Here is a 288,358-nt window from a genome sequence, read left to right as displayed (position 1 = left end):
TCACCCTTGCCGACAAAATACTGATGCGAAAATTTCATCCACCATTAGGATTCGAACCAGCTTACTTCCGAGTCGAGCCCCACTGCACAGGCGTGCTTCAATCCGTCCACACATGAGACGAATTACCTAACTTTGGCGTGGAACTGTATGACTTTTGCTACATCACTTCCAGTTATTTCACGTTGAGGAGCTTTTTTTTGGTAAAGTGCTACGAAAGGCCTAACCAGTAAGAAATAGGAACCCTCTTTCGGCGAGACGCCATACTGCATTATTCGCTTTTAGCTGAAGCCCATATTTGATATGTTTTATACTGTAACTTACATCCTATGAATACATGCTGTTTTAAGTATCAGCACGTTGAGGGTCTCTCAATCGCGTCGTTATTGGAACCATTTATTGTGATAAAATTACGGTAAACGTCATATTCGTGGTTAACGAATTTTCGTATTTAATTATTTTCGTGTTATAATTCGTGTGTTACAGACATGTGCTGTTTTGAGGCAACACCACATTGAAGTTCATAAAAAACTCTTCGTTCTTGGTATGATTTGTTATCTACTTCTACATCTACATGGTTACTCTGCAATCCACACTTAAGTGCCTGGCAGAGGGTTCATCGAACCATTTTCATACTACTTCTCTACCATTCCACTCTCGAATGGCACGTGGGTAAAAGGAACACCAAAATCTTTCCGTTCGAGCTCTGATTTCTCTTATTTTATTATGATGATCATTTCTCCCTACCTAGGTGGGTGTCAACAAGATATTTTCACATTCGGAAGAAAAAGTTGGTGATTGAAATTTCGCAAATAGTTCTCGCCGCAAAGAAAACCGCCTTTGTTTCAGCGACTGCCAAACCAACTCGCGTATCATATCAGTGACACACTCACCCCTATTGCGCAATAACACGAAACGAGCTGCCCTTCTTTGCACTTTTTCGATGTCCTCCGTCAATCCTACCTGGTAAGGATCCCACAGCGCGCAGCAGTATTCCAACAGAGGACGGACAAGTGTCATGTAGGCTGTCTCTTTAGTGGGTTTGTCGCATCTTCTAAGTGTTATGCCAACAAAGCGCAGTCTTTGTTTCGCCTTCACCACAATATTATCTATGTAGTCTTTCCAATTTAAGTTGCTCCTATTTGTAATTCCTAGGTATTTAGTCGAATTCACAGCCCTTAGACTTGTGCGATTTATCGTATACCCAAAATTTATCGGATTTCTTTTAGTACCCATGTGGATGACCTCGCACTTTTCTTTGTTTAGTGCCAATTTCCACTTTTTGCAGCATACAGAAATTCTCTCTAGATCATTTTGTAATTGGAATTGATCTTCTGATGATATTACTAGACGGTAAATTACAGCGTCATCTGCTAACAATCTAAGGGGGCCGCTCAGATTATCACCTAGATCATTTATGTAAATCAGGAACAGCAGAGGACCTATGAAACTACCTTGCGAAACGCCAGATATAACTTCTGTCCTACTCGATAATTTACCGTCTATCACTACGAACTGTGACCTCTCTGATAGGAAATCACGAATCCAGTCACACAACTGATACGATAGTACATATACACACAATATGATTAATAGTCGCTTGTGAGGAACGGTATCAAAAGCCTCCTGGAAATCAGAATATGTCGGTTAATAACATATCGGTAGTTGAACCTATGAGAAGACAGCAACTTAAAATACAATGTTATTTGACGAAGAAGTCCATCCTAGTGTAGTTAGTATGCGTTCTGAGCTACGAAACAATGTGTAGCGGATTCGTGTCTTAGCCTCTATATTTTCTAGAAGGCTATTTTCTATGATATTCGAATTAGAATTTGATATAATATAAGAGAGCACTCTCTCAGGAACGAGTTTTTCAGATTTTGCAAAATCTTATAAGTTGATATACATAATCACTGGAGATGGAACTTTTCTTTTTGTCTCATAACATGCTCATGGATACACTACAGACAAAACTACATGACTAGCATATGTACGACAACGAATGTGAGATTTAACCCTCTATTGCGTCATCTCATTTTGTTTTAAAAAACTAATTACGCTGAAAAATTGTCTGGAGGTAGAGTCTAACATACAAAATACTATCTAACATGTTGAACACACAAATTTCGATTTAATTTTTATTTACTCACGGAAACATATGTTTGGTTGGTTGATTTGGAGGAGGGGACCGAACAGCAGTATCATCGGTCCCATCAGTGTAGCGAAGAATGGGGAAGGAAGTCGGCCGTGCGCTTTCAAAGGAACCATCCCGGCATTTGCCTGAAGTGATTTAGGGAAATCACAGAAAACCTAAATCAGGATGGCCGAACGCGGGCTTGAACTGTCGTCCTTCCGAACGCGAGTCCAGTGTGTTAACCATTGTGCCACCTCGCTCGGTAACAACAAATAGAAAATAGTGATTAATTACCAACCGTTTAGTTGCAGAGACATAGGAACGTAATCTGTGTTATAGATGTCATTTAAGTGGCAGAAATAATTCACTCTTTCAGCTGGTATCACGTATGTTTACATACACTCGACCTTCAGCAAATGTGACCTATTTTGAATTTCCCCTGTCAACAAAATGACGCTAAATGCTGTCTAACTCGATGCAGCCAAACTGTTTGCTGCCAGACGGCAACATCATGTATATACGAGTGGTTTTGTTTAACATTTTACGTAAATTTATCGTTTTTTTGTATATGGCAACTCAATGCAATAGAAGGTTAAGAGAGCTACCGTAGGAATTTCACTCAGCGCAGTTTTTTAAGCAAACTGTGTAGTTTGAGAGCCAGACAGAGCCAACAGCTCCCTCTGGAGAGCGCTACAGTCACTAGTCACGTCAACTACAGTCGAGACGCCAAAAGAATATCCCTGACAGCTCGTAACACTGCTGCCAGCTTTCGACTGTGCAGCACTACCGGCTATGGGTAACTACAGTAGCCACCTATAGAGCTGTGACAGCACGAAGGCGTTGCCATATAGACGTTCACAAAATCGCGTTCACTATTGATTGAGGTTGGCTCGCAAAACTGTCGCGCCCGTCACACTGCAACTGTCGGGAATGCCGACTCAACTATAGCACGTCCCGTGAGACACAGGAGCTACGTCTGCGGCCACGTCAGAGTTTGCTGCCTCGTCCCGTTTGTGGACAGTTCCAGCAGTTTCGGCTACGGAGGACGTTCAGTCTTTCCGTAATGCAGGCGGACTTAAGAATAGTACTTCCTAACGAAACCATTTGTCAATGAAGCGTTATTCACTAAAATCAGGTTAAGGTGGTAACATCAATTTTCTCCTTGATGGCACACACCTATTTACCAAGCCGAGAGGTCTGAAACATTTGTTGGCGTAGTTTCCTTTGGCTCTGCTTTGCTCTGGCTGTTAAGCAACGGTCGAGCATACTGAATGGGTACCCAGATATGTGAGTGAGTCGCAGACTTCTTAAATAATAGAACCCAGTGTGTTGTACTCGGCGACGTGTGTTCATCGGAGACAAGGATATCGAAAGGAGTGCCCCAGGGCAGGGTGATAGGACCGCTACTATATTATGTAAGTATAAATAATCTAGTGGACAGGGTGGGCAGCAATCTGCGGTAGTTTCCTGATGCTGTGGTGTACAGGAAGTTGTCGAAAATCTTGAAATGTGTGTGAATTCCTAAGGAACCAAACTGCTGAGGTCATCGGTCCCTAGACTTACACACTACTTAAACTAACTTAGACAAACTTACGATAAGGACAACTTACGATATGGGGGAGGACTCCAACCTCCGGCGAGAGGGGCCGCGCGATTCGTGACATGGCGCCTCTAACCGTGCGGCCACTCCGCGCGGCCGAAGTTGTCGAAGATGAGTGACTGCAGGATGTGATAGGGTGACATAGACAGAATTTCTAGTGGGTGTGATGAATGGCAGCTGACTCTAAATGCAGAAAAATGCAAGGTACGCGGATGAGTAGGGAAAACAAACTCTTAATATTCGGATACAGCATTAGTAGTGTCTTTGTTAACCCAGTCACTTCTTTTAAACATCTAGGCGCAAATTTGCAAAACGATATAAAATCCAACGAGCATGCGAGGATTGCGGGACGGATGTTCAGCTTCGATTTATCATCTGTAAAGGGGACCGCACATAGGGCGCTACGGCAAAGTATTTTACATCTACATTTATACGCCGCAAGCCACCCAACGGTATCTGGCGGAGGGCACTTTACGTGCCACTATCATTACCTCCCTTTCCTGTTCCAGTCGCGTATGGTTCGCGGAAAGAACGACTGCCGGAAAGCCTCCGTGCGCGCTCGTATCTCTCAAAGTTACATTCGTGATCTCCTCGGGAGGTATAAGTAGGAGGAAGCAATATACTCGATACCTCATCCAGAAACGCACCCTCTCGAAACCTGGACAACAAGTTACACCGCGATGCAGAGCGCTTCTCTTGCAGAGTCTGCCACTTGAGTTCGTTAAACATCTCCGTAACGCTATCACACTTACCAGATAACCCTGTGACGAAACGCGCCGCTCTTCTTTGGACCTTCTCTATCTCCTCTGTCAACCGGACCTGGTACGCATCCCACACTGATGAGCAATACTCAAGTATAGGTCGAACGAGTGTTTTGTAAGCCACCTCCTTTGTTGATGGACTACATTTTCTAAGGACTCTCCCAAAGAGTCTCAACCTGACACCCGCCTTACCAACAAGTAATTTTATATGATCATTCCACTTCAAATCGTTCCGCACGCATACTCCCAGATATTTTACAGAAGTAACTGCTACCAGTGTTTGTTCCGCTATCATATAATCATACAGTAAAGGATCCTTCTTTCTATGTACTCGCAATACATTACATTTGTCGATGTTAAGGGTCAGTTGCCACTCTCTGCACCAAGTGCCTATCCACTGCAGATCTTCCTGCATTTCGCTGCAATTTTCTAATGCTGCAACTTCTCTGTATACTACAGCATCATCCGCTAAAAGCCGCATGGAAATTCCAACACTATCTACTAGGTCATTTATATATATTGTGTAAAGAAATGGTCCCATAACACTCCCCTGTGTCACGCCAGAGGTTACTTTAACGGTTCTAGGCGCTTCAATCTGGAGCTGCGCGACCGATACGGTCGCAGGTTCGAATCTTGCCTCGGGCATGGATGTGTGTGATGTCCATAGGTTAGTTAGCTTCAAGTAGTTCTAAGTTCTAGGGGACTGATGACGCAGAAGTTAAGTCCCACAGTGCTCAGAGCCATTTGAACCATTTTTTTTTTTTTTTTTTTTTGCTTTAATGTCTGCAGAGGTATCTCCATTGAGAACAACATGCTGTGTTCTGTTTGCTAAAAACTCTTCAATCCAGCCATCAGCTGGCCTGATATTCCCTAGGCTCTTACTTTGTTTATCAGGCGACAGTTCGGAACTGCATCTTGAGTATTGCTCGAGTGTTTAGGATCCGCGCCAAGTCGAATTAAATTGAGTATCGAAGCAATTAATAGGTTAGCTGCTAGACGTGTTACCCGTAACTTTGATCAACAACCGTGTATTGCGCAGATGGTTCGGGATCTCAGATAGGAATCACCGGAGGGAAGGCAAGTTTTTTTTTCAGGTTATTGAGAAAATTTAGAAATCCGGCAGCTGATTGCAGAACGTTCCTACTGTTGTGGGTTGGCAGGAGAGCCAACACCGTATTATTAGAGGAAGCCGAAAGGCACGCGTCTTAGCTCACGCAGGCTGGCGTGAGGTCTGGAACAGGACAAGGATATTAGACTTTAGAAAAACGGACGTATCTGGTGGAATACTTAACCTTAATCCATTAATGATGAGCGTCGCTCTTGACGGTACATGATTACAGTATCAATAGTAACTGGTAATGGCACCTTGCTAGGTCGTAGCAAATGACGTAGCTGAAGGCTATGCTAACTATCGTCTCGGCAAATGAGAGCGTATTTTGTCAGTGAACCATCGCTAGCAAAGTCGGTTGTACAACTGGGGCGAGTGCTAGGAAGTCTCTCTAGACCTGCCGTGTGGCGGCGCTCGGTCTGCAATCACTGATAGTGGCGACACGTGGGTCCGACGTATACTAACGGACCGCGGCCGATTTAAAGGCTACCACCTAGCAAGTGTGGTGTCTGGCGGTGACACCACACCTACAGCCCCCAACATACATTTCACTTAAGATATGAAGATAAGATACTAGAAATTAGGGCTCATGCGAAGGCTGTAGACAGCCGTTTCTCCTTCGCTCTGTCTACGAGTGCAACAGGAAGGAAAACGATTAGTGGCCGTACAGGGCACTCTCAGCCGTGCACCGGACGGTGGCTTGCGGATGCAGAGAACTGTGCCCTGTCGGTTCCTCGCCGATGTGGGAGCTTCGTTCTCGTGCACTGACGCAGTCAGCGTCTGGAAGCCGGTGTGGAGGCGGCGGAGAGGCGGCGTTGTGTGCGCAGGAGCGCCCGGTGGGCGTTTCCCGGCCCGGTGGGCGTGTGGTCTCCCCGCCAGACCACGCCCCCCGCGGCACTTGTTGCCCGCGGTCCTGCCCGTCTAGACCCAGCCCTGCGCGGCTCGGCGTATCCTCCTATTACACTTTCTCTATTTGCACACTTACCGTCCTCTTCCCCCTTTCCGCTGCGTCGTTTTACTTTCAAATGGAAACGCTTTCCCATAAATCGCGCGCGCCGTCGGATGTTCTCATCTGCCGCCGCCGTCCGCTGCGCAGTATTGGAGTGCAAATGTGGGTCGTATTTCACGAAGAAAAGCGAAACATTTCGTGCCGCAGGAAACGGAACCGTTTAGCCGGGCAGGTCTCTTTCTCGGGAGCGGCGGCCGAGAACGCAGCGTAAACCTGCAGCCAAGCTCCGGACCCCTTACATGTCCGGTCACTAGCAACGGATTTTTGTTCACCCACATATGAGAATATTTGTTGGAGTACCTTGAATTTTATGCTAACTCCTTTAAGAAATTCAACATATCGATTCGGTTATCTCTAGAAAACGTGTGTCTCATTGACTTTCTACAACTTTATATTATTACAGATCAGGTGATTTTCTTATTGCTAACTATTATATAACATGACTGAAGACACTGTATAGCTTGTAAAATACAGCTTTAATTCCCAGCATCTGTGACAGCGCCACACACACACGTGCAGCAGAGGGCAGCACAACTCTTAACTACAAAATGGCAACAGATGGCATGAGTGTCTGTCCTACTTCCCCAACATCTTCTCTACCCTGCTGTATCTCAGGGGGATGACCAACTGGACTAGTCAGCTGATCTCCGTTCAATCCTTCTGCCATAGAATTACGTACCCCATTTTGTTGTCTCTGCCAAGTCATACCCCCTCCACCGCGGTTGTTTTCCAAAAGTGTTGGGATCTGTCGTCCTCCAGGAGTAGAACAACTTGTCCAATTCTAGATATCCTTTCAACTCGAGATTGAGTGTAGCAACGAAAGATACTCATTTTCTGATTCACTCCAAGTTCCTCGTTGACTTTAGTCTCTGCCGGAATTGCTTGGCAAGATCGATCCTATTTTCTGGTTCTGGCCCACATGGAATAGTTAACAGGTTACCTCCATTTAGGAAGTAGGCTTAGTCGTCAGACTAGTAGTGACTTCACTCACGTCCATAACTTACTTTCATCAATGGTGATAGATGGCTGTGAAATGCATAACGAAGGTGGAAACCATACAAACCATCACAGACCGCCAGAATCATTACAGTTCTATAAGTACAGACGTCGTCGAAAGACGCAGGAAGTGTTACTGAACTATAACCAGTCATTTATTTGAGTCATAGCCGAGCGGTCTCAGGCGCTACAGTCGTTGACTGTGCGGCTGGTCCCGGCGGAGGTTCGAGTCCTCCCTCGGGCATGGGTGTGTGTGTTCGTCCTTAGGATAATTTAGGTTAAGTAGCTTGTAAGCTTAGGGACTGATGACCTTAGCAGTTAAGTCCCATAAGATTTCACACACACACACACACACACACACACACACACACATGTATCAGGTCATATTTGTCACCCTAAACGGCTACGTTGACTAAAAGACTTCTTGGCGATGGGTGTGACATTACCGTGCAACTAGTCACTGTATCAAATTTCTCGACCTAACTGAAAGAAGGTACGTCAGATATGGACGCTTCAGGTATATTCACTAATTCGTACTAGACAAAGATGGAAATAGAAATGACACATCCGCGCGTTGAATGAATTAACCTGTCAATCGTAATAATTCATTTATTTAAAGTAAGAAGACCGAGGTTATATGATTAGTTCTATTGGTGTTGTGGCCAGGACGTATGACAAAGCGCTCACTCATTAATGTCAATAAATTCGATGAAAAAATAGTAAAATTTACTAATCAAAACCACGTAATAAAATATTTTTAAAAATGTTAATTGCACATCACTCATTAATGTCAATAAATTCGATGAAAAAATAGTAAAATTTACTAATCAAAACCACGTAATAAAAATATTTTTTAAAAATGTTAATTGCACATCAATTTGTTCACTAATTAGTCACTTCTGTTACTGACTCTACTAATTAAACGGAACTCTACTGGTCACATACTATCAGCTATTTCGGCAACACTTCAAGAGATTCTACAAATAGAGGAAAAAGAAGGTATTTCCAAAACCGTATCATTTACGTTACATGGCATGATTCTGAAATATACAGTGATTTCCACCTATTCCGATCACTATTCCGAAATCAGTGGATCATATATGAGGCGTAGACTTCCGTCTGATTAGTACAGCCGATGAGGGAACAATGTTTTCAATTAATATGCTTTGTACAGGATGAGTACCTGAATTGGAAAAAAGTATTCAAAGATATACAAAAGCTACAAAATGAAGAATTTCACAATGTAGCTTTATCAGTCTGCCTGAAGAGCATACCGTACTACTCGGGCGTCGCACACTGGTGGGTGCAGCCGCTGGAACACAGAACCTTTCCTTCAAAAGGCTTTGCCCATTCTGGAGCAAATCAAGAGGACGTCAGCCGTCGTCAGAGGCAGTTGGCTTGACCAGACACTCTTTCTAGTCAGGCGCTCTTCCCCTAAATGATGCATGGCCACTGTTTCCAAAGCAAGCTGAACGTCGGATAGTGATGTTGTTGTAGCCCGCCGTTTGAAGACTCGTTCGATGCACCTCATCATGCTAGTCTGCCCTGCGAAAGTCTCTCCGTTTCTACAAAACTTCATCCTACATCCATCTGAATCTGCTTACTATAGTCGGATTTTGACTTAGTTCTACATTTTTTACAGCCTTTCCTCTCGACCCACCTCCTCGAATTGCCAAGTCGACTGCTGCTTGGTGCTTCAGGATGTACTCTTCAACCAACCCATTCTTTAGCCAAGTTGAGCGTTGAAGCTTTTTGTTCCTTCTCAAGACTTGATTCGGTACTGCTTCATTGGTTACAGCATCTTCCCATCCCATCTACAGCATTCAACGCCACATTTCAAAAGCTTGCATACTCTTCCTGTTTGTACCGTTTATAGATCATATTTCCCTTCAATACAAGGCTGCTCTCCAGAAAATACTTTCAGAAAAGACTCCTATCAGTTAAATTTATACGAAATGTTTATTTCTCTTATGCGGGAGATCGTTTCTTACTATTGCCAGCCACAATTTAAGCCTTCTTTACCTCTATCATCATCAGTTATTTCACTGGCCAAATAGAAAATCACATCTAGAGCCTCAATTTCTAATCTAATTCCCTCAGCAACAACTGATTTAATTCGTCTACACTTCATCACCTTTGTTTTACTTGCGTTAGTATTCAGTTTATAAGCTGATTTCAGAACAATATCCTTGCCATTCAGCTTGTCTCTCAAGTTCTTTGCCATCTGTGCAAGAATTAGAAAGTTATTAGCAAACCTTAATATTCTTGATTTAGTTCCTTGAACTTTATTTCAATTTTATAATCTCTCCCTGGTTTCCTTTAGTGCTTCCTCAATGCACAGGATGTGAGAGATAAGCTAAAATCCATTATCGGTTACTATCTCTCTCTCATCTCCTGCCATTCCAATGACTGCAGTGTGGTTTCTATACAAGTTGTAAATACCATATCCGTCCAAGTATTTCATCCCCTATAGTTTCGAATTCCAAAGAGTGTGTTTCAGTCAACAGTGACAAACACTTTTTCTGCTCTGCAAATGCTGTAAGGTCTTCAATCTGCTTGGTGAAATAGGCTAATACCTCAGTTATTCAGCATTTCCCTAGAACCCAAACTGGTTGTCTCCAGGTCGACTTCTACTAGTCGTTCCATTATTTTATAGATAACAATAATGCTATTTTGTAACCACGGTGCATTAAACTGCTAGCGATAATGTTCACGCCTGTCAGCATCTTCCTTCTTTGGTACTGACTTTATAATATTCTTCTTTCAGTCTGAGAGTATTTCGCTTGTCTCGTATATCCTGCATACCAGGTTGGTTTTCTCACGGTTAGTTCTCACATGGATATCAACAGTTCTGAAGGAATGTGGAGTACTCCTGGTGCCTTGTGACAATTTATGTCTTTCATTGCTCTGTCAAAGTCTCCTCGCTGTACTTCAATGCCCCCTTGAATTGTGTAAACGGCCCGGTTGACATTATATTACCTTTTTATAGACTGAACTTCATTTAGGAGAGTGGAATGTTTATTTTGTGACCATGACTTATGCCACCTACGTGAAACTTCAGGCAACTCCTTTCTCTGTCGCTCGGTCGTTTCCATAAATACTGAAATGATCAACTACAGCATGAAACTTGATGCGGTGGGAATGGGCACTATTATAACGATTAAGGTAGCATAGATCTGATGAAATCAGCTCTATCTTCAGATTTGTTTTCTTCTCATTGCTGCTCTGTGCAAGCTATTAACGCACATAAATCTGATTCACAGTCAAACCAGACAAGAGTACTGATCGGATTTCTCGTGAGCGTTATCATGATATTACTGGGTCAGTTAATGCTTTGCCGCAAATATGTGCGCGTCTAAGTTTATAACACATACTATGATGATGAAGTCCCACACTCCTTGACAGAGCGTGGAGGACGATGCTGGAGACCCGCATCGCTGTACTAGGCAAGGTCCTAGCGGAGGTGGTTTGCCATTGCCTTCCACAACCGTAATGGGGATGAATGATGATGATAAAGACGACACAACATTCAGTCATCTCGAGGCAGGTGAAAATCCCTGACCCCTTTGGAAATCGAACCCGGGACCCCGTGCTCGGGAAGCGAGAACGCTACCGCGAGACCACGAGCTGCGGACTTCAACACATACGAATAGGCGTAAATTCTTCACTGGACGGTTCTTTGCTCTATTACGCGACGCATCGCCAAATAATAAGTTCAGTTAAACCTTCTGATTTCAAGTCACACTCCGACCTCCAAGGAGGGAGGCAAGCTTCTTTTATTCTTCATCGGGCGAATCCTAACACTCTCTCTTCTCGCTTTAACCACCAGCGGTCGCCCGCCAAAGAAACAAATTCGACTATAACGGTGGTCGATCGCACTGCGAATGCAGCTCCGAGAGGTAAAGTTGTCACTGCAATTCGTGAGTAATTAATTAACTGCAACATTTTTAAATGTTTACTCAGTAGCATATGAACTGTCTGTTGATGTTTATGATCCTGCAAATGTCATTTTTTTAACAACGGTTTACTTTTGTATCATTTAGTGTGACTGCAAAGGAAAATGTAAGCGAAAGAATATGTGAAATGCGGTATATGGTCTTTAGCTCTGAACCTCATATCCTTCTGCTGAAACGCGCCACCATCCGTCCCCCATGCTGAAGCGATAGTTTCTGGAGCCTGCTAATAATGCGCACTGTTTTAAATGCATCACGGCGTCGAACAGTGGTTGAATGCATCTCTCCTTTCATGGTGATATCACTACAGATTTTCGTTCTACATCTACATCCACATCCATACTCCGCAAGCCACCTGACAGTGTGTGGCGGAGGGTACCTTGAGTACCTATAACGGTTCTCCCTTCTGTTCCAGTCTCGTATTGTTCGTGGAACGAAAGACTGTCGGTATGCCTCTGTGTGGGCTCTGATTTCTCTGATTTTATCCTCATGGTCTCTTCGCGAGATATACGTAGGAGGGATCAATATACTGCTTGACACCTTGGTGAAGGTATGTTCTCGAAACTTTAACAAAAGCCCGTACCGAGCTACTGAGCGTCTCTCTTGCCGAGTCTTCCACTGGAGTTTATCTATCATCTCCGTAACGCTTCCGCGATTACTAAATGATCCTGTAACGAAGCGCACTGCTCTCCATTGGATCTCCTCTATCTCTTCTAACAACCCTATCTGGTACGGATCCCACACCAGCGAGCATTGTTCAAGCAGTGGGCGAACAAGTGTACTGTAACCTACTTCCTTTGTTTTAGGACTGCATTTCCTTAGGATTCTTCCAATGAATCTCAGTCTGGCATCTGCTTTACCGACGATTAATTTTATATCGTCATTCCATTTTAAATCGCTCCTAATGCCTACTCCCAGATTTATGGAATTAACTGCTTCCAGTTGCTGACCTGCTATATTGTAGCTAAATCATAAAGGATTTTTCTTTCTATGTATTCGCAGCACATTACACTTGTCTACGTTGAGATTCAATTGCTCTTCCCTGCACCATGCGTCAATTCGTTGCAGATCCTCCTGCATTTCAGTACAATTCTCCATGGTTACAACCCCTCCATATACTACAGCATCATCCGCAAAAAGCCTCAGTGAACTTTCGATGTTATCCACAAGGTCATTTATATATATCGTGAACAGCAACGGTCCTACTACACTCCCCTGCGGCACACCTGAAATCACTCTTACTTCGGAAGACTTCTCTCCATTGAGAATGACATGCTGCGTTCTGTTATCTAGGAACTCTTCAATTCGTAATTTTTGTGGGAAGATGATCGAATAAAGAATAAACCCACATTTAGCCGTTATTTTGAGTTGTAAATTATTATTGCTCACTTTGCTTTTCAGCACCAAATGTTAACGTACAAAACTACTTCTGACTGCACGACCTTGATCAGTCACGTTACACTTTGTCCAAAATTGAAATATCCTCTGTCCTTTTTTCATTATTTTACTTGTAATAGTCACCTCTATTTTGCACCATCAACATCCTGTCCTAACTACTAATTCTGTCGTTTCGTCGCACGCTCTCTCACGACATCCATATCCTCTCAGTGCTGGCGTCCAACTCACACTTCAGTCGAATGTCCCACCTGCTTTCCACGCTGTAATCACGTTAATGGTATGGGAAGAATGATTATCGCTAAACGTCTGTATTACGTCTAATTTCTCGAATATTATCGTTGTGGTCAATTCGCGAGACTTACCTCGGAGGAAGTAGTATGGTGTCCGACTCTTACGAGAACGTACTCTCTCAGAATTCAGTATTAAACCACTCCATTATAAACAACGCTTCTCTTGTAGTATCTGGCAATAGAGTTTGTTGAGCATGTAAATCGAAATGCCGTGTGGCTAGTGTCTCCCGTCGGGTCGACCGTTCGCCGGGTGCAAGTCTTTCGAGTTGACGCCACTTCGGCGACTTGCGCGTCGATGGGGATGAAATTATGATAAGGACAACACAACAGCCAGTCCCTGAGCGGTGAAAATCTCCGACTCAGCCGGGAATCGAACCGGTTAGGTTCGACATTCCGTCGCGCTGACCTCTCAGCTACCACGGGCGGACGTTGAGCATGTCTGTAACGCTCGCTTGCCGACTAAACTGACCTATGACGAAACGCACTGCTCTTCTACCGGGTAAGGCTCCCAGACTGCTTAACAATACTTAAGAATCGGTATAACAAGTGTTTCGTAACCCAATTCATTCGTGGATGAGCTACATTCCCTTGAGGTTCTTCCTATGAACCTCAGTGCACCATCTGCTTTTCCTAGTGTTTACTTTAGGTGGTCGTTCCTCTTAAGGTCGCTTCGGATGGTTATTCATAGATATTTTACGGAAGATACTCTTTCCAGCAGTTTGTCATGAATGCTGTAGTTGTACAGTAATGGGTAGAGCAATATGTTACAAATTGGAATTTTTTTCACTAATCAGCAGTTCAGGACGGTGTCAGACGCCTTCCTGAAATCTAGGAACGCCGCATCAAGCTGTGCGCCGTTGTCTGCAGCACTGTGGGTCTCACTGTGAAATGACTGGGTGTTGTGTGATGTCCTTAGGTTAGTTAGGTTTCAGTAGTTCTAAGTTCTAGGGGACTAATGACCATAGCTGTTAAGTCCCATAGTGCTCAGAGCCATTTGAACCATTTTTTTTTTTCACTGTGAAAGCCGATCTTCGTAAGAACTCTGTTTTCGGAATGCATGCTGATTTTTATGGAACATTTTTGGTCTCCATAATCATCATAATAAGGGATCATTAAACATAGTCCAGAATTCTACAACGGACTGACGTCAGCAGTATAGGCCTACAATTATGTGCATCTCTCTCATTATCTTTCTTGAAAACGGGTATGGATTTGATTGATTTGGGGGAAGAGACCAAACAGCGAGGTCATCGGTCTCATCGGATTAGGTAAGGATAGGGAAGGAAGTCGGCCGTGTTCTGTCAAAGGAACCATCCAGGCATTTGCCTGAAGCCATTTAGGGAAATCACGGAAAACCTAAATCAGGATGGCCGAACGAGGGATTGAACCGTCGTCCTCGCGAATGCGAGTCCAGTGTGCTAACCACTGCGCAACCTCGCTCGGTCAAACGGGAATGACCTGCTTTTTCATCCAGTCGCTAGGTACCCCTCGGTGCTCCAGCGAACTAGTTAGTGTGCTGCTAGTAGGGAAGCAAGTTATTTCGCTTGATTTCTGCAGAACCATACAGTTCTCGTCTGGTATTGACACCTTTCTACTAATAAGCGACTGTGCTTCCTTTTCTGTTCAATGGTCACTTATTTCAATATTCTGTGCATTCAGAATAATGTGAGGTGACATCTGAGGCGTTCGAGGATATGGTCACCTTGCACTATCGATACATATAACGATATGTAGCTTGCAACTCGGGGTTTGGGCTATCTCCTTCTGTTTGCCAGCCCGGAGTTTTTAATCGCTACAGCATGGCACTCGGTTCTTTTTCTCTAGTTATACGAATGTAATCGAGAGCACCATTTTCTCCCGCCTGCCGGCTCCTGGTGCCTGTGGGGAGGCTGCAAGCTGCGTGCAGCCCCGAGGCCGCCTTGAGGCCGGCCGTGTTTTGACAGCAGCGCCCCCGCCCCGCACCCCCGCACCCAGCAGCCGGCACCCTCGCGACGAGTCGCTACGTATTAGCATTGCAGATGGCGTGAGTCACGCGGATCTGCCCGCTAATGCAGTCCGCGCCTGCAGATACTCCTCCCAGCCGGTATCCGGCGTACCCGTGACGTCAGCGGCAACTCTGCACGATGTTTACAGCGATAAGCTCCGAGGTGCTGCTGATCTGTAATTGAGGGGGTGGGGATGGGTTCTCAGACGTATCTCTGAAGATAAAATCTGCAACTTGTAAGGTTCCTATAAAGTTCAGAAATTGAATTTGTGAAAGTCAATTGAGACGTGCCCTGAACTGAAAAATTAGCCCTCTCGTACAGAGTTTCGATCCAAGAATCAAACTTAAGGGGAGTAGGCCGACTTGGAGCAGGAGGGGCACCATACGACATTTTCATTTGCACTTTCTACACTTTTACAAATAAATTCATAAAATTTTGTCAGAATGACCAGGAAGAATTCGGGATTCACACTCATAGCAGTGGAAGTTCAAAAACATAACAAAATAATTTTTTTTTACGTGTGAAATTTCTTCATTTTTTCGCTCACTATTGGCTGCATTTGTTGCTATAGGTACACTTTTTTTCATGAATAAGAGAGAGTCTTCGATAAATTTTGAAATTCCACTGCTATGAGTGTGAATCGTTAATCCTTCCTGGCCATGCTGACAAAGTTTTATGGACTTATTTGTAAAAGTATAGACTGTGAAATTTAACATGTCCTGTGGTGCCTCTCCTGCTCCACGTAGGCCCCTTTGACGACCTGGCCCCCTTAATAACGCGATCTGACTGAAAAAAAGTCATAGAAATTTAAAGTAACAGAGAACACTTACGTTAGGAGCACAATCGTTCACAGTGGCCACAACAAGAAGGAACTGAATGGGAACTAAATTTAAGCGCATGTGAGATGTCATATCTAGTATCTCACTTAACATGAAAATGTGTATGCGATGTGGCCTGTAGCCAGCTGCAGTGCAAATGGGGATGTGAGCCCCGGAATTGGATAATAACATTCAAACACAAGGGCCGCTTAAAAAAAAAGTCCGATGAAGCTTGATGCAGATGTGTTGCGCAGTGTCGCTAGTATGTTCGTCGGTTACGCCACGTCCTACTTTTTCGTTCTAAGCTCATACTGAGCAAATAAAGATAAATAAAGATGCCTAAAACAAAAGTCACCTCCAAATGTGTGAAGCGTATACTGTCATTCGCCTAGAATTTCCGCCTGTCATGCAGATCACACAATAAACCTGCCATGCATTACAGTAAAGTGTAGCATTGTTGTAGGAACTCTTCACAGCTGCAACAAAGACCTTCATGTAAAGTTTTCGATGGGAAGAGTTCGATCAACCACCAAACAGCCCGTACATGGCTCCATCTGATTTTCATCTGTTTGCTCACATTAATTGTTGGCTATGACCACAGAATTTTGGCACAGACAGCGAGCTGTAGACCAGTGTGGAGAATTGGTGGAAAGGAAGGGCTCTTAATTTCAGTCACGAGAGTATTGCAAAGGTCCCACAACGGCAAACGTCTAAGTCGGAGCAGTCGTTATGTAGAGATGTAGCAGGAACGTGTAGCTAGGTTTTGCAAATAAAACAGTTTTTCACGGAGGCTCACATTTCGAGATAAATCGAACGTTGAAAAGGAAATAGTACTGATTTCTCAGGACCTATGCACCCAAATTGCGTGAAAATGTAATCACATGTCAGTTCTAGTATAATATATTTGTCCAATGAATACTCGTTTATCATCTGCATTTCTTCTTGGTGTAGCAATTTTAATAGCCAGTAGTGTAGATATGGCAGAGAACAAAAGTACAGTCAATTTTGCGCAACAAGGTCACGCGAACCTGTCTGATCTACCGCGTGCTGGCCGGGAGCACACAGCCGTGACTCCAGCAATGCTGGAACGTGCGGACACTCTCCTTCGAGCTGATCAACGCCTCACAATTAAGCACCTGGCTGCTCAGCCAGACGTCTCTGCTCGAAATGCTGCGCACTCGATAGAAGATAAGAGAACTTCATTACACCACTCTTCCTCCCCCCCCCACCCCCCACCCCCTTTAGCCTGGATCTCACATCTTCCGACTTCCATCTGTTTGGCAAATGAATGATGCACACCGCGGGAAGCAGTACGTGGGTGATGGGGAGGTTATTGGCGCTGCAAGACGTTGGCTCCGATGTCGACTAGTAGACGAACCATACGGGTATACAGGCCCTCCCAGTAAAGTCACACAAAGAGCTCACGTTGAAACGTAGGATTTTGTATCCAAAGGAATGGGGAATAATCTGGTGTATTGGACTCTTGAATAAAACCAAATTTACTAAATGCCCCTCATAATATGGACCAGAGTATTTGTACTCATGCTGGACAAATTCTTTTTCGTTTTACCTAAGAATGTGTTACAGATATTTCGGCGACTTCTACTTCTCTTAGGTTTCACGATGTTCATTTTATGTATATTACCAATGTGTTATCACTGAGTGCCTATTTCTTCAGTTTTTAATTAACGTTTTATGTAATTGTACCAATGTTTCTTTCACTGCTACCCTCTCATGTTCTCTCATGTAGAGCCTTTGAGAATGACCTCAGGACGAAGTAGGGGAGTAAAGACTAATATCTGAGTTCGAGTATTATAAATTTCCTAGATGATGGAAATGAGCGATTGGCGTCATTGGCCGGGAGGCGCCTTGTGGGGCAGGTCCGGCCGTCTTGGTGCAGGTCTTATTACATTCGACGCCACATTGAACGACCCGCGCGCCGGATGAGAATGAAATGATAATGAAGACAGCACAACACCCAGTCCCTGAACGGAGAAAATCTCCGACGTAACCGGGAATGGAACCCGGGCCCGTAGGACGGCAATACGTCACGCTGACTGCTCATGTATCGGGGCGGACAATGTCCTAGAGACCCAAAAGCTTATGTCCACGTATCCAGAACCGGTTTGGAAAACATCGCTCAGGTTGCCCTTTTCTCGCACGATGTACCGCGAACTATGGATGAAAGGCAACAGGTAGATCCAATATTTCTAAATTTGCGAAAAGTATGTGATATGGTACCCAACTGCAGACTGTTAAGGCAGGTTCACGCATACGGAATACGTTCACAGATACACACGTTCACAGAGCCAAAGAAACTGGTATAGGCACGCGTATTCAAATACAGAGATATAAAAACACGCAAAATACGGCGCTGCCGTCTGCAACGCCTTTACAAGACAACAAGTGTCTGGATCATTTGATAGATTGGTTACTGCTGCTACAATGGTAGGTTATCAGGATTTAAGTTAGTCTGAACGTGGTGTTATAGTCTGCGCACGAGCGATAGGACACAGTATCTCCGAGGTAGCTATGAAGTGGGGATAGGACCTACGTGATATTAGGCAGGTGTACCAGTTTCTTTGGGTCTTCAATATATATGAGTAGTATGAAGACTTCTTAATAATAGAACCCAGTATGTTGTCCTCGACGGCCAGTGTTCATCAGAGCCAAAGCATCATCAGGAGTGCCCCAGGGAAGTGTGGTACGACCGCTATTATTTTCTGTATACATAAATGATCTTGCGAATAGGATTGCAGCTATCTGCATTTGTTTCCTGACGACGCTATGGTGTATGGATAGGTGTCGAAGATGTGTGACTCTAGGATGATACGAGACGACTTACACATAATTTGTAGTTGGTGTGATGAATGGGCAGCTGGCTCTAAATGTAGGAAAATGTAAATTAATGCGGTTGAGAAGGATACAGCATTGGTAGCGTCCTGCTTGACACCGTGCCGTCGTTTAAATATCTGGACGTAAAGTTGCAAAGCGATGTGAAATTGAATGAGCATGTGATAATTGTGGTAGGGAAGGCGAAAGGTCAACTTCGGTTTATTGGGAGTATTTTAGGAAGTGTGGTTCATCTCTAAAGCAGACGGCGTATAGTGCGACCTATTCTGGAGTACGCCTCGAGTGTTTGGGATCTGCTCGAGGTCGGAAGCAATTCCGAGGCGGACTGCTAGATTTGTTACTGGTATTTTTCAAAAAAATGATTCAAATGGCTCTGAGCACTATGGGACTTAACATCTGTGGTCATTTGTCGCCTAGAACTTAGAACTACTTAAACCTAACTAACCTAAGGACATCACACACATCCATGCCCGAGGCAGGATTCGAACCTGCGATCGTAGCAGTCGCGCGGTTCCGGACTGAGCGCCTAGAACCGCTAGACCACTGCGGCCGGCCTACTGGTATTTTTCAACAACACGCAAGTGTTACGGAAATGCTCCGTGAATTCAAAAAAAAAAAAATTCCTGGGAGGGATGGGGTGGTTGTCGGGGGTGGGAGCGCAGGGTGAGGGGGGGGGGGGAGGAGACGTTCTTCTCAAGAAAATAGAACTGGCGTTTGAAGATGATGCAGAACGATCTTAATGGCACCAACATATGTTCCGCGTAGGGATGACGAGGAGAAGATACGAAAAATAGGGCTCTTACGGAGGCCTGCGGACAGTCGTTTTCCCCTCCCTCTGTCTACCAGTGGAACAGAAAAGAAAACGACTAGTTGTGATACAGAATACCCTCCGCCACGCTCCTTACGGTGGCGTGCAGAGTATATATGTAGATGTAGTTGCACCAGGTTTGAGTGTTAGTGCACGGATTCTGTGAGTAGGTACCTATGACATGAAATTTGGAGACGTTTCTGTGTAGACAGTGAGCCGATGAGGCGATGCCCTTGTGGTAACAAAGCTCACAGCAGGAGTGCGTTGGCGGCGGAGTCTCCCGATAGCCTACCCCCGCGCCCCACGCACAGTGTGTGTCCACCCCGCCCCCTGCCGGCCCGGTGGCACCTGTGGGCCGCGTGTGGGCCACGCCGTAGCGAGCCACAAATGAAGCCAAATTGGCAGAAAATTGCGGTCCCCGCGCCGCGTCGGCTGGCCCGTCCTCGCGGCCGCTTATTAAAATGTAAATACGGCCTGCGCATGGGCGTCAGCTGCGGCGACAATCGCCGCGTCCGCGCATTGTGCGGGGGTGGCAGGCGGCAGGGGATGAGGTGGAAGCGGGGGCGGCCGCACGGCCCCAGGCCGGGCAGGGATGGCCGTGTCTGCTCTGGCCGTTCCCCCCCACTTAGCCGGCACCAACACTGCGGCCGGCGGCAGCTAACACAGAGCAAAAACTGCGTAACCTGTCTTACTGAGACAGCACAGCGTGCCAAATAACCACTGACTCTCTCTGCCCCGTGAATCAGGTCACTGTGTTATTCGAATGTTAATAAACTACATTTTAGCGCGGAATAAACGTTGGATTATCATGTCGAATACACTACCTGAGAACAAGTATCCGGATTCATACAAGCCGTTATAAAGGCGAAGGTTCCACAAAGGCCGTATTAACGAAGTGTTGTATGTGTGCGGAGCTACTGCAGCCGGTTCTTTCTCCAGAGTCGAAACCAGACAATGTAGTGATGAACGCCGTTGAGGTCTGGAGCGAAGTCGGCGTTCTAACTCACACCAAAGGTCTTCCACTATGTTCAGGTCCGGACTCTGGACAGACCAGAAAATTTCGTGATCGTTATTGTCACAGGCCGTTCCCTCGAAAACACTGCTCTACAGTGATGTGACAAAAGTCATGGGATAGCGATATGTATGCAAATGGCGATAGTATGGCGTGCCCAAGGTATAAAAGGTCAGTCATTTGTAGTCGTGTGATTCATATGAAAAGGTTTCCGATGCGAATACGGTCGCACGACGGGAAACGGGAATTGGTTCAAATGGCTCTGAGCACTATGGGACTTAACATTTCAAGTCATCAGTCCCTTTGAACTTAGAACTACTTAAACCTAACTAACCTAAGGACATCACACACAACCATGCCCGAGGCACGATTCGAACCTGCGACCGTAGCTGTCGCGCAGTTCCAGACTGAAGCGCCTAGAACCGCTCGGCCACACCGGCTGGCGAAACGGGAATTAACAGACTTTGAAAGCGGAATGGTAGTTGTAGCTAGTCGCATGGGACTTCCATTTCAGAAGTTGTTACAGAATTCAATAATCAGGGGTCCAAAGTGTCGAGAGTGTACCGAGAGTTTTAGGCATTTCTTCTCACCACGGACAAGGCAGTTCCCGACGGTCTTCAGTTAACGACCAAGAGAAGCGGCGTTTATGTAGCGCTCTCAATGCTAACAGACAAGCAACACTGTGTGAAATAACCAGAGAAATCGGTGTTGGACGTACGACGAACGTATCCGTTTGGACAGTATGGTGAAATTTGGAGTTAATCGGCTATAGCAAGAGACGACCGATACGAGTGCCTTTACCAACAGCACGACATCCCACCTGCAGAGCATCTCCTGGGCTCGTGACCATAAATGTTGGATCCTATACGACTGGAAAACTGTCGTCTCGATTTCAGTTGGTGAGAGCTGATGGTTGGTTTCGAGTGTGGCGCAAACCCCACGAAGCCATGGACCCAGGTTTTCAACAAGGTACAGTGCACGCTGGTCGTGGAACCATAATGGTGTGGGCTGCGTCCTCTGGTCCAACTGAACCGATCATTTATTGAAAATGGTCATGATCGGATACTTGGAGACAATTTGCAGCCACTCACCGATTCATGTTCCCAAATAACGACGGAATTTGTATGGATGAGAATTTGCCATGTCACCGGGTCAGTGTTGTTCGTGATTGGTTTGAGGAACATTCTGGACAGTTCGAGCTAATGATTTGGGCACCCATATCGCCTGACACGAATGCCATCGAACATTTATGAGACATAATCGAGACATCAGGTCGTGTACAAAACCCTGTACCGGCAACACTTTGGCTATTACGTACGATTATAGAGGCAGCATGGTTTATTATTTCTGCATGTGTCATGCTGATACAACCGGCCATTGTCTACGATCTCTTCCCCTGCTGCTCACAGTACACAATGTTGAAAATGTGTTCATATCCTTCATCAGTTGGCGTTTTGTTAAGGGCAGTAAAGGTACCTCACCGTAACCATAACACCATCATCTCCACAGTTCACTGATGAAGCTACACATGACAGCAAGTAACGTACCTCAGGCATTCGCCAACTCAAACCCGTCCATCGGATTGCCACAGGTTATAACATGATTCATCCATTCAGATCACTCGTTTCCAGTCATCCATTGTCCAGTGGCAGCGTCACAACAGAAACGTTAAACGTTTGGCTGTTCGACTGTTGTGCGCCACTAACTGCCTGCGCACAGTCATTGTACTAGCTGGACTGCAAAAACGTTCAAATGTGTGTGAATTCCCAAGGGACAAAACTGCTGAGGTCATCGGTCCCTAGACTTACACACTACTTAAACTAACTTAAATCAATTTATGCTAAGAACAACACACACACCCATGCCCGAGGGAGGACTCGAACTTCCGGCGGTAGGGGCCGCGCAATCCGTGACATGGCGCCTCAAACCGCGCGGCCACTCCGCGCGGCGCTGGACTGCAGGCAGCACTCAGGAACTCAGGTGCGATTTCTTCCGCTAATACACACTTTGAAATTTTGAAGGCAGGAGGCATAATAATATACAGTGCGCAAAAGGTTACCTAAAACCTGTGCGCCGGCCGCGGTGTTCTAGCGGTTCTGGCGCTGCAGTCCGGAACCGCGGGATTGCTACGATCGCAGGTTCGAATCCTGCCTCGGGCATGGGTGTGTGTGATGTCCTTAGGTTAGTTAGATTTAAGTAGTTCTAAGTTCTAGGGGACTTATGACCTAAGATGTTGAGTCCCGTAGTGCTCAGAGCCATTTGAACCATTTTTTTTTACAACCTGTGCGGAAACCATACTACAGTTAGAAAATTTGAACATGAGAAGAAAGCAATGGTGAGAGAGATATGTAGCCTATCCTAAATGTTATTCAGTCCGTGCATTGAACAATGAGTAAAGGAAAGAAAGCAGAAATTGGGAAAGGGTACTAAAGTTATGGAAAATTAAATAAAGAAATAAGAAAGCTGTAAAATCCGCCGACTCTGTACAGAACTTTGTCTTCATTAACTATGATTAGTTTCAGATATTTTCAGTCCATTTTCCAATCATTCACATCAGTCATACAACATCCATTACGTGTGAACGCTTGCCACATAATGTGTGTGTGTGTGTGTGTGTGTGTGTGTGTGTGTGTGTGTGTGTGTGTGTGTGTGTGTGTATGTGTGATGGCTGAGTGCAGCCTATTATTCACTAAACATCCATACTCTGCTGCCTAGATTATTTCGTAGACATCCAATTTGATCTGAAATTTGACTGGAAATCTAGAAATATGGAATTAATTTCAGATTCCCTATCGATAGCACTCATGAAGAGCCTTTTTTATTTCACAACTGCAACAATTTCTGAATCTGTGCTGACTGAAATCCATTACACAGTTTTATTTGAGCTATGTCTTGGTGTTGGAAGATTTCATACTCTCCTAAATCCAACGATAGTAAACCGTCTTGGGCAGATGGACCGTGTGCCTCAGACCTGCGGGGGGTAATTTGCAAGAAAAGTTCGTGGGTCTACATACACGCATCACATGGCAAGTGTTCACACGTAATGGATGTTGTATGACTGACGTAGAGGTTAGACCGCACCCCACGCTGATGCCGTACAGCATCTCCAACGTCGCTAAACTGCGCTGGTGGACGGCGTGCTAAACAACATTCCTCAAGATAGGAACACAATTCCGTATGTTCTGAATGTACTTCACCCAAAGTGCTTAGTTACACGAAAGGACAAACAGGTATGCTTTCTAGATGTGCTAGTCACAAGGATTGGTGAAAACCTAGGACACAGCGTGTATCGAAAACCGACACACACGGGGCGATACCTGCACAAACTGTTAAATCACCACCCAAGCCAGAAAAGAGACATGATTAATTCGCTCGTAACGCGAACAGGACGAATATGTAATCGGCAGATCCCGACACGGGATGCAACACCTGGAAAGCGTTCGGAGGAGCAATGGGTACTCCGCCAATTATATAAGAAGCGTAACGGAGTAATACACTCGACGAAGAGAGACAACAGAAAAAGTATTGTCGGCTACGACCTTTCTGCTATACATTCCCAGAGTAACGGACTCGGCCTCATATTGCGCAAACGTGGAGAAAAAACTATTTATATGCCGACAAAGGAGATCAAAGAGTGTCCCAGATCGGCAGAGGATAAAAGGGACCCATTTGTAATGTCGGGAATATTCCGCATACCACGTATATGCGGAATTATCAATGATCAATCAGCACCATAATAGCAGAATATAAGTGACATTGCAGGTTCGGAAAGATGGAGAAATCGGCCGTGGTAAAGCACGTGCTGTGTGAAGCTGAACACACAGTAAAATCCGCCGGCACGGAAGTTTTTCCTTTAGGGAAGAGCTATAACACGCGCTCGTTCAGAGAAGCTACAGAAATACACAAACATGAGAATACCTTCAACAAGTAAGAAGAAAGCCTCAACGTGAACGGATCCTGGATTCTCGTGCTGGGGCGAAAGACCGTAGCAGGTAGCAAAAGGAGAACCGCACTGCAAATGACCACGGAAAAGCCCCTGGACATTGACGCCCCAGCTACGTATAATCTGCGACCCCGAGCTCGACTGCAGTCCACCAACAGCGATGGAGCGTGAAACAATACCAGCCACTCGTGCTGGTGAAATGTCAGAAAAATCTTCAAACAAACAGGCCACTAGGCAGTCTCTCTACATCTGGCCACGAAAGCCTTAACAATTTTATACGCAGTTACACATTACACACCTCTATACATATTGATTTGCGATTGCCCATGACAGACTATCGGCAGATCATCATTGCAATAATAACATACACTCCTGGAAATTGAAATATGAACACCGTGAATTCATTGTCCCAGGAAGGGGAAACTTTATTGACACATTCCTGGGGTCAGATACATCACATGATCACACTGACAGAACCACAGGCACATAGACACAGGCAACAGAGCATGCATAATGTCGGCACTAGTACAGTGTATATCCACCTTTCGCAGCAATGCAGGCTGCTATTCTCCCATGGAGACGATCGTAGAGATGCTGGATGTAGTCCTGTGGAACGGCTTGCCATGCCATTTCCACCTGGCGCCTCAGTTGGACCAGCGTTCGTGCTGGACGTGCATACCGCGTGAGACGACGCTTCATCCAGTCCCAAACATGCTCAATGGGGGACAGATCCGGAGATCTTGCCGGCCAGGGTAGTTGACGTACACCTTCTAGAGCACGTTGGCTGGCACGGGATACATGCGGACGTGCATTGTCCTGTTGGAACAGCAAGTTCCCTTGCCGGTCTAGGAATGGTAGAACGATGGGTTCGATGACGGTTTGGATGTACCGTGCACTATTCAGTGTCCCCTCGACGATCACCAGTGGTGTACGGCCAGTGTAAGAGATCGCTCCCCACACCATGATGCCGGGTGTTGGCCCTGTGTGCCTCGGTCGTATGCAGTCCTGATTGTGACGCTCACCTGCACGGCGCCAAACACGCATACGACCATCATTGGCACCAAGGCAGAAGCGACTCTCATCGCTGAAGACGACACGTCTCCATTCGTCCCTCCATTCACGCCTGTCGCGACACCACTGGAGGCGGGCTGCACGATGTTGGGGCGTGAGCGGAAGACGGCCTAACGGTGTGCGGGACCGTAGCCCAGCTTCATGGAGACGGTTGCGAATGGTCCTCGCCGATACCCCAGGAGCAACAGTGTCCCTAATTTGCTGGGAAGTGGCGGTGCGGTCCCCTACGGCACTGCGTAGGATCCTACGGTCTTGGCGTGCATCCGTGCGTCGCTGCGGTCCGGTCCCAGGTCGACGGGCACGTGCACCTTCCGCCGACCACTGGCGACAACATCGATGTACTGTGGAGACCTCACGCCCCACGTGTTGAGCAATTCGGCGGTACGTCCACCCGGCCTCCCGCATGCCCACTATACGCCCTCGCTCAAAGTCCGTCAACTGCACATACGGTTCACGTCCACGCTGTTGCGGCATGCTACCAGTGTTAAAGACTGCGATGGAGCTCCGTATGCCACGGCAAACTGGCTGACACTGACGGCGGCGGTGCACAAATGCTGCGCAGCTAGCGCCATTCGACGGCCAACACCGCGGTTCCTGGTGTGTCCGCCGTGCCGTGCGTGTGATCATTGCTTGTACAGCCCTCTCGCAGTGTCTGGAGCAAGTATGGTGGGTCTGACACACCGGTGTCAATGTGTTCTTTTTTCCATTTCCAGGAGTGTAGTTTAGACAAGAGGAGATTTAGAAGCTTTCGATATGTGGTGCTACAGAAGAATGCTGAAGATTAGATGGGTAGGTCACACAACTAATGAGGAGGTATTGAATAGAATTGGGGAGAAGAGAAGCTTGTGGCACAACTTGACTATAAGAAGGGATCGCTTGGTAGCACATGTTCTGAGACATCGAGGGATCACTAATTTAGTATTGGAGGGCAGCGTGGAGGGTAAAAATCGTAGAGGGAGAGCAAGAGATGAATACACTAAGCAGATTCAGAAGGATGTAGGCTGCAGTAAGTACTGGGAGATGAAGAATCTTGCACATGATAGAGTAGCGTCCATCAAACCAGTCTCAGGACTGAAGTCCACAACAACAACATGCACCCAAATTGCGTGAACATGCAATCACATGTCAGTTCTAGTATAAAACATTTGTCCAATGAATACCCATTTATCATCTACATTTCTTCTTGGTATAGCAATTTTAATGGCCAGTAGTGTATTATGTAAACTGAAGGTGGATAGGGGAGAAAGGGAAGGAACTGATGAAATCGGCTGCGTCGGGACTTTATCCAGAATCGGCTTCGATGAGTGAAAATGTATGCCGGACCGGGCGTCGAAGCCAGAATCTTCTGCTTATTAGAGAGTTGCATGAGTCTCTGCGCCGTCCGGGCACTTGATCATCTTGTGTATCGTATATGTACAGGCTATCTCGGGACACGTCCCAGTCGACCCACATTCGCACCTAGCGCCACGGATCCTCAGTCTCGCCCATGTCCTCCATGATCGGTAATTCTTAGATTCCCGCAGTAGCTCGAATGATATTGTCCATCGACACGGAAGGCTGTGGATTAATTGCACATCGAAGTGAATCAGTTATATGAATGTGTGGTGTCTGTTCTTTCGGATGTTCGAAAGGACATACACCACGCACTCGTATACCTACATAATTACACAGATGTTACAGTTATTAGACAGTAGCTCTGTGGCTCTTATCCGAAACACTTCCTGTAGAGGGGTGTGGCCTGTGCTCTCTTCCAACTATTGGCCACAGCTCCTTTTTGTTCAAGGGACGGTTTCAAAGGGTTGTTAGTCCTGTGTAGAATTTGATTGTGAGTCCCCATCGACTCAATTTTATACACTCACACTTAAATGCTTGACGGAGGTTTCTTCAGACTACTTTCAGACCATTTCTCTATCGTTTTACTCTCGAACAGCATACGGGATAAACTGTCACTGAAATCTTTCCGAGAGAGCTCTTATTTTTCTAATTCCGGTACTATGACCTTGTAGGTGGGAGTACACCAAGGAGTGAATTATGCTGCTACAAAAATCTTTGGTCATTTACTAAATAGCATTACAGGTCTGATAGACAGCCAACTAGCATTTAAAAACAAATTAAAAAATTTTCTGAATGACAACTCCTTCTACTCATATTCAATAGAATTTTTAGATATAAACGAGTAATTAATTGTAAAAAATAAGAAACAGATCTTATTGGGTAAGGAAAACGTATGTCAAACGGGAGAAGTTCCACATCATTACGAAATGTCGTATTTATGATCTGTGGAACCAGTAGACAGAACTGGGCTTCCTTGCAGCAAAACAAGTGCGCACACGAACAGTGCGGTGACGTCTGTAAGACAACAGACTGTCAGGGAGCAATCAATACTGTGGCTTCCCTTGCTTTGACAGCAGAGACAGCCGCCCCTACAGTGTTTCCGACAATCGTAACACTGGACGCTGCAGTGGCATCATTTCGCTTTCTCATACGTGTCCCTGTTCCGCGAGGACCATCACGATGGCATGTTCGCGTGTAGAGCCTCAGAGGAGAACGAACGTTGCTAGATTACATTCGTCATGGCCACATAGGCCCAGAAACTAGCGTGATGGCACGGGATACCACTGAGTGCAGAACACAATCACCTCTGGTTCCCACAGTCAGTAATTTGGACTGCAGGCGTTATATTTCTGACATGTCAAGAGCGCTAATTGTGCCCTATGTTCCAGATATCCGTGATATAACCATGGTTGCATGTTTCCTGTGCTATCCGACTTACATCGATATAAAGGGTGTTCTTTTATTGTCCTGGCCAGGACGTTTGCACATTCCTCGTGTCTTTCACCCATTGGAAACATCTGGTTCTTGATTGCTGAGAGCCTCTTTACTGGAGATTAGCTCCCCATTTTGTTGTGTTCTGCCCACTTGTCTAACATAGGGCGCCTAGGAAACCTGCTTTCTCGGATCGCTAGACAATAATTGAAGCAAATCGTATTAATGAAATTTTATTACAGTAAGATAACTGACAATACTTAACTTCGTGAAATACAGAAGTGTCGCAAGTAATGGGCTACAGACAAACAAGAAGTCTCTTCAGTATATACAATTCGTAATACAAGCGAAACAATACAGTTCCTAAGTCATTGCTGTAGTGTTCGTAGAACGGCTCGAGTAGATGGCGCTACTGTCTCGTTGTCGTCCTAGACGGGGTCGGTCAGCGTACTGTTGATTGAATTCATCACACAGCCCTCTCTGCTCTAAGTTCTTGCCCGTCGTGCCGGCACTTGACTTTATGCCGGAACGCATTTCCCTGCAGTTTTAACCTCACAGCGCTACGGTATCTCAACGAGGGCATGACTTTGTGCTTCATCTGCAGCGATAGGGACGTTTTCAGAAAATACAAGGTACGAGTCCTCTATAAAAAATTCTTGAGGTGTGAGGTGTGAGCACATCTACAACACAAACCTCATGTGTATGGTCTGTCTGTTAAAGCCTGGCACCCGAGTACATAAATTGTTAATCACAAGGGGAGTGTTGTAAATTATGGCACATGCGTTCTCCGTATAAGGAAAGACTACGCAACAGATTTCTCATACATAAATCGCATTTGAATGTTTATTATATGTGACAGATAACATTCTATCGGAATTTCTAATATAATTGGGAGAAGTGGCAACCAAGCTGTTATTCAAGTTGGTGTTTAGAATCTACGAGACTGGTCACGTACGATCAGACTTTCGGAGAAACATCATTCACACAATTCTGAAGACAGCAAGGTCGTATAATGCGAGAACTATCACACAATAGCCTACCTGTTCATGATTCCAAGTTGCTGATAAGAATAATTTACAGAAGAAGGGAAAAGAAAATTACGGTAGATAATTAAAGCAAGACTGAAGAAAAATGAAGGCACGTTCATAGCATTTGTCGACCAAGAAAATGCGTTCGATAATGTAACACGGGGCAAAATCGTCTAAATTCTGAGAAAAATAGGAGTAGGCTGTAGGGAAAGACGGATAATATGCAGTACGTACGAGAACAAAGAAGGAAATATTAGACCGGATGACCAAGAACGAAGTACTCCGATTAAAAAGGATATAAGATAGGTATGTAGTCTTTCGCCCCATACATCGAAGAAGCAATGACGGAAATAAAAGAAAGTTGCAAAGGTGGTATTAAAATCAAGGGTGAGAGGATATCACTGATAAGATCAGCTTATGATATTGTTATTCTCAGTGGAAGTGAAGAAGAGTAACAGGATGTGCGAATAGAACGAACAGTATAATGAGTACACACTATGGGTCGAGGTAAACCGGAAAATAAAGAAAGTAATGACAAAACAGCAGAAATAAGACTTAACGTCAAAACTGGTGACTACGAAGAAGACGAAGTTAAAGAACCTACCTAGGAAGCAAAATAATCCATGACGGACGACAACATAAAAAAGCAGACTAGCACAGGCGAAGACGTCATTACTGGCCGGAAGGATCCCACTGGTATTAAACGTTGGCCTTAATTAGAGAATGAAATTTCCGTGAGTGGAGGCACCACTTCGGCTTTTTCTACACGTTCCACTTCTTCAGGCAGCTTCACGGTACTGTATCGATGTGTAGAGGCTCCGGAGAGTTCCTAGATTACATTCCTCATCACTATACAGGCCCAGGAACTAGCGTGATGGTACACGGTGCCACTGAGTACAGATCACAATTACCTTTAGTTCCTATAGTCAGTAAATTGGACAGCAGGTGTTTATTTTTCTGCCATGTTAAGGTCGTTAGTAGCGCCATATGATCCAGGAGTTCATGACGTAATCTTTCAACGAGGTAACCAACTTTGTATGTTGCCTGTGCTGTACTGATCTACGTCGATATAAACGATGTTGCATTGTCCCGCGAGCCGGATTTATAATCCGTCATCGGTAGCATTTGATGCACACGAACAAGCATCTGTATACGCATCGATTTATACAAAATGACAACTCTACCGGACAGCAGTAATGTAAGTCTATTTATATTATGTGCCTCTATAGCAGCGACATGTGTGTCAGTTAATATAAGAGGCTCTGAAATCTATCCTATCACCTAGTACACAGGTTGTCATCAATGTTACTGCTGTCGAGCCTTAGACAATGACAATTCTTGATAATATTTGAAATAACTGTAAAATAATCCATCATACTACGTCAAATTAGACAACGTTACATGCGAGACATAGACTCCAAACAAACACTATTAGGTTAAAACTCTGTTGAAATTTTGTACATATATCTTATTCCGTAACACTACTTGTTTATGAAGTATGTTGTGCGTTTGTTTCCCACATGGGCGTACATTTCAATTTCTTCTAGAATATTTAATAGTCTGCCTTTTTATGCTTTCTGGAGAACAGTGACTTTTTTTTAAATGTCATTATAAGAATGTTCGTATTCTCCTGAATTCAGAGACATTCGCTTCACCAACATCAATATGTTCTCTAAATTGACAGGTTGACTAAATACCCTGTTAACGGGGCAAATATTAATGCTGCATTACATACGCAGGAGAAAGTAGCATCTCACAATGGCTCTGACACAAAACTGCTTGTGAAATTACACACAAAAAACAGAAAGTGTATAACAAGAATAGAAATCAGATCACGTCAGAAAACAGAGAGCAACTAGAAAAAGCTATGTTTATAGCCTTATCACACTGGGATCATATTTCCGGCATAATAAATCGTTTGTTTCGAATTGCGTCAGGACAGAGAACAATGTGCAGATCACATCATACACTAAATATAGATAGGAGTTAAACAGATAGCATGACAGGGGTCTATAAAATAACATGTAGTCATTGTGATACATTTCATATTGGAAAAACAGGGATAAACATCAAAACGAGATTTAGAGAACGTATTAATATTGACAGTGTCGAGTGGAACACTGTCTTGGAAATTCTTAAGGTAGTGGGGGTAAAATACAGTGAGCGAAAGACCATTTACAACTTGTACAGAACCAGACGGTTGTTATCAGAGTCGAGGGCACGATAGGGAAGCAACGGTTGAGAGGGGAGTGAGACAGGGTTGTACCCTATCCTCAATGTTATTCAGTCTGTGCACTGAGCAAGTAGTGAAGGGAATCAAAGAAAGATTTGGAGTAGGAATTAAACTTCAGCGAGAAGAAATAAAATTCTTGAGGTTTGCCGTTGACATTATAATTCTGTCAGACAGCAAAAGACTTGGAAAAGCTGTTCAGCGGAATTGACAGGAGGATGTAAGACGAATAGCAACAAAAGCAAAACAAGATAATGGATCGTAGTCGAATTAAATCAAGTCATGCTGAGGGAATTTGATTAGCAAGAGAGACACTTAAAGTAGTAGATAGGTTTTTCTATTTGGGCAGCAAAATAAGTTGTGATTCCCGAAGTAGAGAAGATATAAAATGTAGACTCGCTATGGCAAGAACAGCGATTCTGAGGAAGAGAATTCTGTTAACATCGAATGTAAACCGAAGTGTTAAGAAGTCTTTTCTGAAGGTACTTGTCTAGAGTGTAGCCGTGTATGGAAATGAAACATCGACGATAACCAGTTTGGACAAGGAAACAGACGTTTTTGAAATGTAGTGCTACAGACGAATGCTGAAGATTAGATCAGTTGATGACGTAACTAATGAGGAGGCGCTGAACAGAACTGGGGAGAGAATAAACTTGTCGCTCAACTTGACTAAAAGAAGGGATCGATTAATAGGAAACATTTTCAAACGTCAAGAGACCACCAATTTAGTTTTGAAGGGATGTGTGTGGGGTAAAAATTATAAAGGGAGAGCAAGAGATGAATGTAGTAATAAGGTTCAGAACGATGGAGGTTGTAGTAGTTATTCGGAGATGAAGAAGCTTGCACAGGACAGATTAGCATGGAGAGCTGCATTAAAACCAGTCACTTCCCTGAACATCACAACATCAATATTAATACTGGTGAGGCACATTCCTCAGCATTCAGCGCTCATTTAAGGGAATACAATCATTCTGCCATTAACATTAACAAAAAAATCACCATTCTCAATAATCCAGAAAAAGGCAGATTATTAAACATTCTAGAAGAAATTGAAATGTACACCCACGTGACAAAACCACCGGATAACATAATTGATGAGGAAACAGAATTAGAGAATGAGTTTTAACCAAATAATTTTGTTTTGGAGTCTATGACCTGTATGTAAAATTGTCTAATTTGACGTGGTATGGGGGATTAGTATGCAACTTTATACCTTTTGTATGTCCTACCTTCTTATACCAGTTGTCGAAAAATTGTAATTACGTACAAGAGTATATGTTACAGATATATGTAAGTATATTCTTAGAAATAATAAAATACAAGTAACACAGACTCTTTGACCTATCAGTTCCATGTTTAGACTACATGACAATTGTGTCAACCGTTATCAGGAATAATTCTCATTGTCTAAGGTCCGACAGCAGTAAAATGCACGACAACCTATATACTGTGTTATCGGACCGATTTATGGTCCCATAGTTTTAACTGATCTGCATGTCACTGCTATAGAAGTACCTCCTCTAACACAGGATGGGGCAAATAAATTTGGCGCGGACCAGGGGATACGACTGGACGGGAATGTATGCATATAACCACATCCGTGACGCACACACCAAGTGTACGCCGATCATATGACCCACACCGGTTCCTTGGAGCACATTTACACAATCTTCACACCTGGGGGTTGTTAGCAGAAGTCAGTCTGGTCGCGACGCTAGCTGGACACCCAAGTTACGTGATCGCTCAGTGTGCGATTATTTTGTGTGGGGAGCTCTCAAATCTAAGACGTATCGCAACAACCATCATAGTCTTCAAGAACTGCGGCATTCGGATGAGACTGCTGCAATTCCAGCAGTCCAGCTTCGATCCGCCTTCAGCAATTTGCTGACCTTGACCCAAAAGTGCCAAGAGATGAATGGTTGTCAACATCTACTATAGTCAGGTTGGTACTGTATTTCCTACCCTCTGCCGTGTTTCTTTGTACCCTGTAACTCCGTTCTCTTAGCCACTTTTATTTGTAGCACCCTGTATTACTGCTACCATTATTCGTTTGCCGTTTTGTATAAATCGATGTACATACAGTCGTTCTTTCCTCTGTATCAGATGCAGCTGATAGGGGGTTATATACTCGAAAATCGATTCTGGCAAATAAACGTCTCTAGAGCAGTTCATAGTGTATGGAACATGTTCTTCAGTACCTACAATTTAATTCTTCGTACAACAATCACAGAAGCCCCAAAGAAAACGGTACAGCCATGCGTATTCAAATACAGAGATATGTAAACAGGCAGAATACGGCGGTGCGGTCGACAACGGCTATATAAGACCGCAAGTGTTTGGCTCAATTGTTAGGTCGATTTCTGCTGCTACAATAGCAGGTTATCAAGATTTAAGTGAGTTTGAAGGTGGCGTTATAGTCGGCGCACGAGCGATGGGGCACAGCATCTCGGAGGTAGCGATGAAGTGAGGACTTTACCGTACTACCATTTCACGAGTGTACCGTGTATATCTGGAATCCGGTAAAACGCCAAATCTCCGACATCGCTGCAGCCGGAAAAAAATCCTGCAAGAACAGGACCAAACGACGACTGAAGAGAATCGTTCAACGTGACAGACGTGCAACCCTTCCGCAAACTGCTGCACATTTCAATGCTGGGTTATCAATAAGTGTCAGCGTGTGAACCACTGAACGAAACATCATCGATGTGGGCTTTCGGAGCCGAAGGCCCGCTCGTGTACCCTTGATGACTGCACGACACAAAGCTTTACGCCTCGCCTGGACCCGTTAACACAGAACATTGGGTTGTTGATGACTGGAAACATGTTGTCTGGTCGGACGAGTCTCGTTTCAAATTGTATCGAGCGGATGGACGTGTACGGGTATAGAGGCAGCCTCATGAATCCATGGACTCTTCACATGTCAGCAGGGAACTAGTGAAGCTGGTGGAGGCTCTGTAATGATGTGGGGCGTGTGGAGATGGAGTGATATGGGACCCCTGATACGTCTAGTTACGACTTTGGTGGGTGACATATCCTGCTGCCGGCCAGGGTGACCTAGCGGTTCTAGGCGCTACAGTCGGGAACCGCGCGACGGCTACGGTCGCAGTTTCGAATCCTGCCTGGGGCATGGATGTGTGTGATGTCTTTAGGTCATTTAGGTTTAAGTAGTTCTAAGTTCTAGGGGACTGATGACCTTAGAAGTTAAGTCCCATAGTGCTCAGAGCCATTTGAACATATCCTGCTTGATCACTTGCATCCATTCATATCCATTGTGCATTCCGACTGACTTAGGCGATTCCAGCAGGACACTGCGACACCCCACACGTCCAGAATAGCTACAGAGTCTCTCCAGGAACACTCTTCATAGTTTAAACACTTCCGCTGGCCACCAAACTCCTGCCAGACATTAACATTATTGAGCATAACTGGGATGCCTTGCAACGTGCTTTTTAGTAGAGATCTCCACCCACTGTCCGCCCCCGGTAGCTGAGGGGTCAGCGTGACAGAATGTCAATCCTAAGGGCCTGGGTTCGATTCCCGGCCGGGTCGGAGTTTTTCCCCTTTCAGGGACTGGGTGTTGTGCTGTCGTAATCATCATCATTTCATCCCCACCGACGCGTAAGTCGCCGAAGTGGCGTCAAATCGAAAGACTTGCACCCGGAGAACGGTCTACCCGACGGGAGGCCCTAGTCACACGACTGCTCTGCTGGTCCACCCCCTCGTTCTCTTACGGATTTATGGACAGCCCAGCACTACCTCAGACATTTGTCGAGTTCATGCCACGTCGTGTTGCGGCACTTCTCATGATCGCGAGGCCCTACACGATATTAGGCAGGTGTACTAGATTCTTTGGCTCATCAGTGTATATACGTGTAGTAAGTAAAATTTCGTAATTTGCTATCCTTCCTGGTGCTGCAATTTCTATGGTAACAGTAAGAATTCAGTTCGTGCACGATGCCAAGATGTTAGCGAGGGTAAAACGAGTGAAGGCAAAATAGACTCATTCTAGTCTGTAAAGCTTTAATTCACGGGCGCAAAAGTGAGTCTCAACACGAGGCTGAAGGAAACAGTTCGTACAAGGTAGGCCTAACGAAGGACAGCGCTTTAGTCGTCTCAGCCGCCGAGGAAACAACAGCGGGAGAGGGTGACTGGGCCGCGCGGCTAGAAATAAAGCTTAATCCACGGAGGCCGAGGGGGTAGGGGTGGAGGGTGGAGACGTTGAAGGGGAGGGACGGATGGCACAGCGGAGGGAAAGGGACGGACAGAGGGCGCAGAACGCTCCTGAATATTCATCGGCCGGTGCGGCCCCAGTATTTTGCTAATGGCTCCTTCCTTCCTCGCCGGCGATCACCGGCAGGCCGAGTCGTCCGCGGCCCAGTCGAGTGGCTGGCCGCGCCCTCCCCTTTGTCCCGCGCCGACAACACACCCACGCAGGCCGCTCTGCTCCCGCAATCACTGTGCCGCGCCGCTACTCCAATTACCACCGGGGGCCGCCCGACCCGGACTCTGTGCTAAAACTGCTACTCCACGACTCTCACGACGACTGCTCTCGAGCTGACAAGTCGAGGCGCTCCCCCTTCTAAGGCTCTCCACCACGTGACGACGCGCTGAGCCACGCGTGACGCAACTGGGTCCCATGGTCAACATCGAACTGCTGCATTCTTCTCATTCTTCTGCTTCTTTTGTATCCTATTTTTTTCGTAGCGTTACACGTAGTTCTGAGAGTCAAAGGACATGAAAAGGGAACAGTAGAAGAGAATGGGGTGAGTATTGTGGCATATCCCTGGTGCCATTCAATCTGGTTTAATTCCGTCACGTCACCGACCCGCTTGTACAGCTGTGGGGCGACCCCGGCGCTATATTCCATCCCATCATTTCACCAAACTTCTTTTTTACCTGAATTGCGCCAGGCGTGGTGAATTTTATCCGTGGGGCGGAACTTATATTGACCTTAGTTGTGTTAATCATCGTATCAACGGCTTGCTGAAAGTCAATGAAATAACTGCCTTTGATCTGAACAACCTTAAATGGTTGCTTATAGCAGGCTGTTACTGTGGTAACAACACAGTGTTTCCTAATCTTTGCTGATGCTCTCTTTTAGAGTTACCAATTTTTCTGTCACTTTCCTTTGATGAATTATTCATAATGTCTTCACTGTCCGTTGTATAACCAATGAAGACACCCAAGTGACGCCGGCCGGAGTGGCCGAGCGGTTCTAGGCGCTACGGTCTGGAACCGCGCGACCGCTACGATAGCGGGTTCGACTCCTGCCCCGGGCATGGATGTGTGTGATGTCCTTAGGTCAGTTAGGTTTAAGTAGTTCTAAGTTATAGGGGACTGATGACCTCAGAAGTTAAGTCCCATAGTGCTCAGAGCCATTTGAACCATTTGAAGCCATCCAAGTGACGCACTGCAAAAAGGCAGGAGCAAACCGAAGTGTATAATCTCTATGTCCAGTGCAGCCAACTCGTCTAAAACATTCTGCACTTAGCCCAAAATATGAACAAGTCACAGGAATTATATCTCTTGCCATACACTAACATTTGTAATCCAGCATCAGTAAACCTACATCAGTTATCATTGGAGATAGCCCTTTTACTGTGTAAAAACTCCATTTACACACCACCTACCGAAGTGGAAAACACAATTTATCCAAAACTGGCTCTTAGGTCCTTCATCTTCAATTGGTAGCTGCCTTTATTGCTAATGTTTTGGCTGTTGTGTGACTTGTGTGGCCCCACTTACATTAAACAATGTTTCCTTTAACCTCTGCCGATTACAGTTTCGGTTTGATGTTTTGAAAACGACCAATCTGGAGTTTTAAAATCGTAATTGACTGAGTGCTTGTGCAGACTGTTAACCCCTACAAGTACGTTGCTAATGTGCTCTCATGAATGCGTGTTCTTTGTTTTAAAGGAAATTTAAATAGCATCATAGACTTGAGATCTTCAGGGCATTCCTTTTGTTTCTATAAATGGCAGTCTTTTTTATGTTTGTGTTTGGTTTTTTATAAGTTGCTTTACTGGATTTTAAAAGCAAACTGGGCGTTCACCTCTTGATTTTGATGTGTCAGTTAACATTTTTAAGTTGTTGTTGCACACCTCTCAGCCCGGCATCGCCACACCTGTCTTCACCCACTGACTAATCATTGGGAGAAATCAAGGAGAAATTTGTAGAGAAAATTAAAGAACGGCTGAACAGAATGGATAATGTCTTGAAAAGAGATTATGAGACAAATATCGGTGAAAGTAAGAGAAGGGTAATGGAACGCCGGCCGATGTGGCCGAGCGGTTCTAGGCGCTTCAGTCTGGAACCGCGCGACCGCTACGTTCGCAGGTTCGAATCCTGCCTCGGGCATGGATGTGTGTGATGTCCTTAGGTTATCTAGGTTTAAGTAGTTCTAAGTTCTAGGGGACTGATGACCTCAGATGTTAAGTCCCATAGTGCTCAGAGCCATTTTTGGTAATGGAACTTAGGCAGACTAATCAGGTGATGCTGAGGAAACGAGGTTAGGAAATAAAACATTGAAGATAGGAGATAAGCTTTATTTTAGCAGCAAAATAACTGAGAATCACGGAAATAGAGGGGAAATAAATTTCAGACCCTGTAACGGTAATAAAAGTGAATTCTGTAAACAGGAACGTGCTAACTTCGAATACAAATTTAAAAGTGAGTTTTCTATGAAGGGATCTGTCTGAGGTATAGTCTTGTACAGTTGATCTGAAAGATAAACAGTACAGACAAGAACGCAATTGTAGGTTCTGATATGTGATGCTTCAGGAGAATGGTAAAGATTACTAGAGTAGATCGGAAGCACAGATTCAAACTGGGGGAAAATAAATTGATGGCTAATTGATTACTAGACGGGGTCATTGGGTAGGAGACATCCTGAGGCGATAAGAAATCATAAATTTGGCAGTGAAGCGAAGCGTGTGGGGGAGAGGTAAGGTGGAAGGCAGTGGATAGCGAAGTGTGACCTAGGCTTGATTACTGTAAAAACTTTCAAATGGATGGAGATTGCAGCAGTTATTTAGAGATAATGTACAGGCTCTCACGGAGAGATGCATCAGACCAGTCTTCCGACTTAGGAACACAGCGACATCTGGCGTCACTGGATGTTCAGCAGTCGATATGACACTTGTTTCTAGGGGCACCAAGAAATACTGTCAACACTCAATCCAAGCAATGTCACTGGGCGATGGTATTCACCCAGAGCCAAACCTCTACATTTGTAAAATCTAAGGCCCCCTGCTGTTTCTGGCGGGGCGTATTTTGTTTACCACTCTCTGTTCCACAAATTTCTGGCCCAGTCACGAATGGTAAGAAGGAAGAACAATTGTTGGTAAGCCTCCGTGTGAGTTCGAATCTTTCGAAACATACCTTCATAGTACTTTTGGGAGACGTACGTAAATGGGCTGGTTGGTTAAATCTTCTTGAAACACTCGCTTTCAGAATTTTAACAATAAATAACACAACGATGCACAACGCTTCCTTGTGGTGCCTGCCACTGGCCTTGCATGAGCATCACAGTGATGATTTCGCGCTTGCTAAACTCACCTTTGGCTAAACGCGCTGCTGATGTTTGGATCTTCTCAATTTCCTCTACGAATTCTATATGGTAAGGGTCAAAGACGGACGAGTAGTACTCAAGTATCGAACAAGAAAGTATTTTGTAAGCTGCTTCCTTCGTAAATAGACTGCACTCCCTGAAGATTTTTTCAGTTAATACCAGAATGGCATTTATAATTTCAGCGACTAGTTGTTTGTGGTTGTTCCACTTCGCGTCATTCCGTGTGCATGCTCGCAGATATTTAATGTATACGACTGCTCTTAGTGGTGGTTTGGCAGTCATATTCATACACAACAGGGATTTCCGCCTATTGATGCGCCTAATGTTACATTTGTTTTCGGTAGGAGTCAACTGTGTTCCGCACCTAGCGTCGAACCTCTGCAGATCTTCCTAAGCTTCCCTACTACTTCCTCTACACACAACAGGATCATCCGTGAAGAGCCTCATGAACTTTCCGAAGTTATTCACAAGGACATTTATACACCGAGTGTCCCTCCTAAGAGTGTGTGTGTGTGTGTGCTTATGGGACTTAACTGCTAAGGTCATCAGTCTCTAAGCTTACACACTACTTAACCTAAATTACCCTAAGGACGAACACACATACCCATGCCCGAAGGAGGACTCGAACCTCCACCGGGACCAGCCACACAGTCCATGACTGCAGCGCCTTAGACCGCTCCGCTAATCCCGCGCGACCCTAAGAGTCGTCAATCGCATTTTCTCTTACGTTTAGTAAGATATTTCCAACTTCGTTTTTGCAGTGTGTAGTTGGAGTCAGCCCAAACGTACGCTGCTCATCACATCTTTCATGTGGTGCCCAGTGTCGACGAAAAGAGTCGGTTTGTTTCCCGTTAAAATGCAGAATCAAATGTAATATGTTTTATGTTATTTTTTAGAATTTGTAAATGGCAGCAAGAACATAAATATACATGATCTAATGCTATATGTAAACTTGCATTCTATCATACTTACCATGTTGTTGTTGTGGTCTTCAGTCCAGAGACTGGTTTGATGCAGCTCTCCATACTACTCTATCCTGTGCAAGCTTCTTCATCTCCCAGTACCTACTGCACCCTACATCCTTCTGAATCTGTTTAGTGTATTCCTCTCTTGGTCTCCCTCTTCGATTTTTACCCTCCACGCTGCCCTCCAATACTAAACTGGTGATCCCTTGATGCCTCAGAATATGCCCTACCAGCCGATCCCTTCTTCTAGTCAAGTTGCGCCACAAGATCCTCTTCTCCCTAATTCTATTCAAACCTCCTCATTAGTTATGTGATCTACCCATCTAATCTTCAGCATCTGCTGTAGCACCACATTTCGAAAGCTTCTATTCTCTTCTCGTCCAAACTATTTATCGTCCACGTTTCACTTCCATACATGGCTACACTCCACACAAATACTTTCAAAAACGACTTCTTCACACTTAAATCTATACTCGATGTTAACAAATTTCTCTTCTTCAGAAACGCTTTCCTTGCCATTGTCAGTCTCCATTTTATATCCTCTCTACTTCGACAATCATCAGTTATTTTGCTCCCCAAATAGCAAAACTCATTTACTACTTTAAGCGTCTCATTTCCTAATCTAATTCCCTCAGCATCACACCATTTAATTCGACTACATTGCATTATTCTCGTTTTGCTTTTGTTGATGTTCATCTTATATTCTCCTTTCAAGGCACGGTCCATTCCGTTCGGCTGCTCTTCCAAGTCCTTTGCTGTCTCAGACAGAATTACAGTGTCATCGGCGAACCTCAAAATTTTTATTACTCCTTCATGGATTTTAGTTCCAACTCCGAATTTTTCTTTTGTTTCCTTTACTGCTTGCTCAATATACGGATTGAATAACATCGGGGATAGGCTAAAACCCTGTCTCACTCCCTTCCCAACCACTGCTTCCCTTTCGTGCCCCTCGACTCTTATAACTGCCATCTGGCTTCCGTACAAATTATAAATAGCCTTTCGCTCCCTGTATTTTACCCCTGCCACCTTCAGAATTTGAAAGAGAGTATTCCAGTCAACATTGTCAAAAGCTTTCTCTGAGTCTACAAATGCTAGAAACGTAGGTTTGCCTTTCCTTAATCTTTCTTCTAAGATAAGTCGTAAGGTCAGTATTGCCTTACGTGTTCCAATATTTCTACGGAATCCAAACTGATCTTCCCCGAGGTCGGCTTCTACCAGTTTTTCCATTCGACTGTAAAGAATTCGTGTTAGTATTTTGCAGCCATAGCTTATTAAACTGATAGTTCGGTAATTTTCACATCTGTCAATACCTGCTTTCTTTGGGATTGGAATTACCATATTATGTCATCTTAGTGTGCGCCCGGAAGATACAGTGCAGCAACACTGACAGTAGGCGAGCATGGGATGTGTCACTGTAATAATTCGACAAGGCCGACGCAGTGTTGTGAGACAACTGCTGCGTCAGAATCGTAGGACTTCACGGATTCGTGACAGTGCCTGCGGTGTTTTAGGATAAGTGATTGTTACTTGTTGCGGCGTAACATCAAGCGCAGGCACATCGGCCTGGATCGAAGAGCCTAGAAAGACGTGAGACGACGTCAGCCAATAGTACGCTGACTAGGACCGCACCACGACTGGAGCGGTTCCTATACGAAGAGAATATAAGCACCGCTCCAGCTTGTCGCGGCCGCACTAGAAGACGAACCGTGATCCAAAAGATTTAACCGTGTCTTGTGATCTATATTAACTGCTTGCATGGAAATTTTATCTATCGATGGACATTGTTTATTTGCACGTCGCCAATTGCTTGCGACACCTCTTTGTAAAAAGGCAAAATTAAGCATTGTCAATTTAATTTAAACTTCATTAATAAGATTTGCTTAATTATATTCTAGCTATCCAAGAAAACAGCTTCCTAGGTACCCTATATTAAACGAGTGGGCAGGATCCCACATTAGTGACGCATATGCACAACAAGCACGTCACCGCTGACTGTAAGTACTGGATACCATGAAACGAAATTATTCTCAGTCCCTGACAGGGCCGTGCCACATGAGGTCACCACGTGGACCTGCCAGAATGAGTCATTGTTTCGATGCCATGGCATGTCAACAGCTCTAACGCTGAGTTCCTCTCAGACCTCATGTCACGGCGCAGCAAGCCGCCCCAGGTCTACTTCAGGAGCACGACCGACTCCCGCCAAGGTGGCGGTGGATCACTGCCCATGCTCACCAGCCACCTTCAGCGTCGCAGGGCGGGTGCCTCATCGTGGTGGACCCAGTCGTTCGCCGCCTGATCCCGCAGCGGATTCGCCATTGTCGGATCCACACAACATTGGTGCGGGGCCAACAAGGCAAACTTACATAATGAGGCCACTGGCACACCGCGGAGACTCCACGTCAGCATCACAGGGTGTGCAGACAGCCAGCCCAGCAGAATTCAGTGACCAGCTGGTAACAGACCTGGTGAACTGTGCAGCGCAGATGCTACACTGAAGTAATTATTACCTTTGCAGCTGGCTTTTTCTGGAGCTAGATGCGCTCCCAACTTGCCTCCACCACCCTCTCGCGCCATCCTGGCTTATAATTTCCCCTCCGCAATGGGGGTACTACACACAGAGGTAATAAAGGTCATGCAATACCTCCTAATATCCTGTCGGACCTTATTTTTCCCGCTTAGTGCAGCAACTTGACGTGTCGTGGAATCAGGTCGTTGGAAGTCCCCTGTAGAAATATTGAGACAATCTGCGTCTGTAATCGTCCTCAGCTGGGAAATTATTGCCAGCGCAGGATTTTGTGAACGATCTGACCTCTCGATTACGTCCCATAAACTTCTAATGAGATTCATGACGGTCGATATGGGTGGCCAAATCATTCGCTGTAATGGTCCAGAATGTTCTTCAAACCAATTGCGAACATTTGCGGCCCAGTGGGATGACGTATCAAAAAATGTTCAAATGTGTGTGAAATGTTATGGGACTTAACTGCTAAGGTCATCAGTCCCAAAGCTTACACACTACTTAACCTAAAGTATCCTAAGGACAAACACACGCACCCATGTCCGAGGGAGGGCTCGAACCTCCGCCGTGACCAGCCGCACAGTCCATGACTGCAGCGCCCTAGACCGCTCGGCTAATCAAAAATGGTTCAAATGGCTTTGAGCCATGGGACTTAACTTCTCAGGTCATCTGTCCCCTAGAACTTAGAACTACTTAAACCTAACTAACCTAAGGACATCACACACATCCATGCCCGAAGCAGGATTCGAACCTGCGACCGTAGTGGTGGTGCTGTTCCAGACAGTAGCGCCTAGAACCGCTCGGCCACTCCGGCCAGCGCTCGGCTAATCCCACGCGGCCATAACGCATCATCACCCATAAAAAGTCCATCGTTGGTTGCTGCAAACTGTCTCCAAGTAGTCGAACAAAATCATTTCCAGTCAATGATCGGTTTTAGTTTAACCAGAAGGCCAATACCCTTCAATGTAAACACAGCCCACGCCATTATGGAGCCACAACCAGCTTACACAGTTCCTTGTTGACAACCTGAGGCCATGGCTTCGTGGGTTCTGCTTGACACTCGAATCCTACCGCCAGCTCTTACCAACTGCAGTCGGGACTTATTGACCAAACCACGGTATTCCAGTTGTCTAGGGTCCAACCGATATGGCATTGAGCCCAGCAGAGGCACTGCAGGCGATGTCGTGCTGTTAGCAAAGCCACTCGGGTCGGTCATCTGCTCCCATAGACCATTAACGCCAAATTTCGCCGCACTGTCCTAAAGGATTTCTGCAGTTATTTCACTCAGTGATGGTTGTCTGTTAACACTGACAAACACTACGCAAACGCCACTGCTCTCGGTCATCAAGTGAAGCCGTCGGCCATTGCGTTGTCCGTGGTGAGAGATAATGCCTGAAATTTGGTATTCTCGGCACCCTCTTGACGCTGTGGACCTCGGAATACTGAATTCCCTGAAGATTTCTGGAATGACATGTCTCATGTGTCTAGTTCCAACTACCATTCCGCGTTCAAAGTCTGCTACTTCCAGTAATCACGTCGGAAAGCTTTTCACATGAATTCATGATGATGAGGACCGTAGGCGATGGTGCGGGAGACCCGCACCGCCGAACAGTCAAGGTCGTAGCGGAGGTGGTTTGCCATTGCGTTCCTCTGACCGTAATGCGGATGAATGCAACACCCAGTCATCTCGAGGCAGGGAAAATCCCGGATCCCGCCGGGAATCGAAACCGGGACCCCGTGCGCGGGAAGCGAGAACCCTACCGCAAGACCACGACCTGCGGACTCACATGAATTACCAATACACTGCCCTTTTATGCCTTGTGTAGGCGACACAGCCGCCATTTGTATATCTGCATATTACTATCCCAGGACCGTAGTCATCTCAGGGTAACATACGTGTTTGTGCATATAAGATCGTAAGAAAACTTCTATATCATGCCAACTGCAAGTAGAAAGTGCTATGATCTGAAAGGTTAAAAATCATCGCTGTAATTTTATCGAGAAGGAAGAGACAGATGTGATGTGAGTGGGTAGCTGATAGACGGACAATGAGGGCATATCAGTTTTGTCAGCGGAGAAATTAGTGTACTTTGCCTCAGTGGAGTTGTTTCTTTTGTGGTAAAGACCGGATGGTAAAGCGTGGAGAAGACACTAAGTATTGAGAGTGTAGGAATCCGTTTTGGAAGTTAAGCTGCTAACAGAATGAATATCTTGCTAGAGATATGTGAAAGCGTTATTCTGGTAATGAGTACGATGAAACACCGAGATTTTAAATTTTGGACGGAGAAGAGGATCAGACGAGAGGGGAAACACAGAAGAGAACCGAAGACCACAGAATGGAAGATGTTATTTATCAAGAAATTTGAAACAGAAGAATAACAAGACGAAGAATTCAAGACATCAAAAGAGCACGAGCTGTACTAGTTTCCTCCAAGACAGCTGGAGTATTTAAAATATTAGCAGAACGGCTATGTGGAAAGTTTAACAGCTGTCTGTTTTGACTGAGAGAAGGAAACAGCCAGAGAACAATGATCACACTGACGGTAAATAGAAAAGTGACTGTACTGTACTGTACTTTGGGGTTATGAAAACTGACTTCTAACTCTGTATGTATTATCTTAAAAATTTATTGTGAGGGACAAGCACATTTATACTTTGAAAGTACATAGACTAAATAAATTGACACAGGGCTGCGCAAATAAATTATGCATTACTGCATTTAAAAAATTGTGTTCTCTTATAAAATAAGCCAGCTAATACCATATCTCCACCCCCAGACCCACGCTCCGAGACCTGACGTCTTCGTTGCTGGTTGAAAACTCAGGAACGGACCAATCCAGAACAGGCACACAGGACGGCGCGCCCACCGTCCACTCTGTGCCGCACTTTATACACTGAAGATCCAAAGAAACTGGTACACCTGACTAATATCGAACAGGGCCCTCGCGAGCACGCGAAGTGCCGCAGCACGACGTGTTATGGACTCGACTAATGTCTGAAGTAGTGCTGTTGGGAATTGACACCATGAATCCTGCAAGGCTGTCCATAATTCCGTAAAAGTGGAGACCTCTCACGAACAGCACGTTGCAAGGCATTCCAGAATACTCAATAATGTTCAAGTCTGGAGAGTCTGGTGGCCAGCGGAAATGTTTAAACCAACAAGAGGGTTCCTGGAGACTGTACCAATTCTGGACGTGTGAAGTGTCACATTGTCCTGCTGGAACTGCCCAAGTCCGTCGCAATGCCCAATGGACATAAAGGCTGCAAGTGATCAGGCAGGATGCTTATGTACCTGTCACCTGTCAAAGTCGTATCAGGGGTCCCATATCACAGCAACTGCGAACATCCCACACTATTACAGAGCCTCCACCAGCTTCAACAGTCCCCTGCTGACATGCAGTTTCCATGGATTCACGAAGTTGTCTCCATAGCCGTACACGTCCATCCACTCGATAGAATTCGAAAAGTGACTCGTCCGACCAGGCAACATTTTTCCAGTCATCAACCGTCCAACGTCGTTTTTGACGAGCCCAGGCGAGGGGTAAAGCTTTGTATCATGCACTCATAAAGGGTACACGAGTGGGCCTTCAGCTGCGGAAGCCCATATCGGTGATGTTTCGTTGAATGGTCCGTCGACTGATACTTTTTGATCGCTCAGCACTGAAATCTGCAGCAATTTGCGGATGGGTTGCACTTCTGTCACGTCGAACGATTCTCTTCAGTCGTCGATGGTCCCGTTCTTGCAGTCTCTTTTTCAGGCCTCAGCGTTGTCGGAGATTTGATGTTTTACCGGATTCCTGATATTCACAGTACACTAGTGAAATAGTCGTACGGTAAAACCCTCACTTCATCGCTATCTCGAGATGCTGTATCCAATCGCGCGTGCGCCGACCATAACACCACGTTCAGACTCACTTAAATCTTGTTAACCTGCCACTGTAGCAGCTGTTGTAGTATTTTGAAAAACATTCCAGCTCCATGATATTGTCGATTCTGAGTGTCCTTTTCATCTTCTTTAGTTTTCTTTCTTTTCTTTGCTATTCTTGCCTCCTTTGTCATGCTTTGAGCAGTTTTCTCAGCTCAAGCAGCACGTTGTCTGTCCATTCGTAGCTGCCCATTTTTCATATTCTCCCCAGTTTTGATGCCTAGTTTGCTCATTGTTTTTTAATCTGCTTGTTATTCCATCATTAAAACATATTATGGCCTCCATCACAGCAATCTGGAAAGCTGACATGCCAACAAAGACAGTTTCTGGCAATCGCAAATTCAAGTAAATTGTGTCGACACAATGATCGATTGTCATAAATGCCTGCTCATAGTACATCCATGAGTTCTTCAAGGACATTACACAAACGACTTGCTACGGAAATAGCAACGCCAAAATTAAATAATGGTACCTTGTGGGCAAACTTGGTGTTTGACAATAGTGTGACAGCTTTTTATTCAAGCGCCGCATCTGTTTTCGAAAGGCATTTAAACACGAAAATGATGAGATACTATACATAAAGTACTTATTTTTAGACTAAGGAAGTATCACAGGATTATATTAAATGGAAATGTCGTGTGGCTAGGGCCTCCTGTCGGGTAGACCGTTCGCCTGGTGCAGGTCTTTCGATTTGACGCCACTTCGGCGACCTGCGCGTCGATGGGAATGAAATGATGATGATTAGGACAACACAACATCCAGTCCCTGAGCGGAGAAAATTTCCGACCCAGCCGGGAATGACAGTCTGTCACGCTGACCACTCAGCTACAGGGGCGGACATTATATTAAATAAAAAAACTCCATTGGTTTGGTACTCATGACGTTGAGGTCCCGTTAATAGTATTATTTTCTGAATACTTATTGATTTTGTATTTTCTACAAAAAAGTTTTTCATTTTGTTTTCAAAACATTCTATATGAGTAATTGGCCAAGAGCGAGTAGGACTCGCGCACTAAGGTTCAAATGGTTCAGATGGCTCTGAGCGCTATGGGAGTTAACATCTGAGGTCATCAGTCCCCTAGACTTAGAACTACTTAAACCTGACTAACGTAAGGACATCATACACATCCGTGCCTGAGGCAGGATTCGAACCTGCGACCGCAGCAGTCGCGTGGTTCCGGACTGAAGCACTTAGAACCGCTCGGCCACAGCGTCCGGCGCCCACTAAGGTTCCGTGCAAACTAAATTATGTATGTACATAATAGATATCTCTGGAATCGAGAATCTCAACTATTTTTGCCTGTTATAGATATCGATACTGGTGAGCTATCGGTCCCATTAATTACAAGACAGTACAAAAACTTTAGTTCCTGAGACTAGACCAGACCAACGAAAAGGAACGAGGAAGGGACTCCAGTTCATACATGTAGAGAGAGAGGATTTAATAAAATATTTTTATTCACATACTAAAACATGACTATCAGTTACATTTCATGTTTCCATGCAGTAATAATTTTCTGTTATGCTTTTGTCGGATGATTGATACAATGTAAACTCTAATGGGAAAAACATATTTTTATTTGATATACGTACAATTTAAATTTTTCTGTTTTTTTTTCCTTTACTTGTTCTGTGGTACCTTGCTCCCTGACAAATTTAATGACTACAAATCGACGGAAATACTCTACAGGTTTGAATGAGTGAGTTTGTGGGTATCAAAATATGTGACATAAATTGCCGTATCTTTTGATGGCATTGGTGTAAAAGCTTAGGTTTTTGACACCGTCAAGGGACCATAGACTTTTGTATATGACATAAATTGCTTTTTGATAAGTACAACCGTTCCTGAGAAAAAACCTGAACAGTCCTACAGATAGACAAACAAACAAAAATATACGGAAGCCAGCTGAAATTAGTGGTTCTTATAACATCATAGATATTTACATGACGTGTATAGGAACCTGAAGAAGGTGCCAATGCGCACCGAAATTGGTAACAAATAAAATAATTAATAAAGTTACGGTTGTCGGTATTTATTTTCTTCAAGTCTCTGTCCAGCCGAAAACCCATTCAGTTGACAGAAGACGGAAATAAACTAGGCCACAAAATAATAGTATAAGGGTTCCGTTTTTTAGTGATTGAGGTAAGAAACCCATGATTGGGGACCTTAAAACTTTCTATCAGTCACAGTGGGTAAATAAGAAAAACCAGTTGGCAATACCACCTGAGTATCCAGTTACGACAACTGTCAGCCAGTAATTCGTACTGTTCCTGAAAGTTGTCAACGCAAAAAGAACAAGAAAGACAGATGTTTTGTAGGTGCCGAGGGTGTTCCTCAGGGTGTAAAGCAATGATTTGTGGAGTACAAAAGGACACGCAGGTACTACGCGCTCAATGCTGAGAGTGTAAATGCCGCCGAGGAAGCAACACGCTTTCGCGGTGCCGTGTGGCCCGTGATTTACGAGGAAGACGCGGCGTAATTCACGCGGCTGTCCCGCAGTGTGAGCGGACGGCGCTAAGGAGAGGCCCACCCTGGTGGAAGCGCCCCCCACCACGCACCTCGCGGCAGGCAAACGAGCAGCGGCCGCTTCCGGCGGGCAGCCTGAGTTACGGCGTTCGCTGCTCGCTCCACGCCACACGTCCGCACAGCGATCAACAGGTAAAACGCTCTCCCCGCCTTCTCCGTGAGCAGTGCCGCACGTCTGTACACAGCGTGCAGATTCCAACTCACATGAATCCTCAAGGCAATCACAGGTGCTTCGCGAACGGAAAGAACTACTGAGTTTTACTACTCACGTTTGAGGAATTTCTAGAATCCCATTTGGGACATACGGAAGAGACCATTCTCAGCCCCATGAGTCTCCATCATTCCGCAAAAAGGCATCTCAAGTGTGACCGTATTTCTGGTCGGCGCTCTTGGCTAAGGCTGATACACAATCTGTTTTGCTGTCACAGCAACCTGTCCGAGCGTCATGCGGTGATCGAAGGTTCGTTTCCGTACTGGTTCAAAAAAAAAAAAAAAAAAAATGTTCAAATGTGTGTGAAATCTAAGGTCACAGTCCCTAAGCTTACACACTACTTAACCTAAATTATCCTAAGGACAAATACACACACCCATGCCCGATGGAGGACTCGAACCTAGCCGGCCGGAGTGGCCGTGCGGTTCTAGGCGCTTCAGTTTGGAACTGCGTGACCGCTACTGTCGCAGGTTCGAATCCTGCCTCGGGCATGAATGTGTGTGATGTCCTTAGGTTAGTTAGGTTTAAGTAGTTCTAAGTTCTAGGGGACTGATGACCTCAGATGTTAAGTCCCATAGTGCTCAGAGCCATTTGAACCAATTCGAACCTCTGCCGGGACTAGCCGCACAGTCCATGACTGCAGCGCCTTAGACCGCTCGGCTAATCCTGCGCGGCACTGGTTCCTCTGCACATGCATTATTCGTGCAACGATCTTTTTAACAGACTCTGGTCTCAGAGTATAAAGCGCGAAACGCCACTGAAAAATTACAAAGCTTAATTTCGCCGTTTGTAACTGGTATGTATCTTAAAATAAGATCACTTTTTGTGCATGAATGCAAGTCGGAAGCTAATGATTTCACCCTGAAATTCTGCCCAAAACTCCATGCATATTATAAAAATATACGTATCTTTTGTGTGTGTGTGTGTGTGTGTGTGTGTGTGTTCCACATGTCCTCCTAAGCCACTGCAGCGTTTCCCACCAAACTTGGTGAACATATCCCTTATTGTTTGGCAAAAATCGCTGACGGGGTGAGAACAATCTACCTATCATAGTTCCGGAGATGTGACGTCTAAAAGATTAGATAGTGAAAAACTGCCGCTTCATGTATGACGTTTAAATTTATTGCTCCTGTGCTACTAACTGCACTCGCAATAAATTTCGGACTCAGTATCCACATATGCCGCAAAATGCACCTACAAAATTATATTATGGTATCACACATACTTCAAGAGATATGACGTGATAAATACTGCGAAGCATAAAAAAATTGCCGCATCATGCATGAAGTTTTAATACATTTATTTTTTACTACTAAGACACTCCCACAGTCGGATCAACTTAACGAAATCTGTGATAATTGGCAGCGCTTTTGACAGTTGTCCAATGCGAAGCGCAAAGCTCTGTTGCCGAATCCAGTTGCCACCTATAGAGCTATGAAGAGGCGATGCCATGGAGACGTTTACAAACTCGCGTTGTACACACGCGAAACAGCTGCGCTCAGCGTACTGAAGCTGTCCGGGATATTAAACAACAAATGCAGTTTATTTTTTGTTTTCCTTTGCAATAGAAAACTAGCATACTAATACCCGGATAATGTCTCGTGTGTCAGCAAGTAATAATGATAATATCACGCCAATAGTAACGGCAACATAGATTGATGAGACAAGCTACACATGACACCAAGTTATAAAGGAAACATTAAATAATTTACGAAGAGCAACATACAGATTGAGGCAATGCGCAATGTGCTACAGTTTAATTACATCTTCAAACAAGAGATAGTTAATGGCTTTAGAAGGGAAGAATCCAGGCAGATCGAAATTAATAAATTTTAGAACAAGTATCTCACTTCAGTTATCTTGGACGTGATATCAGTATCAACTAAAACAAAGATATTTACTAGAAATGTTAATAAATTTCAAGCGATCTGCGGAACAGTTGCAAGAACATTGGGAAGGAAAACAAAAAAGAAAAAACACAAACGAAATTCTATGATCTCACGGCAGTACATACTCCTGTACACTGCCCAAAACAATTAAAGGGTTATTTTTTGAAACTCCGCAATCGTCTCACATGTCAACGTAAAAGTTTGAAATTTGGCTCCAAGCTGCCTACAGCCTTCCTCTGGAAAAATGGAAATGAGCGTACGGCATTGTGGGCGAGGAGTCCCACATTCGGGGCAGTTCGGCCTCCGAGGACAAGTACTTATTGCATTCGACGCCACATTGGGCAAATTACGCGTCGGAGATGGGGATGAAATGATGAGGAGGACAACACAACACCCAGTCCCTGAGCGGAGAAAATCTCCTGCCCCGCCGGGAATAGAACCCGGGCCCCTTGGCGTGGCATTCCGCCGCGCTGACCACCCTTTGTTTTTTTTTTCATTTTGTTCGGTATTGTTCGTTACGTTTATTCTGGGTGGACGTCACAAGCCATCCGTTCAAGTTGATCGTTGATTCCTTTACTCAGTTTTTTATTACAGAAGGGGAGCAGCCCTCTGACCGAACACGCTGAGCTACCGTGCCGGCGAACTCAGCTAACGGGGCCGGACACAGCCCTCCTCTGTAATGCGCTCTGTGACTTAACCCTGTGGTTCGGTGAAGTTTCAAACAGCAAAGTGTCGACACATGCTGCGAAAATAAGGCCAGAGCTCAGAATTTCATGTGAGGAGTTTGATGGGTTACTGATGTCACACTGGCACCAAATTTCACCACAAATCTGCCGAAATGGACGTGTCAAACGTTGAGCAGAGCGTTACACTCCCTCTTACCCACATGTCACCCCTTCTTTCACGCCTATGTGGTAGAGGTCAGAACCGTGCTGCCCAGAGTTGAAATTGGCTGTTTTCGTGTAGACGGCCGAGTAAAACATGTCAGACTTACTGCCACTCAAAATCGACACGAAAATGTCTCGGGAAGTGGTAAAAATGGCGTTAACAAAACCATCCATTTCCTTGGGGCGTTGATTCCTAGATATTTCGCGATCGAAAACGACAGTTGTCATGTGTTGCGCCGAAAATCCCTACAACGTTAGACACTGTTGACAACCCACCCTCCCCCCACCCCCAAACAGCTCAACCCCTGTCTAAGGACATCGTGGTGCTGCAGTGGAACCTATAGGGGTCCCTCAAAACCATTTGACGAAATTTGAACGTGCCTCGAAAGTTGAACGTGATCCGAAACAGCAAAGAGTATTTATGCTTTTTCTACCCTCCTGTGGCGTATCGCAGTCGGGGGGGGGGGGGGGGGGATGGGTTGAAACATTGATAAGTGCATGAAAAGAACAGCAATGAGTCCCTGTTCGGCAACGTCTGCGATGCAACCTGTACACATTTGCTGAGCGCCTTAAAAATGTACCTGTTCAGGGACTTTGACACCATTCAGCAAGGTAGCGCTCCGCTCCTGCTCTAGCACCTGCTTGCAGGCTTGCGGAATCTAAAGGGTGTCGAAGGGGCTGTTCTACAGCGGCAGCTGTAGTGTCACTCAGCTGGATGAGTGTCAAAATCTCTGGACATGTACATTTTTGAAATTCTCAACAAAGGTGCAATAGTGACGGCAAGGCTGTTGCCAAGGGGAAGGAATCTTAGAGGGTCAGTTTGGCACTTTATTCACGCATGAGTCAATATTTCATTTGTAATATGTCATTATATATAACACATTTGTTTTTACGTTGTATCAATATAAGAAATGTTATTTGACTGTATAATGATTGTCTCGATACATTCAACACAATTCATACATTCAGGACAATCGTAAAACAGTCAAGTAAAATTTGTTTTAACGGTCTGATGAAAAAAACAAATGTATCACGTACAGTGATACATTACAAATATAGATAATGGTTTGAGAATGAGCGAAAATGTTCGAAACTACTCACTAATAAATACACTGTCTGCAACTATGACGGAAACCTTAATTAATAATTTAAAGGATGTATATTTATTTTCCCAAAATTAATCATATACAACTGCCGAGAAATTAAAGTAAATATCGAACTTTGATAACGGTTGTACTTCAGCACAAAGTGACAACTTGAAAAATGAGAATCTAAATCCTCCTGATGTACCCATCAAATTAGCAACTGGACTGTGTTTTTACGCTGAGTTACCTATATTATGTCAAATTCCCTACCATTTAAGATGGACCACGACATTCCCTCGTAAATGATGATGTTTGGTTTGTGGAGTGCTCAACTGGGCGGTCATCAGTGCCCATAGAAAGTCCCAATTTTTTCACAGTCCAATCGAGCCAATGTCACGAATGATGATGAAGATGATGAAATGATGAGAACAACACAAATACCCAGTCCTCGAGCAGAGAAAATCCTCACTCTGGCCGGGAATCGAACCCGGCACCCTGTGATCGAGGGGCAGCAACGCTAGCCTCTAGACCACGAGCTGCGGAAGTCCCTCGTAAACTGAGAAATCAACCCTGTTGAAGCAATGCGTGAGTGAGTAGATCAGAGTCACTACAAAGAACTCACGAAAATATCTACAAAAAGCGTTACGAATAACTACAATCTCACTCGAATCAGAAGAATCACTAGGCGCTGGTAGCTTGTGGCGGCGGTTCATAATCTCCGACATCAACCAGACCTAGCGAAGCGGACAGTGACTTATTCTCGTTACAGAGACGAGCACATCTGTGCAAGTATCGACGTTAACCTGGTGGTCACATCTTTACCAGAACGCACTCCGTTCAAGTTGTCAATTCGCTTTCAAACAGTGGAGGGTCTTTCAAGAACCACATAAACAAGAGACGACCATAAACGTTTCCCAACAGTTCACCGGAATACTTGGCAGAATGCCTGTCTACTGCAGCGAGAACTACAAACAGCAAGAGAATGCAGAATATCTGTCCAGACAGCCCAGAATCATATTCGTGAAAAAGTACCCTAAACATAATGAAAAAGTATTTGGGTAGTACTAGAGGGAAATCAACTATGAATGTTTCGCCTTCTTGAGATACGCAGGTAAAGCAATATCTATCCTGTCTTGCTTTAAGTTGTGCAGTGTCGCACGGACAATAATTACAAAATAAGAACAGGTAGAAAAAAATCAGCCAACCAGTTGCAAACCAAAGATTTAGTTAGGCCTTGACCTAGGTTTCAATATTTCTAAAAATATCTTTTCAGAAGGAGTGGGCCAGTCTTTAAAATTTTAAAACTAATGTCCATATACTTGGTGACAGTCTTTGATACCTGGGTAGGCAAATATTTAAAAATCATAAACATGTATGCGAATCAGAAACTCTATAAATCAAGATCTCTGACGAAGATATTTTCAGAAACATCGAAACCTCGGTTAAGGGCTAAACAAACCTTTGGTTTCCAACTGATTTTTTCAACCTCTTGAGATTTATACAGTTGCTGATTCGCAGCCACGTTTAAGATTTTGTATTACAAATTACATTAGACAGTACTTGAAAGGATAGACATTCATATAATACAAGAGTGAACGAAAGATTATCTTCAGACAATATCTACTGAACAGCATAGCACCTCCAGGAACCACAGAACAAGATATCGGACTTGTGTTTCACAGGCTGAGTATGGATTGAGACTGAAAATAGCCAAAGTTTATCAGAAACCTACGGATCATTGTGTGATAACAAGGAATGTCATTGGAGGTTCAGAAGACAATTACTGTGTATTAATGGCCGATCTAAAAAAAACTCCTTTTTACTACGATTCGATGGCTTCTTCTAGTCAAATTTTATCATTAGTTTCTTTCCTCCCAAGTCCAGTTCATTACCGTTTCACGAGTTGACAGATCCGTCCATCTAATTTTCAGCATTCTCTTGTAGTATGGTACTACACTTCAAAATCTTCTGTTCTCTTCTGATCTGAACTGAATTATTCTATTGTCTCGAATGGAAAGCAGCTCAGAGTTGCACTAAGTTATTTTTATTTTAAACTTTGACCATGGTTTCTGCTATAATAATATAGCCTTCTTCAGAAGTCATACACACTAATAAGTGATAAATGTCTTAGCCCAGTGGCTGCGTCAAGACCAATAAAATAACTTCAACAGACATAAGCCTGTTTCGAACATAAGTAAAATTACAAATGGCACCGTATTTCCTCCGTCACTATCTCTGTTATAACAGAGGTAGCATTCGCTGGACACTGTGTCTAAGACGTTCAGCCCGACCAGGTTGCCTCCAAACACGTCTCCGACGATTGTCTGGTTGAAGGCATGTACGAAACTCATCGGTGAAGAGAACATGATGCCAATTCTGAGCGGTCCATTCGCAATGTTGTTGGGCTCATCTGCATCGCGCTACATGGTGTCGTGGTTGCAAAGATGGATCTCGCCAAGGACGTCGGAAGTGAAGTTTCGCATCATGCAGCCTGTTGTGCATAGTTTGAGTCGTAATACGACGTTCTGTGGCAGCAAGGAAAGCATTATTCAACATGGTGGTGATGGTGTCAGGGTTCCTCCGAGCCATAATCCGTTGGTAGCGGTCATCCACTGTTGTAGTAGCCCTTGGGCGGCCTGAGAGAGGCATGTCATCGACAGTTCCTGTCTCTCTGTTCTCCTCCACGTCCGAACAACATCGCTTTGGTTCACTCGGAGACGCCTGGACTTCCCTTGTTGAGAGCCCTTCCTAGCACAAATTAACAATGTGGACGCGATCGATCCGCGGTATTGGCATCTAGGCATGGTTGAACTACAGACGACACGAGCCGTGTACCTCCTTCCTGGTGGAACGACTCGAATTGATTGGCTATCGGCCGCCTCCGGCTAATAGACGCTGCTCAATCATGGTTGTTTCCATCTTTGGCTGGTTTAGTGACATCCCTGAACAGTCAAAGGGACTGTGTCTGTGGTACAATATCCACAGTCAACGTGTACCTTCAGGAGTTCTGGGAGCCGGGGTGATGAAAAACTTTTTTTGATGTGTGTATTTCAGGCGGTAGTAGTAACAGTTTTACACCGCATTGCTTATACGTTTTTATGCACGGGCAAAAATGCAAATCAAATATAATTTAAAATATGCTAAACGCTGAACAATTGAAAATATCATATGGAAAAAAATGAAACTGAAATTAATCATGAGCTGTAATTGATTCCTATAGATATGTGAATTTTTAATCGAAAGTGATTAGTGGTCAAAAATATAAAAATGCATTAGAAATTAGCATTGCTTAAGTTCAACTAGAACTGAAAAATGGGCCATTACTGGTGCACGTTTTATGTTACAAAATATAGACAGCAAACACATATAACGGGCAAGATGGCGCAGTGGTAAGGCACTGGACTCGGTGTCGGTTCAAATGCAGGCTCAGTCTTCCAGATTTAGTTTTTCCGTGATTTCCATAAAATCACCTGAGGTGAATGCTATTTCGATTCGTTTGAAAGGACACGATCGATTTCCTTCCTCATCCTTCACCAACCCGTGCTTATGCTCTGTTTCTGATGATCGCATCGTCAACGAGAAGTAAAAGTATAATCTTCCATCTTTCCTAACAAATATGGGGTGCTTCAAAACGAATATACATATTTCGAACGCATATCGTGTATATTATTTCTCAATGTTAGTTTTCTGTCAGTACGGCATATCTCCCGTATTTCTTAACCAAAATTAATCATTGACATATCATTTTAAGATTTCATTAAGCCTTAGTGATGAAAAATACATAATTGGTTTAAAGTTATTGTTCCCATTAGAAAACTTAAGTCTGAAGACATCTTTATAACGCCATTGTAGATTCATTGACAATCTGCTTTACTAACATCCAGAACAGCAGTTGCAGTTGCTTAGATTCTTTATCCAAGCGTAGTCTCTACACAATTTCTATCATACACCTCAATGTAAAGAATTTAGAAGACCCCATTATTGACTATCTAATTTTACCATTATGCACAGCAACCGTTGGAGTAGTTTATTTTCTTTAAGCAAGCATTGTGAACTGCACAAATAAAATGAATTACATCAACATGCATGGCCACAGGTAAGTACCGTTTACTTCCATAGCTTAATTTACAACTTACTTTATTTAAATTATAATTCGCCATTACCTTACAGCGTTTGCAACGTTAGGTTACACTTCTCCTACACTCAGTACCATTAATATACACATTTTATTTTATAGCTTAATTTTCCATTGCTTTACTGAGTTCACAACGTTTCGTTACACTTCTTCTTACCTCAGTATCATTAATCTGCTTCAAAATTCCTAAACCGTTACTGTAATTATGATAGTTTTATTACCACCATATTCAATGCCACAGAAGTCAATGAACAAAATGTTTCGCAGTTCTCTTCAACGGCGATTCTGTGTCAAAAAAATGATGATTGTACAACAGTTAACAAATTTCTTTTGCAGTTTGTTACCTGGAGAGGCAGTGTTTTGCGAAAATCCGTAGGGTCGTTTCCTTTTCTCTGTTTCTGTACGACTACAACGATATTTCGGGTAGTAGGAGATGTTTTGATTTTTGTTTTGATCCAAGATATTCGGCACCATCTTTTGTCAGATTCTAGGCACGAGGTAAATCATTTAGTTCGTTTTGACTAAATACTTTCGTTGCTTAATGTTCGTCGAACTTGTAACCATCAGCATTGACGCATTCCTTTTCTGATCTGCTCTTATGTTGCAAATCTTCTAGAACGGTAGTAGAATTGGAATAAAAAGAGATTCACTGTGCATAAGTGGTAGTAAGCCTGAAGCAATGTTAGGATATTTTATATCCTTCTTACGTTTTGCATTATGAACTTCAGCGTTAACCATACAATAATAACAATCATCCACATGATTTTGCGCCTTCCTCCAAATCATGGAAAATGTCAAAGGAATTATTGATCGTCTCTTCCCATTTTTTCACCGTCTCATTCCTTCAACACCTTTACGCCATACCTTGTACGGTGCTCAGCATTTGCTATGATCACCAAGCCTTATACCAAAGTAAGCGTAATAGACATTTTTCCCGAAAATGAGTTAATGCGGAACCTATTTACACTACACACACACACACACACACACACACACATATATATATATATATATATATATATATATATATATATATATATATATATATATATATATATATATATATATATATATATTCCAATTTTGCCCACCAGGTGTAAATCTGGCACTGTGTCTGCTACAAAAAGGAGGTACAGAAATGTATCCATCTGTAATGGAGTGTGAAGAGAACGTGGGCAGAAAATGAAATACCAAACAAGTGAGAAAGGCTTCATTTTCATTTTATTGTTAACTGCCGCATAGGAGGCGTCGGCGAGATGCTTACCCGTAAAACGACGTGATCAATAAACCGAGAACCGGCCGAACCGGAGCAAAGTGTTTATATGCACTGCCTTTCATATCGGTTAGAGACCGAGGGTGTCCCTGGTAAACGCGCTCTTTCAGATATTCCTAGAGCCAAAAGTCACATGGATTCAGATCAGGTGACCCTGCACGCCATGCATCTGGAAAACCTCTGGAGATGGCACGTTCGTGGAAGGCTGCATTCAGAAAATTTTTCACTCTGTGAGCGATTTGAGGTGGTGCCACATCTTCCATGAAAACAATGGTTTCCATATAGGTGTGCTCTGCAAAAGCAATAATCGCATCTTGTACAATGAGATCTCGTTAACGTGCACACGTGCACTGTGGTACACTTGGCTGGCCCTCTGTATATTCTCTGGAAATAAAAACGGACCGGGAATAAAGTTGCTTGTGAATTCACATCACCCAATCATATACGGCGAGTGGATTGGTTCTTTGTGCACAACACGCAGCTTAACAGTTCCCCGAATTTAGCAGTTCTGTGCATCCACTACACCCTGTAGTGTAAAATGTGCCTCGTCACTCTAAAGGATATTGCCCGGCCACATTTCGTCAACTGAGATCTGAGCTAGAAATCAAAGAGCAAATTTAGAACGTCGATCATGAGCTTTCAGTTGCTGTAAACAGACAGAATACGGCGCTGCGATCGGCAGGTGTACCAGTTTCTTTGGCTCTTGTGTATATACCACACCAAGCTAACGAGTTTTTTATAATTTTATTATCGTCTTATTTAAACCATTTAATGAAATCCAGTCTCTCCTCAGACCTTTCAGTCAGCGATACTCTCTTATTGCAGCACTGTAAATGCTGCCGTTCACATACTAAGAGCGCACGGTCTCTCTTCTTGACAATCATACTGAAAAGAGTGTACAGCGCCAGATTTGCACCTGTTGGCCACACCTGGAACTAATTTGTTTCCCAGCGTAGATCGGTTTCACATTAATGAATTATGATACATTCCAAGTTTGGCTGCCAAATGATAATCACAGCTGACACTTCACCTATGTGAGTAGTAGCACTTTATTTATAGCCACCCCGTGTAGCCCCACAACACTATAGCATGTTAAAATGAAATTAAGTTTCCCAATTGGTGTAGATCTTACTAAAATAATATATCCCGTACATGCAGTAAAATTTCTCTACGTGGAACTTAAATTTAAATGAAAAATGAGTTTGCTGTACTTAATAGAGAAAGACTAATAATAAATGTGAAATCAGCGCATAAAATACTTCAGGAACAAAGAAAATTACACAAATATCAAAAAATAATGTTGCATCGTCAGAAATGCCTCTTGATGCCTTTTCCTTCCCGAAAGCTATGATCGTCATCTAATAGTTCCTCACTAATATTTTCCATTTATCTGCATGTTATTCTCAACAGCAACGTAAACGCATAAGCTGTTAAGCAGATAGTGCGATAATTCTCGCGATTACTTTTCTTTGCTATCTTCGGTATTTTGTGGATGAGACGCTTACAGGCATCATTATCTCCCCCCACAGTTTATCGTTCCCGAGTGAGGAATCACTTCGTCACTAATGAGCGCAGCGGACGGCATGCAAAATCGCGCGACTACAACGTCGCTGGCAATCTGTCTGTGGAGGTGCGGGACAACGTGCGGCGGCCCCCTGCGCCGCGCGCCTGGCGTGTAGGCAGCCGCGCGACACAATCTGCCGGCCCCGGCTGGAGGTCTCAACAGGTGCGGCAATTAGCGGCGGCGACAGCGGCGCGGCCCTGTTGGGACGCCGCCTAACTCCCGACACGGCGTCGCGACGCCACGCAACGCCGCGCCACGTGGTGGCGGCCCGGCAGGGGTGCCGACGCGCACCGCGAGCCGCCGCGGCGTGATTAGACTTTACAACGACGCGGCCGCTGGGGAGGCTAGACTGCGGTTCGCACTACACCGTGACGGGGGCGGCGGGCAAACGGAGCTATTGCCTCCCACTGGGGCTCTCCGATCTCATTACTTCACGTTTTAACACGAGTCATTAACAATTCGCTATTTTCAGTGATCGCCGCCTGAGGGTACGTAAGGGGCAAGACGGACAACGAGGTAACTACGAGAGGCGTTCAATAAGTAATGCAACATATTTTTTCTGAAAGTGGATTGGTTTTATTCAGGATTCCAATACATCATATTGTTCCACACTCTTTTTGGCTACAAAACTCTGTTTTTCAATACAATCTACGTTCAATGCGATGGCCTTAGGCCACTTTACTGGGAGGGCATGTATGCCCGCATTGTACCATCTCGCTCATCAATAACCTCCCCCATCACCCACGTGCTCCTTCCCACGGAGTGCACCCATCATTGGTCAACCAGATGAAAGCCAACAGGTGCGAGATCAGGGCTGTAGGACGGATGAGAAAGGACAGTCCAATGAAGTTTTTTGAGCTCCTCTCTGGTGTGCCGACTTGTGCGAGGCCTCGCGTTGTCATGGAAAACGTGAAGTTCATTTTCATTTTCATGGTGACGACACTCTTGAGCCGTGGCTGGCTCATGCTATGCGCTGGATTAAACCTTCATTGCGATTCTGTCTTTAATCTCTGGCGGTTATTGCGATTATGCTGTTATACTCTCCTTCCGCGGGTGTGAGCAGCAGTGTGTATCGATATTCGCACCTTGGACTATCTTTGACCTGGCGCTTTTAGTTTCCGGCTGGGCGGTGTGTGAGGAGTCGGTCAGTTGGCGTGGAGCAGTGAGGAATTCTCGGCGGGACGTTGTTTGGCCGGGGCCCGCTGGCGGTCCCTACACGGTGTCGGAGAGTGTGGCGCTGTTCCCATTGCTACGAGGTCCGTGGCTCACCGACACTAGACACGAAAGTTGAGTTTTGATTTAACCTATCAGCAAGTCAAGACTGTTCACATTGTGTCGTTTCGAGTTCGTTGTCGGCTGTTGGGATATTCTCGCGAGCAACAACGTGGTTTTCAAGTTGGAGACTTCTAGCCACCCTCCGCTAGAGTTTCACTGTAATTGGTGATTTGAATTGAAGTGCACCAGAGGAATCTTAATACCTTGTTGCCGTTAACGTTCCAGACACCTGCCCTGGGCGTTGACGTAAATTTCAGGCAGTGTAGTTTCCTCATCGTGTTGTTGCTGTCCAGCACGGTGTGTAATTTGACAGCTCCATGTATGATTGGTTGTGGGTGCCAATATCTTCTACGTTGTTCCGTTGAACTCCCTGTTGTGCCCTGGTCTGGTAAAGTGGAAGTTAACTTGCCGGTGGATCTGCTGACCGTCGGTCGGCTGGGTTGTCGTCGAATCGTGTATGGTTGGCCCGACTGCCTGTCTCACCTTAGCGAGCGTTAGTGTTTGAATTACAGGCCGACACTTGAACATCTGGGCGTCCTTGTGTGTATTGCCTTATTTTTTAAATTTGTTCTTGTTGTTTGTTCTTGTATGGCTTACAGCCGGTTTTGTGTTTCAAATTAGTGTTGTGTTACTTTTAAGGCCTTCAGCCTAATTTAAGCTACGGTTTCACGAAAGCCCTTTGGCATTTAAAATTATTTTTTTTAATTTTTAAGTTTTCGGCTTTCATCTGATTTGAATTTAACTTCTTTACTTCAGCCTAACTAAAGAACTGTTTTGAGATAAAGCTTGCCTTTTAAATTTCTGACTATGCTTGTGTTTTAAGTTATTGGCCTTAAGCCATTTTTAAATTAAAAGTGGCCTTCAGCCCGTAATTAAGTCCCAAAGATTAAAGCTGCGTGTTTATAAATTTTTTGGATTCTTGTAATGTTTGATCAAACAAAAAAGTTGTATGTTCGAGTGTAACTGACAGCCCCTTATTCTGGCCCCTTTCCACAATTTATTCTATCTGTTCTGCCCTGCGGGTTAAGCAGGGCGTATCAACTCTGAAGTAGTTTCTTCAATTTCTTGAGGGTGGCACAGTTGTTTCAGACTCCATCGCTCCACCTTGAGGGGGAAACAAACACTATAACCGCTATAGTGTCTGAGAATCCCATCTACATGATTTTACCCGCTGAGGATCCGGCATTGAACTTTTTCTTCGAAGGAGAGGTGGTGTGGCGTCACTCCATGGATTGCCGTTTTGTTCCCGGTTCAAAGAGAGCAACACATGTTTCGTCGCCTGTGATGATTTTAGACAAAATTTTTGCGATCAGCCTCGCAATGCGCAAGCAATTCCACACAGATGGTCCTTCGTTGCTGTTTATGGTCTTCTGTTACGAGGCGAGGAAGCCACCGGCACACACCTTCGAGCTGGTAGGCGAGTGTCTCAACACTACCAATTGAGACGTCCATTTGAGCAACGAGTTGCTTAATTGTGATCGATCGATCACCTCGAATGAGAGTGTCTGGAGTCACTACGTGTACGGTCGGCTGGGAAATGGGTGATCGGCGAGGTTTGCGAGACCTTGTTGCGGTGTTGTCAGAAGCCTTGCCCAACGATTGACCGTGCTTTTGTTCAGTGTCAGGTTTCCGTAGATATTTTAAAAGTTCCTATGAATTTCTGCTACGCTCTCGTTTTGCACCAAAAGAAACTCAGTAACAGCTCTCTGTTTGGAACATACATCAGTTACAGACGTCACTTTAAAGGCTACCTATAGCGCCGCCACCTAACTACCTGGCCGTCCGCAGTGGCCGAGCGGTTCTAGGCGCTTCAGTCTGGAACCGCGCGACCGCTACGGTCGCAGGTTCGAATCCTGCCTCGGGCATGGATGTGTCTGATGTCCTTAGGTTAGTTAGGTTTAATTGGTTCTAAGTTCTAGGGGACTGATGACCTCAGATGTTAAGTCCCATAGTGCTTAGAGCCAGCCAGCCTAACTACCTTTATGAAACCATAAGGGTTCAAGCGGGAATATTCAACGATGTCCCAAAACAAATTCCGCATTTTTCCAACCGAAACTGGTCGAGAATAAAACTTTTGCGTTACTTATGGAACGCTTGTCGTACTTGTTACGGCAGTACTTGCATGAACAGGGATACTTTTAGTTCATTTGTGCTTAACTTCGCACCTGTTCACTAAAATTGCAACATCTTGAAGGCATTTTGTACGTGAATTAATTCTCACCGTTTGTTGAATAGAAAACACAAGTCTATATTAATAGAATGGTATTAGTAATTTGTTGGCGTCCGGCAGCTACAACCTTTTCCCACTTTCCTGGTAACAAGTGACTACAGGGAAGAAAGAATTCAGGTGGTCCACTCATGGACCCAATTATCGAGATCGTTAAAGCATGTGAAGAGTTCTTCCGAAACATCATGCTGCATGAACCGAAAGAAATGGTAATCGGAAGGGGTGATGTCTGGCAAATATGGCGGGTGGAATAAGACATCCCATGGAAATCTCTTCAAAGTTACCTTCTCTGTCATGAAGCAGAATGAATTTGAGATGTCTGTGAGCATATTGGGTCGTCTTTCTTTGAGTAACTGTGCCCTGGAGCGTTCTGCATTTATCACTTGATCTGGCTTCAGCAGCCCATTATACACCACACCAACCATGACGCATCTTGCCACGCACCTCAAAATGTAGTCTCTGAACCGTCGAAACCAATCTCAGAACGTTGTTTCCGACAGAGCGTGTAGTCCATACGCCTCCACTAGCGAACTATGACTTTCCGCAGCAGATTTCTTGACATGAAAGCAGAAGAGAAACACATCTCGCAATTGCTCTTTAGTAGGTACAAAACCAGACATGTTCAAGGCACCAAATAGGTGTGTCTTTTCGCTCCACCTGAAAGTCACACACAGACCACAGAGCCTAATGTTTCGACTGTGAAATAGAGCTCTTGTTCCTGTCCGCTAAGCTGCGCTAACACAACTACTGCTACTCTCCATCGAAAGCGAGAATTAATTCAAGCTCCCAGTATAGTGCAAACATGATGTGTACTACGTATTTTCATATGTGAATGACCAGAATTTCAGCACACCCGCAAGAAGTAGGTGCCACGTCAGCAGTATTATGTATACAGGATGCTCTAAAATTCTCCTTACAAACTTTTAAGTTTGTAGAGGAGACTAAGTTCGCAATGTTCTGAAATGGAACCCATGTCTGGAAACGTCATCCAACGATGCTAAAGAGCGTCGAAGTTACAGCCGCTAGCGCCTGTAACATCAACACGAAATCACCCTGTGTACACATACCTTTACAGGCGCCGGCGCCTATGACTTTGACTCACTGTAGCGTCATTGGATGACGTTCCAATTCAAAACATTGTCTACTTAGTCCTCTCTACAAGTCCTAGAAGTTTGTAATGGGAATTTTAGAGTATCCTGTATACAGAATGCTGCTGACATGAGTCCTGCTTCGTGCAGGTGTGTTGAAATTTGAGTCATTTACATATCAAAACACGTAGTACGCTCCATGTCTATTTTACGTCACATTGCTTCACTAAATCGATGTAACTCAGCATTGATGCCCCTGCAGTGATCATCGCGTCCATCTGGGGTCGTAGTACGCTTTAGAAACTGCTTGGACAGAGCTGTCCATTGTCGAAACCGATTCTCTCTGAGTTACCAAAATTTAGCCCAGTTACACCCAAGTTCCTCCGAAATCTTAGATGCAGGACTATAAATATATTACCACTCGTATTGGTGTAACTTTTCGCACCATGCTGGACGAGTGCCAGCCGAAGGCAATTGCACATTACCTCTAATGCACATTTGTATTGCCTGAGATCTACTGTTACGCTAGGATGGGGATGGAGTAGTTTCAGACCGTTTTAATGTAACCATTGTGCGGCCTGCCAAGGGCTTGTGCACAGTATCATAAAGGGAACTGAGATACTATTTGAGACATAGAAAATGGAGGATCTCGGAGTGAAAGGGCTAGAACAATAAAATAGTAATGGCAAGGACACAGCTTATTTATTTTCCAAGACAATTGCTGTAAGGCTTAACAACAAATATAAGAGCTTAATCACTTGCCAAGGTCATAACGTATAACAAAATGCAGACAATTTACAAATGGAAGCCAGCCTCTGTGTTCCAAAGTGGACGTGTACTCCGGCTGGCAATGTGGAAATGTCATGTAATAAATTGGCTGTACATGTTAACTACGACTTAACAAAGGTAGTTCTCATTAAACACGATAATGAACCAATGATACACAATAATAATAATATTAAAAGCAACAACTTCAAGTCTCACATAGATAATGTAAATGCCAAAAATGACAGAGGTCTGAATAAGTACTTGTATAAACAAAATCTGAGAATATTAATTAGAAGATCTATAGGCTAATCATTCAAAATAGGACAGACAGTAATTAATGCCAGTCCCAAATATTATGATGACACATAAATTAGGTTGGCTGTACTTATATCAGAGAGACAGACTGTGATTTGTGACTTAAAAACATGTAGTGGTAGCACTGCCCCGACACAAGTAACCCGATGTAGCTTGACCATTTAAATGAATTCAGCTGATGCCCATGGAACACTGTACGGCTGAAATACCCGTCTTTTAAGAGCCATCCCACCAAATTAAGTCCTCAGCGTTCTGCTATCGGTGCATGGGAAAAAGTCCCCAACAGCTAATTTCTTAGACCTAATCGACCGCCGTCTGACATTAGCTCTAGCCCTCACACTAAAACACATGTCCATAAATGGAGTACAGCGAATGCTTCACCTCCAACTGGCTTGAGTGAACAGCACATGGGCTTTTGTGCCCAGCAGGTGCCCTCTCAACTGATCAGTTGCACCAGAAGAACTTTAAAACAGATTCCGCCCACGTGGACAGCACGAACACTCAAAATTGAGGCAGATAGGGCAGGTCAAGCACTCATGTGGGACGACGTCATACTCGCTGCTGGGTTACACAGATTATCACAGAGAGCAAACCTCTGTCGATATGAGTCGCTACACGGCTCACTGGTGGCTACCACGTGTGGCCCGACAGCGCAGACGATAATCCACATTGACTGTCTGACGTCCTCTGGAGCACCACGGAATGCCAGCCTGGCCACCAAAGTTGCAGCTTCCCTTAAGGTGCCAGCAGAGATAATCACCCTGAAAGTGGTCTCCTCAGCCACAACAGACACAGGGCGTCCCAGTTGTACGTACAGCGTCACGATGGTCATAAAAGCATGTGGGGCCTCGGTGGAGGACAAATGTTACCAGATTGCTTTCGCCATCCTCATGCGTGCCCAGCAACAGTAGCGATTATCTTGGATGAAATTGCCGGCCGCGGTGGTCGTGCGGTTCTAAGCGCTCCAGTCCGGAGCCGCGCTGCTGCTACGGTCGCAGGTTCGAATCCTGCCTCGGGCATGGATGTGTGTGATGTCCTTAGGTTAGTTAGGTTTAATTAGTTCTAAGTTCTAGGGGACTGATGACCACAGTAGTTGAGTCCCATAGTGCTCAGAGCCATTTGAACCATTTTTTGGATGAAATTTTGTGCACAACATCATTACATCTGCTGGTAGGACCCACCAACCCACCCCCTATAACCTCCCACCGTGCCATTGCGCAATAAATCCTGCAGTTGCTAAATAGTAATCATGGCACTCAGTATAAAATTTTTTTATCCATTTGTTGCATCCTTGAGCCCCTGGTTCTCGATGTACATCTAGCGGTTGATGACGTCAGCGGTCGGAGATTAAGGGAGCAAAGTTAAAGTTCTTATACATTGGATGCCGTATGGAACTTAGTCTCTGAAATATTAAATTGTTAATAAGTTCGTTATTTGTTAGTATAGCTGGCTGATACTCAGACAGCTGATTATTAGTAACTGTATCTCTCATTTGAGTGCTAAAAAGTTAAATTATAAGGACTTTCATTTTTCGGCAAAAAATCGTTATCCCGTACGCGCGCTGTAGTCTCACTGGGCGCGCGTCTGTTGATAGGAGTTGGTGTGAGTTGGGAATAATCCGGCATTATTATTATTATATAATCATCACATCATTATCGATGTGTCTGCCATCCCCTACCGAACAACTACTTCTTCCAGACTTCTGCACGCAATGTTGTCTTCAGGAATAGGCACCCATGTTAATCCTACATAAATTCTACTGACATCATCCAACCTTAAATTAAGCTATCGTCATGGTCATTCTTCATCTGCACGCACTTAAACTCATCAACTGGTGCTACGATTTCACTATAAACCTGTACTATTTTCTTTTTGATGCGTCGATACATAATAGACGATCGAAAGGTTTTCGTTCGAAAGTCACATTAACCCGTTGCTCATATGTCGGTGATTATATACCTGTATCGAAGCTACCCTGGGTTTCATATACATTGCAACAATGCCTTCAAACGGAATTTTCTTAATCGCTCCTTATAAGTCACTTCAGTCATTACAATTGTTCTTCAGGTCTTCTCTGAATCCTAATATACTATAAAGCGGACACGATCACGCTTTTGAGCTAATACCTGTGCCATCTACGATTTCGTGACGCCTGCGAAGAAGCCTCAAGATGGAGAATAGCGACTCTGAATTCGATCGAGTTGAATATATGACAATCAATAATACAGCTGTTGGATGGAAATAAATTTTGCGAATGAAGAGAATTGAAAAATATTATAGCTCAGCAGCTTCAATGGAGTCTTGATATACAGGTTGTAAAGTTGCTGGAGAAGACAGAAATCCAATTCTTGAAGGGGTTACCTAAGTTGTACACAGACCCTAATGGAACAAGAATACGGTAATAAAGAAGAATAAAAAATTAGTACTGACTGATTGTAACGCTCGAATAACCATTGACTGTCGCACACACTCATTACTAGAATAAAGTTTTGAAATCATTTGTTATTGTAATAACTGAGGTACATTCCGACGATCAGGAACTGAACGTCATGAACGGTCTCCATAAATATATAATTAAGTGAAACTGCTCAAGTTACTTCTGTTACCTTATTCGATTAATGGGAATAAAATAATACAAAAGTCATTAATGTAATGCCGTCTATGAACACTTGCACGCTCTAATTTTTACAACAGAAACTGAAAATATCAAAGTATGATTTTAAAAAGAGTGCATGTAATTTTTTACTTACGTATAGTGCGTCAGTATTTATGCAACATTCTTGGATTACCGCACTGATATCCCTTCGTGAAATATCTGGTGATGTGGACTAAAAAAGAAAATGTTTAAGGAGTAAATGAAAATCACAATTAAACTCAATGACAACATCACCAAAAGAAGCAGGGTCGACTGTAATAATGAGATGATTAACGATAGAGGTGCAAGATACTATATCGTTCAGTCATCATCTGAAGCACGAAACAAAATAAAACTTCGTAACGCCTGTTTAGAAGAAAAGAATCATTGTGAAGATGATGAGTGTAGGCAGAACTGTTGATTTTTCAGATAACAAGTAACATCTAACTATTTCCACTATCGGGTAGCGTATTTATTACTTAAAACAATAAATTTTTAAAATGACCCGAGTATGGGGTTATCTCATATACACCTATTCAGCTAAAGACATCGGAAATGGATGTGGTCGATAAAGACCATTCCAGAGTTTGTAGTACATAAAAAAATTGAAAAATTGTGCAGATATAAATGTGGCTCTAAGAAAGTCATTGGATTGTGATTAATTATTGCAAAGTATAATAATACGGAAAAGCACATTTTTACAGTCGTATATATAAGCACTACAGCCATCACCTACATTTCTGTTCAAGAAATGATAATTACCCGAACCGAATATCTCTGAGTCGACAATCGTCGCACTAGCGTGCGCTAATGATACCAGTTGTGAACGAGAATTCGGGCGTCTCCCAAGGAAGTGTTTTAAGGCCATTCCTATACACAATATACACTCAAGTTCAGAAAAAAAACAGAACACCTTGAAACGTCCCCTTAGAAAAATTATACATGACTGTGCTTAAACTGACACACAATATTTTTTAGCGCAACGCAATCTGACTTTCAATAATCCCTCTACAAAAGAATGGCCCTGACTAACATTAACCTATACCTTTCACAAATCACTTACCTCACAAAAATCTTCGTTACTCGAACTACTGCAATACAGCGAGCGCCAATACTGCCAGCTAAATAAAAGATTCAAACTACTGAAGGCACTAACTACTGATAGGCCTAGTTAGCAAATGAAAGATTTTAATAGAGAACAAACAATGTATTTACCTTAATAGTGTTCAAAAATCATAATATATATAGCAGTTCATGACATCCATTCTTACAAATGTACTGTTTGTGATGGACACACGTCCAGATCATCCGCTCTCAAAAATCCGCCATCTCACTTCCCCACATCCACCACTGCTGGCGACTCACCTCCAACTGCGCAACGATACGCGCTGTTAACAGCCAACAGCCCAACACTACAATGGCGAATATTGCAACAATGCCACCCAGCCACAGTCTGCACACAGCACAGCCAGTGATTTTCATACAGAGCGCTACGTGGCGTTACCAATATAAAAACCTGAACAGCCTACTTACATAGCCCCCATGATCCCCACAAAACATTTTACAAATTGTTTTGGGCAGTGGCCAATACATATTTGTCAAAATTTTTTTACAGTTACAATAACAAAGAAGTCAAATGCACACACTTATTGATACAATGTTGGTCAAAAGCTAAAATTTTCTCACCGTCCATAAAGACAGTCCTGATCGTTCATCAAAGTAAAATAGTAGTGTTTTTCTCAAAGACTGAGCAGTAAAAGAAAATGCACGCAGAAGTAGTGGATTTCCATGCAGTCTTGAAGAAGTAGTGTTGTCCTTCCAACGGAAAGACAGTGCTGACTCTCGACATGCAGACAGGTAATCAGCCACAACAGAGCAAACCCACCGCACAGTCAGTCGAAGTTTTGAAGAATATTGGTAGGTAGATCATCACAGAGCAGACCCATTGTAGTCCTGGTAGAGATTATGGTATTGGTGGGCTACCAGAGGTGCAGACCCATTAGAGTCCTTGTAGAGACGGCCAGCAGCCACCTATTGCGACTGTGCAGGTGCACAATCACCATCAAAGAGTCTTGCGGAGAATATAGCAAGTCCATAAACCACCACTTGTGCATGCAGAAAGATTTTGGAATTGTCCTTAGAAGTCTTGCAGACAATATAGCAAGTCCATAAACAACCACTTGTGTACTCACAAAGTTTTTGTAATTGTCCTTAGAACCAGCAGTGCTGTTAAACAGTCCCTTGCTGAATTATCAACAAATGTGCAAACACTAACAGTCCCTACTTCTCACATATTGTCCATTACTATGACCAACAGAAACTTGTGCAGTGAAATGTAACTTAATTTGAAGAACTGGTGTCTATACTATTATAAATTTTATAACATAAGAATACAATAACAACGGTACAAAATACATCATTAAAAACATAACAATACAGATAACATTTGTAGTAAAACAGGCTTTACAAAAGAATAGAAATAAACATGCACATCAGTGTTACAAGAATTATGACATAAGTACATACATAAAGATCAGAATAACTTTTGAAACATCAACTTCACATATGAGCAACAAAACAGAACAGATAAATAATGTCTAAACATCTTTACAAAGTAAATAACATAGTATTAGAAAAAGTCTACAACATAACTCTCATCAGCTAAACACATAAAGACAGGAAAAACCAAATACACAAGGGTACACAAACACATAGCGGATTATCACAAGAAGAAAGGGCAGGGTTTGTTTTCAGTGTAACATTAGGTACTGCAGTCCAACCCAAAACTTCATTCCATAGATCATTCATCTTATTTCAACATTTGTTTCCACCAAAAAAATCCAATCCAAGCATGCTTTCTGTATTTATATGTTTACATATTTCTTACCTCATTATTTATTTTCCATTATCTTACCTCATCATTTATTTCCAAGAAAATCCTACCTAAACCTGTTGTCCCTAAACCCTACTTTTTTGTTCATATCCTCTTCCAAAAATACTTTTTTTGGCCAAACTATTTTCTTATAGCTTCTCAATGCATTTCTTCTAATTCATCGTAGTTAGTTTCTTATATAGTCTACCCCCTCTTAAGCTAACTTAAATCTACTGAGCTCAGATATATATATACTAAGGGACGAGGCAATGCAACAACACACAACAAATTAACACAATCATCAATGACAAAAAAATGCAAATTGGCAAAGGAAGCAGCAATATATATCAGTTAGAAAAGCAATTGCAACATTATCACTAATATGAGCCAATGTGCAGCAAACAAGAAAAATAAATCAGGAGTAAAACTGGCTTAACGGAGTAATACAAAGTGAAATTCAGTAGCACTATGCCTGGCAAACAGCAGCAGCAAATGCAATGACTAATCACTAAACATGACAAAGCTCAAGCAGAAAGTACACTAAAGACAACAACGCAGATAAGGGAAATGTCTATTTGCATCTTAATGTCTATGTAATTAAATGGTGCACCATAACTTATTCTATGAAATAAATTACCAAGTACTTGAAAAGAAAATTATGTATGCAGTTCCTGTGAAGGGAAATGTCTTTTTTGTGCTCCCTCATTTTTTTGGAAGTATATCACAAAATTATTATTTACTGGATCTGTAGACAGAAAATATTTACATTAGTACATCTATTAAATTTTATTTTAACCAATGCTGCAGTGCAGCTAGAAACTAGATATTAAACAAAATGAGCTATCTCTCAACTAGAAATACAATAGGTGTAAAATGTTACTCATCATTTCATTAGGCATTTTAGTAAATATCATAAATTACGAGCTCCACAGTGTAATCATATGTTTTCAAGTTTAAGCGTGTCATATTTGCGATGCTTTCTACAAATAAATGTCTACAGCGAGGATAATGGCCTCTTTTTTTTCTCCACCTGTGCCTCTGAAAGGCACACACTAATGGCTTTTTTCCAGGCGACTGTCCCACAGCTGGGTGCTTACAGTGACCTACCTTCCTTACCAAAATATTTACGACATCAGTTTCCACTACAGTGACAGTTTGATACAAATAAAATTTCACAGGTCGAAATATCTGCGTTACAAATCTGTAGAAACAAAATCCTATAAATATAACAGCGCCCAAAAAATTTTCGCCGGCGCTGTGATACATTCACGCATTTACACACATTTCATAACTCTTAAAGTACGATTCTTGGTTTCCAACATTCTTTTTCACAAACTAGAGTCCCTAACCACTACTCATTGTTCATATACATATAAACACGTAATCACATTCCTCATATACGGTAGCATCAGCTTATTGATCATAAACATACCTCAACAGCATAATACACATTGTCATCATAATAATAACATCACAAAAACTCAGCCAAATCTCAAAAACGTCATAGCTTTCTGAAATAATTTCAAACCCTAAACAATTCTCTGCTCATTTCAATAGTGTCATCTACCTCAATTGTACTTTAAAAATCATGATTTCATACCAAATACATCATTCAAAGCTCTCATAGTATCACAATGGTTCCAAAAATATATGAAGATTTCACAAAGCACATACAAAATACAGTTTCATAAGTGTGAAGTTATCCAACAAGGGCGTGTGTCCATCAGAAAGAGTAAATTTGTAATATTGGATATCATGGACTGATATATATATATATTATGAGTTTTAAACACTACTGAGGTTAATACATTGTTTGTACTGTATCAAAATCTTTCTTTTGCTAACTATGCCCATCAGTAGTTAGTGCCATCAGTAGTTTGAATCTTTTATTTAGCTGGCATTAGTGGCGCTCGCTATATTGAGTAGTTCGATTAATGAAGATTTTTGTGAGGTAAGTGATTTGTGAAACGTATAGGTTAATTTAGTCAGGGCCATTCTCTTGTAGGGCTTATTGAAAGTCAGATTGCGTTGCGCTAAAAATTATTGTGTGTCAGTTTAAGCACAGTCTTGTATAATTTTTCTAAGGGGACGTTTCAACCTTAAATTACTAGAGGTAGGACTTTCATATTCACAGGAAATGTATTGTACATTAGTGTGCTCTACAGAAATGATTAGAATTTCAGTCACCTTGGATCAGCAGGTGTCCTGCTGCTTAGTAGGCACAGCGTCCGCCATGGGCCCTGATAATTTGTTCCAGGAGTGATGGCGTCGAAGCGTATAAGGCGCGAATGGCGTCCTGTGTTATAACCATCTGCACTGCATTCACCTGGTCCCAAAGTGCATCTCCAGTGGTTGACACTGGATCACAGCGCTGCACCTGTCGTTTCACCACAGCCCACACACTTTCGCTGGCGATAAGTGTGGTGATCCGGTGGACCAGGGTAAAAGGCTGACATCCTGTGACACCAAGAAGGAATGTGTTCGAGCAGCAACATGTGGTCGTGTATTGTCTTGCTGAAAAATGGCTTTGTACAGTATGGGCATGGTTACGGGTGGCAGAATGTCGTTCACGTAGGTCAGACTGGTCACAGTGCCATTGACACGGATCAGTTGTTATTTGTTGTTGTACTCACTAGCACTCCACACCATAAGGCCTTGAGTTGGCGCTGTGATTCTTTTGCAAATGCAGTCACTGTGATGCCGCTCCCCTTGTCTGCGGCGGACCAAAATGCGGCCACCATTTTCAAACAAACATAACTTGGATTCGTCAGTAAACACTACCTGATGCCATTTCTGTCCCCAGTGACGTCATTCCAACACCATTTCTTTTTAGTACGTTTCTGCACATTCGTCAAAGGTGGGCGGAAAAACGGACGACGCTCACGTAACCCATGCCGCAATAAACGACGTCGGACTGTCACTCCCGATAGTGTATGATGTGTTACACTGTTCCACTGTTGCGCCAGAGCCGAGGAAGATGCGGATCTGTCCTGCAATGCCATTCGGATGAGGTGTCGATCTTCTCCGGGGTTGGTCTGTGTGGTGTGACCTCACCCATCTTGTCGTGTTCTACAGCCTAACGTGAACCGTTCTGCACATACCCGTTGCACTGCCGAAACACTTCGTCCCACACGAATAGTAGTTTCCCGTCTAGATGCACTACATTCTCTCTTGCCAATAATGCGCACTCTTTCAAACTCATTGACTTGACAACACTGGTCTCGCACACGTCTGCGAGGCATCCTGCACGTCTGCTCAAGTCACACTGATTGCCTTCAGTTTATAGCGACAACGAGAGCCGCAGGCACGTTTTACCGGTAGGTGGTGTTGCACCTTAATGTCGATATTTTCTTCAACCCATCGGCCGACATAATTCAAATGCTAATCATTTCTGCAGAACATACTAACGTACATGTCCTGTGAATATGAACATCCTATGTCTAGTCGTTCAATGTGTGTTGTTTCTGAACATAACCGAACGAGGGGACAAATTCGAAAGATCCATGAAGCTAGTCGTGGAAGTAAAAATGCCATAATGCTGTAAATAGCAGTGAAATGTAGAAAGCCTGCAGGGGACCGATGCTTGATGCAGAGATTTGCAATTGACCCTCAACACAAATAATGGTAATGTATCGCACATAAACAGACGGAAACACCCGTTAATGAGACAGTAGTAGCCATTAAATATAAGGGAGAATACGTATTGCGCGATATAAAGTGGAATGACTACCTAGACCTAAAAGGAGGAACTGTACTTGCCAGGCTGAGTTTCAGTGGAGGAGTCCTTAGGAGAAGTAGTCCACCCGTTCACCCACAGAGGAGGGTGCCGTGCGGGACTAGCCGAGCGGGTTAAGGAGCTGCTGTCATGGACTGTGCAGCTGGTCTCGGCGGAGGTTCGAGTCCTCCCTCGGGCATGGGTGTGTGTGTTTGTCCTTAGGATAATTTAGGTTAAGTAGTGTGTAAGCTTCGGGACTGATGACCTTAGCAGTTAAGTCCCATAAGATTTCACACACATTCCTTTCATTTCTTACAAAACCTTCGTTCGACCGAATACGTATCGCTCCCCCGCATGGGACCATAACCAGGCCCGACTGATACAAGACATAGCAAATATCTACGGAAGAGCAACGAATTTCGTTACTGGATCTTTTGGTAACAGCGAAATCGTTATGGAGATGTTCATCGAAACTGTGCATCACGGTATGGTTTCCCGTTAAAATTCCTAGAATGTCAATCCTAGAAGAGCCAACCAACATACAGTTTTTTCTCTACTCGTACCTTGCGAAAAGACCAAGAAGGTAATGTTATAGAGTTTCGGACGCACACGGAGGCTTACCGTCAGACTTCCTTCCCAAGCACGTTTCGCGACTGGAAGAGGAAAGAGCGGATATAACAGAAGTACATGAAGTGTTCACCGCCACACACGGCGAGATGGCCTGCAGCATATACTCTAAGACGTCGAAATTGTTCCCCACTATTTTGCACGCATTCACGGCCGGGATTTACATCCTGGGTAATCTTATTTATTTGGGTATTAGGCCGTGATCTACAGCGTGTTTCATCTCTTAGTGGTACAAGCATCTTCAGGTGCTAGTTGATTAGTTTGTTAGGTGATTTACGAACTCAAACGAGCTTAGCAGGCCGAACTGTTGATACGTAACCACGCACTCGTCTAGTCATGTAAAGGTCCGGCATGCTGAGTTTGAAACTTCCTGGCAGATTAAAACTGTGTGCCCGAACGAGACTTGAACTCGGGACCTTTGCCTTTCGCGGGCAAGTGCTCTACCAACTGAGCTACCGAAGCACGACTCACGCCCGGTACCCACAGCTTTACTTCTGCCAGTACCTCGTCTCCTACCTTCCAAATTTTACAGAAGCTCTCCTGCGAACCTTGCAGAACTAACACTCCTGAAAGAAACGATATTGCGGAGACATGGCTTAGCCACAGCCTGGGGGATGTTTCCAGAATGAGATTTTCACTCTGCAGTGGAGTGTGCGCTGATATGAAACTTCCTGGCAGATTAAAATTGTGTGCCCGACCGAGACTCGAACTCGGGACCTTTGCCTTTCGCGGGCAAGTGCTCTACCAACTGAGCTACCGAAGCACGACTCACGCCCGGTACCCACAGCTTTACTTCTGCCAGTACCTCGTCTCCTACCTTCCAAACTTTACAGAAGCTCTCCTGCGAAACTTGCAGAACTAGCACTCCTGAAAGAAACGATATTGCGGAGACATGGCTTAGCCACAGCCTCGGGGATGTTTCCAGAATGAGATTTTCACTCTGCAGCGGAGTGTGCGCTGATATGAAACTTCCTGGCACATTAAAACTGTGTGCCCGACCGAGACTCGAACTCGGGACCTTTACCTTTCGCAGGCAAGTGCTCTACCAACTGAGCTACCGAAGCACGACTCACGCCCGGTACCCACAGCTTTACTTCTGCCAGTACCTCGTCTCCTACCTTCCAAACTTTACAGATGCTCTCCCGCGAACCTTGCAGAACTAGCACTCCTGAAAGAAACGATATTGCGGAGACATGGCTTAGCCACAGCCTGGGGGATGTTTCCAGAATGAGATTTTCACTCTGCAGCGGAGTGTGCGCTGATATGAAACTTCCTAGCACATTAAAACTGTGTGCCCGACCGAGACTCGAACTCGGGACCTTTGCCTTTCGCGGGCAAGTGCTCTACCAACTGAGCTACCGAAGCACGACTCACGCCCGGTACCCACAGCTTTACTTCTGCCAGTACCTCGTCTCCTACCTTCCAAACTTTACAGAAGCTCTCCTGCGAACCTTGCAGAACTAGCACTCCTGAAAGAAAAGATATTGCGGAGACATGGCTTAGCCACAGCCTGGGGGATGCTTCCAGAATGAGATTTTCACTCTGCAGCGGAGTGTGCGCTGATATGAAATTTCCTGGCAGATTAAAACTGTGTGCCCGACCGAGACTCGAACTCGGGACCTTTGCCTTTCGCCGGCAAGTGCTCTACCAACTGAGGTACCGAAGCACGGCTCACGCCCGGTACCCACAGCTTTACTTCTGCCAGTACCTCGTCTCCTACCTTCCAAACTTTACAGAAGCTCTCCTGCGAACTTCGCAGAACTAGCACTCCTGAAAGAAAGGATATTGCGGAGACATGGCTTAGCCACAGCCTGGGGGATGTTTTCAGAAAGTTTGGAAGGTAGGAGACGAGGTACTCGCAGAAGTTGTGGGTACCGGGCGTGAATCGTGCTTCGGTAGCACAGTTGGTAGAGCACTTGCCCGCGAAAGGGAAAGGTCCCGAGTTCGAGTCTCGGTCGGGCACACAGTTTTAATCTGCCAGGAAGTTTCATATCAGCGCACACTCCGCTGCAGAGTGAAAATCTCATTCTTGATGCTGAGTTTGTTTTTATTTCTAAAATCAAGCAACAAATTAATCATCTAGCTTCCGAGGATGTCTCCATCACTATGAGAAACAACGTCAGGCACAGAAACATGTCTCGGACCGTGGTCTAATGCCCATCTAACGGAGATCAGTAAGGATGTCCTCTACTATTTATCATATAAATAGTTTCGGTCCGTCACTTTTGGGTGCAGAAAGGCAGTAGGCTATTATCTCGCTCCAGCAGTCACGCAGTAAAGAACACTGCAGAGGGGAGGGAAGTGTCCCCTGTAGCGAATCCAGATGCTAACCGCATTACCCGACTAGCGCCAACTGTTCGCGTGCGGTGCAGCCGTGCAGACATAATGACCTAGCCGCCTAGCTGCGGCTGGTAACACACATCTGGCTGCGCCTACATTCAGAGATCCGTACACGTCGTTGTGGTGCACCAACGTTTGGCACTGCTTGTGCATTTGACGCTCATGTCCTACATCTGGATCTGCAAACCGGAAATAACCTGCGGAGGGCAGCTGAGTGGATCGAGCGTTGTTGCGTAGCAAGAAGACAATGAACTCGCACTCGGAAGGACTGAATTACATATCCCCCTTTCGAACCTCGAGATTTATATTTCCTTTGATTTCCCTAAAATGTGTAAGTCGAATGCCGGGATGGTTCCTCTGAAATGGGCACAGGCTATATCCTTCGTTTCCGTCCCAAATACGAGCATCTTCTACGTCTCCAATGACGCTGTCGTTGACGAGACGTAAGGGGAGATATTATTGAATTCGGCTCAGAAATCTCAAAATTTTTGTTTTCGCCCTTAAAATGCACTGCAATTTTTTTCGTAAAATGCAGTTGTATATCACACAATACGATGAATTATTCCGAGACAGTGACACAGTTCCAATACGTTGTGCTTCAAGTGCCATGCCAACTTCGCGTCACAGTAAGTTTTCGGGCGTATTACTTTGTGTACGCCGTAAGAGATGTGGGAGTCTTTGGTTCATATTTCAACTCTTACCTAGTCTGGTTCCTATTTGATACGTCAACGATGTTTCTCGCTGTGAAATGCAGGTACCTTTCTTTTCTTTCTTTGCCCTATTTAATCGCTACAGTAGATTCCATTTTTTTGTGAAAAAATGTCAACAGTGAAGAAATTTTGTCATCATGCAAAATTCTTTGCATATCAAAGTGCAAATATTAACAATAACAGTCAATCTAAGAAGGGAAAACGATCTGTATGTATATCTCAATATAAAAACAAACGGTCCTAAATGTTAATGTAAAATTAAAGGTATCTATGTTCTAGCAAAGACGCCGATCATCAACAGTTTTTAGCACTCATAATTAAGAACGCCAAAAAACCCGTGCTTAAGAAGCTTGCTGGTAAAGACCTTATAAAAAATACTGACATGGAAAAAGACGAAAACTCAGTGGAAGTTTAAACTCCGTAATTTCGAATAGTATACCAAGAAAACTGTTTGCATGCTATAAATCTTGAAAATGTACTATGTTAGAAGTTGTTTCATGTCTTGAGATTGGAGAAACTTGAAATCAGTCCAGGTACAAATACTACAAGTCGAATACAAATAAATAACAGTTTTTCAAAAATTCGTAATGGAAATGTTGGTGCAATCAAACTGCAAAAATGAAGTCAGAAGGCACAAACCAGTAAACAACAAAAGAAGAAAAGACGCCTAGAATTCAAAGGGTCCTGGATATGGAAGAGAAAAATATTAACTGTAATAATTCTGATTAAAATTGTAATTTGGAAACAAATTAAACTTTGAACTCAATTTTAAAAACTATATTCTTTGTTCTATAGGTATTTTATTTCTGGAATTATGCATTGAAGTACTTCATATTTTCTGCAGTTGTTCCTTGACTGTTGCCGAACAGATGGACGCACATTTGCCTTTGAGATTACCGCTTTTGATTCAGGAATAAAAGCATCATACAATTTTTCAAATATAATCAACACGTTTGCACAACCGATTAGTTTAAAGCAATGGTTGCAGACAAGCGTCTCTCCAGGCTTCGAAAACCCACTACATATCTTGAATATTAGCATTTCCAGCGTATACCGAGCGAGGTGGCGCAGTGGGTATCACAATGAAGTCGCGTTCGGGAGGAAGATGGTTCAAACCAGCGTCCGGCCATCCTGATGCTGGTTTTCCGTGATTTCCCTAAATCGCTTCAGGCAAATGCCGGAATGGTTCCTTTGAAAGGTCACGGCCGACTTCCTTTCCCATCCTTCCCTAATCCGATAGGACGCCGAGCTCGCTGTTTGGTTTCCTCCCCCAAATAAACCAACTAAACAGTTCCTGCATAGGGGATTCGGCAGTTTACGCCTCCCCATTCCTCAATCTATGTTCCTTCCCTGAAATGAGCGATGAGGTACAGTGTAACTGCATTCGCAAAGAGGTGCGATAAGACCCTATGGTAAATTAAGATTCCACTTCAAGTGAATTCTGGGATGATTCCTTCAAGTAGGCCACGGCTACTACCCTCCCTTAGTGTATTTATTGGTTCAAATGGCTCTGAGCACTATGCGACTTAACTTCTGAGGTCATCAGTCACCTATAACTTAGAACTAATTAAACCTAATTAACCTAAGGACATCACACACATCCATGCCCGAGGCAGGATTCGAACCTGCGACTGTAGCGCCTAGAACCGCACGGCCACTCTGGCCGGCTAGTGTATTTATTCCGACGTTGTTTTAACCTCTATGTCGAACAGAAAAGTGCCTCTTATCATTTCGATTTCTGCATATTCAAAACACAAAACGGACTTGCCGAGATAACACAAATCCCAAAATGCAGTTTAAACTCTTCATCATGCCTCAGTCTTATTGATATATTTACCACACTTTTAAGTTCGTCCTTTTTGTACAGAAACTTGATGATACACGAATTGCAAGACTGAACTGGTTGTTAAATAAAAGTTCGCTACACAGCTGAATGGTTCAGCTTCATGCAATTCAGAAGAGATCGTGGTTTAGGTTGCCTGCAGAGCTGAAAACATTGCAATTCAGAAGAGATCGTGGTTTAGGTTGCCTGCAGAGCTGAAAACAGTAGTAGAAATTATTGCAGTGAGTTAGGCATCGCGTCTATTAGTCTGTTAGTATTGCCATGCTCCATAGGTCATATTTGTTATAAACGCTATGAAATGGAACTTGTCAATTGAACGAAAGACTGCATACACAATAAAAAAAAACTACGTGCTGTTTACTCTGCATTAGAAAACGCTTCCGCTGCCTGTCGGTCGTTGTATGTCTAGAACACCAGTGTTAAAGAATTTTATGACTGTGTATTTCACTCTTTTCTGTGTCACATGTGGATTCACTAGACGGAAGTTTAGTTTTAGTATTGTACTTAAAGACTTCAGAAAACAAGTTACACATGTTAAAACCACAGCGCAATGACAGTGGCGCATTGTCATCAGAGAAAGCATGACTGGAATGACGCGGCAACTAAAAATGTACTTCACAGACAAACTGCGCAGGACAGTACGATTCTAGTTGGTAAAACGTCTTAATTTCATACGGATTGATCGAGAAATTCTGGTGATATATTGACCGAATCCTCTGGTGCGTCCAATTGGAGTGAAGTTTTGCCAACACAAATGTGCTTGATGTTGACCGGGAAGTTCAGCCCATGCATGATGCGATACAGTTAAGGCTGTTGAAACCGGTTGTATTGAATAAAAAAATATTTTGTGCGATCTTCGCTTTTTAATGATTTTTAACCATGATAGAACCCTGCAGAAAGCTCAGTCTGATTTCTTTCCAAAAAGGTCCCTATCAGCGTTACTCGAAGATCCCAGAGAAACTAACTACTTACTACATCATTAAAAAAGGGGGTGGGCCTAAAACCATGTCTGGGATGAAGTATGTATGTCATGAAAAAGTAACATCTCTAACAGTTTATCGAAATGAAACAAAGAAATTTTATCTGTTAATTGCAAAGGATGCAAACTTGTGATATTTTAGCATCTAAAATTTTTATTATATGCTCAATAAATGTATAAATAGCTGCTCCAGTCGAGTGAGTAACTCTATTGAAATTAAAACTGTAATTGACAGCAGGTAAATTTCATTGCCACATATCCAGTTTGGTACTGAGGCGACTCGCTTTTCAGGGAAAATAAGGACTGCACAACCGGAGTGTAACTCTCTTTGTTTCATACTTGGTAACTAGTGTACATGTAGTTAACTTTTAACTCGAGAGTGTATTATCAGCAGCACTCTGTAGAGTGTACTGTGTTACTCAGCACGTGTAATGTTCTTGAGTAAAGTGTTATAAATGGTTAAAGGCCACAATTGACAACATCTTCACCACGTTACTTAGGTACGCAGTGCTTTATGGCAGTCAGCCTGTCGATTACAATCAGCTGTTCACCTAATTCATATCATGGCGTGTCCAAATTTTTGATTGATGTAAGTTCTTCTGAGATTTTTATTCTTCTTCTAATAATTTCTGTCACTTATATCATCGTTTCTACGACGTACAAATAAATAACCGTGGCGTTAAACTGCAGCTTTGTGTTAAAAGTCCTCGCGCCACTAACATGTAATCATTTGCATTTCGTCTTTACTACACTCCCTTGATATTTGTAATTACTTTATATTACTGTATATTTATTATCAGATGTTATAATGTAACACTGAAACAGCTGCACACCAGTATTTTTATTGAAATTACAAAACCCAATCGTACAACAGACCGTCACCCATATACAATGAAAATATCTCATTTAAGGAAACTGTATTACAAAACTGTATTCATCACTGTACAAACCACAAATATGTATCTACCAACCGGATGTAAAGCGTACACAAGCGATTTTGTTAACAGTCAAGTTGTTGGAAGTCTGCAAGTGATGTAAGAACATAGAGGAGCTGATATGCAAGCTGTAAATGAAGAATGTGGCTTTGTACTGAATTACAGTGAGGAGTGATTAGTTACCAAAAAATACTTTGATGAGGGACATTGCATTGCACATGTAACTATTTTATATGTCTTTTGTCCTCGATAAATGACATGCTCCTACAATTACATAAATCAGGCGTTACGATCAAATATGACTGAAAATCGGCGTCTGTGAGTAAATTGAAAATACTATCCCCACCTGGATATTCCATAACTTATTTGAAGTCGTACTTTTCAGAAAAGCTGTTGGATTCAAGCCAAATTTTCGCACAAGAGCGTCAATAACCACTTTGGTGATGTTTTGCATAACATCAGGAAAGATGTCAAGCCATCTGTGCAAAATCAGCAATGGCAGAGATTGCTATTCATCTGCCTGCTACGTACATCGTGAGGTTGGAGGGACTTAATTGCATATATCTTCGGGCTTCGAAAAATATTGATAGCAATATAAATGGCATCACGTGTTCGTAGCACATAGGTGATGTCAATCATCTCGTGTTATTTATATTAGATCGCGTAGCCATAAAAAGGGGCAGATTTGGGCAACTGGTCAATCATATTAGTTATGAAATCCATTAGTACCTCTTTATGTCCATTGGACATTGATATATAAATATTTGTAATATATAATGGGGTTTTAATCCACAATAAATGTATAAGCAGAAACAGCGTTTATCGTTCGTAGTTACTAGTTCCCTTAATTATTCATTTATGTTGATGTTTTAATTTACATGTTAAACAGCAAGAAGAAGGAGATAATATCACCATCAAGAGATCCTGAGATCTGCTTCAGGGGGTTGTCAGACAGGGTCAAATCTTCATTTTCGCGTTCAGTATTTTCCGTCGCGCACATTCATTTTACACCCGCCTGGAGTAGCATCTTGGAAGCGAATGGACAATAGTAAGGAAGTAAAACAAAGCAAAGTAAAAGACCGACACACATATACACCACCACTCTAAAGCAATAGCGTATCTCTAATAATCTGTATAAGCATGGAACATGACACTGCAAAAGTGAAACAAAAGCAAGTTTGTTTGCGTGGCCATCCTCCACGGCAAGCACAGAAATACTTGTTTTGTAAATAAAACCGCCTTTTCTTAGTGCAATTCAATTTACTTTTGCCAGATGCGTTTCGCGTTTTGCTTGCTCTAAAGTGGGATCTATAATGATACTGTTTTGTTATTTTTAGATTATCAAAGTTCACTTCGCGTTTTTTTACGTAAATAAGTAATTACTTACAGTTTGCTATGATCTGCCTCTCCTCTCAGCTGGTCTGGAGGTCCCACAACCACTTTTATTTCCGACACAATTTTGTATTCCAAACTTTTTTGCACTGTTCACCATGTTTCTGCTTCTTTTTTGTGGTGTGTTATTATTTTTTTATGGGACAAACCACTCAACTTTTGCAGAACACATAAGAGAACATAACCACAAACCAATCACTAGAGAAGAAAGCATAAAAATAATTAGAATCAACAATAAAAAAAATCTGCTAACCCTGCAAGAAAATTCTTTCATTTGTTATCAGTGCGAACCCGCCACAAAACGACGAAATGCAAAATGGGCCTGAAGCGCCTAGAACCGCTCGGCCACCGCGGCCGGTTCCATGTAGCTGTTTGAACGTTTTGTACATTGTACTCAAGTGATGGGAGACTGAAACATTAAATTCATCTCCTTAATTTTTATCTATTACTAATCCACTCTCGTAACTTTTTGTACTGGAGGGATATTGTGCTGTTGGTAGCAGATTCCTCGTGAATGCAAGGGTTCAAGGTTTGAACCGTTGTTTGATACAGGAATTTAACTTCACACAATTCTTCAAAATAAAAGAATAAAATTCTTACCCTCGTGTCACCTCGCCCAAAATATTTCTTCTTTTTTTATCAGCAATTTCAAGTATCCCCATGGATGAATTAAAGATTTCTGATTTTCTTTGCTCTTTCTTCTTCTTCTCAGATTATGACCAAAAGTCTAATCTGGTACGTTACCTATTTCCGAAATCGATTTTTGGTCTTCTCCGTGTAGCTCTTCAATTTTTCTTTCGTTTCATTTTTAAATTATTACATACAGATACTTACAGCGTGTTCTAGGATGAGGAGTCAATATTCAGTGATGTGATAGAAATATTCGTTAGATCTATAATGTGGGTTTATGCACCATCCCGAATGGTTTCCAAGATACAAGTTTAACGTACATTTGTTTTTGGGATAGTGGCACGCACGTGTGTGACTTACCCAAGAAAGCTTTTTGGCTCTTATCCTAGCCAAACTACCTCGTTTCTTTCAATTTCTTTGCTCGGGATGTCTTTCTGCCACTAAACTAGCCCCTAGTACTTATTTCACCTTGTACTTATTTCACATAGAGCGTATTCACAATCTGCAATTAGCGACATTGGCCCAAGGCGTCAATTTTATCACTGATTAAACGACAGTCTCCATTTGCTTCTATTACTGCTATTCACTGATGAAGCCACGTTTACACGGAATGGGATCAACAACACACATCGATGGTCGCAGGACAATTCACACGCTACAATGGAAGCCACTTACTAGGTTCGTTTTTCCACCAATGTTTGGTGCGGCATGATCCGTAACATGTTGATAGGTCCAGTCGTTTTAGAAGAGCTAATGATGGGACAGAATTACTTGCATTTTTTGGAAAAATTGGTTTGTTGAATACCGCGAGGACGTTTCTTTCGCCAAGTGGACTGCAATATATTTCCAGCTTGACGGAGCTCCTCCACATTTTACCACACATGTGAGGGAATATCTCTGCCCACTTACCCTAATCGCTGCATCGGTCGTGATAATACAATTATCTGGCCACCTAGATCGACACACCCTACGCCATTAGAATTTCATTATGGGGTTAAATGAACTCTGAGGCGTACAAACGAAAGGTGAATACGTGACACGAAATTCTCCCCCCTCATTACGGAATGTGCAGGAGCACCTGCACAAGCAATTCAAGAGCGCACAAATGCACAGAATTTGACGCGGGGATCTTAGAACATTTATTGCGGAGTGTACAATAGCCGTAACGTGACGTGTACTACATTGAGGTACCAAGTCATAGTATAGCTATATGCACATACACATATGGCAGTAGTATCTCGTAAACAAGATATAAAAGAGTAGTGCATTGACGGAGATATCATTTATACTCAGCCGGTTCAAGTGAAAAGGTTTCCGACTTGACTATGGCCGCACGATGGGAATTAACAGACTTTGAATGCGTAATGGTAATTGGAGCTAAACGCATAGGACATTCCATTTTAGAAATCGTTAGGGAGTTCAATATTCCGAGATTCAGCGTCAACACTGAGCAGAGAATACCAAATTTCAGGCATTACCTCTCACCACGGACAGCGCAGTGGCCTAGGGTCTTCACTTAACGACCGAGATCAGTGGCGCTTGCGTAGCGTTGTCAGTGCTAACAGACAAACAACACTACGTGAAATAACCGCAGGAATCAATGTGGGACGTATGACGAACGTATCTGTTAGGACACTGCGGCGAAATTTGGCGCTAATGCGCTATGGAAGCAGACGACCGACGCGAGTGCCTTAGCTAAGAGAGAACATCGCCTTCAGCGCCTCTCCTGGGATCATGACCACATTGGTTGGACCCTGGGAGACTGGCAAACAGTAGCATGGTCAGATGAGTCCCGATTCCAGTTGGTAAGAGCTGACAGTGTGGTTCGAATGTGTTGCAGGTCCCTCGAAGCCATGGACCCAGGTTGCCAACAAGGCACTGTGCAAGCTGGTGGTGGCTCCATAATAGTGTAGAATGTGTTTACATGGAATGAACTGGGTCCTCTGGTCCAACTAAATCGATCATTGACTGTAAATGGTTATTTTCGGCTACTTGGGGACCATCTGCAGCCATTCGTGGACTTCATGTTCCCAAACAACGATGGAATTTTTATGGATGACAATACACCCTGTGATTGAGGCATGATTGTTCGCAATTGTTTACAATCCGAGAGAATAATTTGGCCACCCAGATCCCCTGACATCAAACCGAACGAAAATTTTTGGGACATAATCGAGAGGTCCGTTCGTCTACAAAATCCTGCAGTGGCAATACTTTCGCACTCACGTACGGCTATAGAGACATCGTTGCTCAAAATTTCTACAAGACACTTCCAACGACTTGTTCACGACATGCTACATCGAGTTACTGCAGTACACAGTTTAAAAAGGGGTCCGACACGATATTATCAGATTTCCTGTGGCTTTTGCCACTTCAGTATATAATCCGCAGAGGTGAATGTATTAAAAATACATATTTTTCAATTGATATTATGTATACTGCATGTTTTAGTGTTTATTAACTGTTGTACAAATGCACATGTGTAATCCTATGAATGTATTCAATAATACATAAATAAATAACAATCTACATTTAATGTGTTCTATCTCGGAAACCAGTCTGAATAGCTCATATGTCCTTGCGACGCTCTTCCTTCAAATGATCGTTCCTGTCATAACCCTGAATATTGACTTTCCCTCCTGGGACACCTTACCTTTAAAACTCGAGTCATCAAGCTGACTGCCCAACATTTCTCAAATTATTCAAAATAAATTAAAGCCAAGTGGGTGTTTGCAGTTGTAGCACAGTTGATCTCGAGATGAAAGATGACGGCTCAAGGGATGACCGTGTCCGAGCAGGAGGCTACGAGCGTCCAGCGGCCCCTGCCGCCTCTTTTCCTCCCTTTAATACCCCGTCCCCATGCTCCCCATGCTCCCATCACTCCCCCCCCCTCCACCCCCACCCGTGGCCCAAGTCACGTGGTGGTTTGCGGGCGGCCCGGCTTAACGGCCTAGAACGCAGAAGAGAAGAGAGCAGAGCCGACTTAATCCAATTTCTGCGGTTCTGCCGTGCCCTTCCCCAAACTGCCCCCGCTGCATCGCTACTATATACGCTACTTTTTTTATTCTTCTTTTTCTCAGTGGCCGAGGAAGGGGGCGGTAACCCCTGCGCGGTCAGCCAGCGCTGCCACCCGTATCCAATTATGAATAATACTGGCGCGGGAGGGTGGCGAGGGAGGTTCGGCGCCGTGCGCAGAGGAAGGAATCATCCCTCATCCCTGGGGCCCGACAAAAACCTTCCGGCGTGCCGGCCGACCGCGGAGCCGTCACACAGCGCGAGCCTCAAAACAAACTCCCCAGCTTCCGCCCCCCACCTCTTACACTGGCTGCTCCTCTTGTGCTGCCACTGTGACGTCTTTATCCCACCACGGCGACCGTGCTAATGTCGAGGCTGCGTACACTCACACTATAAAGCCTCCCATCAGAAGCATCACAGACGCAAACGTCCTCCGAAATACCCCGTTGCTCAACAATATTTCGCAAAGAAATAAAATTAGCTAATTGACCATTTGGAGTTAATATACAAAAAAACTTAAAGTCAAAATTGGAGATCAGGTGGTATATGAACTGAAGACATTCTGCTAACTTGGAAACAAAATAACGTGTGATGGACGAAGCAAGGAATGTAAACACACCACATAAAACATTATTCACCCCAAGGAGACAGCACGACAATATTGCTTCGTGCCTAGGTAATGGCATCAATTCGGCTAGGAGGAATGTCAACAACTTTTTCAGATACACCATCCGATCAACAGCATCCGAACACCTGTAAGTATCGAGTGAGGTGGCGCAGTGGTTAGCACACTGGAAACGCATTTGGGAGGACGACGGTTCAAAGCCACGTCCGGCCATTCTGATTAGGTTCCCCATGATTTCCCTAAGTCGCTTCAGGCAAATGCCGGGATAGTTCCTTCTAAAGGGTACGGCCTACTTCCTTCCCCATCCTTCCCTAGGCCGCTTGGACCGATGACCTCACTGTTTGGTCCCCTCCCCCAAATCAACCTGCGAATACTTATTAGTGGACGTTACTACGTGAAGAGTCCGACTTTGGCCTTTATAACTGCTTGAACTCTGCTGGAGACTCTTTGAATGAGGTGTCTCAATGTCTGTGGAGGAATGGCAGCTCAGTCTTCCTCAAGAGCCGGAACCGTGTCGGGCACTTGGATCTGGAGCGGAGACGACTTTTTAACTCATCCCAAAAGTGTCCTGCCGGGTTGAAGGTGGGACTTTGGGTCGATTTCAGGAAGGTTATTTTTCATAAAAAGTGATTCATAGATGATGTTATATGGCAGGGTGCATTGTCTTGCTGATACAATCATCGTCTCCAAACTGTTCCTCCACTGTTCGTAGTTCACAGTACTGCAAAATCTGTTCATATCCTTTACCATTTTCTTGAGCGCAATAATAGGACCACACCCTAACCACGAAAAATACTGTCATACCATCACAATTCCATATCGTAACACGACCTCCTCCGTACTTAAGGGTGCCACAACACATGACGTCAGATAACGTTTTCGAGGCATTCGCCAAACCCAGGTCCATCCATCGGACTGACACAGGCGACAGAGTAATTCATCACACCAAATCACTCTTTTTCAGTCATCCATTGTCCACTGGCGTCTCTCTTTCCACCACCCTAAGCGTTGCTAAGCACTGACTACAGAGATATGTGGCTTATGAGAATATCCTCTATTCTTCTTAACTTCCTACTGACAGTCGTTGTGCTAGCTGGATCGGTGGCAGCACTTTAGAGCTCACGAGTGATTCCTTCCGCCGATTTCAAGTGATTTTTAGAGCTCCATAAGACGGAACTGTTATACGATCACCATCTTCCTGTCCGATCGTTGAAACCCGATTTTTTCAAGAATGGGAAGACGTAGCAAGTTGAAATTTACGTCACTTTCTAAAGTCTACGGTCCCTTGACGCTGTAAAAAATTTAAGCTCCTAAGTCAATGCAGTCATTATCTACGGTCAGTTATATCACATATTTTGATACTCATAAACTCAACCATGTCCGCAGCTCGTGGTCGTGCGGTAGCGTTCTCGCTTCCCACGCCCGGGTTCCCGGATTCGATTCCCGGCGGGGTCAGGCATTTTCTCTGCCTCGTGATGACTGGGTGTTGTGTGATATCCTTAGGTTAGTTAGGTTTAAGTAGTTCTAAGTTCTAGGGGACTGATGACCACAGATGTTAAGTCCCATAGTGCTCAGAGCCAAACTCAACCATCAAAACATGTAGGTTACTTCTCGCTGACCTAGAATCATAAAATTTTGAAGAATCAAGGTTTCACAGTAGAAGCCAAATAAAAACACTAAAACTGTTAATTTGTAACCAATCACATGAAAAAAATATTCCTTTTTTCATTTGTTATCCAACTTCAAACTGAAAATTTTCTCAGGAATACGAAGAAGTTGAAATTTATGTCACTTACTGAAGTCTACGGTCCGTTGGCGCTGTAAAAAATTGTCTTGGACATCCCGGGACCGATATCTTGCCAGTATCAGTGACGATAACAAGCAAAAATCGTCGAGGCTCTCGGTTCCCTGAATGGATGAAAAGTCTATATACTTAATTAAGTTAATACGAAACGCTCAGAGTGCGAATTCTATTCGACTTGGTCAATTTTGTTACAATCTCCTTCTCCAATGCTCTATGGTCCTCTGCATTTTCAACTCCTAGCGGCGTAATGAATAGTCCATTAAATTTCGGGCATGCAGCCGCGCCAATAAAATTTCCTCCACTTATATTTCGGATGCGTATCGTCCGGCCATCCTCAGAGTGAGTCACAAGTCTGACGACAAGTTGCCAAGCGCGGCCTTATATGCTCCACCGCGGCGGTACTGCGCATGCGGGTCACAGATGCTGGTCGGCGGCAAAGAAATACGCTTACACATGCGCCGCCTGTGGCGAAGGCATACAGACATCCGATTCGCTTATCGATGTATGGTCCGCCTCAGTGACACCATGACGGCTTCTCTGCAGCTTAATTACCCCAAGAGCCGGATTCCATGATTTGTCCAAATTAAAACCACTACCTCTATTTATTAAATTATTAGCTAATCTAATCTTTATAGCTTCCTTGAAGACACATTCCCAAAAGAAAGAAGTGGATGTTAAAATCTTCACATCACTGTAATTCATGGAATGCCCTGTATCAATACAATGTTCGGTAGCTCAATGATCCTGTCCGTTAGTACATCAAATCTACCTAGCCCTGCTTATGTATGGTTGTTCATTCCCATTTCCATTGCAGAATCACATTACCAACAGTCGACTTGCGCAACCTTAGAAGGATTGATATATCCCTGATGTATTTGTTATTCAGGCGACATCCAACGACTAGTCCACGTACCCGCAATCATTGAGCTCTCCTGGGCGACCAGTCCCGCTATTACTGCCTGTACTAACGACAACACGATACTCCCCGCCTCCTACTATAATTGCGGGTTCGCCTCTCGTGATGTCTAGTCGCCAATTCCGCTTTACAACAGAACGTACGGATACTATTTGGTCGCATGTCAATATCATACCTGGCCGAAGCAACTCGTTCGTGATTAGATCCCGTAAGCTGTGGAACTGTGGGGAAGTCGGCTGTTACGTTTTGCCCACTGTTACAAACTGTTGCCGACATTTGATAAAACCGGTAAGTTGGGTACTTTGCCAGTCATTCAAGGTGTTTGAGTATCTCTGGGAGTTCGTCAAACTAGGAATGTGTACCTAGAGCCTTCTGAACATCGCTGTTGTCATGTTGCAAGGCGTGAATGTGCACAATAGGCTCATAATAAAGGTAAAGAAAGGCGTAGCCATCGATAGTGTTGAGCTAAGCTACCGGTTATATGTCCGCGGTAACTAGAATGAGTGCGTTAAAGTCGTGATACGAAAAACACAGCCAAAACATCAAGGAAACATCCCCAAGCTGAACTGCATCCTGAATACACCTGGGGTTAAATGTGTCATTTGGCCGTCGGTGCTCTCTTAATTAAGGATGTCTACGATACCACTTAGGTTTCATCCACATTTACATCTGTTTTCCACTGCAAAGTACCTCTATATATTTTAATTTACTAAGTTAATTGGCTCTTTGTGGAAGCTTTGGTTTTCTTATATATTTTCACCTATTACAAATCGATAGTTTCATACGCTACCGTAAACGGGGTATACTTTGACCACCGTGGTTAGATTGACCATTCATACGCCAAAGGTTTACAGCTTTCTGATTGCTTTCATTTGGGTGTTTAGTATACACTATTTGGTTGTAAAGTTCCATCAGTATACACTGCGCTCTGTTTTAGCTGATAACTGCGTACAAAAAAGTGTGTTAAAACCAGGTTGTGCAAAATCCACCGATATCATTTAACTGCAAAACAATCGGTGTTTTCAAGTATATCATAAATCTTACTCGATTAATTCTCAAAGCAGACCACTGATTAGTTTTTTGTTCACATGTATTCGTCTGCCACTATCTTTTGATTTCTGATGTCATTTGCATGATTTCTCTGTTTCGGGGATACTTTGATCAATGGTCATTGTTAGAGAGACACACTTTAATAAACAGTGTTGACGCCAGTGACAGTGTGGAACTAAGGCATATATACATTAATCATCGGGGTACACACGAAGACTAATTTGTCATTGTCAGTGTGTCTACAACTATGACAGTGTGGAACTAAGGCATATATACATTAATCATCGGGGTACAGACGAAGACTAATTTGTTATTGTTAGTGTGTCTACAACTAAGAGAAAACAATGTCCGTCATATATTGCTCAAAATGTGGTTCAGGCAGTGATTCATATACATCACATAACGTCAAATATCTTCGGAAAAAGGAATCAAATTCTTTTGCCTACAAGTACCAGATATTGTCTTGATAAGTGCAGAAGACATAACATTACATCTAACTGCAGCAGATATTTTGAAACGTGGATTTAGGTCTAAGATGGATGAAACTGAAAATGTTACGCTCAGCTACATTTGGATCTATGTTTGTAGTACTCCATCTTAGCATCTGTCATTATAATACTGATGATGGATACACTGATTTGTGTATCGTACTGGTTTTTCTTTTCTTTTATGAGGCTTTATAAAGCAGTTAGGGAAACTGTATTTACTAGTGGGTGGTCGAAGTTTTATTGTGCTTTTGAAATATTGTCCGTAAATGGAATGGTAGCTGGTTGTTGTGGTGGAAGTGTAGGCCGGTTAATGTATCTCCAACTCAGTGGATACTAAATATAAAATATACGAATTATATGGATTTTTGTTAAAAGTAAAATATTATTCTGATACTAGAAACAGTGGAGAACTGTAATTATGTGCATTTAGTAAATATTTCGTTTATGATTGCCAAAGACTATGACATGAATGTGTGTAGAAAAAGCTAACATGTAATCGCTTCATACTGTGATTTTATATATATATTGCTCTCTCTTGCTACTGTCTTGTTCTGTTCGCTGGCTATCGATCTGATATACTCGATGGAAGTAAAAGAGAATTGCTGTACTCAGGTCTGTTGTTCTGTAAAATTTGATTTATTCTGAAATAGAGATTTAGCAGTAAATTTAGTTACATGTTTTTATTTTGTTGTTGTTGTCTTCAGTCCAGAGACAGCTCTCCATGTTACTCTATCCTGTGCAAGCTTCTTCATCTCCCAGTTCCCACTGCAACCTACATCCTTCTGAATCTGTTTATTGTATTCATCTCTTGGTCTCCCTCTACGATTTTTACTCTCCACGCTGCCCTCCAGTACTAAATTGGTGATCCCTTGATGCTTCAGACTATGTCCTACCAAGCGATCCCTTCTTCTAGTCAGATTGTGCCACAAATTTTTCTTCTCCCCAATTCTATTCAATACCTCCTCATTAGTTATATGATCTATCCATCTAATCTTGCGCATTCTTCTGTAGCACCACATTTAGAAAGCTTCTATTCTCTTCTTGTCTAAACTATTTATCATCCACGTTTCACTTCCATACATGGCTATACTCAATACAAATACTTCCAGAAACGACTTCCTGACACTTAAATCTATACTCGATGTTAACAAATTTCTCTTATTCAGAAACGCTTTCCTTGCCGTTGCCAGTCTACATTTTATATCCTTTCAACTTCGACCATCATCAGTTATTTTGCTCCCCAAATAGCAAAACTCATTTACTACTTTAAGTGTCTCATTTCCTACTCTAATTCCCTCAGCATCACCCGATTTAATTCGACTACATTCCATTATCCTCGTTTTTCTTTTGTTGATGGTCATCTTATATCCTCCTTTCAAGACACAGTCCATTCCATTCAGCTGCTCTTCTAGGTCCTTTGCTGTCTCTGACAGAATTACAATGTCATCGGCACACCTCAAAGGTTTTATTTCTTGTCCATGGATTCTAATTCCTACTCCGAATTTTTCTTTTGTTTCCTTTACTGCTTGCTCAATATACAGATTGAATAACATTGGGGATAGGTTGCAACCCTGTCTCACTCCCTTCCCAACCACTGCTTCCCTTTCATATCCCTCTAGTCTTATAACTGCCATGTGGTTTCTGTACAAATGGTAAATAGCCTTTTGCTCCCTGTATTTTACCCCTGCCACCTTTAGAATTTGAAAGAGAGTATTCCAGTCAACATTGTCAAAAGCTTTCTCTCAAGTCTACAAATGCTAGAAATGTAGGTTTGCCTTTCCTTAATCTATTTTCTAAGGTAAGTCGTAGGGTCAGTATTGCATCACGCGTTCCAACTGATCTTCCCCGGGATCGGCTTCTACCAGTTTTTCCATTCGTCCGTAAAGAATGCGTGTTAGTATTTTGCAGCCGTGGCTTATTAAACTGATAGTTTGGTAATTTTTTCACATGTGTGTTTTATTTAAAGAAATATAATTTCCATTTGCCACATTCTTGAGTTTTCACCATTTTTAGCTCAGCTGCTGCGGAGCCGAGCGTAACGTCGTGGTCTCCTTTTTATCCACCATTACGTGGAAATTTTAATTTTCAGTAATTATTTATAAAACAGAGCAACCTAAAGCTCACAGGCAGATATATCATCATTCCACAGAAGTTCTGAGATATGGTTATCACAAATATTTTTCTACAAAAGGTGTAGAACTGATGTAAATAAAAAGTCGAGAATCGATAACGGTTTGGTTCAGGGCTTAACGTAGAATAATAAATTCTCAGTTTATACTGTTGCAAAATTGGAAGTTATTGAACCTTAACAACATTACTGATTTGCGGGGGATATTTTTCAGTACTGAAACGTTGTTTTAGTGGTGTCTAATTCATACTTCATGCGCGAGATGGTTTCTTCTTACGCAGACAGACGAATTACTTTTCAGTTGTACCGGAATACTTTTAAGGACTAAAGCTCCAATTACTTTCAGTATAAAAAGTTCTGAGTTAACAGGTGGATAGCTATTATTTCTGGGGTCTACGAGTAATGCAAAGTGTACTAACAAGAACCCACACAATTACTTTGATGTTTATAGAGGAAGTATAAACTTTCTGATCTTAAAGAGAGTACAGCCTTTAGACATCTATGACGTACACCACTTCTGTACGGTGTACAGTTTTTAAACATTTTTATCTGACGTATTCGATACCTGCACAGATCAAGACCGTTTTCTGATGAGCTGATGCAAAAGATGTACTCGTTACTAAAAATCTTTAATTCTGGATTAACGAATATTAACATGCTCGAGGCTCAGGCCAGTTAGTTGACGTCACTGCAAGCGTTCATAATAAAGATGGCATAATGAATAGCTTTCTGATAGTTGATGTGGTGGGAATCTCAACTGAGTGCATACACAACTATCTTCTATTTTTAAAAAATGGTCTTGAAGCAATCCTTCGTGCACAGTTGCTGACTTTTGACAAAAAAGGATACGAAAGACCTAGTATGTGAGTAATAATTCTGGAGATATTAGTTCCACAACTGAATTTTAATTTTTTATTCTTCGTTCGCTACTAATTTCCTAGTCACAGGTGCATTCCCAAGCCATTCTGTATCCAAATAATACTTGGAGTAACTCTCAGCATAAAATTCAAATTTTGGTGACTTACTTTCATACAGCTTTATACTAGCTCTTACCTTGCAGCTGCGCTCGCATATGAATACTTTCGATATGATGACTGAAGGTGAATAAGTGAACTATTATACGTCCAATAATGTCAGCTCTCCTCAAGCGTCTCCATTATCTTCGGTAAGCATTGCTCTCGCTAACACACTCCCCTGCACCACCTTCCCCCCCCCCCCCCCCACCTCCCACCGTACTTAACAGCAGAGCGAGCGGGCAGGAGTGAGCATCTATGAAACGTGCTATCGAAACAGCTATACAACGTGCACATTAGCGTTAAATTTAACAACTTTTTACCATGGTTAATGCACACTTATGTAAAATTAGATGTTTTGTGCCTTACTTCATCCTATTAGGGTCAATTTCTTTTTGTAGTTTATTAAATAGCCTATCTTCCTGCTCAGGGTTCAGACTATGTCCATATTAAATTCCACTGGGATCGGTATAGGTTCAAACTATTTTCAAATAAAAATTTACGGAAATCGATTAAGCGGTTTCAGAAATGTGTGTGAAATCTTATGGGACTTAACTGCTAAGGCCATCAGTCCCTAAGCTTACACACTACTTAACCTAAATTGTCCTAAGGACAAACACACACACCCATGCCCGAGGGAGGACTCGAACCTCCGCCAGGGACCAGCCGCACAGTCCATGACTGCAGCTCCTGAGACCGCTCGGCTAATCCCGCACGGCTAAGCGGTTTAGTTGTGAAAACTTAAAAAGAAAAGAATTACTTTCGCATTGAAAATACAGGGTCCAGTCACATTAACGCGACCACTGCCTTTCTGCACCGTCAAAGTGCAGTAACCGCTCACGGACGACAGGTGGTAGTACTAGCAATGGAGCGCCTATGAACCGTATCGGGAGGACACGGGAAACAGTGCAGTCGTTGTCGTAATGCGGAAAACGAGCGATTTATCATATGTCCAAAATGACATGATCATTGGCTTTCGGGACAAGGATGGAAGCATTTCAAAAGATGTTAATTTTCCGTCATGGTTAAAGTATACAGTGTTTGGCAAAACAGCGCTGTCCAAAACTGGTGCCGAGACGACATTGGTGCACCATGGGCCATAGATAACAGGGGTGAACGACGGCTGCGGAGATGTGTACGCGCGAATAGATGTACAACTTTTGAGCAACTGACTGCCCAGATGAACCAAGGAGCTACCAGCAGTGTCTCGTCAGCGAACGTTGTGTGCATATTGACCTCCGCAACAGGTGCCTTGTTCACTTAACCATCCTCACTGCTATTTCTCGACGGCGAAGCCTGGAATTTGCACGCCAATACCGCAACTGGTCGTCCACTGAGAGACGACAGGCGGTCTTCCCAGATGAATCACGTTTGATGCTCCATTGACAGATGGCCACTTGCGGGTAAGACTTGAAAAGTCTGAAAGCAAACACCCTACAACAGTCTTGGGAAGGATCCAGGCAGGAGGCCTTCCCCTGGATCACCTAGTCATTCTATAATGCACAATGGATCACCACAAGTATGAATCTGTCAGTGGAGACCATGTCCATCCCTACACACAGTATGTTTTTCCTCGGTTAAATGGCATCTACCAGCAGAACAATGCAACTTGTCACACAGCTGGCAGTGTACATGCGTGATTAGATGATCACCAGGATGACTTTACCGTATCCCCCTGGCCACCAAACTCCCCGAATTTAAACCCAGTCGAGAATCTACGGGACGATGTCGATCAGGCTTTCTGCGCCATGGAGCCACAATCGAAAAACTTATAGCACTTGGCCACGGCGCTGAAGTCAGCTTGGCCCCAAATCCCTATCAATACCTTCCAAACTCTCATGGATGCCTTCCTGCACATCACTTAGCGGTCCACATTGCAAAAAGACGTTTATTCAGGCTTTTGATAGGTAGTCACATTGACATGACTGTACAGTGTATTGATAAGGATAACAGGACATTGTAATGGACCACATACAATTGTTTTTGTTTGTTTTATTTCCCTTTAAAATATTGATTTTAAAAGTAATACAGACAATAACGAATTTGAAATTGTTTCTGACGGACGGGAGAAGGGCCAAAAGCGGAAAAATCCAGTTATTAATACACTACTCGCCATTAAAATTTCTACACCACGGAGACGACGTGCTACAGACGCGAAATTTAACCGACAGGAAGAAGATGCTGTGATATGCAAATGATTAGCTTTTCAGAGCATTCACACAAGGTTGGCGCCGGTGGCGATATCTACAACGTTCTGACATGAGGAAAGTCTCCAACCGATTTCTCATACACAAACAGCAGTTGACCGGCGTTGCCTGGTGAAACGTTGTTGTGATGCCTAATGTAAGGAGGAGAAATGCGTACCATCACGTTTCCGACTTTGATAAAGGTCGGATTGTAGCCTATCGCGATTGCGATTGATCGTATCGCGACATTGCTGCTCGCGTTGGTCGAAATCCAATGACTGTTACCAGAACATGGAATCAGTGGGTTCAGGAAGGTAATACGGAACGCCGTGCTGGATCCCAACGGCCTAGTATCACTAGCAGTCGAGATGACAGGCATCTTATCCGCGTGGCTGTAACGGATGGTGCAGCCACATCTCGATCCCTGTGTCAACAGATGGGGACGTTTGCAAGACGACAACCATCTGCACAAACAGTTCGACGACGTTTGCAGCAGCATGGACTATCAGCTCGGAGACCATGGTTGCGGTTACCCTTGACGCTGCATCACAGACAGGAGCCCCTGCGATGGTGAACTCATCGACGAACCTGGGTGCACGAATGGCAAAACGTCATTTTTTCGGAAGAATCCAGGTCCTGTTTACAGCATCATGATGGTCGCATCAGTGGTTGGCGACATCGCGGTGAACGCACATTGGAAGCGTGTATTCGTCATCGCCATACTGGCGTATCACCCGGCGTGATGGTATGGGGTGCCATTGGTTACACGTCTCGGTCCCCTTTTGCTCGCATTGACGGCACTTTGAACAGTGTACGTTACATTTCTGATGTGTTACGACCCGTGGCTCTACCCTTCATTCGATCCGTGCCAAACCCTACATTTCAGCAGGACAATGCACGACCGCATTCGCAGGTCCTGTACGGGCCTTTCTGGATACAGAAAATGTTCGACTGCTGCCCTAGCCAGCACATTCTCCAGATCTCTCACAAACTGAAAACGTTTGGCCAGTGGTGGCCGAGCAACTGGCTCGTCACAATACGCCAGTCACTACTCTTGATAACAGTGGTATCGTGTTGAAGCTGCATGGGCAGTTGTACCTGTACACGCTATCCAAGCTCTGTTTGACTCAATGCCCAGGCGTATCAAGGCCGTTATTACGGCCAGAGGTGGTTGTTCTGGGAACTGATTTCTCAGCATCTATGCACCCAAATTGCGTGAAAATATGTCAGTTCTAGTATAATATATTTGTCCAATGAATAATCGTTTATCATCAGCATTTCTTCTTGGTGTAGCAATTTTAATGGCCAGTAGTGTAGCTTTTAAAAAATCAGTAACAATTGTACTATACTGCAAAGAACATTCTTTTGGCCACCCTGCATCGGGTTTCTGTGGGTGGAGTACACGCAGGATACTAGTGGGAATGCGGTGGAACGATCGCCGTTCAATATGAGGCATTACGTAACCCACTGGCAGAGGATCTTTTTAAAAAAGAAGTACTTCAGATATGAAAGCGAAAGAGGCTTTTTTCGTATTGCGTCTATTCTACACTGTCCTGTTTATGACTCTGCTAGGAGGACGATTGAATTAATCATTGACTGTCATTCATGCTCTTAGCAAAATTAGTTCTACGAGGCACAGTGCATGTAATTTTATTGGTAGGCTATATTGTGTTTTTAACTCCGTGATCGACGCTTTATTTTTCAGAGTGTACTGAGATGAAAGTGTGCTCATTTTATTTTCAGTATGTATGTGTATCATGCAGTTTTTAAATAGCTGCGGAAATAACTTACTCCTCGGATTCACAGTTTCTGTTCGGTTGTTTAATTCATGAAAGTAAAAATAACGGGAGTTGTCATGACGTCACAAACTTGTAGCCGACGTACGCTATCTTATTTAAATGAAAACATTAGTTTCAGGTACTTTGGTTATGTGGAGCAGTAGTTGCTTCATTAGAAATGACAGCTTACGTACTTTGCAAGTGTAGTAATCGTTCTAATCGTACTCTAAAGTTCAAAGGAATCACATTTCATTCATAACTGAGCTCATTTAAGTGATTTTTTTTTCTTTTGTATACGTGAATTATAGTCGCGCAGTTTATTTTTACTGTAGTGACTTTATTTTAGCATTTTTAACTTCAGATTTGCTATGGTAACGCTTGCTTTGTGAACGTTGTGAGAAGCAAAGTATGGAAACTAATCAAACGTACCAAAATATGTTCTCAATATTGTGTCGTCAGTAAGCACAGGGTATTCACATCACATACTTCTCTTCTTGATTATTGGAAACGTATAACAAGAAGAAAGTTACATTATCGTAACGAAATACGGTGGATGAAATTTGCATTTAAGACCAGATAAACGTCTGCTAATGCCTTCATGAAACCACTGTAATTCTAATTAAAACAACTGTTGCGTGCCTACAACAGAAATTAAGAACAAGAAACAATCGTAGTCTGCTGATGTTTTGGGACACGTAACGTGGGGGCGCCGGATAAAAAACAATGCACAGCGTAAGACTGTGGCGTAATCTCCCCTTATTTTTACTTCTGTGATTTAATTAGCACCACGAGAGTGACGAAACATTTTTGATACAGTCAGGTGCTAATTTAGAACCGCAATTATGATTTTCTACTTATAAAAGTAAATTTCTCAATGCTTTTTTTTCATTCAGGCTCGTTAACGCGGCGTTCACTCGAGCCAAATGACAAAGGTGTGCTGAAAAGTAACGCCTCCGAATTTTTTATGTGAAGACTCTTAAAGCTTTTTAAATACATCTTTATTCTTCATATCTACATATTTATTTCCCATCATAATTATCCTGGTGACGAACAGATTTCTCCCAACGAGAGACCTGTTGGTCGATATTGTCATTGTAGAACATCTGACATTGTTGACGGAGCCACAAACTCACCTCCACTTGCACCGCATCATCACTATCGAAGTGAAGTCTTCGAAGACGTTCTTTAAGATTTGGAAACACTCCGAGCTCTGTCACATATGCTGAGGGTTAGCATCACCGTTTCCTTCACTAAGAGCAAAGACGACACAACGTCGCGCATTACTAATGTCCATACAATCATCAACGTATACAGCTCTTATTCTACTATGGCTTTCAATTGAAGGCAACTCGTTTACAGCACGCTGTTTCTCATGCACGATATAGCTACTTTACACACTGCCCGGTTACGCGCTACAATGCGGATAACGGCAGAGAGTTGGAACTTGCGTCAGCGAAGTGCGAGAGTCAACGATGTTATATGTATGACATGTAACATGCCGATATTGAGAACATAATAAAACATTCGGAGGCATTACTTCTCAGCAGGCCCTCGTACAAAACAAGCTTACGTTTAGGCTGAACTGCAGCGCTTGGGAATGCAGGGAATCTAAATACTTCGAAAAAAATTCCTTCTCGTTTTAAGAAACGGAGCCACCACAACATGAACCCCTACAAACTATAAGATACAGTGTAGGTTACTGATAGCTACGTAATCTGCTCAGCAAAGAGTTATACTTCGTCAAAGGAATAGAATAGACGTAATGCCCTTGATGGCAATGAAACTGTCAAGAAGAAATAGTGATAATAAATAATAAACCAAACACTCTAAACAAAATGTGTAATTAACATACGTTGGCCAGAGCAGAGCGTATCTTATTGGTATCTATTTGATGTAACTGCAAAAATCATAAAATGAATCTTATATCTACGCTTAAGATAAAGTATAAGACAGCTGTAATATCTTGGTGTATACGGCACTGAAATGATATGGTAATGCGAAACAACGTTACCAAACATTGAAAAGTTCCGTGCAAAGTTGCGTCGTTCGTGTGGAATGAAATAAGAGCATACTTTAAATACGCGTTATAAAACGGGATCCAGAGACACTTTCACTGACAGAACCAAACGAAGGCAGTCGCCCAGCATAACCAAACGATAATGCAGCTGCGACCCCTAAACTGGTAGTGAACTAAGGAATAAAAAGATAAAGAAGTGCAAAATTGAAATTGTTATTTCAAGAAAGAATACTTTTGCAGTTACAGAGCCACACAAAAATTTCTCCTCATAAAATAGTGGAAAAGATGACGGGAAATAATTTGGTAATGTTCAGGAGGAGGGGTCTCCTAATAATCAGTCTCTACATATGATCGCTCAAGAAGAGTGAACTGTGCAGTGTGGATCCTATTCGGAGAAACAACTTCGGACCACTAAAAGGAAGTGCCACAAATAACCATAAAAAACAGACACCCGTTAATTTTTAACTAAATCCGCCAGAAGATGGACGTATAATTCTCCATGAAGTGTAAATGTATGCAAGAATAAAGTGATTTGGTTGCTGTGTTTATGCGTCTCAACTGTTAAATATGTATTTGTACTTTTCTCTAAAGCGCGTAGTTTGTCACTTCTCTCTCTCTCTCTCTCTCTCTCTCTCTCTCTTACCTTCTTTCAGCCGAATACAAGCAGCTCTACAGAACATGAAGAGAACTATGGTACTGTTTATTTCTTTTCTTATCTTCCTGTCACAATTTTATAAATTCTTGTTGCACGCAGTAACACCTATATGTGTACTGTTATTATCTTCTAACTGTATCTTATTGAATTTCCTCTGTAATTGAGTCTTTGTTTGTAATTAATCTCTGTGTAAATGTTATTAATGCTCTTCCAGTATTGTAATAATTCCATGCCATGGTTTAATATATTATTATTGCTTAGTTAGTTACAATTATTCTTTGTTTATTTATTATTATAAATAAATATTCTTTATGTGTGCTTTTAATTTAATTATTGGTTTAGTTATTGGTTTTAGTTGGTTTAGCTTAGTTCCTAATTTCCTTTTATCTTTACTTTCCTCAAACCCTGGAAAACAGAAATATTTCGTTTTAAATACCACAGGAGAGTAAAAGATGTATTCCGCAGCGGCGATCTAGCGGAAGTTTCTCGTCGTTATCTGCTCCACTTGAAATCTCTAAAACCTTTACTCGCTACGCAGATCGTTCGGCACAAGTGTGTGCTGTGTTGTTTGATGAGTTTGTATGATATGTCTAACAACGTAGCAAGTTAAAGTTTATTAATTCGGAGATAATCTCTCGACGGATTATACCTTGGAAAATGCAGGTTCGCACTATTGTTCCAAACTTCGCCTGCGAGCGATCTGTGTCTCGTAATATCTGTACCGTGGTAGTTAACTAATACTTGATGCTAGTTATTAGATTTTATTTCGTGCAGAAACCTATTTGAACATTTACTCTATAGCGTAATGGCGTCTCACAACAATACAATCTCTTTCCTCCTCTCACTCCTACGACCTCTCCATTTCCTTCGCAGAGAGTCCTTAAAATAAATCTTTGGTTTGGTAAGACAAGAGATGCGTTCGTAGCACTGAACGATCGATTCTCGCAGTCCGTATATACCGTTCACCACAATATCAATTCGTAGCACAATTGTGCTTGTAAATGCCAGTATGTTTAGTGAGTTATTCATGTGTTGCACCGTATTATAGATTTTCACGAATTAACTATATCTTATGAGATACGTGACTGTTTTCTTGCGATTAAAGCACCCGTTTCCACTGTTCCTGTTTAATAACTATATTAAATACGGATTTAATGGAATTGATTTTTGTTAGCAAGATACTTCAATACACACTCTGCAAGCGAATTTTACTTTCCATGTCAGATATCCAATCAGAAATAACAAGTGACATCAGTATCACAAAAGATTTTCAGTAGGAATTTTCGATGTTATCAATCACGTCTTCACCTTCACTCTCCTCAAGGTTTTCTTTCTATACTGCTGTTACTACGGCAGTTTTGAGTAATCATTGTTCGATCCTAAGCACTAAGTAATTTAGAACCTCTCTTCCATGAATCAATTCTTTTTTCATCCGTTTCTCCTGTGCACTTTGTTCCATTGAAGGAAATGTAACATTGCCCTTTCTTTATCAAATTATTTTCGAACATTTTACTATCTAGTAAGCAGCACTCATTTTATAACTGGTCATTTCCCGACATTTTTGTATCCTTTACCTTTATTGCTCTTTAATTTAGCTCACTGTTTTATATTATAATTATTCATAAAAATAGGCACCAATATTCAGTAACTGACAGTAATTTTAAATTTAATTAGCTGTTAAATATTAAAAATATCGTTGAATCTAATTTCAAGTCGCATCAGGAATTCCCTCACATATTTTTCTCTGCAATTTATTGACATCATTTATATGTGTGTACGTAATTTTATTCGCAAGACTCGTTTTATAAACTCGGAGCGCTTACCATAATTACATGCCTGAAGAATAGTCTACCCTGTGTTCCAAATGTACGTTAATTTGGCGACTTTCAAGTGTTCTTCACCCCGTTTCGTTAATTAAATTTTCTTTTCCCACCAGGCACGTTATAACAACGCAATTAATTTAAATCGTAGTGACAAACTGAGGCTTCATATCGTATATATTACCACAGAACTGTACGAAATCTAATCGCTGGACTCTCCAATCTTAGAGCAATTCAGTAATTTATTTGCTGCCCTTTGCATTTGGTGCGCTTCAAACAAAAATTTCCAGGCACGTTTTAATAATACTTGGAAAACGCATGTAACTGACGGGAAATTTAAAAGTTTCCTGACGTGTACATTGTTCCAAGAGATTCCGGGCGGACTTCAGGATGTCAGTAACGTTCTGGCCGCTATCTTTCACCGCAAAGTGTATACGGTTGAAGACAGTCAAAAGATTCTGCGCCAAAATATCATGACAGCAAAATACTGACATTAGGCAACTCGCCCGATATTTCATGGAACAAACAGGTAATTCGTGTGCATCATAAAAGAGCTGGACTTCATGTCTTCAATTAACAAGAATTTACTTTATAACTTTCTCGAACGATTGGCCAATTTCGGCCTACAGCAGTTAACAATGGCCTAAAAAGCCGAAATTGGCTAATCACGCGAAATGTAAGAAAGAAAATATTAATTAAGCAACAATCGAAGTGGAACCATACCGTAACAACTGTCCTTTAACGTCGTATCTTTGGTTAAGTTCAGATTGATTATAAAAATAAACTCAGCAACAACTCCAAAGTTTTTTTTTTCAGGAATTAGACTTCATGCAGTGTGATGTGATAGAATTTTTTATTGTAATACAAATTTCAACGTCTCCTTGTCACACCGACCCGTCTTCGATGGAATGCAAATCATTGTCTGAAACGTTACGTCTAGTTATAGATCAATAATGCCTATAAATATATCTTAGAAAATATACTGTAGGATGACCTCGGAACAAAGTTCTATTTTTTCGGAGGTTGCAGATATGTACAACTGAAGTAAAGAAGTTGGTGAAGACTGATGATTAATTCAAACGGTGCCAGAGATAATTTTTTTAAACTGTTAAACATTGTTATCCAACAGACACACTTAGTTGTTTATCATATTTAGCGCAGATACTAATAAATAATAAACAGATGTTGAGAAACCCAGTCATATATTCAGTTTATGTCAATATACTGAAGAATAAATTCTTCAATGTTACAGCTTCAGTTAGATTTCATCAGGATGGAAGGGAATTCAGAATTGGCGGAGGAGTCAGGCAAGGAGTTTCCATATCACCAAAACTGTTCTTATCGGTTCTAGACTAAGCTTACACATCCTTGAACTGGGAGGAAGAAGAAAGTATATATGTAAGTGGAACACGCCTGAATCATCACCGTTTTATTGATTGGCTATTTACTTCTATTGCAGATATACACAAAAAACAATACAACTTTCAAAGCAGACTAAAATATTGATTATAATAACACTAAAAATGTATAATCAACATATAGAAAATAAAATTAACAACGAAGTATTTGAACCAGCGAAGGGTTTTTAATGTTTAGCGGAGTTTAAGAAAATGACTAGATAGACAGGAAAATAAATAAACTGAATATTTAAATTAGCCTGGAGTGCGTATGTTAAATGGGGTGAACAGGGATTTCAAAACTAAGGTTCTGATATGTCTGAAAACGGAAGTTTATCAAGTTTGACCTGTGACAATGAGCCACCCTCAATTAACACGAAAACCATTCAAAACCTGATGGTCGCTCAGTGACATAAACCAGCGTGGCTTGGGTATGCCTAGACGAAATGGTCGCACAAGTATGCAGTATCCCAGGGTATGTACAAGTAAGTTATTAGGGTTGCAAATCATCTCTGTGATAGGTAGAACAACCACCAGAGCACATTAGTGCAGTTCTCGTTTATTATTGTAACCTGTCCTGATAAAGAAACACACAGAGTGGTCTGAACCAGTGTGAAAATCTCGTAAAGGTATCACAGGGCAGATTGTGGTGAATATTAATTGTAAAGAAAAAAATTCTATACGTTGCGCCGTTCCTGAGTTAACTGGTGTCGAAGTTAGCGGATCGGACCGTTGCGGGCCCATTCCAAGCGGCCCGGCTGAGACGTGCCGCCAGATATGTACTTCGTTTGGTTTCCTAAAACCGAACAAGAGAGCGATACAAAAATTAGGCACGGGTCGGCAGCTACTATCGACCCTGAGACGAAGACTGAGCAGTCTCGTGCGATATCACCTACGCTATGTCGTGTGACTAGGGCCTACCGTCGGGTAGGCCGTTCGTCAGGTGCAAGTCTTTAGATTTGACGCCACTTCGGCGACTTGCGCGTCGATGGGGATGAAATGATGATGATTAGGACAACACAACACCCAGTCCCTGAGCGGAGAAAATCTCCGACTCAGCCGGGAATCGAACCCGGGGCCTTGGGATTGACATTCTGTCGCGCTGACTACTCAGCTACCGGAGACGGACACCTACGCTATGAGAACAACTGACACTAACTGTATCTGATGGGCCGCTTGAGTTAGAGCTAACTTCAAAGCTAATTGACTCGGAAACTGTGCAGCGCGTCGAATTCTTTTTCTTAACAGTTAATTCCCAGCGCAACCTATCCTGCAGTACCCTGACGAGATTTTCAGTCTGTTTCTCACCACCCCATATCGGGGATGTGAACAGCGTCAGACGCTGAGTGATCATTGTGAAGGATACAATGATGGCACGTGCCGATGTGAGGCAGTGTTCTCAGCATCTGACAGAGTTGGAAAGGCACCTCATTGTGGATCTCGATTAGGCACCTCGCCTAATCATGTAATAACCACATTGCAGCGAAACCAGTGGTTCGCTTCATTGCCTAAACTCTCTCTTGAGAGATATTTATTCAACACCCCAACTATTGAACTTAGAAATGGGACAAGACAGGTGGTTTATTTGAAAAATTGCACATTGTGTCACACTTCCTCGTCCTTACTGTCCTCCTTGTGTGTATGTATGTATGAGAATGGATGAATTGGTTCAAAGACAGTACGAATCAGCGTAGGCTTTTCACAGAAGAAACTAGCAAGGTTCAGAGCATGGATCGCTGTAAAGACCCGGAAAAGATGTAAGCGAATGGGGGTGGGGTTATAGTTCCGTCTGAGTTTGCTGATTGTACCCACTCACCTCGTAAATCCAATCGTCATTCGCTTCTTCCCTTGCAGTCTAGGAACAGCAGCTTGAGTATTGCTGTAATAAACGATAACTAACAAGGGGAACAAAGGAGCGCCAATTACCAAAATTCAAGTTTTAGCCTAGCATAATCCATTGATGTATTTTTTAACACTTGCGCTACACAGGACTGCACAGTTACACTCTTCACAAAATAACAATACGTTGATACACTGATACATACAGTAACACTACACCACAATACATCATCCCACACTGCAATCCAGATGCGGCGTTCGTGGCAATATAGCTAATCCAATTTTCATTTACCGGCGCGGATGAGATTCTCGCGGGCATCTAATCATGTTCTCGCGATTGTTTCGTGGTTTTTGACTTCGCCAACCGTGGATTACGTCTAGTAAGGTACACGAATGATTACACAGCATCAAACACCTTTATAGTCACAAAATTTACTTGTTCTCTTAGCCTGATTACTTAACATCTTCTCACCACGCACACGGTTAAACACCACCACTTGACTCCCTCGCTCGTTCTGGCGCGAAAAACAAAGAAGCGACCATAGCGATGTTATCATAATCGATATCAGCGGTATTCGATACATGCTTCCAAAGATCAGATCGGTGGAGTGTAGAGGGCGCAGGCTGATCGATCAGTCAATAAGTGCAAACGATTTGAAACAAGGGACGTTGAGTTCGGCCAGGAGCCATGTTGGAGAGGACATCTGGCTGGGAAGCACTGAAGGGCGGTCGCGGACGTCTTGATGGTCCTCGGTGAATACGGTAAGAAGCAGCAGAGCTGGTAGATACTAGTATAAAACGTTTGTGAATATGGCAGGACAGGTGCAGGAGTATTCTGCGTTGTTTAATAATTTTTTAGGGAATTTTCTTGTGTGATCTATTGGCCAGCCCTTTTTTTGCGCGCCTTTTTTCACGTGGCACCATCAGTACATCCTGTAAATTTTTTTGGTGATAAAAGGAGTAAAGAGAGTGGGCCAATACCACGATTCATAGGCTTTTGTAGTAATGTTCATGTAGCTATTTGCTTGATTCAGATGTTTTCTGTGTTTAATGTTGTGCAAACTTGGATAACCTATAAACATGTATAAACAGATCAACTATTGAAAGAGCAAATACCTTAATTTGGCATTTCTTAGAGGGATCCGTTAGTCAGTGTAGCCAAAGGGCGTCGTCGAATATATCAGGCTAACATCGCTCTTCGTTAAACTCACTAAAACTAGAAATATAAAATAGTAAAATTATTACCTTTTCCAGATGAACGCAAGAGGCACCAAGATCTGCATAACACGTTCACGTTCACAGGAGTGAGTAACAGAGTAAGATGGTGGCTGATATATTCGACGGTGCCCTTTGGCTACACCGACTAACGGATTCTTCTAAGAAATACCAAATTAAGGTATTTGTTCTTTCAATATTTGATCTGTTTATACATGCTTATAGGTTATCCAAGTCTGCACAACGCGATCGCGATTCTTAAATAGATGTATTTGTTCTCTGTTTTCTGTGTAGATAACCTGAAGATGCCGAGAGTACCAAATTTTAGGAATTATCTCTCACCACTGTGGTCTACAGCTTTCGCTTAATGACCGAGAACAGCGGCCTTTGCATAGAGTAGTCAGTGCTAACAGACAAGCAACACTGCGTGAAATAACACCAGAAAACAATGTGGGAAGCAAGACGAATGTATCCGTTAGGACAGTGTGGCGAAATTTGGTGTTAATGGGCAATGGCAGCAGGCGACCGAAGCGACTGCCTTTGCTAACAGTACGACATCGCCTACGGCGTCTCTCCTGGGCTCGTGATCATATTGGTTGGACCCTAGTAGACCAGAAAACAGTGGCGTGGTCAGATGAGCCCTGATTTCAATTGCCTAAAAGGTGATGGTAGGGTTCAAGTGTGGCGCAGACCACACGAAACCATCGACCCGAACTGTCAACAAGGCACTATGCAAGCTGATGGTAAATAGTGACGTGGTCAAATGGCTCTGAGCCCTATGGGACTTAACGTCTGAGGTCATCAGTCCCTAGACTTAGAACCACTTAAACCTAACTAACCTAAGGACATCACACACATCCATGCCCGAGGCAGGATTCGAACCTGCGACCGTAGCGGTCACGTGGTTCCAGACTGTAGCGCCTAGAACCGCTCGGCCACTCCGGCCGCCTGACGTGGTCACATGAGCCCTGATGGTAGGGTTCCAATGTGGCGCGGACCGCACGAACCATGGACTCAACAAGGCACTGTGCAAGGTGATGGTAGCTGTGAAATGAGCTGGGTCCTCTCGTCGAGAAGAATCGATCATTGGCTGAAAATTGTTATATTCGGCTACCTGGAGTCCATTTGCATCCATTAGTGGACTTCATGTTTCCAAACAACGAAGGAATTTTTATGGATGACAATACGCCATTTCACGGGACCGCAACTGTTCGCGATTAGTTTGAAGAACATCTTCGACAATTAGGGCGACAAATTTGGCCACCCAGAACGCCCGACATGAATCGCATCAAATATTTATGGCACGTACCGAGAGGTCACTTGGTGAACAAAATCATGCACCGGCAACACTTTCGCATTTCTGAACGGCTACAGAGGCAGCATGGATCAATATTTGTGCAGGGAACTTCCGAAAAGCTGTTGAGTCCATATTAAGTCAAGTTACTGCACTACGCCGAGCAAAATGAGGTCCGAAACGGTACAAGCTATCCCATGACTTCTGTCATCTCGGTGTTCATACACTCCTGGAAATTGAAATAAGAACACCGTGAATTCATTGTCCCAGGAAGGGGAAACTTTATCGACACATTCCTGGGGTCAGATACATCACATGATCACACTGACAGAACCACAGGCACATAGACACAGGCAACAGAGCATGCACAATGTCGGCACTAGTACAGTGTATATCCACCTTTCGCAGCAATGCAGGCTGCTATTCTCCCATGGAGACGATCGTAGAGATGCTGGATGTAGTCCTGTGGAACGGCTTGAAATGCCATTTCCACCTGGCGCCTCAGTTGGACCAGCGTTCGTGCTGGACGTGCAGACCGCGTGAGACGACGCTTCATCCAGTCCCAAACATGCTCAATGGGGGACAGATCCGGAGATCTTGCTGGCCAGGGTAGTTGACTTACACCTTCTAGAGCACGTTGGGTGGCACGGGATACATGCGAACGTGCATTGTCCTGTTGGAACAGCAAGTTCCCTTGCCGGTCTAGGAATGGTAGAACGATGGGTTCGATGACGGTTTGGATGTACCGTGCACTATTCAGTGTCCCCTCGACGATCACCAGTGGTGTACGGCCAGTGTAGGAGATCGCTCCGCACACCATAATGCCGGGTGTTGGCCCTGTGTGCCTCGGTCGTATGCAGTCCTGATTGTGGCGCTCACCTGCACGGCGCCAAACACGCATACGACCATCATTGGCACCAAGGCAGAAGCGACTCTCATCGCTGAAGACGACACGTCTCCATTCGTCCCTCCATTCACGCCTGTCGCGACACCACTGGAGGCGGGCTGCACGATGTTGGGGCGTGAGCGGAAGACGGCCTAACGGTGTGCGGGACCGTAGCCCAGCTTCATGGAGACGGTTGCGAATGGTCCTCGCCGATACCCCAGGAGCAACAGTGTCCCTAATTTGCTGGGAAGTGGCGGTGCGGTCCCCTACGGCACTGCGTAGGATCCTACGGTCTTGGCGTGCATCCGTGCGTCGCTGCGGTCCGGTCCCAGGTCGACGGGCACGTGCACCTTCCGCCGACCACTGGCGACAACATCGATGTACTGTGGAGACCTCACGCCCCACGTGTTGAGCAATTCGGCGGTACGTCCACCCGGCCTCCCGCATGCCCTCTATACGCCCTCGCTCAAAGTCCGTCAACTGCACATACGGTTCACGTCCACGCTGTCGCGTCATGCTACCAGTGTTAAAGACTGCGATGGAGCTCCGTACGCCACGGCAAACTGGCTGACACTGACGGCGGCGGTGCACAAATGCTGCGCAGCTAGCGCCATTCGACGGCCAACACCGCGGTTCCTGGTGTGTCCGCTGTGCCGTGCGTGTGATCATTGCTTGTACAGCCCTCTCGCAGTGTCCGGAGCAAGTATGGTGGGTCTGACACACCGGTGTCAATGTGTTCTTTTTTCCATTTCCAGGAGTGTATATTCTCTGATCAGATAGTCTATACAAATCGTAAACAAAACGGGGGAGAAGCTACAATCCCCCTTACACCTTTGTTTATATGCATCCTTTCTTCTATAGATTCCGTTTCTGACATTTTAGGTGCCTTTTGATCTTTATATAAAATATGTGATCAAAAGTATCCGCACACCTGGCTGAAAATGATTTACAAGTTCGCGGCGTCCTCCATCGGTGACGATGGAATTCCGTATGGTGTTGGCCCACCCTTAGCCTTGATGACAACTTCTACTCTCGCAGGCGTACGTTCAGTCAGGTGCTGGAAGCTTTCTTGGAGAATGGTAGCCCATTCTTCACGGGGTGCTGCTCTCTGGAGAGGTATCGATGTCGTTAGGTGAGGCCTGGCACGAAGTCGGCATTCCAAAACATCCCAAAGCTGTTATTGTCGTGTAGCCACCCCGCCACAGGCGGTGAATTATGAACAAGCGCTGGGTCGTGTTGAAAGATGCAATCGCCATCTCCTGATTGCTCTTCAACAGTGGGAAGCAAGAAGATGCTTAAAATATCAATGTAGGCCTGTGCTTGGATAGTGCCACGCAAAATAACAAAGGGTGCAAGACCCCCTCCATGAAAAACACGACCACACCATAACAATACCGCCTCTGAATTTTACTGTTGGCACTACACACGCTGGCAGATGACGTTCACGGGCATTCGCCATACCCACACCCTGCCATCGGATCGCCTCATTACGTACCGTGATTCGTCACTCCACACAACGTTTTTCCATTGTTCAGTCGTATAATGTCTACGCTGCTTATACCAAGCGAAGCATCGTTTGGCATTTATCAGCGTAATGTGTGGCTTAAGAGCAGCCGCTCGACAATGAAATCCAAGTTTTCTCGCCTCCCGCCTAACTGTCGTAGTACTTGCAGTGGATCCAAATGCACTTTGGAATTCCTGTGTGATGGTCTGGATAGATGTCTGCCTATTACACATTACGACCCTCTTTAACTGTCGGCGGTCTCTGTCAGTCAACAGACGAGGTCGGCCTGTACGCTTTTGTGATGTACGTGTCCCTTCATGTTTCCTTCATCGGAAACAGTGGACCTAGGGATGTTAAAGACTGTGGAAATCTCGCGTACAGACGTATGACACAAGTGACACCCTGTCACTTGACCAGGTTCGAAATCCATGAGTTCCACGGAGAGCCCCATTCTGTTCTCTCACGATGTCTAATGACTACTGAGGTCTCTGATACGGAGTACCTGGCAGTAGGTGACGGCACAATGCACCTAATATGAAAAACGTATGTTTTTGGCGGGTGTCCGAATAATTTTGATCATATAGCATATATAGCCGGCCTGAGTGGTCGAGCGGTTCTAGGCGCTACAGTCTGAAACCATGCGACAGCTACGGTCGCAGGTTCGAATCCTGCGTCGGGCATGGGTGTGTGTGATGTCGTTAGGTTAGTTAGGTTTAAGTAGTTCTAAGTTCTAGGGGACTGATGACCTCAGAAGTTAAGTCCCGTAGTGCTCAGAGCCATTTGAACCATATATACATTTTAAAACTTCAGTCAGCTGATTCAGATATCCTGTTTAAGTCAAGATCAGTTCCTAGACTAATATTACTCGAATATCGTCCGCGAACAGTTCTCAGTCTACGTGAGTAATGGGTGAGAGGAGCGAGTTTAGCGAGCCGTATCAGAGACGACTGGACCGCCCCCCGGCTGCTGGTCAGCGGCTGCGTGCGACCACCCGGTAGGCGGCTAGCGGCCAGCCCCCAGCGCCCAGCTCCCAGCCCACCGCCGCTGTTGCGTGTTCGGCCCAGGAAGGAAGCGGATCCGGCGGCGGCGGCCGCTCCATATGCAGCAGGAAGCCGCATACATCACATATTTCACGCGCGCCGGCTGCCGCCCGCACTCTCCGCCCACCCGCCCTGTAAATCTACGTGCGCGGCACCTGCAGTAGCTCTCGCTGCTGCGCTGCTGTTGCTACCGTTGCTGCTGCTGCTGCTCCAGGGCTCCAGGGGGTGGGACGCCCGGCACCGCATCACCGACAGAGGACGGGCCAGGAGGCGACGTCACCTGCGGCGGCGAATTACGGCCAACCGCAGTATTTGTACCCGGTACGGTGCTGCCTGGAAGTGTTTTGTACGCTACTGATTCACGTTTTAAAAAATCGTCCTTTTATGGTCATGAGTCGAAGCATTATCACCATTGCCCACTCTGAGATTTGCTGTGTACCACATCGTAACCAACGCTAAGGAGAAGTAGGCTGTCGTTGTAAACTGGACAGGAGTAAAAATGGTTAGCGAACACGTAAATACAGTAAACAGAAGTTCTACTTGTTGCATTGTGAGACGCGGCCAGAGTGGTGTTCTACTCATCATTCGGGGGCTCGATCGCGGTTAACGCATTGTGTACGGTACTGGGAGTTTTCCCTACAGATATTACAATTTGCCACAAAGCAGGGGCCTACTGGCTGAGAAAGGGAACACGCGAAAAAAATAAGAGGAATAACTGGAAAAGAGAAAAAAATGGTTCAAATGGCTCTAAGCAGTATGGCACTTAACATCTGAGGTCATCAGTCCCCTAAACTTAGAACTACTTAAACCTAAGGACATCACACACATCCATGCCCGAAGAAGGATTCGAACCTGCGACCTTACCATCGGCGGGGTTCCGGATTGTAGCGCCTACAACCGCTCGGTCACACCGGCCGGCTGGACAAGACGTAACCGACGAATTAAACAAGTGGAGAATCGACGCATGGCAGACAGAATGGGACTGACGAGGAAAGATGGGTCTATTCTTTCCTCCCCAGTATCCGAGAGCGGACGAATAAGAAGTATGTAAACCTAACACGCTGCATCGTGCGCTTTCTTATGGGCCACGGCCCGTACCCTACGCACCTCCACAGATATTACCTAAAACAGGCTCTCACTTGTTCCTGTGGTGAGAAGGTTCACCTGAACATACAGTGCTACTCTGCAATGCCCTAGGACATATAAGACCGAGGTTAGACGACCAAATATAGGACAGTTAATACGCATACAGGATGACTGGAACTTTATTAACAATATCACATGCGAAGTATCGCGAGCACTACAAACGTCATATAAACAGGATATAAACTAGAATAATATAATCTACACCTCTGAGATTCAAATGGCTCTGAGCACTATGGGACTTAACATCTATGGTCATCAGTCCCCTAGAACTTAGAACTACTTAAACCTAACTAACCTAAGGACATCACGAGGCAGAGAAAATCCCTGACCCCGCCGGGAATCGAACCCGGGAACCCGTGCGCGGGAAGCGAAAACGCTACCGCACGACCACGAGCTGCGGGCACACCTCTGAGAGATCAGCAGTACACAGAAAACGACACAGAAACAAACACAGACACTGATCTGGGTGCTATATCACACACAAGAACTGAAGACGAGATACACACTCAAACATAGTAAAAGTAATGATTATAAAGAATCCGTCTCGATTGCAAATAGAAACCGAATGTTGACCTAGGTTTCGGCGCGGATAATCACGCCTTCTTCGGAACACACTAAAACTACAAACTGCCTAAAGAGGCATGGTCTTTAGGCAGTTTGTAGTTTTAGTGTGTTCCGAAAAAGGCGTGGTTATCCGCTCCGAAACTAGGTCAACATCCGGTTTCTAATTGCAATCCAGGCGGATTTTTTATAATCATTAAATTATTCACGATTGCTGACGAGTTGCAATGTTAAAAGTTGTCATACTAAAAGTAAGCTAAGGTTTCCTGACACTAAATCAAATCAAATTGAAAATGTAACTTTCTGTGTAGTGGGTTGTTATGCCATTTAATAGCTTGTAACACTATATGAAGATGACATTTTTTTTTCTTGTTTCAATGCAGCAGGTGTGACTGGTTTGAAGTTTTACCGAGCCCTCGCACCTGATGCAGCTGACTATGACATATTAAATCAACTCCCAACCTCCATTGTTACATTAGGCTCAGAAATACATTGTAACCTAATTAATCAATACATTATTAATTAAATATTACCACCTTCAAGACAGCATTTGCAAGAGGTATATATTAAACACACAAAAGGTATACATGTAAGAAAATCACATCATATCTCAGTCAAATTAATTGTCATCTCTTATTTCTTCACCGAGCCAGGTGGCGCAGCGGTTAGCACACTGGACTCGCATTCGGGAGGATGACTGTTGAAACCTGCCTCCAGCCATCCTGGTTCAGTTTTTTCCGTGATATTCCTAAATCGCTTCAGGCAACTGCCGGGATGGTTCCTTTGAGAGGACACGGTCGACTCCCTTCCCCATCCTTCCCTAATGCGACGGGACCGACGACGTCGTTGTCTGTTCCCCTCCCCCAAGTCACTCACCCACCCCACCCTTTCTAGGGGCGACCTTCATTCTTTTTTCATCCATTAAATAGAATTTTCATTTTAACTTAAAAACACTCACAGAGTATTATGTATCTTATTTACTATCATTATCTATGGTATCAACAAATTTAAACAAAATGGTATATATACATTTGTATCTTTTTTTAGTTTTCGTTTCTTTCTTTTACTCTTTTCTAAAATTCTCAAAAAAAAGTACTAGTAATAACACTGACTTTGTATGATATGACATGTAAAATTGTAAAATGTATGAACTGCTGTATAACAACAGGCAGCAAGTCTGTACTTGAGAAATATATAACAATAATAGTTTCTCCAAGTATTACGAAGAAGAAAGAACAAACAACAATGAAGTCTAGCTATTATATGAAGCAAACTAAAGACCGTCGAGCAGTGTGAGGCTCTCGCTACTAATGCGTGAGCGAAATATCGAAGGCTCACTGAAACTGAAGACTGAAACTGCGCCTGAGGATGGGCCGTTCGCTGCCACCAGTCAACCCACATCGCGGCGGCAGAGGGCGTTCGAGTCGCAGCCACAGAAGGCGTGGCTCAGCAGGCGCGCATCATTGGATCTGTCGGGTTCTCGCGCGACTCGTACGGGCGTCTGTCGCAAACACGCGTTTCTGTTGCCAACTGTGAGATGCCAGTGAGGGTGGTATCGATCTATGATACCACAAGACTGAACGCCACCTGATGGGATTGCGGGCACCTGACATGCTAAGCACATTATTCACTATGATTTATGTAAATGGGGACAATCTACACGAAACGAACTCCGAAAGCATAAGAAAGAAAAATGGTCATATTGAGATATGGCCGGAAACACATTCCAAGTGATGACAGCCCCGCGGGGGAGCTGCGCGGTCTAGGGAACGTTGCCACGGTTCTCGTGGCTCCCCCCCACCCCCCCCCACCCCACCCCCGCCCTCGGGCATGGGTGTGTGTGTTGTCCTTAGCGTAATTAGTTTAAGTTAGATTAAGTAGTGTGCAACCCTAGGGACTGATGACCTCTGCAGTTTGGTCCCATAGGAAATTACCACAAATTTCCAAGGGATGACATCTACTTGAATGTGGAGATAAAAGATCCTTTATAGCCACCCCAGTGCGAAACAACGAACAGGTGGCTTACCAGTATGGCATAAAGGAGGTAACCATGTGGAACATTTTCCATGACAACTGCCACTAACCGTATCAATTACAGCGTGTGCAGGCCTTATTGCACAAATTTTGTTGCAGGTTTGTCGCACAGGCGATCTCGATGCTGTCATCCATACTATTCACAAATGAGCCTACCTGTACGAGGGGTGGTATTGTCAACCTTCACAACACCCAGTTGTGCGCTGTGAAGAATCCTTATAGTATGCTGGCAACGAATCATGAACATCAGTTCTGCCCATTGTGCTGGCGGGGCTCATTGGCGACCGCCTCTTGCGCCAGTCAGCCTTCAAAAAAATGGTTGAAATGGCTCTGAGCACTATAGGACTTAACTTCTGAGGTCATCAGTCCCGTAGAACTTATAATTAATTAAACCTAACTAACCTAAGGAAATCACACACATCCATGCCCGAGGTAGGATTCGAACCTGCGACCGTAGCGTCGCGCGGTTCCAGACTGTAGCGCCTAGAACCGCTCGGCCACTCAGGCCGACATTCAGCCTTCCACAATGCCCCAAGGGCGAGGCATATCTGCATTTTTCGTGGGTGATCCTACCTCCAGTACAGCAAGACGTGGCCTTGCTGCTACAAAAAGTAATGTTCCTACTACCTGATGGAGCTCCAGTTCACTGGTTCGAGTCCCGGTCCTGCAGACACTTTTAATTTACCGGGATGATTCAGATCAGCGCACACTCTGCGGCAGAGTGAAAAGTGAATCGCCGGCCGGGGTGGCCGAGGGGTTCTAGGCGCTACAGTCTGGAACCGCTCGTCCGCTACGATCGCGGTTTCGAATCCTGCCTCGGGCACGGATGTGTGTGATGTCCTTAGGTTAGTTAGGTTTAAGAAGTTCTAAGTTCTAGGGTACTGATGACCTCAGAAGTTAAGTCCCATAGTGCTCAGAGCCATTTGAACCATTTTTTGAAAAGTCAATCAGGAAACCTAACTACTAGTTGATTACGTCCGTTCTACGAACAATGCTCTCCAATTAGTTGCGTCAGTTATAAACGACTGGGGCCCACGGGAGATATCAATCCCACAATGAATTTGAGACGTCACGCTAGTTGCCTTGCCCGAAGACATCGCGAAAGTTCGGCTACGACCGAGATCAGGCAGGAAATCACTATGTCAATAAAAAGGTACCCTGTAAAGTCTGTACCTTGTCACAAGTTATCGACAGCGTGAGTCTATTCAAATGCGCAGCTACGACGCGTTAGAGTTGTGTCACATAGTAACTCCCTCCCCGCTGGAGACAGTCTGCAACTCGTAAAACCTGCACGGTCACGTGCTGTGACGTACGGCACAGGGCACTTATACTGAGATGACAAAACTCATGGAATATTTCCTCATATCGTGTCGGACCTTCTTTCGCCCGGCGTATCTCAGCAACTCGATGTGGCAGGGACTCACCAAGTCGTTGGAAATCCCCTGCAGAAATAATGAGCCATGCTGCCTCTCTAACTGGCCATAATTGCGAAAGTATTACCGGTGCAACATTTTGTGCACGAACTGACTTCTCGATTATGTCCCATAAGAGTACGATGGGATCTGGTTTGCCAAATCATTCACTCTAACTGTCGAGAGTGTTCTTCAGTTTATCGAGAACAGTTGTGATTTGGTGACATGGTGCATTGTCATACATAAAAATTCCAATGTTGTTTCGGAACAAGGAGTCCATGAAAGGCTGCAAGTGGACTCCAAGTAGCCGAACAAAACCTTTTTCAGTCAATGATCGGTTCAGTTGGTCCAGAGGACCCAGGTCATTCCATGTAAACAAAGCCCACACCATTATGGAGCGACCACCAGCTTTCAAAAAAATAGTTCAAATGGCTCTGAGCACTATGGGACTTAACTGCTGAGGTCACCAGTCCCCTAGAACTTAGAACTACTTAAACCTAACTACCCTAACGACATCACACACATCCATGCCTAAGGCAGGAATCGAACCTGCGACCGTAGCGGTCACGCGGCTCCAGACTGTAGCGCCTAGAACCGCTCGGACACTCCGGCCGGCCCATCAGCTTGCACTGTACCTTTTTAACAACTTGGGTCCATAGATTCTTGGCATTTGCGCAGCACTCGAACCATACTATCAGCTTTTACCAAGTGAAATCGGGACTTACCTGTCGAGGCAACGGTTTTTTAGTCGTTTAGGATCGAACCGACATGGTCAAGATACCAGGAAAGGCGCTGCAGACGAAGTCGACCAGTTAGCAAAGGAACTCGTGTCGGTCGTCTGCAGCCGTAGCCCATTAACGCCAGATTTCGCCAAACTGTCGTAACGGACACGTTCGTCGTACATCCCACATTGACTCCTGCTGTATTGCAGCGTTGTTTGTCTGTTAGCACTGACGCCACTGTAAACACTGCTGCTCTCGGTGGATGTGTCAAGACAATCGGCCACTGCACTCTCCATGGTGAGAGGTACTGCCTGATATGTGGTATTGTCGAAAAAAAAATCGTAATACTGTGGTTCTCGGAATACAGAATTCCTTAACAATTTGGAATGTCCCATGCGTCTAGTTCCAACTACCATTCTGCGTTCAAAGTCTCTTAGTTCCCATTCACATGTCTCACATGAGTACACATGACAGCTTCGTCAATGCACTGCCATTGCCGGCTGTGTGGCCGTGCAGTTCTAGGCGCTTCAGTCTGGAACCGCGTGACCGCTACGGTCGCAGGTTCGAATCCTGCCTCGGGCAAGGACGTGTGTGATGTCCTTAGGTTAGTTAGGTTTAACTAGTTCTAAGTTCTAGGGGACTGATGACCACAGATGGTAAGTCCCATAGTGCTCAGAGCCATTTTTTTGCACTGCCATATGGTGCCTTGTGTACGCGGTACTGTCGGCATCTGTATATGTGCACATCACTATCCCAGGATTTTTGCCAGCTCGATGTATATCTCAGATGGTTCAAATGGCTCTGAGTACTATGGGACTTAACATCGGAGGTCATCATTCCCCTATCCTTAGAACTACTTAAACCTAACTAACGTAAGGACAGCGCACATATCCATGCCCGAGGCAGGATTCGAAACTGCGACCGAAACAGCAGCGCGGTTCCGGTCTGAAGCGCCTAGAACCGCTCTGTCACACCGGCCGGTGATGTATTCTCGTTAGCACCGTAACAGACGGACTGAAAAAAAAAGGAAGAAAATGATCACCCAATCTTCCCCCAAACTTTGCCGCTAAGGTCCTGAAATATCTATCCCATTTCTTTCAGGTGCCAAAAGCTCCATTGCTCTGCAGGTGCTGATGTAGGAAAACCTGACCGTGTTTCGTGTTTTCCACTGACTGAAAGTAGTGCAGGAGTAAAAAAAAAAAAAAATGGCGAAGCGCCATCCTTATAGACGGCCACAAATCATTAATAACGGCGGCTCTCTCGGTGCGGACAGTGGGACGGGATTTATTTACCGGCGCCGGACTTCTCCGCCCACCACTAGAGTTCCTTTTTCCGGACTCTGCCGGCGCACAATTTCCGGCGTCTGGCCGACGGCTGGCGGGGCAGACTGCGGCGGTTTTTTACGGCGCTCGTTATTGCTGCGTGGGCGGTGCCGGCCCACACTACCCCCACCCCCGCCCGGGCCAATAACCGCGCTCTCCCAGCGGGACGAGGCGTCCTTCCTCTCCGAGACGCCGGACGCCGGTATTAGCAACCGCGGGCGCCCGTCCGGGCCCGACCGTCCGGCGCTTCTATTGCCCGCCAATAGAATAAATGCGGTCACTCCGCGAACGCGGCCGTTACATTGGCCAGTCCTCACTCCACAGCGTGCGAGCGGAGGGAAAGCAGGGGGGAGGAGGAGAGAAGAAAACAACTTTGCACCGCCGGCTGCAGCCTTAGTGGGCAGTGGCGGGAAGCCGTTGGCAAAACACTTGTGCCGGCGGGAAGGTAAAGTGATAAGGTCTAGTTTACGGGGCAGTCAGGGGAATACTGCAGCATTTCAACGGCGCACTGAAGGGAACACGACCTAAACGATAGACTTCTGTACATCTTCTGCACAGCTCGAAACAAATATAGACTACTGGCCATTAAAATTGCTACATCAAGAAGAAATGCAGATGATAAATGGGTATTCATTGGAGAAATATATTATACTAGAACTGACATGTGATTACATTTTCACGCAATTTGGGTGCATAGATGCTGAGAAATCAGTTCCCAGAACAACCACCTCTGGCCGTAATAACGGCCTTGATACGCCTGGGCATTGAGTCAAACAGAGCTTGGATAGCGTGTACAGGTACAACTGCCCATGCAGCTTCAACACGATAACACAGTTCGTCAAGAGTAGTGAGTGGCGTATTGTGAGGAGCCAGTTGCTCGGCCACCTTTGACCAGACGTTTCCATTTGGTGAGAGATCTGGAAAATGTGCTGGCCAGGGCAGCAGTCGGACATTTTCTGTATCCAGAAAGGCCCGTACAGGACCTGCAACATGAGTCGTCCATTATCCTGCTGAAATGTAGGGTTTCGCAGGGATCGAATGAAGGGTAGAGCCACGGGTCGTAACACATCTGAAATGTAACGTCCACTTTTCAAAGTGCCGTCAATGCGAACAAGAGGTGACCGAGACGTGTAACCAATGGCACCCCATAACATCACGCCGGGTGATACGCCAGTATGACGATGACGAATAGACGTTTCCAATGTGCGTTCACTGCGATGTCTCCAAACACGGATGCGACCATCATGATGCTGTAAACAGAACCTGGATTCATCCGAAAAAATGACGTTTTGCCATTCGTGCACCCAGGTTCGTCGTTGAGTTCACCATCGCAGGCGCTCCTGTCTGTGATACAGCGTCAAGGGTAACCGCAACCATGGTCTCTGAGCGGATAGTCCGTGCTGCTGCAAACATCGTCGAACTCTTCGTGCAGATGGTTGTTGTCTTGCAAACGTCCACATCTGTTGACTCAGGGATATAGAAGTGGCTGCACGATCCGTTACAGCCATGCGGATAAGATGCCTGACATCTCGACTGCTAGTGATACGAGGCCGTTGGGATCCAGCACGGCGCTCCGTATTACCCCCCTAAACCCGTCGATTCCATATTCTGCTAACAGTCATTGGATCTCGACCAACGCGAGCAGCAATGTCGCGATACGATAAACCGCAATCGCGATAGGCTACAATCCGACCTTTATCAAAGTCGGAAACGTGATGGTACGCATTTCTCCTCCTTACATGAGGCACCACAACAACGTTTCACAAGGCAACGCCCGTCAACTGCTGTTTGTATACGAGAAATCGGTTGGATACTTTCCTCATGTGAGCACGTTGTAGGTGTCGCCACCGGCGCCAACCTTGTGTGAATGCTCTGAAAAGCTAATCATTTTCATATCACAGCATCTTTTTACTGTCGGTTAAATTTCGCGTCTGTAGCGCGTCTTCTTCGTGGTGTAGCAATTTTAATGGCCAGTAGTGTAGATACTTTCATTAGGCAACGAACAAATTTATAAAACAATTTTTAAGATTCAGTTCCTTTTTGCAGTTATTTATTAGCACGACGCGTCTCAGCAACACGCTACCATCATTAGGTGCTTCACACTTGCACGTAAATTTCATTACATTAATCTGAAGTATGATCAGAGTATGATGAGTATTACACTGCAAGACAAGACAATCACACACCACGAAGGAATTATCCGAATGGGACGTAAATCGATAGAAGTTATGTACATGTACAGACAAGCACACCATCACAATTTCAGAAAAACCTGGATGATTTATTCAGTAGAAAGAGGTTCACAATTTGAGCAAGTCAGTAACGTGTTGGTCCACGTCGGGTCATCATGGAAGCAGGTATTTGCCCTGGAATTTATTGACAGAGTTGTTGGATGTCTTCCTGACGCATACCGTACTAAATTCTGTCCAATTGGTGAGCTACATCTCAAAATCCTGAGCTACTTGGAGAGGCCTGATCTAATGCCCCAAACCTTCTCAACTTAGAGATGCAGTGACCTTGCTGGCCAAGATAGGGTTTGGCCAGCACGAACACAAGAAGCAGAAACTGTCGCCGTGTGGCAATAAAACAGGGCCTAGAATATCGTCAACGCACCGCTGTGATGCAGGGGTGGCGCGACTGACAATCAAAGGGGTCCTGCTATAAAGTTAAGTGGCAGTACAGAACATTACTCGTGGCTTCGCGCCGTATAGCGGGAGGCATCAGACAGGTATCCCACAGCTGTAAAGGGCGTTTCCAGAGACGTCTTCGACCTGTAGTCTCATTGATTGGCATTCTGTTCAGTGATGAGTTTCGCTTCGAACTGAGCCCTGACGACCAGTGAAGACATGTTTGCAAACGTTCCAGACAGTGGTGAAACAACAACCTGACAGTCGCCCAAAAAATGGGTTCAGCACTATGGGATTTAACATCTGAGGTCATTAGTCCTCTAGACTTAGAAACCTAGCTAACCTAAGGACATCACACACATTCATGCCCGAGGCAGGATTCGAACCTGCGACCGTAGCAGCAGCGCGGTTGCGGGCTGAAGCGCCTAGAATCGCTCGGCCAAAGCAGCCAACACAGTCGCCGACCATACGGCCAGACAACCACGGGCAGTGCTCTGCGATGCCATTTCTTTTCTTTTCATATCAGGACCCACTCTGGTTATCATCCGTGGCACCGTTACAGCACAACGATACGTCGACAATACTCTCTGCCCCATTTTGTTACTCTTCATGGGAAGCATCCTGGGCTTACCTTTCAGCAAGACTATGCCAGCCCGCACACCACGAGGGTTTCCGTTTATTTTCTTCGTGCTTGTCCAGTAAGATCGCTCATCACTCCCCAATTAAGAACGTTTGGAGCATTATGGACAGAGCCCTCCAACCAGCTCGGGATTTTTACGAGCTCACGAGCCAATTGGATAGAATTTGGCACGAAATCCCTCGACCCAACAACTCTATAAATCAATGCAAAGCGAAATATCGGTTTGCATAAGAGCCATAAGTGGACCAACGCGTTACTGACTTGCTCAAATTGTGAATCCCTTTCTCCTGAATAAATCATCCAGTTGTTTTTCTGAAATTGTAATCATTTGTCTGTACATGTACTGTACATCACATCTACGCATTTCGGTTTCTTCCGGTTAACTCCTTCGTTCGTCTTTTGTGTATGCGTGTGTGTGTGTCTGTGTCTGTGTGTGTGTGTGTGTGTGTGTGTGTGTGTGTGTGTGTGTGTGTGTCAGCGTGTGTGTGTGTGTGCTTTAGGGTGAACTTTCTGGGTGTGACGGTGAGGTCATCTATCGTAATTTAATCACCTTTTCTGTAAATTTGTTTGTCTGACACACTACAAAAATGATTAAATTAGGATACTTAAGCATACTGGCACACAAAATAATCCTCTTCACATCTGAGGCTTATGTAATGCACATACATGCAGTTGTAATGTATCTGATGATGGCAACATGCTGCTGTAACGCGATGTGTTGATAAGTACGTTGTACTAGTAAAAAGTGATTGAAGCAGTTAAAATTATTTTATAAATTTAAAATCCACTCGCTGACTTCAAAGAATTCCATAAACATTCATAAAATATTATGTAAGACGAACGAGTATTTCTACTACCAGAACGGTAGTCGTAATGTTTTACTTATAAGGTGCGATCGAAAAGTTTCCACTTGAGAGAGTTGCTGCAACGGATATGCAACGTGGCGCGACTCTGATGCAGGTATATAAGCACCGACATGTTGGCAAGTGATTTGTGCGTCAATCGCGTCTTTCCGACTTGCGTGCGGTACATGTGGAAACGTAAACTCTGGTGACGTTATTACCAAATGCCTCCAAACACGACCAACTAGCTGTTATCCTTTTCTTGGTTGCCGAAGGACAAACACCAGGAGACATCCATCAGAGAATGAAAAATGTGTAGGGAACAATATGTCTGTCGAAAAGCACCCTCAGGACAATGCGTCATGGGGTGCTACTGCTTCGTGATAACGCACGTCCCCATATCAAAAGTGTCGTAACGCTAAAGTTACGCCACCAACTCAAGTGAAAGATTCTAGAACACATACCCTATGGTCCTGATCTCTCCCCGTGCGATTATCACTCGATTTGTCCCTTAAAAGGCCGCGAAGTGTCGATGATTCCTGTCGGGCGAAGACGTGCAACAATCAGTTACGGACTTTACGCAGCGAGACACGGCTTTTTACCAAAAAGGTACATTATGTGATCAAAAGTATCCAGTCACCCTCAAAAACACACGTTTTTCTTATTAGGTGCATTTCGCTGCCACCTACTGCCAGGTACTTCATATCAGCGGCCTCAGTAGTCATTAGACATCGTAAGAGGGTAGATTGGGGCGAACCGCGGAGTTCACGGACTGCAAACGTGGTCCGGTGATTGTCACTTGTGTCATACCCCTGTATGCGACATTTCCACACTCCTAAACATCCCTAGGTCCACTGTTTCCGATGTGATAATGAAGTGGAAACGTGAAGCGACACGTACAGCACAAAAACGTACAGGACGACTTCGTCTGTTGACTGACAGAGACCGCCGACAGTTGAAGAGGATCGTAATGTGTAATAGGCAGACATCTATCCAGACCATCGCACAGGCTTTCCAGACTGCATCAGGATCCACTGGAAGTAATATGACAGTTAGGCTGGAGGTGAGAATACTTCGATTTCATGATCAAGCAGCTGCTCATAAGCCACACATCACGCTGGTAAATGCCGAACGACGCCTCGCTTGGTGTAAGGATCGTAAATATTGGACGATTGAACAGTGGCAAAACGTTTTTTGGAGTGAAGAATAAAGGTACACAATATGGCGATCCGATGGCAGGGTGCGGGTGTGGCCAATACTCGGTGAACGTCATCTGCCAGCGTGTGTAGTACCAACAGTGAAATTCGTAGGCGGTGGTATTATGGTATGGTCGTGTTTTTCATGGAGGGGGCTTGCGCCCCTTGTTGTTTTGCGTGGCACTATCACAGCACTGGACTAAATTGATATTTTAAGCACCTTATTTCTTCCCACTGTTGAAGAGCAATTCGGAGATGGCGATTACATCTTTCAAAACGATCGAGCACTTGTTCACAATGCACGACCTGTGGTTGAGTGGTTACACGACAATAACATCCCTGTAATGGACTGGTCTGCACATAGTCCTGACCTGAAGCCTATAGAACACCTCTGGGATGTTTTGGAACGCCGACTTCGTGTCAGGCCTCACCGATCGACATCGATACCTCTCCTCAGTGCAGCACTCCGTGAACAATGGGCTACCATTCCCCTAGAAACCTACCAACACCTGACTGAACATATGCCTGCGAGAGTGGTAGTTGTCATGAAGGCTAAAGGTGGACCAACAACATACTGAAATCCAGCATTACCGATGGAGGGCACCACGAAATTGTTAGTCATTTTCAGCCAGGTGTCCGGATACGTTTGATCACATAGTGTATCTTCAACTTGATGCATCACTGGGATGATTGCCTCGAAGCTCCCGCCGATTTTGCCTGATTGGCATACCGATTCTGAACTGAACTGGCTTCGAATTGAAACTTTTTTATCGCCTGTACATATCTGGTGAAAGTCAAGCCGTGACTATCAATCTTGGTGATTGTGTACTTCAATACGACACATTTTTCTCAGTTATGGATGACATCATGGATATCTTGGCAGTAGAAGTTGGCATTTTGACTATTCAGGAAACGTTAGACCTCGAAAATCATATCGCCATCGTTTTGGAAAAGTCTGCCATGCAATGATTTCTTCATCCCAGGAAAGAGAAACTAGTTACTGCGTGCAAAATTAGTAGACTAAGGAGTGTGAAGTAAACTTTGTCTGGCAGTTTCAATATACATTTACTAACACCTTGCCAGATGAGGGTCCTTACAACGAGCAGATGTCACTCTACACCTAATAGGCCCACGTGGTGTCATCTCCTTGAAAAAAAAAAACGGACCTACAATGAAGGAGCTTGGGAAACAACACAACATAGTCATATACTATGTGATCAAATGTATCCGGACACCTGACTGCAAATGACGTACAAGTTCGTGGCGCTCTCCATCGGTAATGCTGGAATTCAGTATGGTGTTGGGCCAACCTCAGCCTTGATGACAGTTCCCTCTCGCGCAAGCATACTTTCAGTCAGGTGGCAGCCCATTCTTCACGGAGTGCTGCACTGAGGAGAGGTATCGATGTCAGTCGGTGAGGCCTGGCACGAAGTCGGCGTTCCAAAACATCCCAGAGCTGTTCTATAGGATTCAGGTCAGGACTCTGTGCAAGCCAGTCCATTACAGGGATCTTATCGTCGTGTAACCGCATCGCCACAGGCCGTGCATCATGAACAGGTGTTTGATCGTGTAGAAAGATGCAGTCAGCATCTCCGAAATTCTCTTCAACAGTGGGAAGCAAGAAGGTGCTTAAAACTTCAATGTAGGCCTGTGCCGTGATAGTGCCATGCAAATCAACAAGGAGTGCAAGCCCCCTCCATTAAAAACACGACCACACCGCAACACAACTGCCTCCGAATTTTACTGTTGGCACGACACACGCTGGCAGATGACGTTCACTGGGCATTCGCCATACCCACACCCTGCCATCGGATCGCCACATTGTGTACCGTGATGCGTCACTCCAGACAACGTTTTTGCACAATTCAATCGTCCAATGTTTACGCTTCTTACACCAAGCGAGGCGTCGTTTGGCATTTACTGGCGTGATGTATGGCTTATTAGCAGCCGCTGGACCATGAACCAGGTTTTCTCACCTCCAGTCTAAGTGTCTTAGTACTTGCAGTGGGTTCTGATACAGTTTGTAAATCCTGTGTGATGGTCTGGATAGATGTATGCCTATTACACATTACGGCCCTCTTCAACTGTCGGCGGTCTCTGTCAGTCAATAGACGAGGTCGTCCTGTACGCTTTTGTGCTGTACGTGTCCCTTCACGTTTCCACTGCACTATCACATCGGAAACAATGGACCTAGGGATGTTTAGGAGTGTGGAAATCGCGCCTGAAGACGTATGAAAAAAGTGACACCCAATCACCTGACCACGTTCGAAGCCCCTGAGTTCCACGGAGCGCCCCATTCTGCTCTCTCACGACCAGTAGGTGGCAGCACAATGCACCTAATATGAAAAACGTATATTTTTGGGGGTGTCCGGATACCTATGATCACATAGTGTATAAGCTGAGTACAGTAGACATGCGGAAGTGCTGCGCATTGACGCCACCGTGCAGACTAAAATTTTCCTCGTCTGTCCAAAGGATATTCGCCGACCACGTGTCATCCACTTCCATGAGTGCCAAAGAACGAAGAGTCAAGTCACGGCGTAGTAGCCTACCTTGGGGCTTCATTTGGTTCACATTCTAAATCTTGTAGGGATACCAGTGTAAAATGCATCGCAAAATCTTGTGAACTGTTGACACAGCTCGAGCACTGGCTCCGAAATTTAAGTCTTGTGGTGCACTATCGGCTATAGATGCAGCAACTTCACTAACAACTTCCACGGGAATGGGCCGCCTCCACTCTGCCTGTTGCACCACCCACTTCATCTATTTCTTCGAATTTCTTGATCATATTCTGTAGCCCATTTATTGACATGGGGTCTGTTTACAGCTGTTTCTGTCTGCCATATTCGCGCACTGCTGTGCTGCTGTTGCTGCCGTTCTGATAAGACAATTTTATCAGCAGTGCACCGTCTTTCTTTTCAATAGCCGTTGCGTTTCATACGAAAAACTTCAGATTTCTTAACCCTTAACACCAACAGTCACTTCATAAGGAAAGCAGCGTACATCGGCAATCGACAAACAGCAGACTAAAGTCAAAACAGAAAACATTTCGTATTCTAACAGCTCACAGCGTCGTATTTTCACCTGGTGGCAGAAAATGGAATTATTATTTTTTTCAGCATACTCCCACGACCGCACCAGTTAATGAATACACTTACGTAGTTACAGCATCCTGCGATGTATACAGCCCACACTACAGAACTCGGAAAATCACCAGTTTAATTATAACCACCTGGTAGCTGCGAAACGCAGAAAAAGTTTGAATAAATAACGACCTAAGTGAAATAATGCCGCATGCATTTAATAAAATTATATCAGTGGTACACACTATGGAGAAGAGATAAATGAGATCGGAAATGATGTGCGGCAGGTGTCAGGTGACAGGTATGCCGCTCTGCAGCTGTTGTCTTAGTGACTCGGATGTGGACACCGTGAAGAGAGTGCGACGCCCAGCAGCCACGCCCTCTCCCCCCTCCCCCCCCCCCCCGCCCCTAATCCTCGCGACTGCTCGCGCGCGCCTTTCATGTCGTAGTGGTCCAATATCTGCAGCGGCCCCATCCCGGCATTTCCTTTTAAATTGGCTGGCGCCGGCAGGGAGGCTCCGCGGATCATGACGGGACTCCTGCACGGCGTATCAAACGCGACGTGACGTCATTGCGGGGTCCGGCACGTCGCCGCTCCTTCAGTTAGCGAAAACACGTCGGCGGTAAAGGGGAGTGTCGGGGGTTACAGTCGGGGAGATAATGTACACGTCGCCTGGTTTCCGTAGAAGCCATCTTTACATGTACTTACACCTCGCCAGGATCAGCCAACACTTACAATTGTCTTGAGATTCGAATATCGCAAGAGCGCATTGTTTACGGAATTTCAGTATGAGAAATGTGCATTTACCATTCTGTTACTAACACCTGTAAATACAACTGGTCCGACTTGACAAGAGCGTATCTGCTAAGTGCATGGCGACAGAAAAAACTTGGGGGCAACTCTAAGTCGCGCATCGTAACTAAAAGTTTACCTTCAATTTATGTACTTGCTGTTAGGGGCTGATTGACACGACATTTTGATTCGCCAAAAGACAAATTGGACATGTAAAACTGAGCCAATATTAGCTACTTACAGATACACAGGGTGAAACACAACCCCATCGACAAACTTGTTCAATAGACACTTTCTGAGTATTTTTGTACAAGAAATCGACAGCCTCCAGAGGCTTTTCACAAAGTCCAAAACGAGCTTTACGACATTGATCATGTTTGATTCAAAAATGGGGTTAGATGAAAAGGTATACTTTACAACAAAATGTTCACACACTCCCAAAGTTTTGGTAGCTGTTTAACAGAATTTAGTGTGTGCGCCATCTGTAGATCGCAAGGTATCTAACAAGGGGACAATCAGTCTTGTTACTCAAGGACTTTGATGAGTCTTGGGTATGTTATAGAGGAGGCTGTCTTGAGTACTTGGCTAGCAATTTTTCGTGACACGGCACATAATTTCCGAGAAAATCAATGTCTAAGTTTTATTCGTAACTCCTATAACTGTAGCGTACTCATGTTTCGACCAAGCCAGTGCAGCGCAGCAGATAAGGTACACTCTGCTTTTAGCAGCGGCGAGGTGAAGAGGTCTGCTGCGTCTCCCCAGCAGGGCCGCGTGCGAATAGTTTTACTTCCCGGACGCGGACGGGCTAGTTTTCATTTTACGCTCAGCGCGCTACTGCACATTCCTGTAGGCAATATGATAAAGATCACTTTTGAACTGGACCTCGCCCGACCACGTGCTTACGAATTTCAGAAGTACCTTCGAGACCAACTCAGTGTGGATCCATCGCTCATTACGGGCAAACATTTTTCCCATCACGGCCAGTATCGTTTATGTAAAGATGACATCTGCAGCCGCGTACGGTGATACCCCTAAGTTTAAACACTCCGACGGTCACGTCTTCGGAGTCGTCACGGTGGGCAACGCAGAACTTGGTCCACAGATGCTGTGAGTATTTGAACTTCCTGCTGAGTTACCAGAACATGTTGTCAAGGCAGCTTTTCGACCTTACGGCAATATGACGGAAAAATCGCAAATTTTCGAAATGGAGTACTCCAGATGAAAATCGACCTCTCAAAACGTGTCCAGTCATACCTGAACGTAGGTGGATATCATGCCACCATCATGATCGACGGCCAATCTCAGATGTGTTACAGCTGCAGACAAGAAGGTCATGTTAGGTTGCCGTGCCTTCAGCGCTATCTTATGAGGCCTATAACACACAACTATTCTCCCCCTCCACCATGTTAAATAGGGGCAACATGCTTAAGGAAACAGTAGCCACAGGAGAGTAGGGCGCCACAAAACCAGAGCTTCCGACGATCTCGACGACATGTGTACGACCACAGACCACCAGCTGCCCACGGCTGTACCGCAGCAAGAGATGGGCTTGGAGATTAGGATCGTGCCAACATTAGCCTTCCTCATGGATAACTAGGTACCAATGGAATGTCCACTACACACCGAGCGAGGTGGCGCAGTGGTTAGCACACTGGACTCGCATTCGGGAGGACGACGGTTCAATCCCGTCTCCGGCCATCCTGATTTAGGTTTTCCGTGATTTCCCTAAATCGCTTCAGGCAAATGCCGGGATGGTTCCTTTGAAAGGGCACGGCCGATTTCCTTCCCCATCATTCCCTCACCCGAGCTTGCGCTCCGTCTCTAATGACCTCGTTGTCGACGGGACGTTAAACACTAATATCCTCCTCCTCCTCCACTACACACCAACATTGACTTCCATTTCTGTAAACAACGATAACCTCGGCATCTCAGCATGATAAGAAATGGCAGCAGGCTCTTTCTAACGAACACGTCCTTCTAGTATCTGGCTTGCAAGAGTCGGGATGACGATGATGGTGATCTGGTAGACACGCTAAATGATCATAGTAGACTACCAATTCCCCACCTAGGCCACGATACCGGTATCACATCACTCCCCAGTCAGGTGCTGGCGTAGGACGGCAAGGACAGCGATCCGGCAGAGCCGACCAATGACACAGCACCCACGATGAAAGTAATAGCGAGTCATCCCTCAGACCAACACTAGATCTTACACCAACTGTTTCCCCATGGGTTGATGTTGAGATTGCTGATAATGTGGCGATGGGGGAGGTTGAGGGCCATGGCATTTCAAGTGACACCTCTGACCACCAACCCCGTTAACTGGGTCTATGGGCCTTGAAGTTCAGGGCTTTTCTATCTCCCACTTGTCTGTTATGATAACATCTTCCAGTTACTGTTAACATCAATACAGTCTGGATGCGACATAAGCTGTCCTTGGTCTAGCAAATGCTCACTGCAGCAGACGTTGACGTTGCCTTACAAGAACTCCATGTAGCAAGCTTCCCTGACCCCTTTGGACATACAATTTGTGTATCTCATCTTTCCCCACAGACAGTGAGATTGCCATCCTTCTCCATCAGGGTTTGACAGCCCCAAATGTGCAATACCACTTATATGCAAGGGGTATGACCGTTACAGATGGAGAAAATGCTCACGTTTCTTCACAGATAATTTAGTGAAACAGCCAGGGTCGACTGGATGACATGGTGATAGATGGTGACTTCAGTTGTATGCAGGCACCTACTGACCAGCTGCCACAACATTCACCTTGCCTGGAAATCCATATCCTTATACAGGACCTTCATCTGTTCGATATGTGGCGACATACACATGGCGATGTTCCCAGATTCAGCCACCTTACGAGTAGCTCAGTCATCAGGATAGATCGATTTTACGTGACACGTATCCCAACGGTGGTGATAAGTGGTGTGAAGTACAGCCTACAGGCTTCACGGACCACATGGCATATATCTGTGCTATTGTCCTCCATCTCCACCACATGAGGAGTCGATTCTCCTGTGGAAGATGGACACCGACCCTCTTGCCTCACTAACATGCTTGGATGCAATGGAGACCATATGGCATCAAGCTGTCTGCCACTGGGCTCTCTTTCAATGAGCATTAACTTGGTGGATCAAATGTGCCAAGCCTGCTTTCTGGCAGACACCGATGGGATGAAGCAGGGACGCACCTACATGGAGGTGGCACTTGGTCGACTTTTAATATACCATCCTACGAGAATGTTCCACTATGCCACATCAACAGGTCGCCAGACGCTGATCAATAGTGCTAAAGCTAAGATCTACGCTCAGGTAAGCCTTCAGCTACTCGGTTCCACTATAAGAGTCTGTGCTCATGGCAGGGTACCTCAGGAATGACCTTCGATGCACCACATTAACTTTACGTGTAAAATGTGCACTAGAGCAATGGTACGTAACCTGGTTACTGATGTCAGCCTTCCATGTGCATTACTTGTGCCTCTACATACCATATCTTCAGACGGTAGCCACTGCTTACAAATTACTCCGTGGTATAGTTGTGCTGGTTGTGGCAACGGACGTAGCGCAGGGTGTGATAGAAGATGAAGCTCAAGATGCTATCTATAAAGATGTAGTTAACTAATTGCCAACGCCCAACATGCTCCCATTAGAGCTTTAGAGCACTTTCCAACTACTGTTGATACCGTTTTGGACTGCGATTTGTAGAGAATTACTGTCTGCTGACAAGTGCCCATCTAAGGCTTTCCTCAAATGCCTGTTAGTGCAAATACGAACACCTCAAGGTGAAAACTGCATAAGAGACTATTGATCCCTAATGATGCTTAATAGTGACTTAAAATTTTCACATGGCTGCTGGAAAACCATACGTGATGTTCAACCTGCCACATCTCTCCAAGGACCAAACTTCCCTAGGAGGTCCATACAATATCACGTCTATTATTGCCAATAGATGTACTTAAACTCCCTAGTACAGATCCAGCGCCTCGTATGCACGCTGGCCTCACAGTATTTCAGTCAGGCATTCGATCATGTCGATCCCACCTATCTCACTGCAGTGCCACACAATATGCGATATCCAGATATCTTCATTGATGCAGTCTTGTGCCTCCTACAAGGGGGATTCTTCAATGGCCACCTGACGGTTACCCTCCACATCAACCATTCAGTGCACCATGGCCGTCCTTCATCTGTGATGCTTTATACTTTGGCTTTGGAACCTTTGCTTTGTGCCAGCGTCAATAGATGGACTTAATCTCCCTAGTACTGGCGCTTTGGCATACCAAACCACGGTGCACACGATGTGATGCTCATCGTCCACGGAGGCAATGACATGACGACGACGCCAATCGCATTCTTGATTTCTGGTGTTATCTCCATGATCAGCACCACGCCATTGTTGGCTAGCCTCAATATTTTCAATTTTTTAAATCACTTTTGGAGCGTCTTGCACCATCCACTGACTATCTGGAATGTCCCTGGCTAGAGAAACTGATATGACTGATTATACACCTTAACAACCCCTGCCCACTCTGCCACCTGACCCCCTCCTGTAGAGCCCAGATTTAAAAAAAAGAAAATAGGCTCACGGATACCATGCTGGCTGTATAGGCTCAAATCTTAGAGCGGAAACGGTGATGCAATTAAAAGTTCCTGCATGGTCGGGCACCTTTTTGTATTGGAGTTAACAGCCAGAAGCGAACACTGCTAACTCAAATCGAAATACCGGGAATCCCTATTAGAGCTGTTGGCGAATAAGTGAGCAGCTTTTCAAACGTTAATCAGCTGAAAGTTTGCAAACTGAGCGCTCGTGTCTGATTGTCAACGTCGCTCTGAAAAGGGCTTGCCTTTTTTTTTTTTTTATCCTGGGTCGTCATCAATTCCAGCCGACATCAACAGTTACACTTACGTGGTGTTGGTTTCAATGACACACACGAAAATAAACTAAGTGGAATGGTAGTGAGGGGAAATAAAAGGCCGGCCGTTGTGGCCGAGCGGTTCTAGGCACTTCAGTATGGAACCGCGCGATCGCTACGGTCGCAGGTTCGAATCCTGCCTCGGGCATGGATGTGTGTGACGTCCTTAGGTTAGCCTGTCAACGAGGCTGTTATCATCTTGGGAAATGGGACTGTCCACGGCACACACATCATGAAGACGCAGAAGAAAGATCGACATATGGTCACGGAGAGTGTTGAAGTAAACATCCTGGTTCATGTTCACTGCAGCTTGAAAAAGGAACCGAAGTGATGGTACGAAAAATATCCTAAAACATCGCAGAACCACTTGTAGTCGTTTACACACCCCACACAGTGGGTATTAATAGCCCCTTAGGTGTGAGGGAGCTCACGACGCCTTATCTCATATGGAAATGGGCAAAATGAATGAGTAAGCCGTAGTGATACTTTCACTATACATATTAGCAGATTTGACAGAGTTTTCACTCTAAGAGTATACTAGTAAAATTCGCATTTATCTGTGGATAAAGTATTTTTCGTAACGAAATGATACAGCTGTACTATGTGTTTCAAAATTCAGGTTACACTACAACATACACGGGCCACTGAGTAATGGTTTCATTTCACCATAGTACGTCAACTAAGCGCATTTACACAACCGACAATTTTGACTCAAAATTTGTGCGTTACCATAGGAGCGAAGAACAGAGATACCCCCTCCAGAAGGTGGACCGAAAAGATCTTTAACAGCGTAGGTTTCAGTGATTGAAAGCACATATAGGAACACACCAGGAAAATGGGAATGAAATTAAGATTTTAGTAAAAAACTGTCATCCGTTATTTTATATTCATTCTGAACTGACGCGAGGTAACTATTAGGAAGTTGAATACAACGATCGCAGTGCCTGTAACTGTATTGGGAGACTATTTTATGCTTTCAAATAAGTGATCAATAGTTTTAGTTTTCAAAATGAAGTGACGTGAAAGTATACTCGATTTATTTCCGAATAATTTATCTTAGTTTGTAGCTTGTAAACGGAGCCATGTGCTACACTCAGTTACCCTATGGATTTAAAATTCGGCTAGCTGAGCTTTGAGTATCACACTGACGATGGCAGTGAAATGGAGCTCCATCAGGTAGTAGGAACATTACTTTTCGTAGCAGCAAGGCCACGTCTTGCTGTACTGGAGGTAGGATCACCCACAAAAAATGCAGATATGCCTCGCCCTTGGGGTATTGTGGAAGGCTGACTGTCGGCCGAAGTGGCCGAGCGGTTCTAGGCGTTACAGTCTGCCCACGCCGGCCGCGGTGGCCGTGCGGTTCTGGCGCTGCAGTCCGGAACCGCGGGACTGCTACGGTCGCAGGTTCGAATCCTGCCTCGGGCATGGGTGTGTGTGATGTCCTTAGGTTAGTTAGGCTTAAGTAGTTCTAAGTTCTAGGGGACTTATGACCTAAGATGTTGAGTCCCATAGTGCTCAGAGCCATTTGAACCATTTTTTGAAGTCTGCCCACAGTACCACCTCCGGACTCTGAGGAACACCGTTTCACCTGTGGAACAGCTTTTCACTTATCGATGCTGCTGTTGCGATAGAGTACCGGCTCCTTTTATGCTCAGAGAGTAATTACTTCCCGACCGCAAAGACTCACGGTTGGCACGTCCATTTATTACTTATTCTGCGATGGTGAGAAGATGGTTCGTGACTATTGGCAATATCTCCGAGATAATCATGGCATACTTGACCGCACTCCTCACTATCAACACCTCTTCACCAAGTATTTGCGCAATGTCTACTTAAACCTCCCTCAAAGTTGGGGTGTACCAGGCACAAGACGACCCCCGTAATGGACTTCACGAGGTCAAATAGTTATCGACTTGGTACCACTGAACCGTTGTAGGCAGATGGGAAGCGCGCATGGAATGGCGTGCTGGATTTGTTTTTCATCATTCTTTTTATTTCCTTTGGCCGTGGAGTCGTTCTTAAGCAATACAAATATAAGAATTTCCATTCTCCATCTTGTTATTAGATGTTTTGAGCTCAACCGTGTGTTGAAAGTTTGACACACGAAGTTAATATGTTTAAAAAGAATTTCTGTTTTTTAATTTTTTTACAATGCTTTCTTACTAAAAAATTATAAGGCGACCGCTCGCGATTACAGGGCAATCAAAAAAATATAAATAAAATTAATAAAGGTAAGCTAAGGAGACAAAAAAAGCGGTTAAGGTGACTGCTCGCGTAAAGCGGGAAATGCAGGTTCGAGTCTTCCTCCGGCACAAACTTTCAATTTCATGTATATAAAAAAAAAGGGTACAGTGGTCAAATAGATCCTCATAAATCGGAAATTTGGGTATAAGCTCACGAACCGCTTACGAACCAAAAGCATTGTTACTGCTTCGTGGTATCTATGACAAATTCACGCACACACACACACAAAATCAGTATGTAGATGCACTTTGTTTCACAGTAATCTAACACTGAACTTAAGAACAAAGAATACGAACGTGCTAGATATCATACTTTGCCATATGGCTAACTTTGACATGATATGCATTAAATTACAGCATAAAATACTAACAATCATAAACAATGGACACAATTGAACACTCCATTTGTTAAGAATATACACATAATATGGATCAAAAACGCTACAGATAGAAAAACAGAATGAGATTTTCGTTGCATAATTAAAGACTGAATGAGTTGCTAGCATTTGTGGCAAGGACAGACAATATGGAAAGCTGTAGGTCTATACACAAACTGAGCTTTTGTCTGCAGAATAGAGGCCATGCGAAATAATGAAGAACAAAAGAATTCTGGGTAAAGTAATAGAAGTAAATAGTTCCTACGTGAATAAAACAATAAAATTTTCATACTACATTGGCTACACAAATGAATACCGAAAGCTGTAGGCGTATACATGAGTGAATTACTGGCTGTGTGTTGGTGGAATAATACGTTACGTAGGAGAAAGCATATCTTACTATCTGCTTGTTTGAAGGCGTTTCGTTGTCCGGATGTCTTAAAAATTCTGGAAGGAAACGGTCTGTGTTGATCCAGTTTCACCGTTGACGATTTTATAGGGTGATTTTAACTTGAGAGTCCGCATCTCTTACTGTTCAAGAAGATCCATCTGCAACCCAGTATCAGCAACGTGTAACACAGAAAAGTTGTCAGTCATATCACCAAAGAAGTGTGTTGATGGACAATATGTGACGCAAAGCTGCACTAGTTTGAGTTTTTGAGTCAAAGAACATTGAAATTTTCTGTGTAGCTGGTTGTAAATATTCTCCCTGTTTGTGAGTCTGTTCATGTTTTATCCCTGAATTATTAAACTGATGATTTGCTAATATTCACACGGTCAACAACTGCCTTCTTTGGAACTGGAATTATTACTTTGTTTTTGAAGTCTGAGTGTTTTTCGTCTTTCTCACATAACCTGCACATGAGATGGAACAGTTTTGTCATGCTTGGCTCTTCCAAGCATCTCAAAATTCGAAGGGGATGTTCTCTAACTCAGGGACTTCGCCCCAGCTTAGATCTTTCAGAGAGATTATATCCATGCCTTTTGGTTATATACGTAAGTATGTTCATTCATTACATGCATCTGCTTCACCAACGAGGATTTGAAGCATATGGTTCGCAGATGACCTAAAAAAAGCCATTTTATGTTGCTTGAGGTGGTATTAGGTGTTGTCAATGCTTACATCAGTTGTAGTGGGTTTTTGTATTTATCTGTTTACTGTATCTGTTTAAAAGTGTTCATAGTGCAAGATGGCCTTTTTTTAACTGCAGCATAAGCCTTGCAGTGGTAATTGAAAACTGATGGTAGTACAGAAGAGAACATATCAGTTATTTGGCAGGAGTTGAAAGCAGAATGTTCTTTGACGTTAAAATACAAGTTTTTAGAGTAAAGCTTGAGACAATCACATTACTATAAAATGACTCTAATGTCCCCATGCATTGTCTTGCGATGGTGGCTCGATCTCGCCATAGTACTGCAGGTGAAAGCTGAAGTGGCTGCAGAATCAGTCATTGGCAGTGGCTAAGTGCAGATCAGCTCAAATTTTTTCTGAGTCTCCAACGCATTGCGTGGAAGTCCGATAGTGGAGGCTCCCAAAGATTGATAACTGATTCCCGATTGAATATTAATAAAAAGGAAATCTCATATTGCCCTGTTTTCTGTCTCTTACTAAACTCAGACTGGCAGGTCTCTGAATATTCTGAGTGTCAACAAGTAAAAATGCTCCTCAGAAAATATTGATCTCCTTCCTCTAGCTGGTTAACCAATAATATACGTCCTACCATCTTCCACAGAAAAGTAGACGCTTCATTCTCTCTAAATTCTATCTCTCTCTATGACCAATGAGGCAGTCTTTCTCGTCACTTTCCCATTTCTTTCTCTAACCTGTAGTTTATTAACGTTAGCCAATACTGGATGTTCTTACACTCCCTTTTGCATATTCAACAGGTTCTGCATCTACATCTACAACCATACTCCGCAAGCCACCTGACGGTGTGTGGCGGAGGGTACTTTGAGTGCCTCTGTCGGTTCTCCCTTCTATTCCAGTCTCGTATTGTTCGTGGAATGAAAGATTGACGGTATGCCTCTGTGTGGGCTCTAATCTCTCTGATTTTTTCCTCATGGTCCCTTCGAAAGATATACGTAGAAGGGAGCAATATACCGCTTGACTCCTCGGTGAAGGTATGTTCTCGAAACTTCAACAAAAGCCCGTACCGAGCTACTGAACGTCTCTCCTGCAGAGTCTTCCACTGGAGTTTATCTATCATCTCTATAACGCTTTCGCGATTACTAAATGATCCTGTAACGAAGCGCGCTGCTCTCCGTTGGATCTTCTCTATCTCTTCTATCAACCCTATCTGGTACGGATCCCACATTGGTCAGCGATATTCAAGCAGTGGGTGAACAGGTGTACTGTAACTACAATGGCATCATACATTTCCAGAGGCCCTAAACTGTGTGACCCCCAATCCACCATTGAAATGTTTATCTTCGGCATCCAGTACTTTCTGGAGTAACAGTCATCTTTCTATAGTTGAACAAAATGTGTCTCTGGCCAAAAAGCGAACCTTCTCACTCCACTTCCAGGATGTAAAATGTTATCGCCAGAAGTTTTTGCCGCAGGATATGCTGCCTGTGTTCGTTCAAGACGAAGCTAGTCATCAAAGTGCGGCACTACTAAAGCATGGCCGATGGCCGGTGGACTGTTGACCCTTGCGTCTGTCTCAGCTGGCCTTGTGTGAACTGGCTCAAGCGGTGGCGGCCCCTGACGATACACATGCTTTTCCTACCATCTGGAAATATTTCGATCTTCTCTCACTTCTGAAACGCATGTAAATTCGAATGAAAGGCGAATATTTCTGTTACTCATACGTCAGATATATGTACAGCTTTTATCAATCATTTTCTGAACGTTGGGCTGGTGAATTAAATAAAAACTTAGTTTTTACAGGGAATCACATAACTCTCTCGGAAAATACCTTTCGAAGTATTTATCAATCATTTCCTGAGCATTGGGCTCGTGAATTAAATAAAAACTTAGTTTCTAATGGGAATAACATAACTCTCTCGGAAAATGCCTTTCCGAGATTGATGTTTGAAATACTCCTCTGTGATACTGACAAAGGGGATATTGATTCAATAATTAAATCACTGAAGACTAAGGACTCTCGTGGATATAATGGAGTGCCTAGCAGAATATTAAAGTGCTGTGCTGCGCATGTTAGCCCTGTACTTAACCATATTTGTAATTTTTCGTATAAGAATGATCAGTTTCCTGAACGATTAAATTACTCAGTAGTAAAGCAGCTTTATAAAAAGGGAGAAAGTGATAATGTAGGCGATTTTAGACCTATTTTTATGCCATCAGTGTTTCACAAAGTTACTGGAGAGGTTGTGTATGTAAGAATGACTGATCAAATTGTATCACATTATTTGCTATCAAATTTCCAGTTCGGCTTTAGAAGTGGTTTAACAACTGAAAATGCTATATTTTCATTACTCTTTGAGGTGCTGGATGGATTAAACAAAACGCCTCGAACGCTATGCATATTTTTTGATTTACCTAAGGCGTTTGATTGTGTTGATCACAAAATATTTCTCCAGAAGTTGGACCATTATGGAATACTGGATGTAGCACACAATTGGTTCACCTCTTACTTTAACGACAGACAGCAAAAAGTCATTTTCCCCACAGTGCTGAGAATGGTTGTGATGTGTGGCATCTGAGTGGGGCACAGTCAAATGGGGGAATGCCCCATGGATCAGTGTTGGGGCCACTCCTGTTCCTTTTTTATATAAATGCTTTTCCCTCTAGTGTAAGAGGTAATTCTAATATACTTCTGTTTGTTGATGACACTGACTTGGTAGTAAAGGATGTTATATGCAACAATGGCTCTGTTTCAAATAGCGCAGCTCATGACATAAGTTGTAGAAAACAAACTAACGCTATATCACAGTAAGACACAGTTTTTAAAGTTTCTAACACACAAGTAAACAAAACCCGACGTTTTAATTTCACCGAATGGGCATAAGATTTGAACGGTTCAAATTTCAAGATGTTCAGATAGTAAACTGTCATGGAAAACCGACTTTCAGGATCTTGTTCAGAGACATATTGAAAATTAGTCATTCGCTTATGTAGTAAGATATTATATTTTGCGGTAATTCTTCCCATTCTCAAAGGTGGTTTTTTTTTTTTTTTTTTTTTTTTTTTTCCTCAGAAACGGGTAGTTCGGGCAAGAAGTGGTGTACGTTCGCGAACCACTTGTCAATCCCTGTTCACTAGTCTGGTTATTCTGACATTAGCCTCTCAATATATATATATATATATATATATATATATATATATATATATATATATATATATATATATATATATATATTCTTCACTGCCGTTTCTTGTTAAAATATCAGCTTATTCCCAAGAATTATGAACATTCACTCAGTTAATACATGGCAGAAATCCAATCTGCATTTGGATAGCACTTCCTTGACTCTTGTGCAGAAAGGTGAGCAGTATACTGCCGCATCCTTTTTCCATAAGCTACCACAAGAATTCAAAATTCTTAGCAGTAATCCAAGTGCTTTCAAATCAAAACTGAAGGGGTCACGCATTCTATTCTGTCGAGAGTTACTTGAAAAATTAAGCTGATTCCTACGTGATATTTTTAATTGCGTTTACTTAAACTTAGGGTTTGTATTTTTTTGTTTCACAAAATTTTATTTTATCTGTTATTATTTTTATATTGTAATTTCATATACTGACACGTTCCATGACCTCGGAGATTTGCTCCTCAATTTGGTACTACCAAGCTAGACGTGTAAAATTAAAAAAAATAAGAGTAAGGTTGCATTAGTCAGTTACAAGTTACAGACAATCAGTAGACTGATGTTTACCACATTCCTCTGTGTCAGTTAAATATTCCGATCAAATGGGTCTTTCATTATGGATTTACATACATTATGTGACTGTTTCGAGAAAAATAGTCATGTAATAACAGGCAATTAATATACTGTGTTTGTGGATCTGTGGAATCTAACTTTCTCTATTACTCTACTGTCTGTGGTAGGACAAAGAAACACTTCTAATGAAAACTTGAAAGAGGTTCCGAGAGGAACTATATTCGCTTTTTAGACCCCAAACGAGAGCGGAGAAGGAAATCTGCGTACGCCGGCAGAGTGCGGCCGTATATAATTCTGGCATAGGCAGTAGTGGGCCGACCTGTCACATTCCGCCGCCGCTGTTGGCGCTTCACTTACACCTCGGCTGCCGCGGAATAACCGGCGCCGCTGCCAAATTATTTGCGCGGCGTGTCGACACTTGCGACCTCCCAGCGGGGCGATCCCGGAGCGTAATATGGCACCAACCAGCCTAAATGAACCCGCCTCGCCGTGCCGCAAGCGTCGGCCAAAGATGAAGACAATTTCATTTCGGCGGAATTGCGTTTTGATTCAAATGAAAGCTCTCAGCTCGCGCGGCAGTGTCTCCATGGTGACGGGATTAAGAGTTCCCTGCGCGGTCGGCCACCTTTTCATATTGGAGCCCGCAGCCAGAAGCGTGAACTGCTAACACAAGTCGTCCCGGCTCCTCTATTAGAGCTGTTAGCGAACGAGTGATCAGGAGTACAAATGGTGACCAGCAGAGAGATTCCAGGCTGGGTGTTCGTATCTGACTGTCAATGTCGTCCTGAAAAGAACGTGCCTCGTATCTTGATGTCTGGGACATCACCAGTACCGGTCGATGTCTACAGCGATGCTTACGCGGCCCTAGTTTCACTGGCACATGTGAAAAATAAACTAACTGGCCAGCTGGAACTATAGTGAGGGGTAATCAAAGGAAAGTATACCGAAACTCAAATGTTTGTGTGTAAAATGAATTTATTGAGTCACCTGCATCGTAATGATGTGTGTGTAATTATACCAATATGATGGAAAGTGATATTTAATCTATTAAAAACTGAATTAATTCCATGATAATTTAATACACCATTAACGTTCCTTTCGTTCGTGTCCCAGACCTTCCATGCCGTCTGGCGAAGACCCAGTGGCGGCCGCTGCAACTATATATATAGGATTTTGTGACGTATATTGTGTTCGAACATTATGAGTTACCTGGAAGAAAACGGCCTATTGACAGACAGTCAGTACCGATTTAGTAAACATCGTTCTTGTGAAATACAACTAGCTCCTTACTAGCATGAAGTGTTGAGTGCTATTGACAGTGGATTTCAGATTGATTCCGTATTTCTTGATTTCTGGAAGGCTTTTGACACTGTACCACACAAGCGGCTTTTAGTGAAATTGTGTGCTTATGGAAAATCGTCTCAGTTACGTGACTGGGTTCGTGAATTTCCTGTCAGTGAGAGCACAATTCGTAGTAACTGACGGAAAGTCATCGAGTAAAACTGAAATTATTTCTGACGTTCCCTAAGGTATAGACCCTTTGCTGTTCCTTATCTCATCATCATCATCATCATCATTTAAGACTGATTATGCCTTTCAGCGTTCAGTCTGGAGCATAGCCCCCCTTATACAGTTCCTCCATGATCCCCTATTCAGTGCTAACATTGGTGCCTCTTCTGATGTTAAACCTATTACTTCAAAATCATTCTTAACCGAATCCAGGTACCTTCTCCTCGGTCTGCCCCGACTCCTCCTACCCTCTACTGCTGAATCCATGAGTCTCTTGGGTAACCTTGCTGCTCCCATGCGTGTAACATGACCCCACCATCTAAGCCTGTTCGCCCTGACTGCTACATCTATAGAGTTCATTCCCAGTTTTTCTTTGATTTTCTCATTGTGGACACCCTCCTGCCATTGTTCCCATCTACTAGTACCTGCAATCATCCTAGCTACTTTCATATCCGTAACCTCAACCTTGTTGATAAGGTAACCTGAATCCACCCAGCTTTCGCTCCCATACAACAAAGTTGGTCGAAAGATTGAACGGTGCACAGATAACTTAGTCTTAGTACTGACTTCCTTCTTGCAGAAGAGAGTAGATCGTAGCTGAGCGCTCACTGATTTAGCTTTGCTACACCTCGCTTCCAGTTCTTTCACTATGTTGCCATCCTGTGAGATATCTACATAAACAATTTGGGAGTCAACCTGAGTAGCCATCTTAGGTTGTTTGCAGATGGTGCTGTTGTTTATCGACTAGTAAAGTCATGAGAAGATCAAAACAAATTGCAATACGATTTAGATTCTGTATGGTGCGAAAATTGTCAGTTGACCCTAAGTAATGAAAAGTGTGAGGTCATCCACATGAGCGCTAAAAGGAATCCGTTAAACTTCTGTTACACGATAAATCAGTCCAATCTAATGGCCTTAAATTCAATTAAATACCTAGGTATTACAATTACGAATAACTTCAATTGGAAGGCACACGTAGAGAATCTTGTGGGGAAGGCTAACCAAAGCCTACGTTTTATTGGCAGGACACTTAGAAAATGTAACAGATATACTGAGGAGACTGCCTATACTACGCTTGTCTGCGCGGTGTGGGATCCTTACGGAGTACATCTAGAAGTTCAAAGAAGGGCAGTACGTTTTGTATCATCGCGTAATAGGGGAGAGAGTGTCACTGATATGATACAGGGTTTGAGATGAACATCATTAAAACAAAGGCGTTTTTCGTTGCGGAGGAATCTTCTCACAAAATTCCAGTTATCAACTGTCTCCTCCAAATGCGAAAATATTTTTTATACGCCGGCCTACGTAGGGAGAAACGATCACCGCGATAAAATAAGGGAAATCAGAGTTCGTACGGAAAGATATAGGAGTTCATTCTGCCCGCCCGCTATTTGAGATTGGAATAATAGAGAATTGTGAAGGTGGTTCGACCAACCCTCTCCCAGACACTTAAATGTAGATGTTGATGAACCTTAGGGCCTTGCACTACATGTTAGGCGTTAAATTGCTCCATACACTCTAACTGATAGAAACGATCGCCCATTCCTTCGCAATACGGAATTGACCACTAGACGTTACGGAAGGCATACCTGCCAGTATTATTGTGTTATTAGTGGAAGCACAGTAGTAACAGAATGGGTCGCTCAGGAGAACTCAGTGACTTCGAACGAGGACTAATCATTGGACGTCGCCAGAGTTACTAATCCGTCAGGAACATTTCAACCCCTCTAAAACTGCCAAGTCGGTTGTTGGTGATGTGATTGTGAACTGGAAATGCAGAGGAACAGTCACAGCTAAACCAAGATCAGTTCCATCCGGCATTCCCCAAGGAAGTGTTACAGGCCCTGTGTTGTTCCTGATCTATATTAACGACATAGGATACAATCTGAGTAGCTGTCTTAGATTGTTTGCAGATGATGCTATCAGTTCTGCTAATGTTCTCGTAAAGTCATCAGATGCCCAAAACTAATTGCAAAATGATTTAGGTAAGATATCTGTATGGTGCAAAAAGTGGTAATTGACCCTGAGTAAAGAAAAGTGTGAAGTTCACTTGAGTACTAAAAGAAATCCGCTAAATTTCGATTACGCGATAAGTCAAACAAATCTTAAGGCTGTTAATTCAACTGAATACTTAGGGATTAAAATTACAAATAACCTAAATTGGAACGATCACATAGATAATGTTGTGGGTAGAGCAAACCAAAGACTGCGATTCATTGGCAGAACACTTAGAAGGTGCAACAGGTCTACTAAAGAAACTGCTTACACCCCGCTTGTCCGCCCTCTTCTGGAATATTGCTGTGCAGTGTGGGATCCGCATCAGATAGGACTGACGGATGACATCGAAAGAGTTCAAAGAAGGGCGGCTCGTATTGTACTATCGCGAAATAGGGGAGATAGTGCAACAGACATGATACGTGAATTGGAGTGGCAATCATTAAAACAAAGGCGTTTTGCGTTGCGACGGGATCTTCTCATTAAATTTCAATAACCAATTTTCTCCTCCGATTGCGAAAACATTCTGTTGGTACCCATTTACATAGGGAGAAATGATCATCACGATAAAATAAGAGAAATCGGGGCTCGCACAGAAAAATTTAACTGCTCGTGTTTCCCGCGCACCGTTAGAGAGTGGAACGGTAGACAGACAGCTTGAAGGTGGTTCATTGAACCCTTTGCCAGGCACTTTATTGTGAACAGCAGAGTAATCACATAGATGAAGATGTTCGTGTACTCACAGACTGGGGACGTCGAGTAATGCCGCGGGTGCTTATAAAAAATGACACGAAATCATCGGAAGGAATCACTCATGAGTTCCAAAGCGCTATCAGTAGTACAATCAGCACAATGACCTTGCATAGGGAGTCAATGCCTGCAGAACGTTTCCAGCCATCACGTGTAGTGTGAACTTTGTAGTAAGGAAAAGGTGGTGTTTTGGTGTGAGAGTGCTTTCCGTTGTAAGTGTTTGGGGCCGTAAAACTAAGGGCCGGCCGAAGTGGCCGTGCAGTTCTAAGCGCTGCAGTCTGGAACCGCGAGACCGCTACGGTCGCAGGTTCGAATCCTGCCTCGGGCAGGGATGTGTGTGATGTCCTTAGGTTAGTTATGTTTAACTAGTTCTAAGTTCTAGAGGACTAATGACCTCAGAAGTTGAGTCCCATAGTACTCAGAGCCATTTTTGAACCCTATAACTAAACTAAACTCCGTCCGAACAGGCCTTTAGGATCCAACGGTAACGACCGGCAGCCGTGTCGTCCTCAGCACACAGGCGCGTCACTATATGTGGATATGGAGGGACATGTGGTCAGCACACCGCTCTCCCGGTCGTATGTCAGCTTACGAGAGTGTTTCGCCTCTCTCATATACCTTGTATATCAGCGTTGTCATGATATTTTCTCCGAAAGAGCTCAATAAATGTGAGCGAAAGTCGTCTTCTCCAGGTGCCCCGTTCCGACTTAGCAATCTATCAATCCAGTAAGTTTAAATAAATACGGTAGAAGTCCTTTATAACGTTGTCTGGGCATTCTTTGCACTCCGCATTGCAGCATACGCACTGTATAGTGAGAGTGAATTGTGGAATGACAAAATACGCTTTAAAAGTTTGGAATCGCACATAATGCAGTGGAATACTGTACTGTAATCGTATAGTATTAGAAACATTAGAAACAAAATATTTTTAAAAACTTACCAAAAACAGCAGTCAGATAAATTTCACTTCACCTACCAATAACACTAAAATAATTTCAAAGAAAATATTGTTCCATGCTGTGGTGTGTAAAACATACGACTATTTATAACATTGTCTGCAACCTACTGCAAATATGCTTTTCCATTGCTTTAATTAAGCCACTTAACCTTCCTTGGCGCTTCATTTCATGCATTTTACCTTGTCGGATTGTTTTATGTTCATCAGGTGCGACAACGGAATATTGTTTGGTTCACTTGGTTTCTCCATTAATTTTGTTTGTATTACCCAATATTTCATCTTTATTGGGATGATATTCTATGCTTTCTTCCTTCCCTTCTTCTTCTTATTCCTCTTAATGATAATTTTCCATCCCTTTACCATTCACTTCGTACACCATTAACGATGTCTTTGTCAAATATGATCCCTGAAATCGGTTTTTCGTTGTCTACGGATGCCCAGCGGTTTAAATCTTCAGTATCAATATTACACTGCAGACTGGATGCCACTGCAGTTGAAACTTGTGCCACTACATTCTCCGTGTGTTGCATTTTCTTTTACGCAACACTTGTTCCATGGCAGGCGTAGCGAATACGCAGCAGACTTCAGATTCACACATTTCAAGAACCTTTCCATTTTCTCATCTGAACCCACTAGTTAAATGAGCAGTTAATGACAATAATGAGCCTTGAATGTTCTTGTGATGCTCTGAACCACAGGGTGAATTAATGCCGATGTGTTTTCCGGCAGACAAAAAGTTTTTATTTTTCCATCTTCTGAGTGCAATACATCGGCAAGTGGGTGAGCTGGGCATTGATCAAGGGTTGGAAGAGCTTATTTTCTCTGTTTAAGTGAGCGCAGCTGCCTTTTAAGTGAAGGGACAAACTTTTATTTATACTACTGTATGAAGATATCACATGTCATCCAAACAATCTTCGAATACTTTTAAGCGAACTGTAAAGTTCTCATGTTTACCGGCTTTGTCATGCCATGTTTATGGGCTTTTACTTTGTCCCTACAGAAAAGGGATTCAGCTCATAGCTACTCAATTCATTTGTGGCGTGCTTTATCCCGTGAAAGTATTAGTTGTGCGACTGGAATCGGGGTTTCACAGTTCGCAGACCCAAAGTCATCGAGTAAAACGGACGTGATATCTGATGTTCCGCAAGGAAGTGTTATTCGCCATCTGCTGTTCCTAGTATATATAAACGACAACTGGAGACAATCTGAGAAATCATCTTTGACTGTCTGCAGGTGATGCTGTCATTTAACGTCTAGTAAAGTCATCAGATGATCAAAAATTAAATAATGTATCTGTATGGTGCGAAAAGTGGCAGTTGACCCTAAATAATGGAAAATGTGAAGTCATCCATATGAGCACTAAAGGGAATATGTGAAATTTTCGTTGCATGATAAATCAAACATATCTAAAGGCTGTCAATCGAACTAAACATTCAGAAATTACAATTATGAACAACTTAAAGTGGAACGATAACGTAGATAGTGTTGTGGGGAGGCTAACCAAAAGACTGTGTTTTATTGGCAGAACACTTAGAATATCCAACTGGTCTACTACAGAGACTGCCTACACTACGCTTGTCCATCCTCTTCTGGAGTGTGGGTTTCGCATCAGACGGACGACATCGAAAAAGTTCAAAGAACTGCAGCTCATTTTGTTCTATCGCGAAGTAGAGGAGAGGGTATCATGGACATGATACGCGAGTTGGGGTGGCAATAATGAGACAAAGGTCTTTTTAGTTGAGGCGTGATCATGCACGATATTTCACTCTCCAACTTTCTCCTCCGAATGATAAATATTTTTTGACACCCACCTACAAAGGGATGAATGATCATTGCGATAAAATAAGAAAAATCACAGCTCGCCCGGGTACATTTAAGCGTACGTTGCTCCCCCGCGCTGTTACGAGTGGAATGGTAGATAAATAATATGAAAGTGGTTCGGCGAACTCTCTGTCAGGCACTTAACTCTTAACTGTGAATTGCAGAGTGCTCAAGTATATGTAGACATATAAATGTCGAACCGCGGTTATCGCGCTTTAACATCACACAAAATAAAGAAATAAATGAATTTTCAAATAACTTACGGGTTCGCAGCCGGGTGACGTCGTCGACCACCGTCGATATTTCGACAGGAGCACACCCTGCTATTCTCAAGGCACAACTGCAAGGAGGAAGCAATGTGCAATGGAATTTAATACCTCGGTTCATAGAGGAGAAACAGGGAAGATACCACACACAGAACAAGTAACCAAGAGTCAACACAACAAAAGATAACCAACATCAGAAATATCGATAGTGACTATTAATCAACAGGTGAAGTAGCACTAATTCTGTCCCTTTGTTTTTTGATGAGAGATAGAGCAGAATTCCAAGCAGCATTTAAACAAATTCCACCATCTCTGTTTATAAGGTTGCTTGATAGATTGATTTCAACAGCTTCCTTAATAACACTATCCCAATAGCTGGACGTGCAAGCCAGAATCTCCGTGTTGTTGTATTCCATAGGATGACCGGTATCAAGGCAATGTTCTGCAATAGCGGATTTGCTCGGCTGTTGTAAGCGTGTGTGACGCTTATGTTCAATACACCGGTCTTCCATAGTCCTGATTATCTGACCAATATATGACATGCCACAACTGCAAAGAATACGATAGACGCAAACCAAGATCATCTTTTACGGACGCCAACCGGGCCTTAATCTTAGAAGGTGGTCGAAAAACACATTTCACATCTTATTTCCGCAAAATACGACCAATCCTGTTGGAAATGCTTCCTGCGTAAGGCAAGAAGGCCGTAGACTTAGGTGCCAATTAGTTGCTATCGTCACTCACCCGTTGCACAGAAGGCTGATAGCGCAAAGCATGTTTGATCTACCTCTCACTATAACCATTCTGACGAAAGGTGACTTCGAGATGTGATAGCTCAGCTGCCAAACTTTCAGGGTCTGAGATAACGTGGGCCCTGTGAACCAAGGTACGAAGTACTCCTTCACGCTGAGCTGGATGGTGACAACTATCAGCTCGCAGATACAAGTCAGTGTGGGCAGGCTTCCTATAAACAGAATGTCCCAACGTACCATCAGTCTTCCTTCTGACCAACACATCAAGGAAGGGAAGGCATTCATTCTTTTCCACCTCCATAGTGAACTGAATATTCGGATGGATTGAATTGACGTGTTCCAAAAACCCGTTTAAATTCTCACTACCATGAGGCCAAACAACAAAAGTATCGTCTGAAAAAACACGCAGGTTTCAAGGTCGCTGACTCCAATACACGTTTCTCAAAGTACTCCATAAACAAATTGGCCACAATAAGTGACAACGGGCTTCCCATTGCAACTCCGTCAGTCTGTTCGTAGTACTGGCCATTGTACAAAAAGTAAGTGGAAGTCAGCACATGTCGAAACAAATTTGTTAACTCGACACCAACTTAACCTCAATTAGCTGCAACGAATCAGAGAGAGAAACGCGAGTGAAAAGAGAAACCACATCAAAACTGACTAAAATATCAGTCATTCAAACGCAATCCCTGCAATCGAGGTAAGAAATCTGCAGAGTTCTTAATGTGGTGTTCACACCTACGTACTAGTGGGCGCAACAAACTAGCAAGATGTTTAGCTACACGATATCTCGGAGCACCAATATTCGAAACAATAGGCCTTAACGGGAAAGGCTCTTTATGGACCTTAGGGAGGCCATATAATCTAGGTGGTACAGAACAGTGAGAATTAAGACTCTTGATAGTCTCCTGTGACAACTAACTTTTCTTCAGGAGGTTATCAGTCTTTCTCTCAACACTCTCAGTAGGGTGAAGGAGTACTTCGTACCTTGGTTCACAGGGCCCACGCTATCTCCGACCCTGAAAGTTTGGCAGCTGAGCTAGCACATCTCGAAGTCACCTTTCGTTAGAATGGTTACAGTGAGAGGCAGATCAAACGTGCTTTGCGCAATCAGCCTTCTGTGCAACGGGTGAGTGACGATAGCAACTAATTGGCATCTAAGTCTACGACCTTTTTGCCTTACGCAGGAAGCATTTCCATCAGGACTGGCCGTATTTTGCGGAAATAAGATGTGAAATGTGTTTTTCGACCACCTTCTAAGATTAAGGCCCGGTTGGCGTCTGTAAAAGATGATATTGGTTTGCGTCTATCGTATTCTTTGCAGTTGTGGCATGTCATATATTGGTCAGACAATCATGACTGTGGAGACCGTGTAAGTAGGCTGTTTAGGTTCTTATACTGGTAACGCCACGTAACGCTCTGTATGAAAATCACTGGCTGTGCTGTGTGCAGTCTGTGGCTAGTTTGCATTGTTGTCTGCCATTTTAGTGTTGGGCAGTTCGCTGTTAACAGCGCGTAGCATTGCGCAGTTGGAGGCGAGCCGCCAGCAGTGGTGGATGTGGGGAAGTGAGATGGCCGATTTTTGAGAATGGATAATCTGGAAGTGTGTCCATCAGAAACAGTACATTTGTAAGAATGGATGTCATGAACTGCTATATATATTATGACCATTAAGGTAAATACATTGTTTGTTCTCTATCAAAATCTTTCATATGCTAACTATGCCTATCAGTAGTTAGTGCCTTCAGTAGTTTGAATCTTTTATTTAGCTGGCAGTAGTGGCGCTCGCCGTATTGCAGTAGTTCGAGTAACGAAGATTTTTGTGAGGTAAGTGATTTGTGAAACGTATAGGTTAATGATAGTCAGGGCCATTCTTTTGTAGGGATTTTTGAAAGTCAGATTGCGTTGCGCTAAAAAAATATTGTGTGTCAGTTTAAGCACAGTCATGTATAATTTTTCTAAGGGGACGTTTCATAACCGGTGTATTGAACATAAGCGTCACACACGCTTACAACAGCCGAGCAAATCCGCTATTGCACAACATTGCCTTGACACCGGTCATCCTGTGGAATACAACAACACGGAGATTCTGGCTTGCACGTCCAGCTATTGGGATAGTGTTATTAAGGGAGCTGTTGAAATCAAACTATCAAGCAACTTTATAAACAGAGATGGTGGATTTCGTTTAAATGCTGCTTGGAATTCTGCTCTGTCTCTCATCAAAAAACAGAGGGACAGAATTAGTGCTACCTCACCTGTTGATTACTAGTCACTATCGATATTTCTGATGTTGGTTATCTTTGGTTGTGTTGACTCTTGGTTACTTGTTCTGTGTGTGGTATCTCCCCTGTTTCTCCTCTATGAACCGAGGTATTAAATTCCCTTGCACATTGCTTCCTCCTTGCAGTTGTGCCTTGAAAATGGCAGCGTGTGCTCCTGTCGAAATATCGGCGGTGGTCGACGACGTCACCCGGCAGCAAACCCGTAAGTAATTTGAACATTCAATTCGCAGGGAAAAGTTAAGGTCTCACAATAAATGAATTGCCATTATGAATGAAAACACACGAAACACTGATGTAATAGTCTACAAAGTAATGTTTATTCATTTCACAAACCGGTTTTCAGTTGCTACCCCAACATATTTGTAGCTGATGATGGCGTAACAGCCGAAAACCAGCTTTTGAAATAAATAATAGACACTGTAGAATGTTAGATCAGTGTTGTGTGCGTTTTCATTCATAATGTACAAAATATTCCACCAACAACGGACGGAACAGTTAGTCATGCTAAAATATTTTAGTAACTTGCTATTCACAGAACCAGACTTATGCGAAGCGGTATTGGAGAGTACATCTGAGAGTCTGGAATACGCCAGCACAGTGGTTTCGTGCTAGCGCAGCCGTCCGCCTGCCACGGCGGGAGATTAATGCGGCTGCGCCGTCGCTTCACGGCTGGCGGCAGGGGTGTGGAGCGGCCCGGTGGAGCGAGACATCGCCTAAAAGCTTTTCCCAACAACTGCAAGTCACCGCGAATTCAGAGAAACGGAAGCCGAGAGGGCAGACTCGCTGTACGAATGGCAGCACGAAACGCAAAATTCGGCAGGCGGAGGCAGCGGCCGCAGTATGGTGGCAGCCATACCAGAAAGGGGGGTAAGGGGCGGGGGGGGGGGGGGCGGTGCAGGGCGACGAGGAGGCTGAGAACTTTTTGAGGAAATCTAAGTTTCTGCTGTGGCACTGCCACGGGTAAGCCTAGAGCAGGATTGTCTTACATAGGGTGTTCAAACCTTTAGCGACAACACCATTCCGGTAACGGACCGGCCTCTTCATAGTCCGGATACTGCCAGAAGTCGGTGTTCTTTGATCACGACACAGCCTCAACGAATTCACTCTGGGTATGCAAATGACCAAATCTTGCTAATTTATCGTACAGATCTTCAGCCATGGTAAAATATCCCCATGAAGCACATGGACTACACGGATATATCGACTATTGACCATAAGAAACGCTGAAATTAAATACCTGAGAAACTGCCAGGCCGCGGGGGTAGCCGCGCGGTCTTGGGGCGCCTTGTCACGGTCCGTGAGGCTCCCCCCGTCGGAGGTTCGAGTCCTTGTGCGTGTGTGTGTTGTGTGTTGTCCATAGCGTAAGTTAGTTTAAGTTAAATTAAGTAGTGTGTGTAGGCTTGAGGGCCGAAGATCTCAGCCTGATACAAAAATCCAGTATGATCATTCATCTACGTTACTAGCAACTACGTCCTAACCACTCACGAGCTACTTCCGTAAAATTGTGAGTAATGCACGATAAACACACAACTATTCGGAACTCAAAATGGAGAAATGAAAGTTTGATATACGAACTACGTATGAAAAGTAGGATAATACGTAAGGTTAGACGTGGAACACCTCGTCTCACAATCTGAACCCATGCAACATCTCTGGGAAGAGACAGGAAGTCGACTTCCCTCCTCGACTTCCCTCCATACCTAGCGTCTAACATCGCTGCCTTCTTTACTTTCGGCTATCGGGGAAGAAAGAGCTCCCATTCCTCCACAGACATTCAGACAACTCATTGAAAGTGTCCCCAGAGAAGCCGCATTAAGTCGGAGATTATGGATGGACGAGGATCCTGGTCTAATTGCTTTAAAATAACAAACCATTGGTCCGAAATGATTATTAAAAAGCTGCTGACTGGAAAAAATGCCGTAACCTCACTTTTTTTATTGTATATTATCTGTGTGGCTTCAATGAATAGGTCTATTGGTTGAGATTTCAGGGCATTTTTCAATTAGTTCCCCACTGGCCGTATGCGCTATGAAGTAAATGACAGGAAGGATTCGTTTTCTGTACTCTGAAGGGGCTAAAGCTGGGGAGATAATTCGTAGAACGCAGGTACAGTATGGTGACAGGAGTGTTAGTGGTAAATAAATTTAAGAGTGGACAACATGTTTCAAAAGTGGACGTGTAGCAGCTCTCTACGCTGATGAGAGTTCTAGTAGACCAATGATCGTTGGACCAAAGTCGATAATATCACGCGTGAGTTCTATATTAGCCACAAACCAACATTCGAAATCGTCGATGAACCTTTAAAGCATCACAGAGGTTGCAATATTCGGGTACCACGCCAACAGTCACAAACATAAGCAGTAACATTTATATTAGTGCGGTGTCTGTTCTTTCGGGCGAGTGAAATGAAATAATATCTGACTCGGCTGCAATTACGCACTGAAATTTGTTTCACGGGCCACGAGTGCAAATTTGTGCACGTCGGGGACTCTAACCTGGATTTCCCACTTCGCGCGAACGGTTGCCTTGATTGCTTCGGCTATCCAGAAACGACTCCATTGCGACCCAAATTCATATCTTGTCGCACACTACTGACGTAGCGCCCCTTGTATATCGTATTCAATGCTCGCCATCACTTGCTCAACTTCAGGAGAGAGACTGCATTCCCACTGAAGAGAGCTTACGACTTTCAAGCTGCGTATACATTCTCACATGTGTGGTGCTATAACACTACTCCTGCCATGGGGAAAGCCACGTATAACACGAGTATACGGGGAATTGTGCACATACTAACACGTCATAAACATGGCTACTTTCAACAACTGTCGTATAATGTTACCCCTTTTACAGGATTTGACCGTGATTTATAATTAATGTATATGGAAATCAGACTATTAGTTCCTTTTTCTATGAGTTTTCTAGCTGTCAGAAAGAAATTCAGTAAAAACGGAATAATACTAAATGTAGGGTATTTCTGTACCAAGTTCATTAAGTGATTTGTCTAACGGATTTGCGGTCGCCAGCCTATATAGGTAAAAGTGGTTAAGTTTCAGAAAAGCAGAAGAAGTAAACTTGGCCCACTTTTTTCCTGTTCCTGCAATGTCAGTGCCAATATTTTGTGTTTTACCAAAAATAGCGTTGGTAAGAACACCCAGTCCAGATTGTGTTTTGTATGCCGCCATTACGTGAGCGTATGGAGCGGCAATTTCAAAATGCAGAAATAATCAGACATTAATTCTTTCGATTGATATTACAATATTTGAACTCCGAGAACAAGTCCCCACAGTAATTTATTATTTTTCTGTTCTAACAGTGAAAATAACATTCAGTAGAACAATCTTAGACTTTACGTAAATGAAATAATTTATGTGGCTGGTGTGTAAGATTGATTTTTCTCAGAGTAATTTATCAGTAACTTTAAATTTAAAAAAATATTTACGACACCAATGTTGTCATGGGAAGAGGTTGTGTTGTGATATATTAATTATTTGGTGCATACATTTTAATGTCACTAACTGAATGAATGAAACAGCATTTCAATATTTATTTGTACCGATAATGTATGACAAAATAATTCATTATAGTCGGTCTCAACAGCACATAAATAAGAATTACTAGAGATAATTTATTTCTTATAAATAATACTGTTATTCTCGCTACATTTTCATACGTTTTACAATGACATGTACATAGCACCACAAAGATTTTAAACAAACAGAACAAAACCCATAACATTCCCTAACATGGTTTCTCAAATAAATATAACTTTTGATGATATGGTTCTGGTTCTGGTTGACAGAGCACTGAAAGACCTGAGTCGAAACAAGGCCCCAGGAGTAGACAACATTCCATTGGAACTACTGACGGCCTTGGGAGAGCCGGTCCTGACAAAACTCTACCATCTGGTGAGCAAGATGTATGAAACAGGCGAAATACCCTCAGACTTCAAGAAGAATATAATAATTCCAATCCCAAAGAAAGCAGGTATTGACAGATGTGAAAATTACCGAACTATCAGTTTAATAAGCCACAGCTGCAAAATACTAACGCGAATTATTTACAGACGAATGGAAAAGCTGGTAGAAGCCGATCTCGGGGAAGATCAGTTTGGATTCCGTAGAAATGGTGGAACACGTGAGGCAATACTGACCTTACGACTTATCTTAGAAGAAAGATTAAGGAAAGGCAAACCTACGTTTACAGCATTTGTAGACTTAGAGAAAGCTTTTGACAATGTTGACTGGAATACTCTCTTTCATATTCTAAAGGTGGCAGGGGTAAAATACAAGGAGCGAAAGGCTATTTACAATTTGTACAGAAAGCAGATGGCAGTTATAAGAGTCGAGGGACATGAAAGGGAAGCAGTGGTTGGGAAGGGAGTAAGACAGGGCTGTAGCCTCTCCCTGATGTTATTCAATCTGTATATTGAGCAAGCAGTAAAGGAAACAAAAGAAAAATTTGGAGTAGGTATTAAAATCCAGGGAGAAGAAATAAAAACTTTGAGGTTCGCCGATGACATTGTAATTCTGTCAGAGACAGCAAAGGACTTGGAAGAGCAGTTGAACGGAATGGACTGTGTCTTGAAAGGAGGATATGAGATGAACATCAACAAAAGTAAAACGAGGATAATGGAATGTAGTCGAATTAAGTCGGGTGATGCTGAGGGAATTAGATTAGGAAATAAGACACTTGACAATGGCAGAGGAGATCTCTGCCGACAGCTAGTGGGCAGTAAACCACTTGACACGGCTTGAAACCCGAGAATGTTTTATTAACGGATATCGCCGCGAAAGCATACATTCGTACATGACTCTCGATTGGGTTTAAATTCTGGGATTTAGTCGCAAGTGGAGTACGGTAAACTCATCCTGGAGCTCTCTCAAATACGCACGTACGCTGCGAGCTGTGTGACACGATGCCATCAGCCGAGGCAAAATACATGGCATGGGGGGGGGGACATGGTCCCTAAGAATAAATGCATACTTGTGTTGACCTACTGTGCTTCCAGAACGACGAGACCATCCAAGGAATGCCACGAAAACATTCCCCTGATCATAACGGTCCCTCCTCCCGTCTGAGCCCTTCCGACGATTGTTGCAGAGTGTTTGCTAACGTTTCACTCCGTACACGCCAACGGCCACCTGTCATCTGAAAAGGCCACCTCTCACCACTCAGTGGACGTCCAGTTGCGGCACTGGCGTGTGAATTCCAGCATCTGTCGCCAATGAACGGCAGCCAGCATGGGCGCATGAACCAGGCGCCAGCTGCGAAGGCCTATTCTCAACAACGTTCGCTGAACGGCCTTTGGGGAGTCACTACTGATAGACTCTTGGTTCATCTGGGTAGTCAGTCGCTCAACATTTGCACGTCTATTCGCCCGCATACAACTCCGCAACTGTCTTTCACCCCTTTGATCTATTGCCCGTTGTGCATCACACTTGCCACGCCGCGAGTTTTGGATAGCTCCATTTTTCCGTGCACGGTATACTTTAATCATGGTTGCACGTGTACAGTTTACAAACTTAGCCGTTTCGCATCCTTGGCCCGAAAGCTAATTATCATTCATTTTTGATCGTCATGTAAACCGCTCCATTTCCGCACTGTTTTCTGCGTCTAACCCGACACGCTTTATACAGGGTGGTCCATTGATGGTGACCGGGCCAAATATCTCACGAAGTAAGCATCAAAGGAAAAAACTACAAAGAACGAAACTTGTCTAGCTTGAAGGGAGAAGCCAGATGGCGCTATGGTTGGCCCGCTAGATGGCGCTTCCATAGGTCAAACGGATATCAACTGCGTTTTTCTAAATAGGAACCCCCATTTTTTATAACATATTCAAGTAGTACGTAAAGAAATATGAATGTTTCAGTTGGACCACTTTTTTCGCTTTGTGACATATGGCGCTGTAATAGTCGCAAAGGTATAAGAACGTGGTATCACGTAACATTCCGCTAGTGCGGACGGTATTTGCTTCGTGACACATTACCCATGTTAAAATGGGCCGTTTACCAATTGCGGAAAAGTTCTATATCGTGTTGATGTATGGCTATTGTGATCAAAATGCCCAACGGGCGTGTGCTATGTATGCTGCACGGTATCCTGGACGCAAGTGTCCGGACCGATCGCCGGATAGTTACGTTATTTAATGAAGCAGGAAGTGTTCAGCCACGTGTGAACCGTTGACCACGATCTGCAACAACTGATGATACCCAAGTAGGTGTTTTAGCTGCTGTCGAGGCTAATCCGTAAATCAGTAGCAGACAAACTGCGCGAGAAACAGGAACCTCAAAAACGTCGGTGTTGAGAATGCTACATCAACATCGACTGCACCCGTACCACATTTCTATGCACCAGGAATTGCATGGCGACGACTTTCAACGTCGTGTACAGTTCTACCACTGGACACAAGAGAAATTACTGGACGATGACAGTTTTTTTGCGAGCGTTCTATTTATCGACGAAGCGTCATTCAGCAACAGCGGTAACGGAAACCGGCATAAGATGCACTATTGGGCAACGGAAAATCCACGATGGATGCGCCAAGTGGAACATCAGCGACCTTGGCGGGTTAATGTATGGTGCGGCATTATGGGAGGAAGGATAATTGGCCCCCATTTTATCGATGGCAATCTAAATGGTGCAATGCATGCTGATTTCCTACGTAATGTTCTACCGATGTTACTACAAGATGTTTCACTGCATGACAGGATGGCGATGCACTTGCAACATAATGGATGTCCGGCACATAGCTCGCCTGCGGATGAAGCGGTATTGGTTAGCATATTTCATGACAGGTGGATTGGTCGTCGAAGCACCATACATGGCCCGCACGTTCACCGGCTCTGACGTCCCCGGATTTCTTTCTATGGGGAAAGTTGATGGATATTTGCTATCGTGATCCAACGACAACGCCTGACAACATTCGTCAATGCATGTGCGAACATTACGGAAGGGGAACTATTCGCTGCTGAGAGGAATGTTGTTACACGTATTGCCAAATGCATTTAGGTTGACGGACATCATTTTGAGCATTTATTGCATTAATGTGGTATTTACAGGTAATCACGCTGTAACAGCATGCGTTCTCAGAAATGATAAGTTCACAAAGGCACATGTATCACATTGGAACAACCGAAATAAAAGATTCAAACGTACCTACGTTCTGTATTTTAATTTAAAAAACCTACCTGTTACCAACTGTTCGTCTAAAATTGTGAGCCGTATGTTTGTGACTATTACAGCGCCATCTATCACAAAGCGAAAAAAGTGGTCCAACTAAAACATTCATATTTCTTTACGTACTACACGAATATGTAATAAAAAATGGGGGTTCCTATTTTTAAAAAATGCAGTTGATATCCATTTGACCTATGGCAGCGCCATCTAGCGGGCCAACTATAGCGCCATCTCTTTTCCCCCTTCAAGCTAGACAATTTTCGTTCTTTGTAGTTTTTCCGTTTGACGCTTATTTCGTGAGATATTTGGCCCGGCACGATCAATGGACCACCCTGTATACCCTCCACTGCCAGTGGTGCCACCTGACGCCTTTGAGCGGTCGTTACACGTTGACGTCAAATAGCGGTGGTGGTCACATTAATGTGACTGGACCGTGTATTCTTACGCGGGAGCCTCGTTGCGCTAACGCTGACGTCTGGTGGTGATTCCCCGAACTATTGTAACTACCCTCGTGTTACAGGGCCGTAACTTTTTAGTATCTTATTGGAGATATTAGACGCCTCGTATCCGGGACAGGAGCGCCCGTCCCGTTCGCGGATGTGGCCGCGGCGCCTGCGTCGGCGCCGACTGCCGCCACGGTTTACGACGGCGGAAGTGACGCCAGCGGGCGGCGGATCACGCGAGCGTCGCGTGACGTACGGCGGCGCCCCACGCGGCCCGCCGGGGTCGGGGGCGGCAGCCCTTTTAATAACAGCGGCCCACTTGCGCCGCCCTTATCGCCGCAACTTCTTTATTGTTTTATTTTCGTTTCGGGCGAGGCCGCCGCCGGCGGTGGCGGAGCAGCTAGCGTGGAAAATCTGCATTCGCCGCCGCCGCCCTCTTTCCTTCCTTCCGGGCCGAGGAGCCGCTCTAAGCCGATATTGCGCATTCATTAGAATGTTTTAAGCCGCGCGCTGCAGGTGCACGCCACTTCTTCCTCCGCCTTTCTCAGCCTCCTCCTCCGAGCCGCCTCTCCTCCCCGTCTCGCCCTCCGAGTCTCCGTTGCACATCTGTCGAGTTTTCCCGATTTTCTCGTAGTTTAATTCCGCGAGCAGAGGGCCTCTCACAGCCACGCGTCGCCCTACTCACACAGCTTACTCACCGAGCAACTCGGAAGTTACTCTGCAAAGAATCTTCCAAAATATCTGTTCGGTATCAAATACTTAAGCAACGGGCTGTGTTAACAGGATATTGAAGACTGACAAGAAAAGTGAAGTTTCAAAAAAAAGAACGTCACAAATTGTAAGACAATGCCGGCATTCGGAAAGAATTGTAATGTTTAAAACTACCTTTCGATAGAGCTCTTCCCAGCCATTCTCAAGTAAATGAATGAGTGTCGAGCTTGTAATCCCCCCCCCCCCCCAGTTATTTGTTATGATTACGTCAATCATTTCGTCGCAGCGTCTCCTTATCTATACATATTATAAATTAAAGTCACCTGCCGCGTTTTTCTGTATGTACGAGAAGGTTAATCTCAGGTTCGACAGCAGGGATTTTGACAAGATTTTCACTAATAGATACACTGAATCATGAGGGAGGTATGTGTATATAATTTATAATTACAGTAATGATAAGCCTACAGTGTACAGGATTTTAACTAATATGTGGTCTGAGAAATGGTTAGAGGACTTAGAAAAAGAAACAAAGTATTTTGTACTTTCAACATTGCAGCACAGTCAGCAATCGTGATAATCTAATGTATAAGAAACTATCAGCCTCGATTGCGGTAATGAAACCAACCTTTACCTAGGTTTCAGCCCAAATAATTGATCCTTCTCCAGATGATATACCTGAATCTATAAATTGTCTAAGTGGGCATGGTCTAGAAATAAAACTAAAACAGTCTGAAAAGGCGTAGTCACATTTTAAAAATGCGGTACATATATTAGAAACAAAGTACAGTAGTTCATATTTACATACGGTCGGTTTTCTTTATTTTCTTCGTTACAGACACATTTTTTGTTTGTACATGTTTTCTTCGTTTCTTTCTTATTATTTTCAGGTTTCCACCTCGATTCTACAGTTACTTTTTCCTTTCAAATAATGTTTGCTCAACACTAAATGAACTACTCTAAATGTCTACCATTAGCTCTAACACAAACATCTTAAAGCTGCATCAAGGATTGTCTCACTTGCTCTTATATTCCAGGTGTCTGCAGTATCCGCTGAAATCCCTCTCGAACACGCTGGCGTAGAACATCAACATTCGCAATAAGTCTTGAATACACTATGCCCTTTAAATGGCTGCAAAAATAAGAAAGCAATGAATCGAGACCTTGGCTTGCTCAATCTCCTGATCTGAATCTCCTTGGATTTTTCTTCTTGGGGCATTTAAAGGACACAGAGTAGGCCCTATTCAAGACCTATTGCGAATAATGAATTCTCCCCATACGTATGGAAGAAGGATTTCATGAGATGTAGCAAACACTTCGAATATGGGATTGAGCAAGACAATCCATCACGAGATTTTTAGAAGCTTATGTTACAGCTAATGGTAGACATTTTGAGCTTTTCATTTAGGCATCAGAAGACAACATCATTACCGTCATTATCATACTCACTTCAAGCATTAGGCCTTATATTGTTTTGCGAGTTGCGTTACCCATCCCTTTGTCGGTCTTCCTTGACTTCTTCTCCCAACTGGCTTAAATCTTATCTGGAGACGTAATCCTCTACTCATTCTTTCGAGATGTTCATTCCAATTTCTCCTGTTTCCTTGCATTTTTTCGAGGATGTTAAACATATTCAGTTCGTCTATGATTTCCGAATTTCGAAATCTATCGCTCTTGTGCATCCCTTTACTGTTCTTAGAAACCTCATCTCCATTGCTTGTATGCGACTTTATTAACGTTTACCTAAAACCCACGATTCACTTCCGTAAACGAGCGTTGGAACTGCTGTTGTCTTATAAAACTTCAATCTAGTTTCTTCTCTCGTTTTAGTTCTTATACATGTGTTTATTGTTCCTGAACACACCTGAAAAGAAAAAAGTACCTGTTAACCAAACTACAAATCTGAAAACAAAAATACAGAAACAAAGCAAGGATGTAACAACAAAAACGTGTCTGTAACTAAGAAAAAAAGGACACACACACAGTATATATATATATATATATATATATATATATATATATATATATATATATATATATATTATCTGTTCCTCATTTAATCGGCGTGGCAATGATGGGAGCTACGAGCTGATCACCTGCAGAGGAGGAGGCATCTGGTAGGAAAAGCAGTCAACGGACGCCGCAAATACATACTATAGCGAGCTCCGACTGAACAGTCCTTGAAGGCCGAACGGTACCGAGCGACCGCCGTGCCATCCTCAGCTCAGAGGCATTACTGGATGTGGATATGGTGGATATGGAGGACCATACGGTCAGCAAACCGCACTGACGGTCGTTGTCAGCTTTGGTGATCGTAACCGCTATTTTGCAGTAAAGTAGCTCCTGAATTAGCCTCAAAAGGGCTGAGTGTCCCGTGCTTACCAACAGCGCTCCAGAGGCCCGGACGATCACCCACGCAAGTGCTGTATAAGTCTGTGAACTGTTAACTTCGTTGACCTGACGGGGGCCGGGATGACCACTGCGGCAAGCTCGTTGGCAAACAGTAACCAAGCTCGAGCTGAACCTATTCTTATCTATAAAATATATGGTCTGTGGCATAAGATCGTGACCGGCTATCGGTCTGGCAGCAGGTGTAAGTGCAGCCTTTTTATCCGCTGCGGTACCGTGAGGGGTGAGGTGGCGGTTCCCTCGTCCCGGCCGCCAGTTGCTCCAAGGATAGATTTTAACAGCAGGCCGAGTGGACCATGGACAGTCCGGAGGGGTTTGAAACGGGAAGAAACCCCAGCCCTGGCCTGATACTGAACACAGAATCTCCAGGGCCTCACCGACTTTAACTTTCTCACTGATTCATCAAACTATGCGATACTGTGGTCAACAATAGTGCAAGGATCGTCTCAGGATGCTTGAAGCCAACACCAGTGCAGAAATTGTATTCGACTGTTGGAATAGCCCCACCCAATATCCGGAGGGCCACTGCTGCAGACAGTGAGAGAACAAAAGAGGCAGAATGACCGCTGACATCCTCTGTATGGTTATCAGGCAGCAAGATCCCGCCTTAAATCCCTCAAGAATTTCCTTGCTACGACTGCGCCACTGGAGGGAGCAGCAGAGACAATTCGTCTTGCAACGTGGAAGAGCTCACTGCCCGTAAACGTATCACCAAAAGAAGAACTAGCTCCTCGCGCAAACCTGTAGTACCCTGTATGGAGGTCCCCCAACCGCCTAAGAGTGGGCATCCCCCGACGCAAGACCAACCTGAAGACATGGGGAATCCTTCCAGCGAGCGCAAAACCTCTTGCGACTGCTGGACTGAAGAAGATGCGAGCCACCTACTTGTATGCCCCCTCCTGGACAACCTGTCCATAAAACAAGATGTTTATGAAGGAAATGACGAAGCTACCGCAGCTGCTATTTTTTGGAAATGCTGACCGGACACGGAAGTGAACGAATGATCAAACCTATTACCAAGAGGCGTACCCTTTGTCTCAATCATAGAAAAAAAATTATTTCAGTACCGCCATTAGCGACACTACTTTTTTTGTTGTTTCATCCATCGTATAGTATCCAAGGTGGGCGATTTTTCGTCTAGCTTCTTCCTTGATACCGATAAGTACACGAATATTTTATTTCGAGCTGATTACGTTGAATGAAGTAAAACTTCGTTGTATTTTTTGTTTCTTACTGTAGAGTCTCCGATACAAAAACTTTTCAATTCACTCACGGGGAATATCACTTTTTGTCCCGGTAAAACAGAAGTATTTGCTCAAGTCTTTGTGTAATTTCGTATGATCGTCCAACTGTGATTATTTCCTCTATACAAGAGTACCGACATCGAACAATCATTTTTGTTTTGTATTTGTCCTCGATGAATATATGTGTAAAGAACAGTAACTTTAAAGTAACACTGCAGTAAAGATTAACGACCAACATCACTCTTCCTCACAGCCGAAGCCTTTGACGAAACTGACTTCAGCTGCTCCGATTCGGAAGTCTTAACTGATGCAACTTGCATCTGTCAGCGACAGAGGGGCAAATTAAATTGGTATCCGATGCACGATAAAAGATTCTCTGCAAAAATCTGAAGCGGAGCATTTTAATGGACCCCTACTTTTTCTGACATTTCATCGACGGTTAAATGCCGTTTCAACCGAGGCGCAAAAAAATTGTAGGAACACGAAGTAGTCAGTTGACATTGGAATGTCGTTTCTCCAATTTCCGAAGGTAGCAAAATACTCTTCAGAGTTGATCGTTGCACCGTGAGGGAGCACATCAAACTGAATAACACCTTCAGAGTTTCAGAAGCCCGTCGCTATGACTTTACCGACTGAGTGTGCGGCATTGAACTTTGTCTTCTGAGGAGATGTGGTGTGGCGCCACTACATGGATGCCATTTTGTTTCCGGTTAGATGTGATGAACCTATTTTTTATCGTCTGTGAGGATGTTGGACAAAAAGTTGTCACGATCAGCCTCGTAATGCGGAAGCAAATTCTGTTAGGCGACTAGTGGACGAGTGAGTCAGCACCACCAACGGAGTCGTCCGGTTGTGCAGCGAGGTGTTTGACTGTGATCCGTCGATCACCTCGAATGAGAGTGTCCTCACGTTCCAATACTTCAGGAGTCACTGATGTGTGCGGACGGCCGGCACGTGGAAGACCCGACAGGTTTGCGCGACCTTGTTGCGATGATGGCAGACGCCTCGCCCAACGACTCATCGATATTTTGTTCAGTGCCAGGTCTCCCTACACATTCTGCAAGCGCTTATGAATATCTGCGATGCTTTCGACAGAAAGAACACAATGACAGCTCACTATTTGGGGCGCACTTTCGTGACAGGTGCCATTTTTAAGACCACTTTTAGCGCTGCCAACCATCGGAACTTTGTGAAACCATGGGGGCTGAAGAGGGAATATTCCACGATGTGTCGTAACAAATTCCTCATTTTTTCAACCGAAGTCGGCCGAGGAAAAGGAAAATGTTACATTACTTACAGAACGCCCCTCGTACAAGGAGTTGCCTTCCTCATAAATGAGTTTATTTACTAGTGAAAACGGTTTTAAAATTCCTACAGCAGTACCTGCGGTTAGCCTACATATACAGAAAGAAAAAGGCGGCAGGGAACTTTTAGTAATATGCACAGACAACACGCCCGAACTGGCTTAAGTTGTGCACTGAATGTATCGCTTGCACTGTTGCATTGCCTTTTTAGCAATCGCTTAAACCGTTTAATTTCACGTCCCGCTCAGTGCTCCAGCGAGCAGCAGGCTTCCATTACTCTATATCGGAGGAATCCTGATATTCTCTCTTTTCGCTGGAGACGCATGCCAAAGAAATAAAAGAGACAATAACGGCGAGCTTTCGATACATACATGCAGCTTCACGTTGCTTAACCATGGTGTCACCTGGAGAGCCATCTGAAGATCCGATAAGCGTCGATATACTGTATTTCAAGTCAGATACGTAGGACAAATGAATGTGATCAGTACTAGCAATGGAAAAGGAAATTAAGAATATCAGTCTAATGGAAAACTAATTTAAAAGTAAAATTTCCGTCCGGTCATTTTAAAAAAAGGATTCGGTGAGAATAACGTGAAAATGTCCCACAATTTTTTTCGACGGAGGCGTATATCCCAGTACAATGAGAACAGGATCTCCTGATACAGCCTATCGATAGGCCCCCAAAAGTGTCGCCAACTGTTGGAGATTCAGCCGCAGTGCAATATTATCTCTAAGTTCTCTCTAACAGAGCCTTTCGCCGTGAAATCAGCTTCCCTCTTGTGGAAGCTTACTTTCAATTGTCTTTTCTCTCTTCTTTCCGTCTCATCGCATACGGCAAACTGTGAAAACATTTTATCGTCGGCCTTCCATCAAGGTGCAGAACCAAAGAACTCTATTCGCAGGCCTGCTTTAGAAACTGTTTTTGCAGTCCGCTGATCGAAGCGACAGAGAAGGCGTCTTACTTCGCGGGAGGGACGAGTCTCAAAATTGTTCTGGAAGACAAAGAGATGGAAAGGAACCGTGGGAGCTGAAAATTGCGAACCAATTGGAGTGGAGGAAGCGGGCGAGCGGAGGAGAGAGTGCTCCTCACTGTGGGTGGGCGTGGCCCGGCTGCTACTTGGCAGACATTGGCCGCCGCGGGGGGTGCCGCCTGTCCAAACAACAGTCGTGTGAGTTCACGCCTCCAGATAGAAAACACGACAGTACCTGCGGGGTCTTATCAAATAGACGTACCAGTTCGATGAGTCCCGCACGATTTAACAGTATACTTTTGTCCACAGTCATTGACGCTGATATGCAGCGGCGAAGCAGCGTATTTCAAACACTGCTCTAGACAAAAGTGAAACGCTAAGAGAGAGAAGCTAGAGCTCTGTGACCAGAGCAGCAATGTCGCGGTGACGCCCTATTGCACACAACATACGCACTTCCAGTTCCTGAGGAGAAACCATTTCCAACCTCGCGTTTTGCTCCAGTAATACGATTATGGTGAGAAGAGTTAGTCTGAAGACTTATTTGCAGAATGTCTCTTAACAAGACTGTTGGTGATATTTCAAAGAATAGTCTTATTTTGTTTCAGGACATGTAAAGCAAGCAGTGGTTGCGCAATGTTAAGAGGGCATTTAAGATCAGAACGATGACAATCTAATTCTGTCAGAGACCACCAAGGACTTAGAAATTTCGAAATTTGTGGTAAGGTCTTATGGGACGGAACTGCTGAGGTCATCGTTCCCTAAGCTTACACACTACTTAATTTAAGGACGACACACACACCCATGCCCGAGGAAGGACTCGAACCTCGGACGGGGGGAGCCGCGCGGACCGTGACAAGGCGCCTTAGACCCCGCTTGGCGCCACCAAGGACTTGGAAGAGCAGTCAATCGGAGTAGGTACTCTCATGAAAGATGTTATGATATGAACATCAACAACGTAAAACAAGGAAAATGGAAAGTAGTTGAATTGACTCAGGTGATGCGGAAGGAATTAGATTAGCAGCTAAAACACTGAAAGTAGTAGATGAGGTTTCCTATTTTGGAGCAAAATAACAGATGGTGGGCGAAATAGAGAGAATGTAAATCGCAAACTGGCTGCAGCAAGGTAAGCGTTTTTGAAAATCAGGAATTTGCTAATATCTAATATAAATTTAATTGTTTGGAAGCCGCTTCTGGAAGTATTAGTCAGGGAGAGCCTAGTACGGAAGCGAAACGTGAACGATAAACGGTTCAATCAAGAAGAGACAGAAACTTTTGAAATTTGACGCTATATACTAATGCTGAATGTCAGAAATTCCTGCCGTCTTTAATCCTAAATGGGACAAATATCAACTGCTCTCCCTCAGCCAAACGTCTACGAATAATAAAAAATGAAAATTTAAAATGGACTGAGCACGTATCTACAATATGCAAGAATGCATCAGCCCTACAATAACACTAAAAATTATGAAAATTTCTTCCCTCTTGACCTGAAAAAGAAATTTGTACCAACACCTATAGTTCCAATTATTGATTACAGCGACGTTATCCTGCAAAGTCTTCCATAGGGAAGCTCACGGCACCTGTAATTAGTAATGAGTGCCTTTGTTCGTTGTATCTCACTATCATATGCACAGCTACCCTGGCTGCGTGCTGACAAGCGCAGAGGTTTCCAATCACTCTGTCTCCTCTACTGTCTTATCAACGTACACTGTCCCTTATATCTATCCTCGAACTTAACGCTGTTATCTGAACATCATGCGGAAACACCCTTCCCACCAGAGCAAAATCCTTTGTGTCTCACTCCATCACTCAGACACTTTTTGGGAGTCCTTTTCAGTAGTAGGAAACAGATTCTGGAATAACCTCCTCATTGTATTAGAGATCAGAATAACGTCTCTACTATAGTAAAAGTAATGAGTGCTATTGTCACTGTACACATTCGTTCCAGCTTCACACCTTTCTTTCCAACCAGATCTTCCTCTTTTCCCAGCGTTCTTGGCCGCTGCAGTCTCCTTAAATTTCCCTTCCTCGAACCCCCTGTATCACAAGACATCTATTTTGTACACATATGAATTCTTTTTCCCTGTACTACTGTTATTATTATTATTATTATTATTGTTATTATGATCATTATTATTGGAAGTAGTAGTAATAGCAATAGTAGTAGTAAAAAAAGTACTCCAGCATGAACTTTATTAGCTCTTAGTATTGTCTTTCTTCATTGTCTCTACAGACACTCAAATCGTTTTATTACTGTTTGTCATATTCAAATTATTGTAGTTTCTTAGGTACCTATGATGTGGAAAGGGTGCTGTATGTATGAAACCCTGGTCCGATGTAAGAGAGGTCCTGAAGGCCATAATCTGATCAGGTTAAATAAATAAATAAATGGGTAGATGTAGTGACTAATGAAAATGTACTGAATCTTGGGGGTCTTGCGCACTAGTCGCTAATAGTGTGCCTAAGGGATATTGCAATCTCGGAATGCTATACAACAATGCAATAAAATAACATTAGTAGTTTTATTTCTAGACAGCAAATTGACAATACTTAACTCTGATTACAGCAAATGTCGCTAGCGAGAGGTGACGTGAAAACAATAAAACTCCTGCTATACACAAAGTCCAAGTAAGCACTTGATACGGATCACGACAATATGATAGCGTAGCACTAATGTCCGTTGCAGACAGTGCCGATCTGAGGGGCCCAAGCTATCTGAAGCGGCGCTTATATTCACTTCTTCCAGGTATGCCTCTTGGTGGCTAAAAGAATAGGTCAGTTGATAATACATGTCATAAAGGCAAGAAGGACTCACCAATTTGGTAATAGAAGGAAGTGCGGCGAGAGGGTGAGCGGGAAGAGGGTGGTAAAAATTGTAGAGGGGTAACCAAGGTATTACAGTAAGTGTATCAAATGCATGTAGACTGCAGTAACTATTCGGAGATGAAGTGACTTGCACGGGATAGAGTAGCATGGAGAGCTGATTAAGATCAGTCTTCGGACTGGAGAGCATAACAACAATATTATTTTACAAAGAGTGGAACAGAGAACATGTAAAACAAAAGTAGATACATTAATGTTATTCACTGCTATGTAAGACATTTACTAACAGCATCAATAAATGCAGGACGCAAAGGTTACACTTCAACGACAATGGACTACCTTATTTAATAGAAAAATTGATGAATATAAATTATCACTATGGAACCGTGCGTGGCTAGTCACTGGGCTTGAACTCGGATAGACAATGGTTCAAATCTCCGTCTGACCACTCAGATATGGATTTATATTAAGATTTTCCTAAGCCACTAAATGTAAATTAAGGGACTTTTCGTTTTGAAATGGACACAGCCAACTTCTGCCCCCATATTTACCTAAATCCATCTCGTGCTCCGTCAAGAAGAACGTAGTCGTCGACAGGACATTAAACTGTAATCGCACTTAGCACTCTGACCTCTATTTATTTGTTCCGTGAACACATTATAGCAGGAAAATATTGTGTTCCTAGTCTACTCAGTGCGATCAAAGCATTTCCATTCCGTTGACTCCGAAGAAAGAGACCGTCTCGCGAAATATTCTCCACAATACAGGACTTGCTAGAGAGATTTTTCTTGTACCGAAACGACTCCGCCTCTTAAGAGGCCGTTTACTTATCTGAAACAGTGTGAACTTAAAACTGTGTGAAAAGGAAGCAGCGTGTGTAAAGATTTAATAAGTTATTGAAGCACAGCACTACGGTTAATTTCTGACGATATAATGATCTAGAAGGAAACATTATCCATGCGTACCTCTAAGGAACTCACGACGTATTTCAGCCAGACTCATCTGCACTCTAAGACAAAAAAAAAAAAAAGAAAAGGAATAGAAAAAGAAAAAGCAAAACGACATATCGCGAAGAAATTATCCGAATGGGACGGAAATCAGTAGATTAGATGTACATGTACAGACAAACAAATGATTACAATTCCAGAAAAAAATTGATCATTTATTTAAGAGAAAGAGCTACACAAATTGAGCAAGTCAATACCGCGTTGATCCACCTCCGGCCCTTATGCAAGCCGTTATTCTGCTTGACATTGATTGACAGAGTTGTTGGGTGTCCTCCTGAGAGATATCGTACCAAATTGTGTCCAACTGGCGCGTTGCATTGTCAAAAATCCCAAACTGGTTGGACAATCCTGCCTGTAATGCACCAAACGTTCTCAACTGGGAAGAGCGCGACTGCTACGGTCGCAGGTTCGAATCCTGCCTCGGGCATGGATGTGTGTGATGTCCTTAGGTTAGTTAGGTTTAAGTAGTTCTAAGTTCTAGGGGACTGATGACCACAGATGTTAAGTCCCATAGTGCTCAGAGCCATTTTTTGAACTGGGAAGAGTTCCAGCGACCTTGCTGGCCGAGTTAGGGCTTGGCAAGCATGAAGACAAACAGGGTGCGGGCGGGCATTATCTTGCTGAAATATAAGTCCAGGATGGTTTGCCATGAAGGGCAACGTAACTGGGCGTAGAATATCGTCGACATACTGCTGCACTGTAAGGGAGCCGCGGAAATCAGATGGCAACCCACAACATCACTTCTGGCTGTCGGGTTGTATGCCGAGCGACATACAGGTTTGTATGCCAGCTCTGTTCAGAGCGTCTCCAGACACATCTTCGCTGGTAGTCGGAGCTCAGTTCGCAACAGGAATCATCTCTGAAGACAACTCCACTCGATGAGATTCCAGGCCGAATGTGCCCGACACCACTACAGACGGGCATGCTGGTGTACAGAGGTGAATGTTAACCGACGCTAGTGGGCTGTGAGTTCAGCCTCCTTTCAGTGAGGCGCCTATTAATGGTCCTTGTGGTCAATGGAGCAACAGTTGCACCTTGGATCGATGTTAGTGATGAATCTGGGGCTCTGACTGTCTCTCTGACGATTGCTCGATCCTCATGTTCTGTCGTCTCTCTAGGACGATTGCTTCCTTCTTTATTCTGTGACCGTCCATGGTTCATCCATTCATGCCAACATCTTCGAACGGTAGCATCACTCCTATTCAGATGACGAGTGATTGACCGATTACTCCAACCAGCTTCTTTGAACCCAACTACACATCCTCCCTCAAATGATGACATTTGCCTATATTGATTGTACTAGGTTACTGGCGCTATCAGCGCAATTTTCGTATCAAATTGGTATGGAAATTAATTAAATTGATCAATTAATTATCCCCAGCCCCAAATGACGTCATGTCTTTTTCTCAGCCTGCACGTGGAACCCCGCACCCTCCCCATCCTCACCTTCAAAAAATGGTTCAAATGGCTCTGAGCACTATGGGACTTAACTTCTGAGGTCATCAGTCCCCTAGATCTTATAGCTACTTAAACCTAACTAACCTAAGGACATCACACACACCCATGCCCGAGGCGGGATTCGAACCTGAGACCGTAGCGGTCGCGCGGTTCCAGACTGTAGCGCCTAGAACTGCTCGGCCACTCCGTCCGGACATCCTCACCTTCCCCTCCCCCTCTCCCACCTACCCTATTGGCGGAAATTTCTAATTATGACGGGAATTTCGAATTTTTTCTTTGTCGCAGGGTTGAGCTGACGTCCGCCCCACCCCCGTCTGGAAACTGGCGGCTAATTAAAAACTGTAGTGCCATTTGTGGGACTCGGACCTTTGTTCTCCTCGACAGAAAGCTCAAGTGCACCCCGCTAAGACAATTATACCACCAGAGGCACTTGGAATTGACGGAAAATTAAAAATGGCGGTGCCCTTTCCTGGACTCGAACTCAGATCCTTCTGGACGGAAATATGGCCAGGTGCAGGAGAGTATGGATTGGTTAGTGTACTTTATTTTTGTTGGGAAAATGAAGTAAAGATTGGCCCTAATTACGTAATTAATCATACAGGTCGGTCCTAATTACACAACAATATGCATAGTGCTACACAAGGACCGCCTAAAATCGCAATACAGCTCAAATATTGACAATGTTGTACAACTAGTGTTATCCAGCTGAGAAAAAAATTTCACGGTACCACTTGAAACTAGTGGCAGGCGGACTCACACTCTATCCTTCACCTACAGGCCCGCTGGGAAAAGGATAGGATGGAACGTACTATCTGGTTTTTTTTTTTTTTTTTGTAGGATCATACATAGAAAGGACTGTTACGATATACTACATCAGGTAACTGAAAGAAATAAGCTACGTGGCGAACAGAAATCATACTTTTAAACAAAGACAGTAATTACACGGAATTCACCGTGATTAATGATAGTTCCCTGGACTTTATAAAATGCGAAACATGGTTCTTAGTTGAGTGTGTGATCATCCCAGACGGCACTGCTTACTCTGCAACGTGCTGCCATGACGGTCCCAAGCTTGGAAAGGAGCTCTTGTGCCAGTGCGTTCCATTCTTCCTCCAGCGTGGATGACAACTGCCAGAAAGTTGTTGTTGCATGTCGAAATGCTCCAACACGTCACCTAAACGAATCCCGTAGTGCTCTAAGGGATTTAAGTCGGGGAAATGGTCAGCCAGTCAATTCGACAAACATCCTCCCGCTCCAAGAGCTCCTGCACCTTAGCTTTCGATGTTGTCGCACACTGTCATTCATAAAAACGTAGTCACGGCAAAATGTTGGTTGCTCTAAAAAGATGTACGTGGGAAAGGAGTACAGTGTTACGAGGGTAATCCCAAAAGTAAGGTCTCCTATTTTTTATAAGTACATAGACCTGTTTATTTATACAATGGTTTACATCAGTTTAAAGCTTGAACATTTGGCTATTTTTCGACAAAATAACCATTACTGTCGATGCATTTTTGTAGACGCTGTGGCAGTTTTTGTATGCCCATTTCATACCAGCTCGCCGCCATGCTGTTCAGAAAGTTATGAACCTCTTCTTTCACCTCGTCGTCGAAGCTGAATCGCTTTCCGGCCACATGTTCTTTTAACTTAGGGAACAGGTGCAGGTGATAGTCACTGAGCGCCAAGTCAGGACTATGCAGTGTGTGCGTGATTATGTTCCACTGAAACTGTTGCAGGAGAGCAACGGTTTGCCGATGCGATATGTAGGCGAGCGTTGTCATGGAGAATGTGTACGCCCGTGTTCAATATTCCTCTTCTCCGGTTCTGAACAGCCCGTTTGAGTTTTTTTAGAATCTCACAGTACCTGTCAGCGTTAATTGTGGCGCCAGTGGGCATAAAGTCGACCAACAATAGCCCTTTCCGATCCCAAAAAACGGTTGTCATGACTTTACCGGCAGACTGTGTTTGTTTGAATTTCCGCGGCTTTGGCGAAGAAGGATGCCGCCAATGGCGTGATTGCTGCGTGGTCTCAAGTGTAAAGTGGTATGTCCAGGTTTCGCCACCCGCAATTGAGTCCAAAAAGTTGTCCAAGGCGGTGAAGAAATGCGCGGAAAGCATCAACTCGTTGCCGCAGGTGGTCCTCAGTCAGCATGAATGGCACCCATCTCGCGCACACCTTCCGGTCGTTGAATATTTCCGTTAAAATTCTGTGAACGGTGCTTCGGGAAACCTCAGGAACCAACGTGCAGAGATCATCCAAGGTGATCCTCCGATCTTCACGCATGCTTTGCTTAACCTTCAACACTGTCTCCTCAGAAACTGACTGTCTCCCGCTCCTTTGTTCGTCGTGAATTTCGGTCCGACCAGCTGCAAACTCTCTACATCGCTTATGAACTTTTTTGACATCCATGCACGACTCACCATACACTTCCGTCAACTGGTGATGGATTTCAATCGGCACAGAGCCCTTTGCGTTCATAAACCAAATAACTGCGCGCAATTCGCACCTGGCGGTAACATCCAACGGGAGCTACATTCTCAACGGCTGCCAAGCCAAGACTGAGCGCCTCAGCGCGGCGTGCGCATGTTTACACACAGCGCGCGAAGCACTCTTCGTAACATTGGGACCAACTGCCACACAGACAGAGTTTTGAACTTATAAAAAGATAGGAGACCTTACTTTTAGGATTACCCTCGTATAATAACATTGACCTGTCCGTGTGCCGTGTACGTAGATTTGCAGATCAGGACGCCAGTGCAACATTATGCCACTCCACACTATACACATGGACCACCAAAAACGATCATACGATATTGCAATGCCAGTTTTGTTCAGAAGTACGATGCTGTGTTTCTTCGTACATGCATGCATGTCCAAAGGAGAGGGCACTGCGGCGACTACAGCCTTATGAAATACGAGGGTGAGTAAAATGAAAACCTTAAATTTGTAATAACAAATCGAAATTTCGCGCCGGTATCCTGTAAGTTGGTAAGTGTGCTACAAACAGCGTGCAGAATGGCCTGTAGGTGGCAGCATAGTGCAGATACACACATACCGTCACAGTATCAGTATAAAGATGGCCACCCCACTTGCGACTTGCACCAGGGAAGAACAGCGTTCTGTTATTAGGTTTTTGCATAGTGAAGGTGTGAAACCTATTGAAATTCATCGACGAATGAATTTTCAGTACGGTAATGCATGTTTGTCACAACAGCAAGTCTACGAATGGAGAAGCAAGTTCGCAAATGCTGTGACTTTAGTGGAAGATGCTCCTCGTCCAGGTCAGGCACAACGAGTTGTGACTCCACAGAACATTGCAGCAGTTGGAGCCATAGTGAAGGAAAACCGCCGAGTGACACTGAATCAAGCTGCAGCATGTTTACAGATTAGCCATGGGTCAGCACGCGACATTGTGCATGATGTGCTCCAGTTTCACAAAGTATTTGCAAGATGGATGCCACGGCAGCTGACACCTGAAATGAGAGAACGACGTGTTGGTGCTTGTGAAGAACTTCTTCGGCGCTTTGAACAGGAAGGTGATGGCTTCCTTGCAAGAATAGTTACTGGGGACGAAACCTGGGTTCACTTCCACCAACCGGAAACAAAGATAGCGAGCAAAGAATGGCGCTACTCCTCATCACCAAAACCAAAGAAGTTTCGAACAGAACCATCAGCAGGGGAGGTTATTCTGACTCTCTTTCGGGACGAAAAAGGCGTCGTTTTGGAGCATTACATGCCTAGAGGGACCACTGTCACCAGTGCATCATACACAGATCTCCTAAAAAATCATCTTCGGCCTGCAATCAAATCAAAGCGACGTGAATTGCTATCAGCAGGTGTCCTTTTGCAACGTGACAATGCAAGGTCCCACACAGCCCGTACAACAGTTGCAACTATCACAGACCTGCATTTTAGTGTCTTCCTCATCCACCATACTCACCAGACCTTCCCCCAAGTGATTTCCATATGTTTGGACCTCTCAAAGACGCAATGGGAGAAAAGAAGTCCCGTTCTGATGAAGAGGTACGCCACGCGGTGCATGAGTGGTTGCGCGGACTACCTAAAGAATTTTTTTCTAAAGGAATTTATGCACTTTTTAAGCGCTGGAGGACTTGCATTGAGCGTGGGGGAGATTGTGTTGGAAAGTGATACAGCTTTGTACCACTTCTGCACAATAAATAATATTTAAAAACATATTTAAGGTTTTTATTTGACTCAGCCTCGTGAGTGAAACGTATTTGCAGTTGCGAATAAAGTCACGGCTGAAAGTTGCTCTGAAAAGACGCACACGGGGAAGGAGTAGAGTATCGCAATAATATTGACTCGTGCGTGTACTGTGTACATAAAGTTGGAGATAAGTACGCCCATGCTACATTATGGTTCCTCACACAGTAACATCTGGAACATCCAAATCGATCATACGATTTGTAGAGCCTGTGTTGTTCAGAAGCACAGTGCAATGTTCCTTAGGGCATATGTGCATGCGTATTATACGGGAAAAACGGTAGGGAAAAGATGCGAAAGTCTTCCGAGATACTTTCACGGAGGAAGGTCGTAATACGGTGCAGGCATTGTGGCGACAGCAGCCGTTATAAAGTACATTAAACATATCCGCAGTTGCGGATATGAATAGTCATCAGCTATATAATGGAATGATGACAATGAGAATTTGTGAAAGACCGGGACTCCAACCCGGATTTCCCGCTTATCGCTAACGGCCGCCTTACCACTGGCCTATTCGAGCACGCTCCACGGCCATACCCTAACTTCCACATGTCGTCAACCCTGTGTCTACAACCTAGACCCGTACACTCGTTATGTACATTCCCGTACAGGGGAGACATTGTAAATGTCTACATCCACATCTACATGGTTACTCTGCGATTCACACTTAAGTGCCTGGCTGAGGGTTCATCGAACCATTTTCATACTACTTCTCTACCATACCACTCTCGAATGGCGCGTGGGAAAAAGGAACACGTAAATCTTTCCGTTCGAGCTCTGATTTCTCTTATTTTATTGTGATGGTAATTTCTCCCTACGTAGATGGGTGCCAACAAAATATTTTCGCATTCGTAAGAGAAAGTTGGTAATTGAAATTTCGTAAATAGACTCCCCCCCCCCCCCCCCGCAAAGAAAACCGCCTTTGTTTCAGTGACTGCCACCCCAACTCGCGTATCATATCAGTGACACTCTCACCCCTATTGCACGATAACACGAAACGAGCTGCCCTTCTCTGCACTTTTTCGATGTCCTCCGTCAATCCTACCCGGTCTGATCCCATACCGCGCAGCAATATTCCAGCAGAGGACGGACAAGTGTAATGTAGGCTGTCTCTTTAGGGTTTGTCGCATCTTCTAAGTGTTCTGCCAACAAAGCGCAATCTTTGTTTCGCCTTCCCCACAGTATTATCTATGTGGTCTTTCCAATTTAAGTTGCTCGTAATTGTAATTCCTAGGTATTTTGTCGAATTTACAGCCCTTAGATTTGTACGATTTAGCGCATACCCAAAATTTATCGGATTTTTTTTTAGTACCCATGTGGATGACCTCGCACTTTTCTTTGTTTAGTGCCAATTGCCACTTTTCGCACCATACAGAAATTCTCTCTTGATCGTTTTGTAATTGGAATTGAACATCTGATGATTTTACTAGACGGTAAATTACAGCGTCATCTGAAAACAATCTAAGGGGGCTGCCCAGATTATCACCTGGATCATTTATGTAAATCAGGAACAGCAGAGGGCCTATGACACTACCTTGCGGAACGCCAGATATCACTTCTGTTCTACTCGATGGTTTACCGTCTATCACTACGAACTGTGACCTCTCTGAGAGGAAATCACGAATCCAGTCACACAACTGAGACGATACTCCATATACACTCAATTTGATTAATAGTCACTTGTGAGGAACGGTATCAAAAGCCTTCTGGAAATCTAGGGATATGGAATCGATCTGAGATCCCTTGTCGACAGCACTCATTACTTCATGGGAATAAAGAGCTAGCTGTGTTGCACAAGAACGATATTTTCTTAATCCGTGTTGGTTATGTATCAATATGTCATTTTCTTCAAGCTCATTCATAATGTTAGAGTATAGTATACGCTCCTAAATCCTACTGCAAATTGAGGTTAGTGTCTATAATTCAATGGGTAATCCTATTTCCTTTCTTGAATATTGGTGTGACCTGCGCTACTTTCCATTCTTTAGGAATAGACCTTTCGTCAAGTGAGCGGTTGTATATGATTGTTAAGAAAGGTGCTATTGTGTCTGCATACTCTGAAAGGAACCTGGTTGGTATACCATCTGGACCGGAAGACTTGATTTGTTTCGCAAGACCTCAGATATCTACTTTTATGTCACTCATGCTAACAGCTGCTCTGGTTTCGAATTCTGGAATATTTACTTCGTCTTCTTTCGTGAAGGAATTACGGAAAACTGTACTTAGTAACTGCTATTTAGTGGCACCATCATCGGTAACATTTCCATCGTTATCACGCAGTGACGGTATTGACTTTACATACTACCAGAATCTTGTTGGGTTTTCTACCACATTTTGAGACAATGTTTCACTGCGGAAACTATTAAAAGCATCTCGCATTGGCCTCCGCACTAAATTTCGAGCTTCCATGAAACTTAGCCAGTCTTGGGGATTTTGCGTGTTTCGGAATTTGTCGTATTTCTGAAGAACAAAGGCACTGCGGTGCCGATTTTGGAGGTACGGATGTTATAGTGTGGGGAGGTATAGTGTTGCATGAACGTACTGACCAAAGGTGCACGCACAGGTCACTGTTATTGTGACACTGTACTGCTTTCGTACGTCCCTCTTTTCAGAGCAACATTCGGTTGTGACTTCATTTTTATGGAAGAAAATGCACGACAGCATGGAACAGCTCAGATGAAGGAACCCTTGGAACGAGAGGACATTCGACTAATGGACTGGGCTGCCCATTCCCGCAACTTAAATCCCTTCGAACACTTGTGCGATGCGTTGGGGGGACGTACTGTGATACGTCCACGTCCACCAACGACCATCAAGCTCTTGTCTACCGCGCTGGAGCAGGAATGGAACTCCCTGCTACAAGAATTCCTTACCAACGTTGCGGCCAGCACGCGTGCTCGTTGCTGAGCATGAATTGCCTTCCATGGTGATCACATTAAGAACCATGTCCAGCCGTTTATAATGTCCACGAGATCATCATGAATTGCTGTCATTCGGTGTAATTATTGTCCTTGAATAACAGTGTCATTTCTGTTTGTCAAATTGCGTATTTCTTCTGTTATCTTCTCTACTGTATTGTCGCAGTTCTTTCCATGTATGATCAATGCTTTGCCCTTAGGTTTTGCACAACAGTGCAAAACAAATAGTAGAAAAACTGCATTCCAGTCTGAAATTCACAGGAAGAATCTTAATGCGCTTCGTCAACGAAGGAAGTGGCGTACAAAACACCTACATGGCCGATTGTTCAACCGTCTGGGATCCTTACGAGACTGGATCAGACAGGGAAGAAATAACGAAGAACGGCGTGGTTCATCACGGGATCGTTTACTTGGAGCGAGGACGTTATGGAGATGCCCAACGAACTCCAGATTTTACTAGAGAGGCATTGAGCATCATGGAGAAGTTGAAGATCTGAGTTCGTACGTTGCATGAAGAGTCTGGCACTATACTACTTCTTTCAACTTACGAGGTGCATTCAAGTTCTAAGGCCTCCGATTTTTTTTCTCCGGACTGGAAAGAGATAGAAACATGCGCATTGTTTTAAAATGAGGCCGCGTTCATTGTCAATACGTCCTAGAGATGGCAGCACCGTACGGCAGATGGAATTTTACCGCCAGCGGCGAGAATGAGAACCGTTTTAAATACTTAAAATGGCGACGTTTTCCTTACTTGAACAGCGTGCAATCATTCGTTTTCTGAATTTGCGTGGTGTGAAACCAATTGAAATTCATCGACAGTTGAAGGAGACATGTGGTGATGGAGTTATGGATGTGTCGAAAGTGCGTTCGTGGGTGCGACAGTTTAATGAAGGCAGAACATCGTGTGACAACAAACCGAAACAACCTCGAACTCGCACAAGCCGGTCTGGCGACATGATCGAGAAAGTGGAGAGAATTGTTTTGGGGGATCTCCGAATGACTGTTGAACAGGTCGCCTCCAGAGTTGGCATTTCTGTGGGTTCTGTGCACAAAATCCTGCATGATGACCTGAAAATACGAAAAGTGTCATCCAGGTGGGTGCCACGAATGCTGATGGACGACCACATGGCTGCCCATGTGGCATGTTGCCAAGCAATATTGACGCGCAATGACAGCATGAATGGGACTTTCTTTTCGTCGGTTGTGACAATGGATGAGACGTGGATGCCATTTTTCAATCCAGAAACAAAGCGCCAGTCAGCTCAATGGAAGCACACAGATTCACCGCCACCAAAAAAATTTCGGGTAACCGCCAGTGCTGAAAAAATGATGCTGTCCATGTTCTGGGACAGCGAGGGCGTAATCCTTACCCATTGCGTTCCAAAGGGCACTACGGTAACAGGTGCATCCTACGAAAATGTTTTGAAGAACAAGTTCCGTCCTGCACTGCAACAAAAACGTCCGGGAAGGGCTGCGCGTGTGCTGTTTCACCAGGACAACGCACCCGCACATCGAGCTAACGTTACACAACAGTTTCTTCGTGATAACAACTTTGAAGTGATTCCTCATGCTCCCTACTCACCTGACCTGGCTCCTAGTGACTTTTGGCTTTTTCCAACAATGAAAGACACTCTCCGTGGCCGCACATTCACCAGCCGTGCTGCTATTGCCTCAGCGATTTTCCAGTGGTCAAAACAGACTCCTAAAGAAGCCTTCGCCGCTGCCATGGAATCATGGCGTCAGCGTTGTGAAAAATGTGTACGTCTGCAGGGCGATTACGTCGAGAAGTAACGACAGTTTCATCTATTTCGGGTGAGTAGTTAATTAGAAAAAAAATTGGAGGCCTTAGAACTTGAATGCACCTCGTATGTCTTGCGAAACGGTTGCGACGAGAAAAGCGGAGAAATTAGAGCTCATACAAAGGTTTACGCACAGTTCTTTTTCCCTTGCACCATTCGCAATTGAAGTATGGTAAATCCAGCATGACATGAAGGTACACTAGCTGGGGTGTTTGCACGCACGCAGTCGTTCAGCAGAGAAAGAAGTGGGTACAATGAGCTCGGTGCACTGCGTTACATTCGCTGTACACGCTACGATGATTTGTGCAGCAGAAATGCTGATCCAGATACAGATGTACTAGGCGCATCACGTATACCGTAACAGGACGATGAAACGATGTAAGAGGTATTAGGAGAGGTGCGGAAGCATACAAGTACTTCCGTTCGCTCCATACGTGAATATTACAGGAAATGAAGGGATTAACAGTGATAATAAGTACACTGTCCGGTATACGGAACAACACAAGGTAAGACACTGACTCACGTTCGGGAGGAAGGCAGTTCAAAACCTCGTCCAGCCTTCCGAATTTAGGTTTCCCGTGGTTTCCCTAAATCGCTTAAATCGAATGTTGGGACGATTCCTTTAAATGTAGCACCGTCGATTTTCTCCTTCTTCCATCCTTAATTCGAGCTCACGCTCCGTCTCTAATCTTTCTTCCTTTTCCTTGCAGTGCACAGTGCCTCGTCTTGGAGAAAACATGTGGATGTCGACTTATTTAGTAGCGTTCCTTCTTGTAGAAACCGAAGATTTAACCATACGAATTACGAAAATATAAGTGAATATTCCCTCTTGGTCTCGTAAAAGCAACGCGATATAGGATCTGCACCAGGAGATGAACGGAAATAGCAGGAATGCACTGAAAACATATGAAATGTACTAACAGGTAATGAAGTTGTGTGATCATGCAGAGAACCAAAGAAAGGCGCAAGGTCAGAAAACTCTGGGGAATCATCATTACAAGAAAGTAGAATTATGGGATGTAGGCAAAATCATCTTATCTGCCAAATTTTGCAATGAAACATGTAACGGAGGGAAAAGCAAGTGGTATTTGAACCTGCTTCACCAGCATACCACCCGAGTATCGCAACAACGTAGCCATCTCTCAGTTGATACAGAAGAACAAAAAGTTGTAGCGCCTGTTTGTACAGAATCTGGCAGGAGTGTTGTGTACTAAGACGCAAACTGTTTTTGGCATTTCTAAAGTTTTGTGCATATTTTGGTGTATTTTGAGATGTTCCCTTGGTGCGCTTTTAAGTACGAAGGATGGAGAAAGGTAACAACGTAATCAAAATAATCGGAAAACGATTTCGCGCAGAGTACCCAATTGTAGCAGACATCTCAGTAACCTTTTCCTCAGTTTAAACTACAGTATTGTTTGCAGTTAGTAAAAGTGTGCGGCAGCATAACTGTAGTCTGAGCAAGAAGCGAAAGTAGGCAGTGAAAACAGATGCAGAAAGGGAGAAATTCATCCTAACACTAAAAAAAAAAACTCTCTTATATGTACTCAGCCCTTGAATTTTATCGACGGCTCCCAATATCAGAATACGTCTGTACAGATTTTATTTAGAAAATCAGTACTAAAATGAATAGTTAGATAGTTTCCGAGACATATTAAGCAAGTGACATGTTTTGGTTGACTGATTTCAAATATTTAGAAAGCGCAACATTTGCAACACATACACAGCTTCCAAAGAGCGGATCACTCGAATCTGCGTCAAGCTGCAAGGATATCGAGCTGCGCAGAGGGCAGCACCTGTCTGCCGAGCTAGTGAACTGGTAGACGCTCAGAAGCAGCTGCAGTTTAATTGGAGACAAAATCTGGAGTAGGGTCTTACATCAGTCCACCTCTCAGGTATTAATTTCCTATCATTACATTCGGTACATTACGATAGGGTGGAACTAAACGACACAGAATAATGTTTAGCATGATGCGCGGGGCAGTGAAATTATCATTTTCGAAGTGGGAGTCAGAGATTGAGAAGGTTTCATGGTTGCTGATGTGTCTATGTCCCACATTTCGTCAATAAACACAATAGGAGAAGCGCCTTGTACGGCAAATTAGAAAGGAGCCCCAATTTACTCTTTGATATTTCGACACACCCAACATATTATTTAGTAAATTTCTCTATTTTAACAACCATAATAATCCAATAATCGCTGATTATATATCGTCAAAAGATATTTTTCCTTGTGGTGAAATGTTTCTCTCAGTATCAACTTCATTGTCTGGTGCGAATCACATTTTAACTACTTCGCACACATCTCTGGTCGTGAAATATTCAGGAAACTCCATAAAATGATTATGAAAGCATCATTAAACACAAAATCTAAAAGAGAGGGCTAGAATTTCTTTTCACGGTTTTCTTATCAATATTAAGTTAGTAAAATCCTCAGCTTCTATAAGTTTGATTCATTTAATTCTGGATTACATCGCCGTAATCCACTACTAAATATTACAGTGTTTAAATGACAAGTCAGAGTAATTTAATTGGGAAAGAACGTTAATTTTTAACGAATCGTTGCCATCAGGGCCGTCAGACATAATATTTCAACTTAACAATGATAAGTGAAGATAAGTTCCGTGGCCTTGTTGAAAGAACCATATCCAGGTATTCACGGAAAGCGATTTGTGACAGCCTCGCCAATCCTAAATCCAGAGACTGGACTTAAAGTCCAATCCGTTCGCATATACATCCAATGTCTTGAGTGAAGATTGCAAACTTTCGGAACATATATGATCTCGTTTTCCACCTCCAAACAAGGCAGTAAAGTCGAGCTAAATTTTCATTGTTAAATTTGTTCCCAGATATTAGCTCATGTAAGATATTAAATGGAGGTCGTCAGTAAGGCGACTTGAGCGTCGATGATGAAATAATGGTGAGAACAATATGAGACACAATACCCGAACAGAGAAAATCTCCAACCCAGCCTAGAACCAGACCAGGGCCCTTCGAAGGCATAGTGGCCACCCTTTGCCACGCGTCATATGATGGATTGCGGGGGATCGATGTAGATGTAGATGTAGGTGGTCGGGAACCCAAATAAGGAAACGGAAGGCAAATTCCTGGAAACCATATGTGTTCCACACGCATGGAGAACAACTTTCATTAAGATGATTAACGTCACCTCTGTTAGCAATTAATCGAATAATGAAAATCATAACGTTTCGAATGACACTGTAACTCTGCAGGGACTCCAAAGGGCTTGGAAGATCAGTTGAAATATAATGTTAGAGGTTATAAGATGGCTTTACAGATTATGACATGAATTTCAACAAAATTAAAACAAGGGTAATGAAATGTAATAGAATCAAATCAGGCTATGGCTGAGGAAATTAGATAATACAGGAAAATAAATGAGGAAATCCGAAGTAGAGACAGAATAAAGTGAAGGCTGGTGATAGCAAAGATGTCGTTTCTGCAATAGAGACATTTGTTAAGATTTAATATCGACGTAAGTGTTAGGAAGCATTTTTTTGAATGTGTTTGTGTGGAGTGTAGGTTTGTACGGATGTGAAAGATGGACGATAAACAGTTGAGAAAAGAAGAAATGAAGGTATGTATATCACATTCTGACTGGGCGTCCCCTTTCGCTGAGTTCGCCGCCTGGTGTGAAACTTCCTAGATGCCACCAAGGTGACTTGAGTGTCTATGATGAAATGATGATGAGGGCAACACAAGACCCATTACTCGAATAGAGAAAAGCTTCCACGGGGCATAGAATCAAACACGGACCCCTCGCGTGGCATTCAACCACGCTAACGATTCACCTACGGAGGCAAATAGACGATAAGAGAGTAGAAGCTTTTGAAATGTTGTACTAAGGAAGACTGCTATAGATTACGTGAGTAGATCAGATAAATGAAGAGATACTGAATCGCGTTAGGGAGAAAAGAAATTCGTGGCAGGACTTGATTAAAAATCGAGATCAGTTGGTAGGACGCATCCACGATTGCAGGAAGCGTGCGGGACAAGAACTGTAGAGAGAGAACCGAGGTTTGACTGGATTAACGATGTTATACTAGATATAGTTTGCAGTAGTTATGCGGAGATGAAAAGACTTGCACAGGACAGATTAGCGTGGAGAGCTGTATCAAACTAACCTTCGGATCGAAGACCACAAGGTCTTGTTTGAAGCAGAAACTTTATCGCGACCTATTGCCCTAATATCAGTGCTGCCTGTAACTACTGCAAATTTCTGCTCAGTAGCGAAACCCTGGAGCTCTGCAGGGCAGGTGCTCTGTCGGAAGGCGCTCGGCCCTTTTCTTTTTCTCCCGGCCCGGCACGTGCTGGGCGCCGGACCGCCGCCCCCGCCGCCCGCGGAGCGCCTCAACCTGTTCTCCGGCGACGGCGGCCGCTCTGTTACATTTATTCATGCGACCGCGCCTAGCTAGTCGGCGGCGCCGGTCCGGGCCGGCCGCCATCTTGTCTTGGGAGGAGACCACGCCCCGGGGCGGAACCCGAGACCCCCGACCCCGCCCCCGCCGCGGGCACCGCCCCCGAAAAACTGCGCCGACGCCCCGCTCGCGAGTCGCCGCTGCGTCTTCAGGCCGCGACGCCGGACGGCGGTCGCCGGGCGCCACCTGCTGCTGTATCGACCTCTCGCCAGATCCGACGCCGCCGGCCCCGAAGGCGGACGGCGCTCATACCGTTCTACAGGGAGCTCGAGCTAACCTAATCCACATAGAACCGGCGTGCTATCCTCACGAGCCTTATGTGCCAGAACTGCGGGACATACCATCTCCTCTCAAATGTTGTCAATGTCATATAATCGATAAAAATCAAAAGGATAAAATATTTAAAAAAAAAGACATCAGGTATCCCCAAGGATCATTTCTGGGACCAATGGGTATTTTACCTGTCCACAGATCCGATTAGGACTCTGAGGCTTAATGACACTTCCGTACCTTATTTTTCGGTACATACCTCATATGCCCTATGCCGTTAACGTGCAGTTTACATGACATACCATCTCCTCTTAAAGGTTGTCAATCTCATATAATCGATAAAAATCAAAAGGTTGTCAATGTCATATAATCGATAAAAATCAAAAGGACAAAACGTTAAAAAAAGACATCAGGTACCCCCAAGGATCATTTCTGGGACCATAGGTATTTTACCTGTCCACAGATCCGATTAGGACTCTGACGCTTAATGACACTTCCGTACCTTATTTTTCGGTACATACCTCATATGTCCTATGCCGTTAACGTGCAGTTTACATGACATACCATCTCCTCTTAAAGGTTGTCAATCTCATATAATCGATAAAAATCAAAAGGTTGTCAGTGTCATATAATCGATAAAAATCAAAAGGACAAAACATTAAAAAAAGACATCAGGTACCCCCAAGGATCATTTCTGGGACCATAGGTATTTACCTGTCCACAGATCCGATTAGGACTCTGACGCTTAATGACACTTCCGTACCTTATTTTTCGGCACATACCTCATATGTCCTATGCCGTTAACGTGCAGTTTACATGCCGGAATTACAAAACGTATCACCTGCTCTTAAATGTTATAAATATCGTGTTATTGATAAAATAAAAAAATGCAATATGGGAAAAAAATCACGCACCCTAACGATCTGTCCTGGGACCAGAGTTATTTTTCTGTCCTATGTGAGACACTACAGCTCTGATGACTGTCTCTGGCGCTTAATAACATTTCCACACCAAACTGCATATGCCCCAGGTACGACAGTACTCACCTCCTAGTTTAAAGTTTGTAGAAGTGCAGGTTACAGGCTCTCGAAGCCATGAACGACGGATTTGTTGAACATACTGTTATTGGCGCACTTGTGTTATTTCTCTATGAAAATCCGAACTGTCGACAGTAACAGAAACTTGTTTTCCCGGTGGTGGTTATTGTCGAAAGATCTCATTTTCATCGAAAATTAACACCATAAACGAGCTGAATACAGGTTACATGTTCAGAACAACGAGACGCTGGTTCTTGTCACACAGGTTATCAAAAACGCGTGAGGTATGAAAAGCAAAATGTGCAATGTAGTAAAATAACCTGCATGCGAAACGCGAAAGAACTAAACAAGACCAGGTAGACCTCGTCGTCGAGCACTGCAGACGGTAGTTGTAACAAATCGCATGTATCAGCGGAAGAAATAACTAGTGAGTTCCAAAATCCTAGCAGCCTTGCAGCTAACACAGTGACTGTGCGTAGGGAGTTAAAGGCAATGGGGTACAACGGCCGAGCAGGTCTTCATAAGCCACAATTTTCTGCACCAGTGCTAAGCGAAGCTTAACGTGATGTGGAGATCGACACCATTGGATAGTGGATCACTGGAAACGAATGATTTGGAGTTATCTACCCTGTGGAACTACGATGGAAGGGTTTGGTTTGGCGAAGGCTTCTGCCATCATTTGTGATGCCAACTGTGAAGCACGGAGCAAGTGATGTGTTTTGGGTGGCGTTGTTAGGGTATGGTCACCTTATTTCTCTTAAAATCCGGTAACTGGGGGAGGATGTTGTACTGCGTACAGTATAGGAACAGTTCTGAGACGATGACTGTTTTTCCAGCATGACAGTGCACCCTTTCACAAAGCAGCATCTGAAAGGCAATGATCTGTGGAGAATAACGTTCCTAAAGTGAACTGGCCTGCGCACAGTCCCAAACTGAAACTAATGGACCTTTGGGATGAGTTATAACGTCGACTTCGCTCCGGACTCGTTTCCAACATCATTACCCGCTCTGGTTTCGGGCTTTGAGAAACAATGGACTGCTGTTCCTCCACAGATGTTCAGACACCTCATTAAAAGTGTCTCCAGCAGACCTGAAACCGTCATAAAGGCGAAGGGTGGATACACTCCATGTTAATGTCCGTTAAAAGGCGTTTGGATATTTTTGATGAGACAGCTTACGTCTGTACGTCACAAATTAGCAGTTACAGAACGCGTGATTCCCAAATACATCGTGGCGAAGAAAGTGATTCATAACAATCGCGTGCTGTCCATAGAGGCACAGAAATTTTCAGTTTATTATCGCGCCTTATTTGCGTTCAGTTACAAAAGGACCTGTTTCAGTCTATGCGGTCGTCTTTAAATCTTCTGTCACTAGGGAGTGATCCGTTATTGTAGAAGCAGGAGGTTTCGATGTCCACAGACGAGAATCAATGGAGCAACATATTAGTGCAATTTTCTATCCATGCGTCCGCTGCCTTGCATCAACGAAAACTCGTCTAAAGACAGGAAAACTACGATAACTTTGTCAATTTTACGCAAATGTCTCAAAAAGATTATTTATCTAATCGTACAGGTAACCCACTTCTTTCGTGATGTTATTGTGAATGCGCTTAAATGAATGAAAACATGTTTAGCACACATTTAAAATGCTTTCGAACTCTTAATCAAATACTTGTCACATTATTAAATGTATTTTTCAAGAGTGTGTAGTAAAGTATATTTTTTACTGTAGCGTCCTGGTCGCAGTGGCAAGCATATTACTTTGGCCAGCAATCAGGAGCACAATCTTGCCTTTAAGTCCAACGGTGTCGTTTGTAGATCAGTGGTCATTGTTGTTAAAGTGCAGTCAGCTTATGTTTCCGTTGCCATTTTTAGAGGCATACTGATGCTGTTTCTGCGAACAGATGGACAGTTACGCTGGCCATGTTTGCGTTTGGTTTGGGTGACACCCGTGTGACGTAACTACGTAAATCACCCACGCTTGTTTTCCCGCCCTGTCAAAGCTGCTGACGCGAAGCTCAACAGACACTCTGGACAGAGAACTTGAAAATATATGAAATGGTTATCGCTTAAAAAACGCAGAGACTCAGTTCTTCTTATTTAGGGCCTACCCGCATATTCTTGAGGTACGGAGTTGTAACATTTGTACCTCAGGCTATGCGAAGCAAAACATATAATTACTTCGGTTTCGCTGACTGCGGGATTCAGAGCCACATCCAGCACCCTGGCAGTTTCATTAGTGATTCTATAAGGAGAGTAGAAGGAACATTATGGAGTGTCTTGAGATTTGTAGACATCTAGAGTATACAAAGAAGGCTTAAAAAATAACTGCACAAACGGTCGTTTTTTAGTCAGATTTTCTTTGAATGTTGGCTAAATCGCCATAACGAAAAGACATTGGCCTGTCGTAAACATCTCTCTGATGAATGGGGTGCGTGAAACAGGTACTTCATGTCAAGACGTATTATTACAATGACAAAAATGAAAAACTTTGTCATCTTTACTTTCGGTTGACTCTAGTACGAACTGTGTCGAATTCAAGGAAATTGGTGATACGTGCAAAAAAAAAACGTATCGTTTCCGTCAGGTCATCTTAAAACGCTCCCTCATGTGATGAGTGGAGAACGGCACGGACGTTACTGGTGCCTTCGCTTTCGTGCTTCCTACACAAAACCTTCTGGGCTCATGAGTCTTACGGTGGCCCTCTGTAATTCGCAATTGACAGTACGGTCTGCAATCGAGAAAGAATTATTTCTTCCCATTCTCGCTCCATTCGCAGATGGACATACGGTATACGGGAAGAAAAAGTCTCAGTGCCCCTCTCCCTCCATCACTCCCTTGCCCGAAATATAAGTCTGAGGAAGCATTATTTTCCTTAATTTGCATGGGAACATGTAATTTTATTGAATTCGCCGCTCTTTTCATGAATCCAGAATCGATTACGGCCAATCGATCTATTCAACGTTGACTGTTTCACACAAAAATACTCTGTTCGTTGTAAAATAACAGACTTTCAGACACTACATAAAACTATTAGAAAATATCCGTCCGTTTCCACGTTGATCTTTTTACATACACTTATTTTATCAGTTTTCATCATGCGGTTAAATTTTTCGTATTTGGTTTCTCATTTGGAAATTAACCCTAGCTTTAGCAATGTGTACTGGAAATCGGAACCACTCTTTTTCGCAGAGATATTAAAGGTTTAGTGGAGGACGACTTCAATCAACCACTCCTGTAGAACGTAATGTTGGCGCTCTTTAAGGAAAACTTTTTGGAGCAATTGATACATTTCAGTCAAAGCATCAGGTCAAAATACCTAACTTCTGCCTACCAATTCCAGTTAAAATACGATGTCGCAATTGCTAATAACTAATGAAACGATCGGTAAAGGTACAGCGATAACTCTAGTAATACGCTGGCGTGCCGAAAATAGTGCCTCCGAATTTTTATGTGAAAATTCTTAAGACAATTTAAAATAACGCATACATTATAAACATTCTACATCTTTATTCTTAATGCCTACTTACTCGTATTTTAGCCCACTATCATCAGTCACCATCCATGCAGCCCCGACTCTGCCCCATCCGATTTTCATCTGTTTCCAGAACTTAAAGAACACGTTCGAGGACTTCACTTTGATAGTGGAGAAGCGGTGCAAGCAGAAGTGAAACTGTCGCTCCGTCATCAGAGTGAAACATTCTGCAGTGACGGTATCAACAAACTGGTCTCTCGTTGGGGGAAACGTGTTCGTACCCATGGTGACAATAGTGGGAAATAAACAAGCAGACATGACGAATAAAGATGGAAAATGTTAATAAAGTTTGTTTTATTCAAAAAGCGTGAATACTTTTCACATAAAAAATTCGGAGGCATCACTTTTAAAGACGCTCCAGAACTTCGCCTAAGCAAAATTTAATTTCTGTTTTATGATCGTCTGATCAAACAGAATCGTTTGACATAAATCACTGCTTGGTTTTTATTTCCACATTATTTTGTGAGTGTTGCGTCTGTGCCCTAGGGGCGCTCAACGACGAGGTTATCAGAATCCATACGAAAATGAGTAGAAACTAATGTGGTGAAAAAGTAAGAAATGTTATAGAAGAAATAAAAAGCTAAGAGAAACACGCATTCTCTCCTTCCCTAACTCATCCATGATCAACCGCACAATCACACCAGCTCACATCATGTAAGATAGCATTAAAAATGGTCAGGTGTTTTCAAACCGGCAATTACAAAACAAGTAAGACAAGAGGAAATCTAAAATAGAATCACAGGTAAATGTGGCTGACTGATCGCTTACACAACTTATCAATGAGCCAACCTTTCCACCACATTTCAATCCATTTCATTCAATATATTTTATAAACATGATTCGTATGTGGTCAGAATCGGCAATTTTTTTTTTGTACACTGAATTATCTGCATAATTAGCCATCAACGTACGTAACTCAGTTTACCTGAAACTTAACCTGAGTCATTAGACACTTAACGCTGACGAAGGGCTTTCCTGACACCATGGGAATTACGTCACTGTTCGCTAGACTAAAAGCAGCACCTCAACTGAATGAGGGCCCTTTGGAAGTTGTGGTGTAGTTCTAGACAAGATATCGACGTCGGTAGCTAGCAGACACTTTGACTGATACAGATATGTGGTTGATTCCAAGATGACGTTCTACTAATTCTGCCTAAGGTGAAGGTGGTAACAGTGAAGCAACGAGATATTTCAGTGCACCGGTTTCGTATCGTTTATGTAAAATAATAAACGAGCATTATTTGAAGTGTTCTGTTCGTTACAACCATGGGCACTGAAAGATGACAAGTATACCCACGGAAGTTATTGATTTCGGAACCTACGTAATTAGTGGGACTTCGAACTGATGCCGTTTAAAACAAGACCAGCTCAGTGTTACAACATTAAATGTGTACAGTGCGCTGCATGAAGAGAGAACATTTCCGATTTCATCTTCGTTGATCCATTATGGGTCGTGGGACGACGGCTGGAATGAACTTATTGATGCAATAATTTACCAACAGCCGTATGTATTGTAGAAATTTATTTTATTTTATGAACTTCTATGTGCTACCAGTTTCGGCATTACGTTGATGCCATCTTCAGGCCCCACTCGTCATAGTCGTAAAATCGCTATACACGAAAGGATCCATATAACTGGATACGTGAATCAAATCGTCCTGCAACAGCTCTTGGTGGCCAGGCGACACAGACTTAAGTCTCCCGATTCGTTGGCGTTTCAGCGCAGACTGACCATCTAACAGTACTTAAATTTGCGCTCTTGCGTTAGAAGAAATAAAATCTCGAAAGATCTCAATCTCAACCTCCCCTATTGTCGTTCCATCGCCCATGTTTCACTTCATCGTTCACACTTGTACCAAATGAAGCAACGAACTGCAACTCCATCCCTGTGCTTCGCCCGTATTGTTATAGGACCACTCTGCTAGAGGTCTACAGCGTGGCCACAAAGCCCTGCTATCATTTAAAAATGTCAGTACTTGGAAACCACACTGAACGGTCACATTGGTGCGGCCACCTATCAAAAGCCTGAATAACCACCTTTCGCAGCTCGAAGCGCTGCGAGACGTGCTGTAAGAGAGTCAAGAGATTCTGGAAGGCACTGATGTGGATGTGCAGCCACGCCGACTCCAGTGCTGCGGCCAGCTTCGATAGGTTTCTCGTTGAGGATCCACGGTGTGAACAGACCGATAGAGGTGGCCGCAAATATTCTCGATTGGCTTTAAATCTGGGGAGATTGGTGACCACGGGAGTACGGTAAACTCATCCAAGTGCTCTTCGAACCACGCACGTACACTACGAACTGTGTAACTGGTTGCATTGTCTTGCTGGTAGATGCTATCGTGCCGCCGAGAAATAAACTGCACGTAGGGATGTCCATGGTCTCCAAGTATAGATGTATACTTGTGCTGTGTCTTCCACAATGACGAGATCACCCATGGAAAGCCCTCCGGCCCAAGATTTTTGCTATCAGACATTTCACACCGTACACAGAAACGGCCATCTGTCCGATGGAATACAAAACGTGATTCGTATAAAAAACCATCTACTTTCACTCAATGGACGTCCAATTGCGATATTGGTGTGCAAATTCCAACCTTCGTCGCCGATGAGCCAGACACCTGCTGCGGAGGCCTGTATGCAGCAACGACGTTGAACGGTCGTTGGGAAACAGTCTTCATAGCCCCTTGGTTCATTTGGGTGGTCACTTGCTCAGCAGTTGCACATCTGTTGTTGACCTCTGGCATCTATGACCTGTGGTCCACCACAGCTACCTAGGAGCCAGTTTTTGATGAGGCCAGTTTGCCTTGCAACGTGTACTTTAACTACGGCGGCACGCGAAAAGCTTACAAACTTAACCGTTTCGGAAATGCTTCCACCCTTGGCCAAAAGCCACTAACCGTGGCCTTTTGCACGTCGCATAAATCTCTCTGTTTCCACATTATGACAATGGCTGTACTGTTTTGCGCATACCGCCCCCCCCCCCTTTCCCCGACATGCTTTTACACGCTTAATATACTGTCTACTGCTAGTGCTGCCACCTGGCGTCTGTGAGTCGTTACTGCACGTTGACGTCGAACGAAGGTGGCGGTCACATTAATGTGACAAGACCTTGTATTAGAGACAAAGCATAATGGTTTGTTGTAGAATACTAAGCAGCTGTAGAAGGTTTTGTTTCCTGTGACGCCAGGATTTCAATGTGCGCCTCTCTCTCATCGGTCCTAGATCAAAAAAATGGCTCTGAGCACTATGGGACTTAACTTCTGAGGTCACCAGACCCCTAGAACTTATAACTACTTAAACCTAACTAACCTAAGGACATCACACACATCCATGCCCTAGGGAGGATTCGAACCTGCGACCGTAGCGGTCGCTGTCCTAGATCACCAACGCGATGTTCTGCCCAAGCACGCGTGAGCATTGCAGCATCAACACTTGGGACTGCGTCATTAATTCGTGTACGAAGGGTAGCTGTGTCATTGGCTGGTGGTGTACAAACGACGCTTGACGTAACCCCACAAAAAGAAGTCTACCGCCATGATGTCAGGAGAGTATGAGGGCCATTTCGAGGAAGTTATTTGACACTACCTGTCTGTTTAAAATTTTGTAAGCGCCTCATTACGGTTGTTTTGGTCGGTGCTGCCCCGCTGTAATGGCGTCGATATTACCGAAGTACCACCATTGTCCAGATTTGGATTTGCATAGCAGATGACACATCGCACCTGCTCATGGTTTGTTTCCATTTTGCTGCCCTGGAAGTGAAATCTGTGACAAACGACCAAGGAAAAAACTTTGAGAGCCGCTAAACGTTTCGTAGCAATCCACGATCTCTATTTCTTATAGTGTACAAGTTATGATTTTTTGAAATGATAGCGGGGCTCTATGGGCACTCTACATATACATCCGCAGTTTGAGATCGTTAGCTCCCTGAAACTTGGCCAGTGGTAGTGTTTTGTGTAGAATATTGCAACGACAGAGGATTGTGGCTAAATAAGGCAGAACCTACCAACTAATGATCAGGAAATAGTAGTTGATCCTCAACATAAAAAAGAACTGTGAAAGGAGGAAAAAGCATGTTATTGTTTGATTACGCTACGATCGATCAATTCTAGAATCAGTCACGTCGATTAGATATCAAGGAATATGCATTTGGAACGATTTAAAGTGGAACGACCAGATAAAACTTAATACATAAGATTCTAGGGAGAGCAGCACGTTCCATGAGCGACTCGATTAGAGTGTGTTTTGAGACCCATTATTGGAGATTAATATGGGATGTGTTCACCCTTAGTCTTTGTGATGGTGTGCAGTCTCCTGAGGCGTCTGAAAGTCTTTGGAGGATTAGCAGCCCCCTTTCGCACGTGGGCGGAGGCCAGAAAAGTGAGTGGTGCTGGATGTTGGGTCTGGAGAGAAGTCGACTTTCTGCCTCATCTCAGATGTGTTCCATCGGATTGAGGTCGGGACTGTGGGTGGGCCTACCCATTTCAGAACTGTTTGCGGAGAACAGAGGAAGGCGTACATTGTCGCGAGCAGTAAACAGCGTAAGGGTGCGAACAACGAAGTCCTCTAGGGGACAACGACCGAAATCGGAAATTCTTGATGCAATAATTTACCAACGGCCGTCCAAACACGGTATCTCCTTTCTGCCTTTCCGTTCCGTATCTACGTCGATCCTTATTACTGCACTGATTTCATACAACAGACTGAATCATTCATACCGCTTCACTGCCACAACTTAAGTCAGTGGTGCGAGCTCACATGACTGCCGCGCAGCAGTTTTATGCTGTGGTCATCGCTGCAAAGCGATCAGCGTGTTGTTTTAATGGGGTGACCAATCTTTTGTACTGTTGCTAGTGTTTCCAGTGAATTATCGCTAATACTGTAATCAACCACTCATGTTGCTTTCCCCAGTTTATGCGGAATACGCTACATTTTCTTACGTTGAAGGTCAACCGCCAGACTCAGCTTCACTTATTGATCCTCTGCAGATCCTACTGCATTTCCCTACAATATTCTGGCGTTCCTACATTTACAACAAGTGTTTTGCGCTCGTTAATAATGACATATTGCGTTCTATTTAGTAGAAAGGTATGAATTCAGATGCAGGTATGGCGTAAGTACATACGTGGAACACTATTGCAGTAACCTTCGCTGTCGCCTAAAGCAGGCGCAGACCCTAACGTAAAGCAGAAGTGACAGTAGATGTAGCGAGAGGCGAACCTTCTAGTACAGAGGGAGATGGGGTTATTGTGTTGTCTGTGGAGAAGCAGTAACAACAGGATAGATTGGTCAGGACAGCTCAGTGACTTCGATGTGGGCTAATCATTGGATGAAACTTGCTGGCAGTTTAAAACTATATATCGGTCCTGGAATCGAACCCGCCACCTTTGCTTTTCGCCAGCACGTGCTGAACCAACTGAGCTACTCGAGCACGACTAACGCCAGGGCCTCACAGCTTTCCGTCCGCCAGTACCTCATCTCCTACGTTCCAAACATTACAGAGTTCTCCTGCGAAACTTACGGCACTACCTCTCCGGGAAGAAAGGGTATTACGGAGACATGGCATAGCAACAGCCTGTAAAGCTGTGAGGGCGGATCGTGAGTCCTGCTGGGTAGCTCACTTGGTAGAGCAGTTACCCGTGAAAGGTAAAGGTCCCAGTTTCGAGTCCCGGGTCGGCACACAGTTCTGATCTACCGGGAAGTTTCCCATGGTCGCACACTCCGCTGCAGAGTGAAAATTAATTCTGGAAATAGTCACTGGATCACATCTCAGTAGCTGTGGCTGAGTAACACTTCCATCAGGAACACTTCAGCCTGTCCTAAAGCTACTAAAGTAGTCTGGTAGTCTGTTGGTGACGTGACTGAGAAGTGGAAACGCGAAGGAACAACGGCACCTACATCAAGCCCAGGCTGACATTTTATGAAGTTCCTCGAAGAAAACGATTTATTGACACATAGTCAGCAAGGATTCAGAAAATATCGTTCTTGCGAAACACAACTAGCTCTTTATACTCATGAAGTAATGAGTGCTAACGACAGGGGATGTCAAATTGATTTCACATTTTTAGATTTCCGGAAGGCTTTCGACATCGTGCCTCACAAGCGTCTTCTGACCAGACTGCGTGCCTACGGAGTATCGCCTCAGTTGTGCGACTGGATTCGTGATTTCCTGTCAGAACGGTCACAGTTCGTAGTAATAGACGGAATGTCATCGAGTAAAACAGAAGTAATATCCGGCGTTCCCCAAGGAAGTGTTATAGGCCCTCTATTGTTCCTGATCTACACTCCTGGAAATGGAAAAAAGAACACATTGTCACCGGTGTGTCAGACCCACCATACTTGCTCCGGACACTGCGAGAGGGCTGTACAAGCAATGATCACACGCACGGCACAGCGGACACACCAGGAACCGCGGTGTTGGCCGTCGAATGGCGCTAGCTGCGCAGCATTTGTGCACCGCCGCCGTCAGTGTCAGCCAGTTTGCCGTGGCATACGGAGCTCCATCGCAGTCTTTAACACTGGTAGCATGCCGCGACAGCGTGGACGTGAAACGTATGTGCAGTTGACGGACTTTGAGCGAGGGCGTATAGTGGGCATGCGGGAGGCCGGGTGGACGTACCGCCGAATTGCTCAACACGTGGGGCGTGAGGTCTCCACAGTACATCGATGTTGTCGCCAGTGGTCGGCGGAAGGTGCACGTGCCCGTCGACCTGGGACCGGACCGCAGCGACGCACGGATGCACGCCAAGACCGTAGGATCCTACGCAGTGCCGTAGGGGACCGCACCGCCACTTCCCAGCAAATTAGGGACACTGTTGCTCCTGGGGTATCGGCGAGGACCATTCGCAACCGTCTCCATGAAGCTGGGCTACGGTCCCGCACACCGTTAGGCCGTCTTCCGCTCACGCCCCAACATCGTGCAGCCCGCCTCCAGTGGTGTCGCGACAGGCGTGAATGGAGGGACGAATGGAGACGTGTCGTCTTCAGCGATGAGAGTCGCTTCTGCCTTGGTGCCAATGATGGTCGTATGCGTGTTTGGCGCCGTGCAGGTGAGCGCCACAATCAGGACTGCATACGACCGAGGCACACAGGGCCAACACCTGGCATCATGGTGTGGGGAGCGATCTCCTACACTGGCCGTACACCACTGGTGATGGTCGAGGGGACACTGAATAGTGCACGGTACATCCAAACCGTCATCGAACCCATCGTTCTACCATTCCTAGACCGGCAAGGGAACTTGCTGTTCCAACAGGACAATGCACGTCCGCATGTATCCCGTGCCACCCAACGTGCTCTAGAAGGTGTAAGTCAACTACCCTGGCCAGCAAGATCTCCGGATCTGTCCCCCATTGAGCATGTTTGGGACTGGATGAAGCGTCGTCTCACGCGGTCTGCACGTCCAGCACGAACGCTGGTCCAACTGAGGCGCCAGGTGGAAATGGTATGGCAAGCCGTTCCACAGGACTACATCCAGCATCTCTACGATCGTCTCCATGGGAGAATAGCAGCCTGCATTGCTGCGAAAGGTGGATATACACTGTACTAGTGCCGACATTGTGCATGCTCTGTTGCCTGTGTCTATGTGCCTGTGGTTCTGTCAGTGTGATCATGTGATGTATCTGACCCCAGGAATGTGTCAATAAAGTTTCCCCTTCCTGGGACAATGAATTCACGGTGTTCTTATTTCAATTTCCAGGAGTGTATATTAACGACGTAGGAGACAATCTGAGTAGCCGTCTTTGATTGTTTGCAGATCATGCTGTCATTTACCGTCTTGTAAAGTCATCAGATGATCAAAACTACTAGCAAAATGATTTAGATAAGATACCTGCATGGTGCGAAAAGTGGCAATTGACCCTGAATAAAGGAAAGTGTGAAGTTATTCACCTGAGTACTAAAAAAAATCCGCTAAATTTCGATTACGCGATGAGTCACACAAATCTTAAGGCTGTAAATTCAATCAGATACTTAGAGACTACAATTGCAAATACCTTGGAACGATCACATAGATAGTGTTGTGGGTAAAACCAACCAATGACTGCGATTCATTTGAAGACCACTTAGAAGGTTCAAAAATGGCTCTGAGCACTATGGGACTCAACTGCTGTGGTCATAAGTCCCCTAGAACTTAGAACTACTTAAACCTAACTAACCTAAGGACAGCACACAACACCCAGCCATCACGAGGCAGAGAAACTTAGAAGGTGCAACAGGTCTTCTAAAGAGACTGCTTACACCACGCTTGTCCGTCCTATTCTGGAGTATTTCTATGCGGTGTGGGATCTGCATCAGATGGGACTGGCAGATGACATAGAAAAAGTTTAAAGAAGGGTTGCTCGTTTTGTACTATCGCCAAACAGCGGAGATAGTGCCACAGACATGATACGTGAATCGGAGTGGCAATCATTAAAACAAAGGCGTTTTTCGTTGCGTGGGGATCTTCTCATGAAATTTCAATCATCAGTTTTCTCCTCCGATTGCGAAAACATTGTGTCGGCACCCACCTACATAGGGAGAAATGATCATCACGACAAAATAAGAGAAATTAGGGCTCGTACAGAAAAATTTAAGTGCTCGTTTTTCCCGCGGGCCGTTCGAGAGTGGAACGGTAGAGATACAGCTTGAAGGTGGATCATTGAACCCTCTGCCAAGCACTTTATTGTGAATAGCAGAATAATCACATAGATGTAGATGTAGATGTAGATATACTGACAGGCAGGGACCGTCGAGCACTGCGGAGTGCGGTTGTAAAAAATCGCTTCTAATTAGTGGAAGAAATTGCACGTGAGTTCGAAATTGCTACTAGCACTCCAGCTAACACAATTATTGTCCGTGAGGAATTAAGAAGAATGGGGAATAATGGTCAAACAGCACAAGCCAAACATTGTTGTAGACAGAGCAAATCGACGCTTGAGATGGTGCAAAGAGCGACGCTGGCAGCAGTGAATGAATGGAGTGGTGAATCATGTTATTCCCTGTGGCAGTGCGATGGAAGGCTCTCATTTTGGCGCAGTGCCGGAGAATGATACGTGGCGTTTATGCCACATCACTGCCCACGTTTATTACATTTTTGTTGCTATGTTTTAGTGCACAATATAGGAACATTTTGTTACAGGAAGCTGACAAGCAGGTAGAGTCACAAAATAGTCATCGAACGACGCGCCAGGTGGTCACATGCCGTGAGAATGGCCAGGCGAGTAAGAACCGCATCGTAATGGAGCAGAGGGAGATAATGGGGATTCATCTACCACGCCGGACGCCAAGAAGCGAATCCTTTATTATTTATATTTACTGTTTAAAGTTTAATATCAGCTCCAGCTGTGCCGATGATATTGCTTTCACTGAGGACTTGTTAACAATAAAAAATGAAATGAAACGACCATGTGGCATTGCTGGTCGGTAGCCCCTGTTCGGGGAAGTTCGGCCGTCGGGTTGCAAGTCTTATTTCAGGTGACGCCACATTGGGCGATTCGCGCGTCGGTGATGATGAAGTGAGGGTGAAGACAACACAACAGCCAGTCCACGGGCTGAGAAAATCCCCAAGCAGTCCGGGAATCGAACCCGGGCCCGCTGCATGGTAGGTAAGCACATTAACTCTCACGTAAGCAGTTGGACTGATAATAACAATTTCAGTATCACTAAGGAAATGATAATTACAAATTTTAGTTACTGTCATAGCTTATTGATGGAAAGGATGGACCAGTCACAAGTGCGCCCTGTGAGGGAAGGAGATAGCTCACGTCTAGACTACGATCGGTTTTCGAGGAGGTAACACGCGAATCCGTCTATAAAATCTGATCTCATGTAAGGACGGAAAAGTTTGTTGAAGAATTTGCTCGGATGACGTACTAATGCGATGTCGTGTTGATCTAAGGCATTCTACCATCGGCTTTCAAGGTGGCAATATGGGAAATAGTGTGTGAAGTGCAGCTCTGCGTAAAGACGGAATTAATTCTTATAGTTGTCTCGGAAAACATATTTGTGGGATCTTACGTTGATTCAAACATCGTGTGGAGCTTCTTTTTTGCGTTGGTCGGGAACTAAAGATTATTGACGCGGAAACTTGTTATGAATATTAGCGATAATTGGCTGTAGAAATCGTTTTATTAATTTTGCGACTGGTGAAATAAAATTAATTAGCAGCCTAAAATTTACCATCCCTATTATGCTTGCATTTTAAATCTACGCACTTGGCACATTATTAAGCACTGTTTATTGCACAAGAGTTAGAGATTGCGACCGATGGAGAAGAAACCAGCTCGGACAACATCTACGAGACGCGATGTAAGCAAGTTCGCTGCAATTCAATTACGAGAATTAGGAGAAGGACGCACTGGACCTTCACCTGTAAATCACACGTAGAACCCCTGTGCATCCCCATGTACGTAACGTTGCAGTACATATTTGGAACACTCATTCCCAGCGTCTGCTTGATAGTCGTACACTTGGCGTCCGTAGTGTGGGGAAGAATGCGCTTAAAAAGTGGTTAATTTTAAGAGGAAGCATTAAACCGTCAGATAGTGTTGCAGTAACCTGCTATCGCGTGTAGTGGCAACAGCGAAGTACACGGGAGGTTGTGGTACGATATAGGGATGGTTTTCGTGGTTATGGTGTGGTCCTCTTATTTCGTTTGAGAAAACGCTCAATGGGAAAGGGTATGAACATTTTTACATATTGTGTATTGCATACAGTAGAGGAACATTTTGGGGGTGATGATTGTATTGGCATGATAATGTGCACCCTTCTACAAACCAGCATCTATGAGGCAATGGTTTTCGGACAGTGACATTGCTGAAATGGGCTGACCTGTCCAGAATTACATCCTGAACACAATGAAACACCTTTCGGATGAATCGACTTCGTCCCAGATCCCAGAATCCTACGTCACTACCTTCTATCGTTTCGGCAGTTGAGAAGGAATGGGGTGCAATTCCTCCACAGTGAAAGTGTGCCCTGCAGAGTCCAAACATTCATAAAGAAGAAGGGCGTACACACGCTGAAGTAATGGTTCAAATGGCTCTGAGCACTATGGGACTTACCTTCTAAGGTCATCAGTCCCCTAGAACATAAAACTACTTAAACCTAACTAACCTAAGGACATCACACACATCCATGCCCGAGGCAGAATTCGAACCTGCGACCGCAGCAGCAGTGCGGTTCCAGACTGTAGCGCCTAGAACCGCTCGGCCACCCCAGCCGGAGCTGAAGTAATGTCCACTAACAGGTACCTGGTGGATACTTTTTGCCAGAGAGTCTATACACATAAATTTCATTTCAGTTTGCTCTTGCTACTGCTACTAGTTTGATGTTTCTCCCGTATTTGTGGACCCCCGTGCAGAGCAATAAGTTAAAGTAGGATCCCGTTGCACCCGTTGCGAAATGCAGCCTTAAGGGCATCTGTGCTCGCAGTTCATACCGGTGCGACTGCTATATGCGAACAGTGCCCATGACAGGATGTCCGTGTGTGAGCGCTTTGTCGCATTGTGTGCGTGCGTGCTTGTGTGTGTGTGTGCGTGTGTGTGTGTGTGCGTGTGTATTTGTGTGTGTGTGTTTTGCAGCGGCCGACAGAGCGTGAACTCGGGCCAGCCGGGCCGGGTTGGGAGCGCGCACTCGTCGCTGTAATTACATACTTTGCGCGCTGCCGTGTGTACACACGCGGCGCCGGGCACGGTAAATACACGGCAGCCAGGCCAGGCCACGCCACACGCCTCTCTCTGCCCCACCCCCCTCCACCCTGTCTCTCTCTCTCTCTCTCTCTCTCTCTCTCTCTCTCTCTGGGCCCTCCAGCAATGCTGGACTCGTTGGTGTCGGCTTGCACTAGCGTGAGCGCTGCCCACTGTTTGCCACCATGGCGCTGGCAGGTGCCCCTGGCTGTCTGACACACTAGAATTTGTCCAGAGGACGCAAAAGCTGTCTCATACCCTTTAAAAGACAAATCTCTTGAACAGTAATAACACAAATCTCTTACGTTATTTACCTTACCCTTACTCTTTCAAGAGGCCATATGATACATACTCTCTTTTCTCTGCCTAATTCTTCGTCTCTGCAAAGATACACGGTGATTCAGCTGCCCCTACCGCTGCCGTTTTATGCAACCCGCGATGGCCAACAAAAACCACGCACGAGATTTTCATATTCTCTTGCTCGCTGCGTGCAAACTATTCGTGCTACATAAAAAAATTAACCGTCCTTTTTTTTGTAGGACTTTTAGTATAGATAAAATTTGTACTGGGATATGTTTTCTCTGGAGACCACGGTTTCGAGTTATTCAAGAAAAACGTGCAAAAGCGAACTTCAAATGCGCCTCCACCCCCACATCCATCCCTTACCAGTCAGGTTTTCTAGTATATTGATCGTGGTACTTCCTCGTACCACAGTACATAATTTTCCGAATGTACGAACTATTCCAGATATTCGACTTCTTTTGGTCTCTCTTGATTGCGCTTAACTCCACCAACGTAGTCGGCTATTTCGTTAACATTGTTAATTAAAACCCGACCGTAACAGTTATGAGAGAAAATCGACTTTCGTAACTTTCTGTTAAAACTGATAATGTTGACAATCCGATCCAAACTTAACCCTTATACAAGCACAGTTGTTTCGTAGTCAGAAGGTCTGACAAATTCAACATTGTAATTGCTTATTTTATGCTGTTTAACTTCTCAAAATTGCACCTAAACTTGAACAATTTGTACGTGCTTGAGCAAGCCGGCGGCGTAATAAGGCCGGAAGACTAAAATAGGTCGACTGTGGAAAATAATTCGTGTAGTCGCAAATAATTGTGCAGTGGTAGGAGAGAGTACTATGAACAACATACTGGAAATGCTGACCAGTTAGGGCTGAGTGTCAGAGTGGGGATGAGTTTGAAGGTCACTTTTATATATTTTTCTTTAATAACTCGGAAACTACGGCCTCTAACGAAAAAGTGTCCCGGTTCAAAACGTAATTACATTAAATTTTCTACAAAAAGGTCCTGTTCATTTTTTGTGTGTAGAACTGATAGTCTGAGCATAGAGCGCGAGAGAATATGAACATCACGCTCGTTGCTTTTCAAGGCCAGATATAACACTGCGGGTTGCGTAATACGACAGTGGTATGTGCAGCTGAATCATGACGTTTGCTTGTTTGTTCGTCTTCTATGCGTTCCTACACCATTAGCGAGAATACGATGTAACTTTGACAAGTCGTTGTGCGCACGCCCATTGTGAGATAAGAACCCCTCTACCTACCACCCATACGGAGGGGGGTGAAAAGGAGGGCGACCCTTGCATATCAGCTGTGGAAAAACATATTATATGTCTGGGATGTTTTCTGGCCCCAAAGTGATTCTAGCAACTTAAAGACGATAAAATGTAATTCTTCCACAACAACAATAACGATTTAATGAGAGACCCACGCACAGTGCTGAAATTACAGCTCTATAGTTGCTTGCTATAGTTACGTGTAAGTTTTAATTATTTACTAGCTATGTTTGAAATGTGAAAATAGTTTGCTTAGTTCCAAAAATTACTTTAACACATTGTATTCATATACCACACACTATGTAACAATACTGTGATTAATTAATATGATGTGTAATATCGCTTACAAGGAACTGCATCAGAAATATAATGCTACTCGCTCTTCGCCTTATATGATGAACACTCATTAAACAACACTCTTAATGTGGCATATTCTTTACAAACAAACTTGTGACACTCATCACATTGTTGATTGACATTCCTATCCTTGACCTTGGGCAGGTTTCTCGCTTTTCTCGTTTCACATTTGTAACATCTACGTCTTGGTTATCATGCTGCTTGTCCTTTAAACACATGGAGAAATTATTGTTGAACAAATGCTTTGTGTCTGCAATCGGGGGGACAGAATTCGTCTTCCACTGTGAACTTTGACTAGTTCTTTTCCCAGTTCTGAGAGGAATTCTCTTCTTTCATTTTTACTTCTCCTGTGATGTATAAATTTACAGCACAGAAAATAAGCACTGACACAGGCTCAATCCAGTACATCAAAAAATACACGTGGCCACCTTCTTGCTACACGTTTCGCTGAATGATGTCAGTCCATCGTATTAACTGTATCAACTGCTGACTTTGTTCAGTTGTAGAATATTATTATTTCAGGTTTTTCTGTTCATGCTCACTTGCATCAAATGTTTGGTGTAGAGTGGACAACAAAAGAACTGATTTGTTATATGTAGAAACATAAGAAGCTAAAACAGTATTCTCTGTATACCCATAAGTGGTCGATAATGCCCTTGGTTTTGATGTCAGCCTTTCTTTTGGTATCTCTTTTCGGTTGGCAGGAATACTTCCCGCAAGTGTCAGTTTGTTAACAAGGTGGTCCTATCCCAAATCTAAACTAGTAAAAACGTTATCAGTCGTAATGTTCCTAAAACTTCCCCTCAGGTTATCAACTAAATCATGTACCACTCGATTTCTTAGATTTATATACCTTCCTTCAGCAGGTTTCCCTGTATACGCTTGAATATTTTTGGGCTAAATGGTCTCACAGTCTACAACAACCGACACCTTTACCCCGTACTTTCCAGGTTTCGAAGCAATGATGGTGGTAGTCACGCGTACACAAGTTATAAAACAGCAGTGCACTGGCGGAATTGTCATATATACTCAGGTGATTCATACGATTATGGCCGCATAGCGGAAATTAACAGACTTTCAACGCGGACTGGTAGTTGGAGCTAGACGCTTGGGGCATTCCATTTCGAAAATCGTTAGGGAATTCAATATTCCAAGATCCACAGTGTCAAGACTGCGCCGAGAATACTAAATTTCAGACATTGCCTCCCACCACAGACAACGAATTGGCTGACAGCATTAAAGTTAACGAACGAGCAGTGGCGTTTGCGTACAGTTGTCGGTGCTGACAGACAAGCAGTACTGCGTGAAATAACCGCAGAAATCAATGTGAGACTTACGACGAACGTATCTATTAGGTTAGTACTGTGAAATCAGGCACTAATGGACTGTGGCAGCGAACGATCGAAGCGAGTACCTTTCCTAACAGTACGCCATCGCCTGTCCTGGGCCCGTGACCAATGCTGTTGGACCGTATACGACTGGAAAACAGTGGCCCAGTCAGGTAAGTCCCGATTTCAGTTGGTAAGAGCTCACAGTAGGTTTCGAGTGTGGTGCAGACAGCACGAAGAAATGGACCCAAGTTGTCAACAAGGTGTTGTGCAAGCTGATTCTGACTCCATAGTAGTGTGGGCTGTGTTTACATGGAATGGACTTGATTCTCTGGTGCAATTGAACCGATCATTGACTGGAAATGGTTATGTTCGGCTACTTGGAGACAAATTGCAGCCTTTCATGGACTTCATGTTCCCAAACAACGACGTTATTTTTATGGACAACAATTACCAGGGCTACCGTTAATCGCGATTGGTTTGAAGATCATTCTGGACAATTCGAGCGAATGATTTTGTTACCCAGATTATCCGACATGAACCCCATCAAACGTTTATGGGACGTAATCTGGAGATAAGTTCGTACACAAAATCCTGGATCGGCAACGCTTTTGTATATACCGACGGCTATAGAGGCAAAATGGCTGACTATTTCTGCAGCAGACTTCCAAAGACTTATTGAGTCCATGCCATGACGATTTTCTGCACTAGGCCGGGCGAAAGGAGGACCAGCATGGTATTAGGAGGTGTCCCATGACTTATTCACCTCGTTATATACAGGATGATTCGAAAAGAAAGAACAGATTTCATTTGTTTCTCACAGACAACTATGAATGACAGAAACATATTGTGCATGTGAATGGATAGAGAAAGTTCCGAAATTTTCTGTTCGCAGAGACTTTTGCCATACATCCAACATGATCACCATACATTGCTCTAAAACATCGAAATGATAGTCATTTTAATTATACCTACGTATCAACAGGTGCGTGTTTATTGAATCGATAGCGTCGAAAGTTCAGTTTCTCAGCTCTTGAAGAGTAGCCGCAGTAGGCTGATCAAAAATTCTGTCTTTTATGTACCCTCACAGAAAAAAGGTGTGAGATCTGGTGACCTGGGAGGCCAAAAGATCTTCCAATGCAACGTTAAGGTATGATGTTGTTAAGATAACGCCACTCAAAAATGGTTCAAATGGCTCTGAGCACTATGGGACTTAACTTCTGAGGTCATCAGTCCCTTAGAACTTAGAACTACCTAAACCTAACTAACCTAAGGACATCACACACGTCCATGCCCAAGGCAGGACTAGAACCTGCGACCGTAGCGGTCGCGCGGTTCCAGACTGTAGCGCCTAGAACCGCTCGGCCACAACGGCTGGCTAACGCCACTCGTCAAGGTGATAGTGAGGCAGGGCACAGTCATTTTTACAAATGAAATCATTGAAATCTTAGTGTACTTGGCGAAACAGCCAGTTTTGCAACATATCCAGGTATGACATTCCTGTCAGTCTCCTCCACAAAAAAAAGAAAGGATAAACTTTGTGAACAGAAACAACACAAAACACTTTCTGTTTCGGTAAGTCCCTCTCATGTTCGACAATGGCGCCAGAATTTTGTGATTCCCAAATTCATACATTAGGACGGTTTACTTTTCCCTGTAGATGAAACGTCGATTAATTCGAAAAGATGAGTCATTCGGAAAAAGTGTCCTCTGCCATATCCTGGAGAAACGTAATGCAAAATCCGTACCATCTGTTACGGTCGCCGAGACACAATTACTGCAGTAACTGCAACTTGTAAACCTTCATATGTAGACGTCATTTTAAATCACTCCCACCGCTGTTTGAGGAAGTTGAAGTTCGTGGACCGCCCATCTTGTGGACTTCTGAAGGCTCCATGTGAATGCATCTCGGATTCGCTCGACGTTTTCATCAGGTGTGCGTGGCCAACTGTCACTGTTTCGACTGCCTATGCATCCAACTTCCAAGAATTTTTGTATGCGAGTCATAAAGCTGCCTGTGAAGAGGCGGGGTGCACGTTGCACCTGAGCAATGGACTGACTTCGCACAAATTCCAATAAATAGATTTATTTCTCGAATGTGATTTTCACTCTGCAGCGGAGTATGCGCTGATATGAAACTTCCTGGCAGATTAAAACTGTGTGCCGGACCGAGATTCGAACTCGGGACCATTGCCTTTCGCGGGCAAGTGCTCTACCAATTGAGCTACCCAAGAACGGCACAAGCCCCGTCCTCACAGCTTTACTTCTGTTCGCGAAAGGCAAAGGTCCCGAGTTCGACTCTCGGCCCGGCACGCAGTTTTAATCTGCCAGGAAGTTTCAAAATTATTTCTATTGTGGTGTAGTGACAATGTTGCCACAAACAGCAGTATAAAATACCCAGTAAATATGAGCCCTAAAAGCATACCTTAAGAGCAATGAGCACTTGTTCAGTGGAAGCGATGTATCTCACACTGGCGAAGATGAAAAACTGCTCATAGCTCGTAAGTTATGCATTTTAGACCCCATGTTTAACAGAGTTTTTGTTTTCGTCCACACTTCCTCCTCCCAAACTATGGAAAGTAAAGATCTTTCAGTAAAAGACATCTCTCTCATAGTACCGAAGATGAACATGTGGTCATAGCTCTGGAAGTATGCATTTTAGAGCCCATATTTACTAGACATTTTATACTTATTTCTGTATAAGGAACCTGTCCCTGCCTCGGCCCCGCGACTAGTAGATCTGAGCTTGGGTGACAGATACGGGTAAGACATTCCATTCTGCTTCAAGTCTGGCACACAGTTCATTAATCGTAAGAGATGTCGAGTACCGGCGTGCCAGTCTCTCGTCAATCTTTGACCATATATTTTGAACCTTCTGCTGTACGCCATCGTGGTGGTAAGAGTATGACAAGCAACTAGAAGTGTATTGTGGCTTAAAAGGACACAGATCGAATACTATCTGTTCATTGGTGCATACAAACAGATTTTATTAGTCGCAGTTGTACTTCAATAAGGACGCAATTGTACTGTCTACACATTGCATGTTGAAGAGTTCCCCAGCGTTTAATTGCACAGATTAATTCGAGGAAGGAAACAGAACTACTTTTTACATGTAATGATATTTTAAACTGGTTTGTATGTTAATGCAATTGCCTCATAAATGTGTCTGCAAAAATATATAATACAACGATTGTGCATTTATTTTCAGGTTTCCTGCATCAGAACCACAGCTTTTAGAAAAATGATTAAACGCTCTCTGGAGGAGAGGTTTCCGACCGACAGAAAATCATCTTCTGTGTTCGGAACAATTCGTAGGAAGTTTCTTTCTTGCAAACTATGTAAACCGGTGTGGCCGAGCGGTTCTAGGCGCTTCAGTCTGAAACCGCGCGACCGCTACGGTCGCAGGTTCGAATGCTGCCTCGGGCATGGATGTGTGTGATGTCCTTAAGTTAATTAGATTTAAGTAGTTCTAAGTTCTAGGGGACTGATGACCTCAGACGTTAAGTCCCATAGTGCTCAGAGCCATTTATTGCTGAAAGGTGATGCTGTTGCATCTATCTTTCTTTTTCCGAACTAAATAGGCTACAGAAGAAGGTAAACTATTTTTGAAAACATTAAGACCTATCATATATTATTTTGATTATAGAACTTAAGAAGACACTGAGATGCAAGCAGCATAATGTTTAAGTGAGTTAGCAGGAGTTTTCCTTTTGTAAGATACAATTAGCTGTGTATCTTGAACTGATTTGAAAACTGTCCTCGACTGATCTGTGTTACTGAATTTTATTTTTGTACTCGTTTTCTGGGGCAAATACAAATTCAATACAAGAACAAATAGCGATTTGGGTCCACTACTGTCATCTCAATGTCTCATAAAGGTACAAACTCGTCGGATATAAAATTACTGACGGCCTGCCAAGTGAAATAATGTACTTTAAAAGTAAACGCAATAGGTTTAAATTTGATTATGTGTCTGAACGATACTTTCGAAACAAGAGCAACTGTGTGTGCGTGCGTGCGCGCGCGCGCGCGCCTTTGTGTGTGTGTGTGTGTGTGTGTGTGTGTGTGTGTGTATGTGTGTGTACTATCTTTTTCTGTGTCATAATGTTTATTATGTTCCTAAATCATGAAAGAAGCAACTATATACTTAGCATAAGACTGTTTTTGTTGCTCACTTTCCTCTTCTAGCGGAGCAATACTTCTATTTTAGAGAAATACACCACGACCGTCATGTGAAGCATGTAGTTCCAATAGAACTGCTGTACTAGAAATGGCAGCACAACCAACAACAAGTACCGACCGTGATAACAATGACCACATTTATGCATTACAAAAAACGTCCAAGGGCATACAAAAGGTAGTGTAGTGAAATGTTAGAAAAGAAGGATTGTGGGATTACGGGCATCCGAGAGGAATTGTTCGCAAAGAAAATGAAGTGAAAAAGGTAAGAACAGAAAATAAATTTTTTAAATGGGTTAGCGACTGATTTACAAGCTAAAAACTTTATCAGTAAGAGAAAACTTGATCAGTGTGAGAGTCTCGAGTTCATGACTTACCACCACAACGGCCATCAAGATGCCATTCAATTTGTCCGTTGTTCACAGTAGACCACATACGGGATTATGGGGCCTTCCAAACAAACAACATTCAAATGCGATTTCCAAATCAGGAATACGCAGTACATTGTTTCCTTACATACAGAATGTAGGTAGAGTTAATGCTAGCTAGTATCTGCAGTTGAGCTGAAATGTTAATCACTTTCATATCTAAGAATACAGTTGTCGCATTTCGCCTTGACTTAATTGCAGCTTTAACGGCTTGCAATGTAATAAAAAATTTAAAATGGTTCAAATGGATCTGAGCACTATGGGACTTAACATTGAGATCATCAGTCCCCTAGAACTTAGAACAACTTAAACCTAACTAACCTAAGGACATCACACACATCCATGCCCGAGGCAGGATTCGAACCTGCGACCATAGCGGTCATACGGTTCCAGACTGAAGCGCCTAGAACCGCACGGCCACACCGGCCGGCTAAAAACTTTAAGTCGCTGAGGATGGCATAGAACGATATCGAGCAGGTGAACACGTGGAGTATACTGTTTAGCGTATCAATAGATGTGGCAAAGTGCAGTGTCCGACTCGTCCACCTCGCGAAGAGATGGCTACGAGCACGAAGTCGTAAAGTCCTTGAGGGTGTTCGTAGTTGTACACATTATACCCTCTGAATCTCTGGTGCAGGTTCCTGGCCAGTGCTGTGATAGCCAACGTGCGGTCTGTGTGACGTATTCTCATTTGGATTTTTTTTTTATTTGTGGTAAGGTTCTTTGGGACCAAACAGCTGAGTGAGCCCCGCTGTGACTTACGTTGGTGTTGTTTGTAGATTTCCACCCTCTGTTGCAGGTGAGACGTATCGTTTAGTTGGCATTGTTGCGGTTGTTTGTCTTCTTCTCGTGTTGACAAGCGCCACTCGGTTCGCAAGCGTTGCCTTTCCGTTAGTGGCAGCAGCGGTGGTTATCGATATGTAGTAACTGTTGCCCTATCTTTGGGGCGACGTCGTTGCTTTTCCGGGTCGTGTGTGTGTTCCAGTTCGATTGGGGACTCTGGAGGAGCCAGGTGCGCACAGTGCCACTAGTCTGAGTTAGCATCTTGTGAAGTGAATGCAACTCTTGGCTGCCTATCTCATTGCTCGCGAAAATGTTTGTTGCCGGACCTTCTCAGAGGTTGATTCCTAGAGCAACGTCTGTGACTGGTCCTTGTGTTTTATTAATGTATTCTTTATTACCATACCTTGTAAAGCCTACATTAAAGGTTATGTATGTCTAGTAATAGTTCCGGTCGCCTTCTGGAATAAATCTATCAGTGTAAGGGTTGTGTTACAAGGTTACCATCATTTTAATTCACCCGTTTGGTGGTCAGTTGCTTGTTTCTTTTAATTAACCTTTGCTTGTTTTTGCGGTTTTACAGCAAGTTTCTAAATTTTTATATGATTACCGTTCCTGGCGTGTAAGGCCTTCAGCCGTGATTGTAGTCACTTGGTTTGAAAAAATAATTCGATATTTGTATTTTCGCAGTAAGCCTTAAAACATTATTTGCATCTGTATTTTATGGCGAGTTGCTAAATTGTAAAGCACTGAAAACACTATTATTTACATAGTTGTTTATTCCTTCATTAATTACGTGTGGTACTTTTTTATTTATTGTTGATCCTGGAAATACTGTTTTAAAAATAAATGTGTATAACTGTAAAAGGCAACCAATAGTGACTGATTACGGCCCCGTCCATAATCATACCCGAATCCCGCCTTCCCTTGACTACCACCAGGTCTCACTGAGGTCATCGGTCCCTTTCTGATTTGGATTAGGGCATCTGGAGAGGTGTATAACTATACGCAACCAGACGGGCCGCAAGTAGCAGATTGCTTGGGATGCTTCCATCCTGGAGGATAGCCATAATAAACTGCTCCAAATCATGAGGCCCCCAGGGAAGTTGCTTGGGGCTTAGCACTGAATTTCTTTGCCGATGTCGCTTGTTTCAAGGCCCTAACAACGGAACCATCCCCCTTCTGTGTTGGCCAGGTGCAGAGCAGAAAATTTTTCCCACCATGTCGTACGTATTATCGGCCCAATATAGACTTGCGCAGTGAGCTTCCCCGAGGGGACGAAGGGAACTTCATGTCCTCCTGGACTCCTGGAGGTTTTAGGGGCTAGGTATTCATATGAACTCTCTAACAAGTTACATTCCTGGGAAACCCTGGTTTCGATTGGGGTCTGCGAGGTGCGAATCCTGGCTCAGCGGTGGTTAGCTCTGGCCAACAGGAGCCCCCGGCCCATCACTACCTGCCTACTGCAGCTGCTGCGACCGCATTTATATGGTTCCCTACAGGCAGTTTCGGCTGCGTTGCAGAGCCTGTTGACTGGTGGCAAAAGGAGATCCTTGTCGTAGGGTCCGACTCTTTCTAAAAATGTAATTTTCTTGTGAGCGGCGAGTCCGTGGTCCAGGGATAGAGTCTTTGACAGTTAATCCAAACGTCCTAGGTCCCTTGCATTTTAGAAGAAAACCATCAGTTATGGTGCCGAAGAATTCCGGTGTAAAGAGTCATCCCCATTCCGCTTGGGTGCCATGACTCTGGAAACGAGAGATGCTGCACACAATACTCTGTTCTACGCCCAGCTGTTATAAACAAATTGTAAATTGGTCCGGTTATCGTCATACAAGATAATTATTAACCAATTGGTCCTAATGAGAGACACACACTTAGGCCGCGGCATCTTCGTAGATGATTGTTTTAGTATTTGCATGGTTATGTGCTACATTTTTTCATACGGTTTATCAAGCCAAAGGCAGCACGGCATCTCTTGCCACATTTGTCACTAGTGTATCTAGCTGCTGAGGCAGGAGCTGTTTTACCATTGCGAAGTTTTTTCTGCCTTAATCTGTCTAACAAGCCTTCATCATGCTTCGACATTCCAGATGATATAACGCCAGTCTAGTCTCATGCTAGCCCGTGCCTCCCATCTGTTGGGGTTGGTGCCAAAGCTCTACATATATCGTTTACAGGAGTCCTTGAACCTCAAGAGAGGACGTCCTACGGGTCTTACGGCTGTAGAAATCTCTCCAAGCATCACCTCCATACGGTAGACGTGTCCCAGCCAGCGGAATCGTCTCTGCTTTATGATAACTGAAACGCTCTTGCAGTTAGTTTTAGATAGCACTCACTCGGTCCTTCCACTGCTACTCCGAGGATGGATCTCAGGCACCGCATGTGGAAAGCATTAAGGCGACGTTCTTGCTTGGCGTAAGTAGTCCATGTTTCCGATGCACCAAAAGGATGCTCAGGAAGTAAGTTTGATATACAAGAATTTTGGCGGCCAAAGAGAGTTTATTGTTTTTCCAAACACGTGTAGAGAACTTGACAAAAGTTGTCGCAGCTGTTCCAAAGCAAGCATCAATCTCCTTGTCAACAGACATGTTCGAATGTATAATGGATACAAGACAGCAGAAGAGTGTTGATAATTAAGTGGACTGATAAGGTGCGAAATAAGGAAGTTTTCCCGAGAATTGCCTAGGGAAAGGAGTTATGGAAAACACTGACTAGAAAAAGGGACGGTGTGTTAGGACATTTATTGAGACATCAGCGAATAATAGAGAGCAGTAGAGGGCAAAAGCTATAGAAGAAAATGGACATCGGAATATATTCAACAAATGTTTCAAACTGTAGAATGTGAAGTTTTTCGCAGCAGAGGAAGTTCGAAGCAGTCGGAAGACTCATGATTCCGACTTCTCAAAAAAGGGCAATTAAGCTAATTTGAGAAGAACATAAGTGTAGAAGGCAGTAGCATTGCCATTATGAGAAAGAAACTATTGCGTACATTTCATTAGAGGTACAAAATCCAAATGCATCTTCTGAAAGTGGTAGACCTGTATGTTGTCTACTTGTAAAAGCGTAACTTGTATCCTTAGCATACATACTGGCTGAAAGTATTCTACTAAACTTACGAATATTGTCTCTTTCTCGATGCATCGATGAAGTGAAGGACGTTGATGAGATTGATGTCTTCTTTTAAGAAACCGATGCTCCTCCAGTCGTCTTCGCCGCAATGTAATGTACACTTATGTAACTAAGCTGGATGAATCAGTAATCCTTGATGTATTCAGAACATCAGTCTTTAAACAAAAACTGACAACAAAGAGTGAAGTCCTTGATTTATCCAGAACATCAGTCTTTAAACAAAAACTGACAACACAGAGTGAACGCTTACAAGCAAAATGACGACTACCGTGGAGTGTGAGCTGATATGAAACCCCCTGGCAGATTAAAACCGCGTGCCGGACTGGGCTTTGAGCCAGGGACCTTTGCGTTTTGCGGGTAAGTGCTGAGTTATACAGGCACAACTCACAAACCTTTTTCATAGTTTTGAAGTTAGGAGAAGAGGTACTGGTGGAGGTAAGGCTATGATGGCATGTAGTGAATCATGCTTGGGTGGCTCAGTCAGTAGACAGTTTGTCCACGAAAGGCAAAAGTCCCTGGGTTGTGTGACGATCCGACACACAGTTTTAATCTGCCAGGAAGTTTCAAAATGTCAGCTGCCTACCACTTGGTTACGGTCTGTTGCGTGCAATTTTCAGTGTTCCCCACCCGTATGCATAACTCACAAACTATGGGTTAAAAGGACGGTATCATCTGTGTAATCCATGTCGTCCCTTGAATTTTGTTTACGAGAACTATTCGGAAAGTAAGGTCCGATCGGTCGTGAAATGGAAACCGCTGTGGAAATCAAAACTTTTTTATTTGTAATAGTTAGCTACACTTCCCAGCTACTTCTCTACATAATCACCCCTCCGGCATAGACATTCGTCGTAGCGTTGTACCAACTTTCCGATACCCTCGGCATAGAAGGCAGCCGCCTGCGCTTTCCGCCAGTTCTCTACGCTGGTCTACAGCTCGTTGTCTGTGCCAAAATGTTGTCTTGGCGGTTAATGTGAGCGGAGATGAAAGTCAGTGGGACCCAATTACGAGCAATATTGGGGGTGATCAACATTACCATCGAAAGCGCTGCAGGAGCAACTCCATTGCCCCTGAAGAGTGCGGCTTAGATTTGTCAAGAAGAAGGAAACGCTTGCCAGTTACGTTGTGTGGGCTGCATGACATCAGGAGAAATCTCTCAATAGGCATAATTGGCAGGAGATTTTCTAGGTATCTTTGTGTGGTCTCTGTGCACTCTGAACCGAAAAGAGCGACGTGACGCTATCGACGGCCATACTCGAGACACTGCCCAACATATCTGTGCAAAATTTCATCGGATTTTCAGTGTGGTTTCCATTTCGCACCCGATCGGACCTTACTCTCTGAATAGCCCTCGTAATTCGTCAAACACGCTACGGGATAGTCATAGCACCAGTAAATTTTACCGGTATGCGGGAAGACTTGCATATGCATGCATTTCGTGTAAAATACTGCAGATGACCAAACCATATTGCATGTAAATGGACGAAAATGTCCATTACTGTTTATTTACAAATTGGCTATCAGTAAATAGAAAAGTATCCACCAGGACATAAGCTTACCGGGAAAAATGTTAGTCAACCCTTAAAAGAGCGTACCGGTCGCTTTTGAGGACTGTAGGTGGTGTATAACCGGAACCAAGCGGTCACGTGATGCTCCAGAGCTGGCGAAAGCCACGGCAGTGACGTGGTGTGTGCGTGGTGGTCTGTTGGATGGAATCAGACATAAAGGTGCTCTCGTGTTTGGACAAAACTATGACCACACTATAGATGAAGTTGCCCGATTTTCTGATTATCAATATGGACGGATCAATAGTGTACCTCTCGCAGCCATGAACAGGTTGTAAGAACAGTGGTCACAAGAAAAATCCTAACTGACAAGGACTGGAGACTGGTATCACGCACTGTCAGTGACAATCGGTTTCAGACCTAACAGAATTTGCTGCAGTCAGTAAATGCAAGTCTATCTCAACCAGTTTCCGAGCAGATGTTGCGAAGGGAACCGCGTCCAGTTGACGCTCACAGAGGCACATAGATCTGTACGTCTTCAATCTGCCAAAGTAAACAGAAACTGGACATCAGTTTCCTGGTGAATTTTGGTTCGACGTGTCCTGTTTTTACTTCTTTTCGAATGATACTAACGTCCAGTGCACCGACGGTCCGCTCGCCTCTTCAGCCACCTCTTTGTGGTGGGATGCCACTTAACCCAGGAGAGGAAAGTTGTCTGCACCATCTGTGAATCATGTAACCTTTGTTCTGCATTGTATCATATTTTAGCTGCTTATCTATCGTATTTTCTGAGGCAGAGATTGGGGATAAGTCTAGCATTTGTCTAAAAGAGCATGGAAACAGGAAAACCACCAAAAGCCATACGTAGGCTTCGCAATGTACCAGCTCAACGATCAGTCAACGGTCAGTTTAGTACCTGTCTCCACACATATGAGAGCAATATTTTCGGTATCTTACATGCCCATTTCTGAGTGGCTTTTTTGCTGCTTTTCTACTTCATCCTGTGTCTGATAATATATCGAAAAGCGTCGATAAATTAATTTGCGACCTAGATATTTCACAATTCATTGCGTGGCTATTCTGAATGGTCGCTTGTTTTGTTAACGAATACATTTCTCTATCGTCTTAAGAAATATGATCAATCCGCCGAGCCAATTGTATCCCGCTCTGCCTGAACTGCCTGCCACGCGAGGTAGACGCTGCTAGCTGAGCCACACGAGCATCTCTGAACTGACAGTGGAAGACACCCCTGGAAACTGAATGAGAGAAGGAAGGTTAAGGTTTAGCGTCCCGTCGATCACTGTGTCATTAGAGATGGAGCATAACTTTTGAATGAACTAATATGGGGATTGAAAGCTGCAGTGTGCTTAACTTACGAACCATTCCGACACTCGTCTCAAGAGCATCTGGGAAGCCACCAGAAACGTAAAATAGAATGACCGTGTTAAGTCTATTAACGCTTGTGCATGAAGTTTGTATCAGCACTTGGACGAATCGTTCTATGCGGGTTCGACACTTACATTCGTCCGCAGCATTCTGTGTCTCGTGGCTAATGAGGCAGACGAGATTTAAAAAAATGGTTCAAATGGCTCTGAGCACTATGCGACTTAATTTCTGAGGTCATCAGTCGCCTAGAACTCAGAACTAATTAAACCTAACTAACCTAAGGACATCACACACATCTATGCCCGAGGCAGGATTCGAACCGGCGACCGTAGCGGTCGCTCGGTTCCAGACTGTAGCTCCTAGAACCGCACGGCCACTCCGGCCGGCCGAGTTTCAAGCAGGCAGGTGTTACAGTGCTGTTTGTTAATCCTTTCTAAACTAGATGGTATTTCTCGTCAGTTAAGATATCTACAGAACAATTTTACATCCCTTAAAACATTTCAGAAAGTCGGTGTAGATAAATGACAACACACAATATAACAAACGATGCGATACATGAAAGACAAACTCTCGAAGGTTGATTATATGTGGTACCGGCAAGTTAGTTCGAGCAGCCACCGGCCGTAAATGAATCGCCACATGCTAAAAGGGCCTTAGTCCTTCCCACCTTATTCCGAAAAAACTAATAAAAACGTAATTATGCTTAAACCAAATAATGGTTAATACAGGTGTGTTTCACATTGTTAAGAAATAAAAATTTTACAAATAAAAAAGTTATAACTTCGATGACTGAGGTCCTATTAGCACTTTTCGGGGTTTCCTGCAGTGGTTATTTTTTGTTCTCTTAATAAATGCTTTCGACAGTGGCTTCAATAATAGTCAATAATTACAAATATATTATAAAGCAGCACTAGTGCTATATGTAAATGTGTAATAATACTGACAAAAAAGTGGATTTCCTTATCTCTTGGAATACTTTTTAAGGTAAGTTGCAACAGAAACACAAGTCGTCTCGTAACACCCTATCACCAAGTCTTGAAATTCATTATATCTATGACATCACTTTCTGACGGAATAAATTTTTAACCTTTTCTGGAATGTACTATGAGCGTTATTAGTTCGTGTATCTTATAGAACCTGTCATGTTTTTCAAGTTATCTTTTAATTATGCTGAAATGCCTGTCACAATGGAGAAAGGGATATAGTGCTCAGTGTTCTCAAACCGACTACAATCAGTCAATGCCAATAACAGTCTCGATACAATACGGTTTTGTCTGTCCTCCAATACGGAATATAAGTGCAATTCAGTGACTGATGGAATAAAGTTTTACAGATACTTATAGAGGAAAAGTGCATATTTCGTTAGGCCCTTGTTTCCACTGTCTTGATCATTTATGTGTGTGTGTGTGTGTGTGTGTGTGTGTGTGTGTGTGTGTGTGTGTGTGTGTGTACGAGCGCAGTATTTGATTAACGTCATGAATGCAAAATATATCAGGTGCCAACTGTATTCTAATAAAATGTATTCTGGACAGGAATCTGTGGAGTAATGACATTTTTCACGTAGTGAGAACTACACTGAAGCGCCAGATAAACTGGTACAGGCATGCGTATTCAAATACAGAGATATGTAAACAGGCAGAACATAGCGCTGCGGTCGGCAACGCCTGTATAAGACTGCTGCTATGATGGCAGGTTATCAAGATTTAAGTGAGTTTGTAGTCAGGGCACAAGCGATGGGTCCATGAAGCCACAAAGTGTGGAGTTTTCAGTACGACCATTTCACGAGTGGACGGTGAACATCAGGAATCCGGTAAGGCATCAGACCTACGACAACGCTGCGGTCGGAAAAAGATCCTGCGAGGACGGAACCAACAACGACTGAAGAGAATCGTTAAACGTGACAGAAGTGTAACCCTTCGGCACATTGCTGCAGATTTGAAGGCTGGGCCATTAACAAGTGTCAGCGTGCAAACCATTCAACGAAACATCATCGACATGGGCTTTCGGAGCCGAAGGTCCACTCGATTACTTTTGATGACGGCGCCTCGCCTTGGCCCGTCAATACCGACATTGGACTTTTGATGACTGGAAACATTTTGCCTGGTCGCACGAGTCTCGTTTCAAATCGTATTGAGCGGACGGACGAGTACGGGTATGGAGACAACCTCATGAATCCATGGACCCTGCATGTCAGCAGGAGACTGTTCAAGCTGGTGCAGGCTCTGTAATGGTGTGGGGCGTGCGTGGTTGGCGTGATACGACTCTGACAGGTGACACGTAGGTAAGCATCCAGTCTGATCGCCTGCATCCATTCATGTACATTGTGCATTCCGAAGGACTTCGGCAATTCCAGCAGGACAATGCGACACCCCAGACGTCCAGAATGCTGCACGCTGGCTCTAGGAACACTCTTCTGAGTTTAAACACTTCCGCTGGCCACCAAACTCCTCAGGCATGAACATTATTGAGCATATCTGAGATGCCTTGCAATGTGCTGTTCATAAGGGTCCTCCACCCCATCGTACTCTTACGGATTTATGGACAGTCCTGCAGGATTCATGGTGTCAGTTCCCTCTAGCACTACTTCAGACTTAGTCGAGTCCATGGCACGTTGTGTTGCGGCACTTCCGCGTACTCCCGGGGACTTTACACGATATTCGGCTGGTGTACCAGTTTCTTTGGCTCCTCGGCCTAATAGCGAGTACAAGGCGCTCGTCTAGCCTTTTAGCTTCTCCTGTAAGCTTAGTCTAAAATGTTTGGCTCTTCTCTTGGGAACAATTAGCTCTTCAGTAGCACATTGCTTTGCAACATCCCTCCCCCCCCCCCCCCCCTCCGTCGGAGGTTCGAGTCCTCCCTCGGGCATAAGTGTGTTTGTTGTCCTTAGCGTAAGTTAGTTTAAATTAGATTAAGTAGTGTGTAGGCTTAGGGACCGACGATCTGGTCTCGTAAGACCTTACCAAAAATTTCCAAATTTCCTTTTCAACATCGGTCACGTGGGGGCTTCTCATTTTCACCTTTAGCTCTTCACTTGTGCAGGAGCACTCTGTTTGACGGCGTCCAATATGAAAATTGAATTTTCGTTGAAGAATGTAGCTTAAGGCGATGTTTACCTGGCGATGTTTCTCCTGAAACAGCATACTCATCACTTAAATGTTAAGTCGGGCACCTATATATTTTATACGCTTGTCAGTACAATGACTTCGTTTTACTGGAAAACTTTCAATGTGTTGCCTGATAGCTTCTCTGGTTCCTGCTGGAAGGGCTACGTTGACATGAGCAACTGTCATTGCCTGAAGTCCTTAGAGCACATAACATAGCATCTTTCCTATCATGAGCAAGCATCCGACTGAGTGTCTTCTAGCATAACTTACATCAGCACGTAAACGTGCTTAACTCCATTTCGGATACTCCATGACTGAGGCCCTTTTAGCATGTGGCGATTAAATTGCTGAAACCAGGCAGAGAAGGCATTTCTTGTACTAGAATTTTCTTATTGCCAGTCGGTAGTGAGAGTAAAAAAAAGAGCTTCCCGTGGCAAGTGTCGCGAAACACAACACTTCACAACAGCGTAGTGAAGTGGTACTAAAAAATCCGTGGAGGATGGTTCTTTGTGCGACGCAAAACGTACGGATCGACCGGGCGTGTCAAAACAGACAGTGGATCTTGTTAGGTACTTGATGTTGTCAGATCCCACACAAAGTCTGCGCGTGGTCTGGGGCGCCTTGTCACTGCCCGTGCGGCTCCCCCCCCCCCCTCCCCTCCCCCTGTCGGATGTTCGAGTCCTCCCTCGGGCATGGGTGTGTGTGTGTTGTCCATAGCGTAAGTTAGTTTAAGTTTAGATTAAGTAGTGTGTAGGCTTAGGGACCGATGACCTCAGCAGTTTGGTCCCGTAAGTCCTTACCACAAATTTCCAAAACTTGAACGTCCCTCAGCCAACAGTCAGGAAAATACTTCGTAAGCGATTAGCAGTGAAATCGTACAAATTACAGCTTGTGGCAAGCAAATGTCATGACGTCTGCACCATCTGGAAAATTAAGAATTCGCAAACAAATTAAACTTCAGTGACTAAGCCACTTTTCATCTTTCAGGAAAGGTCAACAAGCAGAACACATGCATATGGGGGAAGAGACCCATGTAATTGTGGAACATAGTCCGTATTCCAAGAAGGTAAAGAAAGTAGACTATGAACCCGTTTTGACTGAGAGAACTGTTAGTGGTATCACCTATCATGACATACTGAAATTTAAACTGGTAGCAGGGATTTCATCTTTCAACAATACGACGAATGTCCTCTTTCACACGCTAGATTATCTGGATGACGTGTTGCCGTGTTGCAGCCACTGACCTGGCGCTGGCCTGGTGCTTCTACAGTGCCCACCGTAGTCGCCAGACTTGACGTCTTACGATGTTTTCGTGCGAGATTATATAAAGTACAGCGTTTATACTCCCCCCAATACCATATAACCTAGCAGAACTGCGCCACAGCATCGCAACAGACATTTTTACCGTCACTTCTGTTATGCTGAATAAGGTATGGACAGCATTAGATTACTGATTAGGTGTGTCCCGTGTGACGAAGGGTGACACATAGAAATTCTCTAAAAATTGCAAAGAGATCGTATTATTTGTTACGTTGTTCTTCGCCATTTATCTATACCAATATTTAGAAATGTTTTGTGGATCTTATAATTACTCTGTATTCTCGGTCAGCTATAACGTTTTTTATTGTTTGTATTGGTAAAGACAGAAATTATGACAGTCACAATACACACCAGAATAAAAATAACTCCTAGAATTGTTTTGGCGTTAGCTCATGACTCGACCGCAAAGAATTATTGTATTTTCCTCGACAGACAAGATTTGGCTGACACACTAACGAGTAAGAATGGTGACTTAGTCAGCAAAATGTAATAAAACAAAGAGGAATTCCCCGACTTTATGAAAACTGAAAACCTGAAGTTGGACGTTATCGTAGTGGTGTACAGAAACAAGCAACTGTTGATGAAATGGAAGGACAAGAGAGAGATCTTTATGGACAGCACATTCCATGACGGTACATTTCAATCACTAAATTCAAAGAACAGCATTATGCAAAAGCCAAATACTATCATTGATTACAACAAGAATATGAGAAGTGTGGACAGGAACGATTCCCAGTCGTAGATCTACTAAAGGGCAACGGGTACACAGGAAAAAATCTTGTCGGAAGATTTTACGCCATTGGTCGGACGTAGCATATTTCATCGCTGACGATCTGCACAAAAACATGGTGCCGTAAACAGTAGATTTTAATTGCTGATTATTTTCGGAAAGTAGTAACCCGTATCATCTTCACAACAACGGTCATCAATTAGGCACCCACTTCAAATAATAAACGTTACTCGTATTACAGCCTGGAATTATGCAAAAATTTTTGCCAACACGAAGTCAGAAAGACCAGCAATGAGACTTAGGAGTTTTCACGAGAAGACGGCTTCGAAAATAGACGTGTTATTGGTGAGTAGAGTGTAGAGTACCACTCTGTGCGGTACCGTCTATTAAAATATTCCACACAGAAAACGACCTGGGAAAATAAAATTTAATTATCTTCTTTAATACACTGTGTTCGCTTCTAAGAACAAAATCAACAAAAAACTGGTATAATGAGTGAGCAAGCTACGTGGCGCAACTGCACCTGCCAGCATTATGGGAAATTGCCCACCGACAAAAGTGCGCACGAAAAATACCCACTTAAGCGGTACTGACTCATACGGCAAAACGACATAACTTTGAGACTGACAACCTTCTTACATCCAGAACTACCTTATATCCAGAACTTACACCACTCCTGGTTTTAAAAAGTTATAATCTCCCAATATACACTGCACAACAGATAAGGTCATGTTTTCGAAACCGCATAATTGTCTCCCATGGCGACACAAAAGTTTGAAATTTGGCTCAAAGGTGCCTACAATCTTCCTCTGTAATGATGCACAAGCATAGTGCCCTGCGACGTCACACTCGGGCTTGGCGTTGATTCAAACAGTAAGGTGTCGTTGACACATGCGAAGAAAAGATCACAGCTCAGAAGTTCATGTGGACTGTACGGAAGGTTCATTATGTTGCACTGGCCCCAGATTTCACCAAAATTCTGCCCAATGCCACCGTAGACGTGTCAGTATATGAGAAGGTTGTCACAGCCACTATTGACCACATTTCACCTCTTCTTTCGACCGCTCTGTGAAGTAGTTCGGAAATGCGACACCCAGCGCTGTAATCACGCGGTTTTCTTAGGGGTGACCCAGGAAAATATTTCAGACACATCGCCACTCAGAATCGACAACAAAAGGCCTCAGGGTGTCATAAAGGGAACATTGATTTCCACTCATTTAGCGGTCGAAAACGATAGTTCACAATGCAAACAAGCAATTAGAACACGTTCTTGACAACCTTTGATTCTGCTAAGACCCTCGGGCATTTCAGTTCTTACCTAAGGGCATTGTGAGCCTGTAAACCCATCAAACGTGGTTGCGCGCCTTTGGAGTGCAGCGCGACCACAATTTTTATTCCCTCACGCGGGTTGGAATCACCAGTGACCGTTCAAAACCAACTGACTAAATTTTAAAATGATCCGAAGCAGCAAAGGGTACTTACGCTTTTTCAATCCTCCACCTGTTTTCCGTCCTCTTGTGGTAATCACGGGGGAGTGCAGCATTAACATCTGCCTGAATAAAACAGCAAAGGGTCCCATTAAGAACCCACCAGTTCAGCAAACCGGTGCCACCCACGCAACTTTATCGAGCACATTACAAATGTTCCTGTCAGAAACTTCAATACCAGTTCAGCCTAATGGCTGATGTAGTGCCTGAAGGAAGGAAAATCGCACCCAAGGGGTGTCGGTGGGTCACCTAACCCAACTTTCCAATACCCTTTACAACAGATGGCAACGACCTGTGGTGTTCGCCAATTCCTTACGGTGATTTGCAGCTCATCGTTTGTGCCAAAATAACAGACGGTTCTTGTGAGCAAAGAAATGAAAATCGGAGGGAGTCAAGTCCGGGCTATACGGTGGGCGACCAATCACTTCCCTTCGAGAACGCTAGGAGCGTCTTCGTTGAATTTGCAATAGCCCGCCGAGAGTTGTCATGAGGAAGGAAACGTATGACAGTTACGTTAGTGGGCTGAACGGAATCAGGAGAAACCCCCCAGCAGGACTTCACACTTGGTGGTAGACGCTATTTTCTAGGCATCCTTATGTACTCACTATGCACTCACAACTGAAAACCCCGACATGACACGATAGATAGGTATACTGGAAACACAGCGCAACACATCTGCAAAAAGCATCACTTCAGTTTTACTGTGGTTTTAATTTCGTGACCGATCGAAGGTTGGAAAAGAAAAGTGCCCTGTAAAAGAACTTATGTACTCATTCATTTAAAATTTGACAGTATTTTTCAAGATAATTCCGTATTCTGTTAATGATTAACCTAAGAAAGTATGAGATTTCTATTTTTTTTAATTAACTGTACAAGTTAAAGGCGAGAGGGTAAACTAATGAATATGGTGGTGTGGTATCAAAACAGATGCGAGGCACGTATGCCTCCACTAATTGAGGGTTGGTCCATTCTACTATCACGGACTCAGTTTTAACGCAACTTCACTAATGCGTTATCAAATTTTCAAATATGCAGCAAAATAACGAAAAACAATATCTTTCAAAAATTAGTTGTTTTCGCCGGTGGGTCAAAGTTTTAGTGTCTACGACTCCTGAAAGCGAGTCGGAAAGTATCATTGTTCTCACACTAATGGAAACGCGATATCAACGTCTCTGTGACTGCAGAGGCCCTGTAGTAAAAAGAAAATTACGTTTCTTCGTAATTCTTAATACTTATAGCTTAGAGCATGCTAAAAATTCGAATTTTCTTTCAATGATTCACATGAAATATGATTTTTTCTTCAAGAACCGAATTTATGTAGTATTAATTATAAATCATTTGCTGTCAGTAAAATGTTTCCACTTTTTGTGAAGATAAAAATATTGTCTTATTCAACATTATGGAATAGAGGGCTGTGATATAATGACTGATCTTTACCATATATCAGTCCATCAGCGAATTATCTCGTCTGAACTGATGAACCAAGCCCACCCACGAACTGAATGGCTACGTGGTGATGAAGTAACGGAGGACGCCTGCGCTTCCCTGTGTAGGCAACCCGCATCTTCATCTTGACGGGTGGGTAGCAGTCAGTATATTTCAACGGGCTGTGCGTGAAGTAAAAAATCATTCATGCTTTGTGTGTATCGACACTACTAATAAGAAGGTCAATATGTGAAGTACGCTGAAGCTTCTTACAGTACTCAATCGTATGAAATGAATCACAGTATATGTGGTCTGGTCGTACATAAGATGTTTTGAGTAATTACATTTGACACACATTTAGCCGCGCGACTGCTACGGTCGCAGGTTCGAATCCTGCGACGGGCATGGATGTGTGTGATGTCCTTAGGTTAGTTAGGTTTAAGTAGTTCTAAGTTCTAGGGGACTGATGACCTCAGATGTTAAGTCCCATTGTGCTCAGAGCCATTTGAACCATTTGAACACATTTGAGGCTATTTCACTGTCTTCAGTGACATTGACACAAACTGTAGCTAAATATCCAAAATGAGCAATACTTCATTAGACATTTTACTGTGTAGTTATTGGTGACAGTTGCAGACACTGAAAAAGCGAAAGTACTAAAACTTTTCGAAGAATTTATACTTACTAAGAGAACACTGAAGGCTCTGTATGAGATTTTATGCCGGAGCCTATGCTTAATATAATGATCTCTTATTTGAAGTTAGGATTTATTTAGAATGCAAAATTTGTACTTTATTGTCGTGTTTAACGTCTTAGAGTAAGCACATCAGATGAATTCCCAATTGCGAGTAATGACTACCATCAGCTGTAGAACGGAATGACGACAGTGAAAATTTGTGCCGAACCGGGACTCCGATCCGTATTTTCCAATTATCGCGAGTGGTCCCCTCACCAATTTTTTTTTTCTTTTTTAGGTCTCTGAACATTTTATTAAAAAAAGAAAAGGATATAGGAAGGGGTATAATACTTTATTTTATTTTATTTGTTGTTCATTTTGTTCTTATGTTTTTATTTGTAATTCTTTTTTGTTCTATCTTTTTCTTCTTTTTATCAGCGAGGGTGAAACACCCTATAATTCCCGTTGATGACTCTCATCACTCCATCATGTGCAATATCTCAGTCTCTTCTCACACCCGGTACACCCTGATGGTCTGGGGGGGGGGGGGGGGGGCACGTAAACAACGACCCCAAGAAATTCGCAAAGACCTTACCATACTCCGCTTTGGGCCGTAAAATCGTGTAGTTACTCGTTAAATAATGCCAAAAATCTAATAACCCTGCAACGCTCTCATTAAAAAAGTATGACAGTGCCACACTCCTAACCCACACCGTGGCGTTATGACGAGTAGCAGGGAAGTAAGCGACGTCGGGATGGATCAGTTCACTTGGCTCTACGGACTGAGGCGTCCATCGCAGCAACAATGCCAACATGCGCCGTGTGAGGAGCCAGCAGTCGGTAGCCGTACCACAAATGAAACGGTGCATGTCGGTGTCGACATCTGGGGCACAGAGGATCCTCGGCAAGATGTATCGTGTGAAAACATTGTCGAGTGGGGAATTTTTCAGTTGTTATCACCCCCCCCCCCCATGAACCATGGACCTTGTCGTTGGTGGGGAGGCTTGCGTGCCTCAGCGATACAGATAGCCGTACCGTAGGTACAACAACAACGGAGGGGTATCTGTTGAGAGGCCAGACAAACGTGTGCTTCCTGAAGAAGGGCAGCAGACTTTTCAGTAGTTGCAGGGGCAACAGTCTGGATGATTGACTGATCTGGCCTTGTAACATTAACCAAAACGGCCTTGCTCTGTTGGTACTGCGAACGGCTGAAAGCAAGGGGAAACTACAGCCGTAATATTTCCCGAGGGCATGCAGCTTTAATGTGTGGTTAAATGATGATGGCGTCCTCTTGGGTAAAATATTCCGGAGGTAAAATAGTCCCCCATTCGGATCTCCGGGCGGGGACTACTCAAGAGGATGTCGTTATCAGGAGAAAGAAAACTGGCGTTCTACGGATCGGAGCGTGGAATGTCAGATCACTTAATCGGGCAGGTAGTTTAGAATATTTTAAAAAGGGAAATGGATAGGTTAAAGTTAGATATAGTGGGAATTAGTGAAGTTCGGTGGCAGGAGGAACTACTCTTCTGGTCAGGTGACTACAGGGTTATAAACACAAAATCAAATAGGGGTAATGCAGGAGTAGGTTTAATAATGAATAGGAAAATAGGAATGAGGGTAAGCTACTACAAACAGCATAATGAACGCATTATTGTGGCCAAGATAGATACGAAGCCCACGCCTACGACAGTAGTACAAGTTTATATGCCGACTAGCTCTGCAGATGACGAAGAAATTGAAGAAATGTATGATGAATTAAAGAGATTATTCAGATAGTGAAGGGAGACGAAAATTTAATAGTCACGGGTGACTGGAAATCGTCAATAGGAAAAGGGAGAGAAGGAAACGTAGTAGGTGAATACGGATTGGGGCTAAGAAATGAAAGAGGAACCCGCCTGGTAGAATTTTGCGCAGAGCATAACTTAATCATAGCTAACACTTGGTTTAAGAATCATGAAAGAGGGTTGTATACATGGAAGAACCCTGGAGATACTAAAAGGTATCAGATAGATTATATAATGGTAAGACAGAGATTTAGGAACCAGGTTTTAAATTGTAAGACATTTCCAGGTGCAGATGTGGACTCTGACCACAATTTATTGGTTATGACCTGTAGATTAAAACTGAAGAAACTGCAAAAAGGTGGGAATCTAAGGAGATGGGACCTCGATAAACTGAAAGAACCAGAGGTTGTACAGAGTTTCAGGGAGAGCATAAGGGAACAATTGACAGGAATGGGGGAAAGAAATACAGTAGAAGAAGAATGGGTAGCTTTGAGGGATGAAGTAGTGAAGGCAGCAGAGGGTCAAGTAGGTAAAAAGAAGAGGGCTAGTAGAAATCCTTGGGTAACAGAAGAAATATTGAATTTAATTGATGAAAGGAGAAACTATAAAAAAACAGTAAGTGAAGCAGGCAAAAAGGAATACAAACGTCTCAAAAATGAGATCGATAGGAAGTGCAAAATGGCTAACCAGGGATGGCTAGAGGACAAATGTAAGGATGTAGAGGCTTATCTCTCGAGTGGTAAGGTAGATACTGCCTACAGGAAAATTAAAGAGAACTTTAGAGAAAAGAGAACCACTTGTATGAATATCAAGAGCTCAGATGGAAACCCAGTTCTAAGCAAAGAGGGGAAAGCAGAAAGGTGGAAGGAATATATAGAGGGTCTATACAAGGGCGATGTACTTGAGGTCAGTATTATGGAAATGGAAGAGGATGTAGATGAAATGGGAGATACGATACTGCGGAAGAGTTTGACAGAGCACTGAAAGACCTGAGTCGAAACAAGGCCCCCGAAGTAGACAACATTCCATTGGAACTAGTGACAATCTTGGGAGAGCCAGTCCTGACAAAACTCTACCATCTGGTGAGCAAGATGTATTAAATAGGCGAAATAGCCTCAGACTTCAAGAAGAATATAATAATTCCAATCTCAAAGAAAGCAGGTGTTAACAGATGTGAAAGTTACCGAACTATCAGTTTAATAAGCCACAGCTGCAAAATACTAACGCAAATTATTTACAGACGAATGGAAAAGCTGGTAGAAGCCGATCTCGGGGAAGATCAGTTTGGATTCCGTAGAAATACTGGAACGCGTGAGGCAATACTGACCTTACGACTTATCTTAGAAGAAAGAATAAGGAAAGGCAAACCTACGTTTATAGCATTTGTAGACTTAGAGAAAGCTTTTGACAATGTTGACTGGAATACTCTCTTTCAAATTCTAAAGGTGGCAGGGGTAAAATACAGGGAGCGAAAGGCTATTTACAATTTGTACAGAAACCAGATGGCAGTTATAAGAGTCGAGGGACATGAAAGGGAAGCAGTGGTTGGGAAGGGAGTAAGACAGGGTTGTAGTCTCTCCCCGATGTTATTCATCTGTATATTGAGCAAGCAGTAAAGGAAACAAAAGAAAAATTCGGAGTAGGTATTAAACTCCATGGAGAAGAACTAAAAACTTTGAGGTTCGCCGATGACATTGTAATTCTGTCAGAGACAGCACAGGACTTGAAAGAGCAGTTGAATGGAATGGACAGTGTCTTGAAAGGAGGGTATAAGATGAACCTCAACAAAAGCAAAATGAGGATAATGGAATGTAGTCGTATTAAGTCGGGTGATGTTGAGGGAATTAGATTAGGAAATGAGACACTTAAAGTAGTAAAGGAGTTTTGCTATTTGGGGAGCAAAATAACTGATGATGGTCTAAGTAGAGAGGATATAAAATGTAGACTGGCAATGGCAAGGAAAGCGTTTCTGAAGAAGAGAAATTTGTTAACATCGAGTCTAGACTTAAGTGTCAGGAAGTCGTTTCTGAAAGTATTTGTATGGAGCGTAGCCATGTATGGAAGTGAAACATGGACGATAACTAGCTTGGACAAGAAGAGAATAGAAGCTTTGAAATGTGGTGCTACAGATGAATGCTGAAGATTAGATGAGTAGATCATATAACTAATGAGGAGGTACTGAATATGATTGGGGAGACGAGAAGTTTGTGGCACAACTTAACTAGAAGAAGGGATCGGTTGGTAGGGCATGTTCTGAGGCATCAAGGGATCAGCAGTTTAGTATTGGAGGGCAGCGTGGAGGGGGACCAAGAGATGAATACACTAAGCAGATTCAGAAGGATGTAGGTTGCAGTAGGTACTGGGAGATGAAGAAGCTTGCACAGGATAGAGCAGCATGGAGAGCTGCATCAAACCAGTCTCAGGACTGAAGACCACAACAACAACAACAACATCACACACCACAGCGCCCTGACCGTGGTGGGAAGGAAAGGCGAGTGTATGTTATTCCACAGCCGCCTCTAGCCAACTGTCGGATGTCGGCGTTCAACCACACTAGCATGCAGCGTCCGTTAAAGTAGCGGTAGAAGTCCTTGGTTCTAGGATTTCGCGTGGTCGGCAAGACATCCAACAGATAACTCATGTCGATGAAATAGGTGCGAATGTGACACAGTGCTGGAGTGATATGTCCAACAGGAATCGGCGGACGGAGGGATTGAGGCAGCACCTCCTGAATCAGTGTACCAGGGAGGGTGGCCTCATCCGAAATACGTAGGCTATGCATCGTGTTGTTTATCACTGTACTACTAGTAGCCAGACCCAAACTTCCATATGTCGTCAACCATACGTCGGCGATCTGTACTCACACATCCCTTATGTGTACTCCCGTACAGATCATACATTCTGTTTCAAAGCCGTATGCCCGGGTCAGCAGATAAGTAGGATATTGCAGTGCCGGTATTATACTGACATATTTTCATTGTCGTCATTCCATTCTACAGCTGATGGTAGTCATCATTCGCAATTGCGAATTCACCTGACGTGTTTGCTAACGGCTGTGGTCGCCGCAGTGCATCGACATCAGTCTGACACTGGCGCTGCAATATCGTCTTAAGAGAAAGTGTCATTTACAAAAACTTTAATAGAAACGTTACAAAATACTTTGTGCTTGGAGGGTATCGGAGCGGATTTGTAATTTGATTCAGGACTTACTAGCGGAGAGTACTCACCACGGCATTCTGAACCGAACAAATTCGAAGATTAAAGGTAATATCAGGAATATCCCGAGGGAATGTGACAAAGTGGTAGTGTTTGCAATATACACTGACGTAAAAGGACAAGGTTATTTTACTGACAAGTGAGACGGTGCGATGTAGAAGGAACTGGTTACTTTACTCTGCAGAAACATCAGATGTGACGACGAGCTGTAACTGATGGCCCCCTTCATCACGAAGCCTGGGGTGTGCTTCTGTGTCGTGCGCGAATGCACTCAGGGATAGGCAGCTCGCCAGGTCTGCGCCATACAAGTGTATGTCCACCACTCGCACATCATGGTCGACCGAACATCATCCAGGAACGAAACAGGACACACAGACAGAACCCACTCTCGTCGCTGATGACAACCGTCATTCCCCTCTCCAGTCATCTCTTTCACTAAACCAGAGTAGCCATGCTTGACGGTGCGGTATTAGTGGTAGTCTAGCGAGAGACACCCGTGGTACGTGATTCGTAATCACAGTACGATGCAAGCAGACGGTTTCCAATGCTCCCTGATGACACAGCACGATCATTCAACATTCGTCGCTGGATGATGTTAGGTGGACCATCACTGCTCAGACAACGTGTCAATCTTCACATGCGTTTGTACTACACAGACTACACATGTCCCAAAGATCACTGTTGAAAGCAACAGCACACCGCCGACACATTGTGCCCAACATGTGCAGCAATCCGTCGATAACTCCATCCAGCTTCCCGCAGCCCCACAATGCGATCCCGTTGAAATGGCTGAAACTGTTCAGCAGGTGTATGTACTCATCGATCGGGCATTGTTTTATCCTAGAACTAATGTTACAAATACTGTTCACCTCAAAACTCAGAACATTTACATCCTGCACTGCACACAGTCAGCCGGCCGGAGTGGCCGAGCGGTTAAAGGCGCTACAGTCTGGAGCCGCACGACCGCTACGGTCGCAGGTTCGAATCCTGCCTCGGGCATGGATGTGTGTGATGTCCTTAGGTTAGTTAGGTTTAAGTAGTTCTAAGTTCTAGGGGACTTATGACCACAGCAGTTGAGTCCCATAGTGCTCAGAGCTATTTGAACCATTTTTTGCACACAGTCCGGATGTTACATGTATACAAGTGATCTAGTGGAAACGTCTGAGGTTCCGTTAGGCTATTCGCAGACGATACTGCAGTCTACAGGGAGGTTACCACATCAGAAGAAGGAAGAAAGACCAGTGCAAGGACAGTTGAAACAAAATGTAAACAAATGTCGCATACTGCCATAAGTAACAGGAAAAAAATCCCTTGCTTTTCGATTGCGCCTTTCGTGATAAATCAAGGAAAACAGTAACAACCATAAAAGCAGTAGAAATAGCCATCCGGAGTGACCTAAAGAAGAATGACTATAAAAAACAAAGTGTAGGAAAAGTAGATGACAGTCTGAGATTCATTGGGAGAATCTAAAGAAAATGTAATTCACCGCGAAAGTAGTGGCTTACAAAACACTTGTCCGACCGACTCCTCAGTATTTTTCATTTATCTTGGAATTACCAGGTAGAATTAAAGGAAAAGACAGAGAGGAACCAACGAAGACCCGTCGACACGGAATCGCTTAGTCAGCGCGAGTGGCAGACGCTACAGGAGAGGTGCTGTGCATCACTGCGAGATTCAGTGTTGCAATTCTGACAGGAAAAGTCGGCAGCATATTACTTCGTGCCACATATGTCTCGCGCAATGACTAGGACGAGTAAATCAGAGAAATTAAAGCTCATACGGCATACCAACCATTATTCTTCCCAAGCACCATTCTCGAATGGAACCGGAGAGGGGAAATAAAAGTTATACGAAAAGTACGCACCGTCACACACCGAGCAATGTCTTGCGAAGTATAAGTGTAGGAAAGATTAGCCGCTAGTGGCTGACGAATTCAGCCACGCATCGTCGTATTGCGGTATAAAGATAAACCAGTGGAAAAATGAAGGCGAACGTATTCCTTTTAAAAAGACTCTAACAGGAAACCGGGGAACCAGCTGCCTCTGTCCTCTTTCCGCCTTCGACGCAAAAAATTTTGGTATGTAAACATCATCGTGCTCTTTCAACACAGAACATTCGAAATCCTTGTACCCCATCTCTCTTTGTAGTTAATCCTTCATACTCAGCATCTCCCTTTCACTGCCAATGTATATACATGTCTAACTCCCATCGTCTCCTTTCCCTATCATTCATTTACGGTACATCCCACTCCCACTGTCTCCTCTCTCACATATACTGTCCCTTCTGGCTTTCTTCCCGACTGCCACTGCGCCACCATACCTTATCAATTTAAAAATTTTCTGGGTCGGACTTATGTTCACGCCTATATCCAAGTGAGGTTTAAAATTTCGGTCCGCCCTCCCTATACCTATGTGTCAAAGTTTACCGGTCTGAGAGGATCCAAACCCCGCAAAACCTATGCGTGGTCTCTTCCCATCTCTTTTCGTATCCACTGTCGCCTTCCTCTTTCGGTCCCACTGCTTCTGTCTCCTCCAGTCTCTCTCTTTCTCTTTTACTAGTACTGTCTCTCACTGACCATCAGTATCTCTTCTATCTTTGGCTCCCAATGCAATGTTTCCATCCGTCTCTCTTTCTCTTTCGCTACCACTTTCTCTCTCCCACAATCACTGTCTACTCTCTCTCTCTGCCTCCCTCTGGCACTATCTCCTCTTTCTCCCACAATTACTGTCTCTACACTAACCATTTTCAGCACACAAAAGCACGAATACGCTCGCATGCGAAATTTTTTGGTGAGGAAGGCGGAACGAGGATTGAGGCAGCCGGTTCCGAACTTTTCTGGCAGAATCTTTCAAAGAGAAACATACTCGCCTTTTTTGTGAACCGGTAGGGGCATTTTTCCGTTGGTTCCCTTCTTTCCCCTGATACTGCTGGTAGTCCTGCCTATATGAAACGAATTCTATAGGGCAGTAATGCTTTGGCTATTTATTTACATACTTTAACACATTTAAATACTTTCACACATGTAAACAACAAATAAATACGCATATACACTGTAGACCCAAAGAATCAGGTACACCTGCCTAATATCGTGTAGTGGCGCCGCGAACACGCAGAAGTGCCCCAACATGACGTGGCATGGACTCGACTAATGTCTGAAGTCGTGCTGGTGGGAACTGACACCCATGAATCCTGCAGGGCTGTCCATGAATCCGTAAGAGTACGAGGGGAAGGAGACCTCTTCTGAACTGCACGTTGCAAGGCATCCCAGATATGCTCAATAATGTTCATGTCTGGGGAGTTTGGTGGGCAGCGGAAGTGATCAAATTCAGAAGAGGGTTCCTGGAACCACTCTGAAGCAATTCTGGACGTGTGAAGCGTCACATTGTCCTGCTGGAATTCTCCAGGTCCGTCGGAATGTACAATGTACGTGAATGGATGCAGGTGATCAGAATGGAAGCTTACATACGTGTCACCTGTCAGAGTCTTATCTATACGGATCAGGTGTCCCACGTAACTCCAACTGCACACGCCCCGCACCATTACAGAGCCTCCATCACCTCGAACAGTCCCCTGCCGACGTGCAGGGTCCATGGATTCATGAGGTTGTCTCCATACCCGTACACGTCCATCCGCTCGATACAATTTGAAACGAGACTCGTTCGACCAGCAACATGTTTCCAGTCATCAACAGTTTTATGTCGGTGTTGAGGGACCCAAGCGAGGAGCAAATCCTTGTGTCGTGCAGTCATCATGGGAACACGAGTGGGCCTTCGGCTCCGAAATCCCATATTGCTGATGTTTTGTTGAATGATTAGCACGCTGACACTTGATGGCCCAGCATTGAAATCTGCAAGAAACTTTCGGAAGGGTTGCACTTCTGCCACGCTGAACGATTCTCTTCAGTCATTGTTGGTTTCGTTCTTTCATAATCTTTTTCCGGCCGCAGCGATGTCGCAGATCTGATGTTTTACCGGATTCGTGATATTTACAGTACGCTCGTGAAATGGTCGTGCTGAAAAATCCCCACTTCGTCGCTACTTGGGCCCATCGCTTGTGCGCTGACTATAGCTTCAAGTTCAGACTCACTTGCATCTTGATAACCTGCCATTGTAGCAGTAGTAACGGGTCTAACAACCGCGCCAGACATTTGGCAATGCCGACCACAACGCCGTGTTCTGCCTGTTTACAAATCTTTGTATTTGAATACGCATTTCGATGCATTTGGAAGCACAACGGCGAACGAGATCTGGATCGTAGAAATTTTAGCCATTTGCTGTACATAGCTGTCTTGGAATCCGTGGCTTTCTCAGGAACCGCTCATGAACTTAATGGTGCCTCCGTAGGCCTCGTAAGGCGCACTGTCGATCACATCTAATGCAAAGAGAACCAACCGATTTGCTCCATTCGTCTGAGCTGGAGGAAGTGTGTAACATCAGATATGCACCCTGTGCTGTGAGCTATTTATAGTAAGACGATCCTTCCGTTGGTTGTATAAATGATCCCTTCCTCAACGACTATCCTCAACACTTGACCCTACCTTTCCATTACCAACAGAACGCGACGGGTGATACTCGGAAAAATGCCGTTTTTATGCGTGGTGTTTTGGAAAATATTAGGTAGCGCATGCTCTCGCGTGCATAAAATTTTAAGTTGATAGTGTTTTAAGCTGTATCATCACACAGTACAAAACAGATCTCCGTTCTCCGGTTTGCGCGTGTTACAGAAACCGCAATCACAAGCACAGTGCAAACAGTAGCAGTTTACGCTGAGGTGACAAAAGTCATGTAATACCGCCTAATATGGTGTCGGACCTCCTTTTGCCCGGTGTAGTGCAAAAACTCGACCTGCCATGGACTTAACACCTCGCTGAACTCCCGTGCAGAAATACTGAGCCACGCTACCTGCGTAGTCGTCCATAAACGGAAAAGTGCAGCCAGTACAGGATTTTTTGCACGGACTGACACCTCGATTATGTCCCATGGGATTTATGCCGGACGATTTGAGTGGCCAAATCGTTTGCTCGAACTCTCTAGAGGGTTGTTCAAACCAATCACGAACAATTGTACCCATAACAACTGCATCGTTGTTTGGGCACAGATGGTTACCATGTAACCGGACATAACCATTTCCAGTCAATCAGCGGTTCAGTTTGACCATAGAACACAGTCCATGCTATGTAAACGCAGCCCACACTATTAGAGAGCCACCACCATGTTGCACAGTGTCCTGTTGACAACTTTGCTCCATGGTTTCGTGGGGTCTGCGACACAGTCGAGCCATACCACCAGCTCTTACCAATTTAAATCGTGACTCATCTGCCCAGGCCACGGTTTTCCAGTAGTTTAGAGCCCAGTCGATATGTTCACGAGCCAAAGAGAGTCGCTGCTATTAGCAAAGCCACTCGCGTCGGTCGTCTGCTGCCATAACCCATTAACGCCAAATTTCAGCTAACTGTCCTAACTGTTGCGTTAGTCATCGTCCAATATTGATTTCTGAGTGTTGCTTGTCTGTTAGCCTGACGACTCTACGCAAACGCCGTTACTCTCGGTCGTTAAATGAAAGCCGTTGGTCAGTGCTTTGTCCGTGGTGAGAAGTAATGCCTGAAATTTGGTTTCCTCGGCGCGCATTTGTCACTGTGGTTCTTCGAATATCGAATTCCCTAACGATTTCCGATATGGAATGCCCCGTGTGTCAAGCCCCGACTGAGGCGTGGCGCCTTATATCGCTCCTGTCTGGATCCTGTGTACCGGGAGAATGACTCATGCGTGTACAGTGACAGAGGGGCTGAAGCGGGTTCAGTCGAGTACGTAGCTCTAATTTTCATCTGTCAGAGGACAGTAGCGGATAGGAATAGACAGAAAGAACTATAATGTAGTTAAGAATTTTGACCACCAGTCCAGTAGTGCACACAGACATTCAAGAAACAGGTCAAGAGAATGTTTTTGTGAATTTTTCTGTTTATTTCTTGAAGGCTTTCTCGTTTATTTGTGTTTGTTCAGTTTTGTGTATGCTTTTAGTAGTATGAGTGATGCGTGGATGTGGTCTAAAGTAAATATGTAGATCATTGTTCTACTGATGAATGCTGTACGAACTAGTGAGCGAAAGTTTTAAGACAGTGTGTATGCAGACGACGGGGAATTTTGTATCATAATATGTTAAGGAAGATTATTGTAAAAGGAAAGCTAATTCGAGTGCAAATGAAAGTCGTTAATAACGTAAAGTATAAAAAAATATCAGAATGTTAAATATTTAAAATGGCTCTAAGCACTGTGGGACTTAATATCTGAAGTCATCAGTCCCCTAGACTTAGAACTACTTAAACCTAACTAACCTAAGGACAGCACACACATCCATGCCAGAGGCAAGATTCGAACCTGCGACCGCAGCGGCAGCGCGATTTCGGACTGAACCGCTCGGCCACACCGGCCGGGGGGTTAAATATTTGTTTCGGGATAAAGTCCAGTTCGAAAGTGTGTTGTTTGTTGATTAGCGCGGACTAACGCGAGAGAATAATGTTTTCCTATTGGCCTTGAAGAAAACTGACCAATCAGAACGCAGTATTCTTTGCACGTCTTGTCTCTTCGAGAGATAGAATGCTTACAGGAGTCTAAGGGAGCCGGAGCCCAGCCTTTCAATGGTAGGGTCACGTGTAGTATGAGCTCCGAAGGATGTTGTAATTTGCCGGTTTGAATTGTGCTACATGTTTCAAAACTGTTTTAAAGTGAAGGGATATTTAATCCGGTGTATTTTTTAGAAAGTGCGGATCTTTTGAATAATTGTGTGTATGAGAAACGATAGTAATTTCGCGTGGCATATTGAGCGGATCGGTGACTAAAAACCTGAGTGCGTTAGACACCTAAACTTAATAGTATGGCGAGCATTTTCATTTAAGAACAATCCATGCTTAGTAGCTGTTCAGATTTCGGGAAATACTTTGCCACAAACTTGCTAACATGAATGAAAGGGTTTGTGAATGACTTTGTTAAGATTAGCACGGGCTTGGTTGTGAACGTGTACATCTCAAAGTTCAGAATATACCGAAGTTTTTCCAGTATTTCCACCTTTCATTCAAAATTAATACCTTTTCCCGATTCTTAGAACAGTTACGTTGTATGCAGCCTGGTGCGAGTTGCAGTACTGTAGGTTTCTGCTCGGCTGTCCTACCGGCTATCTGCTACAACGAGTTCACAGGTAGGTGCAGGTAATGGACGAACGAAACCGTGCCGCCGCACGACTACCACTCTACATCTACATCTACATACATACTCCGCAATCCACCATACGGTGCGTGGTGGAGGGTACCTCGTACCACAACTAGCATCTTCTCTCCCTGTTCCACTCCCAAACAGAACGAGGGAAAAATGACTGCCTATATGCCTCTGTACGAGCCCTAATCTCTCTCATCTTATCTTTGTGGTCTTTCTGCGAAATATAAGTTGGCGACAGTAAAATTGTACTGCAGTCAGCCTCAAATGCTGGTTCTCTAAATTTCCTCAGTAGCGATTCACGAAAAGAACGCCTTCTTTCCTCCAGAGACTCCCACCCGAGTTCCTGAAGCATTTCCGTAACACTCGCGTGATGATCAAACCAACCAGTAACAAATCTAGCAGCCCGCCTCTGAATTGCTTCTATGTCCTCCCTCAATCCGACCTAATAGGGATCCCAAACGCTCAAGCTGTACTCAAGAATAGGTCGTATTAGTGTTTTATAAGCGGTCTCCTTTACAGATGAACCACATCTTCCCAAAATTCTACCAATGAACCGAAGACGACTATCCGCCTTCCCCACAACTGCCATTACATGCTTGTCACACTTCATATCGCTCTGCAATGTTACGCCCAAATATTTAATCGGCGTGACTGTGTCAAGCGCTACACTACTAATGGAGTACTAAAAAATTACGAGATTCTTTTTCCTATTCATCTGCATTAATTTACATTTATCTATATTGAGAGTCAGCTGCCATTCTTTACACCAATCACAAATCCTGTCCAAGTCATCTTGTATCCTCCTACAGTCACTCAACGACGACACCTTCCCGTACACCACAGCATCATCAGCAAACAGCGGCACATTGCTATCCAACCTATCCAAACGATCATTTCTGTAGATAGAAAACAACAGCGGACCCACCACACTTCCCTGGGGCACTCCAGATGATACCCTCACCTCCGATGAACACTCACCCTCGAAGACAACATACTGGGTTCTATTATTTAAGAAGTTCTCCGCGTTCAAATTCTGTTAATTCTCGTCGTGCGGCCATAATCACGTCGGAAACCTTTTCACATGAAGCAGAAATGACAGCTTCGCTAACGCATTGCTCGTTCGTATCTTATGTACGCAATATTACTGTACAAGTGCATATCGCTTTTCCACAACTATTGTCACCTCGTGTAAACCTCTGATGCACGTGCCTTTCGCATCATCGCAGTACGTGGCGCGGCGCGCACTTCCTCGATTCCTGGCGAAGCGCACTGCTGAGGACCGCCGGCAGCGCTATGGGCGGCGCGTGTGAAGCGCCCGGGGCCGATCCCTGCGTCAAGCCGTGGCGCCTGCACGGCTCAGGGCGCAGGGCGGACAGCGAAATCTCAAAGGCTGCGCCCTCCGCCCTCCGCTCTCCGGCCGCCGGCTGCCGTCCTAATCAGTTGACAAACAGCGGCCGCGCCTCGCAGAGCAGCGGACATGCATATTCATGGCCCGCCGGCCCGCCCGTGTCTTCAGCGCGGCGTCATACGGGACCTCCGCCCCCAATATAGCCCTCCACACACATCCTTTGCGCCCCCAAACCCAGTTCCCGGCTCACAGCTAACTGCGTCCTGCACGCGGCCCTCGACATCCTCAGTCTCTGGCCGACGCTGATGACAGGTTCCGAACCTAAGAGAGCTGCAACACAGATTCGGGAAAAGTCAAAACCTAGCCGACAGACAAAAGCTAAACGAAGCGAAGGAAGGAAACGAGAGAACTGTTCAATGGCGGTGAAAGTAAAACTTCGTCAACGGATCTGAGTAAAACCCCTAAGAGGCTTTTGAAGTACTCCACACCCGGAATGCTTCCACAACATCACAAGCAGCTATAATTACAGTTTTTTTTTTTTAATTTGAACATGTAAACGTCAAGGACAAACGGTCTGCTGTTTCTGATGTACACTCCTGGAAATGGAAAAAAGAACACATTGACACCGGTGTGTCAGACCCACCATACTTGCTCCGGACACTGCGAGAGGGCTGTACAAGCAATGATCACACGCACGGCACAGCGGACACACCAGGAACCGCGGTGTTAGCCGTCGAATGGCGCTAGCTGCGCAGCATTTGTGCACCGCCGCCGTCAGTGTCAGCCAGTTTGCCGTGGCATACGGAGCTCCATCGCAGTCTTTAACACTGGTAGCATGCCGCGACAGCGTGGACGTGAACCGTATGTGCAGTTGACGGACTTTCAGCGAGGGCGTATAGTGGGCATGCGGGAGGCCGGGTGGACGTACCGCCGAATTGCTCAACACGTGGGGCGTGAGGTCTCCACAGTACATCGATGTTGTCGCCAGTGGTCGGCGGAAGGTGCACGTGCCCGTCGACCTGGGACCGGACCGCAGCGACACACGGATGCACGCCAAGACCGTAGGATCCTACGCAGTGCCGTAGGGGACCGCACCGCCACTTCCCAGCAAATTAGGGACACTGTTGCTCCTGGGGTATCGGCGAGGACCATTCGCAACCGTCTCCATGAAGCTGGGCTACGGTCCCGCACACCGTTAGGCCGTCTTCCGCTCACGCCCCAACATTGTGCAGCCCGCCTCCAGTGGTGTCGCGACAGGCGTGAATGGAGGGACGAATGGAGACGTGTCGTCTTCAGCGATGAGAGTCGCTTCTGCCTTGGTGCCAATGATGGTTGTATGCGTGTTTGGCGCCGTGCAGGTGAGCGCCACAATCAGGACTGCATACGACCGAGGCACACAGGGCCAACACCCGGCATCATGGTGTGGGGAGCGATCTCCTACACTGGCCGTACACCACTGGTGATCGTCGAGGGGACGCTGAATAGTGCACGGTACATCCAAACCGTCATCGAAACCATCGTTCTACCATTCCTAGACCGGCAAGGGAACTTGCTGTTCCAACAGGACAATGCACGTCCGCATGTATCCCGTGCCACCCAACGTGCTCTAGAAGGTGTAAGTCAACTACCCTGGCCAGCAAGATCTCCGGATCTGTCCCCCATTGAGCATGTTTGGGACTGGATGAAGCGTCGTCTCACGCGGTCTGCACGTCCAGCACGAACGCTGGTCCAACTGAGGCGCCAGGTGGAAATGGCATGGCAAGCCGTTCCACAGGACTACATCCAGCATCTCTACGATCGTCTCCATGGGAGAATAGCAGCCTGCATTGCTGCGAAAGGTGGATATACACTGTACTAGTGCCGACATTGTGCATGCTCTGTTGCCTGTGTCTATGTGCCTGTGGTTCTGTCAGTGTGATCATGTGATGTATCTGACCCCAGGAATGTGTCAATAAAGTTTCCCCTTCCTGGGACAATGAATTCACGGTGTTCTTATTTCAATTTCCAGGAGTGTATTACAACGAAATAAAATAAACGTTCTCAAAAAATTCTTCTTAGTTAGGTGAAGGAAAAGTTCGTCACAAACAACTGTTCTTCAAGGAAACGAAAATAGGTTTTTGAAAGCGTAGATTACGTTCTCTTGACAAATGGAAACCCTACCTTCAAAACAAAGTACGTATTCAAAGTTGTATCTAATGAAGAGCACGATTTTTCCACGGCGCAGAACACCAAGGATTGTAGAACAGGTTGCGGGAGCGCAGCCGCCCGAGCGACGAAGGCGACGTCCGATACGAGGCGGTGTCCAAACGGTGATGATACATCAGTCGTTGTTGGCCAAGACGAAAGTGTCTCCAACGGGCTCCGCGCGGGCAGAAATACGCGCGCGGCGGAAGGTTACGATTTTCCTATCGGCTATCAAAGTTACCGGGGATGCAGCAAGAGTAGCAGGTCAGGAGCGAGCCCTGTTGCTATCTTCTGCATCTCTGGCTGATTACCGGTAGGCCCTCTGGGGGCTGAGCTGTTTACCGCGGAAGTCTGAACGCAGGGGCTGAGCTGACGACAACCCGCTAAGTATAGATGCGTTGTGGGTTGGCGGGGTTGAAGGCGAAACTGAGAGAGATATCAGTTTTAGTTTTACGTAAAATCGTCAAGTGTTTTGAAATCATCCTTTCATTCACTGCGTGACCATACTGGCACCGAAACGGAAGATAAGAGATGAGGCCGAAATGCTGCTTTCGATCTTCCGAAATTGTTCCAGCGCAGTAGATCGTAACACGGTGCCTCCTTTCAAACATCGTAAGAAACGTCGAAATGACAGATATAGAGATAACTGATAGCGGAATAGAAAAGCAACTACAGTCCCCTTCTAGTAGCAGTTTATCTTACAACAAACCTACCCAATGGATTCATTTCGATTTTTATATGCTTTGATTATGTTGTAGTGTGGAGCAAAATAAGAGACACATATAGTTTTATACATTCCCATTCGGCCATAAAGGGGGTGAAACATCCCCTTCGAAATGAGTTTAATATTCCTGTATGAACACCGTAGAAACGGTAACAGATTTAAAAAACGAACTGAAATAAAAGTTTTATAGTTTTTAATGTACGTTACACGCACACACAATTGTCTAAAATAACATTTTTTTCGACATCCCCCCACTATTTTGTTTTTCATTTCGATATTTGACTAACAGCAAAACGTATAGCACTGTTAATAGTATATTCTGTCATATATGATGAAGTAGTATTCCAAAGAGGCATTTATGAGAAATAAACTAGAAATATATAGGCTATATATCGCTGCACGCGCCCAATATGTGTCCGAGTCACTGCCAATTGTCGTGTTGTGTTGTTGAGTAAGTCTTTCCAAGATGTATTTAATTTAGGGAATATAAAATGTTTCCTGTTGTATTTGTGCTTTCCTTTTTGCAGTTGGCGTATCTTTATTTTGGTTCAAGTGCAGCCTTCCCACATTTAACTATGTTATGTTTTAAGTTGTTTGTACATTCTTGTTCTAATACTATTTTAAAACAGTACAATAATGAGAAATAATAGATTTGTTAGCGCCAAAAAAATGGTGAATGCACTTTGATTTTGCACAGAAAGCAGACTCTTGTATTCCTTATTCTGCTCTATACTACAACATACTCACAGTCGATCACAATCGAAGTGTATCCATTGAGTAAGTTTACTTAAGAGATCGCTGCAGCAACGAAACCGAAAAAACTCAGATCATTCCTGTTTTCGAGAAGATTCGTACAACAGATGCACATAATTACACAAAATGATCAAAAGTATCCGGACACCCACAAAAACATACGTTTTTCTTATTAGGTGCATTTTGCTGCCACCTACTGCCAGGTACTCCACATCAGCGACCTCAGTAGTCATTGGACATCGTGAGACAGCAGAATGGGGTGCTCCGCGGAACTCACGGACTTCGAACTTGGTCAGGTGATCAAGTGATACCGTCACTTGTCATATGTCTATACGCGAGATTTCCACACTCCTAAACATCCCTAGGTCCACTGTCTCCGATGTGATAGTGAAGTAAAAACGTGAAGAGACAAGTACAGCACAAAGGCGTACAGCCCGTCCTCGTCTGTTGACTGACAGAGAACGCCGACAATTGAAGATTGTCGTAATGTGTAATACACAGATATCTATCCAGACTGTCAAACAGGAATTCCAAACTGCATCTGGATCCACTGCAAGTGCTATGACAATTAGGCGGGAGGTGAGAAAACTTGGGTTTCATGGTCGAGCGGCTGCTCATAAGCCACACATTACGCCGGTAAATTTCAAACGACGCCTCGCTTGGTGTAATAAGGGTAAACATTGGACGATTGAGCAGTGGAAAAACGCTGTGTGGAGTGACAAATCACGGTACACTATGTGTCGATCCGATGGCAGGGTGTGGGTATGGCGAATGCCCGGTGAACGTCATCTGCCAGCGTATGTGTAGTACCAACAGTAAAATTCGGAGCGGTGGTGTTATGGTGTGGTGTTTTTCGTACAAGAGGCTTGCACCCCTTGTTGTTTTGCGTGGCACTATCACAGCACAGGGCTACAATGATGTTTTAAGCACCTTCTTGCTTGCCGCTGTTGAAGAGCAATTCGGGGATGGCGATTGCATCTTTCAACACGTCGAGCACCTGTTCACAATGCACACTCTGTGGTGGAGTTGTTACACATCAATAACATCCCTGTAATGGACTGGCCTGCACGGAGTCCTGATCTGAATCTTATGGAACACCTTTGAGATGCTTTGGAATGCCCACTTCATGCCAGACCTCACCGACCGGCATCGATACTTCTCCTCATTGCAGCACTCCGTGAAGAATGGGCTGCCATTCCCCAAGAACCCTTCCAGCACCTGACTGAACGTACGCCTGCGAGAGTGGAAGCTGGCATCAAGGCTAAGGGTAGGCCAACACCATATTCAATTACGGCATTACCGATGGAGGGCGCAACGAACTTGTAAGTCATTTTCAGCCAGGTGTCCGGATACCTTTGATCACATGGTGTATAGGCCTATATCGTCTGTCTGTTATAGAATTAGGGGGGAACATGTTTAATGCCCGAGAATTATAACATTTTGGAGAACGAAAATCTCCTGTATAAAAATAAATATGGATTCCGTAACCAGAGATCTTCCGAAACTCAGCTCGCTCTGTTGCTCCATGAACTCTAGATAACTACGATCGGGTAGGTGGCGTATTCCTTGGCTACAGGAAGGCATTTAACGCCGTCCCGCATTGTTATTTAGTGAGAAAACTACGAGCTTACCGGGTATCGGACCAGATTTGTGACTGCATTCAAGACATGTTTGGAGGCAGGTCTCAACACGTCGCTCTAAACGGGATAAAATTGACAGATGTAAAGGAAATATCCAAAGTATGCCAAGGAAGTGTGATAGGACCGTTACTGTTTACGATGCATAAATGGTCTAAAGGAAAGTGGAGGAAGCTCTTCATGATTGTTCGCAGATGATGCACATGTCTGTAAGAAAGTAACAACGCCATAAGACTACAAATTTGCAGAATAACCTGCAACTTCGTCTGGTAGTTGACGTTGAACGTAAAGAAATGTACCATACTGCGCATAAGTAGGAAAAGAAATCCACATCTGTGCAAGTACATTATTGATAATAAATTACTGGAAACAATATCTACCGTGAAATATCTAGGAGCAGGGGAACTAGAGGCAGAACGAAATGCTTAATGTTTAATAATTCTTGTAAAATAAAGCGGCAAAAAATGTTCAAATGTGTGTGAAATCGCCGCACTGGCCGAGTGGTTCTAGGCGCTTTAGTCTGGAACCGCGCGACCGCTACGGTCGCAGGTTCGAATCCTGCCTCGGGCATGGATGTGTGTGATGTCCTTAGGTTAGTTAGGTTTAAGTAGTTCTAAGTTCTAGGGCACCTATGACCTCAGATGTGAAGTCCCATAGTGCTCAGAGGTATTTAACCATTTTTGAACTGACGAATGACTGTAACTGCTGCTGGCGCTGAATTGCGACAAAAGGGCGAGTGTGGCTGTGTGCCGGTATTCATCCGCGAGCGATTGAAGGATGTCCTTCCGCGACCTGTTTTGCAGAGGCGGGAAGTAGTTACTGGCAGCTAAAATATCTATTGGCGGACGGAGGGGGTTCATTTGTGTCTGTTCTGGCGGAAGCAGAAATAGGTTGAAGTGCAGATGATGATGTTGAAGAAGAAGAAGAAGAAGAAGAGTGAAAGAATACGGTAAGTGCAAGTAGATCTCGCCCACCGACGGTTCCGTACAAACTCAATTATGTATACACCCATCAATACCGGGACTCGCTAATTTCGGCAATTTTTGCCTCGTATCGGTACTTGCAAGATATCAAAATATATGACATACTGACGCAGAAGCTTAAACTTTTTACTCTGCCAAGGGACTGTACATTTTAGTACGTTGATGATGATGATGATACACTCCTGGAAATGGAAAAAAGAACACATTGACACCGGTGTGTCAGACCCACCATACTTGCTCCGGACACTGCGAGAGGGCTGTACAAGCAATGATCACACGCACGGCACAGCGGACACACCAGGAACCGCGGTGTTGGCCGTCGAATGGCGTTAGCTGCGCAGCATTTGTGCACCGCCGCCGTCAGTGTCAGCCAGTTTGCCGTGGCATACGGAGCTCCATCGCAGTCTTTAACACTGGTAGCATGCCGCGACAGCGTGGACGTGAACCGTATGTGCAGTTGACGGACTTTGAGCGAGGGCGTATAGTGGGCATGCGGGAGGCCGGGTGGACGTACCGCCGAATTGCTCAACACGTGGGGCGTGAGGTCTCCACAGTACATCGATGTTGTCGCCAGTGGTCGGCGGAAGGTGCACGTGCCCGTCGACGCACGGATGCACGCCAAGACCGTAGGATCCTACGCAGTGCCGTAGGGGACCGCACCGCCACTTCCCAGCAAATTAGGGACACTGTTGCTCCTGGGGTATCGGCGAGGACCATTCGCAACCGTCTCCATGAAGCTGGGCTACGGTCCCGCACACCGTTAGGCCGTCTTCCGCTCACGCCCCAACATCGTGCAGCCCGCCTCCAGTGGTGTCGCGACAGGCGTGAATGGAGGGACGAATGGAGACGTGTCGTCTTCAGCGATGAGAGTCGCTTCTGCCTTGGTGCCAATGATGGTCGTATGCGTGTTTGGCGCCGGGCAGGTGAGCGCCAGAATCAGGACTGCATACGACCGAGGCACACAGGGCCAACACCCGGCATCATGGTGTGGGGAGCGATCTCATACACTGGCCGTACACCACTGGTGATCGTCGAGGGGACACTGAATAGTGCACGGTACATCCAAACCGTCATCGAACCCATCGTTCTACCATTCCTAGACCGGCAAGGGAACTTGCTGTTCCAACAGGACAATGCACGTCTGCATGTATCCCGTGCCACCCAACGTGCTCTAGAAGGTGTAAGTCAACTACCCTGGCCAGCAAGATCTCCGGATCTGTCCCCCATTGAGCATGTTTGGGACTGGATGAAGCGTCGTCTCACGCGGTCTGCACGTCCAGCACGAACGCTGGTCCAACTGAGGCGCCAGGTGGAAATGGCATGGCAAGCCGTTCCACAGGACTACATCCAGCATCTCTACGATCGTCTCCATGGGAGAATAGCAGCCTGCATTGCTGCGAAAGGTGGATATACACTGTACTAGTGCCGACATTGTGCATGCTCTGTTGCCTGTGTCTATGTGCCTGTGGTTCTGTCAGTGTGATCATGTGATGTATCTGACCCCAGGAATGTGTCAATAAAGTTTCCCCTTCCTGAGACAATGAATTCACGGTGTTCTTATTTCAATTTCCAGGAGTGTATTTGGTTTATGAGGCGCTCAACTGCGCGGTCTTCAGCGCCTGTACAAAGTCCCAATTTTTACACAGTCCAATTTTTACACAGTCCAATCCACTCATTGCGACTAATGATAATGACGACAATGAAATGATGAGGACAATACAAACACCCACTCCCCGGGCAGAAAAAAATCACCAACCGGCCGGGAATCCAACCCGGAACCTCGTGATCCAGAGGCAGCAACGCTAGCCAACAGACCACGAGCTGTGGACTTGTTTTTCCAGTACGTGACATTGATTTCAAATTGATATCTCACCTGTTCCTGAGGAAGATGGGTCTTAACAGACGGACAGACAGTCGGATAACATGGCGCAAAAAAAAGTTCTTTCATGTGATGTAATTACAAATTAACAATTTTATGATTTTTCCTTTATTTGTGTTGTAAAACCTTGCTTCCTACCAAATTTCATAATTCTAGGTAAACGAGAAGTATCCCATAAGAGTTGATGAGTTAGTTTATGAGTATCAAAATGTGTAACGAAATGGTCGTATCTCTTGAATGCATTGACGTAGGTGCTTATGTGTATTATACAGCTAAGAGACCGTAGACCTTAGTACGTGACATAAATTGCAGTTTGATACGTCAGCATGTTCCTGAGAAACATGGGTCTTAACAGACGAACAGCCACACATTCGGATAACAAGTGATAAAAACGTATTTCTTCGTGTGACCTAGTTACAAATTAACAATTTTCGGATTTTTTTCTTTTACTGGTTCTGTTAGCCTTGTTTCCTACCAAATTTCAGAACTGTAGGTCAACGAGAAGTACCCTATAAAATGTGTTTAGTGATTTTGCGAATACCCAAAATATGCGACGTAAATGCTCGTATCTTTTGATTGCATTGGTGTAGGAGCTTAAGTGTTTTACACGCCCAAGGGAACATAGACCTCAGTAAGTGACATAAATTTCAACTTTATATGTCCACCAGTTCCTGAGGAAAAGGGATCTTAGTAGTCGGCCAGACAGATAGACTAACGGAAGGACAACAAAGTGATACTATAAGAATTCCGTTTTCACCGATTGAGTTATGGAATCGTAAAAACTATAGATGAGGAAAGGTGTCAGTGCTAATCCCTTACCTCAATAGTGGCTAGCTTAGTAGGACTTCTGCTACGACATCCAAGGAAGTATCATAGACGAGAAAGTAGTAGGGGCAGACAGACACTATAATAAAAGCACCACGCAAAATATTAGTCAGCGCCTGGTGACACCACGATAATACGGTGCAGTATAGGATCAATCCTTTACTATTGCCTGCTTTCGGTGTGGAAGAGGGTCCACAACTTTGCTCAAACAGATGAAGCCAAACGTTGCTGATTAGATCCCGTACAACTACCAAATTGCGAGGATTACGATAGTTGTGTTTCACTCGTTGTTCTATATAATTACAAACATTTTACATGGAACTACGATAGGGAGCAAATAGGTGCCAGAATGTTCGTCAAACCAGGAATGTACACCACCTGGCCAAAAGTATCTGCACTCCTATTAGTGGATATTAATACGAGGTGTATCCACTCATCACCTCTGTGATGGTTTGACCTCTACTGAGAACACTTTCAATGAGCTGTCCGAATGTCTGTGGAAGAGAGGCAGTCCATTCTACCTCAAGAGCCGAAGTGATTTACAATGCTGTGCTCTGGAGCGATCTCGATGTCCTAACTCTTCCCAAAGGTGGCGCATTGGATTCAGGTCGGGACCATGTGTAAGCCGTACTGTAACATCACCTCTGTACTTCAGTTTTGGCATTACACATAATATTAGGTGAGGTTCTGCAGGCATTCACCAGTCGCAAATCCTTCTATCGGACTGCCACAGTATATAGCGTTATTAATCACTCCAACTCACACACTTTCACTCATCCACTGTCCAGTAGCGTCGCTCTTAACGCCACCTCAAGCTTCACTTAGCATTAGGTACAGAAATGTGTGGCTTATAAGATGCTGCTCGATCATTGTACTCCACTCTTTTTAACTCGCTATACATAATCATTGTACTAGCTGGAATGTAGCTAGAACCTTAGATCCCATGACTTATTCCTTCCACTGATTTCATGCGATTTTTTTTACGACCACCGTCCGCAATGCTCGACGGTCACTGACCGTCAGTGTCTGAGATCTACCTGATCATGCTTTATCTGTGGTTGTTTCCCCACGTTTCCATTTCAAAACCACATCACCAATACTCGACTTCGGCAGCTTTCTCATGATGTATTGCTCAGGTGACGTCCAATGACCAGTCCACGTTCGAAGTTTCTTAGCTCTCCTGACTTATTCACTCTGCTGTTACTGCTTCTCTGCTCACAGCAAACTCATCTCCACCTCCTTTTACACTGGCTTCTCCGAGTTTTGTGACATCTAGTGGTCAATTTTGTATTACACAGGGGTGTTCGGATACTTTTTAGTATGTACCTGTAGCAGTGTGAACATGGCTATTGAAATCTTTGGAAAGGAAAGTGCCCTCAGAATGCTCATCATGATGATTTAGGGGAAAGGGTGATAATTGGGCAACCATAACGCTGAAATAAACATCCTGTATATTCACGACAGCTTTAATGAATGGCTCCAAGTCATGATACGAGAAACACCCCAAAAAGATCCCAGAACCACCTACTACCTCAATTACACCCAATACACATTGGGTTAAAGAAGACACACGACCGTCGGAGCATTCGATGCCTTTGGCCAATCGAGAAAAGGCAAACTCACGGACTTGTAGAATTACACGAAACGCCTGCAATCACCTACCGTCCAATTTCTGCTTGTCTGGACCACTAAAAATGTGCTGTTTTATATTCCGTGGTTAGTAATGGGCTTTTGCGAGGTCCACTGTATGCCGTTCCTTTCTACGGGTTCACTAGGAAAGCGATTGAGATGGAGGTGCATTCACTGGCAACAGAAACTTCTGTCGGGTTTGAAACAGACTGCAATTGGTAAATCGTGACACTGGTTTTCAGTTTCTGTCGATTAGGATATTTTTACGACCTCTGTTCTTTCACTGCGTTATACTGCTGCGAGTGGTGCACCGTTCGTTGTAGACACTTTTGACAGTCTACTTTGATGCAGCAAGAAATTGACCAGCTCCATTCACGTTCAGTGACGCCTAGGTCCAAGCAAGATAGCTCTTTTCTGTCATTACGTCACCTAGGTCCAAGCAAGATAGCTCTTTTCTGTCATTACGTCACGTCTCCACGTCGATCCATCTTACTGCACCAATCCTATACGACCGAGTGGTACATAAACATCACTATCACGAGTTTTGTCAGCATTGGAGGGTCACATGACCACTTGGTAACTGATCTGCACCTTCTAAAGCGCTTCAAAGTGACTTCCTCTTCATAGGTCTTCAACCATCAGATTGTTTAGCTGCAGTTCGCCAAGCATTTCTGTCTCCGGCCTTCCTCTTGAGAGTGGTATAGGTCGTGCAGCTGGTATCCTACATGATCTGGTTGATATAGTCTCAGTCTACGTCTTCCATTTTTCCCTTCTATTATCCCTTCAACGATACTTTTAATAATAATATCATGTCTCAGCAGATGGCCGACACATGCATGACTTCTGTGTTCGTCTAACTTCAGGATACAAGGATTCTCTTGCTCCATCCTGTATAGCTTCTCTTCTTTTGTCTACCCAGGAAATATGGAGCATTCTGCGCCACATCTCTAAGGCTGTTATTTTATGTTTCCCTGCTTCTTCGAGTGTCCATGTTTCACTTTACGTACAGCAGCACACTCCCAACAAACGTCTTTGTGAAGTTTTTCCTGAGATGTTTGTTTATACTATTGAATGTGAAAAGATTCCTTCTCTTGTTAAAAGGAGCTTTTTCCTGACGGATTCGGCTTGCAATGACCTTCTTTGAGCTTCCATCTGATTTCACTCACTATATTCGGAAAGACTTCGACGGGCTGCAGTCGCTCATTGTTAAGTGAGCATTGGATCACGATGATCCTTTGCGAAAACAGACGTAATGTCTAATGGGATACCGCTATCACTGGTTATACAATGTTACTTATAATCCGTCTTAATTGCAAATATGTTTATCCACATGACCGGTTTCGGTTCCTCTAGACCCATCTTCAGATCTGAAACGACAATGATACTAATTTACTATTTCATAAATGCAAACCTTTTTCATCCTATCCGATCAACATCAAATGTACCAGAACGTACCTGCAATTTCGGTTACGGGAGTAACCCGTCCACACACAGCAACCTTCACATGCTGCGTCACATTAAATTTGTTGGCAGAATGCACGTCATTTATATTAATTATAAAACTATTACCGACAGGTGGTGTCTGGTAGGAATAAATTTCAGGGTTCAGGTGAATATAAGATCAAATGTGATGACTGCTGTAAACAATACATAAGGCAAACTGGTAGGAACTTTGAAACCATATTCAGGGAGTACACCTACTTCAAAACAAAACACCGTTTGCGGCGCACATAGCTGCCTTAAAGCACTCAGTCACGAACATTGAACAAAACGTAGACATCCTACATAGATCTCATAAGGGGCGGTTTCTTAACATTTTGGAAGAAGTTGAAATATACACCCACAAAAAGAAAGATCCGGATTTAATCCTCAACGAGCAAAGCGAGTTCAATCATAACGCCTATTTTAGTATTTATGACGACTTACTGAGATGATCACTGTTGCGTATAGAAGTCCAAGCCGAAGGATGAGAGAGGGTGCACATTGAATAAACTGGAAGATGCGTGCGGCGCCTGGCGTCGTTGACGGGACCCTCCTGCACGGCCCTCTTACCCACGGCTATGGACATCAGACGACTGAACGACTCGCGGCACAACACCGAAATAGCGGGAACCACGGAAGCAGACAATGGAGGAAAACAAGTCTACATCAGCGCCATGGATATAGAAATCGCCCTTTGTATAAAAACGACAATACACAATTTTAATTGTGACAAATACAGATTTTAACCATGACAACTACAGATTTTAACTAAGTATTTTTAGAGATAAAAGTAAATTAGAAAACTCTACTTAATACAGTATGTGCGTATGTAATGTAACGAATGTACCAGACGCCTCCTGTCTGTAATAGTTTTATAATTAAAATAAATTACGTGCATTCTGCCAACCAATTTAATGTGACGCAGCATGTGAAGGTTGCTGTGTGTTGACGGGTTACTCCTGTAACCGAAATTGCAGGTATGTTCTGGTACATTTGATGTTGATCGGATAGGATGAAAAAGGTTTGCATTTGTGAAATAGTAAATTAGTATCATTGTCGTTTCAGATCTGAAGATGGTTCTAGAGGAACCGAAACCGGTCATGTGAATAAACATTTTTGCAATCAAGACGGATTATAATTAACACTGTATCACGATGTTTAGTCTTCTCACAACTAAGACAATTGTTTCGCCTTTACTAATTTTCATAGCATAGGAGGCGCTGTGGGTGTTTTCCATCTGGGACACCATCGCTTCTAATTGCTCTGCGTCTTCACTTAACGCTGCGATGCCATCAGTAAATCTCAGCATGTCTATTTTCTTACCGTGAATGTTAATTCCTCTTATAGCCCCTAGTTTCTCCTTAGCTACATCTATTGCTCGCTGAATGTATCCATTGAACAAGACAGGACGGAGTGAACAGCCCTGCCGTACACTCTACTTAACAGCAGTTTCTTCTTGATCTCTCCATGCCTTATCACAGCCGCCTCTTCTCTATACAAGCTCTGCATTAGCTTTCTGTCCTTATACTTTATGCTAATCTCTCTCGGCATCTTAAGCAGTCGCTACACTACCCTGTCAAGTGCCATTTCTAGGTCGATAAAGGCAACATATGTGCCTTGATCGTTCTTTAGTCTTTTCTCAGGAATAAATCGTAAGCCGAGTATTGATTCCCGTGTGTCTACACCTCTTCTAAAGCCAGACTGGTCGTCCGTGCTCATGGCATCTATTCTGGCCACTATCCGTCTTAGAACGGTTGAGGTCTTGATCTTCCAGGCGTGTGTTACCAAACTGAGGGTCCTATATTCTGCTCTTTTAAAGTGATAACTATTTATTTTTCCTATGCGGATGTTGTGTGTTTTAGCTGCATAGAGTTAAAAAGGTTAGCACAAGATAAGGAACATGCGTTCGACAATCTAAAATGCTGCACGATGTTCAAAGTTGCTGGAAAGTAAGATGTAGGGAAAGATGGGTAATGCACTGTATGTACAAGAACCAAGACGTAAAAATAAAAATGAAAGATCAAGAACGAAGTGCTCGGATTAGAAAGGATGTAAGACAGGGAGGTAGTCGGTCACCCGTACTGTTCAGTCTATACGTAGAAGACACAATAATGGAAATAAAATAGAAGTTGAAGAATGGCATTAAAATAGAGGATGAATGGACAACAGTAATAAGATTCGCTGATGGCATTGCCACCCTCGAAGAAAGCGAAAAAGAATTACAGGATCTGTGGAATGGAATGAACAGCCTGATGAGCACACGCTGTGGATTGAGAGTAAACCGAAGAAAGACGAAAGTAATTAGAAGCAGCAGTAATGAAATTAGTGGTGAACTTAATAATAAACTCGGGAGCTTCGAAGTGAGTGAAAGAAGGAATTCTACAAACTTGGAAGCAAAATAACATATGAGAGACGCAGCAAGAAGGACGTAGAAAGTGGATTGGCACAGACGGAGAGTGCATTCGTGGACAAAGTGAATCTTTTAGTATCAAAGAAAGGCCTCAAACAGAGGAAGAAATTTCTGGGACTGTGTGTTTGGAGCACGCCACACTGAACTGTCGGAAAGCCATAAAAAAAGAAAATCGAAAGATTTTAAGTGTGGTGCTTCAGAAGGGTGTTCAAAATTAGTTATTCTGATAATAAATAAGGAGTTTCTCCCCAGAATCATCGAGGAGAGGAAAATGTGGGAAAAATTAACAAGAAGAGACTGGATTATAAAAAATGTGTTAAGGGATTAGGGAATAGCTTCCATGGTTCTACAGGGGCAAAACCTATAGCGGAAGATGGAGATTTGACACATCCAAACGAGGAAATTGGGTGCAAATGTCACTCTAAGATGGAGAGGTTGATACAGGAGAGGAGGACTCCTTTCAAAAATAAGTAAGGAATAAGAGAAGAATAGAAATGTGCAGCACAACATCAGATCAGTCTAAAGACCTGGAAGTTGTGCAAATTCACTACAGGATACAAGCCACCCTTCTGTATAAGATAACCCCAACGTATCACGCGAGTAATTCCTAGTTTGAGAAATGTATTTCGCGGAGCAGAAATATTTCACGGAAGGCGCCATGAATCACGGCGAAGTCCTCCGCAGGGGACTTATTCAGGAGGCAGCAAGTGGAGGGCAGCGGGCCTTCCTCCGCCCTTCGCAGTCCGTCGCACCCAGGCAGGACAACAATTCCTCAAGACTGCGCGGACTTGTCCCACTCCAACTGGAGGAGGCTGCAAACGCACCACCTCCACGGAGTTACAGGTCTGCGGAGAGAAAACGTTTCTGTTACTTCAAGTCTGCTAAGTTCAAAATATCAAATATGTAATTTGTAATATGTGCTGAACAGGATGTAAAATGCCTTTTAGCTTCCAGTACTTTACTCTACCATAACGTCTGAAAAACTCGTTTGTCTGTAAACGTTCACAGTTTTCTCCTAGAATATGTCCTGTCGACCGAGACTAGGCCATAAGTAAAACATTACTGGCAGAGACAGAAGTCCACGTTTATAATTTCGACTCTCCGGCTGCATTATCGAGAACGGACACGGATGTCGGCCTGTTGTAATAAGAAACACGATTAGTCCGACCAGATGATACATTTCCATCGATCCACGATCCGACCTCGATAATTCCATGCCCACTGCAGTCTTAATTGAGGATATTTTTGGGTCAACATGGCAACAGGTAGGGATCATCTGCTACAGAATCTCACTTTCAAGAGCAGGCGCTGAACGATGTGCTCTGAAACACTTGTGTCTGCACTATTGTTGTCAGGTTGCGACAGAACGCCATCTATTGTGCTTAACAAAACCAGAATGCCCGCGACCTCCACATTCTGTGATGAGTGATGAACAACCTTGTGGTTTCACCGTCCTCCAACGTCCATGAGGTACATAACGGTGTAGACAACGGTGCATTTGACTCCGTCCCGACTTCCGTTTAGTGAAAAAAAAAACGAGATTACCATGTTTCTTGTAGTGGCCATTTTCGCAGCAGCTGTATATAAATTGCAGTTCTTCCAAATAAAATGCCTTTTTCATGCTGTACATCGAAATTTTTGTTTTTATTTATGCACCCAGACGCGTTTCGCCTTTTTTACAACGCATCTTCAGTGGGTGTCCTGAAATATTACATGATTTGTCCGTTTTACACATAGGTTATGGTTTCACATCTAGGTTATAGATTTTAAAACAGTTCTTTAACGTTTTTTTACGAAATGGAAAGGTACTTACAGGTAAAGTCTGATTTTCAATAGACAAGGGATAAACATAACATTCAAAACAGACAATTCAATCCAAAGGCACATTCCAAAAATAACAAAAAACACAGATATCTACCAAAAAGCAGGAATATACCAACTACAATGCAACACATCTGATGGAAGGTATATAGCACAAACCAGCAGAACACATGACACCCAGTACAAAGAACATATCAGAGCATGGAAATATGGAACGAGCCACTCAACTTTTGCAGAACATTTGAGACAAAATAGCCACAAACCTACTACAAGAGAAAGTGGTATGAAAATAATTAGAGTAAATAATGAAAGACATCTCCTAACATTACAGGAAAATTATCATATGTACAAAACAAAGGCTGAAAAGAAACAACTACTGAATGACCAAATAAATATGACTAACAACTCACTGTTTACACTGACTAATTATATAATAGACAGAAATCCCAACACATGATTACACATCTGATTCCTCTCATAAGTATATACAGGAAAATATAATAATAATAATAACTGAAACTGAACTGTAAGATGTCCACCTGGTTGCCAAAATGAGAAAAAGCAGTTTGCTTAGATGCAGTGAATTAGGAGTTGCCTGTAAGTACCTCTCCATTTCATAAAAAAACGTTAAGGAACTGTTTTTAAATCTATAACCTAGATGTGAAACCATAACCTATGTGTAAAAAGGACAAACCATGTAATATTTCAGGACACCCACTGAAGATGCCTTGTAAAAAAAGGCGAAACGCGTCTGGGTGCATAAATAAAAATAAAAATTTCGATGTGCAACATGCAAAAGGCATTTTCTTTGAAACAACTGCAATTGAGATTACCATGAGTCGGACCAGATTTGCGACTGCAAACAAGACATTCTTACAGACAGAATTCAGCAATTCGTTCTTAACGAACACAATCAACAGAAGTAAAAGGTAATTTTCGGAGTGGCCCAAGGAAATGTGATAAGACTCTTACTGTTTACAATATATATAAATGATCTAGTAAAAATCGGTGGAAGCTCTTTAAAACTCTTCGCAGGTGATATGGTTGTCTATAAAGGTAAAGAGCCAGAGGGCAGTATCGACTTCCAGAAGGACCTGTAGAGGATTGATGAATGGTGCAGACTCTGGCTGTTGACCTTGAAAGTAAATAAACGTAACGTATTGCACATACATAGAAAAAGTAATCCACTACTGTACAACCACACTATTTACAACGAATTGCTGGGCACAGTATATACTGTAAAATATCTAGGAGTAATTATCCGGAGGGACCATAAATGGAATGACCATATGAAACAAATAGCAGGAAAAGCAAATGCCAGATTGAGATTTACAGGAAGAATCTTAAGGAAGGAAGTGGTTTACAATGCGCTTGTTCGCCCGGTTCTTGAGCATTATTCATCACTCTGGGATCCTTAGGAGGCAGAACTGATAGAACAGATCTAACGAAGAGTGGCGCGTTTCGTCACAAGATCGTTTAGTCCGCGCGAGGGCGATACAGAAATGTTCAACTAACTCCAGTGTCACAGGCTACAAGGGAATGATCATGACGAGAAAATTCGTGAAATTAGAGGTAACGGAGAGGCTTTTCGACAATCATTCTTTCCACGCGTAATTCGTGAGTGGAACTGGGAAGGGATGCAGGGAGATCAGTTATTGGTACCAGAAGTACCTTCCGCCACAGACAGTTAGAGTATGATGTAGATGTTGCTTTTACTTTATCCTGCCAAAATATCCTTGTCTCGTTTCAGTCTCAGCCTGTCATGTGAAGCACGTCCAGTCCAATTGCACCAGATCCCAACCACAAGTAAACCAGATCCTCCACAATGAATTTTCAATCTGTTGCGAAGTGTGTGCTATTTCGAGACTTCCTCGTAGATTAAAACTGTGTGCCGGACCGGAAACGAATCTGGAACCTTTGCCTTTCGCGAGCAAGTGCTGTACCGATTGAACTCTCCAACCACGACCCACGACCCGCCCTCACAGCATCACTTTCTCCACTTCCTAATCTCCTGCCTTCCAAACTTCACAGAAGCTCGCTCTGTTCCCTCATGGGGCAAAACCACAAATGTTTGCAGATGACACGTTTGTGGTCTGGCTCCATGGTAGAAAGGTTTGGACGAATTCTTTGATCATGTAAATAAAATTAATCCAAAAATCCAGTTCACCACACAAATGGAAAATGATAATAGAACGTCTTCCAGTGGAGTACAATGTAAGCTTTCACGGCCGGTATTGTCTTCACTTAAAACTTCCGGGCTGATAGGCCGTGGTCGAAGTATAAAACACTCTCCTGACGTTTCGTCTCCGACTGCGGGAGACATCCTCGGAGGTAAAGCGCCGCTTTACCTCCGAGGATGTCTCCCGCAGTCGGAGACGAAACGTCAGGAGAGTGTTTTATACTTCGACCACGGCCTATCAGCCCGGAAGTCTTAAGTGAAGTCTTCCAGTGGAGGTTTAGAACATAAAGTTTTTTCGGAAAATATCACATATCGAAAAATATTTGCATAAAAATTCCAATCACGGTGCACAACAAAAGAGAGGTGTCATTAAAAGTCTTGTCGATAGAGCCGAGCGGAAATGCACATCGGAACACCTGGACGCTGAAATAAAACATTTTAAGCAGGTCTTCGAGAAAAATGGCTAGTCAGGGAAAGAGGTAAAGAGAATTTTGCGACCAAGCAACAGAAGACCAAAGGACAAGGATGAACCACAAAGACGGAAAAATAAAGTTTCTCTCCCTTTTATTAAAAAAGTAACGGATCAGATCGGTAAGATTTTACAGAAACATGACATCCGACCCGTCTTAAGACCAACAATGAAAATAAGTCAAGTACTCCGATCTGTGAAGGATAAACGCCCTCCTCTGTCGCCATATGGTGTATACAAAATTCCGTGTACGTGTGGTAAAGTTTATATTGGATCTACCAAGAGGAGCGTATATTCACGGCTAAAGAGCACAAAAGTCTTTGACAACTAGGAAAAATAGAGAAATCAGCTGTAGCAGAGCATGCTCTTCAGTCAGGAAACCACGAAGTGAAGTTTTCTGAAAAGCAATTTTATCTACAATGTCAAATTATTATCCACTACTATGTAGAGAAGGCTTTTAAATTTATAAGCGTCAGAATAATTTTAATGGAAAAGAGGAGGCAATGAAACTTAGCGACATATGTATAGTAGCTCTGCTGAATCGCTAGACAATTTTATCTTTGACTAGACGACAATCGATAGTTAAATTTTATCTTTGACAAGGATTATCTCTGTTCATCACGTGTTACTTCGACCACGCCCCTTTCCTACAGTATATATGTCGCTCTCGGACGTCCGACCAGTCAGTCGGAAAGACTCGCGGAGAAGCGCCTCTGAAGGTGTCCAGCGCAGCCCTGAACGAAACGTCAGGAACGGAAGAGTTTTTTGGACCACGTCCTCACATCCAGAAAGGCTTACCAGCAGCTATATCGTAGGGAGTGCCCCAGGGAAGTGTGACGGGACCGCTGCTATTTGTCCTCATGCATAATTGATTTGGCGGGCAAGGTGGGTAGCAATCTGCGATTTTTTGCTGATGATGCTATGGTGTACGGTAAGGCGTCGAAGTTGAGTGACCGTAGAAGGATACAAAGCGACTTAAACAAAATTTCTAGTTGGGTTGATAAATGGCAATTAGCTCTATACGTAGAAAGATATAAGTTGGATGACTTGGAAGAACAAACCTGCAAAGTTCGGATACAGTATTACAAGTGTCCTGCTTGACACAGTCAAGTCGTTTAAATATCTGGGCGTAACGTTGCAAAGCGATATGAAATGCAACAAACACGTGAGAGCTGTGGTAGGGAAGGTGAGTGTTCTACTTCGGTTTATTGGAAGAATTTTGGGAAAGGGGACCGCATATAGGACGCTGGCGCGACCTATTCGTGAGTACTACTCGAGTGTTTGGTATCCCTACCAGGTCAGTTTGAAGGGAGATATCGAAGCAGTCCAGAGGAGGGCTGCTAGATTTGTTACCGGTAGATTCGAACAACACGTATGTGTTACTGAGATGCTTCGTCAACTCAAATGGGAATCCCTGGATGGAAGGCGACGTCCTTTTCGAGAAGCACTATTGATAAAAGTTAGAGAACTGGCATTTGAAGTTGACTGCCACAAGGTTCTACTGCCACCATCATACATTGCACATAAGGACCACGAAGATAAGGTACGAGAAATTAGGACTCATACGGAGACATATAGATCGCTGTTTTCCCCTCTATTTGCGAGTGGAACAAGAAAGGAAATGACTAGTAGCGCTATAGAGTATCTTCCGCCACGCAGCTTATGGTGGCTTGCGGAGTATATATGAAGATGTAGATGTAGATTGGTTATGACCTCTCAACAGGGGCATGTGACACTACTGATGCTGATCCATCCATCGGACGGTGCTATTAGAAGGGAGTAGACTATTTTATCATTGAATACAATTATAACACACGGCGTACAAAATAAAGTGTCGGACATCCCTATGGGAGGCAGTATTGGTCGAGACTAGGCGAGAAGTACCTATAGTAATATAAGGTGCATCTGAGAAGTTAGGGAATGGTTTCAGAAAATAAAGGAAACAAGAGTTACAAACAAAATATCTTGCTTGACATCCAAAGTAATCACAGTTAGATTAAATAGACTTCTGACATCAGCTGTGAGGCTGTCAGCAAACGCTTCTTGTGAAGCTGCTCGAAACACCATGGTCACAGGTTGGTGGACATCCGCGATGTCTGCGTGCTCAGCTTTCTCGCTCAACGCAAGGTGACTCTTCAGTACCCTTCTTATTCTCCAGATACGACACTGGCGGACTTACTTTTGTTTCCACGCGCCTTAAATTAGCTCTGGAAGGCTTACGCTTCGCAGACATTGCGCTTGACCACGGTGCTTCGAGCGACTCCACAATAAGTCTTTGCTGATTGTTTGCAACAGCTTTACAACCGATGTCCGAAGTGTGTTGTAGCTAATGATGATTACTTTATAGGCCAATAACTCGTGTTTCCTTTATTTTCTGACGCTATCCACTAAGTTTTTCTACCATTCCTTGTATGTCCAGAAACCAATACCTGTTGAGATATGGCCCAATCGATGCTCTCATTCCCATCTGTTTGCTATGTGAAAGTAAACTCTATAAGCAATGTTGCTTTTGGTTTGCTGACACATCCATCAAACTTTCTTCCAAATACACCGTACTCTGCTGAGATTACATCATTTGGATTGGTCACTCGTTTCTATATCGTCTGCACATTACGAACTGGTTGGGCATACAACAAAGCCTTTAAATTTTCACATAGCCAGAAATCCAATGGATTCTCATCCAGCGAATGGGGAGGCCACGCTACTGGACCTCCTCAATCATTCCATCACCCATGAAACGTTACGGTGAGGTACTGCTGCACGATCCAAGGAAAATGGGGTGGTCCCCAAATCATGCGTAAAACATATCCATTGTCTTTCTACAAGGGCACCTTTTCAATGCTTTTTTATTAGATCACATGTCTGTCTGTCTGCCTGGTACAAGTTTTGCAATTTATTTTAAACTAACTTCCCAATGAGCAGGATATATGAAATTTTAAACATAGAAATGGCTGAAAGTCAAATGTTATGTCGGTTTCTTGTCGTCTGTTCCATAGGGGTGGGAGTGAAAAAGGTCTCTAACGCCTGACATCTCGGCTGCCCTGCGAGACCAGCGTTTTGTGTTGCTAGTATCGGAATGCACTCCAGGTCAAGTGTTAGTGGATGGTCGCAGCTGAGCAGGGAGAGGAGGAAAGAGGAAATCGATGTCTGTTTACTGTCCGTCTCTATGCATGGTACAGATTTTACAGTGAGCGTTATACTAGCTTCCTAATGAGCTAGGGACTTGAAATTTAAGCGCAGCTCAGAACTGGTTGATACTGCAGTATTACTTCGTTTAGTTGTTTGCTGTGCGGGGAGAATACTTTGTTTACTGGCGTCATTACCTGATGAGTTAAGGACTAGAAACATTCAACACAACTCAGTACTGGATAACAATGCAGTATCACTTAATTTTATCCATTGCATTTCTTCCATGACTGCATTATTTTCGTAAAATAACCAAAAATGCCTTCAGTCACAATCATGATTTTATTTCAAATGCACGATGTATTTCGAGCCTTGGAGACCATCTGCTGGTACTTTGACCATGTACATCAATTGTTTTCCTAATTTAGGGTAATTCTGCCCCTCTCAGTTTCTTGTCTGGTGTATGGCGGAGGGTACTTTGTGGGCCACTGCCGTTTCCATTTTTTCCATATTCCAGTCTCATATGGTTCGCAGGAAGAACGATAGCTGATAAGCTTCTGTGTGAGCCCAAAGCCCTGTACGTATTGCCTTCACAGCCTCTTCGCAAGATGTACATAGAAGGAAGCAACATATTGGTTCAAACAGAAGAAAAGAGACTAAAACAACCCGTTAAAAGCCATTCAAAAGCCAAGATGCCACAAAACAGTTTTATTCAAGACAACCGGTTTCAACAGTCTTGGATTTCGTCTTCAACTCGAAAGCATTTTTTTGTAGTAAAACATGTTCATTTTATGCTGAATATCATGCACAAGATGTCAAGTGGTTGGTTGGACATGGCCTTTTGGACAAGGATCTATGTGCTGAGTTTTATCCACTTGACATCTTTTGCATGAAGTTCAGCATAAAATGAAAATGTTTTACTACTAAAAAAATGTTTAAGACTTGAAGATGATACCTGCGACTGTTCAGAACGGTTGTCTTGAACAAAAAAAAATTTGTTCGATCTTGGCTTTTGGATGGTTTTTAACAATTAAAACAGATCGCTCTTCAGTACTCTCGTAACGAGAAAATTTAAGAACATAACCTAAAAATTACCACATGCCTCTGCTGTAATCTCATCAAGATATTTGGAGTCGCTCGACAAGTTTCACGCACACAAGCCTAAAAAGCAGAAATCAATTATTTGAATAAAAATGAATGTTTAATATACCACGTTTTTAAATCACACTAAAAGGTATAAAATAATTGCTTCTAGTTCCACACACGTTCGTAGCCCCATACAGACAGTTCTGAAAATTTGTGATTGCTTCTAGTTCCACACACGTTCGTAGCCCCATGCAGACAGTTCTGAAAATTTGTGATTGCGAATTTTTAATACCTATGAAATACTTGTAAGATTTAAAACGAAAGAGATGGGGCGCACATAGTACATAACTGATGCACGAATAATTCACCTCTTTACTATTACCTATTGTATGCGTCTCACGTTTTCCTGTTGAATCTTACAAGTAATGTCATAGCTACTAAAAACTCGCAATAAGAAATTTTTTCGGCCTATCTGTGTGGAGTTATGACTCAGTATGGTACTAGGAGAAATTATTTTATGCCTTTTAGTGTGATTTAAAAACGTGGTACAGGGTGGTTAAAATTACTCGTAAAGTGTATCTATTCACACAGGTCAAGTGTGGGCTGTAATTATCCTATGGTCGCCGAACTTTATGGATATTCATTAATGCAGAATTGATTTTCACTGGAAACATTTTCGTTCCAACGTGCAAATCTGCCATTATGAATGCAAAAAACAGTTGTAGAAATGTTTCCATATGGAATGGATTAGGAACGAGGTGTGACCAGGAAAGGTCAAACAAGTGACAAAGCATAATATTGACTTTATTATTAAACGCCTCTTACACAAATGGTTCAACGTGAGCAACGTAGATGGCGACGAGATGCTGCATCCTTAAAACGATGTGAACCGCAGTTGCTGTGTAGTCGCCTTCAAACAAAGTAGACACCGCAGGCGACCCTGGTAAATGGGTTCTTTTAGACATCACCAGAGGCAAATGTCACATGGAATCAGATCAGGGGCTTTTACAGACCATGCATCTGGAAAACCTCTGAAGCTAACATGTTCCTGGAAGGTTGCATTAAACAGATCTTTCACTACATGAACGACATGAAGTGTTGCCCCGTCTTGCATGAAAACAGTGGTTCAAATGGCTCTGAGCACTATGGGACTTAACTACTGTGGTCATCAGTCCCCTAGAACTTAGAACTACTTAAACCTAACTAACCTAAGGACATCACACACATCCATGGCCGAGGCAGGATTCGAACCTCCGACCGTAGCAGTCGCGCGGTTCCTGACTGCGCGCCTAGAACCGCTAGACCACCGCGGCCGGCGAGAACAGTGGTTTCCAGACAGTTGCACTGTTCCAAACCAGGAATCACATGGTGTATAAGGAGGTCTTGAACACGTGTAGACATCACGATACACCTGGCAGGACCTCTTCAAAGGAGAACGGACCGAGAATAAAGGTGCTTGCGGATCCACACCACACAGTCACATACGGCGAGAGCAATGGCTCTCCACGCACGACACGCTGTTTAACGGTATAGCAAATTTTGCAGTTCTGTGTATTCGTTGCAATCTGCAGTGTAGAAAGTGCTGGTCACTCCATAGAACTAAAGAATAATGCCTGGATATATGTCATCAACGTCGATCTGTGCCAGAAACTGAAGGGCAAATTCAGAACGTTGCTGCAAATCATAAGGTTTCAGTTGCTGCGCCGTCTGGATCTTCCACCGGTACAAACGTAAAGTAGACCGCAAAAATTTAGGTACTTTTTTCCATGGGATGGACAATTCTCGTGACACTGGATGAGCACGAGCACTGGGCCATGTGCTGCAGTATCCGTTACAGCAACAGCAACCTCATCATTAACTTCCACCGGGATAGGACGACTTCCAACTTACCCATCCTTACGAATTTCATTGCCGCCTTCTTTAAACCGGCCGGCCGGAGTGGCCAAGCGGTTCTAGACGCTACAGTCTGGAACCGCGCGACCGCTACGGTTGCAGGTTCAAATCCTGCCTCGGGCATGGATGTGTGTGATGTCCTTAGGTTAGTTAGCTTTAAGTAGTTGCTAGTCTAGGAGACTGATGACCTCGGAAGTTAAGTCCCATAGTGCTCAGAGCCATTTGAACCATTTCTTTAAACCGTTTAATGACATTAGCCCTCTCCTAAGACCTGTCAGTCAACGATACACTCTCGATGCAGTACTGTAATTGCTAGGAAAAATTTTCAAAATGACGGGAAACTACCACCTTACTGAAGTTGTGAGATCACTGATCTCCAACAGAAGACACTATGTGGAATTTCAAGAACAAAGAAGTCGCTGGAGGAACCAGAAGAACGGGCTCCCACAAGGTAGTGTTTTGTCCCCCCTACTTTTTAATCTGTATACAAATGACCAACCAGTTGGACCGACGACAAGAAGCTTTATCTATGCTGATGATGTAGCCATTGCATGCCAATCTAGATTAATCAAACAGATTGAGAGAAACCTAACAGATGCCTTAGAAGTACTAACTGAATATTACAACGGGAACCAGCTTCGACCTAATCCAGCAAAGACGCAGACTTGTTTATTTCATCTAAACAACAAGGAAGCAAACAGGGAATTACAATTGGAATGGAACTCAGTTAAACTTCAACACTGCCCAAACACAGTTTATCTTGGAGTCACGTTAGATCGAACATTGTCTTACAAGAAACACGTAGAAAAAACTAGAGCGAAAGTCAACACACGAAACGGAATAATCCGTAAACTTACCAACTCACACTGGGGAGCAAACCCTGAAATTCTACGTGCATCATCCCTGGCATTGTGCTTTGCTCCAGCTGAATATGCATGCCCCGTCTGGAGAAGATCGACACATGCCCAGAAGCTAGACGCAGCACTGAATGCCTCATGTCGATTAATCACGGGATGCCTGAAGCCTACAAACCGTGATCTCCTTTATATGTGTTCTGGAATAGCCCCCCCACAGATCAGACGGCAAACGTTGGCGATGGCCGAACGAAGCAGGCAGTGCGAAGATAGAAGACATCCCCTGTACGCACATCAGCCAGCGGAGGCAAGACTTAAATCTAAGAAAGACTTCATAAAAGCTGAACGTCCACTAACCGAAAGTCAGTCTACAACTAGAGAATCAATGTGGAAACAGAAATTGGATAAAGGCAGTCTGAAAAGTTGGAACATTAAAGAAAAACTTCATGCTGGATCACAGTTGGAATGGAGAGTCTGGAAGAGCCTAAATAGACTTAGATGTCAAATGGGAAGATCACAGGATAACCTGATCAAGTGGGGATATGCCGAAGAAGAGCCCTGCCAATGTGGAGGAAAACAATTTTTTTTTTCCAGCTTAAATCAGTTTCGTGTTAACGCATTAGCATATCTATCAAGTTTCGCTGCCATATGAGAATTATAGCCCACATTGGGCCTCTGTGAGTAGTTGCACTTTAATTATAGCTACCCAGTATACAAAAAATTCATTTTCATTTAATTATTCCGTGTATTACCATGGAAATGTAGGAGCAAAAACACGTAGGAAAGCACATTGGTCCGACTGCGGCGGCCGATTCAAATAGTTCAAATGGCTCTGAGCACTATGGGACTTAACATCTGAGGTCATCAGTCCCCTAGAACTTAGAACTACTTGAACGTAACTAACATAAGGACATCACACACATCCATGCCCGAGGCAGGATTCGAACCTGCGTCCGTAGCGGTCGCGCGGTTCCAGACTGAAGCGTCTAGAACCACTCGGTCAAAATGGCCGGCCGGCCGATTCAGGGCGAGAATTCCGCTAACTACGCGATCACCTTCCGCCTTTTCTCTCCTCTCCCTCTCATCATACCGCCCCTCCCCTTTCCAGCAGTGCGACCAAGTCCTGCACCACTGCTCTCTCTGCTACCGATCCATACACTTTCCTCTCGTCGGGAAGCCGTTAACGATCGGAATCACAAGCACATGCAAACTGTGACAAATTAAGAATTCGCCGGGACTGCTTCCTTATGCTTCTTTTAAAGAACTCCTTTCCTTCCCTCTCCTACCATCACCCTCCCCCCCCCCTCCCGTCGCCACCCCATTCCAGAGATTTTCGAGGGAAGAGATCTCCCCTCTTTCCTTGCCGTCCCTCTCTTTACTTTGCTGTATATATATAAATATTCTTTTTTTCTCTATTTTTTTACGAAAAATTGAGATAAAACGGGCGGAGGGTCGGTTAAGAAAGTTCGTAGTAACGCGGGAATTTATTTTGAGAGAAAGAGGTGGGTGGAGGTAAAAGTAAAGAGGCGAGGGTAGTAGAAAAAAAAGAAAGAAGTGGTGGGCGGGGAGTTCTGTAAGGAGCGGAGAAGCAGAGTGAGGGGAAAGGGGAGAGGCCCGCAGATTGGAGCGGTCCGTATTCAAATGGCGCCGTTCATTAGGCGGCCCGCGGCCCTAATGAAGACCGCGATCGCAAACCGCGTTAGCAGCCGTCGCCGCCTCGACTTTCCGCCTGATTAGAGCGCCCGCTGTTGTTTGCCCGCGGCTCGTCCGTCCCTGTCGCTGCCGCAGTCGCCGTCGCCGTCGTGGGCCCTCGCTCTGCGTCCGAGGTCTAACGGTGAGCGAGTCTTCCTGGGGCTCGGTAGACTACGGGAGGCGGACACAAACTTGGAAACCCCCTCCGCACCACAGCGGCTAAAGCTGCTGCCACTCTCACAGTTGAAATTCTGATGGACGAATCAGACGATGGGGTGATAAAACATCGTATATTGCGGATCCTCTGTTATTTCTCAACAATATAAATTGATCTGAGCTGAGATTTTTATGAACGATACACGTAAAAGAACAACAAGTAGTACCTGTCTTAATTCCATATTACTTAGGGTAATTCAACTCCCACTTTAAACTGGTGGCACTTTTGTGATTCAAATTCCGATGGATGTAGCAGACTTTGAAGTAATCAAGCATCGTGTACCACAGGGTTCAATTCTAGGCCCCCTGTTATTTCTTACTTGTATACACTCCTGGAAATGGAAAAAAGAACACATTGACACCGGTGTGTCAGACCCACCATACTTGCTCCGGACACTGCGAGAGGGCTGTACAAGCAATGATCACACGCACGGCACAGCGGACACACCAGGAACCGCGGTGTTGGCCGTCGAATGGCGCTAGCTGCGCAGCATTTGTGCACCGCCGCCGTCAGTGTCAGCCAGTTTGCCGTGGCATACGGAGCTCCATCGCAGTCTTTAACACTGGTAGCATGCCGCGACAGCGTGGACGTGAACCGTATGTGCAGTTGACGGACTTTGAGCGAGGGCGTATAGTGGGCATGCGGGAGGCTGGGTGGACGTACCGCCGAATTGCTCAACACGTGGGGCGTGAGGTCTCCACAGTACATCGATGTTGTCGCCAGTGGTCGGCGGAAGGTGCACGTGCCCGTCGACCTGGGACCGGACCGCAGCGACGCACGGATGCACGCCAAGACCGTAGGATCCTACGCAGTGCCGTAGGGGACCGCACCGCCACTTCCCAGCAAATTAGGGACACTGTTGCTCCTGGGGTATCGGCGAGGACCATTCGCAACCGTCTCCATGAAGCTGGGCTACGGTCCCGCACACCGTTAGGCCGTCTTCCGCTCACGCCCCAACATCGTGCAGCCCGCCTCCAGTGGTGTCGCGACAGGCGTGAATGGAGGGACGAATGGAGACGTGTCGTCTTCAGCGATGAGAGTCGCTTCTGCCTTGGTGCCAATGATGGTCGTATGCGTGTTTGGCGCCGTGCAGGTGAGCGCCACAATCAGGACTGCATACGACCGAGGCACACAGGGCCAACACCCGGCATCATGGTGTGGGGAGCGATCTCCTACACTGGCCGTACACCACTGGTGATCGTCGAGGGGACACTGAATAGTGCACGGTACATCCAAACCGTCATCGAACCCATCGTTCTACCATTCCTAGACCGGCAAGGGAACTTGCTGTTCCAACAGGACAATGCACGTCCGCATGTATCCCGTGCCACCCAACGTGCTCTAGAAGGTGTAAGTCAACTACCCTGGCCAGCAAGATCTCCGGATCTGTCCCCCATTGAGCATGTTTGGGACTGGATGAAGCGTCGTCTCACGCGGTCTGCACGTCCAGCACGAACGCTGGTCCAACTGAGGCGCCAGGTGGAAATGGCATGGCAAGCCGTTCCACAGGACTACATCCAGCATCTCTACGATCGTCTCCATGGGAGAATAGCAGCCTGCATTGCTGCGAAAGGTGGATATACACTGTACTAGTGCCGACATTGTGCATGCTCAGTTGCCTGTGTCTATGTGCCTGTGGTTCTGTCAGTGTGATCATGTGATGTATCTGACCCCAGGAATGTGTCAATAAAGTTTCCCCTTCCTGGGACAATGAATTCACGGTGTTCTTATTTCAATTTCCAGGAGTGTACATACATCATTTTAAAAAAAATTTTTTTATAATCATGATCGCATTCAGACTGATTTTAATGACTGATTTCAACAGGTAAGACCGTCATCTTTAGCTCTTTAAAAACTTTTTTGGTTGTACATAATGTTCCATTGTGTGCTCATTACTTGTGTCATGTTAACATTTTTGTGGAAAGTATATTACGCATTCCACACAGGTTTATCAAAAATAAAATTACACACAGGTCTGCCACAATTAAAAATATACACAGCTAAAAAGTACCACGTGGAACTTGTCATGACTGCAAATGTTGCACTCCTTTGATGTGTGTAAGTTGTTAAAATTCACAATATATAGTAAAACTGTGCATTTCTGTCAATGTTCACATTTACAAGTGAAGCATGTTTTAAAACCTTGCCACTTGAAATACATAGTGCAGCTGCATGTACTATGCATAAAAAATTTTTAAAGATCTGAAGATGGCAGTCTTACTTGTCGAAACTGGTCAATAAAAACAGTTTTGAACGCGATATCGGCTATAAAAAATTATTTAAATTACATACAGATCGTTCCTTCTCATTTCTTGTTATGAGAACCTTTAGTATATACGTTATCTTCAACTGACATTTTTGCAGATGCTACAAGCACAGGAATAAAAAGTAGTACCCGTTCACTTACAATATATAATCTACAGCTACATCTGTGGTCTCAAAACCACCTTACATTATGTGCCGGAGCGTACATTTATTACCATTATATTAGAATGATTAAAACTTCTGCCTCCTTTTGCGACTGAAATTTGAATAGTCATGTCACACGTTGAAGTAATCTTACATCATGTATCACGGGGTCATACTCTGGTCTTATTGTTTCTTATTTACAGAAACTTTTGTGAATGATTCAAATGTAGCAATAAAACATAGTACCCATCCTCCTATTATATGTATATGTACATTACATCAGCATTCTGAAAGCCACATTATGGTGTATGGCGAAGGTTACTTCCATTACAGCTACAACGGATAGGTTAAAACTGCTGTTTCTCTTACGGCTGAAATTAGGATGAGGAAGTCAGACGTTAAAATAATCATACATTGTATTCCACAGGGTTCTATTTTAAGTCATCTTAATTACAGAAATTATCTTACACTGATATTTTTGCAAATGACGTAAGTATAAAAAGTAGTACCAGTTCTCTTACGATATTAACCTGTACATCTGTACTCCAAAATCCACATTATAGAGCGTAGCGAAGAGTACTTTTATGACCACTGCTAATTCCTCTTCAACCCTTTCCTGTTCCGTTCATGAATGGTTACGTAAGCTTCCATACTAAATGTGAACTCCAATTTCTATAATTTTTCTGATTCTCTCAATATAGCCATCCAGTGGGCCACATAAGGCAGCAATGTGTTCTCTGACTTTTTTTGAAATGTACACTTCCAGAATTTTTACAGTACGCATTTGTGTGTGGTACAATGTTTTTATAATGGTATAGCCCACTGAAGTTCTCTAAGCATAACTGTGGTGCTTTCGTGATTACTAAGCTAAATCGTGTCGAAGTAGGCCGCTTTACTTTGAATGTTCTCTCTCTTCTATACTAGTCTTACCTATTATGGGTCTTCGAAGAGACACAATCAAGGATCGGTCAAACAATTTTCTCAGTATTCTTCCAACAAATCTTGCCCACAACTACGTTTATGTGCTCATTCCACTTTTTCGCTCCAGACAGTCATTTCTAGATATTCTGAGGTTGTTACTATGTCTGGTGATTTATAGCCAATGATATAACGGAAAACAATAACTGAAAACATTATATGATAGTTCAAGGCAAATGGATTATTTCACGTATGAACTGTGGTTATCCTTGGCAAAATCTAGGCAGTGAAATAAATAGAAATATTAACTGAATTATGCTTGACGCAACATGACAGCAAAATTAAACAGGAAACACTTCTCTAACGTTCTGAAAAAATATTTATATTTGACCACGAACCAGCTTTCGGCTTCTTAGGGTATCGTTAGATGACAACCAGCTGTATCAAACACAGGTAACATCACGTATGACTTACGTAGATATTGTTTATGCAGAAGATGCGAAAGAAACAAAATGGTGGCGTGTAGAGCGTTTACGGTGGGAAGTATTACATTTTTATGTCATGCAGAAATAGTTACAATCTATATAAAAAAAAGCGTTATTTTTCCATTTTTAATTGAAAGTAACTATTTCTCCTCATATAAAAATGTAATTCTTTCCTTTGCAAACATTCTATATGTCTTCATTTCCCTACTTTTGTATGTTCTGTATAAGTAATATCTGGTAATTCGCATGTTCTTTTATCTGTTTGCGACATTTAATCGTCACCTGACGATGGCCTAAGAAGACAAAAGCCTTTTCGTGATCAACTACATACAAATTTGCAGAACATTAGCGAAGTGTTTCCTAGTTAATAGTCGTAATGCAAACTTTGAAGTTAAATTTCTCTTCTGTCTCTTTACAGCATTTTTGCTTCGCCAACATACATTTCAAAGTGCAAGCTTAATCATCATGGCTTCACTTCTCTTTCTGTTCCCCAGAAATGCGTTCCTGTAAATTTTATTGATTTCCTCTGTGTAAGATATCACATAAAAATAATTCTCACATTTTGTTTATAATATTATATCAACATACACAGTTTTCTATTATGTCATGTTTTTAAGTTTATAGAGCTAAAAATGGATCACAAAATTAATTTGAAAACTCATATCCCATAACATTAATGTAAGACTGTTGTTCAGTTACATTTATTTTGAGTCATATTTCTGCTGTAAGTTAAGGCTTTACAAATTAAAAATAAGTATAATGCATTCTGCATATTTCCAGTCACTAATGGGTCACAGATTCACTTTTTGGGAAAACTCAAAGCGACATTATTTTCAAAATACATAAGCGCATTATAAGAATTATATTTTGTGCCAGTTCTACAACATCTTCAGAGATGTCTTCGAAAAATTTTATATTTTGAGAAATGGTTCTAAATATGAAGTGTATTTAAGAACAATAATGAATATTTTAGTAGTAGGTGGAAAAGGCTAAGCAGAATTCAATATAAGAAAGTGCTAAACAAAGGTAAATTATTAAATTCTAAGTTGATTTTCATAAATTACACCTCCGAGTTCAAGACACTTTTTAATTCTCTTGTCATCACGTGTAACTCATCTGAAGTCGTCTTGGAGTTCTTTTATAGGGCATCGCTATTCATAATCCAAAATACCATTTCTTCTCTTGTCTTTACTCTCTTTCTTCGTAGACATCGCTTTTCCATACCTTCACACGCCAAAATCTTTACGAGTAAGGTGTAGAGAACTAGGTGGCCAAGAAGCAGGTCTGATTTTACCGATTCATCTTCTGGGGAAAGTCAGCTTTAGATGTTGTGTCACCTGACGATTAAAATATGCAGGAGTCCCGTCATATTCGGAGACCATTCCAATTCGTGTAACAAATGGATTCTATTCATAACTCTGGAACCTCGTTTTTCAGAAATTCTAAATAACAGGCCCCTATAAGACGAAGCGTGCACACCCAACCAACTTTTTGGTTAGCGCATCACTCCACACATTTACGGAGAAGCGTTCTTGAAAAGTGTCTCCACAAAGGTATGAAGGTTTCCGCAGGACCACCGATGTGAGTTTGGAGTGTTATTGATATATCGCGAGTGAAAGTGACATCGTCAGTAAGCAATATGAATGGGATTACTCAGTAATTAGCAATTAGCCACCGATAAAATCCCAATCGTTTCCCGCCATATACTTATCGTAGGTGTTGAATCCACTGTAAATGATAAGGATAGAGGCTATGCACACGTAATGTCAGGCACATTCTTGTATATGGAACACGCAAAGGTTATAAATTCTGCATCAGCCTGTTGAAGGACTAAGTTCTACCAGCTGAATAATGTCTTCACCCACACTATCTTCATTTGCAAGTTCCGATGAGATATGGCTGTTGGGTAGCGCACCACTCCCACACCGTTCTGTGAAACCACCAGTGCTAACACATTTGCGGTGGCATTCGACCAGGAAGTAGCCGGATCGGACCCAGGTGTTGGATGATTTTTCACAGCCGGGCCTTGGTTACGAGGGGAGTACAGGTGTCGGTATAAAGATCCTTATCCCTTTGAGTACCAGTGACTTCTGTCTGAAGTGCCAGTGCCTCTCGCATGATCCCAGGGATACTATTGCAAGACAGAGACGTCTAGTGGTACACTGAGGTACGTGGACAAATGTATTGCATTGCAGTAGCCATTTAATAGCGTTCAAAGCAACAATCGGCACATAGACTGTATATCTAAAGTTCTTGTAACGTAAATGTGAGTTTTTAACTGCTTTTATGAGTGGTTTCGAAATGAAATCACTGCAGCTGTACGTACCTGTGATATACATCTATTAAATTTTAAGCCTATTTTTGATTGTTATTTAGCACTGTAATTTGTTGTGGACATTGTGAGCTCATGAAAGTTTCGAGACGTAGGACTGTATCTAAGAAAATGCGAAATTGTTTTCAAAAACACCTCATGAAATGATGGATGATCCAAAACTGTGAGTCCCAGTGCTTTCAAAGTGAAACTACCTCCTTAAAACAATTGATTCTTTATTTTTTGCCAATTTCTTCTTGTATGATAATGGTCAGTTTTGTGAAAAGTTTTAAAATTAAGTATAATTATGTAATTAAAAATAAAATTAAGTTTTAAAATTATCTATCTATATATGCACCAAATTTCCGTTAAATACCAAAACTTCTCCGCACCGTCTCATGAAGAGAGGGCATGTGACGCTGTAGATGATGATCTGTCCGTCCCTTCGCTGCTATTCGATCGAGAGGAGAGTGAGTCCAAAAATTTTCGAGACTGCGCTAGTAAAAAATAGAGAAAAATTGTTTTCTTCAAGAATTCTGTAGAATGTCCCCATCCCTCCCATCCCTCCCCATCCACCTGAGCACAAGAGACAGAACGTTCATTTAAACACGTGAAACTGTCAGAAGAGACCTTCTTTGGATGTTGTTCAACTCGCACTTCACGTTGGTCTGAATGCAGGTTATTTCGCCAAAACGTTGACATTTCGTGTGAAGTTCTGTACTTTGTTGCTTCGTGAAAGGTTCCTGCTAATTAACACCAACTCTCGTCACCCGTGATGATGTTTTCCAGAAACTAAATATTCAACTTTGTCATGAGTTCTAAGAGTGCAGGACAATCTTTGCACACACTCTTCTCTTCTTCAAGATATTCTGCAGAACGTCTTGAACACTTAATTTAGAAATGTCCAGTTCGTTGCTCCACTGCGATTTGTGTCACTACAATGTTGATACTACGGCCACACTTCCGCTAGCTCGTAACTGACTGGTCGAATGTACATTTGTTGTTACTTCAAGCTGCCACCGCAATTACTGCGCTGACGTCACTTACACGCCAGCAGTCAAATCAGTCTCGGATTTTTTCGAATTGATAGTGTATGTGCTGATATTGCTTTTCACCCTCCTATCAGCATCATACGACACAAAAATGACCACACTATACATATATTCATTTCGTCACCTACACACAGCAGATACGCTTAAGACACGGCTCTCACAGAGCTAGGAAAGAGGCCAATTCGAGAGGTGAAAGAAAACTCTTCCGCATTAGACAGCTGAACCTACCCAAGGGGTCTCTCAAGCAACAGTGTCATGCCTCTTACATCCAGAAGGCTGCTGCCTCTCTTCCAGATTTCCCCAGCAAATCCCCAAGCAAATCCAGAAACCGTTTAAACATCTTGACTGAGCAGTTACTCGCTTTTGTCTCATTTACGAACAAGCTCTTCATTCATTCCCTTCTACCGCTAATGTCATTTCTTTGGAAACTACTACAGTCTACTAGAATGGTCTTGCAATATTGTTACCAACTGAACTTTACTATGAAAGTATTTGGCAACTTTTGAAAGTCTCTAGCAGGCTTGGGGTACCATATTCAGCATGCATTATGCGTCTTCCCAACATCTCACTGTACAGGGATAAGGGAAAAACAACTCACGTCCTAACTGGCAGACGATCGGAACTCAGACCTCATAGAAACACCATTGGATCCCAGCTTTTGCACAGCAAACACTCAGTATTAAGTCCACATGACGTAGTCCTCTACTGGGTCAGATCCAAAACAAACTCAGAAAATCCCTCCTCAATTCAGAAACTAAACGGATAATTACTCATCTGAACCTTCGTTTCACGGCTAAAGAAACGACATGCTACAACCTACAGCTTTCCGTTGCAGGATAACGTGTATGGAAGGCGTGGGATATGTTACATATGAATAAAGCTTCATAAGCCCATGTGGATCATTTGAGGGACGACCAATCTAGGCGGTGCGTTGGTAAGACCCTGGACTTATAGACTGGAGAACGGCAGTTCAAATTCATGTCCGATGATAAAGACTTACGTTTTCTGTGGTTTCCCTAAATCGCGTAACGCTGATGCCACGATGGTTCCTTTGAAAGCGAAAGGCCTATTTCCTCCCTCGTCCTTCCCTAACAACAGCTTGTGCTTTATCCCTAATTCTTCATTTTTCCTCTTTTAAGAGACACTTCTTTTACTGCAGGATGTCATAATGCTCCATTTGATAAAATTGACAGAATCTGTGGAAACAGGGAGAGAGGGAGGGAATGAGTGAGAGGAAGAATGAGGGGTTGAGGAAATGAGGGAGGGAGACAAGAGAACTGTTAAGACACAAAGGAATTAGCTGCCACTGGGTACTGAGTCACAACAATTTGGCAAGTTGAATGTTTGTGCCAGACCAGAATTAGAATCTGGGACTCTTGCTTACTATGCAGATGCGTTGTTGACCACTACGCCACTGGGACAAAGTGGTCACCACAACCCCACGGACTACCTTACCATACCTCCCATCAGACCCAAATTCTCAAGTTACACCACACATTACTGATGTAGTGCCCCTGGTCATTAGCCGCATTACTTGCGGCATCTCACCGATTCCGATGTTTGAGTTCATACTGTACATGTCCGAAAGAACAGACACAACACTACATCAGTACGATGTGGTACAAGTTACGAATTTGGGACTAACGATGGGCATTCTATGGTAGTCCGTGCCGTTGTGGCGACCACTGTGTCTGGATGGTGTAGTGACCAACACATCTGCCTAATAAGTTCGAATCCTGGTCTGGCACAAATTTTCAGTTTGCCCCATTGATATAAATCAATGTCCACTGGCAGCTAAGGTCTTTAATTCCTTTTTATCTTAATTCGTTGTGACTAGAGGATCAAAATGACATATCTGAAAGAACTGATATAACATTTATGCAGGCACCTAGAATCGTGAATAAAGAGATGCTGTAGTTGAAACAAAATGAACTTGGTCTTAATATTTATATTTAACACGCTGGAATCAAAGAATTATGTTAAATAGCTCTTGCAGCTCTCACTATGAAACTTCTTCTGCGTAATGACAAATTACCACTGGTGCCCCACAGGGTTCAATTCTGCAACCAGTCCTTTTCTTGCCATATATGAATGACCTTTCATCTGACACTGATAAAGCTGATGATACGAGCATCACAATCAAACCCACCAAAGCTGTGAGATGTGAGACGCTGTGGAAGCCATACATGGAGGCGGCGCCCTGTGTAGGCGGCACGGCGCTGCTCGGCACAGATCCGTGCGCTGGGCCGCCTGTTTGATGAAGTTTTTCATTTGTCGGAGCGCTGCGGAGGCGCCGCCGCCAGAGTACAGAAGGCCTCGCCGCGCCGCGCCGCACAGCCCAGAGGCGGGCGGGCGGCCATTAGACTTCCAGATGAGGCAAGACGCCTCCGCCTGCGCCCCCGCCGCCCCCGCCGCCCCATCTCGCTCACCGCACACGCGCCCTGCCGCTACTGCCTTATGAGTTCTTTACCGGCGCGACGCGGCGTCACTAGTGTACCCCAGCGAGAGGTGTTACCGATGCAGGATCCGGGGGTATTGGGGCGCCAGGCAGTCGCGTGTATCCCCTCCTCCCATCCAATACGGTTTCTACGAGGGGAATTGAAATTTTCATTTAAATTTACATATATACCGATATGTTATTCAAGGGGAGAGGGATTCTTCGTCAGAATCACCAGCGCAAACGTACGTGCTGAAAAGAACCCTTTTACAACCTAATTTAATACTGAGAGTAGAGGTGTCAATGGCTAACGATTAAGTGGTTCACTTCATATTTAACTAATTGAAAGCGCGGTGTCAGTAAGTTCGAGCACCTCTCATGATGAATCGTCTGCAAAGCAGGGACAGATTACTAATGTTGCTCCACAGGGTTCAGTTTTGAAACCACTGCTTTTCTAAGATATGTTATCACCAATAATAACACAGTACGGTGGAAACGAAATATGTAGATTGTTCAAAAGTCGTGGGTGTGTATACTGATCAGAACTTGAATTGAAAATCATTTACAATAGTTCTTTTTTTAAAAATTCAGTTCAGCAACATTTTCTCTGCGTTTAATTGCTAAGTTTGGTAATAATAGCATCAGAAAATTAGCTTACTTTGGATACTCCCAGCCTTTGACGTCATCTGTATTTTCTGGAGCATTTACTTACATAGATGCATAGTTTTCATTTCACAGAGATGTGCTGTATGGTGTCCATCCTTAAATTTCATATAGGCAACTGTTTAAAACATTAGTCGTATTAACAACAGCCTGACAGAATAATAAGTCAAAATTTGAAAATAACAGCATTACTAAAAATAACACTCGGTACAAAAATATCCTCCACTATAAACAACTTAACACCACTCTTCCACAGGAAGAAGTCAAGTGTGCAGCGCTAAACATATTTGACTACATCCCTTGTTAATCAAAGGTTCTCGTGCACAATGAAACTTTTAGATTAATTTCTTGTCCAGCGTATGGAGCATCTTGGTGTAGATTCCGCAAATGTAGTAATCGTTTTGATGGAAATGCCTGCATAAGCTGCAGTTTTCTTTTTATTTTAAACCACAACCGGTTTCAGCCCACAAGGCCATTATTCAGTATTACCTAAATAGCATCGAAAAACAAAGTACAGCAGAATTAGACAATAGCAAATAATGTAACAATGGGCATCATCAACAACAAATGAAACATTTAAATGTTCCAAACACCTCCTTCTCACGCTTCACAAGAGCAACAACTTAAAAATATCGTAGGGTGAAGTCGTATCTACTGAAATGGATGTATGTCATGTAAATTAAAGATGTTGAAGAACAACGTGTCAACAAACATACTGAAAACCCCACAATAAAATAGATTTTGTATGAAGTTGGTTACAATCTAGTAAATCGATCTATGTCACATCAGTTTACTTGTAAGTTGCCCTGAGAGGACATGGGACGATTGCTGAGAGATGGTTCATAAATAAGGGAGAGACAAGTTACATGTAGGGTCTGTAGTGGCGGGTAGGTACGCAGGAAGTGGCAAGTGGTGACATAAAAACCGATAAAACGCTTTAAAAATTAAATAAAACACGAAACAAACTGGAATTTAAAAGACTGACATAGATGCATTCTAAAAATACGCACAAAAAGTATCTTTATTGTTGTGCCGAACGAAAATACACTCGATGGTACAGCGGTGGGTTATTTACTCTGCTCCAGGAGGGGACCGAGTGGGAATTATACCATATACAATTATATTACAATAATAATAATAGTAATAATAATAATAATATTGACTTGAGTTTGTACACTCCATTTCCACGAGTATGTCGTGGGTCTCTGAATATTAACACATCACTTGATACAGACAATTTACAAGTCTCTTCTCTTGAAGTCGTTTTGACTTAACGTTCACAAATAGTTCTGATTAAGACACAGAATACACTGGCAGGCTAATCTAAGATGATGCTGTCGCCTTGGTCGGTGATTGCGAGCTAGAGAGAGTTGTTCTGCTCTCGCACCTAACTAGTGGACTAGCGGATGGGAAGGTGGTTACGCTAGTGTCGTTCATTCCTCGATGCAGCTTGCAGTGACTATCATTGTTTGTGGTTGCGTTGCAAGGCATCAAACTTGCTTTGGCTGTTCAGATGACATCACATTTCTCCCCCCTCAAAAAATGGCTCAAATAGCTCTGAGCACTATGGGACTTAACTTCTAAGGTCATCAGTCCCCTAGAACTTAGAACTACTTGAACCTAACTAACCTAAGGACATCACAAACATCCATGCCCGAGGCAGGATTCGAACCTGCGACCGTAGCGGTCGCGCGGTTCCAGACTGTAGCGCATAGAACCGCTCGGCCACTCTGGCCGGCCTCTCCCCCCTCCCCAACATGTGCACAGTCACCGTGTAGGAAGGTGGCACGTGACAGTGGTGGGGGGGAGGGAGGGAGGACTGAATGCGGATGTATATGAGGACATTTATTTATTTACATGTTAAGTTCCGTAGGACCAAATTGAGGAGCAAATCTCCAAGGTCATGGAACGTATCAGTACATGAAATTACAACATAAAAGTAATAACGGATAAAAATAAATGTTTATGAACCCGAAAAAAGTCAGTCCAGAAGTTTCAGTAAACGCAATCAACAATACAATAAGAACCAGCTTAATTTTTCAAGGAACTCCTCGACAGAATAGAAGGAGTGACCCATGAGGAAACTCTTCAGTTTGGATTTGAAAGCGAATGGATTATTGCTAAGATTTGTGAATTCGAGGAGTTAGCTTATTGAAAATGGATGCAAAAGTATGCTACACATCTTTTTGCACAAGAGTTAAGGAAGTCCAATGCAAATGCAGATTTGATTTCTGCCGAGAATTAACCGAGTGAAATCTGCTTATTCTTGGGAATAAGCTAATATTGTTAACAAGAAATGACAGTAAGGAATTTATATATTTGGAGGCCAATGTCAAAATACCCAGGCTCGTGAACAGGGGTCGGCAAGAGGTTCGTGAACTTGCATCATTCATTGCCCGAACCGCCCGTTTCTGAGACAAAAAAAACTTTTAGAATGGGAAGAGTTACCCCAAAATATAGCGAATGAAAGTAACCAAAGTAGACTAATTTTCGTGTCGAACGATCACTCACTTCTGATACCGTTCGAATAGTAAAAATGGCAGTATTAAGTTTTTGAACAAGATACCTGAACGCGGGCTTTCCACGACAGCTTACTATCTATCAGAACAACTACAAATTTGAACTGTTCAGTTTCACTAATCATATGCCCGTTTTGTGAAATTAAAACGTCAGGTTTTGTTGAATTGTGTTAGAAACTGTAAAAACTGAGTCTTTCTGTGATTAAGCGTTAGTTTATTTTCTACAGCCATGAACTTAGGTCGTCCGCAGCTCGTGGTCATGCGATAGCGTTCTCGCTTCCCGCGCCCGGGTTCCCGGGTTCGATTCCCGGCGGGGTCAGGGATTTTCTCTGCCTCGTGATGACTGGGTGTTGTGTGATGTCCTTAGGTTAGTTAGGTTTAAGTAGTTCTAAGTTCTAGGGGACTGATGACCATAGATGTTAAGTCCCATAGTGCTCAGAGCCATTTTTGAACTTAGGTCATGTACTGCGCTATTTGAAACCGAGTCAATGTTGCACACAACATCCTTTACTATCATGCTAGTGTCATCAGAAAACAGAAATATTTTAGAGTTACCCGTAATATTAGAGGGCATATCATTTATATAAATAAGGAACAGGAATGACCCTAACACTGATCCCTGGAGCAACCCCCCCCTCCCCCCCTGGAGATACTGAGTATAACCGTAGCTGATGGCAGCTCCCTACCTGCACCCAGGTATCCACCTTGCGAATGACTGAGAACACCGGCAGAAAAATCTGTCAAAGGTTGCACGCCTGCATCCAGAGATGCAGACACTATGTTTTGGTGATCAGCAAGTGGATCCGCCGGGTTTGCGCGTCCATTGATATCGGTTCAGTCTGCAGGATAGGTGCTGACGTCGGTGACGTCAGCGACAGCAGCGGTGGAGTGCCGATCTCCATGGCCGCCATTGTGGATGGTGCCAGCCGCAACTGGCAGAGAGGCAGAAACAACTGCTGGTGAGAACCCCAGCAGCATGCTGCGTCTATGGTTAAAAACCATGCCACAGAATCTCTGCTGCGCTGCAGCTGGTTGTGGTTACACCAATGCAGCCCAGAGGAACCTTGTACGACGAAAGATGAACATCCACTGAGCTTTATGATCCGTGCTCCCAACGTTGTTCCTTGCCATACACTTGAAAGAAGACTTCATCCTGCAGCTGAGAGTCTGACTGACCTTTTGGACCGAAATGGCTGGTTCAAATGGCTCTGACCACTATGGGACTTAACTTCTGAGGTTATTAGTCCCCTAGAACTTAGAACTACTTAAACCTAACTAACCTAAGGACATCACACACATCCATGCCCGAGGCAGGATCCGAACCTGCGACCGTAGCGGTCTCGCGGTTCCATGGACCGAATTGTTCCCACAGCGGCCGCAGTAGACCCATCAGAATAAAGTGTCTATAACTGTGCAATAACTGCTGGGAACTTCCTACCACAAGTAGTTGGAGATCAAATAGAAGACAAAGACGATCCCGTACTCGCAGCGGAGGTGAATGCCGTGTAGACAACAAAGGGAAATTTACTGCATGCGTCTACACCCAACTACCATTGTGTGTTCCAGAACATATGGATGTGTTGCCATGATCCGGATACACGTGGCCACTTGAAGCGTTGTGATGGAGCCGACTGACGCCGTGCACAAACATTGCAATGAGCAGTCAATTGCTCAATCACCGTATCCATGCCCTGCGAATTACAGTGCAGTCTGGCGAGTTGCTTCATGTAATCTACTCCCCAGTAACCTTGATGTAGTAAAGACAAAACTAACCGCTGTAGAGAGTGAGGAACCACAGCACACAGATTGTCATTCTCTTCTGCAACAGAAGAACGCCCAACCACACGGATGGTGCATGACGATGCGAAAAACAGCAACACGCCACTGGGTGGGGAATTTCTTTCAAATCATGGAGTCCCCCAAAGCGCACTTATTGCAAAACAGCTTGAAGAGTTGGGTCAGAAGCAGTTGCTACAGCAACACACCGAAAATCGATAGGGAAATTCTGAAGACCTTCAAATTCCTGAGTATCGATTTTAAAACATGATTCCTCAGATGAATCAAACACTGTGTCAATACCAACCGGTATCTTAAACGACAAGTCAGCGTTCAAAAGCTGTTCAGTAGGGGGGGGGGGGGTTAGCCGGCCGCGGTGGCTGTGCGGTTCTAGGCGCTCCAGTCCGGAGCTGCGCTGCTGCTACGGTCGCAGGTTCGAATCCTGCTTCGGCCATAGGTGTGTGTGATTTCCTTAGGTTAGTTAGGTTTAAGTAGTTCTAAGTTCTAGGGGACTGATGACCACAGCAGTTGAGTCCCATAGTGCTCAGAGCCATTTGAACCATTTTTTTTTTTTTTTCAGGGGGGCTGCACAACAACTCGTACTGATAATTAGACAATATCAGAGCCCAATGTTGAAATTTTTCCGCTGTGTGAGGTGGAACAGGCTTGGAAGGATTGAACACTGCCACTAAACGCCAATGACCAGTAATCAAATAGCGCTTCTGACTGTACAAATATTGGAGGAACTTGGTAAAATTATAGATAACGGCGAACACCTCTTTTTCGAGCTGACTGTCATTACAATGAGCTTCTGTAAGAGTGTACGACGCGAAAGCGATAAGTCTATCAGAAGAACAGTTCTACGGTAGAGCACAGCTCCAATTCCATAAGGAGATGCACCCAGAGTTAACACTTAGCTGGATCAAAATGAATCAGACTTAATAACGTGTCCTCTAGTCGCTGAAATCCGTCCTGACAATCATGTGATCACACAAAAAAAATGGCTCTAAGCACTATGGGACTTAACATCTGAGGTCATCAGTCCCCTACACTCAGAATTACTTAAACCTAATTAACCTAAGGACGTCACACACACCCATGCCCGAGGCAGGATTCGAACCTGCGACCGTAGCAGCAGCGCGGTTCCAGGCTGCAGCGCCTAGAACCGCTAGGCGGATCACACAAAATGAACATTTTTCCAGTGCAGCCAGTTCAGTGGAGCACCAGCCTGCGCAGTGTTTTTAATGTATTTGATATAGCGGGTAAGCTTCCCCTGCGACAGCTTCCAGCTCCTTAAAGTTATGGGGTGTCAACAGATCTTTTATTACAGACAAATTCAAAGTAGCAGGACTGTTCCCTGTGCGTTTATTAAGTGATCTAAATAATCAAGTTCTTTTTGGAAGAAGGAGAACTTTTCCTTATTGCACACTAAGCCTGTCACAGAAAGAACTTGAAACAAGAACTAAGATTGGCCAAGTCTTAAGCAGACATACGACCCACAAACATAATACTGTCCAAGGAAATTCTGTTGCTAATTGTTCCAGGAACTGTTAAATAATAACACGAGCTGAACCAGTTCCGAACTGTAGTCTCTGAAACTGAAACAAACCTTAGGGAGTACTTATCATGAAATATTGTTTGGACTGCTCGTCCAGCGGAAACTGTAGGTATGCCCCATAAATCAATCAAGGAAAAGAATCTTTCCCAACAGTGTCAAATTCCTCCCGTCGTAGGAGAGGAAAGGAATTCACGATAGTTTGTTGGTTACCTGCTGCTTTAAAACCAACATGCAGACAATAAACCATCTGATGGCTTCTTTAGAATGGCCAAGAGTGATGCCCATTGACTTGCAGAAATGGGTGCGCTGTTGCCATTTTTCGGGGTGCACTCAGCCTCGTGAGGCCAACTGAGGAGCAACCCGACCGAATAGTAGCGGCTCCGGTCAAAGAATTCATAACGACCGGGAGAGCGGTGTGCTGACCACACGCTCCTCCTATCCGCATCCTCAGCTGAGGATGACACGGCGGTCGGATGGTCCCGATGGGCCACTTGTGGCCTGAAGACGGAGTGTTTTTATATACTGGAGTTACCTGCACTTTTTTCCAGTCACTTGGGACTTCGTGCTAGGAGAGGGAATCACAATAAATACAGCTTAGTTAAAGGGCAATTCCACAGAATACTCTTTGCAAAACCAAATTGGGACTGCATAAGGACCTGGTGATTTATTTGCTTCCAAATCTTCCAGTTGTTTCTTTACGCCAGGGGTGCTTATCACTTTATCGTCCATACAGGAGTCTGTCTGATGGTCAAATGACGGTAAGTACGTACGATTCTACTGTGTGAACAATTTCGTGAACGTGGAGTTTAAAATTTCGGTTTTCGTTTTGGTATATTCAACTGCTACATCAAACTGGCCAACAAAGGAGTTAATGGAAGCCTCAGACCCGCTTAGCTATTTTTCATAGGACCAGAATTTTCTCTGGTTCTCTGCCAGATCTTTTGTCAAGGTGTGGCGGTGGTAGTAGTTGTGTGCTTCGCGCATAGATCTTTTCACAGAGGCACGAATCTCTGCTAATCTCCGCTCTCCGTCATTTGTGCGGTCTCTTTTGCTCCCTCAGCATCTTCCAAATTTCTTTATTAAACCATTGTGAGTCTTTTCCATCCTTTATCCACTTACTAGGCACATAACTCTGCAGACCAAGAGTTACAGCCTGCTTAAATTTTGCCCACAATCCCTCTACGTCCATCTTATAGGAACTGAGTGATGTCAGTTCACTGTCTTTGTCTAACTGAGATGCAAACAACTGCTTATCTGCTCTATCTAGCAGAAACACTCTCCCAGGTATCCTGACATTTATTAAGTTTCGTAACCATAGTCAGTAGATTATGATCGCTAATCCTCATTTCTGCACTAACATTGTCGATAAGATCTGGCCTATTCGTAGCTACAAAGTCTAAGATATTTCGATTGCGTGTGGGCTGCCGAGCTAGCTGCTCAAGACATTTTCAGAAAAATTATTCGCATGACTATGTATCTGTAACTTCTCCCCCCCCCCCCCCCCCTCTGCGCCCACCACTCCCTTCCGCAATGAATCCATAGACATCAGAGTCTATACTCGGTAGGTTAAAGTCGCCTCCTACTAGTATTGAATGACCTGCGTATTTACACACTAAGGACCATAGACTTTCTTTGAATGACTCTAGAACTGTCACACCGGAATCGGGTGGCCGGTAAAAGCATTCACCTGTTATATGCGACCAGATAAGTTCACAGACGCACTCACCTTCAATCTCAATAACGATAACATTTTTCTTAACTGCAATAAATATTCCTCCTCTTACGGCCTACAATCTGTCTTTGCAATGTACGTTCCACGACTCGCTAAATATCTCAGAACTCTCCATTGGTTTCGGTCAGCTCTCGCTCCCAAGAACAATTTGAGCGCGAGAAATTTACTGGAGGACAGTAAATTCGGACATTTTATTAAGAATACTTCGACAGTTTACTGATAAAATTTTAACAGTCGAAGGGTCTTTACTCTGAATGTGGTTGGTCTAACTTCCCTTACTGGCTATCGACTGGCGAACGTTCATTAAAGCATCTCAATCTGCAGCCTAGCTTACAAAATCTTCATGTGGACTCCACAAGTACTCTGCTACCCGAGTAGCTGCTTCCTTTGCGTAGTGCCCCCTTCCCCCATTTACCTATCAAAGGGAGTCTTACAAATCCTCACACGATAACGGAGGTCTATGAATCTGCAGAAAAGATAGAGTGGACGAAGCCTTTCGTTGAGAGCCTCCATTCGACTCCAAAGCAAAAGACCCCGATCGTCTCTCGGAACAAAGCTACAAATTGTGACCTCTGCTTGCACCACGCACACGAGGCCAGCAGTCTTCACCACCCCCGCCAGCCGCTTGTACGAACTGAGAGTGGCCTCAGATCCAAGCGACAGGCGTCGTTGATGCCGACGTGAGCCACTACTTGCAGATGACTGCACCTTGCACGTTCGATAGCCGCAGGCAAGGCCGCCTCCACATCTCGGATGAGGCCCTCCGGCAGACATACCGAGAGCACATTGGCTTTCTTTCCAACCCTGAAGGCTATCGACCTAAAGGGCTCCATAACGCTCCTAACGGTGGAGCTCCCAACTAGAAAACCCCTCTGCCAGAGTGCCTGCTCGGACCTTGCTGAAGCAACTGCCACCTGTCCACTCACAGAGTGAATGGGCGAAACCAGGTGGCCAGTCTCCACATTGCCTCCCAGCCTCGATCGACACGAAGGCGACACGAAGGCTACCCTCCCTGCTCCGAGGGCGGATTCACCGCCTCAGGTATACCAGGAGGTGCCTCGAAAGCAGAGCCCGCGGGCAAAACAAGCGACACCTGCGTCGAGCCGGATTCTCCGAGGAATCGTTAGCGCTAGGATTTCACCCGGAACAAGTCCCGTCCACTCACCCCCGGTTTTCCCGGTCTTAGTTTGGCGCCCTGGGCATCGTTTCAGTTGACCCACGTGGCTTACCGCGTTCGGCTGCACTTGCAGTGAATGTTGAATTAATATCTTGCTAGGTCTTAAATGTTCCCAGGTAGTTAAAAGACACGTTACAAAAAACGTGCGCAATTGGCCTCAGCTGTGCCAGGTACTTCCACAGCAAACATAACAGAAAACAATGTAGCACTGAATTCTTTAAATACGAGAACTCAGTATCCAAGTGAATAGCCTATGAAGAAACATACTTCTATGTGAGGAAAAGCACCCAAAGCTAAAACAGGATAAACCTACCTTCAAAGAATAATTTGTTTGGAGAAAGAGGAACCACAGTATACTTGACACTTAAGTTTCAGAACTCAGACAGTACATGTGAAACAAGCACCAATGTTCACTATACTTCCAGAGGGCATCAAAATTACTTTGTTGTTGCTAGATCGATCCAAGCTGATTTCGCATGCTATTCACTGAATAGTTTTGCTGAAAAATTTTAGGGGTGAAAGAAGAACTAGCACAGCATGAAGGAAGTTTTACAGCCATGAAACACCGCAGCATATATTTCCTCCATAACTGCTCTGTGACAAACATAAACATCACATTATTATTTTTTTTTAATGGTTTGAATGACATTTACGAAATTAATAAATCTTTTGGTTAAAAACAGACAGGACAAAGAATAACGACACATTCTTTTCCTGAGACGTTTGCAACCGCATATAGGTCACTAATCACACAGAAACAGCTACAATTCTTTGTAACCTCGTTTATAATGCGCAGGTATGGTATTGGAAGAATTTACAAGTTAAAATTCACCCATTACCCATGCAAATACTAACGAAATATGTCATACATGCAAATATCTTACTGCTTTCATTAGGCATTTCTACTTTATGACATTCTTATATTCTTTAATTTTCGTGAGCTACTATGAGGGCCTACATAAACAAAACAACCTTCACTTATTTCTATATAACGGTGATTTTAGACAACAGAGTTATTCGAGTGCATCCGTGGCTTTACTGCCGACATGACAGATTCAAGACCATTGTTTTCGCATTGTATGTTTGCTCTGCTGTTTCCCTCAAATAAACATATTATAGTAAGTGAATTAGTTAATGAAAATTTCTCCTTATTGCCCTTAAATAACATCACGTTATTTTTTGTTTTCTATTGCTGGCGATGCTTTCAATTCTCTATAAATATTTTTATTTCTTTAATAATGCAGATTCATATTACATTACTATCCAGAAAAGCTTAAGTTTCTTATCGTTACTGAATTTCATCACAGTATAACACGTGTTGGACTGCGAAGATAATAACTTTGTTGTAGCTTCCAGTTTGCGGAACTGGTGGCCGTTCAGGGCAGGGCCTTACACTATGGATAGGCGTGGAGGGGGGTGAATGGGCGGGACTTGTTCCGGGTGAAATCCTAGCGCTAAGGGCACGTGATTCTCCGCCTCCGCTACGCCCCGAGGCAGCAGCCTGAAAGTGATTGACAGTAGCCAACAGCGCATTCACTCGTCCTGCATCCGCGAATAGCATGTACACATCCTAACCATCCCAGCAAGACTAACTGAAGAATAAAACTACAAAAGCAGACAATCCTAGATATGCAATTTTTTACACTCCTGAAGTGTCACAAAAGGACGCTGATGCGTCAATGAGCTATGTTGCTGGCTGTTGAGTGAGCAACTATTGCGCTGCATACTGAATTAATTCACCATTACAAAACCGCGAATTGAACCTCTTAAAAAGAAAAACGCGCTAGAAATTTAAGAAATATACTACGAGGTAAACAAAGAAAAATATAAACACTTAACTTGCCTCTCTGTAAATGTATATCAGCCGAGAGCCAATAGGCCTCCACAAGACAAACTCCAAACTCTTTGTGCTAAACAGCATAAGAAATCATTTCTCCTCTGACTCTCTGGGCCCTCCTCTGTCTCACTTTACTCTGTCTCTTTTCTTCGCTCCCTGTCTGTTTGCCTTCTCTCGTTTTGAGGTTGCCCTTACTCCGTCATTTTGTCCCTTGTCTCCCATTCTGCCTTCCAGAGAGCTCGATCTCGTGCCTTATCATTGGTAGGCCTAATTTGCTATCTTCCCCTTTGAATGGTCGACACAGTGTGAAAGTGTAAAAGTGCTTGTGCGGCAGTTGCCGTGTAACATGAGAACTCCCACGTTGTTTATCATGCTGACTCCTTGCTGTGGCACCGCTCACCATTGGCTGCGGGCTCCTCAGTGATTTTCAGTTCGAATTTTCTGCTTACTGTATGTACTGGAGAATACACATCAAGACTGTGTTTGTGACAACTGCTTATTCAAGAAATTAACATTCTCAAAATTGCTGAAACGTGAAAACGAAAGTTACTGCACATCCCATGTTAGTGCATAAATACGTTTCACTATTCGAATTTCCTTACAGAAATTGGCAGGTACTTGAAGTTGAAATTATTTTCATTCTTGTATATGTAATACGAGCTTCCCTTTCTATGCCGACAAGTTCCCAGTCACTGCGGATAGTTACCGCTTTGGATAGGGAATCGTTCGCAATCGCATCTTTGTGACACTTCGTGGTACGGTGGTAGTTAGTAGTGGTGGTGCCGAGTTGAGATATGTAGAACAATATTTAGGTAACATCTTTATTAACAATATACACT

Source organism: Schistocerca cancellata, chromosome 9 (assembly GCF_023864275.1).
Source record: "Schistocerca cancellata isolate TAMUIC-IGC-003103 chromosome 9, iqSchCanc2.1, whole genome shotgun sequence".
In the NCBI taxonomy this organism is placed as follows: domain Eukaryota; kingdom Metazoa; phylum Arthropoda; class Insecta; order Orthoptera; family Acrididae; genus Schistocerca; species Schistocerca cancellata.
Note: the sequence above shows the minus strand (reverse complement) of the source record.